This window comes from Falco biarmicus, chromosome 4, assembly GCF_023638135.1.
Source record: "Falco biarmicus isolate bFalBia1 chromosome 4, bFalBia1.pri, whole genome shotgun sequence".
NCBI classification, from domain to species: Eukaryota; Metazoa; Chordata; class Aves; order Falconiformes; family Falconidae; genus Falco; species Falco biarmicus.
In genome coordinates, this window is record NC_079291.1 from 95206481 (window position 1) to 95481814 (window position 275334).

The following is a 275334-nucleotide window of genomic DNA, read 5'->3' on the forward strand; positions in this document are numbered from 1 at the left end:
AGTACCTACTCCAACAAGAGAATCAGACATCATTTATAATTCATGTAAGTATATTGAAGTTTTCCACTGCCATCCAAGAAAGATGGTTTCAAATCTATAGAGTGCAATAAGCCAATGTTCTGCGTAGCAACTTCTATATATCTCACATAGATTTTACTCAGGAGATCATTTCTGTACTGAGGTCTTCACATCTACAATGTGCTACATTCAAAACCATCAGTTTCTCTGCATATCTATCAGTGTTAATATGTCAGTTTGTACCCTATGTTATTTTCATAAATGCTTTAGGGACATGGATTTGTTGAACAGATAGAAGACAGAGTTAAATGTGATCCAAAAGTAATCAGAAGCAAGAAGAATAGTTATTTCAATATTACAACTATTTATTTCTTTTCATATCCAATATAAAACCCAAAGAAAATGAATGATAGCTCTGGTCAGTTCCTCCTGCACTGATGGGCTGATGCAAAACTGCTGCATAGAATTCATCTCTTTCCTACAACCACGAGATTTAAAAGCCTAACAAGTGAGCTGCTGAGCTAAGAGAAGTTCATTACAGTTCAACCACAAATAGTTCTGTCCTATGCAAAGATGGACTTAGATTCTATTTGCCAGTATGAGAAATTTGCACTGATTGCCTGCAAGGCATCTAATCTATCCTAGACAACTTTGGATCACAAGAGCAATTGCATTTTCAGCCCTTTTTCTTAATTGTCCAAAACATGTAGTCTCCTAAAAAAATGTTCTGAAATTTTAGGACTTCCATTAAATGATCATGTCTAATGTATAAAATCCAGTTTTACACCTCGGTAAAAACTCCCAGAGACCTTGATTTCTAATAGAATTTTTCTCCATCTCTGCAGCTGGCAGTAGTATTAGCACAAGGCAGAACAGGCTAGAGACTATAATGCATCACAGATGACTTTATTGGCTGTCATATACTTAAAACAGCTTTGTTCTGCACTTGATTAATTTGTGAAGCAGCTTATTTCAGATATTGAAGCTGCTTGTTCTATATTATTATTAAAACTAAACAGAAGCAAGTATCCATTATTACCTAAAAATAATGAATGCAGAAGAGGCAGACACTTGGGACCCAAGGAGGTGACATTAATGTTCAACATCTCAAAAACAGCAGCATATCAAATTATTGATGCAAAGCATTTGACAACTGTTTTAAGAGGCAGGGACATAGGCTGTCTAGACATGATCGGATATCAAAGTCTACGAGTTTTGCAATCTGATCATTTTGTTTCCCTTTTACCAAGGTAAAGAGGCGCCTGTTAGTATTTGACAGGCTGCAGACACAATAACAACAATAAGAATAACTGCTCTCCGTAGTACTATTATCCTCTGAATAACTTTGTTGGAGGAACTCTGTTACAGTTTGTTTATTTGTTTGTTTGGTGGTTTGGTGGTTTTTATCTCTGATGGAGGGTAATGTATATTCTGTGACCCTTTTTTACAGCTCCCATTAGACAGGGATTTAGATACAGATCCCAAATTGATCTCGAACCACAGTGAAGAGGCTAAGTGGCAACATCTGTAGACGCTGAATTGGAATATATTCCAGATCAGGCAAGCTGTTCTTTTTTGAATTGGACTTAGTGGGTAAAATCTAACTTAACCCTTCACATGCACTAAACAATTTCTGCAAGCTTCTCATCTGATTGTTTAATGGGCTACAGGTACAATGATTGTAATAACTGTTCTTTTTAGCAGTAGCCTATGATAATAGATTTTTGAGTGGTACACTGTTTTAAGAATTGCTGTGTGCTTCTTTTATAATTCTAATTCAGTATGTCAGTGTTGCTTTTTCCCCCCAGACTTCATGATTGTGCTTTTGTCAACAGAAAACAGCAATATTTTCCTTTAAGGGAAAATTCAAGGTCAAATGAAAATTGAGACAGATAGAAAGCACGTGGTAGCAGAAACTATGATTAGGGCATTTGGTTTAGTCTTTTCTTTGTACCAGAGTGTGTCGGCAGCCCTGGCTAAAGTATACATAAGAACAAATTCCCAACTCAGTATTAGTGTTTGATTTACTTTAGACAGTGATGGTGATGTCATTTAGGTGAATACCTATGAGAAAAATAGGATAGGACAGATACTTAATGGGAGATTAACTGATTCAATGTGAAACATCACAGTTGTAGTTCAAAGAATTAGAACATGTTCTGATTCCTGAAACTGACACTGTCAAAACCATACTCTATAATTTTGTTTTGTATTGTCATCTCCAAGCTTTCAAATGTCTAAGTATTAACACCATATGATGCTGCATTATGACATTTAGGCCTCTGGGTTAAAATACCAAGTCTGCATCAAGTCATACTGTCTCATAGCCTGATGTTAAGTCACATGCAGAGATTTTCAAAGGCTTTAAAACCAGTCTGTGACCAATTGCTATTTATCATCACTAAGATAACTTGTTCCTCTAACTTGCGCCTCTGTTAGGGCTCGTCATCATACTAGTGAAGCGATTTCCATATTGCAAAAACGATACTGTTGCCTGTTATCAAGAGGACTTTAGATAACTGGCCATTACTACCGCTTTTCATAGCAGCTAGTGCAAACTTCTAGTAGAAAATCAGAAAACTAATAGGAACAGGCTTGTCTTAACTCACCTATAAAGAATGTTTCCCATTCCTTGGCTTCAAAAGACATTGGGGGTTAACAAAACAGTTTGTTCTTTACTTTGCAAAATCAGTACCCTGTTGTGTTGAGCATTAGAAGCACACACAGTAGGAAAATGTTCTTGTCCTTACAAAGTTAACTACATAGATAGATCTGGAAACAGCTTATTGTCCCATTTCAGAGCAAGGAAATCAAGGCCATTGTCTGAAAACTGCACCAGAAGCAGGAAGGAAATCCACTTCTCCTAAATGTGCACAAATCATCTTTGTTTTGCATGAAGTCAGTGAAGGAGAGCGGGGAAAAGCTGAAGACTGCAATTATTTAGGCAACTGGGGTAGTACTGAGGATAAGGGGTGGGTGCTTTGTGAGTAATCTTAGCATTGAGGCCAAAGGCCAGCCTGCTCCAAAGGCTGCATCCCCTAAACCCCACAGATTGTTCCTTGGATCAGAGCCAAAGCCTGTTGCTTACAGTCTAAAACACAATGTGGTCAGCACGCATGCCCTGCCAGTGAACTGAATTCTTAAACCTCCACAGTTGTCATTTCTCCTATACAGAGAATCCATACAGACATTTAGGTGCTTAAAGGTGCAGTGGGCTGTGTCAGATCCAGAACAGCAGGGAATCCCCAACTTGTCCACAGTTACTGCATCGTGGCCTGGTTCACACTGAAGCATAAATGTCAAATGTGCTCCAGCTGCTGCTGGGACTTGAGAGCTTGAAGGAATGAACCACAAGTGATGGGAAGGTTCAGGGAACCAAACTGAATCTAGTCCCAATTAATGCCCCAGCTGCACCACCGTGCAGATGGAGGGGTCACAGCACCGACTGCCCCAATCCACTGCACCACTCCAACTGTGCCAAATAACCCCCTCTAATGTAGGCATGATTATAGACACCCACAGTCTGTAAAACACCAAAACCAGTGAGGGGTGAAAGACAAACTTGTGAATCTTGGTGTGGTTTAGTTTTATTAAGCTTTTGTCTGCACACCTAAACTCTCAAATGTTTTTGAATTCTGCCTCTCAGTGCAATGCTGTTTGCCCAGGCTTCGCATAGCTGGGATTCCTACTTAACCAAAGGTCAGCCACGTCAGTGCCCAATCCACTTCTCGCTTTCTTACTCCACAAGCTCAGTTCACTAAGGATTTCTGATCTCTCCTGAACTCTGATCTGTATTATGAATAATGACAGATAAGCAGATAACATTATCAAGCTGCCCTACATGCATCTCCAGAATGTGGTGAACTTTTGCATATGTCAGTAGAAACACTTCATGGAAAAAAAGCCTTTGTCCCTGCAGAAATCTTCATCTGTTAACCCATTTTTACTAAAAGGTGCAAGTCAAACCCCAAAAGGGAGGGTTTATCATATAAAGTTTACAAAACAGATGAGTCATTACTTTAAAAGTTAGTTAATAACATTGCACACAACTGACCAGAAATGTCAATTACTGGGCAGAAGGGGCACAGGATACTTTATGTAATCTCAACCGTTGCTCAGGGGCACTTACGTTTGAGTCTTTCTGACAACATCTACAACACTCTAATTGAACTGCCTGGGCATAGAGGAATTGCTTCTTGCTACTGCAAAATAGCTAGCAGAATTACAAAAATGGCGTATCAGAAAAATGTAGTGTATTTTCAAGCTTTTGAAATGTCACACTCCTGGGCACCAATTTATCTGAGTTACATTGCAACATTACGAATAGCCAGCAAGTCTTACAGGGCCATTTTTCACAATAAAAATACTTTCCTAACTGCTATTTTAGTTCAGTAATGATTGTATAGATCTGTTTATTATGCATTTATTTTTTTTCCCTAAATAATACCTTACTTTTGGCAATGTACTGAAACAGGGGGAAGTGTGTAATATTAATGAGGCCAACTACTTGCTTCAGCATAAAAATATTTTTTACTTCAGGGGGGGGAAAAGAAAGCGGAAAAACTCGTAAGAAATCCATAAAGAAAACAAAGGAAACTTTCAGCTATTTTTCTAATTTAATATCATTTCCACTTCTATCTGTTGTCTTCAGGATAATGGCCATTATGATCATAGCGAAAATATTACATTGATTGCAGAGTGCCAGGGAAGCTATATTAAAGGTCAATAAGGAAAAGTGGTATATATCTCTGCTGGAGCTATGATTCAGCCTCTTGAGACCACTTCTCAAGATATTTCCATTGTTTTCTGTTGTATGTAGAAGCACATATAAGCTGTCACTTTTAGAAAAGCACAGCCAAAAACATAGGGAATCCAGCTTCTAAACGCTTTAAGGCACCTGCATTGCACAAGTTATACAGCATTTTAGAAACTATTAAGCATAGAGCTACCAGTTCTTGGAGATCTCCTTCATAAGCCCTAAGACAGCTGTTCTTGCTGATATATATCCTGCACCTGGCTAGGTTAGCTGGTTGTAGGGGCTGAACTTGGGATTCTCAGCCCAAATGCATATGCTGTAGTGCTAGAGAAAAAATACGTTGCTATATATCTGGCTAGTCCTCAGCTCTTTGTGGCTTATGCATCTCCTGGAGGCATGCAGCAGTATGTCTCATGAAATGTACACATCTGAATTTGACCACTGAATATGTGTTCCCTGTGGTACCAGACATTGCAGCAGTGAGTTAATTCCAGCCAAGAATGATACTGAATCATTAACACCTATGCATCTAGAGGACCATTTCTTCTTGTGTTTGTCCTGGAGTTACTGAATAACAATTATTAATAGTAAATTAACATGCAATTGGCAACAGCTAACTAATTAATTGTCTCAACAAACTGTCTGTGTGCACTTCTTACCACTGAGAAAACTCCAACTCTGGAAGGTCAGGATTTGATTTCAATGGAACCTCTACTGTTCCAACGTCATCCTTTAACATATGTCCACACCTTACACAGGTACATTCCTGATGCCAGGACTTATAGATGGAGTTAACTGATTCTAATACACTGGAAACAGCATATCTATCTACAAATGGGTTAAAAGTTATATTTTCCTTGGTACTTACTGAAAAAAGAAGGTAATTCCTATTCCTTGCTTAGACTAGTTTCAGCCCAGTCAAGAAATGGGATAAATTTAGTCTATTATTCACCTCAGACATCCAATGGAGCCTGCTTTCACCCCAGCTCCGCTCAGCTCAGCATAAGCATCTACCTAAGATGCCTGCAGTATAAATACAGTAATCCTTCTACAATCCCTAGAAAAAATTATGTCTCTCCAGATGGTGGCTTAGTCTGTTTCTGATCTGAATCATATCTCAAGAGGTTAACATCACTTCATTACCTACAGGAAGAATCTAAAGGGAAGCAAGAAGTTAAACTCCACTTAAATTTAGAGGGTATGAATACCCATCCACTATGTCTACAAGCCAAATTCCTCTCACAAAGGGAGATTTGGGAAATCTCTCCATGATGGTCCTAAGTGCCAGTAACTTTCTAACAGAAGGAGCTGTTAAAGGAACAGCTCTGCCCTTGAAAAAAATGGTTGTTTTTCAAAGAATTAATTACCACCAGTTTGCTTGGCAGTAAGAGCAATGGAAAACAGTTGTGTTTCATATAACAGCAAATGGAAATATTTTAGGACTCCTTAGCCTTCCCCTCTGATGTCATGCAGAGGTGAGCAGAGACTAAAGATAAGTATTTTTTACACTGTAATAAAAAAGTTTAAGTACTAATAACTATTGTTCATTCTGTTGGCAGGGTTTTAGTACAGCACCCTTTGTCTTTGATTTTTAGAAGCATGGTACTACAACCTAGAGAAAACAATATTTATACTTTATATGGACATTAAGAAATTCCATGCATATATTCTAAATATATGTCTTAGCACAGACTACTCCGCTGGGTGCGTCTGTCTATAAACTGGACTCTTTAAAATAAACTCTGGGAAGCTTCCAGATTAATTAGCAAATAAAACACACGGAAAGTAGTTTAGCCCACAGTTTTGTATGTGAATAACATTCTCATTATAGTTTGATTTTATTTGTGCTTTTAGACTATATTTTAGGAACGGTTTGAGGAATTACAGTTGCTGCTGCAGGAGAACAGTGGGCTCAAGGAATCTTGGGATAAGCAAAAGCAGGCTAGAAACGACAATAAAACCAGAATATTGGCTATGTTGAAAGGAAATTTGCCTGTGACTTCTACCATATACAGAGGAGGTATCAGAAGTTATTAGTTTTCTAACATATCTTCCTAAATTAACTTCTCTGTGGCTTCTCCCTCCTGTTTTGCAAAAAGGGAGTATCTCTGTGTAGCACAAGGGAAGCAGCTAATGTTAGAATTAGGTGAGGAACATGCAGAGAAGCTCTGACCTGCAGGATCGCTCATGCTTTGAGTTTCAGAGCAGAAAGCTTAGAGTATTCAGAGGGATGTTGAGGCTGGTATTCAGTAGAAACCAGCCTGTTCATGCTTGAGAAGCTGACAGTTGGGAAAGTCAACAGGTCTTGGTTTTGGTGTCTGCTCATCTCTAGAGACAAAGGATCTTCCCTGAGTTTGCTTAAGTGGTCATCTGACCCCAGGAAAAAGTAGTTTAAACAACTATGTGCTACTGAATAAACCCAAAAGGAATTGCTTGCCTTTTCTTGCCCTTTTACCTACTAGCATTGAGGATTTATATCTATGTTTATATCTATGATATAACACAGTTTATATCTATGAACACCAGCATGCTAATCCTACCGGAGAACCGATGCTTAATACTCAGTGTTTTTTATCTCTTTCATCATAGAAGACAGGTAAAAACTTCCTATCCTAAACCAAAACCTCAGCCTACAAAAGTAGATTCTTAAAGAAGGATGCACAGCATAATGGTATCTTGAAAAAACTTTCTTTGAGATGAACAGACCAAGTTTAAACAGCCCAGTTGCCTGTGCCAGTTGAATCAGTGCCAACCACCTCATCTTCTACAAAGCATTCTTCCAAGAAAGAATGTTACAGAGTATTAGAGGCTTCCTTTCTTTTTTCTTTTTAACAGGAATTTGAAATTCTGCTTTGTCATTCAACTCACAAAATCTAGAGGATGAGCTAAGAAAATAAGTCATGATAAAGACTGCATATTTTACCTGTCATTTGATGGGAAAGATATTGCTATTTGTTTTATTAAACAGTGCATAATTAAAAGTCAATATGCAAGAATGTAATAGAATCTGTGTAACTAGTCAATTTTTTGTCAATGACAATGTCTAATTTATAGGAAATCAGTAATAAAATGTTCGGGTTTAACACTATCTGCAAAATGACTTGTGTATTACGGAAATAAATACATATGGCTTTGGGTCAGCAGATAAACATCCATAGACACAGTTCATGGGAACAAGATCCAGCTGAGGTGCTGAACTGAGAAGTGTTATTCAGGGAAGACAAATTATAGTTTACTTCTTCAGGTCTCTAGCACATTGTTCAAAAATGAGTTTAGTTCCTTTGAGAACATCTGTCATATCCAAGCAGAGAAGAATACCTTAATAGGCTGTGTGCATTTCATAATGCATACAAGATAGACGTCTCCTGAGGATAGGAGGAGTCTCTTGTTTAAAAGTTTCTGAGTACAGGCTTGTTAAGAAAGTTGGTGATCGATTATGGAAATTAAACAATTAATTACTAGTGTTTGTTAGTAAAGCACCATTGTGTGAAATAATTTCATTAACTAGAACAATATACATGCTACACCATGCCCTAGCCTTCATTTGCTCTAGCAAGTATAGCAGTCAATTTTTTAAAGTCTAACATGAGTTAATGAGTGGCAACTACCCAAATCAAAGGAAACAAACCCAATAATCCAAAGGATTTTACTTCCAAAGGAATTTTAAAGGAAATGGTACCTATTAGTTGTAGGGCTTGACAGGAGCATGTATGAGAATAACAAAGGGAATCTACAGATTGAAATATATATATTTCATTATACTTCAAATATATACTTCAAAACAATTATTTGAAATGCCTGAAAACATTTCTAAAAGGATTTGTTCATGCCAAGAAAAGCAGGGTTTTTTCCACTGTTGCTCAACGTGCCAAGCATGGTAGGAGCTCACAGAGACAGGGCATGAAGCCAGACCTAACCTTCCCCAGTTGTGGATTTGAAACAAGCTAAAAAGCCAAGCCTGATTTACAGAGCTAGGCTGAGATCTGATCTGAACCTTCCCACTGCCTGGGTCAGTCTGAAATCAGACCTCTTGCTCTGGAGAGCTTCTCTTGTCTACATAAAATTTTTTGTTCTTCTGAGCAGAAATGAGGGGGTGATTTGACATGCAAACAGCACAGCTCTGCAGCAGCAAGCACCTGAAAGATAAGAGACGTACTGCTAAAAAGTAAGCACCAGAATTTGTTTGCATTTCTAGCAAGTATATAGCTACTGAGTGTGCAGTGTTACAGCACTGGGCTAATGGACCAGATCTCCTGGGAAGGGGCTACAGAGATAGGAGAAACCATAGGGACTGAGTAGGCAGATGGACCCCCTTCGATTCTGTGATTCCTTCCACATTTCTATTTACCTGGCCGTGGGACTGATGTACTGAAACTACAGCAGTGGTACCCTACCATAACAATACCTAGAGTCTGAAGCACTTTGCAGTCCTGCCCCAGTTTCCCTAAGTAACACAATGAAATACCAGCATGCCACTGCATTCAGGACAGGCAGTGTTTAAATTCTGTATCACAACCATCCTAAACCTATTTTCAAAAAACAGTTTTCCTCTGTGATCATAGGTGGGAAGAATCCATTTCGGAGACATGTTGAATCCATGCATATGTGATCTTTGAAAACCTGCTGCTGGGGGCTGAGGCATAAAGGGGGGGTGAGGAGAGAGAGGAGAAGAGACTCAAAAGAGATGCCTGATTGATTATGTGTAGAGCAGTGGCAAAGCATCGGCCTCAACATCTGTCCTCCTTTTTTAGCCTTCTGTGTGCCCTACAGAAGTTTACACTGAGCCACAGTAAATTGCTCGGATCCTCCCACTCCCCGTGCCCCACCCCCACACCCCCCACACACACCCCATCCCACACCCCCCGGCTGCAGTTACACCATCCCTTGTAAAGACTTCAAAAAGAGGAAGCTTATTACTACTTCCCCAGCACATGGACAGAGGAAGCACACAGGTTTGCCCTGTGGGCCGTGCATATCTGCGCTCTCATCAGAGTTACATTAGAAATTTCACCCTGCTGAAGTCATCGGGAGTTTGGCACTGGATTTCATCCTCTGCAAATGACTGTGCTATACCTTTCAAAAGCACTGATTAATATCTCAGCATCCTCAAACCAGCAGACCCAGGAATTTATAGTTTGGAGGAGATTATCTCACAAATGGATTTAAGAGGTTTTAGTAAAACTCACCAGTTACTCAGCTAGGATGGCTTAGCAAAGCGTGTGCCGCATTACATGAACAAGAGCCCCCACCCACATACACAGTGACTGCTGTAGCCTATTGCCCACCAAGTGTCTTCACAAGACTTGCAAAAGCTCAGAGACAAAATGTTCACCACCTCTGCACCAGCAGGCTGCGTTTGGCACAGCCCCTGCTCGCGCAGCATGTCTGCCCAGTAGCTTGCTGACTTTGGGGACTCATCCCAGGAAAGGCTACACAACCTTGCACCAGCCTCTGCCTGCGAGGCCTCCCAGCTGCACTGCAGATTGCGCAGCTCCACGATGTGTGTGATAGCTCTGAGAGGTGTATCAACACCATAATCTAGAGAGATTGTTATATTTTCCCACTGTATACATCTGTCCATACAGCAACATTTGGAAAAAAATTCTTTGAAAGAATTTTTTGCTCTCTGATCTTCTTTCAAAGTTGAATTTCTGTCTTAAAGGTCTCCAGTCCTGTAAGCTGACCATTTTCTTATCCCATGTGTTTTGGAGGCACTGAACATTTTAAAACACTGGGAAATGTGGTGAATTTTTAAGGAACATTCTTCTTATCTGCAAGCACTCAACTACTTAAAATAAAATGTATTTTTCAAATGTGTGCAGCAGTGATTTGGCATCTTTATGTTAAAATTAACTAATTTTATGGTGTTACCTTCTGGCTGCTGCTCATGACAATTTAGAGTTTGCAGTTACAGCCCATTATAGAAGGGAAGGGCTGCAAGAGGGTGTTAACAGCCTATTTAGGATATAAAGCATTGTGCAGTACACAGATTTAAATTCAGGTGCAGTATAAGGTCAGCCTTGAATTGTATGTATAATATGTTTGTCAGGCACCCCATGTGTAAAACTGACAGCTCTAACCTAGTTGCCACAGGCTGTTTTATACAGTTGGGAATATTATGTCTCTTTGACTTCGGTGATGTACACTTGAAAAGAAAATTGTTTCATTTTGAGTAAACTTGGAAAGCCAGAGCCTATTGTAGTAATGAAATACAACATAAACTTTCTAGTTAAAAAGGCTATTTGGAATTAATTAACATCAGCTCATGCCATAGTTCCATGCAATACATACACGTTAATATTAATAAAAGGAAAAAAAAGAATAATGAAGCTCACATAATCCACTTTTCTTCTTGTATAAATTTGACACATGTTAAGTCTGGCTTTGCTCTGCTACATTGGAAATGTGATCTGAATGCTTTGAGAACTCCAGATTCCAGTAAGCACTCGGTGCATGGTTCCGAGAGCAGTGCACAGAGCCAGCAGTGCTCGCAGCTCTGTGCTTCCTGCGGTGCTTGAACCTCATGTTTTCTGCATGATCCTGAAGTGCACACTGCACCAGGGTAGCGGGGCTAAGCTCCCACTGCCAACTTAAGACATGTTGTTTTCCACCACCATCTTGTGGAGTTGCAAAGCTGTGGCCCTACCTATTCCCAGCTAATTTGCTACTAAGTCAGTCTTGTTGTCTCTGTTTTACATTTAGTCTGCTCTAACATGGACAGAATAATCCAGTCATTGAGTGAAACATGAGCAGTCCATGGCAGAGTCAATGCTCTAGTGCAAATCATTTGAATTTAAACACCAGGACACTTCTTGCCTACAGCAATCCTGCCTTTCAGAAAGAAAAGAATAGTAGGAAAAGGAAGAGTAGCTTAGAAGGAACATACTGATGAAGAAATTGAAGCATTCAGTAGCACTGTAGCTTGCCAAAGTCACATAATGGATCTGGGACAGAACTGTTTCCCAATCCACCACCTCAGCAGAAAGCCCACTCTCTCACACCACATGCAACCACCAGACTGAAGTGGAGGCGGGAACATTTTACAACTGCAGAAATGACAAAGGTGTAGGTTCTGAAAAGATGAGAACTGACCAAGATGAGGATACCATCTCTTCATTATGCCCTACAGGTTTTCTTTCCCCAGAACAAGAGTCCTGTTTCCAACCATTTCTCCCTCACTTTCTCAGAAGAAATAGACAACGATTTATCAGGTCATTGTACACTGATACAATTAAGTCCAGTTCTTCGCAGAGCAGTTTGAAGATACCAAAGATTTTATAAGTGCTCATGGTAGGTAGATTCTCAACTGGTGTAAAACAACACTCAGTAATGTCAGATGGAAATATGCCAATTAACATTGCCTGTGGATTTTGCTGCTTTATTTCTTACGTAAGTGTTCTCAATATCTTTCAGTTGCCTCCCTAAAAGGTACAATTCAAATTGAATATTTATCATCCTTCTATATTTCTTATCTTCCCTTTAAGTTGGAAAAGAAAATAACAAGCTGTCTGCAGAGTAATCAGTTGCTATAGTAAACATTACTTCAGCATACAATGCGGTACTTATCTCTGTTCTCTTTAATTAAATCTGTGGTATATGCTGTCATTTGTCTATGCAGAATAAGTGTTCTTCTCACCAACCAGAAACTTATCTCCATTAATTAACTCTTTGGTTTTAGAACAAATTAAGAAAGAGGTTAAATTAGCCTGATTTTCCTCAGGCAGTTTTCTCATCTCCTACATTACTGCAGACCAGTCATTTTTGTGCCTCAGCACCTCTGATGTGCGGAATTTGTTACTGCTCTGAACCAGCAGACTTCAGCACCCAGTTGTAATGATGGAAAAAATAGTTATACTATGTAAAAAAAGCCACTTTTATGTGCCTTATTTATCTTCTAATGATAATAAATATTCCAAATCTAATGCTTAACTGAACATACGATTTTTTAAGTCAGGAGGATCACATGCAGGCACTATGTGGTATGTGAAGGGCCAAAGTATGAAGAAGACACAAAATAGACATGAGACTGATGATTTCAAACATTTAGATGAACAAATGTTTGGATCTGAATTGTTAAGGTGTGCAATATATGAAACAAGTATTGGTGTTAAAAGTTAAAGGTCATTTGTTTAGCTAGTCCAAATCACTAAAAGGCCCTTCTACATCAGAGAAAATGGTCAGGCTTATGTCATCAAAGAATCTTGTCCTACAGTCTGAAGAGAAAGGCCGTATGTTGTCTTGGGAATGTCTCCAGGAAAAATGTAGCCAAAGGCAAGTTTTCCTACTATGGAGAAAGCACTTGGAAAGCAATTTTAAATGAAGGCTCCAGCTATTAAACCAAGGCATTGCTTAGAAGTGAGATGCACAGACAGCAGTACGTAACAACTCCCTTCAGTGAGGTCATTCTCTTCTGGTTCAGAGGAACAGCCCAAATAGTGCAACACTGTGCTCAGCTACACAGCCCAGAAGCTACACTGAAATCAATGCAAATGAATGATGCCTCTAGCTATTACCCATATAGGTTTAGGACCCCACTCTGCCCCCAGATATATGCAGACCTTGGTTCAATATTATACTTCAAGTACAGTTTGTTTCTGAGATCATGGCTTCCAAATGCTCTGCTAGACCCTGAATAATGCAAAACTGGACTATTAAAGGCAATAACAACAACACAGCACTGGTTGTAAAATATTGCCTGAATTTTTGTCAATGCACTTTGCAGATATGATGTTTTCCTCCTGTGTAACACTTATAACAGTTGAGTCACTCCACAGTTAGTTTATAATCTTGGTACAGAGACATGGAAAACATTGTGTTGTTTCACAGTTCTGTGGTAGCGCCCATGGGCACTGATCTAATTTCACTGCATCACAACAAGGCATCTGTAATATTACAGCACAACCTACAACTGAGCTGGAGTTAGTGCAGCCACCACTCTACTGGTACAACCCTGTCATTTCAATTCTTTATGCTTTTTTCACCAGCAAAGTCTCATCTCCCCAGTCTAATAGTGTCAGCTGATAACCGATAAGTCTTAATAATGGAAAAGCTATGGAAAGTGAAAGGAACAAACTGGAATGATGAAACAGAAGTTCATATTCCTGATCCAACCCTAAGTTGAGGGAGTGGGACAAGAAGGGTATAAAAAGGTCTTTTGATTTGTAATGTAAAGGAAACCCAGGAAGCCATACTGTTCAATCTTCATAGTGAGTTTGCCTAAAAATTACATCAGTGTGACCTAAAGTTATAGGATGATAAAATGAACCAAAGAGTAAAAATTAATTGACATTTGGATGTGCATCTTTTGGTTTCCATGAAAGTAAAATAGCCCATAGAAAGCAACAGATTTTAATAAATAAATAAATAACAGCTAACCATCAGAAAAACAGGTCTTGACAGGAAATTTTCAATTTACTTGAACATAAATGGATTATGGTATGCTTAAGAATTAGCTCAAATAGGTTTGCTAGGATACTACAAAAAAAAACAGCAAAGCCACACAGCACACCAGAAGCAAAGCCACACAGCACACCAGAACTCTGCGCATCTATTTTCCATACCAAATTCTACTGGTACTTTTATTCGTGCAAATCCATCATCTATTCCTGAAGTAGTGTCCATTAGAAAAAAGATACCATAATTGATCAGAAAAATGACCAATACAGTGGAACCTCCTTGGAAAGGTTTCATGTATTAAAGATCTCTTTTATTAAGCATCTCTCTGATCTGCCTTCTCCTTTTCTCCCCTTACTAGGAAATTTTAAAGGAGGAAAAAAGAAAAAAAAAGATCAACCCTGTGGAAACCACACAGATGAAAGAGCTTGCAGAAGGCTGTGTCACCTCTGCATACTTAATTAATTTCCAAGGAATCTGCTTGGCCAGTGATGGAATGAAGCAGGGAATACAAACCCATACCATCTATTCTTCAAGAACCTCAATGTGCTATACATACAGTATAAATTAATTAAACCTCATAACACCTGGAAGAGGCACGTAAAAATCTGGGACTACTTTACCTGTCCTAGAGCAGGAGCCACTGCAGCTGTTTAACGGTACATTGCAGCAGTATACATCTGTGAAGGGAAGAGAAGGGAAAGAATTAATATTCCTAACAAAATATTGAAAAGCACCTTATTCAGACTCATCCTTTATTCTTACAAAAATGGCCTCAAAACCTCTATTATCCATAGGTACTCAGAACCTCTATTTTATTTCCCATCAGCTCCTCCAGAAGGCAATGCTGACTGCACTACTAAGGAACAGTTTCTGTACCAGCTCACAGACAGGAACTGCTAATTCTAGAATCAATCAGGCTTTCACTTAGAAGCATGTACTGCACCTGATTATTTTTTTAGTTACCTTACTCTGTAAGTTGCTAAACAGATTTTCATCGCAGCTACAGTACCTCTTTTTCAGCACAAGAACACTAGCTTTGCACAATGGAAATGGTGAATGGTATCTGCCTGTTCAGACTATCACTTGATTATTGTCCAAGTAACTCTTACATAGATTTACTTCAGTAACTAAGAATTTAAAATAATTTTGAAAAAAATGTAAACAAAATTAGGCTTCTTTATGAAGATTGAGACTATCCTCACACTATTCATTCTTTGCTACATAATGTGAAAAGCTGTATGATCTTTTTCATACAAAACATATTTAATTGTAAACAGTATTGCATACATAAAAACATGTTTTCCAGCTGCCAAATTATTCTCCAATAATGCTAAATAATATTCTTTGTCATTTTTACTTCAGCAGTATATTAAACTAATAAATTTGTTGATGAAATATTGCCTAATGGAAAAGGAAATATGTTTATTTTTCTAATAACTTCCATGGTTTTTAATCAGGTCAATGTGAATTCAATACAGCCAGTCTTCTCTTGGTACTGCTTCCCTTATTGAAATCAATTCTTCAAAAGGGAAGGCAATAAAAAAAAGCCACAAACAAACAAAAAAAAGATAATGTAAATGTCTGATTTACAATCAGTGGAAATAATTCCATAGTCCACTTCCATTTCTAACAGACTCAGGGCTCTGTGTTTACACTTATGCAAAGGTAAAATTTCTCTCCAAAACAAAGCACTCAGAAGTGACACATCTTTGGTACCCATGTGTGCAAATCAGAGTCTGGCCAGTTATCAAATCTGTGTCTTCTGCTTTTAGCATAATGAACCACACAACTTTCCTTTGGATTTGAAAACTGGTACACAGTGGCTGCCTAAAGAGCTTCTGATGATTTCTTTGTCTCCCATGTTAATCCCGTAAGTAAATGCAAAATTCTTACCTAAGTTCATAATCAAAACATTATGAATTCTAGGACTTCTATTTGTGATTTAATATGAAACTATATGAAACTGTGTCATACAACATACAGAAGAAGTAGACAGGTTTCACAATTCCCTATTGTTGGAAAAAACAGTCAAGTGTTGGTAATTTGGTATGATGATAATGCACTATAATCTTCAATGACCAAATAGCAACAGATCCACTCAGCTAACTAACTACAGGACTCAGTGCAATGGCTGTTGAAACATGAGTGATGAGAGGTGTGCTGCCAAACTTCATGCCTGTCCAGTTACATCCCTTTATTTTTAGAGAATGATTTACAAATAGCCACAACTATTATTATAAAGATAATCCCACACCACAGCAAAGAAATTAAAATGGAAATTCTCTGTGGGGTTGTATCAGATGCTGTGATTGATGCTTTAAACATGCAATGGTAGGAAATTTTCTGGGACAACATGACTTTTTAGATTGCCATATGACTAGTTCTGTAGATAGCCAGTTTCATACTCTACTACTTAATTCAAGACCTGAGAATGATAGAGCAAAATGATATTCAATCTATGGGTCAAATATTATTTTACACAATTCCAGGTTCAGGATCTTGTCCTCTTGGTTCAGGATTTTGTCATTTTGGAAATATCTTGTTTGATGGTTTATTTTTAAACGTCCTCAAAAGGAGAATAATTGCATGTGTAGGAATTTAAAAAGCAAGGTTTATCTAAAGAAAGTGGTTTACTTCATGACAAACTATTCTGTCAACATTTTAGCTGAACTTCATAATTCTTCATTCCTGTGAAGAATATAATATTCTGAACCACTCTCAGACAAGACTGTTTTATTTTTTATTTTATAAGCAGAGCAGAGTCAGTATTTGCTTTTCTACAGAAGAAATCTGCCTTCTTCTCCTCTTCTCAGTGCCTAGATCTCAAACAGCATTTGGTAGTTTACATCATCAGTTTTCCCTATGCCATTTCCACCAGGAAAAGGACATTATTCCTTCCTTGCACTGAAGAAAATGTGCCTATTCTTTACAATAATTAAGAAAAACAGAAGTATCAAATAGACTAGATGGATCATAACATTCACGGTTCAGATATGATCATTAGAGGATTAATATAAGTAGGATCTGCACGGCTCTGGAGCTGTAAAATACTAAGTGTAAGCCAGTGTGCTCTTGTCTACTTATTCTACTCACTGAGGATGGGGCATAGCAGAATAGTATTAATTCTCCTTCGACGCTTCCTTCCTCCCCTATTGTCTCAGCCTGTTTCCAGTCATCCAGAAAATGTACCTGCAGCAGCAGAAACTTCACAGATGTCAGATCCAAAGCAAGAGATAACAGACCTAGCTGCATCAACTTTACACAAATGAAGATTCCCTCCAGCACGAGGTGTAATCTCCAGGTGTCAATCTGGCCAGTTCAGTTCATTTGGTACAGACTGAACTTAATGGACCATAAAATCTATTTCACTATAAGCAAATCTTATTCAAACCTAGAAGGTAAAAATAATTTCTTCTCCCTTTTTGAAGCCAACACCAAAAATCCCATGAGTTTCCTTGCAAACTGGCCACACGCTTTTCTTCCCCAGTGTGACAGCACCTTCTCCACTTGAATGAGTACAAACAATTTCTCAAAAATAGTATGAAAGTATTGTAAACAAAACTATTCCTGCTTCCTCTCCAGTATACCATTACAGTTGGGAAAGGGCATTTATAGACTTTCTTCTGCTTCCTTCAAGAACTCCTGAATTTGTTTTCGTCTTGTTCTCTTCAAATCCATTAGCAAGCCAAGAGTCAGCTATGCTGGTGTGTTCATCTATGATTCGCTGCTTGAAAGCTTCCAAAGCCCAGAATAAAAGCCCTGGATCAAAGATGCTTGGCTGAAGTAATTTGGCTGGGGAACAAGCCATCTTCCTTGGGAAAGATTTCCTATCATAATAGGAAAGGTAGAACGAACAAAAACGTGATCCCTATCAGTAGTCACTATCAGGAAAGAGTGAAAGCCACCATGAAGGTAGGAAGAAGCTTCCATGCGCGGAATGCACTGGCCCAGAAACATTCGCTGCTGCAATATTTAGCTGCTGTTTTCAATACCTTTTGGCAGGCAGGCTGCAGTAAGCATTGCAAAAAAGTTGATGGGGGCAGGGATACAAAAAAACCCATGCAGAAACACAAGTGTCTGTGCTATATTGGGTTCATGTGATTAGCACTGAAACTTGCCTGAAATGATGAAATATCACCTTTAATAAAGATAGTATCCATGAAAGATCTTGCCTTCAGAATCTCTGCTTACGTATTAGCATTCAATTATTTTTTTTAATACATTGGAGGCATTTTTTACATTTGTACCATCTGAAACTTACAGCTGCACTCACAGTCTTCACTTGAAAGCCTCCTCACCACTGAAAGTTTTTCTGAGAAATGGCAACTTCTTCCCTCATCTGGGAGTGTGATTTTTGAATGGAGTTACAGTTAGATGATTTCAGCTGAACGGGTGTCTTTTAGAGGTAGACTCTTACATCTTTTACACTGAGTTCTTAATTTCTTTTTGTGATAGCAAAAGCCTAAGTCTATTTATTCAATTACCATGTGTTTGAGCCTACAGGCTTTGCGTGCTTCTACCTAGCTAAAATAACTCGCTCCACTGCTGAAATCTAATTGAAAGAGTTCTGTGCAGTCCCATTATGAATTATTCTGTGTTATGCTAGGAAGGCTAGAGGTTGTGAAACTAGTTACATCAGCAAAGCTGGCATCTGATTTCATTAGCTTACACTGTAATTGCCTTACATATGATGTGCCTGATAGTACCACTCCTGCTCAGAGAAAATTTCTTTCTTTGTTTCAGAGCTGTCAGTTCCACTTTGGGAACTTATGGCTCTGTGATACTGCACTTCATACCACAATGAGAATCTGCCTGCCAAAAAGATCCGAAGCTGTCAGGGTGGGACAAGGAACATGGAAATGCCATATGTATGTCCTACATGAAAACGTTTCTACTAGTCTAGCCAACTTTAGAATTAGACTAGTCCATTTTAGACCACTCTTAATCATTTACAGTCCTTTCATTTCTTTAGAAGGGCTTAAAAAAAATTATCCAGCATTCACATCTGTGCAGAGTGAACACCACTGAAGAAATAAGTACATGTGCTTAGGTCAGGTGGAAAGCAGATGAAAATAAGCAGGCTGGGGTGCATCTGAAAAGAACAACCACTCAATTTGGTCGCAACAGGAAGGCTAACAAAAGTACTTATTTATGACAAGGTATGTCTTTGCTACAGAGTCCCTTGCAAGGAAAATAGATCAGAAATATTCCCCCCACACTGTGTGGACAAGGGAGTGAGAAATGATGCTGAGCCATCTATTAAACAGTTCTATGATGGAGCTGTAAGTCGCATCATAAAGTGAAAAGAAACTGAAGCAAAGCCTGTGATAAACGTAAGTAACTGGCAGCATTTGCTGGATAAATGGAAGCAAGCGACAAGAGCCAACAAGCCAGGTTGTCTGGGTAAAGACTTTGATGCTCTGAACTTTCAGGTGACAGAAAAACACACCAATATTTTTAAAAGGTTTTTTCCCCAGAACCATTGACATACTAGGGTGTATCAGTAAATAAAGAGATAATATTTTTTTTTATTGTAAAAAGATACATTATGCAAAAGCGGGTTGCTATGAATATTCATGGTCTTAACTAACTTTTCTGAGGCATTTGTAGTTGACTCTTTGTATACTGGCTTAGTGTGCAAAATGCATTTTGGGCACAGAACTGTGGGAAGCAGATTTTACAAAGAATATTATTATGAGTGCCAGAAAGACTGTTAGTTTGAGACAACTTCATATGACTTTGAGTAGTGACACTGTGGTAACATGTCTAAGATGTAGAGTAATCCTCACAAATTCATTGAACCTAAAAATACTGAAAAGCTATTCTTGAATAACTGGTACAAGGAAGGAAATGATGGCAGTTCACAGGCATCTCCTGAGCAGAAAATATTAATACTGTGTTAATTCAGTGCTCACCAAAAGTTATCTACTTAGCTGAAATCAAATTGGATATATGCTTTATATTAATTGTAAGCTATATCTAACTGAAAGAGTGCAACAAAGGTCGAAAGGGTGTACTTCATATTTTTGTGGACTACATAAGTATCATCTATGGCTATTTACCCTGGATAGGGTAGATTTAGCCTGTTGTTTCTGACATGATACTCTATAGCTTTCCCTCCTCCAGGAAAAAAACGCCAAAACTTCTGTGAAATTCAAATCTTTATCTTAGATCATAAAATCAGACCAATACAAATACCAGCAACACCCTGTCAATTGATGTCAATGGCTGGAAAAGAAGTTGAATGTTCTCTGAGGAAGGACCACAGGTCTGATTCCAGAAAGACTTCTCGCCATAGAGCAAATGTTGATGGCAATACCATCAACTACACTAAAATCAGAATCTAGCAGATTATTGATCTGCAGGACCTGAAAGCACTCATAAGAAAGCTGGCCTAAATATCAAGGAGTAGCAAACTACAAAATAAGTTCACTGCTTCTGAGTACACCTTGCTATCAATTTTTTCCACATCCCAGAAAATTTTTACTGAGCTTATGTAGTTTATTGTGGGAGTAATAGAATGAGTGAATAAAATAAAAGTACTCTATCTTCTGTGTCACTCAAATGCAATCAGATTTGCTCAAAGAAAGAGTACCATACCAGTCGCCATCCCCAGTGTTAACATTCAGAACTTCCGCCCAGGTTTGCTTATCTGATAAAAAGCCTCTCCATCTGGAGTCTGATATTAATGCATAAATCCCAGAAATGTGTCTAGAAAAGTTCACACTATTCAACTAAAGAACATTAAGCAGAACATGAAGGGAGGATAAAACCCTTTTGGGATAAAGTATGATTTCTGTGTTTCCTTTGGGAAGAGTAACAATAGACTACAATCTCAAGGGAAATTTCAGATTCTCCAAGGAACAAACAAAACAGCTGAAAACTTTTAGAGATTAATGATATTTGAATAAATAGTTTATAACAAATTAAATATTCACATCAACTCTGCTGTTTATTTAGGCCTCAATAGTGTAACGATGTATGACTGCAGCACAGAGATAAACCAACAATGAACTAGAGACCTCTGGACCTAAATATGTCTGCTATTTCTGCTTGAGTTTAATGACCAGCCCTGGAGCTAAAAGTGGTAACAGCATATCATATGTGGATTGGGACGTGAAAGGATAAGGAAAAGGTACTGACTGCCCGCCAATAAACACTTAATCATGTCTATCCATCTCTCTTAGGGTTTTATACTGCCGTCCATCACTGTACCATCTGAGTGCCTTCATGTAAAATCAATAGCAATAGTGAAATCCCTGGAGTATGTCACAGAAATTCTAGCACATCTCCTTTTCTGGGTCAAACTCTGTGTTTGCATAGCCATATAGTCATGCTCTTTGATTTTAATGTGACTATTCATGAGTATTATGTTAAGGAAACATCCTATAATGATACAAACACTACACTATTCCTCCAAACATTGATGTTAACAAAGAGGACCAGGTTCAGATTCTATGACTTTTTCTTAAAACTTGCAAAAACTAGCTCAAAATATAAACTCATAAAACATTTTATCTGAGTTCACCAAGAAGTATTAATTCTTTCTGAAGAGCTTTGTCTGACTCTGAAACTAAGAAATTAAGATGAACTGGATTTCAGCACTGACTTGCACCAACTGCTTAGCAATGTTTCTACAAAATGTTGATATCTAAAGTATTTCTGTTGCACTTATAAAGAAGACACACATAGCATCTTTGCCTGCACTCTATAACTTGATGGACAAATGTTTTCATAATTTATCTGTCAGCTGCACCATCCTTTACTGTCAAAAAAGGGAACAGACAAATCCACAAATACTCTCAAGAAGGGCTGCCTCATTTCATAGGGGAAGCAATTTACTGTCTCTCCTCCTTTGTCAGTGCTAAACCTGTATCATTGTACCTAAATGATGCTACCACCATCTTCTGTCATGCTGTTGTCTCCACTCCATTTTTAAGCACACTCAACACATCAGATCAGTTAGGAATAGATGTACTTGCATATTCATATGGACTCAGCTTCATTTGCTACCCCATGCAAAATTGAGGTTCAGTTATGATAACTCCTAAACAGATTATATTTAAACACAGTTCTGATTTTCTTCACAATATAACAAGTATAACATTATTTCATTTCTCTGATTCTCCAAATATTAATGATTCCTTAGCAAATCAGTAAAAATGCCCCTCAGGAAGAGAGTGGGCAAATAAATATGCCAAAAAGTTTGTATGTATATCTCCCTTTCTTCTGAGTTCACTGAGAGATGGCAGCAAAGAGCTCCTTTCTTAACTTTCAGAGCTGCCACAGTTTCATACAAGTATTTTGTGAACACATGAGCTAGATATCTTTTCAGATGGATGACTGAAAACTTTATTAACAACTGAGTTTTCTTCAAGAGATAGGGTTTGTCTCTTGTTATTGCCACATTCAAGAAGCAGATAAATATGACCATTTATATATCAAAAGAAACCCCACCATGAGCTGCCTAAGCTTATGTGGCCTGCTGGACTGGCATGCTGAAGGCAGGCCAACGTCAGTGGTGATGGTACCCGAAGGAGAATTGTGGCAGCATCATATGGAGCTGCCTTTGAAACTATGACCTGTAAAACAAAGTATAATGTATGGGCGAGTTGGCCAATGAATCATCCCAGACCTTAGAAGAACAGCCACAAACCCAACATTACTGTGAATATACTCTATACATACTACCATACACTGGATATTTATATAAGGGAACTGCAGTTTCAGAGATAACAAAAAAAAATAAATGCTTGAGACAAGAAATGGGCTAGAGTATAAGGAATCAAAGCTTCCTACTGCCCACTTTGAAAGTGTCAGCCCAGAAGATTGAATTAATTTCTCCAATTCCACCTGATTGTGCAGCTCAGAATTGAAGTAACAGTTGCCTGAGCACAGAAGTATTTTCTTAATATGTTCCTTTTTTTTCTTTTTTCCTTTTATTTTTAATTTTTTATAGAGAGGGACTATTTGGTTGTTGTTTTCTCTGCCATTGAATGTCCAGACCAAAAATAAACTGGACTTAATTGCCAATTACATCAGGAAGAAAAAAAGTAATGGAATGTCAGTGTATTGCCATGAATCTTAGATTTTCATTAACAATAAAGTTAAACTGTAATATGTATGTCACTAAGGTGGTAGAAAGCTCATAGCTGAAAGAACCAGAAATGTATACCGCAGATAGCTAGTTATATATATTATTTCACGAGCAATCCAATAAAGCCTAATTGGTTGAATAGTATTAGAAGACTGAACAGGAGCTACTTTAACCTCACTGTCCCCAAGCAAAAAGTCCATGTTCTTAACAAAGCTTAGAACAAAAGCTCCCAGATATGGCTTTGGAGCTATCAGATTATTGCATCAAACCTGCCTAATAGCCAAGAACTCCCTCTTTCATAGGTCCTCCTCAGCTATTTGCAGAGCTAGTCTTTCTGTTATCCTCCCTACTATCCTGCCGAAGTCATAGGATACTGGGCAAAAAAAAGAAAGCTTGAGCTTGCTCCCACTGCAGTGTCTGCAAAGGCAGATGGGATTTACATGCAGGCTGAGTTTAAAGAGTCTGCAAAGAGTGTAGGTATGGATGCAAAGTATCTGATCTGAGCACCTGTCATTCCTGGGGCTGGTCAGTTAAGTTACCCAGCAGATACGAACAATATTCTTGAGCTGCTGCTCTGAAGCAGAGAGAGGCTTTTTCTTAGCATTCATTTCATTCATTAAAATAAATCTTCGTAGTAAGTTATTGCATGGGTATTGAGTTCCTACAGACCTAGTTTTGCTAGTTTTATGGTATGTACAATTATATGGGTATCATGTCTCTAATAAAACAATTTATAGGTTTGTATTACAGATATTTTCTGGATGCTTGCAAGGGAAAGTGGCATGTTACATTTTAATTTTCTAGGCATACAAGAATGCTGGATATGGATGGAGGAATTTTACTGGGTTTGTGTCTTAAAATTCCCACTAACATATATCAGTATTTTCTTACCCTCCTCTTCCCTCCCTTTGGGGAAAATGGTACTTCAAAGGCTCTTCCTTTCATGCATTACTCCCTAAGCCTCCTCTCCCCCAACTCCACACTCCCAAAATAGAGCACTATAGACATGCCCCTGCTTTTGCCTCCGCTAACCACCAAACTTCTTCTGAAAAAGTTTTTAGCAAATTTCTCTTTACAGTGTGTTTCAAAACTGCAGAAGGAATGATAGAAAACAGTAAAAACATTACAGCATAGCCCTTGTGCCCCCCCAATCTCTGTAACTAGAAAGCAGTTGTATTGCTCTTTATTTTTTCTCAGGCTTTCCAGAATAATTCAACTTTCAGCAAAGAACATATCTGGACATACATTTACGTTCTAAACACAGAAATAAAAATGTTCTAATGAAAGTTAAGTTGCACTCTTACCTACAGCATCCCCTACTGTGAAGGTTACTGTTTAAAGTCTGTTTATAGTGCACCATCTGCTTGGCTTCTTTACACTCGCTTTATTCTTTATTGTGTGCTTTAATTAATGAGGCTTTCTGTATTATTACCATAATAGCTGATGTTTTTCTTTATAAATGAGAAGCAATAGCTCCCTGATGAAAATTTCAGTTTACTTCAACAAATGAGGTGAATTGCCTTAATATTGGACCGTTGTTTAGGTGTCATTGCAGTATCTGAGAAGTCTTAGCAAAACTGAAGAACGCTTGCCTTGAGACACCATGAGCATTAAGTTATAGATGACCTGGATGAAGTTAGGATGGCAATCTTGTCTGTAAAGGAGGGTTGTCATATGTGACTACTGTACTTTTTAGCAGACAAAAAAAGAAATGAGGCAAAATAAACTAACACCAAATCCTTCCATGAGCTTTTGCTTCAGCTTTGTTTGGTGGCTTCGAAATATGTCACAAACATAAGGACATGCTGCTAATGCCTTTTTGATGAGGAGGACAATTTCTGTATGCCCTTTTTATTTTCTTCTTTCCCCTTCTTTTGTTGTTGTTGTTGTTGTTGTTGTTTTAAGTTGCAGACCATCCTGTCTTCCTGAGGACTGAGTACTTTAGATATACAAAACCAACATTCTGCACAAAAAGAGCAGAAATTGCATAACAAACATGAACTCTAGTTTGGTTTCACATATATGAGGGAACAAAAGTGTCACATAACATGAAACAATCCCTGACTTCAGTTCACTGTCCTAAAAGGAAGGACTCTCCTTTTTGTGGACTTTGTCTCTTTTCTTCAACTTTCACCTACAATAAACACCCTTCATTCCGCAGACCACTGAGACTTCTGAACTTGGCATTTAGTCTTAGCTAAAACCTAAGAGATAATCAGCTGAGGCTAAAATCACCTCTGATCGTTGCCTTTCAAAAACTTAACAGCCTACCCTCAAAAACACATTTCTCCATCTGCTCATCAAGAAAAATGATTTCTGATGGTCTGTACCCACTGTTCGTTGAGGACTGATTTTCTCATTTGGGTGGAGGTTTATGGAGCTGACTCCCACTCCCCCAGCCTTCTTGGGTTATTAAGACAGACCTGTTCAGTCTGACAGCACAGATGCAATCGGGCAGGACTGTGCTACATCAACAATTCTATGCAATTTTATCTGTTACATGCAATTAATCTGTACATGCTTGCTAGCAATGTCTGGAATATTAGGTGTACTGAAACTTCCTCACAATTTTGAATAAGCAGGAAGAAACTGGAGGTATTAGGAAGGAAAATATTGCAGAATGTCACAAAAACCTGTAGAAGAAAGACCTTATGCAATATTTTAGCATATATTTTAATATAAAACTTCTATCAGTAAGGGTCTCCATTATATATAGATAGATATCTACACACACACACACATATATATACATATATATATCTTCTGTGCTTTATATGGTGCCAGAATTTTTTCACTTACGACTCCCAGTGGTCTGAGAAGAATGAGAGACTTCTGCAGGATATACTGGTGACAAGTTTGCATAAGGCACAGTGCCACTGCTTAAGTCTGTGCTTCTTATATAAAACAGCATGAACCAAACTGGTCCTTACATTGAGAGGTGAGGGTTAAAATACTCATTGCTATTCTTCAGGAACTCTGGACAAGAGATAAATCCCTTCTCAAGCCTGTTCATTGTCTGTTTATTGACTACAGCTCATATTTATATGCTGTATCCCAAGATCAAACTTAGCATAAAAGCTAAGTGATTAATTCACAACAGTTATTGCCTAACAAATTCTTCTTTTCTTCACAGAACACTGATGTATTTTGCAAATTCCTCAGTTATTTGTTGTTCTGAAGTAATGAGTTAACTGTAATAATTTTCAGGTTTACAGGGTGGTAATAATTGTGTTTTCAGTTGAAAAATGTCAGGCAGTTGCATGTGTCATATGAGTTATACAGCATTGTTTTTCTTTCCTCTCTGGCAATACTATATGCAATTATTGAAGGGAACATTCATAAACTTTTACATAGATATAAATTTCATTAGAATTGGGGGTGAGGGGTGGGGTGTCTATTCATTGGCAATATTAAAAGTCTTTTTTAAATTATGACTTGGGTATTTCTACAGTATGGACTTGCATTAATATCTGCAGGTTGATTAGTATTAGCAAGTTCATATTTTGTACAGAACTGTAATAACTATGTTCCCAGAAACCAGCAGAATAAGAAAGTTTACTTCTAGCATTTACGCCATCAAAATCTGTGATTTGTCAGGAATCCTACTCTGAATTCCATCAAGTAAGCCACGTGTAGCCTTGAGTAACAAACGGATTCATTTCAACATATAGCTCAACACTCATTAAAAATATGTTAAAAGTGTAAAGAAGCTAAATCAAAAAGCTAAATCAAAAGTGAATAAAAGAGTGGTCTTCTCAGAATACTATGCTTTACATGCATATTACCTTAATTTCCAAGAGAAGATCATCACAGCCTTTAAATGAGCTGTCCATGTAGATTTTCTATTGTTTCCCTGAATTTTTATTACAGTATGAATTTTGAGCCTAAATGACTCTCAAAACAAATCACATACCTCCTATGGCTGTTGTTTTTAATGAATTGGTCTTCACTGGTTTTCTACTTAAGACAAAATTCAACATTTTCTGAAGCACAGACAGGAGTACATAAATACCCATTGGGGCAGAATTTTGATTGTAGACTTGCTTCTATGAACTAAAACATTCCCAGCTTTCCTAGAGAAACCATCAAAACACATTTATTAAGGACAATATACATAACAGAAGCTGTACCCGATAGTGTTAAATGTAACAGCTGAGATTACAAATGCTACTTTACTAAATCAGATGGGTACTAGAACTATCAGTTGCTTGGAGAAATTTTATTCCAATTTCCTTTTTAATGCAGAATGCAAAAGAGGAAAATTTTTAGGCTATACTACAGCCAGGCTGATGGCTAAAGCATTCCCATTTTGATCTGTTTAACAAATGCATATTAATTAAAAATATGGTAATTCCTACATACTCTTGTAGAAGCTACTAAAAAGATAGGCCATGGGGAAGTTCTTTTTGATTCCTCCTAGCTCTACTAGTAGAAAAAAAGCTTTCTATTATTATTTCCTGAAGCATGAAAACCCCATAGTGTGTATGTGTGCATGCACGTAAGATCTGAATGTGTCATTATTTGCGTATGTCCATATCCATGAGTTTATAAAATTAGTTGAATGTATATTTTTTATTACAGATAGTAACAATCTTCATAAGCAAAACATTTTGGAGTTATTCTGCTTAAAAACTAAAAAACATTTTACCAAAATGATGTTCCTTAGTTGGTAAATGATATAGCTTCTTCTACTGAGTAAAATGCATCTATGTAGAAAGCAACCATGAGCCTCTACCCTCCCTACTAATCTGTTCATATATACTGTCCCATGAGGACACAGCCTTTGCTTTTTGCCAGGCTTCCCATCTTCTCTTTGAATGTCCATAGAATTTGCAAACACCACTCAAACAGCAAATACTAATGCAGATTATTTACAGTCCTCCTTTTTTCTGTGCAGGGGAGGCGACGCTTGCAAATGTAGTAGGAATTCTGGTCAACTATTTTGGCTACAAAATATTTACAGCCCACTGTAAGCATGGTCAATTCTTATTCAATTATATTTATGTTCCCATCAGGCTCCTAAAGGCTTCCTGCACGTAATTTGAAAGGACCTTCAGAAACATTCACAGCCTGTTTTTACTACTCCAGAAACTTACATTTTCACTACATTTTTGGTTTTGAACAATTGATACATTAGGTGGTAATTGATACGTTAGCTAGCAAAAGAGACACCTGAAAGCACCCCTAACCACCACTATGTGTAGGAAGATTGCTATTCACTACCAGTTTCTATTCCAAAGGGAACAGATTAAAAAATAAATCACCATAACATTATCTGTGTGGTTTTGTAGATATTCTTCTTTTCCTCACAGCTGGTCTCAGAGCTGAGTCCATATAACATACCAAAAATGGAAAGAAAGGAAAAAATTACAAACTTTGGCCTTTTCATATAGAAGCACTTTGGGAGAATTCATGTTTGACATTTACATTCTCTCACGGCAAGCCCTTGAAGGCTTGATGATGACACTGTCCACTAATGAATGACACGAGGTCAGTGCAGGAAAAAGTAAAAATGAAATGGCTCGATGTCTGAAATACAAAGACTAAAAACTACTGAAACACTATCTGAAGAAACGGAAGGAGGTGTAAACTGGAAGGGAATAAACAGTATAGAGAGGCAGCAATTGTTGAATGGGAAATTGATGCAGGACACCCAGTAACCCTGAATAGTCTGTGCTGGGTCAGATACCAGCACATATAATATCCTTTATATAGTATAGTACAGTGCATAGTACATACCATATCTCTGTGTGGTTTGAGGAACAAGCCCAGGAGTTACATTTTATAAACAAGTGCTATTTGAAGATGTCATTAAGGCATTGGGATCTTTTCAAACCATGGGTGATGCAGTCTACATACAGTAGTGACTGCAGACAGCACAACTCCATTAGGTGTACTTGTCACCAGCTAAGGCGAAAAATCATCCTTTATGTTACATACTTGTAAATGTCCAAATACATGGTCGAGACAACAAAACAGTGAGCATATGCACCAAATACCCTGCTTTATGTTTAGGCAGTTCAGTTTTCTCTAGTGGTGCATTCAGGTTTTGCTATAAGATTTTTTACACAGTGCTGCACTTCTCTGTTAGGCTGTTCAGAAAGGTTATGGTTTTCATGAACTTCCATGATCATTGAAGCACTTGGTAGTGTCCAACCAATTGTAATGAAAGTGAAACCTGCAGTCATGCCAAAAGATTTTATTGAAATAGGAAAACACAGCAAGTGATCTACAAAATCCACTGAAATAGTACCCCATGACCCCAAACTACGTAGCATAGAAAGCTACTTTAAAATCAATACTTATTTCGGCAGAAAAATCAATTTCCCTCCTTCTGCAATCCATAAAATTCATCACGAAAAAATTACCCCTCACATATCAGCAGCCCTTTCACCCTACAGGTTTAGAAATTAATTACAATAGACAATTTCAGGTCCTATAACAGGTTGGGACAACATGCTATATATATTTTGCAACCTGTGAATTAAAACATGGATTAGATGTGATGTGAACAACTATAGCTTTTGTAATTTGCCTAGCCTCCCTTTGATAAAGAAAACACTGATCTTTTAGCTACAACTGTCTACAGTCTCAAGCAGTATCCAGTTTTCATTCCTGGAAAATGCTCACCTTTTTGCAGACACTGTGCAGGACACCAACAATTCTACATAACAACGGTTGTTCTGTCAGTATCCAAATCTTAAGTCAGCGACATCTTGCCTTTATTCTTCTGCATGGGTGTTCCAGCCCTGCTGTGAAATAGTTAAAGAGCTTTACTGCACAGCACACACAGAGTTCACAGATTCCTATCAGTAAGCATGTGCCCTTGGGTATGGATGTTCCACATATGACTGTCCAGGCTATCTTTTCATCTGTGAACTTTCCTTTACACTCTAGATAGCTTGCTGTTAAATACATTTTTAAATATAATAGCTTGCTGTCAAATATGTTTTTAAATACAATATACATAATATTATTGATCTAGCCAACATTTTGCTTCATATTTAATAAATCAGTGCTTCTTTTTAGAATGTTTGCATGCATAATAGACTAAAATGCTTAACACACACATGACAGAGCCTGCCTTTTCATTATATCAACTGTTTTGCTGTTATTCTAACCTCCATTTCTTTCCCCCAAGTAACTCTTTACCTTTTTTTTTCTTCCAGACTGTTGGACATTTCTTTCCTGAATTTAGATTGTCTATACTTTTTAAAGGTTTCAAAGTCTTTGTGGGGATATAGTCACATCTTATCAAAGAGGTCCAGCCTCTAAGAGATTGTTTTCTTCCACTGTATCCCACAGCTCAGATCTTTACACTTTTTGTATTCACGGTCCTGTATTGTCTCTGACAGAAGTTCAATAAAATTGTCTTTCTACCCACAATATCAGGGTTCTCAATGTTGTTGGAACTGAATGTTATAGACCTACAGTCTATCTTGGCTGAGAAACCTGAACTCCCTTGTCTGCCTTATTACACAGTGGGCTGCTGGCAAAAGGTAGCAGTACATTTCTTGTAAATTGATGCATCACTTCTACTGTTTTCAGCCAATTAATTTAGGTCATAAATTCTGGATGTTTCCTTTTTACATAGAGTCAAATGGTTAGATATCAAAAAGGTGGAGCATTACTGTTACTATTGCTCCCCTCGGTGCTGCTTCTCTTGCTATAAATCTTCTTAAAGTGGGTTGCTTCACTACTTTTTCTCTTCATTCCTGCATGTTATTATTTAATCTTTCCCCTGTTTTAGCCACTTCTTTTCAGTTTTCAGCTTTAACTAAACATCAAATTTGCCACACTGTTAAAATGCAGCACCCTGACTTCCCAGAGCATCAAGCAGAAGATGCAAAGATTGTTTTAAGGCTTCACTTTACTCTTTTGCTCCCAGCCACATACAAGTTTCACTATGTATAGCCGAGGTGCAGTTTGAAAATGAAAAAGGCAAACTGATATTTACATAGATTGATGATGCAGCCATGGGTAGAGCTTATACATTTGCTGAAGACAGGGCAACCAGAACGTTCGATCTTACCTAGCAAAAAAACACCCCATCCTGCTTTCTTCCAGGATCCTTCCCATTATATTAAAATATGTTTTTAATGAATGGAAATTTTGTGGCTGTATGCAACGACTGAACACTGTGACCTAGGAGGTAATTTACAGTTCTAATACACCATTTTTCGTTCTTTATTTTCATCCTCCTCCTGTTTTCTAGGCTTAAAGATTGTTACTTCTCATTGTAATATTTACCACTCATTGCTATATTTACCACTTACCATAAATTTTTATTTTTGGTTTTACATTTGGATACAAGCCGCCATGAACAGAGAGAAGGAATGAGGACTAGCGAAGGACTGAGACAGTATCACAGGCTGAAGGAGACATGCATCAGGACTTGTACTCTATAGTGGCATCATAAGACTCACTCTACAATCTTGTTTCCTGTTCTTCAGTCACCTATAATGGGACTATTTTAGTGAGTGTGTTGCAGTTTTACTACCCTCATGCATTCTTCTTGGGGATGCTATGTGTGGTGTATCTTTCACATACAGATTCAGTTGTTCTCTAAGAAATCTATGATTTGAAATCTATGATTTTGATCTGTGATATGAAGGCTCAAGTTCTATAGGCAACACAAAAATCAATACAGTAATATGCACACAATGAAATGTCCTTCAGTCCACTGTTTACAGTTTTCTGAAAAAAAGGGGCTACAGACCATCAAAAATGGACTAGAGCACCCAGGGCGAGCAAAAGCAAAAGTCTGAGGGCTTGCCTGACTTGCAGGTACTCTACTGAAGTTGTAAGACTAATCATGTAAATTAGGAAAGATGTATTTGGCCCAATTCTATTTGAGTCAAAATTAGAAGAGTATCCTACCCATGAAAACATAAATGATCCCTGCTTCATTGCTGTAGTAGTGGTTTTATTCCTGACATGTATAATAAGCATAAGATCAGATATATTACTAAGGAAAAATTATTAAGAAAAAACCCTCTATTCAGCTCTGCTAGCTATAATGAGTTCGTATTTGTCCAATGGTTTTATGGTTAAATGAGAAGTTAATGATAAACAACCTTTCTGAATGGCTGGATACACCATCCATGTGCTGGTTGTGATATCCATCTTTAGCGAATAATGGTTTGGGAGGTAATCTGTGTGGGTGAGAAAATGAATATACCATTTCATTGTTAACAAGTAGTGCTGCAATAAAGAGGAAATGCAAAACCACTTAAAATTATGCTTTACCTGTGATAAGGTAACGTTTTTGGTTTTTAAATGTTTTCACTTGAATGCTATCAACTATTTAGACTTAAGGATAAGTTGTAAAGAGGTATACCTTATGCGATGTTTCTTTAAGCATAACTGCAAAAACATTACCAGTAGTTTTGCATTAAGTAGACCACTGCTAAAAAGCTTAGTTACAATCTAGTTTTTTATGCATCCAGGGGAAGATACGAGAAAGGCAATACCTTCAAACGCTGCATACCTATGATAGACACAGGGAGGAATGTTTGAAAGCCTAGAAGGAATATCCTTTGAAATCAGCCTCTCTTTCTTTACCCTTATTTATTTTGCAGTTCGCTTCCCTTCCCTCCTTCTTTGTGAGGATGCTGTGTTGGGATTACTCCTTAGCTGTTCCCAAATTCCTGCATTCCAAATGAATTTCTTAACAAGAATTGATAATGTCTATCTTTTCCTTTGCACCCCCACACACATATCCTTGTACCCAATACTCCAAGAAAGCTGGTGCCTGCATTGCTGTGCTAATTGCTTCAGAGACCTGTTCGACCTAAATTTTCTTTGGCTTACACATACATCGAAGGAAACTGAATGTGAAGACAATGAATCTCTATACCTTTTCTCCTCATACTTTAAAGATCAGGTATCCTCAACCCTAGAGATACAAAAAAAAAAATCATGTCTTGGTGATTAACCCAGACTGTGTATTTGCTGTGGTTTTTCCATTTATTAAATCTAAACAATACAAAATATAGTGAAGAAGGTATAGTAAAGAAGGTTCTTCACTATTTGTATTACACAATGATATGCTCCTCACAGCATTAAATGATAGCCTTGCATGCAATCCACACACTTTATCTGAAAGCTTATATACCTGTTATATATATATATAAAACTAATGCAGACAGCCATAATAGTCTGTATGAATAGGAAACACTGTGCTTACTGAACCACAGTCATGAAGCTAAAAATGAAATTATATTTCCTCCAACATAATACCAAAGTCAGTATATAATATTCTGAAAGAACAAGCACACAGTAATACCTAGGTTAATACTGGTACCATACATTATTGCTCAATGCTATCAAAAAGGTGCATCTTCAGATTCTTTATTGAAGCATATTACATTACTTAAGTTGTCATGACAAAGACAAAACTGTTCAATTTCAGATTTTTCTAGCACCTCAGTTTTTATGAAATTGCAGGGTTTTTTCTAATAGCAGTGTAATTTATTTACTGATTAAATTCCAATAAAGAAGTTGTTGGTTTTTTTAAAAAACACATTTAGGAGTGTAACTTCTAAGCACTGACAGGAGCATTCTCCTTTGTTCCTACTCAAATCCTAGACTAGAAGATAGGGATTTGACTGTTTTGTTTATCCAACTATTTAATCATAAACCACAGCGTAAATGATGTTCAGCATAACTAATGCTTGCATATAATGCTAAACACTGCATGCTTCAATACAGGTGAATTTTATATGAACCGTTGTCAATTGTATGAGTATCTTATCTGCTGCTCAGTTTTCACAAATATTTTTTCAAACCATAATTGTTAATAGGTAATTTGTGCAAACTATTTAAAGTCAACTATCCCTTACTCATAGGTGGATTATCCAGAGTGTACATTTACCAGAAACTGACACAGAAAAGCTCAGTGGGGTCACATAGAGACTGTATCTGCAAGAGACCAGGTCATTTGACTCTTGAACTCGCTTCAGATTATGGACACGCTACACCTGTGCCCACACTAGCCCCTAAGTCATTCCTGATGGATGGAATGAGGTATTTTCTCAAACCTGGCTTCTGGGACTTGTGAAACCACAGCTCAGACTGGGAACTCATATGTTAGATTTTATATCCGTGTGAAGGGTCATGATCTACCAGCACTCTGGTCTTAAGCACCATCGCCCGGGTGGGTCTGAATTCTGGGTCTCAGTTTTGGTGTTGACTAACAGGCTTTACCTGCGGGTGAAGAACGAACAGAGGCATTTTGTGAAGTACAGATTAAAGCGCCTATGTAGAGTCAACTGCATCCCGGCAGGCCTTATTAGGGCTTATTAGCCTGGGTTAATTTAGTATTTCCTATTTAAAAAAAAAATAAAATAATGCTTTTAGTCATGAGGGAGAAAGCCAGAAGGCCAAGCAGCCAAGGCAGTACCTCCCGCCGTTCGGGGCTGTCGCCTCTCACTGCCCAGGCCCTCCATGGGGTCCCCGACTCCCGCCTTCCCCACGGAGCCGCCGCTGCCCACCCGCGCTCAGGCCGTTCGCCCCTCCCTCACGGCGGCCGCCGCTCCGCGCCCTGCCCGCGGCACCCAGCCCGCCCGCCGCCCGGGCGCCATGCCCGGCCCCTCTCCTCCCCTCCGCAGGGGTGGGCGCCACGGGGCCGCGCCGAGCTTCCGCCCCGGGAGCGGGGCAGGGCGGGGACAGCGGCCGCCGGGAGGGCAGGCGGCGCGGCTAAGATGGCGGCTCCCCTGGCGGGGCGGGCGGCGGTTGCGCTGCGGACCCTGGCCCTGAGATACGCCCGCCTGCGGGGCAGCTTCCCGGTGAGTGAGCCCGGCCCCAGCCGCCGCGTTCTGCCGGCTCTGCTGGCGGCCCGGGCGCCGAGGGGGGGCGGCGGGCCGCGCACCTGGCGCGCTGCGGAGCTGCTCCTCACGAGCCGCCGCGCTCCCCGCCACCTCAAGCGCCGCTTTCCGCCCCCCGAAGCCGCCTTTCCCCTGCGGCCGGCGGGGCCCCCCCGCTTCAGCCTCCCGCTGTGCGCGCCCGTTCCCCTGGCGGAGCGCGGGCGGCTGCTCGGGTTTCGTCGCCTGGAGCCGCGCCGTGCGCTCGGCGGTGGCCGCAAACAGACCGGGCGGCCTCGCTCGCTCGTGCTCGGCGGCCTCGGGCAAAGGTCCGGGCGCGGCGGGGCGGGACGGCCCGGAGTGTGACCTGAGGCGCCAGCTCCGACATCCCCCCTGCCCCGAAAAACCAGAGTACTTCGAGTTATTTCAGTAGCAGAAACGGGTGACGCCGTGCGTGAAGTAGCGTCGTTTATCTGAACACGTTCGGGGTGGCGGCATTGGGTTGGCTTTGGCTCTGTGCTGGTGGCAGAGCGGCTGGAGCCAGGTCACCCAGTTGTGCTCAGCTGGAAAAGCCGCTCACAGCTCTGGCTTCCCAGGAAAAACCGCTCACAGCTCTGGTTTCCCAGTGGTCTTGAATCTCAGAAATGTGATGGCAAAGAGTAAACGGGCCTCCCTGAAGAGCTCGCCTTCAGGAGCTCTCTTGAGGTGTAGCAGGAGTTCTGTGATCACCTCAACAGCAGACATACAAAGGTAAAACGAGATATGTACATTTTGGACAGCTCTGGTGCCTTTGGCAACCAGCCTCTTTATTTTGTCTTTTTTTTATCAGATCAACAGCTGCATGGCAATCTACTTTGGCCCATGCTTCTGAGCATAAGCGTTTTCCCAGAAGGAAAAGCCTCCAGAGCGACTAAAGCTTGTTTCTGGCCAGCTCTGTTCCTCAGGTTCTGCTGCTGGGGCTGCGCGGGACGGCTGTCAGATACAGCGTGGTGTTGGTGCTGAGTGTAACTGGCATTGTATGTCTACTTTTGGGTGGTTTGTCTTTTAACCTGGAGGAAGTGAGCTAGCTCGGTTTTAAGTCTGAAAACTTTTGTGCCCAGCTTTCCCTTTTTAATGGCGAATGTGGTGTTTGGCAGTTCAGTACAATGGGTTAGCTGATTCGGTGTTCATCAATTTCATGTATACATGTATAGATACACACACACAGAGACAGGGAGAGAGTGTGTCTATATACATACACATAAACGTGTATATACGTATATTTATCTGTATACATACATCTTTAAATGTTTCTGTTGATGAGCAATCCTGTCAGTCCCAACAGTGTTTGGTGCGTACACGTTATATGGTTGAAGATGCGTTCCTACCAGCGTGACTTATGTCACTATGATCCTATGAGAAGGAACTCAGGAGGTAACCTCACTGATTTTGTGTTTGTCCCTACTGTTCTTGTAGGGCTCTGATATGGACGGCTTTTGTAGGGTTTGAGTATCAGCGTTGTCTAGGCAGAGTCATCTCAGTCAAGTGTAGAAGGTGCTCTGGTTGAACTCAGTTTCAAGCTCTGTCTTTATCAGGTGCTGGAGTGGGGATTTGAGGTACAGGTAGAAATTAGGAGTTCATTCATCTCTCAAAGCATGGAGTGTTCCCATAAGTTACCTCGCAGAAATACTGCATATCAGCTCAGATTCTCAAAGAGTATTAATCTCGGGATACTATGGTGGCTAACTTTAAAAAAAAAACTTCAATATTTTTTTTGTGTGTGTTACTTATGAAATAGAGATATTGAACTTGTATCGTAAATCACATTTTATTGTTCTGGTTTTGAACTCTGACAGATATTGGGAGAATCTCCCAAGATCTGTGCTTTCCAAGTAGACTGTTTTCAAGAACCACATCGATACAAATCAGGTTCTTCATTTCAAAGTAAAATGCTTTCCTGTACAAAGCTATTCATTTTTGCAATGTTACATTATAGAATTCCCATCTAAATAATCTAATCTTCCACTGTCTCAGACTTCAGACTACAAGAAAGTTCATCAGCCGAAGTCTGGATTTCTATTCTACGAAGTAGGATAAGGTATCTGAGAGTATGAGTCCTTCCTTGAAAAGAGTTTTTCTCATTTGTATCATTCACTACTTAGCTCAGAGCAGAAGTTACACTGTTACTTCATTCATTTACCATAAACCAGCAAAACCTGTCCTCTTCTCAAAGCTTACTACTTTGTTCTTTTCACAGGTATGGTCTTCGGTACAGTAAGGGTATAATCAAGAAATAGCAGTCTTAAACTATGTTGTTTTGGTAATGCTGTGTGCGTAGGTACATGGTGAGAGTTAAAATCTTTCTTAATAACCTTAGTGACTTACTATAAGAGTGCTGTTTGGACACTGTTTCAAAATTTCTTATTATTTCAAAACTCGTGATTTTCATAGCTGGGTTGCAACAAGCTTTTTGGAAGTTTGGTTGTATACTGTCATAATCTATACGCAAATATTTTTCTGTGTAACTTCATTTTAGGGGTGCAATAGATGGTACTTGATCCTATCACATGAAAATATTTTATCATCCTTCTGCTTTCCCTTTGGCTCTTTATCTTTTTATAACTATTAAATTATTTTTTTATACTATTTTAATATTCTTGATAGATTCCGTTCTTTGTGCTTTTGGAGTTTAAATCTGACCAAGTGTTTCAAGAAGATAAAAGATAGATTTCAGTTGTCTGCAGAGCATGTGGACAAGCGTATTTAGACCTGTTCTTACTGGAACAATATTTGTAAAGAGCTGTGACAAACGCTCCAGGGACCACTCTGCAGCAGAATTCGATCTTGTTGGGTAGCAACAAATAGGCTCCATTGAAGGCTGTTTATTTGAATGGGAGTTGAGCTGGGCCCTTTGGGAAAATGCTGTGTTTTCAAAATAGCTTCAGATGCAGTGGATTTCAGCGATGAATATAAATGAGGAACAATTAAATCAGAATCATAAAAAAAAAAAAAATGCTTAAGGTAACTCTCCAGTTTTCTAACACAGTGAGCAGATTGGCTGATTGGCTGGTGCATTACGCAACCCTATCCTAGCCTTCAAAATGGTCCTCAGTCCTGCTGTAACATTTTCAAATTTCATGCAAGTTAAAATATTAAAGAAAAAAAAAAGGGGGGGGGGGGAGGGGGATGACTGTGGAAATATGGAATTAAACAGTATTCCTGTTGAATCCGCTGAGCAATATCTATGTTACAAATAGGGAACTGTACAAGGTTGCTCACTGCAGATGCCTTCAATACCTAGACTTGAATACCTATAAAGCCTCATTAATGCTGAACAGAGAAAGTTCTGTCTTTAAGAAGCGATCAGCTCTGAGTTTAATGGTCTTCCATGCAACAGAAAACATTACAGAAAATACCTAAATTCATGACTTCAGAAGCCACTTCAATGCAAAATGCATACATTTTTCTTAGCTTTGTGTTAAGTTCTTGAAAATTTCTTGATATTTCAGACTGTTTCACTTTTCAGGCTTTTCCAGGTTGAAAGTTTTGCTATAATTTTTAAGGTTTTACATTTATAAGTAGGAAATACAGGAGCCTACAGACTTTCGCAAACAGTTTTTATCTATAGGTACCTAAACCATATCAGTAGAAAGCCCTCTTCAAACTCTAGACCAAACTGAAATGCCAAAGTGGACCAGGTGTTTGGCCCACTCCTCCCTGGAAGTTACATTAAATACATTGTTATTGAACCCCTTTTTCAAGATGAAAGAAGGAAATTAAAACATGAATATAACTTTAGACTGTGATATGTTTTAAAACAAATCTTAAAAATTATTTTTTCAGTTCTGTGCTGATCGGTGGAACTTCTGCCTTGGCAGCAATCCAGCTCTGGCACACATATTCACAGTTTGTCTTGAAACAGAAAAGCTGCATTTATTTATCTTTATGTGTACCTTATGTAGGTATAATGAGGGGATAGGGCAAATTAAATAAGAAGAGACAGCCGTCATGAATATGACATTAGGTTGAGGATTAGCTGGGACACCTGTGGTCTTAAACTTGGCTGTGGATAAATAAACCCTTCCTCCTGGCCCTCCCATCTGAACTCCCAACCAGTTTACCCAGAGAGACTGCTTACTTTGCTCGGGTATGTTTAGGATTCATTAAAAGTGGTTTTTTGCTATAAAAGCAAGTGTTTTTTCATTGATCTGCCTCCTGAGGCACTAGATAAATTGTCAATAGATGAATTGTGTTTTCTTTACAGGTATCTCAGTGATTGTTTCCTCCTGTCTTTCTCTGGAATATTGTCAGTGCGTGTGGCAATTTTTTTTTAGAAAAAAAAAACTTTCATTTGGTCTTTCTGGCTGCTGACTGCCAACAAAAATGCTATGAGGAATTGTGTGAAGATGTTGAGATTCTCTTGGGAATACAGAAAAGTGAGATGAGGGTTTAGAAACACTTGGGGTTTGGTTGTTTCCTAGAAGGAGATAATTTCTCTGCTATATTTTCCCCGCTCTTATTTGTAAGATTAATTTTCAGCAAACATTGGAAACGTATTCATTTATTGCTTAGAGATATGATTCTCCCGCTCCCTGTTTTGGGGGTTCACTCACAGGTACGGTTCCAGGGTGACTTAATCTCAACTGATACTTTTTTTTGTTGTTGCTGTGACCACACCTGTAGTGAGTAGTTCAGCTCATTATTGCCTTGGTCAGTCCAGTCTTTCTGTGCATGTTTGAGACTGTAATCTGCAGCTTTGAGCATATACCCTAAGGATTTTCTACAGAAAATTTCCTCCTTTAATACTCTCTGCTGAGAAAGCCAATTTCTAGCTATCTGTGAATCAGTTAGGTGTATACTCATCTATTCCCCGCTCCATAGCATTTTAATAAAACACGGGACATAGAAATCATGTTATCTGTGCAACTGATTATGACAGTAATTTTGGAACTGGTAATTAAACATTGATCCATAATTAATAGCTGGCTATCGATCTTATTTTAACTAGATAACACAGCAGGAGTAGGCATGAAACTAAGACAAGTTAAGATTGACTATTGTGAAAGATTCCTTAATAGTGGAGGTATGCTGTGCTGTTGAATAGATGCTGTTGAAGTCTCCGTTGCATGAACGGTACTTAAAAGAGATGCTGAACTTTAATCTGAAGCCCCCCTTTGATATGGTAATGGAAAATTCTTCCAAGAATCAAAGATTGGTGGCATTTTTTTGTGTGTGCTTTTTGTTGGTTTGTTGGGGGTGTTTTTCTCACATGCTGATTGTAATGTTCTTGTATAATTAGTGACTAAATGTTGACTGTGGAGGAATTAAAAAATAGCAAGTATTTACACTTACTTGTTAGAACACCTTTTAAGATCTTCAGTTAAAATTTGATACTGATAGCACAAAATATGTTCAGTAAATGAAAGTTCTTCAATTTCATCTTTTTTTTAGTTTTGTTTGTTTGTTTAAATTGTGCTGGTTTGTTCAGCAGACTTACCCATGAGCTTTTTTTCTTCCTTGTCTCCGGTCTCTTTCTGCTTGCTCATAGGTTTCCTAAACTACAAGGGTCTATCCTGAAATTCAATTACATTTATTTCCATCCAATTTATTTAATTTCTGTCATGATCTACTAGTGTATAAGCTTAGAATCCCAAATCATAAAGCTCTAGGTGCTATCCCAGTTGAGCATGACTGTGGGTTGGTCTATTTCACTCGAAGACTGTTTTCATTTAAGAAATATACTTTGTATCTGGTTTGTGAGCCATACCTTGTTACTGATTTGTGTTTATTTACCTTGGCACTTGTGGTAAGTGGTGGCTGGTCAATTTCAGACTACCCTGTTTATCTTTCATTTGTGCAGTATGGAACCATAGAATGGTTTGGTTTGGAAGGGACTTAAAGACCATCTAGTTCCAACCCCCCTGCCGTGGGCAGGGACACCTTCCACCAGACCAGGTTGCTCCAAGCTCCATCCAACCTGGCCTTGGGCACTGCCAGGGATGGGGCACCCGCAGCTGCTCTGGGCAGCCTGTGCCAGCGCCTCGCTGCCCTCACAGTAAAGAAATTCTTCCTAATACCTCATCTGAATCTGCCCTCTTTCATTTTAAAGCTGTTCCCCCTTATCCTATCACTACATGCTGTGGTAAAAAGCCCCTCCCCAGTTTTCTTGGAGGTCCCTTTAGGTACTGGGAGGCTGCTCTAAGGTCTCCCTGAAGCCTTCTCTTCTCCAGGCTGAAAAACCCCAACTCCCTCAGCCTGTCTCCGTGGGAGAGGCGCTCCAGCCCTCTGAGCATCTTCGTGGCCTCCTCTGGACTCACTCCAACAGGTCCCTGTCCTCCTTGCGTTGGGGGCCCCAGAGCTGGATGCAGCACTGCAGGTGGGGTCTCACGAGAGCAGAGAATCGCCTCCCTTGACTTCTGCTTGTGCTTCTTTTGATGCAGCCCAGGATACGGTTGGCTTTCTGGGCTGCAGATGCACATTGCCAGGTTGTCAACCAAACCCCCAAGTGCTTCTCCTCAGAGCTGCTCTCAGCCCGTTCTCTGCCCAGCCTGTATTTGTGCTTGGGATTGCCCTGGCCCATGTGTAGGATCTTGCACTTGGTCCAGTTGAACTTCATGAGGTGTGCACAGGCCCGGCTCTCAAGCTTGTCAGTGTCTCTCAGGATGTCACCCCTTCCCTCCAGTGTGTTGACTGCTCCACACAGCTTGGTGTTGTTGGCAAACTTGCTGAAGGTGCGTTCGATCCCACTTTTGTCAGTGACAGAGATGTTAAACGGCACTGGTCCCAACACCGACCCCCGAGGAATGCCCCTTGTCACTGGTCTTCACTTGGACATCGAGCTGTTGACCACAATTCTTTGAGTGTGACGAACCAGCCAATTCCTTATTCACCAAGTGGTCCATCCATCAAATCTATGTCTCCAATTTAGAGACAAGGATGTCATGGTTGTATCAAATGCTTTGCACAAGTCGCAGTAGACGATGTCAGTTGCCCTTCCCTTATCCACCAATGCTGTAAATGTGTTGTAGAAGGCCACCAGATTTGTCAGGCATGGTTTGCCCTTAGTGAAGCCATGTTAGCTGTCACCAATTGCCTCCCTATTTCCCATGTGCTCTAGCATAGTTTCCAGGAGGATCTGCTCCATGATCTTGCTGGGGACAAAGGTGAGACTGGCCTGTAGTTCCCCAGGTAAAAACTGGTCAGCACAGCACAAGGTAATGGTATTCCTGTGTGCATGAACGTACACCCCTCTATGTGTTTCCCGTCGTTCTTGTATTTTAACTCTTGCTAGTAACATTTAGAGAAGCTGTTTTACTGCTTGATTTCTGACTACAATCTTTGACCTGAAATTGGAGCCATTAGCTGCCTGACAGCATTTACTGTTATTTATCAAGAAGCACACTCTGTGGTGGCCCAGGGCTTTGTTACTGGCAGTAGGTGCAGGGTGTGTGTCTAGGGACATGGTGCATGGTCACTGGATCAGATCTGTGTCTTTCTTTCTAGGTGGTTTCTATAGCTTAGACAATGGGAAGCATCTGGAAATCTTGAAGTGACTAACTAGGGGCAGTGGCCCATGACTCGGCCAAGTGACCATCACTCAGGTCCCCATTGATACCAGGCATCCTTCCAGGGGAGGAGACAGCCTGAGAGCTCCTCTGTTTTGCATTAGTTCTGAACCTTTTATTTTGAAGTCTCAAGAAAACATTACAGACTTTAAGGCATTGTAAACACCTGATGACTTAGTATCCCCCTTTTCTCTCATGTTCTTTTGGCATGATGTGTTGGTTTTCTTTATTATTTTTCCACAAGATTAAATTTCTAAAAAATTATCATCCTGCATCAGACATATTAAAAGGACAGCACAAAGGTCACATCTTCTGCCTGAGTTAAGAGACTGTTCTTCAGCTATGGAAATTAATATCTTCATCACACTCTGAGCAACAAGGCTTTGAGGGAAGGGTTCCTTTCCTCGGAACATGCTGCCTGCAGCCAGTTAAAGAGATGGAAAGCAGCTCCTCAGCACATATGCTCCAGCCTAAGGAGTGTTTTGAACAGCATTTTGGTTTGCTGCATAGTGCTTTATTGATTGGTCCTAGGGAACAAAGTAGTTTAAATGTGCCTCTATCATTTGTATCTTTGTCTAATAAATGATTTTGATTTTAGTTTTTTGCTTTTCATAATAAAAAGGTATAGATTCGTGTTGTTTACAAGTGAAGGACCAAAAGTAATGTGCATGTCCTTATCACCTAAATTAGTTTGTAGAAGAGGCATTATAAATGTTGCAGCTTCGCAGCGTGCTTTCTGCATTTGTAGAGTGAAGATGTGACTATATCTATATAGTACCTAGGCATTTTAAGTTAATAAATTTGGCAGTTTCTCTTAAGGAAGGTGGAACAGGTACAATACTGACCTTCAGGATTTGGTGTGCAGTAATTCAGTTTGGAACAAAGGGTTTTCTTTTTTTTTTAATGATTAAACTGTAAATGGAAGAGTTTTATTTGTCTGAAAGCGGGTAGATATTTTGAAAGCATCAGTAGCAACAACTGTTAACACCCATTCGTACAGTGTGCATGTAGAATACTTGTGGAACAATAATCAAGCTCATGGGAGCAATAACTGGGAAAGATGAAAAACTAAAAGGTATTACAGGAGTAGGTAGACTCTGAGGACTATAAGCAATGAGCAATAACCTCAATTTGTGTCAGGAGAAGAGAGAATCACTCTTACTGTAGTTACTTTACCTTTGGTGTCTAACTCGTGTCTGCTTAAATTCTTTGAGATGCAAAAGTTTTGTAGGAATTGACAGGAATGGAGAATTAAGGGAGATTTTTGATCATGTTTGATAAGTTTGTCTGCTTGTCCAAGACTTTTGACTAAAAAATATGAAGCTTGAAATTAAAAACCAGTAAGAGATTACTAGTGGAACACTTGATCATTCTTTTGAGATTTTCCTCTGAGGGATCTGTTGGCAAAAGAACAGTTTAATTTGACATCTGCTAATTCAGTGGCAGCCAAGAAAGCAGCTACTACATTTTGTGAGAGAGCAGCTGGAATGTGTGGAGCTCCATCTAGGGAGGGTTGACGACCCAGCTGAGAGCCTGTGGGTCAGGATTAGCGGCCAGGCCAACATTACTGACAATATTATTCTAAGTCTACTACAGACAGCTTGATGAGCAAGAACCAGATGAAGCTTCGAACAACTGCAGGAAGCCTCATGTTATCAGGCCCTCGTTCTCATGGGGAACTTCGCTCACTCTGGTACCTGGTGGACTGACTACACAGCAAGGCACAAGTAATCAAGTAATGTAGGAGGTTTCTGGAGAGCATTGATAACAACTTCCTAATGCAGGTGACTGAGGAGCTGGCAATGGGAGACACCACTGGGGCTCACATGTATAAACAAGAACTGATTGGGAATGTGAAGACTGGGGCAGCCTGGATTTATGAAGGGGAAATGCTTGGCCAACCTGATAGCCTTCTCTGGGTGAGATGACTGGCTTCATAGCTGAGGGAAGAGCAGTGGATATTGTTTATTTTGATGGATACAGCATGGGTTGTAATAAGGCACGATGAACAAGGCTGGGAATATTCCCAGTTTCCTTAATCAGTGAAGTAAGGCCATCATCATTTGGGCTTGGAACTTCTGTTCCATTGGATTCCATCCCTTTCCCTTCCTTTTCCTCCAGGTAGACAGGCCATATGTCTTAATAAGTTTGTGTCAGAACTATGCGTACTCTGACTGTTTGTTTGTTTGGGGTTTTTAAGCTACGTTTAATTTCCTTGTAATCTGTGTTATGACTATTACATGTTTGGGATTTAGGAGCTGCATAGATCTTTTTATGTCAGACATCAACCAAGGGTAGAAAAACCCTGGTTCATAACCTGTTTATTTGGGATTTTTTCCATGTCTTCTCACTTAGTATTTACCTGTGTAGTGCTAATGGAGAGATTATTTTTGTCAGTCCATTTTCAAAATCTTTGAGCTGCCCAATAGTCTATCCAAGGTGACAAAACATGGCAGAGGTGTCAGTCCGTCAGACAGGGAAGTGAGTTCTCTGTGGTCTTGCAACCTGTTACAGATTATGGATTATAATGTCCAGCCAATTGGTTTGGCTGGGGGTTCCTGGCTGGTTACAGACTGGATTTCTGCCAGCAGCTAAACACTTCGATCATTACTTCAACGTCTCTGATGAGCAGCCATTTTGGGTCAGCGTTGGCTTTGCTGGTGACCTCTGTCACTTAGTGCCTGATTAGTGTTATCAACTGGCAGGTAGGCAGTGTTTTCAAAGAGCTACTCAACGAACATGCTTCTGATGAAGGAGTGTTCTCCCCTACTCCCTTTGCTGCTTGATTACCTTTTACCATACATGCAGCTTCTGTGTGTCTGCAAGCCTCAGGCATTTCAAATGGCCGAGCACAGACGGTGAACGCACCTGCATTTCCAGGAAGCAAGAAACTGGAGATTGCTTTGTTTTAAGGATGACTTCAAATAGTCTTTTATTTGCCCAGAATGTTTGATCAATGGCGTTAGAAATGTAGAAATCCACTTTAAGTTCAGAGTCTTTGATGACGGAGCAGATGCTGCTGCTCGTAGCGTCCTAGGCTTGCTTTGAGGTTTGAGAATGGCAGCATGATGAATTTCCAGTGTGAATAATGAAGAAATACCAATAAAGAAATGACTTGCAAAGGAAGGAAAAATGTTTGTAACTTTTGCCTTTCTGTTAAAGGCATACTTTCACCGATTATTCTGTGGCAGTTTCTGGTTTATCCCCTGCTCTGCCCAAGCAGCTGGAAGGCTGTCTTCCTCTTCTGTTTGTTCCTTTGAGTTTGCTTGATGTCAGTCTAAGTCAAATGGTCTAACTAAACCCAAGATTTATTAACAATAGAAGGTGTGAAGCTTTCAGATTTAAATGAAAATGGTGTACCAGTCTTTTTTGGGTTGGTTTTTTTTTTTTTGGCACTTCCAGGATAGAAACTATTACAGCCCATTCTGCACTAGTTTGGAAAAACAGCTGTGACTTAGGCATGCAGTGGAACTGTTTATTGCTTGGGAGTGCTATGCTGCTTGATGCTCAAAGTCATCATCTTCTGTGATGACACGTTTAGGTAGTATGGAAATTACCATGATTTGATTTCAGGTATTAAAGAGCTAGAACAAAGAAGTGTGATTATGTTTTATATTTGCTTCTCTGTGATGAGAATTGGAGGTCAAGCTGTCTAAACTGGCATTTTATTGGTGTTTTTCTTAAAATATCGCTGGCTCCTAGCACTTGAAAAAGTATTCTTCCAGTGTATGGTAGGTGTGAAATGCTTCTTTGACAGATGTGATTACTTGAGATAGGAATTTGGAAACATTTTTGATCAACCCATTGACCATGCTTTGAGTTTCTTAATGATTCAGGAAGCTTAAATAGGGTGAAGTGTACAAAAAACTGATAGTGGGAATACTCTGGAAAGCATATCCTTTATATGTCATAGTTGGTGGTAAAACAGTTTTAGAATTATTTTTTCCTGATTATATTTAATATTTTAAAGCATTTCTTCATAGTTCCATAAAAATATAATTTTAATCTTGTAAAAAATTAGGAAGTTAAGCACTTTATAAGATGAGAACAAAAATATTCAATTTCTCCTCAAGAAATATAAAAGAATATTTCTGATTTGTGTGGAGAAGATAGCTCATTTCACTTTTTGAATGTGTGGTGCATATCACTAACAATCTTTTTTCATTTGCAAAGGCAGGGAATGTATTATGGTATTTTCTGCAACTGGTTATGCAGTTGTGTATGGTAGTGAGTTTATTTTCATCAGCTACTTCAAAGCCCTTACTTTTTAGGTCAGGAAAGTGTGCTTTTTCCTAAAGCTTTGAAGTTTTAAATAAGCAAAATGAACATAATTTGACTAAAATTAATTACTAATGCAAAGCAGAGCTACTGGTGGCTAGAACATTGACAAAAGCAGAAATTGAATCTATGAATTAATATTCTTGTTTTCTTTAGCCCAGCAAAGGCTCTGAAAATTGATTCCAGAAATATAAAGGTTCTGTAGGCATGTTTGCTTCTTGAGCACATGTGGATGTACAATAAGTATATTTAATATGATTTTATTCTGCTGAAGCTTGGTTAAAGAATGCAAGAAAAATGTTCTATTGCAAATATTTTCTAAAGTAAGTGGGGAGGACATTGTTTGCCCCTTGGAGTGGACTAGCAGCTTTGTGTTTTGGGCAGGCTGCTTTGTTTTCTTCACATCCTGTTTGTTGTGTGACCTTAGCCGTGTTGTTCAAACCAGAAAGTTTTCGCGTAACCTCATAGAATAAGGACCCTGCCATGATCTGCATAGATTTTCAGAAGTTGCTAACAATTCACTGCTCACATGCACATTAGTGGAATTGGAGTATACTTGGCTCTGCTCAGTCAGCCTTTAAATGCTAAGCAGGACGCATCACAGAACTTCTCCGTGTCAAAAGTGTTCTGTCACTTATATCCAGCAGTTTCTGTTTTGATGTCTGCATGTTAACAGAAGCCTCCATACTCCCCTGAATGGAGGGGCAGGATGCAGGCATCAGGGATTTGGCTATGCCCTGCTTAATCTGGAGACCAGTCTGTAGGAAACAACTGCTGAACAATAGGCTGGCAAGGGAAGAGAAATGGAGTACTGAGGTCAGGGTCTTCCTGGTCAAGAGGTCATTCTTTCTGCCGTCTCCACTTTTATTTTTGAGGACTGAAGTCCTCGCAAAACCATATCCATGGCTACCCAGAAAGATCATCCGGGTGGTAGCTGCTAGGATCTGCCTTGTAGTGCACAAGAATGTGGGCTCAGATTCTGGTTTTCTGAGATAAGGAGAAATAAGGATGACAGAAGGAGCTCAAGTCTGACCCTGTGCATGTTCCTGGTAGTTTACAATGGAGCTTAGTGAGTAAGAGAGTGTGTTTACAGAAGAGCTGTCAAAATCCTTGTGTGTAAGCAAGCTGTAAATAAGTCTATAAAATATAATCATTACTGGGGACTTTAAATCTGCAATGAGTGAAGGACTTGCTTCAAGTTCATTCTTGTCTCTGCTTCCTTGCATGAGAAGTAAACAGAAGGATAAATCAGAAAGCTGTTTATAAATGTAATTTCAAGGCACACTGGAACAGAATTGTGTAGGTTTCGTTTTTGTTTTGTTTCGGGTTTTTTTTCTTGTGCTAATGACCCAAAGGAATTCTGCAGTGTAGGAACGTCATGCCATGCTGCATCATTTCCACACAAGTGCAGAGGTTAAGCTTGGGGTCAACCAGTTTGCAATCAGACTGATTATAAAAGGATGATGAGGAGTAAAAGATAAAATCAAAAGAACATAGTAGGACAGGAAAGTATATAGAGAGATGTTTTGGAACCCTTGAAGTAAAACTTTTTCTTGCAGTAGGCAACAAACGGGAACATTCAGGAGAACTGTTAAGTGAGGCGTTATGGTTTTGTTAAAATAGCAGTTTAGAATTTTCAGCTCCACTTCCACCCTGAGTACATTTACTAAGAGGCTGGCAAAGTTTAAATAATCCTCACTGCTTTATCTGTAGTACTGTGAAATATCCAAGACATAACTGAGATGGTTCTCATGTACATATGGCTTAGGTAAAAGGGAAAGGTTCCTGAATAGATAGGTTTCCATATTATTTTCTTTTAAATTCAATCTATATGGCTTTGTAAATCTAAGTTTCAGAGTTGTGAATAGTATGTGAATGAGTTTGGTGTTGTCTTCTGCAGTCCTCTTCTGTTTCTGTGGCATTTGTTAAAGCGCAAAATTATACTGTTCCATTTCAGAGCCACTGTGGAAAGATTTAGAAGGTTGATTTTAATGAAAGAGATAAATAAAGCAAAGAAAGCCTTGACAGCATCCAGCCACTTCAGAACTGATGGACGGACTCCTGACGTTCCTCTTTACCAGCTGAGGGATTCTACCACTGAGAGAGGAAAGAAAATGTTGAATCAAAAATAAAGAGGGTTGTTGAAGTATCGTTATGTTTCCAAACAGAATATTGATTAGTATGTCATTACAGTTAAGTATATTTTTCAGTGTCAGGGAATATTGGTTTAGAGGTGGAAGAGGAAAATGCTCATGAGTATTTTACATAGTTATTATTGAATAAATTTTGAGGTAGTGAGTAGCGATGTAAGTGTTCAATCTCCCCAGTCATGATGGCATTTGTGTTTTTAGTCTTAAAAAGCTCAAATGGAGCCACATTTTTATTCTTGCAAAATGAACCGTTCAGCTAGTGAGCGAGTTTTGGAAAGCTTCACCCACTGTAGAGAGGAAATTGGGGGAGAGTGAGGGAGTTTGATTCATGACTGGACTTCGGAATCAAATCCGATAGGCTTCATTCTTTAGTTAAATCATTCACTCTCCCAGGTTAATTTTAACATTCAGCCTAGACTGTTCAGGTGGAGGCCAAAACTGTCTGTTTCTAAATAGTTTCTGCAGGTCTTGATGCTTTGAACTGTCCTGTATTACACAGAAATGTCAGACCTTCTTACTCTGACTCAGTACACCCTGCTGCAGTCTCCTGTGTCTTGACTTTTCTCCTTAAAAAGCAAAAAACATGGCTTTTATTGCCATATCATGTTGAGAGTATTTTATAGGTGTTTATTTGATATCAATTTCTGTTCATTTCTGTGATGTTATTGAGATAAAACTCCTTTCACATGACCTGAAATTTGAAGGAGAAAGTAATATTGTTTCTCATCTAAATTGTGTATGAATAAATGCTTACAAATTGACAGATATTGCTTGTAGTGATTCCTTTCTTGAGTGAAAACCTAATTTCTATTTCTTTCTTAATTTAGGAACTTAGAATTCATAGGTAGATAGGTTAGAATTTATTAGTAACAACAACAAAAAAAAGGTAGATAGGTGGTTGTGTGGAAAATGCAATGTACCACATTCTTCAGTGTCCCTAATCTGAGTCTGTCAGCCTCTGCCCTGGTGAGCTCAGTAGAGCTGGTGTGACATTCAGACACTCTTGAGCAATCTCTACCTGTTAGTAGTAAAGTAGACGTATGTTAACACATGTCCAACTCAGCATGTGCCTCTGCAAGGGTTTGTAAAGCACTGACGCTTGTATGCCAGAGGGGCATATTTTGTCACCTGTGTGCAGGAGCATCAGAATCCCTGGGTGTAAGTTCCCACGCACGTAGATGGGAAGTTTTCCGCTGCAGCGGTAGGTTTTTAAGTCTGTACAGTTCTGAAAACTTGTGCCTTTTTCAGAGAGCTCATCCTGAGCGTTCAGTCACTACCAGGCTTTTATTATTCCTTTAAATAGTGTACAATATGTTCTGGTTTAATTTGTTTTGAAGCAATTCAGCCATACTTTATAATGCCTTATGGAACTCATCAATACTGCCTGTGTATCTGTCTAATAAGAGTTCAGTAAATTAGCATAATCATTAAACAAACCAATTCTGTTAGCAATTGGTGATGCCTGTTTCTCAACAGACAAGTGATGTCAAGTGGCATTTATTAGTTTTTAGTACGGTTTGTTATCTACAGGTAGGTAATCTGTAGTTTATATCCTTGCTTTATTATGTTGCATGAGAATAATTGCTGCTGCCTGGCAATGGAAGAAAAGTAGTTTCTTTTAACTAAAAAGGATGAGATAACTAAATATACCTTCTTTAGCTTTTCAGCTAAAATGTCGATTTTAGAAAAGGAAGCTGTTACTAGTTCAAGAAATCTCTTCCTTTTATTTATTGGATGTTTGTCACCATCTTGATGTTTCCTGCTGTGATGCGCCGTGATTCCAGCTGTCCTGTCTCTGTTTTGCAGTGGCTCCTATTAAATGAACCTTGCAACATGACAAGAAAAATTGGCTTTTCTTTGAACTATGTGAAAGTCTTCAGGCGAAGATTTAACTAAGCACTTGTTTTGATTGCATGAACTAGAATTAGAATAGTGACACAAACACCTGATATAATAAAAAAATAAACGTAATTCAATTGTTTTAAACTGTAGACTTCTGAACCATAGCTCTTCTGGAGTGTTACTGTTCTCCACAATGAACTGCAGTGAAATTGAGTAATTGCTTTAGAAGAAAATGTGCAATTGAGTTATTTGCATGTAGTTTCATGTTGTCTTCTCCAGTCTTGGTTTGCAACAGGCGGTGCAGTTTGGTGTCTCTGCTACACCAGGGTAAGGACAGGCTGTTGTCAGAAGGGGGGGTCCTGCCCTCACTGATGCATTGCTGGTGTGTCTTTTGCACTGGCTCTCATCTTCACCTGGTCCTCTAAGTGGGCAGCAGAGTCTTTCTGCTGGGTTAGCTCTGCTTCAGGGGAGCTGAGTTAACTCGGGGGACATGAGGGAGGACGTAGGAGCAAGTGGCAGGGGAGCCGAGGTGGCCGTTGCCTCTGGGTCGTCTGAGCAGAAATGGGAAACCACAGCCCTGTAGCAATTACTTTGTCCAGTATCTTAGCTTCTTGGTTTCAAGTAATACAAAGCACCTGGCTGTTAGAGGGGCTGCATTGCTGTGTGAGGGTATGTCAGCAATATATGGGAGGGTGGTGGTGAAGTCTAAACTGGTGTCAGCTTTGGTTGGGAGGCAGCATGAGGCGGACAGGTGTAACACAGCACTAGTTTTCCTGCATCGCAGAAGCACGCAGGGAGCAATTGGTCGATTGCTCAAGTGTGCTGCTATTGAAATGTCATCAAACCTCTCATGGATTGAGCGGATACACGTGTCTAAGCAAGGCTTAAGGGTGTGTTAGTGTTCTCAGAGGCTACGGAACGCTCAGTTTTGAATAAGCTCGCTTGGGGAGTTGGAAAACAATATTAAGGCAATGCTGGACAAAAAATTTCCCCATTAGCAAAGCCTGAAGTTAAATCCTATCAAGATTTGCTCGCTCAACATAATAACTAGATTTTCAATAAAGTGGACTCTGAGCAGAAACGGTTGCCTGTTTAACTCTTGAAGTTTTTAAAGTTTGCATACTTAAACAAAACATGCTTTCCAAACTCTTGGTCATCCTCTCCACTGTTTGTCTAAGTTTTGTAAAAAGTTTAACAAAAGAAATCCTAATAATAATATTAACTGTCTGCTCCTTTTATAACCAAGCCCCCAATTTTTCTTTTTTTTTTTTTTTTTTAATGCGTATGACGAGAATAATTTAGTTATTTAACATAGACATCTTGTTCAAAGAGTCATATAACTGTTAGGAACAGTCATAATTATCCACCAGAACAGGCTGTCTAGCTTTAGTAAACAACAATGTAGTGCACATTTCATAGGGTTTTTTGTTTGTTTGTTTTATTTGAAGTTGAAGGTTACATAAACCTTCACAATTGCAGTGACAGATCTCACTCATTCTGAAAAGTGAGTATATGGTTCAGTAGTATAAAACAGTAAATTGCCCCTACAGTTTATTGATCAAAATGTTGTAACCTTTAAGGAACTGGGAAGTTTGATATTATTATTTTCCCTTAGACATACTGCATTTTACTGCTCCAGATATTGTGTGGTGTGTTTTAAGTAATAAATTTGGAACTAAAAGGCCTATAACTGTTAACTAGAGTTTGTGTGTTGCCTTTGTTTTAATTCAGTTAAAATGAATTCCCATTTGTAGGAATAGATAATGGTACTTAACTCTTACAAGGTCTTCAGCTGTACCTGTGGAGGATTTTAAAATCAAATTTTGATTTTTAAGGTCAAGAATGCTTATACTGTTTTGATATAAACTATAAGAAATAAGCAATTCCCAACTGCTGTGGACTCTGCTTTTGTCACAAAAAATATTCAAGATTTCTTCCTAAACTATCTCACAGAATCAGTTTTATTCTTCATAAATATCTCACAAAATCTAGGTTGACACTGATCAAAATGCTCAGTGTTACGTGAAGCTGACCATCTCTGCTGGTACCAAAGGGACCTCTCTGCCATATTGTATCCGATCTGAAGTGGGCAATATGGGATGTTGGGGGAAGATGTTTTCCTCTGTGGCTTTTAAATGGGATGGTCTGGATTCTAACTTCTGCTTTGGAAGATTAAAGTTATTGATTTGCGGTAGCCAGCAGGACGTTACTTGTGAAGGACATTTGCTGTCCTGTTTTTCGCAATATACCCAGAGGTATGTGGCGTTAATCATCTTTGGAGGGAAGGGGATGTGTGGTGTGAGTTCACATGGCAGACCTTATAGCTGACAGTCTTACCAGGAGCCTTTTCCATTTTATTGTGTGCTTGAAATACTTGCTTTCATACAGAACAAAGTGTAGTAGTGTCTGAATGTTTGCTTTTTGTGACGTACATTTGTGATAAGCTTTTTTTGTTTAGTGTAGTATCTTTTTGTTTCTTGTCAAACTAACTCTATGGATGCTTATTCTTTACATCAGCAATGCCAGCAAACTGAAGTGTGTGTTTTAGTTTGTTTTCAGTGGCTTATGTAGTATATTTCAAGTATATGACTTAATAAAATGTACATTTACCCGCAGTGATTTATATGAAGGTATGCCATTTAGTTGTATTTCTGATGGTTCGTTTTTGACAGGAACTTCTCCTACAACTTTGTCAATTACAGTAGCTGTATGTCAATAACTATAATAAAGGTTTATTTATATTGATGCATGGTATGCTGTTTCATTACTGTCATCTTTGTGTGTCTGTTTTCTTTCTTACACGCTTGGAATTGTATTACAGGTCAGAGTGCACAAATTGAATAAACTGGAATGCTGTAGAATGTGTTGGGTAAGCAAATTGATTTTTTTGGTTAGGTGCTTTTATTTTAGATAAGATATGCTAAACACACTTCCTTTTTATTTCAGCTACAGAATCCATCTAAAAGATCTCCCCATAGACACCACAGTTTTTCTCTCCAAGTGACTTATTTCCAGTAAAACTGTTACAATATAGTCCATATTTATAAAACTTGATACTATATACATTTGACGTATAATTTGTATTCATGTAGAGATAATTTGTGTTGGTAGAGCTGTTTTATACCGGCACAGGATCTATTAGCGTAGTTGCAGCTATATTGCTTTAGTGGAGCAGCAAGGGGGGAAGAAAGCAGTGTGCATTTATTTGACCAGCTTTACTGTCAGGTGCTTTTTTTTTAAAAAAAAAAGGATCCATCTTTGTTTCATGATGTTAGTACTGGCTTCCATTTATACTAAGAATGAAAAGGGGATGTTGGATGTCACTAAAATGTGCCTTCCTTTTAACAGTTATGCAATAAAATGTGTTATGCTAGGTTAATATAAACCATAGAGCTGCCCAAATTACATAGCTGTGTCAAGGGTTGTGAAATTATCCCAGGAATTTACTTAGTTTGTGTTTGGGTGGGTTTGTTTTTTTTTTTGGGGGGGGGGGGGGGGTGTCTGTTTTTGTTTTTTTTTTTTTAATAGTGCTGATTATCGCTGGATTCCCTTCCCCTAGCTAGAATTGTTTGGTGTTTTCCAAAAGTACAGATTTGACCTAAAGACACTTGCTAAGAGAAAGTTAGTATTTTTTAGTTTGGTGGTTTTGGATATTTTTTTTTTTTAGGTAAATTGTCTAAACATGATCACTGAACTCGATATGGGAAACTACTTAATTGTGAATGCTTAGCCAAGGTAGTTCCATGTGGAATTAGTCATGTAATGGCACAAAATTTTTTGTTATTAATTTTCTTAAGACCAAAAGGTCTGGGATATAATAGATATTATAATTTGAATCTTCGGTTGTTTGTCAGACTTGGTCTTTCATTTCTTCTTTTCAGCAGTTTCTTCATATACTTTTTACAAAAGAGATTTAAGCGATTTGTTCTTGTTTAAAAAAAAAAATATGTAATGCTTAACAGTCAGAATTCTACAGGTCGTTAGTAGAGTGTGCCTGAAAATACTGCTGTCCAGCCCTTATTGCTATTTTCAAAAATGGTTTTACTTTTATTTTGCTTTTTGGAAGAATGTTATCTTGTAGTAGTAACTTACTGTGTTGATGGGCAAGTTCAATGCAGTTGGTAATACTGCTGGCTAAAAATGTTCCTGTCGTTAAGCTTCAGTTGTTCTAGCGACACAGCTACTTGTGAGGCTCTGCTGTGAGCTGATTCGGCTTCAAAAAGGTGCTGATTTTTTTACATGTGTGCATGTCATCATGGTGTTTTCTGCTTGTTTGTTTATTAAAGCTTGTCTGCGTATCTTCTCCAGTGTGATGCTCTTTGGTACCTGTCGCATACATGCTACATGTCAGTATTTATGTGAAATCATCACTCTTGGAGTCAACCTTAGAGGTTTTACCAGGGAGGCCAAAGAGTGAAAAAACATTATACTGACCATATAGGTTCAGATAAGAAATAATCAATAGTATAGTTTGATGAAGCTTGCATTTACTGATGTTGCTCTTGTTTTGTGGTTATATGGAACATCTATTTCTGAGCAGAGTTTTGCTGAAGTATTTAACATGCAATTTGCAAGCTTCTTGGTGAATATGTTAAGACAGTTTCTTCTGTATTTATGTGTGTGTTTCCTTTTTTCAAAAGCAAGCACTCAAAAGATAAAGTCTTGGGTCATCTGAAAGATGTTGCACGTCAGAGTAGTTAATGCTGCATATATAAGGACAAAGTTGTCTCTCTGTTGCAGTGTTTACTACATCTATTTGTTTGAGGCTTTTTTTTTTACTTATATTGAAGCAGATTCCTGCTATAAAATGTACTTGTAGTTTCACTTCTGTTTAACTATGCTGTTATTGTTTATCCCATGTTATTCAAATAATGCAAATAATTTTTTTGGCCATGTGACATCTCAAGAATTGGCAGACAGAGCAGTGGAAGAAAAATGCAACTGTCCAATTTATTTCTGCAGAGCCCTTAGCATTTCGTATAAAAAAGAAGAAAAAAATGGTAAATAAGAAATCATGTAGGTTATGTGAACAATCAAATTTTTTTTCTCTAGCAGTAGTCAATAAACCACCAATACTGTTATGCAACGCCTGGCCTTATTAAGATGGTCAAAAAGGTATGTTTGATTTCTTGATGCATATGTCACTCATTTTAACGATGCTGTACATACATAATTTGACCAAACATGGTATCTAGTTAGATAAATAAAGAGGTAACTTTGAACAGAAGGTTTGTTCAGAACAAAATCGCAATTACTAGTAACAATAGTTTCCTGAAATCCTCATTGCTCTCTATAGATTTTTGGTCCATATTGGTGTGATTCTGACTGGTAACAAAAATCTTGGAGGATGGAGAAGGGAAGGAAGATTAGAGGTGAACCCCAGCCGTACTGGTTCTTTGTGCTTTTGGAAAATGCCAAATAATTCTAGCCAGCAGGAGGGAATCCAGTGTGAAACTTGTACTTGATTAAATAATTCTGCCTTCATCTTACTTTCTGTTACTGTTCAGTTGAGGCTTTTCATTTAACTTACGTTTGGGGATTTTTGATACTGTTGTCAGCTCTAATGAAATGTTATCAGTTGTAATAAAGTCCTATTTAAGTATACTAAACTCTTTGATAAACACTTACGTTAGAAATCTAATCTTAAGAAATATCTTATTAGGAAGAATTTAATTCCTCTTTAAAACTTTATTATTTTTAAAAATATATATAAAAACGTGAATATGTGCTACTAGTGATGTTTTTCTTAGTTGTATGAACTGATTTATTCTTGAATCTTGTTTGTGATTTAAGTTGAAAGGTGTGTTTTTTCTTTTATCTGGTATATCTGAAACTCAAATGAGCTACTTTCCATCTACAACGTGTATATCAATACGCAACACACATAAAGAGCTCATATGAAAGCCTTTTTTTTTTCCTTGTAGTAATATAAGGTCTGTTGGAAGTCTTCAGCAGAGTCATGAATAATATTTATTTTAGCCTTTTAACAGGAGCTTGCTTTCAAAAGACTAAATCCTTTAGTTTCAGTTTTCCTTTATTCCATTCTGCGAAAACATAGTCTGGGTTTTCATTTAGGCTCACTGGAGTGATTTTAGGTTTTTCTTTGTTATAGCAACTGTAGCTTACATGCTAAGTAGTAAAGTACCACTAAAAAAAGGTTTAGAAAGATGTATTTAAACCTACAGCCCTTCTTTGGGCTGTTCAGAACTTGACAGAAGTTAATATTGAAGGTTAAGGTAATAACAATGTGTGTAAGTTTAGTAAGATGTTTTAAAACTTCCTGTTAGAAAAAAATGTCTTAAGGGTAACAGAAAAATGCCACGGATGGAAGATTTTCTAGTTCTTGGTTGTCATCTTATGAAGATGAAACATGAGATGTTACATAGAGAGTCAGGTTTTACTAGAGTCTGTGTACTATTTCCAGTCTCTTCTTCACAGGCTGGCGTGACAGAATGTACTCCTTGTACTCCAGTACAACCTTGCAATAAAGAAACAGATGAAACACAGATATATCTTAAACTGTTGGAACATACTGTGTTTCAACTGTAGACAAAGCTGCATGGAAAGATCTGAGAGTTGTACGGTGTTTTCCAGAATGGTTTTCTGACTACGATGTGGGAAGAGGAGATAAAAGTATTCAAGCTGGGAATAGAAGGTGGTGAGACTCAATAACAAACAGAAATTCTTAAAAGGTTGCCTCTGCTTTTCTGTGCTTTAGTTACCCTTTTATGTACCCTTTCAGACTGAAATTATTTTTCTGATGGTAATTTACAACTTAATTCATCAGTCTTTCATGAGAGACAGGACCACACTGGTGAATCTAGCAGTGTTGTTCAATGCTCCTGAGAGCCATTAAATTGTTGACAAGAGCAGAGCTGCAGAATGGGAAAGTAAATGATACAAAGACGTGTGACACTGGACTTGTGTTCTGTACTGTGTTAAAGGGTCCTCTTAATAAGTTTCAGGGGAAAGGGGTGGATTATGGCTGCCTATGGAAGGCTAGGTATGGGAAGTGGCTTTCTTTTAAAACTTTAAGACAGCATAGACAGTAGTCTACAAGGCTGTACCTTTGTGCAGTAGCACTGTTATGGTCAGCCTCAGTTATACATTTACCTGTAAGATGCATGGAAATTTATGACACCCAAAAAAATTATGCTATTTGAAGCCCATCTCAAATTCTCATGAAGGCTTGGTATAAATGTATCTCGGGCAGTTGGGAACTTAATCTGGCAAGGATTTTTAAGATTCTTGTATTTTTATAATTAATTATTTGTATTGGTGTCCCTTTTAAGATATGCATTTATTGCAACCGAAATATCTTTGAGTTGGGAATTAGTTCAGGGAGTCATCTGTTTACTCACATTTCTAACATCCCGTGGTCATCTTTATTTTTTTTTTGTCCCTTAAGCCTAAAATGCATATGTTTGCAACTCTTGGTTTTTCAAGATAGTCTTGAAAGAGTAGTCGTCTTTACAGATTCAAAGGGTTTGCTTTATTTCATCTCTTTTGACTGCTTTATTGTGCCTGCTCTTCTCAAGACATATGGTGTATATACTGCAAGTGCTTTAAAGCAAGTTTTTCATCTTTCTTGCTCTTCAGAGCTTCTAATACAGACTTTGTCACAGTTGGTTTCTTAAATATATTGTTCTCCTGTATACAGCGGTAAGCTATACTAATTCACTTTATTGAGTAGTTCACTCACAACCAGGAGTTTGTCTTTTGTTGTATGTCTTGATTGAAAGTCTTCTGTTGGCACTAAGTAAGATGGTCTCTGTTAGAATCATATAATATAGGAGAGAAAAAATGAATGTACATGCTTACTAACTGTAAGTTTGCAGACTGTTTTTCTGTGCGAACAGTTCTTGGTTAGGACTGCTTTAGCAGTTCTTTCAAAGGAATTATTCTCTTGGTAAAACTTTTAACTCAGCTTTCTATTTAATACAGGCAACTTTGATACCTTTTTTTCGCATTTAATTCTGTCCATTGACAGAATGGAGACATAGCATCGACATATGTCTCCAAAGTCTTTTGGCTCCTAGTAAATACAAGATTATATGATGTAAAGAACTGTATCTGTAAGATTTGTAAATATATAACAGATGAGCAAAAAGCACCGTCAAAATAAGCATAGAATTATCCTTTGTTTCAAATTAACTTCCAGCTAAGGAGAATTAACCTTTCTTCTGGAAGTGCCAACACAGAATTTGAGTACAGTTGTTTAAATCAAGGTTTCTTCCTTTCAGATTTAAATTAGAATTGATGGTTTTGTTCATTTTGGTATAAATCATTCCACTTTAACTAAAGATGTGAGCTTATTTTTCTGAACCCTGAAAGTCAGATTGGTAAATTCCTTGTTGCTCAAGGGAAATGGATTGAGAAATGTCTTTGTAGATATTCTCCTGCTGTAGCTCTGGGCCTTGAGGGGGGAGCGCACACATTAGATATATCTTGTAACTAGAGCAGAATGGCTGAAAGCCAGTTAGTCAGATGGAGATGTGTATTGTTTTTTCTTCCTTGCCTCACTCCCTCTGCAAATGTGGTCAGCTTCTGATCACGATTGGGATGTTCTTTCTTTTGATAGTGCCTACAGCTGAAAGGGGGTGGTGGTGTGTGCATTGGAAATGTATTTTAGTCTTAGGGTAGTGCTCAAATAACACATTAATAGTCTCCCATCTACCTGTGCAGATTCAGGTGATGCTTCTCTTTACTGTAGGTGTATATATATGGATTTTATGCACGTATCAATAATAATGTATTCTGAAGTCCTCATTACGATGATATACGTAAAATAATAATATTGTTATTATGAGGTAGTCTTTAGAGGAACGGTGAAAAAGAGAAGCTTAATGATTGTCAGGGATAAAACTGTTATTTTCTCCAGTCACACTAAAAGCTTTCTGTAGCTTGATGGAAACTAAGGGCTTGTGGCATCAGCTTTTAGTTGAAAATCTCTGGCCTTTTTTTATGTGCGACTAGAATTGACCTTCAGGATCCCCCTTGGCTCCTAGTGTTAATCCCTTTCTGGAAATGATGATGAAATAATAGCTGTTAGAGCCTAACAGAGAATTTATAATAAAAAAAAACAAATTAAACATCAACAATTATTAAAGTCACTTTAAATTTTGACCCTACATTTGAAGGCATTGTGTAAATGTAATAACATCTTGTCTGTGAATAACATGGAGGAATATAAAACATAGTGAGGTGCCTGTATGATGCCTAGAATTAGAGGTAGACAGAGAGCGTACTGACAATATGTTGGTTTATTCTTCTAAAATATGTTAACCAGGTTATGGTTAAAAGAATTTAAAATGTGTCATTCCGAGCTATTTGTAACTGTTTAAGTTCTGTGGGAGTCACTTTTACAGAAAACATGTGGTTATATACTGTAAAAGATGGGGTTTGTATTTTCTTTATGCATCAATCTTCTGTGCTATGTTTCAAAGCAAACAGGAACAGACTGAGGTTTGCTTTTGATACAACACAGCATCTAAAACTCCAGTATAATGTGCAAAGGGTATGTATTATTGAAAGACTTTAGCATGGGGTTTTTTTTGTTTTCAGTGTAAAGTTGCATTAGGACAATATTTTTTATCGTGCTGTTAGAGATCAAAGTATGACTGTAGTAAATAATCCTCTTTGGCAAACATATCTAAATATATAGTGCTAGCTTGCATACTGTGCTCCTTACTTCAACAGAAAGCAAGAATTGATTGTGGGCTGTCTGCCAGTAGGACAACGGTTTGTCTCTCCATGTGGGGAGACCATCTTTTGTTGGTACAAAATGGGATTATGCCACTGCCAGGAGTCAGCTCCACTTTTGCCATTATACGCTAGGAGTCAGTGACAGCTCCTTAATTATTGCTTTTGTCTGTAAAAAATTATCCTGTGTGGAGAATGTGTCCTTTCTTGAAATCATTCAGTAATGATCCTGTGACTTTTATAGTGTCTACTCCATGTTTACCGCCAAGACAAGCAAAGGTGATGTCTTTGTGTGTGTAAGGTTGCCAAATCTTTGTATCCATTTTATATATATATATATATATACACATATATGTATATACGCATGCACATGCAAGCATCTAAACTGGCATGTTGAGAACGGAAATTAAATTATTCTTCAACTGTTGTTGGCCTTGCATGGCTGATGTGGTTGTGCTAGCATCCTCAACAAAATATTCTTAGAAGTGCAACCAACTAAGCACAGGTAACAGACTACTGAAAATACATATATTAGTATATAGTTTCCTTTGAGATGATGCTAATTCCATATCAGTTTTTTTTCTTCTCAGATATGGTGCAATAAATGCATGGAATCAGTAGAAATAATTTTCTAGGGAATAATTATATAAAATTTAGTGTAAATAAAGGCATTTAATATCAAGCAATGAATTTGTTTTAAGGTAACAGTCTGTTAATATTTTTATAGAGTAGGATAACATAGAAATGTAAATAGACTTTAGAGTTCAAGCCAAGTTTACCAATCTGCATCAATATCTAATGCAAGATATTTTGTCTAGCCAAGATCACCCAGTGAGCCTTAGGCACCTTTTAAAAAGTATGTCTAGCTTTCAGAGTACTTTGGATGCACAAATGTTAAGAAAAGGCACTTAGGTAAATCAATACATATTTTACCTTTTCGCTGAAACAGTGTTGTTTAACTGCTGGTTTGAGATAACTATAAGGTGGAAGAGCTCAGTTGGCTGTCTCATGAACTGTTCTTAATGAGCATTATGTTATTTTCCCCTCTTGTTTTTCCAGGCTGTTCAATTAACCCCTAGACGATGGCTGAACTTGCAGGAATACCAAAGCAAAAAAATAATGGCAGACCATGGGGTTACAGTTCAGAGATTCTTCGTGGCCGATTCTGCAAATGATGCCCTGCAGGCTGCTCAGAGACTAAGTAAGTTGACTGATAATGAGAGTCATCTGCTTCACCAGATAGCAATCTGGAAAATAAATTGCTTTCTAATAGGTTATACATAATCTTCAAATTGAGCCTTATTGAAAAGGTTTGGTATATTATCCAGGCCATAAATATATGCTTAATTTCATATGTGAACAACAATTTGTAACAGCAACATATAAAACTTAGTTTCTAAATTTTTTGTATGCAGCATGTGACATGAAGTCTTTAATTAACATTTTTCATATAATTTTGAATAATTCAAAATTCAGAGTAACATCATGAATGGTTGCTGAGGAAATTTTTTTGTTGCTGTATACCTGATGTAACTTAAGGAACTGAAGTAAATGAACCTGTGTAAAAAGCTGGTTTAAAAACCCCCAAACCTCTATTAAAAAAGCAAAGGAGAAAAAAAAAATATAATTGTGGACTTTCCATTTTAAAAGATATTCTGGACACAGTCCACTTTTGCTGACCCTGCTTTGAGCTGGTGGGTTGGACTAGACAATCTCCAAAGGTCCTTGCAACCTCAACTGTTCTATGATTCTACGAAGGAATAAAATATGTATGAGAGAATTATGCACGTGTATATTTGTTCACATGTATGTTTGTCCATATGGAGAGAAAAGAAAGGTGAGTTGTTACCTATCATCAGTCACTAAAGAGCTTGACAGTGGCTGGGAGAGAAGACCATGCTTCTGGAACTTCATTTTGGTTCTCTTGACAACACCCTGATTTTAGCGTGGTGAACATAAGATGATATTGTGGGTCAGAAATTAATAGTTGGAATACCTTTTCTCTCAAAACGAAATGCGTTTTAGTACATTTGTCACCCATTTCTAACTCTGAAAGACGTTTTCTACTTTTTAGAGTTAATAGTACTTTGCATAGTTTTCCTCTTTTCATTTAGCTTTTGTTAATATTAATATATCACACATCAAAATGCCAGAGGCCAGACTTTGTTGTAGTGTAATTATGCAGTAACAGGAAGTTTTTTTGTTTTATGCTTTACATAATGCACAAACCACTTAGTTGAATGCATTTTAGATTTGCACACTGGAAAGTAAATTAACACAACTTATATCAAAGATCTCATCAGACCTCAAGTAGCTGAATAGCATTAGCATAATGGCTTGCTAAATCTCTGTAACTTTCTTCAGGTGATGTATTTTTCAGTAATCAGAACCTTCTTATGGCAGCCAGTACATTTGATAATATATTTGAAACAAAAACATTAAATGCAACTGTTATGGTCATTTGTCAGTGCAAAATGAAAAATGCTGATGCAAAGCAAAGGTCATAAAATTGGAGGGTTTTCTCTTGTCTGGATGTCTGAGAAACTCAGGAAATGCTAACTGAAGCTGTGGCAGGTATTTAACAAATCTTACAGCACTTAAACTGTCCTCTTCATGATTGAACTCATAAATGGATCGGTCTATCCAATAACTATTACTATTCTCGATCTCTATAACTATTTGGAGAAATAAATTACTCCATTAAAGGCAGTGAACCTCTTCTGTTTTATGATGCCAGATTTATTTTAAATAACTTCTGTAGCTTGCTTGCTTTGCAAATCATGGAAATATTGGCCTAGTAAAAAAAAAAAAAAAAGAAAAAGAAAAGGTTGAAATTTCAATAATCAAAAGTAAAATCTCATACAAAAAATTATATGCTAATGAAACTTTATCACATAAATTGTATGTATTTTAACTGGGTTGGCTTGTTAACACTTCAAAAATAAGTTGTTACCTTTTCATTTTAATGTAATTGCATTCAACCAGGGTGCATTACTGGGCATTAAAGAATTGTGGTTTATAGTCTGGAAGCTATTTTATGTTGAAATGATTGACACTCCATTGATCCATTAAATAATTAACAACATCCTCATAGTTATTCTGGTAGCGTGCTGTCGTTGTACTTCTAACATGCACTTTGAAAAATAAGTATCAAGAACAGCAAGTTGTTGTTCCAAGATTTCATCAGATTTATCTTCTTTATGATCCTTCAGACTAGTAGTATCTCTGTCACTCAGGTTTATCTGCACAATTTGATATGACCTGCCATGTTCTGAATATACAACCACACAAAGTAAAAAGTTTCAATCAAAACGAAAAGCTTAATCCTACCGGAGGCACAAAAAATTCCAAAATAAAATAACATATTGGAGGTGGCTTTGGGATATTCTTGTTAGACAGGCATTCTGCAGTAAAAAATGGTGAAAGGAGAGGTCAGTCACCCTTGCCAAGTCCTGCTCAAAAATCTGCTAGTTTAGACACTGTATACCACATTGCAGTTGTCTTTAACTTTTGCTTCTGTGAACAAGAAAAGATATGTGCTAACATATTTTGAAGATAAAAATAGAACAAAGTTATCAAAACTTGAAGGGCAAAGGTTCAGTATTTTTCTTGTAAAAGGACGTTCTTTCTATAGGCATGTTATCTTGAATACAGGAGAAACAGTAGTTTTTCTTGAATCTTAACAGCATTGCATCACTCACATGGGTCTGTGTGTGTGATGAAGGGGTACAGGTAAGGAGATTGAAATTCCTGACACGGAAGTCTTTGTGAAGTCACGTATTCACAAATTAATTTCACAGTTTCATCAAATACTACATGCTTGACAGAGCTGTCTGTACTGCTGCAGTGGCTGTGGTCACCAATTTTGCTGTTGTTGGTTTTCCTGTTAATGCAATGGAAAGAGATGGGATTAGATAATTTTTGCTGCTGTCTTCACTTGTCAGGAAGGTGTTAATGCCTGTGTTCTTGAAAGGGTTTGCCTTTATCAAGTATCAGCAGTTTTGTTATAGTTTGCTCATTTTCTCTGTTGCTCTCTCTATTTTTATTAATGTGTACACTGAATACGCTGAATGTTAATTTTCTCAAAGATTTTCAAAACTTACCAACAGCACAAAAGGCAGTCTACAAGGAATTTTTAATAGAATTAAAGGATTGGGGTTTTTTCTCCTAAGATAAGAATGGCAGATGTGGAGAAAATTAAAAAGTCACTAATGTTGACTTCAAAAGAAGTTGTACACAATAAGGAATACAGAATTAGGCCCCAAGGAATTCATTGCCTTCTACGTGCTAAGCAATTTTCAGGTGTAAGTCTTACAGAGAAGGCAGTATTTACAGCATACCAAGAAATGCAGTCAAACACGGTTTTCTGTTTCATGTTAAAATTCCTGGGTTTTCAAGAGAGGGAAGAAAAAGCCGTTGTGTTGTTTTGCTACAACAGTGTGACATTGCTTGATCTGCCATCTGAAGAAACACAACCTGTAAACAAGTTTTACTGTTCTAGTGCAGCTATTTAACAGAACAAAGTGAAATATTTGGGAGCTGTGTTTTTGTCGGAAATAAAAGATCATCTGGTTGTTCCTGCATTAACTCACAACTCTTCTGATCTGATTCTCATTTAATGCGGTGGTATGTTAATATGGGCTTGTTTAGCCAGAGAAGGCATTTCCTTTCTTGCTATTTTTTTCCCCCACCTCATACCGTAGTACTGATAGAAGGAAAAAATCCTTGTATATGCATACATATACCCACGCTATCAGGGTGTGCACATTTTCATTGCTTGTATCGGGCAGATGCGCCGTGTGTCATTTCAGGGTCCATCGTTTTCTCTAGCCTTCTCCACGAGAGGCCCTTGAGTCTGCTTCAGCTCAGGCACCGTTCTTTGTGTTCTGCCTGATGGAGAAGTTGTTAAGGGAACCATCATTTTAAACTAGTAGGTGGACAAAGCTGAGAGGGATTATAATTATGCCAAAGGGTGTTACTATGTACTGTCAATTGGCTCTTTGAATCAGTGGAGAACTTAGAGGTGGTGGAAAATGCTGACAATCCTAAATCAATGCTGGAAGCTTGGCATGCATTTCTTTTTCTGATTTTTAACAAAAGCAATAGAGTGCTGCCTGTTGCCACTTAGAGTGTTTCATTACATTTAGGAATCAGTCAGGTGCAGTGTTCACACTCTATCACAGAGAAATGCAATTGAATTGAGTGCAAGGCTTTTTATTCACTCTTCTTTTAAAAATGTATAACAAAATATAGTCTCTGCGTGTCCTATTTCTATTGCCTTATGCATGAGAGAACTCATAAAATTTGGCTTTGGACGGAAGGCATGCTTTTTGTATCAGGCTGGAGAGGTAAACATGTATTTTATAAAGAACAGAAGAGGTTTATTGAAGCCTCTTTCCATGAGGTCATTTACCTGTCACCTATTATTCACCATTTTTCAGAATATTGTAAGAGTTCTCAGACATGTGATCAGCAGTCTCCTTCCTATCTCAGCCTGCTGGGCTTTTTTCCCTTGGCTATGTTTCATTTAGATGAAAGGCTGCATCTTCAGATGCTGTCATAGATCCCTTATCTGAAAGTTCATCTTTCCAGTACAAGTTGGGAACACCACCTGAACATAATTTAAGTTTAGAAGGGATCAAAAATTGATCTTTACCTTGGTAATGTCGTTTTTGTATAGATTATGAAGAAATTGTTGGTGATAATGCTGTCTGCGTTTAAGCTAAGCTTTTATGTTAGGAAAAATGAAAAAGATCCTTGAACCTGGCATTTCTGATGATATTAGAAATGTGAATTTAGGTTCTTTTTTGTTATACCAGGAAGAGCTTTCTATGAGTGTCCTGTACAGACCAGCCCTCTGTTGTTCAAGCTGTATTTAAGTAGCTAATTTACTCCTCGATCTTTGAGTTTGTTGACTGATCTTTTTTTACTGTCATCATGTACTTTGCTTACATGATTTAATTGCCTTGCTTCTCTCCATCAGGGTAAGTAGGAGAGGAATTGCTTCCTTCAGCATTTCTGTGATTTCCGTATTTCTTGCCATTGTATGGTTCACTGTGTGGTAATATTTTTTCACCTGTGCGTAATGAGTTATTTCTCAAAAACCCCTATGTACTTAGTCGTTACAACTAATTATTTTTTAGACCACTTAGGTTACGCTTCTCTGCATATGTTGAAAAATCACACGTTGCAGAATAGTGTTTGATGGAGCTGTACGCAAAGAATTGCTTGCTGCTAAGGAACAGCTCTCCCATAAGTCCTCTTACTTTCTCTTAACAGCTTTTATTAAAGTTCCTTATACTTAAATTATGGCTTTCTGAAACTATCCTTTCAGGCAAAATAATGTTATAAGTTATTGACTAATATGATTCTATTCTCAAATGGGTACGTATTTAGAAAACAGTCTTTTAAATTTAATAGAGAACTAGTGGTAGTGGAGCTGCCTTTGAGCATTTTTGAGCATTACTGAGCGTGAGTTTCTCCTTGCAGTTTTAGCAGGTTTTCAGTTCATGGATTTTGCCTTCTCCAAGTGGTGAAATCTTAAGACTAGAGCCTATCTGCATTCTGCTGCAACTACTCAATTACAGGAAGGACCCGCTAATGCTCTGTTACTCCCAGGCTTCATAGGCACCTCCTGAATGCATCCATTTGAAAGCGCCACAAAATTTGCCGTTGTCTGTGGTTTTAGTCTCCTCCTGTCCCTTGTTCGTTTCCTGTTGCTTTTAGAGCCTTTCCTCATTGTATCCATTTTCTCTTGTTTCTTCCCAATGCCATCTTCTACCTTGTAAGTTCTGATTGAGAAAAGCCGCTTCCATTTTTGTGCTAGTCAGTTATATCGGGCCCTACTCACAACAATTATGTAGCTGTTCTGTCCTGCTAAAAGCCACTGTATCTTTGTATGTGTACTTTTGTGCTTGTTCAAGTGCTTTGCTGAGACCACTATTTACTTAACAATAGCGGCCATAGAAATTAATGTTTCTGTGTATGATCAGAAAACAATCATTGCTAACTGTTCAAATAATATTTTTCCTAGATTTGTCCACTTTGAAATGGTTTGATTTTGTGAAAAAAATATCCAAATTGTTGTGCCAAAAATTTTAAAAATCTCACTCATGTCTGCAAATGATGAAAACAATAGAGGAAAAGTTATGAAGGGAATGCCTTGTTTGTTACAGTTATTTAAAGTAATTTTTTGTTAAAACCTTAGTAATCAATATGTCAGTGGTCCAATTTATTTACCCTATCTACTAAATGAAAAAGTCAGTCATGGAAAAATCAGAGGAGTTAAGAAAGATGTTAAAGGGTTATGTTTACTGAAACCTGCTTTACTAGCGATTTTGTTAGAAAGTTGTGGCAAATTTGCTGCGATACAGCTACAGTGCAAAGCTGGAGTATAGTACCTATTTGATAGGTGCTACAGGTCTCCTGATGGACCTTCTTCATTTGCTCTCTCATTGCTTTTAAGTGCTTTAACTTAATCTGTCTTGGAAGCCAGACCACACTGAGGCACAATTAAGGTGGAATTAGGGTTTGCATTTGAGGATTTCATATACAATGGGTGTTTGTACTGCTGTGTGGCAGGACCTTTCTCCCTGGACATGAGCCCTAAAATCGTACCATTTTCTCCTCTTTGTGTACGTGTTCTGTTTGGTTCATTTTGAATCTTGTAATTCCTGCTTGTTCTCCTTCTCCCTCGCTTCCCTACTGCCTCTGTGATTTGTGGTAAGAAACTTTATTTCACCAAGGCTGCTGAAAATTGGCAAAATTTTAAGCGCAGCAGTACTTAAGCAGTGCATTATCCTGGTAACCCTGCAAGGGGTCTCTCGCTTAGCTTTACTGCGTGCCTTATTCCCCCTCTTCAGCTTAGCAACATTTTTCCACGTAAGCCCTTGGCACCTGTGTGAAAAATGGGCAGCTGTCTAAAAACACACGCATTTATTGGTAATGGCCACATGTGTTGCGTTCTGCATGCCAGAAAAACAGGCAGAAAAACTTCCAGCCTCCCTAACTGTGATTTTGAGGTTTATTCTTTTTGAAACAATTAATAAAAGATTTTGTCAGAGCTTGCCACTGGATATTGTGTTGTTTCAAGTTGAACCTTTTTGCTTCAAGTGAAATTACAAATGTTCGCTTTTGAAATATTTTAGAGATGGAAATTTTTCAAAAGACCCTCTATTTCATGAGGAATTACAGAAATAGTTAATTTCAAATGCATTGTTATGAAAGATAAAACTGTTTTGTTTTTCTTGTCTGTTCCCTTTGTTAGAAAATTACATGCTGAGTGTGAGTCAGTAAATGCAAGCTTGAGACTGCTTACAATAGTTGGGTATTTTATAACCATTCTTCGTCACCAAATGTCTTCATATTCAATAGATTTATAGTAATATGAGTAATGGCTAGGGGGGTAACAAATCAAAATCTCATTTCAGATGTTTGACACTAATGTTGTGGTGACTTATTGTTCTGTGTGTTGGATTTCTGATCAAATTACCAAAATAGCTACTTGGAAGTAACAACACAAAGTAAAAAATACTCTAGAAATGGGGTGCTGAATTTTATGTTTAATATGTGCCATAGAAAGTGGTCATTTACAAATTTCAGTTGTGTTAAATATATTAGGGGATTTTTGTTTATAAAAGAAGGCAGTGACAGAAACCGTAGCTCTTGATTCAGGAATTTTAACAGTTGGTAAAAAATGCATAATTTCACAAGGAAGGTACAAGATGACTGCTGGTATTTATTCCAAACTTGTCACACCATATTTTATAGGTCTTCAAGGTAGTTTTGCAGCTGCAAAACAATAACCAGATGTATAATTGAGAAGCAGCTGCATGAAATTTTCAATTTTTTATGCATAAAATCAGAACCATTAGACACACTTTACGTATAAGGTATGAAACACTAAACAGTGTTGTTTTCTCTGCAGTACTAGCAGCTGCGTAAGGGAAAGAAATCACACCTTCTACACTCTCTGGATGCTCATCTGCTTCTAAATATTTGGGGAGCGATTACTGAAACAGAATTTCTTTCTTTCCTGTTTTTTGTTTCTCCTTGTTTGTTCCTCTGGCTTGCATTGGAATGTATGTGATAAAGCATTTGCTTTGGTTTTAATTTGTAAACCCGGCTTGTAAAAATCCATCTGTGACACTGAATAGTTTTTTGGGGTTTTTTTGGGTTTTTTTTTCCAAATCACCTGTATTCCTGTATTTATTGCTGCTGGTTTTATCTGAATGCCACAGTGTGTACCTTTCTGGGAATGTCCATTCCTGATGGAAGATAAATGAATTGTGCTGTCTTTTTAGGGTTCTGCCATCACTGACTGCATGCATTTCAAAGGAAAAACTGTATCCAAATATTTTGTTTCATATAAAATACAGCACTGTTGAAAGAAATAGCAGCTTATTTGAACAATCATTTAGTTGGCACTTGTATTTTCCAAACTATATAGGACAAGGTATAAAATAAGGGTTATTGCCCAGAGGCCATGTGTCACTTCCACTTGAGAATTCTTCTCTTATTTCCTGCGAAGCCTGATTTATGTATTTATTTAAAAGAAATCTGTGTGCTGATAGTTACCATAGCTTAGTGCATTTTTCATAACAACTCCTGCAAATATTGTGGGTTTAACTTGTGACAAAAAGGATCAGCTTCCCAGCTGGCAGTCTGTAGTTTTTCCTTCCTGAGCCTCATTACTATGGCTGTATTGGTGGTGTGAACTTCGCGGTGACTGTGATCACAAGAATTGTACATCTTTGCTTTACATGGTATAAACCGTCAGCAAAAGAAGTATTTTAGGTAATAATTTTGAAATGGTGTTTATTAGTTAGAAACTTGAAATGAGATGACAAAGCTTCTGAGATTGATGGATCTGCACTATGTAGGGCTGCATCGTCATCGTGATCAGTCTCAGTATATAATCTCTTGTGTCAAGGTGTCAAATGCATAATTGATGCTTATGCCTGTAAAATGTGGGGTGTGGGGTTCTTAAACTTTTTCATGGAAGTACTAGTAGCAAAATCATGTTGAATTGAGTTAGTATAAAATCTAAGAGTGGAATGATGGCAATCTAGATATAAGGGTAGTTAATTAGCCCTTTTTTGTAATATCTGTTAGGTATTTACTAGCAAAATTATTTCAGGTGGTTGGTAGTTTGGTAGTAATTTCTTGAAAGAAATATATAATCTGTTCCCTCCTCCATACCATGAACATTTTTATCCTTGAAAGTGATTTTATTTGAGGTTTCAACTTCATCTGCAAAGGGGGGAAATATGACATTAGCTCTGGTTACTCCCTCGTCGCTCCTAGATGTATGGAGACAAACTTGCATTTTGTGGTCAGGCCTCAGGTAATTCACATGGAAAAGAACAGGAGGAACTGGGCTAGATTTAGAGACTAAAACTGGGAAACTAAAACAGTGAAGTTCTGAGTAGTGATAAGTTCCTGCAAATTAATAGTTAATCTTATGCTGAAAAAGCAGCTCTTACTCAGATGCTTTTCTTCAGCTGAACTCTGAATTATTGCTCCGTCTTTTATGATTTCTTTTGTTGAGTGTTTAAAACAACAGTTCTGGTTGTTGCCCTGCTTTGATACTGTCATAATTTCCCTGATCTCCACTAGTGTCCCCCAGGTGATGCAGGGTACAGCAGGAAGGTACTATTGTTAGCTAACCACTTTCTGTGTATAATTCAATTGAGGAAGTTGCATTATTTTTTCTAATCTGTCAATTGTTTCCGTCAAATTTGTTATACCTTTTGTCTTTATGGAATAGGTGGTGGTTTAGGATGGGCTGTGATTGACGTGTACGGGTATTGGCTTGTACATTTGCTCTAAAAGCACGTGGTTTTGAACCAAACCAGAAATCTTCACTCACAGCTGGCCTTTCAACTTGTATAAAGCTCAGAGAGCACACAGCATACAGCCTCCATACCGTGACTCCCTTCCCCTCTTTTCCTCCCTCCACCTCCTCCATTCTATGAAGTAATCTTAACTGGTATTTTGCAAAGGTTAGTATAACTTGCGAGAGCTTGTTTTATCTTTAAAGATGGTAGCAATTTACAAGCTGATATTCTGAATACATGAGCAGTTGGGGAGTATGATCATAAGAGGCTATGATTATTATTTTTTTGGGTAGATAATCTCTACCTAGAATGGTAGAGCAGTTTTTGAAGCTGAGGATGTTCTGACATTTCGTTAATCTGCTACTTCATATTTGAGAAAGTGCTGTGAATTTAAAATATGTTTATCTACATTTCTTCAAATATTTGCAGTTTTAAGAAAAGTAAAATATTTCAACACACTTATGAATATGAAACGTGTCTTTGTAACCCTGCTGGATTCAATTGGGAGATATTATCTGACTTCCTGCATGCCAGTATATTTAAAATGAGAGACTAACCCTTGAGAATGTCATCACAAAAAACATTTGGGAAGAATCATGTTCAGGTTAGTTCCAGAAGTTAGCTATGCTCTTATTTTAAGTGATTTTTTTTTTTTTATTAAGAAAAATCTGCAGTTGACAGTTTTACCTATATGTGGTATATTCTGCCCTGTCCTACAGTTAAAGTTGGCTATTGTTTCTTGCGTCTTTGTGAAGGAGAACATTTTTCTTGCACCTCCCCTGGGCTTACTTCGACTGCTCACCTGAATAAGATAAATAGGGCCAAACTTCAGGCTATAAATCTTAAATATATTTATTGTTCTAAATGCTTAAGAACAGCCTCAGGATTTTTGCAGAAAGTGGAAGGAAAGGCAGCCATGAGAAGTTTACTGTATTAATAGTTAACGATGTAAAGTCACTGGGAAGATTCACCACTGCTGCACTGCACTTCCCTCTACTCCCTGCCAAGTCTTATCCCTCTATTCCTCCAGTTATTCATCTGTGTGTTCTAGTAGTAGTTGTCCTAGTGTGTATGAGTGCTGTGCTCCACTGAAGATTGTCATAATGACCCTGACACTGTGTCAGCATGTCCAAAACCCCATCTTGTTCTCGTTACCGCAGATAAATCTTTTACACAGGTTTTTGTTTGAGCTCATTAATGTTCAGTGTGGTTGATTTCCCATTTCTTATCTTCGGTGTAATACAGCTTTTGTTTTGGATGTGTTGGAGTAAAAGTGGAACAAGAGACAGTTGAGGCTGATTACTGCAAATTTAACTATCTTAGAAAAAACTATTCTTATAAAACTTCTCCCCCTACAAATACAGGCTTATGTCTCATGCCGTTAGGTAATCTGCCATTTAAATATGGTGATTAATGTGTGCTATAAATAACTTGCTTATTTTTATCTCTTGAGTGACATTCCTATTTGAAGTGCATATGCAGATAGTATTTATTTAGCTTCTTATAGATCAAAGAAACATCTAAGTTAGATGCTTAAAAATGCTTTTGTACGGAAAAGTTATTTTACAATTTTAAGGTGAAAAATTTTCATGTATTTTCATGTTTTATGTTGTTGGTTTCCAAATGAGAGTCCTGTGTCTTTGCAGTCTATTCAGCTTTGTGTCTGTTTTAACAATTTTAATGTTATGAGTTCTGATTTATGGCTGTTTTTTACACTGAGTTTTTGACATTTAGTACCTTGGAAATAGCGATATGTATGTGCTTCCATAGGCTGTGGTAAGCATTCCTTCAGAAAACTCTAGGCCAATGAGGAAATGAAATAAACTAGTCAACTTAAATACTAGAGAGATTTTTAAAGGCTAAAGTGCAGAGGTAATTTAATAGGAGTTGCGTGTCACCAAAGACGTCTATACAATGTGATACTTGTCAGTCGCTCAGAAAGGAATACAATTAGTGCAGTTAACAGCAGGTAGGGCAACGTTAATTATATGCTTTCTTGTCTCTCTCTGGATTGTTGTAGCTGTTTAGATCCCTCTTATTTTGCATCTTATTAGGTATATTATACCACAAGAGACTTTTGGAGAGTTAACTGTGACTATTATTTACACAGATGTAATTTATACTGCTTCAGCTGTAAGTCCTGAAGTTGACCTCAGTGTGAGAAAGGGGGAATGGAAGAGATGGGAGAAGCATGAACAAAACATCACACAAAAATGTTGCCTTTTAAAGAAAAATTGCCCTATTCTATACCTGACACTTCAATAAGATCTAGAACTATGTTCTGCAGCCTAGAGAAAAGGAATAATCTGCTGAAGCATTATTTTCAGCAGTTACCTCTTCTAATTTGTAAAGCAGGCAGACATGATTAAGTGACTGCACAGGAGATGAGAAGTGAGTTTTCCAATGTGGTAAAGCAACTTGCTGACCTTAACTTAATGAAATATTCATCAGTTCTCAACAGTTGTTGGGATGTCAGAGAGAGCATCTCTTCTTGAGGATTCATAGGAGGGGCCAGTGGGATGGTGCTTAGGTCACATATTTGTCATTTAAACAACAGACTAGCTGAACCTACAAACTCTGAGCTGGACCATGGTTATAAAGCTGGGGTACAGATATGATCATCTGAAAAGTTCAACACAGATTGGATTCACAGTCCTGCCCATCTGAAGCCGAGAGGCCGCTGAACAGCACTCTGCATAAACAATGTAAACATTTGGGATGTACTGTCTCACCTATTATGTTAGTCCCTTTATAGGTTCAAAACACCGAAATCAGCTGTACGTTCTCTTTCTTTGCGAACACAGTTATTCCGATTTTACATTTTTACCCAGAAAAATCCCTTTTATATGTCAGTAATTGAGAAAGCTCCAAATTCCGCAGTTTGATACGACTGCTCACTCGTGATTCTTAGAGTGTGCAATTTCATTGAAATATGTAGAATTCAAGTTCCAAGCGTAATGCCTACCTGCAAAATCCCTCTCATTGCTCCTCTTGTAGTAAGCCTAAGTGAAACAGCTTTGCTGATTTCAACATCGTATTGAGATGCATCTTTTCCTGTAAATGCTGACTGCCAAACCAAAGGCTAATGCCTCTCTGTTCCTTTTAGATTCATTTTTCTAGGCTTATTTAATATTATAAAACCTGAAAAACAAGTCTAATTATAATGTAGATAGTTACATCTTTGCTGCTAAGGTAGTGATTGGAGCTTGAGATATAAATGCTAAGCTGTTAGAACTGGTGAGTAGGATGTTTGTATTCCCTCAAAGGACTAGGAAGGCTGTGCACCAGACGGGCTATTGTATGAGGAAGGCATGTAGGCTTCTAAATAACCAGTTCAGCACCACTAATAATGGAGACTTGTGTTACATGCCTACTGTATGTAAGTGTATATAATGCTGTCTTATCTTTTAACCAACTAAAAACTGCCTTATCGGATACTAGAATTTGGTTGTCTTATGTGTCCTCCCTCCTCCTTGCAAGTTCTCAAAAGGTAATTGTATATCTTAAGGAGAGTCACGGTTTGTGTTCCTTGGATTTAAACTTAACAGTGGTCGGCCTCGCTACAGACTGTTTGGTTGTAATTAGACAGAATCTGGTATGCTATCCAGCAAAGTGTTCTGAACAAAATCCTATGTGACAAATCGAATGCAGAATTGATTCAAATGAAATGCTTGGGCAAAGCAGTGTAAGCCTTTCTAAGTTCACAGAAAAAGAGAATTAGAAAGACTGGAGCAGTCAAGGGAAGCACTGGAAAGCCTGTAGTTGGCAGGAGCTTCTTGTCCTTCTAAGTGGGCATTTGTGAGGGTGTGCGTCCTCAGCTTTCCTGTGAGGTTTAAGAGCAGTTCAGCAGTTTGTAAGCTCAGATTCCTTCAAGGACTTAATAAGAATTTATGCAGACAACAGAGGAGATTTGTGGTCCATGAGTACCACGGGTACCTGTAGGTGCTGGGGAACTTCTTTTCTTTCTGCCAATAGCAATGCTTTAATCTGAAATGCAAGTGTGACCAAAATTGAAGAAATTACTTAAATCAACAACTTTGGTCACACAGTGAGTTAAAATTTGTATTTAATGATTTGCCTATTAGAGCACACAATATTTCTTACTTGATGATTATTATATTCAAAGATGATGATAGATGGCATTATCACCTGATGAAAGGTGTCTGAGGGGCTCACTGGCTGCATGGTGAGCACGGGGAGACTTCAAAACTTTTAAGTTATAAGGTTTATCTTTAAAAATTATGTGAAAGCACGAAATGGAATATAATTTATTTTGTTCTATGGGTCATGGCTTTCTCTGACTGAAGATTGTTCTTAAAAGGTACTGTATTTTTAGAAAGCCTTCAGTGAGACACAGGAAGATCTCATAGCATCTGAGATTTGCAAAGTTGTTCTATTGGTTTTACTTAGATTTTATTAATACTGTGTAAAGTGAGTAAAAATAACAATCCAGTGCTTCTCACTGTAACTGGGTGGCCCTGTAATATGTTATTGCTATTGCCAGCGACAGGCCATCAGCTTTGTAGTTTGCAGAGCCTCAGGACTGAGGCTTGTCAGACTTCCCCTACCTGAACTTTTCTTGACCTGCTTGCAACTGATTGACTTGTTTAGCTGTAACAGCATTTTTTTCTAACTGAGCAGGTATCTGTGGCTAGTTTGGTTTACTTTTGTTATCTTTGTACAATGCCACTGTGGTTTTACAGGAAATGCAATAATGCAGTGGAAAAATACAGCCCTGGTATAATAAGAGACTTTGAGAAGTGGAGGCTTAGGGTGTGATGTAGGAGAGTACAGGTACGGGGTGAGGAGAGGCAGTGCACAGGCTTGATGCGGGAGTTCCCACAGCTAGGAGTAACTCGCCAGCGGTCAGTTAAAGAAATGCAGACTATGAGTGAGATAAAACAGTTCTAGCGTTAACAAGGAAAACGAAGAACTGGTATGTAATATCCGTAAAAAACACTGTATATTGTAAATTCGAGTGACCCTGGACCAGTGGAAAAAAGAGGAAGTTTTAGAAGTGTGTGGATCCTTGAGTGAGGAAGGAGAAATGATCAACATGAACATATTTTTCCTCCCAACAAAGGACTCCAGATGGTGATGACTTGGTCTTACAGCCTTAGACCAGAGTTAAAATGTCAACCTTAGGACCCAGAACAGTACTGGAAGGTTGAGCATAACACCAGAAAAAGGGATAGAAATTAGGAAATAGTTGTATAACAATTTTAACTGCATTATTAGTGAAAATTTTTCACATATGGGTATTCTTTCTTGTTCTATAACAAGTAACTGTAGTATTTTTTTTTGTTAGATTGTTAAGATTATGGTTATACTTACAATATATTCTTGGCTTTATACATATCTAAATATGTAAGCTGTGCTTTCTCTTTGCCTGTAAACAAGATTTTGAGTGTAACATTGCTAGTAGCCCAGACACCTAACAAGTATGACTGCTGCTTCCCTGAAGCTCAGCTCCTGTAACTCTAGAAGGTTCATGAGGTGTCTGTGCTCCTCTGCAGGAGGCCAATATTTGGGATTTTTAAACATGTCCCCTCCTCTTTTGTTATGAAGCCACAGTCAGTACACTGAGAGAGTTCCTCACTTGAAAATATTTTTTTTTTTTAGAGGAATAAAAAGACAGTTTCTTTTGTATATATAAAGAAAGAAATGGGCTTATGTGCAGGAGTGAAGGATCTTAAATAAAACATTGTCCTTTTCCTACTTTAGTTCAACTGGGAAAATCAATTTTTGGTTCTTCAACTGCAAAGAAAGATCAAAAGGAAAAACTGACAATCTAAACAAAGGCAAAGGTGATATGGGCTGCTTGCACTCCTGTTCCCTGGTGTGCTTCATACAGGCATTTTTCCAAGTAGAATACATTTACAGAAGAATCAAGGGTATTTTTTTTTTCCTCTGAATCAATGATGTTGGGAGTAAAAGTGACCTGCATATAAAGTGAAAAAATACTACTTTATATTAATTTTGTGGAGTTCTTCGGTGCTAATATAGGCAACAGTTCTCAGATCGGTCAGGTTTCTCATTGCAGAATACTTATGTTTTAAAGAATTATCGTTGATTATACTTCATTAGAACTGGCCAAAGTTATCACTTTTTTTTTTTAAAGCACATTATGTAATGTAAGAGAAAAAAATATTAAGTCCCTTGTACAGTTAGATTCCTTTTATTCTTGCTTATATGCCTTGCCAAATACATATTTGAATCTTCATATAAAAACAAATTTCAGTCACTGTGGAGAGAAACTTATGGACATAGACTTTTCTGCTTTGTATTGAATCATATTTTTACCTTCAATAAATAAAATGTGATTTGTAAATATAAGCCTGTATGAATAAAAGGAGGAGATTAAAGTCAGCAGGAAAAACAGAACGGAGGAGTGTGAAAACTTTCTTTAAAACACACAAACAAAAACCCACCCCAAACTGGAAAACAACTTGGAAGACCTTTTACGAAGTGCATTTGTTATCTTCTGCGTAAATGTAAAACATATGACTTCAATGTATTTTCACTTTTTGGAGAGAATTATTGTGTAGGCATTGGTTTTGTAACAATACTAAATGCTAATTCAATGAATACTGTAAGTACAAAAAATAAACAGACTGTGTCTGGCTTCAGGGAAATTGCAGGAAAATATTTTTGAATGTATGCTTTGTATTGGTATGTTTGGGTCTTTACCCATGCAGGCAGAATACATTTACTTCTGGGACTCTGTACTTTGGCATGTCTTGGCATGGTAGAGATGCAAATAACTGTCTACAGAATGCTCATTTGAAATACAGATGGTCTGAAGTTTCAAAAACAGGAATTGTATCTGGCAGCTCTGGGATATTTTGGAGAATCTGGTGTTTTCAGGGAAGGGTACTCTGCACTGTAGCATTTCAAAAACAGAACCTTTAGAAAATGCTTCCAAATGGTTGTCAAAAATGACTGGTGATTTATAAAGTTTAGGGCTGTGATTTTTGATCAAGATTTCCTCAAGTGCTGGGAAGCTCTGAGGCCTTCTTCAAGTCAGGTTTGTCCAATAAAAGCTTTGAAAGCAAATCCACTGATTCTAGACCTTACGTTTTACTGCCTGTGTAATAGCTTTGCAAGGCTGATCTCCATATTACATAAGCAATAAAAATCTGGTTCTGTATTTGATCTATGTAGATTTTGAACCACCTCAAACTACCTGCAGCTTGTTTATTGTGGTTAAGATTTAACGTCTGATGACAAATACTGTTCTGAATTAGGTGAGTGATAAGAAGCCATACAGAAAAACGGTGATAGTAGTAATGAAATGTGCCTGATATTCTAACTGTGCTCATCTGCAAGTTTTTTCATTTTTTGTTCGCTTAATTGATTGTGTAACAGGGTAGTTCCTGGGAGATGTTGACAGAAAACTGCCAACTCCACCCACTCTGTCAGCGATACCATGGAAGTGGCACGGCGGTACTTTATCACTCAGACAGGAGAACAGAAGCTGGCTGTAGCTATCTGCTGAAAGTAATCCACTCCTAATTTTCAGTTGTATTCATTGTCCTGTTTCTTCTTTTATTAGGCTAGGACAGTTGAGAGCTTTATGAAAAGTTGATTGCATGGATCACACATGACTAATATGGGTGGCCAAGGTCAGAGCCTCAGATGTCTTGTTCTCTCTATCAACACCTTTTCTGCACTGCTGGCTGAAGCTTTTCTCTAGAGCTGCGCTGTACAGAGCTATGAAACAACCTACTCCTAGGGGAAATTACTTTATTTTGCAAGATGGTTCTGGTTCATCGCTGATATTCTTCTCTTGCTGCCAGATCCCTTGTCCCTCTGCAGTTTTCCTAGGTTACAAGCACACTGACAGTGCTCTGCCCTGGGGATGGTGGACCCTTATGCTTTGTTCTGTCTTCTAGTTTGGCCTTTTGGGATACCATACAGGCTGCCTTGAAGGGTGGAGCGTTTCCTTTGAACACAGGCTGTTGTTCTGTGACATACTAGAGTTTTGTTTAAAACTGTTTGCCTTTTAATAATCTTCCCTATGCTGAAAACCCAGGAAATGGTTGCTATTTCAACTTTGCTGCAGGCTGCAAAGTGACTAGGACCTAACCTCAGTTTAATTGCCACTTCTTAAAAATTGCTTTAGTAAATGCAGACTTGCTCTCCAAAAGTTGGCTGAGGTAGCATCAGAAAAGCAGTTTGGTGTTAGTCAATTGAAAGAAAAGGCATGACTGTAGACGTTCAGTTTCAGATCAGTGGTAATAAAATTATAGTGTATGTTTTCTGATTTCATTTCTCATTTATCAAATGTTTGGCTTTAAAACTCTAGTCCAGAGGCTGTGCATCCGATTCACTTTGAAGAAAAATCTATTGATATCAGAGCAGCTATGTTTGTGACGAATTTGAAAAACAGTCTTCCCTTATGGAGCAATAAGAATTTGTATATACAAAGGAGAAAAAAATTAGATTGTGTTAAAAGAAAATAAGGAATGGTTTAGATGCATGTGGGTTTTTTTAGGACACATGCTAGAGATAACGTTTCTTGTGGAAAAAAAAATGGAAAATGATGAGTATAGTTGATAACTACTTTTATATCCTTAATTTAAATGAAATCAATGATTGCCCTTAGAAATGTCATTTTGGGATAAACGCCTCTACACCAAGACATTCAATTTTAGTAGCAGTGTTGTGTCAGTAATTTAGCAGATAAAATGCTGTTTTTCAGTATTTGTTGGGATTTAAAACATTGATGAGGTTTATAATGGCACTAATGTACAAAGATTAAACTTCATCCTCCTGTTTGTTAACATTTGGGTTTTTAAGGTGTTACTTTAAATGTGAAGCACAGTTGTTTTGTGGTATAGCCTTAATCAGCCAATTAGTTACAGGCCCCTTAAGTGAATATCTTCAGGAAATACTTAAATCTATCCCTTGTTAACTGATGAAAGTGTGCACTTCTGTGGGGTTACTTAGAAAATTATCTTCTTTCAGACTTCATCTATTCTCTCTAGCAAAATATGGTATTTTAGCTTAAATACCCAGAGAACTTTTAAAAGCAATTCTGAAAGGCAAAATGGACAAATGATTATGACTATATTTGAGGTAGCGTATACTGCGAAATGGTTGTCGCTGTTTTCTTATGAGGAAGCATCTGTGGAGAGCTGTTTAGCTCCCAGTTTGCTGCCAGTTGTTTTCTACTATTGTGTGTCATGTCCTACCTTAGATTGAATCATGTAGACCACGCTGCAGGTTCTTGAACATTTAAAGCGAATGCCAGCATGAAATGCCCAATGGAATACCAAGGAAAGAAAACACAAAGCAGTGAACTTCATGAGTTGACTAGCCCCCTAATGAGGATGTAGGGTTCGATTGCACCAACTGATATATATTTGTATGTACATCTTTCCAGAAAGAAAGATCCCAGTGGCAGGACTCACCTTCTTGTGTCTCCAACAATGTACTGATGAGACTGGTAATTTAAACCAGATTGACTTTAATACAGATTTTCAAGTGTTCATAGTAACAGGAAGATCCACACATTGCTCAACAGGCAAGATTTCAACATCCCATTTCTCACACTGTGACATACTGTCTAACATCTATATGGATTTGACATTGCCCCATTATGACTGAGCAGTAAGATACAGGAGTAACTATGTCTGTTCAGCTTGCATCAGGTCGGTAAGATGTGTTAGACCTGCTTACTTTTAATATGTTGTAGAAGTGTAGATTTGGGGAACAGATTGTTACACTGGGAAACAATGTTGTTGAACATTCTGTTCTCTTTTAATAGCTAAATTTGCAAGGTGTTTGTGTATGTGAGTGTGTACATATATATAGATATAGATTTGTAATATGTATCTTATTAGTCAGACCTGTGCAGTCCTTGAGTATGTATCCTTCTTACTAAGTTTTTAGGTTATATTAGCACTGACTGAATTACAGACCTGACACTGATTGAATATTTCTGTACTATTTATGCAAGCAGCAGTCAAATCGAGCTCTTTTTTTAAATTAAAAATCATGAGAGCAATTTTCACCCTTCTTTTGCCTCTCCATTCACTTTAATTTTTATATTCTGTAATTTAAAGCATGCGTATTCCATTTTAAGTTTTTAGATTAATGAAATCTTTATGCTGATAGATCTGCATATATGTGTGTGTAAATAGAAGCAGTATATAGATGTTGGGGAAAAAAATGTTTCTGTGAATATGATTTTGAAAGGATTTTAGGTTTTCTCCTCCTTGGCTTATCTTCAGTATAGCCTCAAAATCTCTTCCTGGAAAAGGTGAATTTGACAAAATTGCAGTCTTGAGAATTCATAGAGACCGTAGCATACAGTATTATCGAATGCAAGAATTCTGCAAATTTCAAGACAAGTATATTTTGAAAGGGATACAGTCCCCGTAACTTTAAAATGGTCCATTGGTGCCTAAGTATATAATATATTTTCTTCCTAATACTTTTTGTTTAGCAAAATCTGTTGTTAATATTATCCCCAGGTGATGTGCGGATAATAAGAAACATTCATAATATATGAGTGAACAAGTTGACATCTAACTGTACTAGAGGTGAGTATTGCTTTCCAGGTACCCATGGCCAGTGCATGCTCCGCACATCTGGATTCTCATGCCAGACAATAAAATACCTCTGTCCATCACTTTGACTTCCAGTAGCGAGCAGGAGTAAAAGCAGTTATCCAAGGTGCTTATAAGAAAACTTCTCCCCTTATGTACATTTTATTCAAAAAATAGTCCGATGAGGCCAGGTAGCCTTATTATTTCCGTTTTACAGTAACAGACATTAAGAGTTTATCTAACTTCAAGTACTCAGGCGGGACTCCCAGATCTAATTACTCTATAATCAGCACGTACAGAAGGTGTAATAAAGGGCAGGAAGGAAGAAAGAAGGTGGCTGTTAGGGGATTATTCAGAGCAGCCGCTTAAGTTTTATTTATTTGGTGTGGACTAGTTTCTCAATTGCAGTTGCATGCCTGTGTTGGATAGTGTGAATTCTTACTCACTGAAAAACAATGAGGTCCTATAGTAAATTGACAGGCTTCCAGATCCCAGTCCAGTCTCTGACATGTGGTTGTAATTTCTCTGGCTGGCAGAGCTCTGCAGATACTTATGGCAAGGTAGGAACAAACCCGTTTGCATATCCATGCCATAGGTAAAGGTGAAGAGTATCAGAATCCCAATGCAAATTGTGCTTCACAGATCTTCATACAAGCTGTTGTTACAAAGTCCCAGTTTGAGAAGGATCTCAATTATGATCTTTGCGGCGGCATACACTGTGATTAATTGTAACATCCAGAGGCTAGCATGGACCAGACATGTCTGAACTGTGAAAAGGCTGGGAAAGTGATTGGAGCTTCCTGGGCATCTGTAGGCATTCCAAAGCTTAATTTCCTTCGTGTCAGTTCAACCACATGTATTTTTATGGGGTTTTTTTAGTGCCTAAAGATTAGAAAATAACTTTTAGTTGTTATTTATGAAACACCATATGGCACTCTGTAATTTTGGCTTCTCATGGAATGAAGAAAATGAAATTAATTGGAAATCACACTCAAAAAACTATTGTTAAGTTGATAGAGCTAACAGCTTGTCCAGCATCCTCATACAGAGCATGTAGCTGCATATAGTAACAAGCAACTCTTTATAAATCCACAAAGAAAACTAAGGGACAGAGAGGCTGAAACAAGAAGAGAAGCTGCGTGTGCTGCTACAGTGCACGGTCATGAATGGTTCAGCTAACAAGCTACTGGTTAAAATCAAGGATACAACATGTATTTTGATAACTGCATTACAGTGTGATCTAAATTACTAATATTTTCTTCTAGGTTCATGAATTACAGGCTCATCTCAGGGCATAAAAGGCTTTTTGTTCTGTTATTTACTTTAATCTTTCTTCATGATGCTAAGCAAGTAGAAACTTGTTTGATCCACCCAACTCACTCATTGCAAGCTTATGTCTCTTTTATGGTTTCTGTTCCATGAGTAGTGGTAACAATTTAAACCTCTTTTTTTTTTTTTTTTTCTTTTTTTTTCTCTCTCTTAACCTTCCCCTGATAGACAGTTAGTCTTCAAGCTGAATTTGTAAAGTTTGCATTAGCTTGCTTCTACCAGAGAACACCGAAGACGTTTAATACAATGGTGTAAAAAAGAAGTCACCCAAGATGAAAGACCGTAAACTTTATACAGCTATGAAAAGTGGCACTCTGCGCCCCCACCTCCCTGTCCCTGTCCCACATCCCTTATCTTGAACGTTCCCTAAATTGCCTTTCTCCAGTGTTTTTGAAAAGTGTCTGCAGATGGTGTGATATTAAGAAAAATATCACAGATCAAAAAAGAAACCCAGAAAAAATATCTAAAGGAAGTGCTTTTTTTCTTAGAAGACTAATTACCATTGGCACGGATGCATTGTTAGGGATGCGTTCTGGATGGTTTTATGTTGAATGACCTGGCACACTGCATGCATATGAAGGAATTGTATAGGTTGGATAACTTTATGAGGCTGTAAAAAGAACATCATTCAGGTAATAAAGATTTGACACCTTATCTTCTAAACAAATTTTTTGGGCTTTAAATCTGAATTCACCAGTGTGTCGTTAATCAGTGTCCTTTTTGTGGAATAATTAAGTCTGGAATATTGAATTAACTATTAACAGATTTTTATAATGGATCTCCTCCTAACCTTTTTCCAATATTAGATTATTTTGGCAACCACTTCTATTTCACATATGCTATGAGTAAACAAAATTTAAGAGGAGGATGACAGTATGTCTTCTCCCTTGTTAGTTGTGCTTAGGTTATGACTGGTATTATCTGACATAAAGTTATAAACAGTTGTGCTTACCACAGACGAAACTTCATCTGCCTACAATAGTTAATATTTACCAGTTGCCAGAGGGCTAAAATATTTCTTTTTGTACAGCTTAATGCAGAAGGGGTTTTAAGAAATGAAAAGCTAGATATCATGAAAACTACCATCAGTAATCCTGAGAAGGATTTTAAGCAAACTCTGCAGGAAAATATATCCAGAAATAAATATGCTTATTTTTCTAGTTGTAGTGTTTCTCTTTTAAATGAATGTTCCTTTTTGTATTTCATTGCCTTTTGTCATCTTTAAACCTTTGTGTGGTGAGCTTTCTCTGTCTGTTTCAAATTTGGATAACTCTGTTTTCTAGAACTGGAGTTACGGAAATTATCAACCTTTTGCCCAGAAGTCTCCGATTAGTTAACCTCCACTTGGCAGGAATGAAACATCAGAACCAATTCAGATAGTTTTCTTCTTGATGGTTTTTTTTTTTTTTCCCTTTTCACTCTGGGTGAAATTCACTGCTACTCCAGATGGCCTGTTCATCACTTAAGCCCTGCATATATCAGCAAAAGAACTTAAATATCACATAGCCTTGTGCAAGCCCTCTGCCCAGCACCTCTGTTATTAGCTTTTACTTCATCTGGATTTTACACCTGCTATTAGACGTCTATTAGAAGCCATGCTGGAAAAAAATATTTTTTTCCTTAAAATGCCATAGTGCTTATTTTCATTGTGGAGTCAGATATTCTTTTTTTCTTCAAATAGAAAACACCTCTGTAAATGAGACTACATTTGAGTGGTAAATACTGTGGTCTTAAAAATATCCTCTTTTAAGTATGTAATTCCTATCCATAAGTAGTTCTTTTTAATGTGCAGAAGGTAAGGGGTGAGGGGGTGGTTGTTGTTAATTGGGGGTTGGTGGTGGTTGTTTTTTTTGGGGGGGGGGCGTGTCTGTTGCAGAGGGTGTTGGGGGTTTGGTTTTTGGTGGAGGGTGGCAAACCAGTGTAATTTTTTCCTCTTGCTTCAAAATTAGGGCCAGGAAACAAGGGCATAGGTATAATAGCAGCTCCAAAGTAAAGCTTTCCAACTTTCTGTCTTTAGCACTACTGAAGCAGACATAAATTCTTGTATGTGATCATTTTCCCATCCAGATGTTTCCCAGATAATGACCAGTCTAGCATTATTTTCTTCAGAGGCTCAATAAATTATTTGAGCAATACACTGAACGCTTTTTGCTTAATGTCTTCCACATAGTTGGATAATGAATTGGACTACTGGAGGACATTTCAATCTACTGGGCTTGATTCAGATCAAAATACTGCCAGATTTGCTATTCTTTCACATGTTTCTAGTTTTGGGTGTAGGTTGATTTATTTATGGTTTGAAGAGCAAACTGTGTGGTATCTAATGCAGCCCTGCACAGTGAAGCAAAAACTAAGGGATGTAAGGCTAAGAGGTAGAGCAGAATTGTTTAATGGTAATTGTCTCTGGGAGGGAAATGTTAATTTTGCTAAAAATGTAAATTTTCAGCTAAGAGCTATTGAGTATGTTCATTGCTTTGGGTAAAAATGCAAACTGTAGAAGAGCTTTAGGTCTGGAGCTTCAGTAAGAATTTCTTCAGAAAACATGGCCAAGTCCCACTCAGGGAGATATTTATGCATGCACTCAAATGCCAAGCTAGCAGTAGTGTACGCTTAAAATTTACCAGATAACTACCTGTTTGATGAAAGCATCGGTATTGTGTCAATGTAAATTACCATAAAGAGGAGAAACGACCACTGATGTGGTCACAGCTGATGTGACGTTGAGTACCATGGAAGCAGGGAAGTCCCCTGAGGCTGGGCGGTGCATGCACATGTTAAGCTGTCAGGTCACTTTGTCCTGTTGTTTCCAAGGCAGTAAATAGATGATGAAACCCTTTGAAGGGACATAGCCCAGCCCTAGTAGTGGCAAACTTGTGGAAATTGGATCTAGAGCTGCTCCACCTTCAGATGCCTCCCTTTTAGTACATGGCCTGTTTCTCATGCTTTTGAAGGCTGTTGGTTCTGCACCCAACCGTGGTGCGATGTGCTCCAAGTTTCTTTTAGTTTTGCCCTCCATTGTAATGTTTATTTTCTAAGGATCTTGCTGGGCATAGCAGGCTTGTATGTAAAGACTGTACTCAGAAAAGGGCTAGTTATCAAGTCTGTACTTGAACGGGGTTTACCTGCCAGATACTACATTATGAATTTGTTAACACTTCTTAAGTAATAGTGGTGATGCTGCGGTTGTCTTTACTCTCTGCCTAGTTACTTGCTTTTTTACCACGTGAATTCCCTGGTTACTTGCTTATTTTTCTTATTTTGTGCCCCATGTTTGAAAACATCCCCCACTACAACAGTTCTTTTATGATTTAAAGTGAATTATGAAAAAACGAATGTATGTTCCTTAATTTTTATCTTTTCTACGCTACATACAGATTTTTCAAAATCATCTCCGCAGTTCAGTAATGATAACAGAATTAGAATCAGTCAGAGAAGGCTTTGTGTCTTTTGTACCTTATACATAATCGCAAAGAATGAAATTTTGAAAGTGTTCCAGGAAAACAGGTGTGTGTATTGTTGCAGCTAGGGGTGAGAACAGTGTTTGTTCTTAATGACTGCTTGACTTCAACACTACAGATTGCATAAAACCTGTTCTCTGAATTGCATTAAAACAAATGGTGTTATGGTATTCAAGCAAGAATTTAGGACACAGTTGAGCTGCCTGAGTCTGCTAACTTCAAAATGTGTTTTATTAAAAAAAAAAAAAAAAAAAGTTTATAGGATATTGGCAAAGAAAACTTGAAATCCTTGTAAGCTTTCAAAGGTAAAGATGCAAAGAAAACTGTCAGTATATTCATTCCACTACAACATATTTTTTTTGTAGTTGAGGGAAAAGGGAAGGAAGGAGAGAAATAACTTGCTAAAAATCTGGGAAAATGTCAAATTTTGAATGACAGTTGTTTTAGAAAGCAAGTCTTGTGATGTATCTATGTATTTTGTATTTGTAAGAAAAACAGGTCTACTAAACCCCGTGCCATTGCATGCCCAGATTTCTCAGTGTATAATAGATTATCCCGAGAAGCTTCCATGGTGGTGTCAGGTAATAGGGAGCTCAACTAATACACAAGGAAAAGTGTTCTTTGCTTGCTTTTACGGTCTCTTAAAGTGAAATCATAATTTGTATTGACTTTGGCATAACATAATATTATGAAGTCTAAAAGTTGCAAGAATGAAACCGATGGGTGTAATGACAGAAGAACATTGTCCGTTTGCATGGATTTTTCCATGTTGTTCGGTGTTCCCTATGCAGGATGGTGCAGGATGCCAGGTTGACGTTGCATGTTAGAGAAAGTGGCCTCCTCTGTTTTACCCATAGAATGGATGTTGCCTGCGAGCTTTTGCTCATTGTCAGTACGCTTCAGTGTTCTGCCGTCAAATGAAGAACTTGTTCCTCTCCTGAGTTTTCAAACCACATCTCTTGTGTTTTTAAGCAAATGTGGCAAATAGTACTTTTCCTACACCCTGTGTCTATTACAGAGGAAATCTACATTAAAAATGAGAACCTGCATTGAAAAAAAGAAAATGTTAAAGGCTGGAAAATATCCAAAATAAGACATCCCATGGAGTTTTAAACAAGCACATAAACATTTATTTTTTTTTTATCCCTTCCTTAATTTGCACCTTTTTCTGCGCATTATAGTGGTGCTGCCAGATCTAGTGAGGCTCCTGTATAAGACTGCTGTATAAGTAATTTATCAGGTTTAACTTAAATGTAGGACATGTGCATACTTGATTACTTTTACTCTGGGAAGGTTTAAGAGTGCAATATTAAGAGTGAGCTTTAGCTTAGGTGATTTTATCTAGCTTTAAAATTTTTATCACCTGTGAAGTGTGTAGTAATGGTTATGAAAGCAATTAATAACAGCAGTGACAGAATCAAGAGACTGACTAATTTATCATTATAGATTTTAATGAGGCTTATAATCTAGCAATAAGTATACAATATATTCAAAAGTATGGAGTTATAAAAAGGATGATTTATTTAACTTTAATTCTAGACTAGTCTGAAAACCAAAGGTTGTAAAACTAGGCGTGTAAAAACGTAATACTTTTTAGTGATAGAAGAATGAAAATAACAGAGGAAGAGAGTTTAAATTAAAATTAAAGGGGTAAAAAAAGCTATTGTTTAACTTCATGCTAAAGACTTTTAAGCACACCATAATTTTTTTGTAGATGTGGGAGGTAATTTGTGGATGGCTTCTTTTTCCCATCTCAATCTGCTTACTTGGCAGAGCGTGGGAGCTGTGTCAGGTGCTGCATCCCCGGGGTTCTCCGAAGATGGGGAGCCATGGAAGTGGTAGCAATCCTTGCTCCTTGGGAAAAGCTGTCTCAGATTTCAGAGCGAGTTTGTGTAAAGAGACCCAAATGTGATAAGTTATTACAGCAACTTTAAGATACAGTGCTCAGTTTGGGAATTAGACTTTATTACCGTTTTTTTAATATTGTATTGTGTTTATTATGATCTTCCTTATAGCTTTTATACTTCTTCCTTCTTTCTTGTGCTGAAGTAAGTATACCAGAGTGTCTCTGGACAGGGGTATTGTTAAAAAGTAATAAGCACCTGACAGGATCTTGCTTGAGCAGTATAACAGGATGGCTGAAATTTGGAAAATTAATTATAGCCAGTCTTTCCCAAAGGTAAGTTAGAAACTCAGGTGGTAGTGGTAGCATTAAAACAAGAAAGAAGCAAGCAACAATAACAGAACAGGACAGATAAGACCCCCCAAAAGCAGGTTTCCTTACTGATGGATCAGCTAGAGGTAGGCAAAAAAAAGAAAATTAAATCAACCCAAGCTTGACCCTTCCAGCACTTGTAAGGCGAACCACGTTTTTTTGGAAGACAAGCTCTAAGCTGTGGAGATGCAGTCTGGGGGAAGTTGTCTAGAACCCTTACATGATACTGGAGCATTTGCAGTTTTACATCAACACTGGTGAGGAAACTGAAGTAGGAACAGCGTGTAGGCGTTCTGGGTTGTATTGATATCTTTATAGTTCTTGTGCTATCCAAAATGAATTATAATTGCTTTCAGAAAAGATCTGTAATGTTTGCCTTGTTTTCCTCCACTCCCATGTTATGAAAGCTAAGTTATAAAGCAGAGTGCCGGTAAAGCCTTGCTTTGGGAAGGGAAGCACGGAATTTACTGTCTTAGGAAATCGGTGTCCAGCATAGGTGGTTGGGAGTGGAACTGGTCATCCCATGGGAGTCTCTGCCAGTCCTTAGTAGAATAATATTCTAGACAACCATGAAAAAGATGGTGACTAAAGCTTGCCTGGCCAAAAGGAGGCTTAAAGTTGCACATGCCCAAGCGTAACAGAGATTTGTGTCCCTCAGAAGAGCCTTACCAGGTAAATACATCATCAGGTTGGCCTCTGCCTCTTCATAGAGGTGGAGATTTTGGATCTGGTTGCAGGTTCATATACCCCATCTAGCAAAGTTCTTGCAACTAGTTAGTATCTGCCTGTCCATGCCAGACTGGGGTGGTCCTGTGCATACTGAAGGGTGGAGGAGTCTTGTTAACCCCTGCTGCCTTTGTAGAAACAGCTCTCGTGTATTTATAAACTCTGTGTTTATTCTCACGTTTGGGTCAGTAAGGAGACAGTACTTCGTAAGACCTTGATTTGACACATCCTCAATTGTCTTCATTGCACTGCTCCCATGACACTGGGTTGCTTCCATCTATTTTGCAATGTATATTAAGCTCATCGCAAGAGAGGTCAGTGCGTTTTCCAGTGATGCTTTGTTGTTGCTGCTGTACTTACGGTGCTGCCAGGGTTTGGAGTCAGCCCTTTTGTGATCACTTGCCTTACACAGGGGTAAAAATACACTAATGTAATACTGAATCGGGTCCTGCATTTTTAAAAGAGGTGCAGACGCTAATTAATTTTCACAGAGCCCCTGCGGATAGAGAAGCAGAACTGTTGAAAGTCATATGGTGTGGCAGCAACGTGATTAGGATTTTGTGTGAGACCTCCCTTTCAGTCCTGTGCTCTAATTCTGTAGTGTAGCGTGCCTTGCCAAAGTAGTCCCAAGTACTCTCTGATAGAAAATCTTTTGTTCAGAAATGGGCAAGAGTGAAGCCTATTAGCATGCAGTCTTACATTGTCTGTTCTCTACACTAGTTTATTTTTGATAAGCTGCAGCACATTTTAATGTAATTACTAACACGCCTAATTTGCAATCACACAGTCGTATCAATAATAATGGAAAGTTGTTCACAGGTAATAAATTAGCATACCGTATAACTAGCAGAACTATGGTTCTCAGTATATTGTTTCATGATCAAGGATTCAGTAGTTAAATATACACAGCAGTGGGCTGAGGACAAGCTGTTCATTTTTGCTGCAAGCAGTACCAGTGGACCGGAGTAATCATAGCTCCCAAAAGCAGGACTGATTTTATTGATTTTAAATAGGCTTTTTATTATAGAACTGAGCCTATTACAATTGCAAGGAGTATCGCTGCCACATGTATTCACAGCGCTGACTGAAGAGAAGGGGGTACATTGTTGAATCCAGCATCGGGGATGCTTGTCCCTCAGAGTGTTATATTCTGTCCTGCTGAAACATCTGAATTTATTTAAAAGAAAAGTACTTCAGGCTTTTTTTTTCTGTGTGGTTGGATTTAAGTTTTTTTAGAAATGTGCTTAGACCCAACTACAGTTGTGAAATCTTAAACTGAGAAGTAAAGGTCTCGCTTATTTATTGGCATCTGACTTAGGGGCAAGATGTATTTTGCTCCATTTTTTTAAAGGACTGTGGAAATGTTCATGTCTCTCTTTTTCTGTAGATGAATGTAAAAAAGACAAATAAAAGAATGAGTGAATAAACTGTTAAGCCTGAGATATTAATGTATTCAAGCTATAATTAGTTAAGAACACATGCTGTTTCCAGAAATTCATCATTAATCTGCATGGAGCAGTTTGTGGCCATTTGCTGCTAAATTAGCGACACTTAAAAGCAGTCTTTTTTTTTGTATTATGACAAAAAAAAAATATATCTATGCATACGTAAGAAGCAGTCAGTTTTGATATTTCTGTTTCTTGGGGGGGTTTGTGGTTTTGTTTTGTGGGGTTTTTTTTAATTTACACAAAGGGTTGTCAGTGGACATACACAGAAGTTCATTGAAGCCTTTAATTGCCAAATGCACTGCTGTTGAAAACATTGCACTACAGTTTATGGCAGTGTAAAGACATGTTGCTTGTGCTAGGTTCTCTTAAAATCCAGTATTTATAACCGCACAGCCCTGCTTAAACATTTTTCCAGTGTTACTACAGCAATTTGGAAAGATGCTGATGGAAATTAATTACATGGTTTTGTTTTTAATTGGTTTAATGCTGACTTTGCAGACCTTTTTTTAGATTTCTTTTTTTAATCTGTTTTTATTGGACCCTACAAGTGAAAGTGAGTTACTTCATATATTCCAGCTAAACCCACTTTTTTTTTTTTTTCTTTTGGGGTGGTCTTTTGTAACATAATTTGGAAATTCAGGCAGGGGATAACATAAAAACTGGGCATTTCCAGAAATCAGCTCTTTAAATACAATGGTGATGTTAAGTACTGAATCAGCTTGGTAAGTACTGAATGATCAAGCCTAGTAACTGTAAAATAAGATCTGGCTGGTTTACTTCATTTTAGAGAGCTTGGGCAAATAACTGTTGAATTAAATTGCTTCCTGTTGGTTTCCCCCAGGACAAGGAGAACCTGCTGTACTGTGCCCTGCTGAGCTGCCATATTGATTAGTTCCTCAGGTCTAATCTTTACATGGTTATGCTTACTGTCTAGTGTGCTTGTTTATGTTTTTGATAGTTGTTTTTCTGAAGTTATTGTATTGCCTTGATAGTCCTCTGGTGGATTATAAAAACGTACACATTAATTCCTTTCTCTCCCTTCATTTGTTGTAGCCAAATGGAGATAATCAGCACTCCTGTAGCATGCCGGTTAGGAATGAGGATAATGATCACTCACATAATTGATATCCCGTATCAGTGACAATCAAAACTCACATTGTCGGGATGGTTGGCACCTAAAACTGATCTAATTAAATACTTGCAGTATCTATTAAGAATACTGTATTAGATCCTTTATCACAGCAGCTGTTGTGATTTTAGAGTTTGCTTCTGTAGGTTGGAAAGTGATTTATAGTTTTAATTCATCTTAATAATTTGTGTGCTTAGGAAATACTTGATATAAAACTTTTTGTTGCATTTAAATTTCCTTGTTATCTGTCTTGCAGTGGCATGAGTAATAGGGAGCCTAGAACATGAATATATTGGAATGTATGAAGTATTTTCAAGGAGAGGGCTTTTGAGGTTCAGAATGATATATGTCAAATGTTACTGGATGGATAAACGTGTGGAAGGATTTTGCCTTGAGAAGCTTGGAAAACAGGTATCTCTTAGTGCAGTACCTCCAACAGCTGTGTTAAAAATGCCTTTCTGTTTTATCACAAGAAATACAATATTTATTTCATAAGATTTATTCTATCCTAAGATCCAACTTCTTTTCCGGTTGTTGACATTTATTACACCGGAACTTTGAGGTGATGCCGTGTCAGAGCAGGTCTGCACCAAAACTTGCCACACCTCTAAACGTAATATTTAATCATCTGTAAAATGGTTTTATGTAATAGGAGTGTAGAAAGCTTGTGTTTGTTTGAATGAAAGTATTCATGTCCTCTGTGCAACTTAAACCATAAATTTGTCTTGCCAGTTTAACAACAAATACTCATGTTTTCTTGCATACTTACATTAGGATCTTGTGATTCAGGGTGTGACCTAATCCATACATCACTGAAATCACAGATTTTCACAGTCTTCAAAAAAGGGTAGCAAGGTTAGCCTTTTCTAGGCATGCTTAATGCTGTGATAAAGTTAGGATCTTAGACTTCACAAAATACCTGGTGGTATTACGGTAAATGTGCAAAGTGACAATACTTAGTATAAATGAACACCTTACAGGCACCTGGCAGGCCTTTATGCTTCAAGGAGCTGCTATGGTCCGTGCAGCTGCAGAGATCATAAGTGATGTGGTTGGTTGGTTGATGTTTTTTCTTTTCCCCTTTTCACCTTCCTTAGGGATGTCAGGATTGCTTCTATTTGGAATGTAGGTCTTGGTGCAGTTGCTTTTGTCACTGTGTCTTGCTGCACTTTGCTGTTACTAAGCTACTGTTACCCTCCAATTGCCAAAGATTCAAGTGATGCCTCACAAACAGATGAACATGTTTTCACAGTTACTTGGAGGCAGGGATTGCTTCTTTTGGGACCACATCCATAGGTTTGCTTACGTGTGTTGAGAGCAAGGAATGGAATTTATTTTCCTTGATGATCATTTGTTTGTTGTGCGTTTAAGGCAAAATATGATCTGATTCACGTTTTAAGAACTGTGCCAGAGTGTAAGCTGTTAAATTGTATGCTGGTTATAGGATTGGTTGTGCAGACCACATGCATTAATGGCACGGGTTAGATCTAAATAATGACATATCTATCCAGCTGAAAGTTTGTGTATTTACCATTTAACTTCCTTGAAAAATCCTTTTTTGCAAGGTTATGTTAGAAAAAAGCTGAATTTACTCTTGTTTTATTGCTCACTAGTTATGGAAAAACTTCTCTCTGTTTTTAAAGAGTCTAACCTGGAAATGTTTTTTAAACTTACACTAACAAGCGTGATAAATTACACATGATAGAAAAGCAATGTGTTTTTCTTCTACAGAGGCAAAGGAAATTGTTCTGAAGGCACAGATTCTGGCTGGAGGGAGAGGAAAAGGTATTTTCAATAGTGGATTAAAAGGAGGAGTTCATCTAACTAAAGAGTAAGTCTTTAAAATTAAGAAAGCATAAATAAATTGTTTCTGTTGCAATATTCAAGCTGTTTACAATATCTATGTGACTGTTTCTTTTAATATCTTTCAATAAACCAACCTTTTTCCTTTGTTTGTAGCCCCGAGATTGTTGAACAGCTTGCTAAACAGATGATTGGGTACAATCTGTCAACAAAGCAAACTCCAAAGGATGGTGTGACAGTTAAAAAGGTAAGATTTTTGCCTCTTGAAAGTTGAGAACTGTGTTCAGCTGCAATTTTGCATTAATATGCTGGGGCGCATGACATAAATTTGTTTTTTTTTTTAATTCCTTCTCCAATGCCTGATTGACTGCAGCTAGCTGATGAAAGAAAAAAAAATGTTACTTTTTTCTTCTTCTGTGTGTATGTATTTTATCTATCAATTTCAGCATACCTAGTGGTGGAAAAATAAAATGATTTCTGCTCCCTGTGTTGAAGGCAGTCTTTTGTCATAGGTTCATTCTTCATAGAATACATACTAAATGCTAGCATAACTGTATATAGCATTAACTGTACACTCTTACTGACGTTCTGCCTAGAGAAGTAATGTGTACATGATTACCTGTAGTAATATCATCCGTATTTTATTCACCCTTAGCTTTGGGCCACTGTTACTAAAGACAGTGACAGATGACTTTCTTAGAATCACAGAGTTATAGAAAGGCTTGGGTTGGAAGGGTCCTTAAAGGTAGTTTATTCCACCACCACCCCCTGCAATAAGCAGGGACATCTTCAACTTGATCAGGTTGCTCAGAGTTCCATCCAACCTGACCTTGAATGTTTCCAGGGATGGAGCATCTACTACCTCTCTGGGCAAATATTCCATTGTTTCACCACTCTCATTGTAAAAAAACTATTCCTTATATCTAATCTGAAATTACACTCTTTTATTTTAAAACCATTACCCCTTGTAGTATCACAGCAGGCCCTACTAACAAATATGTCCCCATAAGCTCCCTTTAAGTATTGAAAGGTTTGCGTGAGAACAATCTCAATTAAACAGACAACAACAACAAAAAACCCCACAGGTGCCTAAAAATAGATTCTTCCTAACTTGTTGCAGATACAGAGTAAAATGTGGTCCTGGTAGTGGTTCAGCTAATATGTGGTAGTTCATTTATCTGTGATGATGCATGCTGCAAGGTGCGAAGATTCGCTTCAAAACCAATTTATTGTTCTGTGTTGGCCTAAAGAAGAGGAGCATAGGTAGCCCTTTAGCAAGATTCCCCTTTACCTTAAAAAAATCTTGTAAGTTGGAAAACCCTAGCAGTTGCCTACCTACTGTAAACATTTTTATCTCTTGCTTTGTTTTACTGAGCAAGGATCTTCATACAGGTGTGTGGTCATGAGCTACGCTGTATTTGATGCCAGGAGATAATTTCGCATGAGCTGATAAGAACTGCAGTTCACTTCTAATATATTGTGAACAGCTTGGTATATTAGCATAGGAGGGGAACACCTGTCTAGAAAGATACTGTCTAATGAGGGCTCAGGTAGTTCTTCTCTTGGGGAGCAAGAAGAGCAGATTAGCATCACTTCTCATAGTTGCTGTTAAAAAGAAATACAAGATATTAAAAAGAATGAACAGTATTACCATTAAGGCATGCCTGTCAGAGATAGTGATAATACTAAGGATATAAAAAAGGATATACATTTCCCATATTAAAGCACTCTGCTTTGAAAAATTTGTATTGTAAAAGCAGCTTGCTTTTATAAATTCTTTTTGCCCTAGTTGACCTACGTTGGATACATCAATACAGGAAATTTCACTCTTTTGTCTAAGTGCAAGCCTGTTCATTCATTTACATATTCAATTCTGATGACTTTCATTGAAATTGGTAGAAATGAAAGAAAGGTGTGGGTATTGGAGTTTTTTAAAATGGATTATTCAAAGTATTTATATTAAGATTACTTCTGTACCATGTATAGAATAGCTATAGAGGATTTAACGTGTAATTGCTTTCCTCCCCATTCACACGTAACTTGTATATAAACAATGGTCAAGAGTAGGCAGCTAGGGCTAATGTGGGGTTTAAGGTGAAGTTTGCACTACTGAACTTCAGGTATGTATTTTGGTGGTACAGGAAAGTATATAGCCTTGATAGACTCTGTATTTTCCCTTTACTGTAGAGTTACATGGAAATTTTTCAGGACACAGCTTCCAAGTATTTTAATGTTGATCCATGCTAAATTAGTGTGATGCTGTTCACTGGGAGGTGATCGTCTATTGTCACAGACTTCCATTCTGACTGTGGACTTGGGTTTTAAAAGCACTAGGCCAATACATATCTTCATCGCACACATATGTAACAAGGTAATAGTATGTTTTATATTTTTTGGTGTTGAGATCCTGATTATTGGTAATTTATAGTAAAAGCATATACCCCAGTTTAAATAATTACATAACAGTTTAGCCAACAGTATGCTGTTGGTTTCCCCATTGCTTGTTAGTGAAGAAAGCATGTTTAAAATTATGTCTAGGTCATCAAAAGACCATTTCCCAGAAAAATGAATGTGTTTTAAAAGCGTTTATATTTTCCAAAGCTAGCTCACTCCAGGATCTTCAAATTGTTTAAAAGAGTCGAGGCATTCGGGTTTATAGTATCAGGACTACAATGTCAAACACTGAGATTTTAATCAAGGGGCAAACTATAGAATTATAATTAAAAGTATACGTTTTTCTATGTCTAAGATATCATTTAATGCAGTGGGTAGTCAGTGCATAGAAAATGCCAGACAGACTCTTTGAGCTTGCTAGGAACACTGGGAAAATTGAGAATTTATAGCTGGTGTTTTTATTGTTTTCTAGGGCATATGCTTTCTCTGTGTGTGTATGTAAGAATATGGCTGTGTACACGTACTTAAAGAAATTGCAGTTCAGGAAGAAAAGGAAAGGCATGGGTTTAGGTTTTGTGGTTTTAAAACTTTTTAGTGTTCCAGAAAGTCTGAATGAGCTCATGTCTTAAACTATTTTTCTTCTGAAAAATATTTATTTTTTTTAAGTCACTTTCTGTGAGACAATCGATAGCTAGTGTCAAGTCAAGGGAGAGAAGACACATAGCTTTTACATGTATTTTTAAGGAAGGAATGAAAGATAGAAATTTTCTACATCGAGAATAATTGTGGGAGGAGCAAATGGAGTTTTCAGCTTGCTTTCTTAGCTAGTGCAGAATGTAAAGCATGTTCATGCTTCTTTAGATTGATGTTTCTCAAATAAAGAGCAGTCTCCTCACTTCCCCCATAACTTGGAAGCTATTTTGTGAGTTTACATAAAATCCTCTTATGGCAGCTTGGAATTTGGAGAGCCTGGTTATCTGAGAAGGCAGTCTTCTCTTATCGTAACAACCTGAGAATTTGCTACCTGTGTTTTCTCTCCAAGCAATAACAAAATTAACATTTTGAATACTTGATTCAATATAAAAGAGCTGTTATAGTTACCCTCCTGAAATTAGATGTCTGACTTAAAAGTTTAAGTAATGATTTGTTTTTAAGAAGGACAGCTTGAAGTTATCAGGAAGTTTTGAAGAAAAATGTTTTTTCCCCAGGACATTTTAAATATAAACCTCTGTGGTAAACAGATAATGACACTTCATATTCTTTATCATAAGCAAAACAGATAAAATATCAGAAGAGTCAAGAGCCAGTAGATTTAATTTCACTGCTTTTAACTGATCATTAATGTGTTTGCGTTAGTTTGTCATGTGAGTGTTAGGTAGACTTTAACAAATAACATTTAAAGACCTTGAGCACCAATTTCTCTGTCTTTGCTCTGCATGAAACCGGGAGGATGGTGACGGAAAGTAACATTTTTGCTGGGAGAAGTGGGAGATGTTGCACAAACTGACAATTTTTACTCTACAGTAAGCTTGCCTACTACAAAGTAGATGGACTCCAAATAGTTATGTGAATTAAGATGGAGAGGTATTTGACAATGTTTAATTAGGAATAGTGAGGAAAATCACTCGAGTCGGAAGTAGCAGTTGGAAAGATACCTGATTTAATAATGTAAGTTCCACCTGCAGTGCTTGCAGATGTATTCCTCAAGACTTGTTGGGGGGATTCCCATCCTAAGTCTGGCCCTGATCCTGAGCACTGTGGCAACTGTCTGAACAGCTCAGACAAGATCCAGTAGGACCAGTTAGTTTTATTTGACCTATGTCTAAAGCAATTGACTCGCATTTTTCAGGTACATTGATGCAAGATATGTAAGAAGGTGAAAACATGCATGCAGGTAAAAAGTCTAATAGTAGCAAATCAAGGATATTTTCCATATCTTTGCTTGTTAATTTGACAAAACTTGGCAGGTAGCCAAGCTGTTTCTGAAGTTGGCTTTTAGCATCCCTTTATAGTAGCCTAAAATAGTTAAATGCTTTTAAGTAGTACGGTAGTTTTCTGCATTCTTAGTTGTCTCCTGCACCCTAGTTTTCTGTAGTTTGCTTTTGAACAGTTGCTTATTTGAACCATTCTTTTACATCACCCTATGTTCTATGAATAAAGCAAGGTAAATGTAGAAGGCCACAAAATTATTCTAAAGCAAATTTCTTGCAAGTCAAAAAAAAAACAATAAAGAAATAGCATCTTTCCTTCCATTCTGAGCACAGAAGGCTTTATTTAATTCCTTGTCTCTTACTTCTTTTTTTTTTTTTTTCCTGTTCTGTTAAGATGTACAGCCAGGCAGAAGGTATGTACATTCTTTCTTATGTACTCCAGAGTAGAATGTCAAAAACGCGACTTGGCTGAAAGTATAGCGCATCTTTCTTGTTTACAGTCCTTGAACTATGAAAACCCCGGGAATACTTATTTGATTGAGCACATCCTGCTGGGTAGGCAGACTTTTAAACTGCAGGTGTATACATGCCTCAGATCTAAGGAGTTTGAACTGCTGACTGACAGAATGAGTTTCACCGTTTCATTGAGTGATGATCTTTTTCTACATTGTTCAAAACTGTTGCTTTATAAACAGACCACGTTAGAAAGACATTGCCACTTCATCCTTCTTAATTATATTAATATTAGGGAAGTAATTTTCCTGATTTCTACTACTTCCATTGAGATAGGGAAGAGTAGCTCTGCTAAGGAAGAATGTAGTTGATTGGCATAAGAAGAAGCTATAGTGCTAATTAAATTGCGGAGGTGGCTGCTCAACCTCCAGGTTGAAAAGCAAAACTGTAGTGCAGAGCATAACTGCAGTCTTTGCACCTGAGATTATGGCACCTGTTACAATCATAAGGAACAATTAGTAATGATCATATGTAGATTTTTTTTTTTCTTAAGATGAAGAACATTTGGGGGGTAATTTAGTATTCTTGCATCAAAACATAGGTTTGAGTCCTTTGCCAAGTGAAAAACTACTTATTCTCTGAAATTGCTTCAATAGCTATTGTTAAACTATTGCAAAAATTGACAGTTCAGATGAAGAGGAAGGTATAGTTACTGTAATACTGAAATTGAATGGACTTTTTTATGTTTTTGGGAGGAGAGAAGAAATTATAAGAATTTATATGGGCTGTTTTCCCACCAGTTTTAATGTGAGCACTTGTAGATTCCAAACATGTAGGATCTGAATCATCTTTTTTTGTTGTGTGCTGTCAGATATTGGTACAAAGGGGCTCTGTAGTTTATAGTAATAAATAGAAATTAGTAGCTCTTTGGAAAAATAAATTTTTGGATGTTTCTAGGTTGTGCCAGTATCTGAAGGTCACACATCTGCTTGTCTCTCTAAAGTGAAAATAAAAAGCTGGATGGCAGAATTATCTGTAAATCTATTTCCTTAGGAAATACTTAAGCAAGGCAGGAATTCAGTTCTGAGATTCGAAGTGTAGGATGGCCTTCTGTCAGAACAAGGGAGAGAATGTAACCTGAGGCTCTACTGGTGAGGAACCACGCTACTGATGAGATGCATCTGAAAGCCAATGTACCCTCTCTTACATCTAATGTGATTTGCAAACCGTAATCCCTTGTGATTAATGTTTTCCAGGGGCAGCATGTCAAAGTGATTGTTGGGAATAAAAAGGTAGTATGGAGGTCTGCTTTATGGACACAGTGGAAGCTCCAATTCTCTTGGAAAAAATCCCAGCAATTAGGTGTTTACACTGCTTGTTACAGGGCCCAGTGAGAACAGCAGCATCAGAGGACTCTTGTTTAGGGAGAGAGGATTTCTTGGGGAAAAGGTCACTGGGTTGCAATATCTTATAAAAGCAGTGAAAGAAACGTTTCTTTTCAGGATAGCGGGTATCAAACTGCTGCATTTTATGGTAATGCAGAAAACGTGAGCCACAATGTTCTCTGCTTTGCCAGCTACATGGACCAGTAAACACTGTTGCTGGTTTGTCGTGCTTTTTTCTTGTTTATATTCATTTTTAGGTGATGGTTGCAGAAGCACTGAATATTTCCAGGGAAACATACTTCGCAATTTTGATGGACAGAGCCTGCAATGGACCTGTTATGGTTGGCAGTCCACAGGGTGGTGTTGACATAGAAGAAGTTGCAGTTACTAGCCCAGAACTTATCTTTAAGGTATTAAAATAATATTTTACACTAAAAATTTTCTTTGTCAGTTATCCAAAAGGATTTCCCCCTTTCTCCTTCCATTTTTTTCTTTCTTCTGTGTATGGAAAGAAGACAATAAGAGCCATAAAATTGAGTTTCACCAAATAGGGGATCAGACATGTCATCTAGTAGATGAAGGAAGCAGGTTTAACATCTGATTTTGTTAGTGATTTTGTGTCTCCAGCTCGATTAGAAAAAGAGCTTAAATCTGGCTGTTATACATTGAATTTAATATCTGAAATGTTTTTATGAGTGAGTTTCATTTTCAGGAAGGTACATTTTTTTTCACAAGTGGCTTAGCGCCAATATGGTTATTGTTTCTGTGGTTATTTTTTTCTAATTGACAGAGTTGTTAATTATTTCTTTGTACCTGGATAACTTTTGCATCTGAAATACAACTGTTGTAATTGCTTTCTTAATGATGACTGTATTTAAGTATTTTTTTTTTTTGTTACTGTGAAACGATAATGAGTAGACATGCTATTCATCTGGGAAAATAATTGATACAATCAAGTATAATTATACAAAAAATTGTAAAAATATTTAATGTGAATTTAAAAATTATATAAACTTCACAGTGTTACTGGGCAGTGACACCCATTGCCTTGAAAATATTCCAGAAGATGTCATAAAAATTAACAGACTAAATATTCGTCAACGCCATCTGTACAGTAATTAAAAGTGAAAACTGGTGTCACATTGTCTTGTCAGCATGCCACCCTGAAGAATTATGTATTTTTTGGAAGGACTGTTTCATAGTTGGTGTGGTAATTATAACATACCCTATAGGCAGCTGCTATAGCCTCAGTCTCGGAGAACTTTGGCAAACAGCCATGCTTTAATTACTAATTTGCAAATGTATACTGTTCTCCTTTTGAAGTTATAAATCTCCATTCAGGTCGAATATTTAGTTTTATTTATGCACGTTATTGTTACAGGAGGAAATAGATATTTTTGAAGGTATAAAGGATCATCAGGCATTGCAGATGGCAAAAAATTTGGGATTCAAAGGACCTTTGGAACAGCAGGTAACTTTACTCTGTCAGTTTTTATTGAAGAGTTTTTAGCCCACCTAATATGATAAACACTTTCCAAATAGACATGAAAGGCTCTGTCCATTAGATCAGGACCATTTTGACATTTTAAATACTAAATTCGACATATAAAGTTGTCATCAGGCTTTAGCAATTTGAATAAGGTCGTTATTGTTCCGAAGTGAAAGTCCCTGGTCTTTGAAGCAGTTGATGACAATATGTCGTTATACCATGTGGGATTCTTTTGGTTTCATTGGAATTCCATTGGAGCTCAGTGAATTATATGAGTAGGGCTTTTTTGTAATATGGGGAGAAGTAAAAGTATATCTTTGGGTAATTGCAGTCTTTTTTCTCTTTTATTTTCCTTTCTTTTTTGCACACGCACACACACACACGCACACGCACGCACACACACCCCACACACACCCACACACACCCACCCACCTTCAACTTAAAATCCAAAAGGCTGCCAACTTGTCTTTTCAGTATCTCTTCCCTATACATATATATATATATATATGGGAATTCCATATTGTACACAAATACACAAGATCTTTTGCCTTTATGAATAATTTTGCAGTGAAGAGAAAGCTTGTTAAAGCTACTTTTGCCTGGTTGTTTGTTGTTGGTTTGTTTTTTTCCATAGTATCAAACTGTCATTTTTTTAGAGATCCTTTATTTTTAATTCAACAGTTTTAATTATTTTCTATCCCAACCGTGCAATTAACAAATGCATAATCATTAAGTTGATTAACACACATTTGAAGATTTAGCTGCATATCGAATGAGGAGGAATGATTATGCAGAACCTTTCAACCCTTGAAGAGTTCTGGTACTTAATAATTAACAGCAATATATGGACTTTTCAACAATACATTTAAATAATGCTGCAGTGAATGCATTTCTTTCCTTGTGCTGTCAACTCAAAGGAATTTACTGACACATAGGGACATAGTTTATTCAGACAAATCCTAGTATTTACTTATACATTCACAATTTCTAGGCTGGGATTTTATGCTTTGCTTCGAAGATGCTCAGCGCTTGTAGACCTTGAGAAAGAGAAGTGTTGACATTAAGCTGCCTGATTCAGAGAGCTGCTGAAAGATGGAGCAGCCCTTAATAAAAGTTAAGCGATTCTGGTGATCTGCTAAAATTACAGCAGTGTACGAGGGCAACAACAGCTTTTCAGGTTGCCCAGAATCAACGTGGGGTTGCACGCTGGGACTTCTCCCTAGCGTCGCTGTCGACAGCCCTGCCCATGTGGTAGTAGGATAGTTTGTCAACCCGAGTGTTCATGCCAAGGAAACTGCTGCCTTGGTAGCTGCAGATTTATAACTGATAATTTTTTTTTTTAAAGTCAAAACCACTAAGAATGCTTCAGCTGCTGACTTTTGAGTAGGGAAGACTTCATAAGCAATTTGTATGCTGCTTCCAAACTGTAACTCTTTAAACTCTTTGACGTTTTGGTCCAAACAAAAACTGGGTTTGGAGTTGAGTCTTTCCAGTCATAGTATTTCATTTGTTACGAATGACATTGTGGAAGAAAGCTGACTCCTGTGGGGTGGGGTGTGTGTGTTTTTTGTTTGGTTTTTTTTTATTCTCACACACTCTGCTTATTAAGAAAGGTCCCAAATATTTTTTTTGTGTACTTCAGTTAACTGATCAATAATGAACAAATTTGAATGGTTCTTTATTAGTGCACTTCATCTGCAAACTTATTTCAGCTAATAGGTTGTCAGTGTGTAATGAACCAAAGAGGGTTTTTTTATGCACATTCATATTGATGCTGTTTAAGTTGTTTTATTAACGGAAGGATGTTCTAAGAACAAGAGACTTGGAAGTCAGTAGTCAGTCACGATACTTTTGGCTGCAGAACCAGACAGAGAGAGATGGTGAGGAACAATAAGGAAAAAGCAAGAATATCTTGTAAAGAGTAAAGAAGTGTGCTTCTGATAATTCCTTTAAGAAAACATTTCAGACTGATGTAGGAAGGAGAAACTTATATTTTTTCTAAAGTCACTGATGTGCACATACTGTTTTATGGTTTCTGAATTTAGATTGATCAACGTGGATGCAACTTAGATCTCAGCACACAGGAGAATAAATCATTATGAACTCTTGGGCACTTTTCAAATTAAACTTGTCACTGTAATCGTGCTGTTTATTTTGTAGAAAATCTCCAGTTCATGTAACCTTTAAACGCACATTTACTAAATGTTATGCAGTATCATGGTGCTGCATTACAGCTATTTTAGATACTGTATAAATATGATTAAGAAAACAGAAATAAAGGCAGTAATTATCTAGAGCCAGTGTGCAATTCAATACATAAAAAATAAACAATAATGGTTTACCTTTGCCTTGAAAACATTAACTTCTTATTTTTCTGTGTGGTAATTGTAAATCGCTTGATCAAATTTAGGCAGCAGATCAAATTAAGAAGCTGTATAATCTTTTCTTGAAAATTGATGCCACTCAGGTTGAAGTGAATCCCTTTGGTGAAACTCCAGAAGGGCAAGGTAAGAAATTGAAGGAAACAAATGAATGCATTATAATTCTTTATTTATGCAAACTATAAATTAAATTGCATAGAAGGCTGTAACAACAGCTTTGCATTAATTTCATTTTGTAATGTAATTTAAGCAACATTCATAAATATTCCCATGGCATATTTTACATTTCAATACCTTTTGTTATTTCATCCAAATGCTGGAAGTATTGGCTTCTACATGTTATGCTTGATGAGAAACAGCAATATTTTCTGCTCTTCTGCTCTTTCTACAAAGTTGAGTTTTTCTTAGTTTTGTTTTGGGTTTGTTTTTTTTTTTTGTTTGGGTGAGCTTTTTGTTTTTGTTAATGCTGCTAGATTACTGGGATTGTGTGGAAAGAATCTTGGTTTTTTATGTTCGCAAAAATAGGTAAGTTAAAATATTAAGTGCATGACTCTGCAGCCTAATAGCAGGAAAAATTCCAGCTGGAACTCACACTTAGCTATGTCCTTTGGGAAGAAAAAGAATAATTGATCTGCTTCCACCATGAATACAGGGCTAAGAAGGTATATGTTAAAAATGAGCTGGGTTAACCTTCACGTCATTCTGGTAGTTCATTTTCCAGCTGAAACCTTTCCTTCCATTTGTCATTTTTGTCCAACTAGCTTGGACAAAGGCAAAGAGAGGAGGAACTAAAGATACCTGTGATATATTGAAATAGAGTAGGGCTGATCCAGGTGGATTATAGTTACCACCTTGCTGTTTCATTGGGTGTCAGAACATTTTTATTCATGCATTCACTCCAATAATTTTTCGTGTTCATGCTCTTTCCCTATGTATTTCTTGACTGTGATTTAAATGGATAAAGATGAATTGTGGAGATGAGGAGGAGCTAGCTGAGACTTCAGTGTCAAGGGCTGTGGTTCACAAGCTCTAGTAACTTCCTAGTAGAGGCCCAACCTACAGTATCATTTTGTGATTTGAAAGGAGTCTTTGACATTGGGAAGTGCTGGTGGGTGTTTCTTGAGTATTCTTTATCAATGTTTGTCAATAAAGGCAATTCCAGTTTTTCACCAACTTTTATGCCTACAGATTAAAGCGGAAATCAGAAAATGGAAAGAGAAAGCTTTTACCCGTTTTATCAGACATTAGGAATGTAGCTGCTTAATTGCTCTTCTGGAAACTTTTGGAAAAAGATCAGTGCTCTGTCAGTTAAGAACATAAGTTCTTCATAGGAGTCAGTACCAACTGAAAGAATTAGCATTTTAAAAATACTTTTGATGTACCCATAGCTAGTTTGTAAAATTAGTTTTTAGCTTTTCAGTAAAAATCCATATTTTTGGCTCAGTTGCCAGGAATTCAGAAGCTGAATTGTGGCTAGGAGCTATGCAATCTCTTCCAATTGTCCAACTGTGGTTTCCCCTTATTATTTAAAAATAAAACAAAACAAAACAAATGCAAAAGAATTGGCAGGGAATTGTCCACAGCTTAAAAGGAAAATTCTGCTGATAATGAACTCTGAAAAGCTGTAAAAGATGTAAAACAAATCCTGCCCCACCCTGTTTTATTAATGCATATTAAAAGATGGTGTTCTCTGTTATAAAATAGACTCTGAGGCACTAAAATGCCCACTTGTAAAGTAACATTTTAAAAACAAATACAACAAAGAATATCTTTTCTAATGAATTATATGAGGATAATTCAAAGACAATGATAAAAATTATCAAGTATGTTAATATTTTTTTTTGTTATGAGTTATTTTCAGGTTAAACTAAGTTAGAACATATTTATGGTTTGAATGTGTCAGTTCTGCTTTGATAGCAGACCTTTTTTGAATTCCTTCTTGGTGGGAGTGTGGAGGTTGGGTTTTCTTGCCCCCAGAAACCTTTAGCTGTCTGTGTAGGGTTTACCTCATGAGAATGATTTCCACCACATGCTTTAACTCTTTTTATTTGAGAATCTGTCGCAGCACGGTGTGCTCAGATTTCCAGCTTGTTTGAAGTACCATACTAATGTGCACATTGAATCAATAGTTTCTGCACTGTAAACCTCACTCAGCTTAATAAATGTAAGTTAAATTCTTAGCAGCTAACTCTAACTCCATTAGTTCTTAGGCAATTTGTGAAATGTGTGTCTCGGGAAAGAAACAAAAAGCCCTGCTGTGCACTGGTGTAGTTCTATCGTAGGCTGTACTTGAAATGGAAATGGAAAGTTTACCTTCAGAACCCAACAGTCTGTTGGGTTTCCCCACCATTTAAATAGATCCATTGTCCTCATTAAAACCAGTTGGGAATGAGGTGAGGAGGGCATTCTTGGTTTGTGTCGCACAGTGAAGTTAAAGCAGGATAATGAAATAGAGCCTTGTGATATGAAGTGTCTGGATTTTCAAAGTTCGAGCCACGTGTAACACATGAGACTTTTGACCTTTTGAAGATGAACGGTACCCAGTAGTCCTTTTGCTCAGCTGGGTGTCAGAAATTGGGCCATCGATGACAACTGCCTTCTGTCAGGCAAGGAAAAGAGCTCGAGGTGAGCTTTGTGCGAGGACTAGGCTGTTCTGGTATTCGCACTCGCTGGTTCAAAACTAGTGCAGATGACTAGTATAGAGGCACTTGACTATTCTGTTATTTTGGCAGAGCAAAGGACAGAATCCCCAGTTCAATACCTACATCATCTCAGCCGTGCAGTCCTGCAAGGGAGACCTTTTAAGTACATCTCGGGTGTCAGTGAGTGGACACTGTAGACTGGTACAGGCACTGTGAAGGACGTGAGAAGGGCAGAGACAGCGCTGTCAGGTAACAGAAGAGGGGCATCGCTGAGGTGCTGAAGATGATTTGGGCTGGCCTCCGACAGAGGGGAAATTGGTAGACAAGTAGGGGCAAGTGAAGGAGAGAGGACAGTTAGGAATGAGAGGAAACAAAACTGATGGTCCTAAAAGGTCCAGAAGAACCGTGGTGGTTCTAGCTTTGCATTCTTGCTGGAGTGCTGCGAGGTGGACCCGTGGAAAAATTGAACTGATGTGGATAAGCTACTAACTCAGCTTTTCGGGAATGGCTGTGCATATTTAGTGAGGAGGGCTTTATCTAGGGGATTGTAGGAGGTTTTGTGCTGGTTTCTCAGAGGTTTTTCCCCATGTGTTCCGCATCCAGGAAGCTGAGGAGCAGAAACAGAGTGTGTTTCAAGCTGTGAAAGCCATCTCACTAGCAGGAAAACACAGAAGTCTTCCTGTGCTTATTTCTTTTTTGCTAGCAGTTTCTCCAACTGAAATGTCTTAAAGAAAAGATAAAACAAATGGAAGAACACTTGAGTAGCTTAATACAGTTATTTCTAATGATAAAATATAAGTCTCTGTATGAAGACCATTATTCCTGTCAAAGTAACACTTAAAATTGGTTTCTTTCTTGCTGTGTTTTTTACTTGTGTGAATTTCCGTTAGAAAATACATTGTTGTATGTATTTTGTTTTGTTTAGTTCTGTAGCAAATTCTTTGTTAACATTGTTGGGTTAGAAGCCTGTAACTGCACATTTCTTTGGGGTTTTTTTTTGTTGTGTTTGCTCTCACTGTAAGCTGCTGAATTGGCAGATGACAAAAATTCTACACTGCTGGCAAAACCAGCACAAGTACTCCATCAATATAATTGTTGGAGCTTTCTTTGATATTTGTTTAGAAGAAAATTCCATTTGTATAATTTATCATGCATGTAACAATGTGCTTTTGATGGTGAAAATAGTTTGATAAATATTAATAGATGTTTTTCCTGCTACTTTGTACAACGTGGCCTTTGTTAAAGATGCATGTTCTGTAGAAAAGAGGTTCTATTAATGTGACATTGAAGACGTTTGTGTCTAAGGTAAACAGAGCTCTGAATCTGCAGTTTTACTCTACCTTTGAGTTGTTTTAGCCATTTAAGGAACTGAAAGCTTGGAGAAGAGAAATAGTACAGGTCTTAGTTCATTGTTTAAAAAAAAAAAAAAAGCAGCTCTAGTACAGTAGAAGCATATTATGAACTTCAGATTTTTCTCCTTTTGGCAGATTCCCACATGATGGTTGACCAGGTAAGATGTAGACTTTTCCAAGAGACATTTATTATGCACAGACACTCATGAATAGTTTTTTGAAACTGCAGTCACTGAATGAAATTTGTTCCTGTTTTAATTTAATCTGATGTTGGCTACAAATCAAATATTCAAAAAAATAAAACAAACAAAAAACCCACCACACACAAAAAAAAACCCCAAAAAAACCCAAACACAAAAACCACAACCCAAAACCAGGGAAACCCCAGCAACATTAGAAAACCGAAACACAAAAACCCTGTGCAATTGAGACTCTCCTATTTGTGTAAATGTTTTGTTTGCTGTTTGCTTAGATATTTTCTCCTATATTAAAAAAGAGAGATAAGCATTTGTCCACCAAGAAAGGTAGTGTTATTAGTTATTTTAATTGATAGGTATCAATGTCAAGGTCTAAAAATTGTCTTTTTAATTGTAATTGACCTCTAGTTGCAGAGACATATACAGTCCTCAGGAGTATGTGCACACATACCATGTACGTGTGCACATGGCAATATGAATCAAAACACAGCAGAAAATAAAACTGTTGTATTTTTATGGAAGCAGCATTTAAAGGCACTTAAATCTGACTTGTTTGCATTGAGAACCCAATTCTATTTCAGTCAGTAATTATAATCTGGGTATAGTACAAGCCAAATTACTTAAATAGTGAAATAAGCATATACTCTTACATTTACTTAGACCATTTTAATCTAATGAGGTGTTTGCCTATGCAAACCCATAGAAATAACGAGTCAGTAAATAGGCAAATAACCAGCTCAGTCTACATGTGTTTTTGTTACTGGTGGTTTTATGTCTACTAGCTAGTATCTATTATTTAATATAGTCAGGTTTAGCTACTTCTTGATTTGTTTTTACAACCATAGAGGATGTTGAAACTTCTCATCAATGTCCTATTTACTCTTCAAATTTTCTTTATTTAAAAGTCATCTTTTGATCATTTTTAACATACATTGGAGAAAAGCTGTGTTAATTCAGATCTTCAGGGAAATAATGTGTGTATAGCTAACGTTATAAATTAAAAATATAGCTAAGGAAAGCATTTTGTATGGTTCAGCTATAAATGACTACATCTTACCAAACATTGCTTTGGATTGCTAACCTCTTACTTGTCATATCTGCCATGCTTTCAAAACACTGAAAGTAGATTCTCTTATGATATTACTGCAGACCACCCATCCAAATCATAAAATCTAAAAAAAATTATGGGAATTTTGTTTAAAGCAAACACAGAAGATCATCCTGTGACAAGGGCATGTGACTGTAATATGGAGATGCTTGCTGTACCTTTTCTCCGTATAGGATTTAAGGAAAACTTGCCCTTCTCTACTGGACTCAACACTAGAACTTCAGCTGATCATGTTGGAAGCAGCATCAGTCCCCAAGCAACCTTCTCCCGCTCCCTGCTATACTAGTCGTAGTATTTCAGACGTTTTGACTTAACTGTAATCTCTAAATGCCTATATGTTGTTATGTCGCTTTTTTTTTTTGTAGTTGTTTGTTTTGATGCCAAGATAAACTTTGATGACAATGCAGAATTTAGGCAAAAAGAAATATTTGCCATGGATGACAAGTCTGAAAATGAGCCTATAGAGAATGAAGCTGCCAAATATGACTTAAAATATATAGGACTGGATGGAAATATTGCTTGCTTTGGTAAGAACGAATAAAAAAGAACATTTGAAGACCAATTCATCCTTGTTCAGTGTTATAGACTTTGTTTACACTCTGACATTCAATCTACCCTTGACAGTATTTTAGTCTGTTTTGCTGAGATTGTCTGTCCTTCCACAGGTTCTTGCAGGAATGAAACTAAAATTGTGTTGAAACAGTGATGAAGGCCACAGCAGACAGGAAGGCATGTGTGGTGTCAGAGACACTGCAGGCTAAGGGAGAAGCCTGCAGGGGTTCTACGTTCTGAGTTTTTAAGCTGATGCAGTTGGTCTTCCCAGTAATTAAAACAAGAAAAGTCATCAAAATGTGATCATTAATTTAAAAAAATGAGACTGTTACTTAAAAGACACTGCAAAAGTGTGTGTGTAAAAACATGGTATTCCCACTTACAGTTGAATGTTGAACTCCATTTCCCTTTAAGGAAAGCTGCTAAAGAAGCAGCTTGGTTGTTAAGAGGAAAATAACATCTTTTTATTTTCCTGAAGTTTCTGTAAAACATAAATTACTCTTCTGTTTAGAAGAGATAAGTAAAAAAGTCAGCTATGCTCTAAATAATTCTCATTTTGTACAGATTCTTTTTGCCAGTACATTTTATTATAAATCTAATTGAATTAGGCATTTTATCTAAGCTTGGTGCGAAAACGTCCAGGATTTTCATTGCTTAGACGTGTACTCTAACCACAACTCTAGAAGACACTGATAATGTGTTGCAGTTGATTCAGTAAGTGTCAGTGAGACTTTAATTTCAATGTAAAAAAAACCAAACCAACAAACCAAACCAAACAAACAAAAATTGCAAAAAAAACCCCACCCAAACCCCCAAACAATAATTGGCAGCACTACATTATGTTTTTTAGTATTAGGTATATTGCTGTCAAATTACAGGTGACACAGAAACCTTGCTTTGTCCAGCACAAGCAACTTTATGGGGACTGATAATTCTCATGTACTTTTCCTCACTTAGAAAATATTCATGCCCATGGGAATGCTTCTGGTTTTGTGCAAATGCAAAATAAAAGGCAGTTTCAGGAGCATCTGATATCTGTCTCCAAAATTTAGTTGTCTGTTTTACAGTGATTTAAAGCATCATCTATTCCTATCAGAATGATGGGAGGCTGAAGGAGTCAATTTGTCCTTCACATCTCATGATGCAATCACTATTCCCAAAAGATTTTGTCATCTTTTTTCTTTTCTTTAAAAAAAAAAAAATCAGAAGGTTTTGCATTTCCACAATTACCATGCTTAATGGGAGGTGCACATCTAAGTCCTAAAATTGTTACAGTCATAAAGAACTCTTGGTGTGTGTACACCAGATTTTGAATTAATTGTTGCATTGGATATCCTTCAGTAGGTACTGCCCTGTTTAGAAATAGGCATTTATTTAATGTTTTGAGCCATGTTATGTGGTTGTGCTGGTACATTTTAAGCCTTTTCACAAATCTTATATAATTTTATGTGAAATATAAGCACTTGATGTTTACAATTACAGTCAATGGAGCTGGACTTGCAATGGCAACATGTGATATAATATCCTTGAATGGTGGAAAGCCAGCCAACTTCTTGGATCTTGGTGGAGGTGTGAAAGAAGCACAAGTATATCAAGCATTCAAGCTGCTGACTGCTGATCCGAAGGTAAAAAATGTTGGGTTTGGACCAGAAGCTTCCCCATACAGTCATATAGCTGTGTTACAGGGCTGTGGATGGTATGCTGAAAAACACAGATAATGCTGTGAATACTGAGGGGTCAACTGGGAGGAAAATGATTTCACTGTGAACCACGGGATTGACTTTTCAGTTCCTGCTGCACTCTTCAGGTTTGCTGGTCAGTCTTGAATGAGTACTTTCTCAAGGCAGTTGAGCACAGAAGTGCAGATGTGGGAATGCTGGGCATTGCAGTGCTGAACTTTGAAAATCTAGTTCCTAAAGAGGAATTTGTGAGAAGATTTAGATACTTAAAATTATCATTTGTAATGGTATTTTAGTGCCATAGTACAGTGAGAAGAAAAATGGGAATTAAGCTAATAGCTAATTCTAAAGGCTGATTTGTACTCTTTTAAGCTCAAAATTTCTAGAATGTCTGATTCTGCACTGCAGGATAGTCTGTGTTTAATTAACATTCACAGGCTGGAATCATAGTCTGGTATGTTCCAACACTTCCTTTTGCAGATGGAGGTGCAGTTGCTCTTTTCTTTTTGAACAACAGAAGACGTTAGTCTGTGTGTATTGAGTAGAAGTTATTTCTAGAGATGCATGTTAGCGTGATGAGGTCATTGGTCCCCTTTGCAGACAGGAGTATCTGCTGAGAGAATATTGATCGGGCGTAGGCATTGGAACAGTGCCACCTGACCATCCCTGCCAACGCAGAGTTATGCTTCTGTGTGTAGCCAGAACTTAAGCTGCTGTAGATTATTTTTTTTTACTAATGAAAGTATGTCAAAGGGTTTTGATCATCCTTCCATCTGCACCTAAGCATCTCTGCTGAAATACTACTTTCAACATTTTGCTTCTTTTTGTGGATCTGGCTTTATCTCCTTTATCTTTCTGTGCTTCCATCCATTTGCCTCATGTTCATTGTCTGAGATATTAGCTCCTCTAAATACCACCTTCCCGTGAAAATTACATCGCCGTAATTGTATACCCTGTGCAGCAGTACGTGACAAAATGTTGTGATTTTTCAAATAGAAGTGGGTATTATTTGCAGCAAAATTTCGAGGCAAGATCAGGAAGAAAATTTACAGTACAAAATAAGCACAGGTAGAATTCCTATTGTAAACTCTTTGCAGTTGTAAATTTCCTTGCATCTTTTTAAGGCATGAGGTACTTTGATGGCTGAACTGTACTAGACAGAGTAATCTGCAATATCTAAAACATTCTTCCTGGATATTATTGCCCTCACATAGACCTGGGTCCTGCTGACCTTTTGTTTGTAGAGGTCTAGGTTTATGTTCTTCCCAAGACCCAGAGGAGGAGAACTAGTTGTCTCCTTCTACTTAGCAATCTTACAACCTTTAAGTCATTGATGTGCCAAAAAGAACACAGACCTGGAGAAGTAGAGAAGCAAGATATCTTGCCTGGGGCAGAAGAGAGGCAGGGTGAAATCTGAGATTCATGCTAGAAAACCTAATAGTTTCCTTCATTGTCTGATGCTGGTAGACATTGTTATGCTTGTCTTCATTTGTGTGAGTTTTAGCTATTCTCAGGACATTACATGAAGATTTGTTTGCACATGTTTGAGTTGTTCTGCAGGGCGTGCTTTGTATGATGATCAAGGTTTGGCTGAGATGTAATTTAGTTCTGAAACTTGTGTTAGTGGTGGAGAAGCAGGTGCAGTAAAGTCTTAGATACACAACTTAGCTGATGATTATTACTATGCTAAATAGGTTCTTCTGTCTGCTACAGCACAAACAGCAGGTATTAATTTTGGTGATGAAGCTTACTGAGTTTAAACAATTTTAAAACAAAAAGGCATTTCGGTAACTCTCAGCTATATAACGTCTGCATGCCCAACATTTCACTTGTAAATGTATCCTCTTTCTGTTATATATTCTGCTTATATATTACTGCTCAACACTAGCTGCGTACACCAGGGCTGGTGGAAGCTGTGCTAATTGAGACAGTGGGGTAAAGTAAAAGGTAGCACGGAAAGGACCTGAAACAGTCATTTATGCTTGTGTCTATGCACCATTCCTGGCTTTGACTGGCTGAAGATGCAGGAGTCTTTAGCCTAAATGCAGCAAAACTCGTTCCTCATTGATTTGTTTTGTCCTCACTTGCTTTTGAAAGCTTTTTCTGATCTTTTCTTCATTCACAGGAAGAGTCACAGAACAGCTCCATTGCATTTCTCTTTTGCCCATTCTCTCTATTGCACTCCAGGAAAAAAAGGAAGGATGACTGCTTAGAGTCCTGCTAGACTCTGTCATCTGGTATGGTGCAGGGGAAAGAGGGTGCTCCTCAAAGCTACATGGTCCAGGGAATATAGTCCATAGCAAACCTGGATGCATGTGCGTAAGTTACAGCATTGTTGGCCACAGACGTTGTGTTTTTGTCGAGATTAAATGCTGTCGCACATTTTTAAATTAGCATTAGTTCTTTTGAGCCTAGCCCTGCTCATGACCAGTCATACCACAGCTGTTATCCCCGAGAGGCTTGCCACGTTTCAGTGAGTCACTTCTGAACTGTTTCTTAGCCCTTTCAGTTTGACTGGGTTTGCCTTTGCTTTATGTCACTGTGACCATCAGCAATACTGTTTCAGTTCAATGCAGCATCAGGTGAAAAAACTCCTAACAGTAACTGATGAATATGTATGAGATTAAGTTAAGATTAGGGAAGATATACTGATATCTCAGTACATAATAGTAGACTCTTAAAAGCCCTGGTAGTTATATCAGACTAACAGCAAAGCCCTTATTTTTCTAACTGCTCTGCAGTTGAATATTAGTAGAAGTTTACTAGCTATTAAAAAAAAAAATAATATTCTGGGTTTATTTCATTCTGTTCAGAAAAAATAGTAAATGTCTGTTATTTCCTCTCCTGGTACACCACATCTATTAGCTCACTACTAAACAGTAAGATAATTGAATGAATCCTCTCTTTTCTTAACTAATAGTAGGCTTGTGATCCCCAGAGTCACTGCGGCTAATGCAACATTCACTGTTCTTATCTAGTCAGTCAATTCCCTCTAACCTTTAACCTGATTCCCACCTTGTTTGAGAAGATAAAATTTTGCTCTTAGGAACTTGAGGGGCAATTAATTGTTGTAAATGTCTCCAAACAACATTGAGCCTCTGAGGAAGACTGAGCAAACAAAAAAAAAGTACTCTGTGGGGCTGTAACATGGAGAAGCACTGTCTTCTAGCTGCACTGAAACGTGGCACTGGCAGTGTTAAGGGCACTGCAAGAGAAGAAATCTTCCAGAAATAAACGTTCAACTGCACTTGGAAATAGATCTCTTTCTTTAGTTGTCTTTAAAACATCTGTTTTGTTACAGCAAGAAACTACAGGTATGTCATGATTTGATGTAGTGAAGCTGGGGATATTGTTTTTGGGAAAAATTAAGATCTTGGCTGGTTTGCTGCTGGTTTAATCTGTCTGTTGGCAGTGTCTATAATTCTTTAAAAAAAAAAAAAAAGTTTGTCTTTTGGTTTGTTGGGGTTTTTTGTTGCAAAAGGTTACCCACCAGCTTTAGGATGGAAATGCTGTCTCTGAAGTCAGTGACCCTTTTATACCCTGCTGGTCTTGTTTGCAGTCTGCCATATCCAATACTTCCCAGGTCAGACAGGTCATTGCAGTGGTTCTGAATTCCTTTCTTTTCACTATCTAAATTCCAGAGGTTTTTTTCTTGTTTTTTTTTATTTTGTTATTTTCTTTGTCCTCCTATCTGCCTGTCTTGTCTCTATGAGTTTGTGCCATGCATCTGCATTGGCAGAAAATGAACTGTCTTCCCTCTTTTCAGGTAGTAACAGGAAAGGGGAAGATGGCTCAGTTCTGGGTGTTCAGGGTGCTGGGAGGAACTGCAGGAGCTTCGTTGCTCCTCTCTGTCCCACAGTCAAGTAGAAGAGGTTTGTTTCCATCAGCATTTCAGAGGTTCTGAGTGATGCCGGGCTGTCCCCTGCCTCACCCCCGAGTACTCTCGCATACTTACCAAGCTGAGCAGATGCTTGTTTTTATTCATGCTGAAGACCTGAACTGTTGTACTTACCATATGATGACGGTTTGCAGGATTCAACAAGGTTTTGGAAAAGCTAGAGCTGGAAAAAACCAGTCTTGTCAATAAATGTGCTCTCCAGGGCACTGCAGCTCGGTTGCCATCTCTGCCCTCTGCTGTGGCCTGCAGTTGTCCAGCATATCTGACACTCCTGAATTCATGCAGGTTTCTCTCTCAGCTTTTTTATCCACACTGCAGAGGCAGTCAACATCAAGTTTGAGATGTCAGGCTGGCTGGCTCCTCTCCAGGCTGCGGCTGCTGCCGTGCCAGAGCTATTCCCTGGGGAAACCCGTGATCCCACAGGGTCGGCACTGGGCATGGGGGCAGCTCCGGGCAGCCCCCGCCACCAGCCCTCCCCCCCCCCGAGCATGCCCAGTACAATAGCAAACTAAGCTGTGAGCAGGTTTGTTTTACCATTGACCAGCTCTAGTCCCAAACGGAACAGTTGACTCCTACTAGAAAGTATCCCTGAAATACATACAGGCAGTTAAAGGCCAAGTTTGTTGTTTGTTCTTGTTCTCCTTCTCCCCCCCAAGCTCCTCTGACAGCCTTTTTTGAAGCCTGTCATTGATGGTATGACTACAGACTTATCAAATCAATTGATGTTAACAAGTGTTTGCTTGTCACTTAAGCAAAATACTATTGACAGATTGACAAACATTGCTCTGGAAAAAATACTCTATATCGACATCTGTTAACTCATATCTAGGGAATAATTCATATCAAACATGCACACAACTTAATTTGGTTTGTTCCTTTAGCTATTTCTTAGTCCATATTCAAATTATTGTTGTATTAATATGGAATAGGCATTCTTATGCCTGTCACTTTGCTTTGCCTGTTTGCTTCTGTCACATACATCTCCCTGTACGCCTCGGTGATGGGAAAAGCAATGGCACTGATGTGCCTTGCCATTAAGCTGCGTGTGAAGCTGAGGTCTTGGGGCTTCTATTTTCCAGGCATCTAAGAAAGCGAACACAATTCGGAAAGATGGTATCATTAAATCATAATTTTGCAATTTGCTTATTTTCCAGTTGTGCTTGGTGTGAAAGTAATACAGTTTATTCATTCTTATTATATAAGACAGTTTTATCACCAGTTTATCCTTTTGGCTTGAGGGATTTTTAGTATTACTTTTCCTAAAGTTGCAGTCCGTTATGTGGCAACAGAAGGGATAATGTTAAACTAAGAGGAAAGATTCGGGATACTCTTTCCTCAGATTTTAGAAATAAAAATAAGGTTGTCTTGTATAATTTATTTGGCCTTTATTTTAGGTGAATTAATTCAGAATTGGGTGAGCTAGTTCAGTTAAGACAGTTCAGAAAGTCTGCAAACATTCCGGCCATTTGGAGTGCAGTAGCTATATCAGTGTGTTACTGGACTGTTTGCTCTCACTCTGCAACTTTAAACAAGGGCCTGCTCCCAGTTTTAGCAGGAAAAGACTTTTCAGTGTGATTTCTAAATCAGCTTGACTATATAGCTGAGGGTTTTGTCCTGGAAGTTGTGCAAAAATCTCTTATTCAGTGAGTCTGTGCCTGGTGTTTGACTGTTGGGTTACAAGCTTCAGCCAAAAAAAAAGGGGGTTGGCAAGTAAGTTTCTTAGGAGTTGCCAGGTGCCCATTCTGTTCCCAGCCAGTTATTCACTGCACCCTGCCCGCTGAGGCATCATTTCAAACAGTCTGGAAGAAAAGAGAGTGGAAGAAGAAAAGGGGAATGATGTTGCATGGTGTTCCTGATCCAGGGTTGGGCACTGAGACATTATAGCCACATCAAATAAAAATAATGCTGGCAGCCGAGTTGTGAGTGCAGGCAGTTTGCACAGCTATTTAATGGGATCTGCAGAATGTCTGTTGTGGTACTAGTCATGCCAGTCAGCCAAGCCTATCAAGTGTCTTGACTAAGAGGAAGAGAACATGAAAGGCAACATCCAGAAAGAAAGAACCTACTTTGATTTTCTTTTAGGGCTGCCTTTACCCCATGATGAGAATGGTTATTATTGCTGTTAGTTATGGAATTTTATGTGTGGAGTGAGAGGAGGATGCTTTGGAGGGTGGGAAGGGGACTGTTAAGCTTTAAAAGTCATAAATATAAAATAGTGTGTAGAGGTTTCAAAATTAATTTAAAAAAAAAGCCACCACAGAATGGCCACGCTTGCTGTGATGGTGAGGTTTATCTAGTCAGAGCATAGGCTGGTTGTGGATAGTTCATCATGCATTTTCTGTATTTAACAGACTAATTGTCAGTAGTGGGTTTCTCAGTTCACATTGCAATAATGTGAAACCATAAATCAGTAGGATCAGTTAACCTTCTCTATCACACATGCAGCCAATGTGAGTGTGTGTACAATGGTGAAGAAAAAAATGAAATGTAAATAGTGTTCAGTTATGGACATATAATAGAGTGTTAGCACTGGACTTGTTTGAATTGTCAGATTGCGTGTCATTTTAGATAATGCAGAGGAACCCTATTCTTACATAGTCATTAGAAATCTTTTTGCTTTCTCATTCAAATATCACCACGTACCCTTTACACACTTCATTACCCAGTTCTTCTTTACACAGCATGAAAAGTCTTTATGCCTTGTGTGTTTTTCTGATTCACACAAGAGGTTGAAGCATCATATGCTGTTTTGAGTACTCTAAAAGCTGTAGCTGAGTTATTGTAGTGAGAAATATCTGTGTGTGATGGTATACTGTTCCATGAGTGCTAACTGCTGGTCCAGTGCTCACACCTCCGCTTAGCCTTTATAGCTCCAGCTGGGTATCTGAAGATGGTGGCACTTGAATTTAGTGGATGCTTTTGAAAGTTCAGGCTTTGACTGCTCTGTTTTCCCCCCTCTGTGTGAACTGCGGGTCATAATACTCATCTACCATAGATGACTGCTGTCAACACTGATCAAAAATTATATAGTCCATCAAAGAAATTAAGTGCTATGGAAATTATAAGTTATCAATGCTCCTTTACTACTTCTTACAAAGCCTCATCCTACTGGCAGTTTTGTACTCGGCATTGTTTTCATAGAAGTGAAATACTAAATTTTTTAAAAGAAAGTCATAATCAATATACCTGTTGGTTTTGTCATGCAATTTTGACATTTGTGTAAGACGATGTCTAATCAATCACTGAAGTATACCACATAGCTTTTGGAAGCTGGTTCTTTCCCTGTCATCTTACTATTGTCTCCTAATAGCATGTTGAGAGCCCCTTTTGCCTTGGGGTTGTGTAAACACGTAGGGAGAGACCTTTTCTCTCATTGAAAATATACAAAAGACTCAAGGGTTGAAAGAAGAAACAGACAAAAAGGTGAAGGAAACCTTCAGTTAACCTGGGTACTTTGCCAGGTGTCGCAGGTCAGTGTCTGCCTTGGTAAGGCAAGAAGTATAAGGTTTAAATGCAGCAAAGAAATTTAGGATAGCCATTCTGAAAATAGTTCATTCAAAAAGGTAGTTCAGCCCTACAGCAGTTTATTTTAGGAACTTACAGGCTATCCAGCACCGCAAGTTAAAAACTAGTTAAAAATTTTCCCCGGGTGTGTCAGGAAGAGCTGATCCTGCCTTGGGGCTGATGAATGCACCAGAGGTTTCCTTTCCTCTTTCAGAGAACAGCCCGAAACCTAAAGCTGTGATTAGTAATTTTATATGGGCAAATAATGCCTTGGCTTTCAACATTTCAGATTACTATCACAGGATGACAGTTTGTAGAGGCAGAAAAGACCTATTAGAGCACAGAAACGTCTTGTAAAGCTGGGGAAAGTCGACAAAGCATATTTTATTTTCTGCCTCAGAAATTGGTACAAATACTTTCTTTAACCAAGGGTATTGGAGCAGCTCATAGGTTTTATAAATACTGTAGGATTTGAGTTTATAGCAGCAGTTTAGGAGTTTGCCCACATTTTTATTAGCCCTTCATTGGTAAGAAAATATAGACTAATAGAATTTTAACAAGGGTTTCTTCTAATGTGTCTTTGCAGTTTTGCAAGAATTAATGTGAAATGACTAGTCATCTTTTAGAGCACTTAAAAGTATTGAAAAGACATTCTTTCATTTCACTGAAGCATTTTTAAAGACTGATAGCATGTTGCTAATATTTATGAATATGTGAGGACAATTATGCATTTTAAATGCATAATTAAATTGTCTTGATTTATAATCAAGAATAATGTATTTTTCAAGAGCATGTGTAGTATTGAGTCCTAAGTAATTGATATGTAAATATACTTCAACATGAGTCTGCCATTATTTATAGGCACTGACAAGTTGAATGCCTTCTGGCATTTTAAAGTTCGCTATAATGAATCTTAAAAGCTGGATATGAAAATAAACTTACTAAGCAAGAGGAAAACTTGCAGAGATTCTGTAATCGCCTCCTTTCTGGCAGAATAAGGAAAAATCAGAAATGTATCCTTAGAAGGTAAATACTGAAAATCTTGTGGAAGAACCACAATAAAAATTGAGCTGTTTGGATGGAATTTGATGTTTGTGTGGCAGTTACCCTCTCTGTAGTGGTATCCCATCTAAATCAGGGACAAAAGAGCAGATATTTCCATTTTCTCTGAAGACGGTCTGCCTCACCCTCTTGACATGGTTGATGTGTGGTCAAGGCTTGTTGCATATTCCGGCTTGTTTGGTGGTGAATTTGAGTAACGAGCAAAGTAATAAAGGATTTTTTTATTGGCTTCTCTGTTCATTAGTGCTTGGGACTGTACAATCTGGACTTTCCTGAGGTATCCACTGCTGGGCCAGTATGGCTGAGCCTGCAGTGGGAAGCGTTTAAGAGAAGCACATAGCAATTATTATGGGATAGCACGTCTCTTACAATGTGGAACCATCTCTAGATGATGTGTGTTATCATCATCTCACTCCAAACCAGGGCCTAAAATGATGGGTGATGGATACAGGCAGTAAGTATCCGTTTTGAAAACCTTGCCAGCACCACCTCTAAGTGCCAAATGCCTGACGTCATATCCAGGGTGCACAATACAATGTGCAGTTATGTTGGTGTATCTTAGTATTGCCTAGTAAAAGGAAATGCCATGCATAATACAGCAGAGAAGGGTTTAATCCTTTACTGTACTTTACAAATGGATTACATTTTGAAAATTTATATGACTCATTTCACAATTAGTAAAGATAGAAAGGGAAGACATTTTAGAAATCTCAAGTTGGCAATTCATCTTGGTGAAAGGAGTAATTTATTATGAATCTATTTATAGATCATCTAGCATACTTACAGGAGAATGAAAGAAATCATTTGATAATATAGCTAGGAAATAGTATAGTAAAAAAAAAAAAAAAAGTTGTAGGTATCCTTACTTAAACTTTTCTGTAGAGAAAATTGTATTGTCATATTATTTATAAGTGGTTTGAGGTGTTATGGCTGTCTAGGAAAGTGTGTTTTCTTTCCATCAAAATGAAGACATTTAGCCACCTTACCTCCATCTTTTCCTGATACGAACAGGGCTAGATGATGAACTGTGTATTTCCAGTAGGTGCCATTTGTACTGGGCAAGCCAAGCTGCTCTTCTGACAGTGAAATGACTATCAACTGGTTTTACTTACAATTTCAGAAGCACCCTTGACGTAGCTGGAGCATAGGTTAGTTGAAGAATAAGACTCAATTTGGGGGGAAAAAATGGTGAAACATGACAAACTTAATAAGCATTTTCCCATCATAAAGTTATCTTTCAAAGTCAGAAGATTAAAGGGCCTAATCTTGATAAAATTTTTGTTGTAAAGGTGTGTGTATACTTTAAAAAAAAAAAGGGGGGGGAATTTTAAGCAGTTTTTAAAAATGGACTTTATGTCTCTAAGCTGAAAAAGTGCAGTGTCAGGTTCAGCAATATGGTTATTGGGGGAGAGAATTGCATGAAAAAATATAGATGTTGCTTGCACTTGTCTCTGCTGTGACACTTGTGCTCTGGTTTGCATCCTAATATAGGAAATAGATTATGATAGGTGATCTTGTTCTAACCTATTATTATTAAACCTCTATGCCATCTGAAATGACTGGCACAGTGATGTGATTGAGAATAATATGCAAGTCTGGCAAATATGTAAATTCATTGGCATCTTTTTAAGAAAAGGAACTTCAGAACATCCACTCATTTCTATGGAAATGACATTTTAAGGTGCAGTGTATCTTCTGATATTTTCTGTATTCCACTGTAGGTGCTTTATTTTTTGCCTTTTTCCCCCCGATATTTTTTTTTTTAGTGTTGAGGTAGAGAAATGTGTTTTTCTAAAGTATGTGAACTTTGGGTTTTGGAGCAGGTTACATTCTGTCCTTCCAGTCAGCAGAATGTATTTAATTTATACTTGAATAAGAAAAATATTCCTTGGCCTGTGTTCACCAATTCATTTGCATAACTGAGCAGAGGATGATGAAAAAGCTTTGGAAGAGAGAAAAATTATTTGAAATATGGCTTAATGAAAGAGGGAAAAGCTATTTCTTTCCCTTGAATCTCTGTTTTGTTTCAGGTAGGACTGAATTATTCCACAACTTCATTATTCATGCTCCAATTCAACAAGATATTCAAACCTGTTTCAAGTTTTAATATTTTATTATCTATTATTCTGAGTGGATGGGTAAAGCTGAAATAAATGAGCCTATTCACTTTTAAAGCTTGTCGTGCACTTAAATACTTGGCAAATCAAGTCCACATCTACCACAAATGAGTAGTTCTTACTCTTGTTCCTAGAGGTTCAGTTTAATCTTGTTAATGGAAAAACTATCTTGTTATGGGAAGATGAAAATTAGTCCTATTTCTCAATAGCTGTTGTCTGTGTTGTACCTTTCAAAATTTTGTCGTACTAGGCCAGTCTCTCACATCAGGTGTTTTCTTTAGTGTAGTGTGAAATGTGGAGAGCCTATCTCTTTTAGTACTCATACTTCAAATAGCAATCTGCAGAAAGCATGAGTTATTCCATCTCCCAGTGCCCAGTTCTTTTACATATGTAGCTGGGGCCGGGGGTGCAGGTGGGTGAAGGAATATTCCAAACAGACTGTGGACATCTAACCACGTTTCCTTCAGTTGCACAGGAGTTCAGCTGATTTCGAAGGCTTCAATAGTCATGTTACCAGCTGTGACTGGGGGATAGTGGTGCATAGAGTCAGTGTAAAGCAGCATGAGGGTGTAAAGGATGAGGTCTACAAGGTCCACTTCAGTCAAAACCTGGGAAGAACTTGGGAATGTCTCAGCAAATGTGTTGGATTTTGTGGTTATCACACTGTTACCTTCACATACCAGGCTTGAACTTCAGGAAAAAACATTGTACTATTTATATCGGGTACAGTTATATATATCTTGGTACATCTCATTCACTCAGCCTCTCAGTGACTTTTGGGTTGAATTAAATGTATAGCCCTGAGCTTAATTAACTTTTTGAATTTTCTTTAGAATTCTAGCTAACACCTTTGAGGAGGGAAATAGTTTCCCTGTGGGTTTTTTGTTCATTTGGTTTTTAAACTTTTCTCTGTCTTAAAAATCCACATTTGTTTGTTTTGCACTCCCAAACACCGCAGCAAATTCTGGCTTAACTCTGGTGAATAGAACTCAGGAAATTTTCATTCCTTCATATTTCTCCTCCTTTTGTAGCAACTTGGAGGATGTTACTTCTCTGTCCCCTTTATTCAACAGAATCCAGCCTTTGTTTGCTGTGTGCATACCTACTAAAACACTGGAGGGGAAAGTGATCTTAAATACAGGTATTTAAGAAATACATTACTTCTCCATTATTAAAATGACAATATGGATTCCTTTCAAAAATGTGGACAGAACGTCTAGTGAAAACTGAAATGAATAATTCAGCCTTCTACCACATGGATTGATTCATTCCTACAAATCTATAAGGAAAATTCAATGTTCTTTCTTTATTTGGGTAAAGCGTACTTACAAATGAGCTGGTTGAGGTGGCGTACCTCAGCCTGGTGCTGGTCCTTCTCACTGAATTACTGGGGAGCTGCCCCGGTGCTGAATGCCCGAGGAAGGGCTTGCATGTGGGAGAAGGCAGCATGTAGCCATGGGGGCCAGAAGCTACAAACTTGGCTACTGCTGTCTTTTGTTACTAAGCTGAGATCCTATATAGGCCTTGCTCATTAAGGGAAAAGTGGGTCCCAATGCCCAAGCATTTTCCTGTGGGTCCCAATGCCCAAGCATTTTCCTAAGTCTATTGTAAAGCAGAACGTAGATGGTAAGCTATTTTTTTTGCAACCATAACATCACAGAATCATTCAGGGTGGAAAAGACCTTTGATTTCATCAAGTCCAACTGCTAAGCCGGGACTGCCAAGCCACCACTAACCCATGTCCCTGAGCACCACGTCTACGTGTCTTTTTTTAAACACCCCCAGGGGTGGTGATTCCACCACCTCCCTGGGCAGCCTGTCCCAATGCTTCACCACCCTTTCAGTGAAGATATTTTTCCTGAACTGCAGTGCTAGTACCTACTTGATAACAGAAACTCTCACTTTAATTGAAGGTTTATAATTGAAAATCTGAGATTCTTTTAATGTAAACTGTTGATTTTTCTTTGGGTTGGTGAAGACCACATGTTTCTTCAAGGGAAGAGGAAAGATTAATGAAAAAAAAAATTAAGACTTAGGTTTTAATATTTTTTTTTAATGGGAAAATATTCAACCATTTTGAGCCAGATGGCTTTGAAAATTCCAGCTAAAAGAAAATAAGTGCCTGTGTGTGGCAAGACAGGTGGATAATGTCTGACCAAGCAGATTTTGCTGAAAATTCAAAATTATTCAAAGGTTTTCAGCAGAAAAAAGGCAAAAAATTTTAAGATTTTTTTCCAGGAAATTAGAGGGGTTAAACAAGAGTAAGGTAGCTTTATTTGTTTCAAATTGTTATATAATTTGTTCTGTTTGCAGAGTGGAGCAGGTATTGCACTATTTCAGATATTCCTAGTCAATAGTTTAAAAAATTTCCCTGCTTATACAACACCATTTTCACCTTGAGTTTTCTGCTATGGCTTAAGTGTATCTTTTTCTGTTCTTTTCTGCTTGTATGCATATTTTACTCATCAAACAAGTAGGGGGAAAGAATAACTAGGTTTTTTTCTTAATTTTATACACACTATTTGCAAAAGTGAAGTGTAAATGGCAATGCATATATGGGAGTATCTGCATATGTATGTACGATTGCTGCTGTTACGCAAGTTGTGTGCACGTTTGCACAGCCTTTTTTGTATGCAGTGTTGGGTGTTGCTGTACTTTAGAAACCATTTCTAATTATTTCAGGGTAAGCCTGAGCAACCCAAAGAGCTGGAGAGCACCAGATGTTCGTTCCCCCTGAGCGCGGGGGGAAGGAGCGCTCTGTTGCTGCTAGCAAAGCGCTCAGCGCAGAGGAGCAGCTGGCTGTAGCTGTGGTGGCAGAGCACTGCCTTCCTCCGACCAAGAACCACTGAAGGGCCTCAGCGGGAGCAACGCAGCAGTCCAGCCTCCAGTGCCATAAAATTGCCTTTTGGAGTGGATGACATTTGGGCTGACCGTGGAAGCCAGTATTCACTTTACCAGAAAAGGGAATGAGATCTGTGTTGTGCCAGCTTGGCCAGGTCGGGCAGTGTTTACAGACAGGCTCCAGCTGAGAAGGTCGTTAAGCAAAAGTTGACGTAGTCCTTTGACGGAGTAATGCCAACTTTCTGATTAAGGCAGAAGCCTTCGTGCAAACTATGGATGGCTCTTGCGCATGGTAGATTAGGAATTAATAGTGGGAAATAAAACGGGGAAAAGAATATTCTCATTAAGAAAATAGATTACATACATGCCTATGTGCTGTAGACAAGATTAAAACTTAAAAATGCTGAGGATCCCTTTTTTTTTTTTTTTTTTTTTAACTAAATCTTGATTAAGTCAACCTCCCAGAATACTCTCTAGGCCTGTAACTACCAAAAAAAAGAAGAATCAATTATTGGGTAGAAATGAATGAATGTGCAGAGTCAATATTTTATAGCGGGTGGTAAAAGTTGAATGCCTGATGCCCAGCAAATCAATTGATTTAAAGGTTTGGGACTGCAGTGCTGGACTTCTCATTGAAGAAATATAAAAGAGCAAATTGCTATTTGCTGGAAAGTCACAGAAACCTTATCAGAATTGTTTAGTTCCTGCTGCTCCTTGGAGGTTTTCCTCTTCAACCATTGATTGAGGATGTGCTCTCTGAATTGTGAAGGATTTGCCTTTAATCAAACTTCCATGGGGCCCTGCACAGTTGTTTTGGGGTGTTTCTGTGTATTACTTCCAATCTCAAATACATTTTTATTTTCACTTAGTCATGCAAACTATGGAATTAATTGAACAGAAAAGATAAAATAAAAGCAATTTAAGCAAAGATGGTCCCTGGATTTCAGCAGCATTCACCTAACCCCCTTAATAATGCTAAAAGTCTATTGAACTTCAGTAAAAGCAGATGGGTTCAGCCTTCCCCCATGCTGGAGGAACAGGTTCTACCTTACTGAGCACTGCAGGTTTAGGCTTTTTATCAACAAACTTCCATCCTCCACTGTAGTATCACAGTCAGTTCTTGTCATTCCCTTCTGTCAAGGAATCAGGTCTGTGGCAGTTTTAGTGTATCAGAGAGTACTCCACGGCTGCCCCCTCCTTCTCTCCATTTGCACCCACACTCATCCGACACCGCAGTGGAAAAGCTCAGGGAGCTACACTGGCAGAAGACCAAACCTGTAGAAAGAGAAACAGATTGGCTTCCTGGACGGGCTCATTACCCAGTCAGATGAGTAGTTCCTGGAGGACAGTGCTGGTCTAGCCCTTCATACCTACCGTTGGTCTTCGTGCCAGATGCTCATGTGTGTTCTTGTACTTTGCAGTGCTTCCATCTCCGAGTGTTCCTATCGAATTCAGTGAAACTACTTTCTGGTCATAGGTTGTTCTGTATAATCTTCTCCAATAGTAATCTGGTCCATTAACAAAAAATAATAATTTGATATTGTTGATGAGGGTGATGATTGATATATAAAAATTATCTAGTGTTAAGCTGCCAAGCAAAAAAATAAAATAATAAAAAAAACAAAGTAGCCATTGCTGGCCGATGACTAGATTTGGGCTCTGATCTGAACAGGCTTTCTTTCTTCATTTTATTAAACACAGGTAGTCTGTGTACTGAGAGTTTTGACTCAGATCCAAGAAAAAATTGATTTTTGTGTGTGAATGTATTTACATTTTTAATGTAAAAAAAGAAAAAAAATTAAGAATTAAATCTGAAGAGAGATTTTCTGCGATTCACTTCAATTAGTGATCAAATGTACTCTTCCACCTTTTCGTTTGACACCTAACTTGGTATTTTGTTTGTTTGTTAGTCTTGCTGGGTTCAATCAGTGTATTTTACCATAGAGCACTCTGTAGAGCTCACAACAAGAGCCAGTCACCAAACTTGTGTTATTCGTACTTTATCTTTTAAAACCAAAAGAGTGACTTTGACACCATTTTGACTGCAGTAGAAACCGGTATTAGTGGCATGCTGGTATTCTGCTGTGTACGGTGAGAGGTCTTAGTGTTTAAGCTGAGCGATACCGAGATGAGATTGTCCCAGCAAGCCCAGAAGAGCAACTCTGCTATTGAATTCTCAGGTGCAGAATCTTGGACTATAAATCAAATCTTGTCTAACTGTAATGCCAACATATTGGTCAAAATCTTAGCCCCGTTGTTTAATTTAATTACACAGTAGATAAAGAGCATGAAGTACTTTCATGTTATTTAGGAAACCGTGATCGTGACTACTAAGTAGCTTGTATTATTCCCTGAACTTGGTACAGTGCTAATTGTTTATCGCTCACAAAGTTCCTCATTTTCCTACTTCTTACAGTCAGTGGTTCTGTAAGACCCCAAGAGAAGTCACAATACCATGCTCAACAGAGGAAGATGATATTTATCAGAAATAGGGGAACTAGGAATAGAGCTAAAAGGGCTGTGAAGTTGGGTTTTTTTCTTTTTTTGAGAGGAATGCTGTGAACGTGGGTTTTGTCCTCTGTTAAGAGAAGGAAAACTTTGTACTGAAAATTATTTCATTATATCAGTTTTTCTGGTTTTTTTACATACTTTTATCAGCTGATTTGCTCCAAAATAAAATGTCTGAAATGGATCAGTATAATATAAAAGAAAACACTGTTTTGGTCTGTTCTTCTTTCCCCAGCTGCATTGTATGTACTAATGAAGTTTTTGGTTGCTTTGGGGAACTGTATTTGCAGGAAGTGGGGAATTGTTTTGGAAGTCAAATATTCCACTCCCTTTGAGCACTGGGGAGGAGGAGTTGGTTGGGATTTTTTTTAAAAGCATTTGTCAGGACAGAACAGCTCTAGAGGCTTTAAGTACAGCACTGATTGCCCTGTCAATCAGGGTGCTGAAGAACTGGGAACTTCACAGATTGATGCTTGACAGAATAATTAGAAAACTGTCACTTGAAGTAACCACTCTGGTGTTCCCTAAAGATATGTGCCCGTGCCAAATGTGTGCTGTCCAAATCTAGAGGTTAAATGTTCAGTAAGACAAAACATAGCATGTCACCAGAGAAAATTACTTCCAACATGCTGTCGATGTGATGCTCCTCAAGCCCCTAAACAGTGACTACATAGTTTATTGAGCTTACCTGCTTTGATCTTGCTTGTGTATTCTGGAGCTTTTCAGCCCTGAACTAGGGATTTTAACTTAGTAATGCACTGAGGCATTTTCTAACATTTAGATAACAGGGGGTCTTGAAGGGTTTGAGGCAAAAGCACTTAAAGCTGTAACAATGTCTTCCAAATCTGGAAAGGTTTTACTGCAATTCTCCCAGTGTTTTTGAGTACCTTTCACTAAAGTAAATGGAGGCAGGAGTATCACGTGCTTCTTCCTTAATCCTTCGCCCATAAGGAAACATGGACATATTTTTCGGGTTTGGTTTGGTTTGGACACTGCTCTGAGGAGTGCAGGACAGGGGCTGTGACATCTGTTGCTTTGGTTTTCATTGATGTTAGTGCTGTGTTGTCGGGGGGAGGGAGGGGGGGGCTGGCATATCAAAGAAATTAGATTTGTTCTGGGAAAGGTTGTTCTCGGTTTTTCAAGGTCAATTCTGGGGTCTCAAGCTAGAAAGAGCCAATAAAGATCTCCAGGAAGGAATTTTTGTGGAAGAAAGCCGTGTTCATTCCTGGTGGTGGAGCTGTTGTTCCCATCTCCGCCTCTATGGAGTAAGAAAAATCTGATGTCAAAGCAGTTTTCTGCAGCTTGAACCTGTGTACCTATTGCTTCATAGTAGTGGGCCAGGAGCTGAGAAGTGATCAAGTACAATGTTTGTTTTCACCTAAATAGTTCAACATGAAGATGTCAGGTACAGTTTCTATATGGGACAGTTCTCTGGAATGAACACAATAGGTTTATTTTGTGCCAACCAGACTTGCATAGTCATTGTGTTGCGATTTGTCTGATTTGCAGCTTAGTTTATTTTAAGTTGCAGTGGGCTTTTTCAGAATTAGTGTTTTTACCTAAACTGCTTGTGGATCCTCTAAGTAGTAAATACAAAGGATAATTTGAGACTTGGAGTCATGCATTTTCCTATTGATTTGGAATACTGTAGGAACATGTGCATTATTTTGTCACTGTGATGCTTAAGTTCACTTCATACATGAGGGCGGATTCCTGATTGCTTGTTGTCTGTAGGGCAGAGTCTTGAATCATGCAATTCCCTTGACAGGGGAGAATCTGCTTGAATAAGTTAGAATGAATGAGTTATGGACACTCAGGTTGCATTTCTCAACACTTCTTCTGGAGCTGCTGAGATTGTATTTGCAATAGATTTGTCAATCAGAAGTGTAAGTGTCTTTTCTTTGAACATTATAGATACTGAAGGTCAGTGCTTCTATGAATTTAACTGAGAATAATTTTCAAATTTCCTTTTTCAGAGTTATGGATGAAATTTCAAAACTGTCATAGGAAGAGAAAAGACTTATTTCCATGAGCGGTCAAGGTCTGATTCTCCTCTCAGTGAAATATTTTTATTAGTTATAAATCTCCCGGTACTGGAGTGTTAGTGGTGTTTTGCATTAATCTAACTAAAGTCAGATTGGGTCCTTAATACCTGTTCAGTTCTTTCTTGTGCAGAGCAACCTAAACTGATATTTTTTTCTCCAGGTAATGTATGTATGCAGGTATGTACATGCACATATACAGAGTCTCGAGCAGTGCTCATGTAACTGTGTGCACTTTGAAGCCAAATATTGCTTGCTGGCATTGTGACAGTTAGGGAATGTGGCGTCTGTTATCATAAACTGTAGATTCCTCTTTGGTTTTGTTTTCCAAATAGCATTTGTGACTCATTTTATAGCACTTTTACAGCTTCAGTTTTCCAGAAGGAAACAAACCGCAGCAGGGACAATAAAGTAGGGCCACCAAGAAATTACTAATTTAATAATGAGTAACAATAAGGAATTATTAATAATAAGGCCTTGCTGCCTTGGCGGAAGACTGGGGCTCCAGCCACCTTGCTAACACAGCAGGATTCCAATGGTCACAACAGCTCTGCAGCAACACTTCCTGGAAAATCTTAGCAGGAGGACAAGAGGAGATATCTCGTACCTTTCCAGAATGACTGGAGTAATTTTATTCAGATCAGAAAACCTATCAGGAGTAGATGATACAGGGGTGATCTGGTTCTTGAGACTTAGGGTCAAAGGCAGATAACTTGCTGAGTGCAGGACTACTTTCCTTAAGGTGGGATGCTAAGACAGAATCCTTCCTTTGGGAGTGTGTCTGAGAGGTCCAGATAGTACTGGAGTTGGAAATTTTTGAGATACTCTTCTTTCTCAGCAACTGCCTGCATGCAGAGTGGAGAGAAAAGATTTCTCCATAGGCTGGATACAGCACAGGGAAGCACTGGCTGTCCACTGGGTAAAGGCAGTTGGTGCAGCCACAGATGTAACAGACGTTTCAGTACAATTTGTTTTGTTGTTGGCTTTTTTTTTTGTTTTACCCAAAAGCACCTTTCAGATTTCAAAATTGGTATGTAAATGAACTTTTCACTGACACAACTTTGTGTGCTGCATCAGTGACAGAATTGTTTCTATAGGAACTGATTTCCTCAAAAGACCAACATCAAAAAGCCGAAACCAAATAAATGATGTGAAAAAAAAATGTGATGGTGCAGTTGCTATATCTTTATGATTATTGTCACTCATGGGGGGAAATCCACATAGGACATTCATATCTTTGGCACCTTTAAGAGATGATGTCACTCCATGCTCACAGTAGTGAAACTTTTAGAGTTTCCCATACTATCTCCTGTTAATTTCTTTCTTTCTTTATTTATTTATTCTACCAGACATACCAGTTTTCCATGCATGCCCTGTACACGTTTTTATCATAACAGTTTCAGGTAAACTTCCCTTATCTTGTTGCTATTCTCCAATCCAGTTTTTTAGCTCTATGGTACCTTTCCTACCCTGAGGTAAAGTAAAAATATTTACTCTTTTTTTTCTCCTTATTAATATTTTTTAAAAAGAGCTGTTGAATTTTGATTGCATTTTGTAAATATGTGAATAGGGAAAACTTTTATTTCCTAGCCTTTGAAACCATTCCCATGTAGGTTTTGATAAATTGGACCTGGCATAAATGCCTTCATTTTCTCCCTCTGTAAAACTTCTGTGTCTGTGTAAATCAGAGAGCATCAAAAATAGTGGAGGCAGGAGGTGAAAGGGTTATAGGGAACCGTTAAAAAATTATACTCCCTGGGAAGAGGGGGCATGCTGAGTATTTTGAAGTGTATGAAAGGTGTAAATATGAGGGATGGAGTATAATTATTTAATCTTAGTAAAACTGGAACTAAACATTTTTAAAATACAAAGAGCAGTGAGTATCATGAAAAAAATTCCTAACAGCAAGAGCTATAGTGTAAGACTTTGATCCTGAAATTAGCTTGGTCTGTGCCCTTCCTGATGCAGGCGAGGAGTCTGCTGAGTTGGTTCTTCACTTTACCCAGTCTGCATTTCTGTTTGCAAAATCCCGCCAAAAGGCACTTAATATCTAAAATAAATGGAGGCCATTTCTATGGAAAATTTTAAAAGGAAATAGGCTGAAAAAGGAAAGATATTTCATGGCCTGTCAAGAGAGTAACTGGAACTCCTTATTAGGTAGTTTTTTGTTTTTTAACTAGTGGTCTTGTTGCATGCACAGAAGATGGCAGTTGGTAAGTGCTGTTTCTAGAGGCTGTGGCATAATTCCAGATTTGCATCTGATAACAGGATCTGGCTTCAAATGTGTTGGGTGCGTAAGTCCAGACTTTTATAGGAATTACAGCTCCTCCCTCTTCCTCTGAATCTTCATCCTTTCCCATACAGGAACCTGTATTCCTAACACCTTTTCATTCCTCCTTTACCCATTCTCCTTTTGGCTCCTGCGCTCAGGTTTGCACTGGCGCTTCCCAGTACGGAGCTTCATCCACCTCCCTGGTGGGAAGTGGTGACCACGTGTATCTCCACAGTTCAACGCCTCGCTGGTGGAGGAAACAAGTCTTCCTCTGAAAGATTAGTAAGGAAGCAGGCATGGTGGCATTTAATGCCAATGTCTGGGGGGGTTAACGGATGGTCCAGATCGAGCTGTGGGTTTTACGTTGTTTGTCTTCAGAGCTGGTGAAAACCTCAGTTCTGCTTGATATTGAGAATTAAATTTATTCAGCACTTGGGGGAAAAGTGAGTGTCAAAGGCTGAAGGGTCCCAAAGTGGCTTCTAGCAGGTCACAAACCTTGTCAGTCTTTGGGGCAGAACCATGTCATAGACTTGCCCAAGCTGTTTTCCTTTGATTCATTTGGGATATTACCTTTTTTGAGTTAATGTTTTGGAGTTAATCTGTCTGTTTCTAGCTTTTATTGCAGAAAGGAAGAGATAAATTTCTGTCTATGCTTATTAATTTTATATCACTTTTTCCTGGTCAACACACACCACGTTTCTGCCTTATCTTTAAAGCAAGATTTTTCAGTGCTGGAGTAAGTTTTCTAATTGAATACATCCAGTTGGCATTTCTAATAGCTTGTCAGTTTGCGCCTGTTTGACAGCTAGCCTTGTTGCCTTCACAACTAATGCTAGTTGAGTGCCAATATAAATGAGTATGATAATAGTCTGATATTATGTCTAGTCTTTTTCTAAATGTAATGTCAACATTTTTCTGAATCTGTTGTGGTGTTTTCCTCAAAGAAAATGATTCAGAAATAATGAAATCTTGTTTTGTTTATCATATCTGCGGACACTGTACCCTACAAAGGATTTTTCTTTTTCATTTGAATGTCAGAGAATTCAAGTTGTGAACGCTTTGTAAAACAGCCAGAGTACAACAATAAGAATAGAATGTAAAACTTGATGTCCATTTGGAAGTATAAGAGAAAGGGAAATAAAAAGGCAAAGAAAGTCTGCCTTTTAAATGATTGATGGGCTGTCTAGATCACGTGCAGTTTAAATTTGACACATTTGGATAATTGACCTTCTGAATGGATACAGATTAAATTTGATTGATGATGTCACTATTTGAATAAAGACTTCATTTTTTTTGCTATTTTGGGGGGTTTATTCTGTTGGCATCCAAAGACAATTAAGCAAGTCCTTTACCACATACCATGACTTCCCAAAAGACTAATAAATGGTTTGGAGGAAAGGCAATTTTTACATGCTGTGCCAGCTGGTGTACAAAACTATGTTCAGGTGAGCTCTGAATTCAGCAGACCCTTGGAAAAGAGATTTGTTGTTATTGTTTATGGAGTATTGAATAGAAACCTGGGCTGAAATCAAGGTCTCTTAGTCAGCATCCTACAGTAGAGCTCTTCCTTTCCTTAAACAAAAAAAGAAAAGCGGGTGGTCTCTGGAGGTGACAAGACTTTCCCAAGGTTACCCAACAGTCAGTGGCAGAGCCTCTGTTAGAAACCAGATTGTGTGGCCTTGAGTTGTGCAATGCCACGTCCCCTGGTGTTGTCTCCTGCTGCAGATGTCACTGGTGCCGAGTGGAGGGGGAGAGTACGGGTGTAAATATTTATATAGGTGTCAAAGATCAATGACACATTCAGCAGAAGAGGGGAGTACTAGTAGTTCCTCCATGTTGTTGTTTTTCCTGCAGCAGAAAGAAACTAACAAAAACTGTTCTCACTCAGATTTTTTTTTCCTGTTGACATGCTGGCTGAAGAAGGTTTGGTATCAGCATTTTGTCAGGAAATTTACTGAGTTGACAAGAAAAGAGATGTTATTTATTAGTGTCCAAAACATATAAATGCAAATAAACTCAAATAAATACTATTGTTTTCTAAAGCTGAGTAGGATCCCTGTAAAATGAAGTCACTTTCATTTCATCTCATCTGTCTGCTTTGTTGAAATAGTGGCCTATGAAGAGAAAAAGGTTACTTTTTGAAATTTAATGCGCTGAAAATTTACAGGCTTGATGCTTAAGCAGTAGTAAGTGAAGCATTAAGGCATTTCTTGGGGATTAATGACTGGCTGGGAGGAGTTGATGGCTTGAAGAATAGCTGAGGACCATTAACCTCCACTGGTCGTTAATCTTCAAAGGCTGCCTTGAATACTGAGGTCATTATTGCTATTAGAAAATAAATATTTGAGGAGGGGGAGAGAGGAAGGATCATACAGACTTCTAAAATACCTGATTCGAATGGTTTGGTAGCTACCCTGTCTATCATATGTCATGCTAGGTGAACGGTCACTAATTATTAATCTACAGGGTTAATAATAGTTTTAAATTTCCACTGCTCATGTTGCTTTTATTTTATTCCATAATTCAGGCTGTAAATTCCATTAACATCAGGATAAATAGAATTTCAGAAATGTGAACCTAAGGTGTGTACAGCTGCGTGCTTAGAGAACAGGCCATGTAACGGTGCTTCTAACGCTGTTTCCATGTTTAAATGGCATGTGGTGGCTGCCATTAAACATCCTCTGTTCTGCGGTCCCATTCCCTTTCTAGGCACAATGGGGACATGCTTGTGTCTCGTTTCCCTGTCAAGGGATGTACCTTTTGTTGTCTTCAGTGTTGAGCAGTAGTGTTCTCTGCAATTCTTGGCAGAATAGCATGGTGTAGCATTTTATTTCCTGCTAGTCAGATTTGCTTTATGTATGAAAAGGCCTAGAAGTGGCTTTCCGTGTGTCTCAAAAGCAAGTGAAAATCAAACTGGCGGTAATGCTGTTGATCGCAGTTGCTGGCCTTCAGCTGCAAGACAGAGGAGAGTTTCACCTGGGAAAGCGGATACACAGCATTAACGGGAAACAGGTGTTTCTACCAACGTCCAAAATGCACCAGTTTTATATGCTGTTTGTACAAAGTTTACCACGAGGAGTGTTTTGCATCTTTACCACACTTTGTGGTACTAAAGGGGTAATGTCAGATGAAAATCAACTCATCTCTCTCTGTTAGGGTTACAACGCCTAGGGTTACAAAGCTGAGCAACTTCATGAACAAAACATTTGGGATTTTTTTCTTCATCTTTTTGCCACTTTCAGCGTAGCTTTCCATATATGCTTAGTTTATTTTCTATGTGGAACTCCCCGGCTCTCACCTCATGTCCTACAATCGCAGTGAGCTGTCAAGGGAGCAGCCGATGGATATGCTATCAGTCATCTGGGTTTTGTGTCTATGGGTTGCTGCTGCTTTTTGTGGTCATTAGGATGATGTTATGTGACTCTCTTACTCTCAATTTACTCAATAAGAGTCAAATTACTCTTGACTTCTTAACTGTTGCATTTTGCAAAGATGATCACTGAAAATGTGTGTTCCTGTATAGTAGCTGCCACCTATGGGACAATGTCTCCAGCTTTCTAGGACCACTAAAAGCCAGCAGAAGTATTTGAAGGAATGTCTTTTGCAATCAGGCGTAGTTATGCTGCTGAAGAGTGGGTTAACCTTTGCTCACATTTAGCCCTCATTAAATCAACAGAAGATTCTCAGTGGATTTTGGGAAGCTCCAGATGAGGTTTTGGAGAGGTTCATAGAAGCTACATGGCTTATTTTCTCCTTGTTGCAGCCCTGGAACCACCTGCTCTGTGCTCTAATCAGTAGATATTCACCCACTAGAAATGTTTAGGGAAGGCAAGGTGGGATGCCCAAGGCATGTAGGAAAAAGGATCACTGCGGCATAACTTTTAGAGTGTTGCCTGTATGTTTTGCAGAAGTTTGTACTTACATAACTTAATGTCTGCATTTCTACAGCATACAGACACAAGTACCTGAGAATTTAATTTTTAAAAAAGCTTTATTTATGATACTCACTTTAGAAGCTTGAAATTCAAGCTTCTTTCTTTAGTGGTATATTGCCCTTTTTCTATTTGGCAAACACTGATTTCTTCCCCACTCTCTGTGTTTCTAATGAACCCTGAAATTACTGTAGCCTCTTCCATTTTCTTCTTGATGCACTGTCAGCATCAGTATTGCAGAAGATGCCCTGGTTGTTTGTGTTTCTATGACTTTGAATGTATATCCAGGGAAATGCTGGCTTTGATTTACTTGAGAATGTCTTTCAGTTACTGTTTTTGTTATTAAGGTACATATTCTTTTTGCATCATGTCAAGTATCTGCCATTCCAGTTCAGTGGGTTTTGAACTCAGTTTCCTTGTATACCTGCAATACTTCAATGAAACAGAGTTGTTTAAAAAACTATGGGTCAGCTTCTTATCTGGTACAGCCTTACCAAAATGAGTGCAAGCGAGAAGGCTCGTATCTGCTGGTTCTACACCTGTAACTAGTTATGTGGGGGAAAGCCAAGTAAAAGCTACCTTGTTCCTCTAGGGAAAAAACAAATTTATATCTGTAATATGCTCGATATGTTAAGGTACATAGAGGCTATACAAAACCAAATCTGTATCTGGTCCTTGAGACAGACTTGCAGCTTAGGAAAGACCTTTAAGATCATCCAGTCTGACGTCCTGCAAACTCTTGGCTAAAAAATCCTGCCTTGAGTTCAAAGTCTTGTGATTGAATTAGCATGTGTCTTCTTTAGAAGAAATTCACATTCTTTATATACATACTTCATTAGTTTAGGCAGATACCATGTATACACCTGTAACCTTTTCCATAGTTAATCTATTTTTATGTATGAGATTCCTTTTTATCCATTTGAATTTCCAGAGTTTGCGCTTCCTATTGTAGTATGTTGTTACCTTCTAAAGTATTAGATACCTCCTGCCAAAAGTTATTTGGTAATCTTCCATTCAGTAGTGTAATAGATCAAATTTCCTAAGCCAAGTGAATCTTTGCGATTCTGTGTAACTTTTACGGTTGCTTTCTCTGACTCCATTTTCTTGCCAAAAATCTGAGAATATGAGAATTAAACTGAATGCCGAGAGGAGAAGTGACTGCGACAACCATTGCTTTGTAGACCTTGTATTGCGCACAGGAAAAAGTAGCTGAAAAACAGAAACTTAATGTAGATATCAACAGCAAAATTAAGTTAAAGACCTTCTTAACAGCTGTGCATAATGCCAAGTGGGAAACTGTGACAGAGATGCTGGAAAGTTCTCTTCGTGGTTCAGTTTGTAAAATCTGCCTCCTCCTACTAAAACATTTTAAATGGAAGACTTTACCACAAGTGAAAGATGAATTAATCAATTTAAGCCTAAGGCAAGACAAGGTATATGTCAAGTTACAAGTTTTTGGTGAAAAGCTGTCTGCTGCTGTGGTTGATGTGTGCGAGTTGCATAGCAAGCTATGCAGTGAAATTGAAAACTTAAGAATAAATATGTGTCTGGTGTTGAAAAGTGAACGAAGCAGTCTTGTACAGCCACTGAGCACTCCTAGAAAAGACTTTTTTCTTGTAGCAATGAAAAATTAATGAGAAACAGGTGACACCTTCAGTGTCATACTGAAGGAAACTGCTACCTGTAGCTTTTTTCATAATTAGAAAACCAAAAGAGCTATCCAGAAATCAATAAAATGGTTCTTGTTTCTTTGAGGGTTTGTATGTGAGCCTTAACATTTTCTGCTGTGTGCAGTGCTCAACAGTGTGCATGCATATTTTCTGCTATATGGATAGACCAACATGCTTTTAGGAGAATGCTTACAAATGCATGCCATACAAGTGAAGGCCTGAAAATAACCAGTAAGTAAACTGAGAATCCGAACATCCATCCCAGTGGTATCTGTATTCAGCAATATATAATCTGAACTGTGGCAGAATTCTGTGTTTTAACAGATTTTGTCCTGCCTATGCTACAACCAATGGTTGTAGCTAAATGTAGATTCTGACCAAGGCAGTTGTGAGTTCACAACAGGTAGATTCTTAGTTGTTTGGCTGTAAAATATTTGAAAGAATTTAAGTGCCACCTTCATTTGAACCATGATTTGCCATTAGATGTGTTTGTGGAATTCATTCGTCAAATAATAAATGTGGGGCATAAAGGAGGGCTGCAATTCCACAGGGTTGTGTGTGGTCAGAGAGTTCAGACAGATACAAGCAGGACTTGCAAGGGCTTGCTGGGTTTTGATTTTGAAGCCTGAAGAGTAAAAAAATATTTCAAAAATAGCTTTGTAACTCTTGCATGAATTTTATACCAAAGGGAAAGCAGCAAGCTCTAAGGGTAGAACTACAGCATTTTCTGCTGGTTCCAGTGTTTTCTAGAAGTCATCATCACAGCTGCAGCCATAGGAAGAAATCAGCGATAATGGATTTGCTGAGGTCCTGGTAATCAAAGCCTAGCAGGTAATAATAGAGGCAGGCTATGATGGTGATCAGCTGGACCATAGTTGTTGTGCAGGAAGGGAAATTTTATGGGAACTTGAGTGCAGGCCAGAAAAATAACTGAGATGATGACATTGAATGAGTGCTCATTGTAAATAAGTGCAAAAACCCAATGACTAGCTTGGCACGGAACTGTTTGGACTGAGACTCCAGACTTCCTGGTGACAGTGATATGTCACGTCCTTGGTCTTGCCTTAGCAATTTGCATTAAAGAATGGTGTTGAATAAGCCTCCTTTGAAACACCAAACGGTGAGCTTTCTGTACCCCAAGTAGCCTGTCCTTCAAAGAAAAGAATACAGAATCAATAAATACAGGACATGAGCAAAAGCTTTACCAGTTTGGATCAGAATTGTCATCTCTGGTAGTTATTGTGTATCTGACAGTAACTTTCAAATAGCTACTTAAAAGAGAAGGGTTAAAGAAACCCTATAAGAGGCAATTACAAACCTGAAATAAAAAATCTTATTCAGACTTCCTGAACTATTTTTTTTTTAATTTATTAAAACTTTGTCTTGACTTTTCAATGATAAAATCCATATGCTTGGAGTGATTAAATATATTTGTGAAGGTCAATCTGAGAATATTATTTAAATGGCAACATTTTATTTCAAATGGGTTTATATATTCCCTGTACTTCTGATAGTGCTGATTATAAAAGAATGCTCTCTTTATGTGAACAAGTAAATCTATTCATTGCATAAGGATTAGTGAATTATAGGTATATATAGGTATATATATATATAGGTATATTGATTGCCCTGTGAAGTACCACACCTGTTACTATTTGAATCTGTTGCAAAAAAAAAAAATCTGCTTGAGGTTTTGCTAGTCTCTGCTTTGTTGAATATTTGAAAATGTATAGAAAATTGAAGAGTTTTGCACATGTATTTAGGTGCTTGGTTAACCAAACTTGATTATTTGGACTTAGAGCAGGTGCTGGTTTTTTGACAGGATGAATAAACACTGGCGTGTACAAGACTCTCACTGCTCTACCTGAGCAGAGGAATACATTCACAGATGACAGAGTGCAGGAACGGGTAAAATGGATCATTTCACTACTGCTGTATTATTGTTCCTTCTGGTTTTTGTCGGCTCTAGCCAATTAACTTGCTTTCTTTGGACCACTGGCTGTATGACTCCTCACCGTTCTAGTGTACTTGTACGTATTTTAAATGAAACCTTGAGAAATGTCTGCACTGCTAGTGAACGCACTGCTAGATATCTCCCAAAATGAATACTGACCCTTCTGTTCTGCATTTTGCTTTCTGAATCCAACCTGTCTTGTTCTTAATCCCTGGCAATGCTTTTGCTTCCACATCAAGTTACTACTTTGATAATCTCTTGCAAAGGAACCTTTACAAATGCTTGTGTACTTTAATTACAATGCATGAGCCGCCCCAACTTGCTGAAACAGTTCATTCTCTAATTCTGAATTCCAAAGCCTCTTGATATATTGTTAATCAAATATTTGGGGTTTGTCATCCGGCTAGTTGAAAAATCAAGAAATGGTGACTGTCAAGTAGTTGAGCATTTATGAGAAAAATGTACTGGTTATTTCACCAAGGACCTATGGCACTTTTCCAGTGCTTCTCATTTCTGATTTGCATCAATTTTGTCTGTAGCAATGTGTTGCCTGGAGTGGCAATTGGTAATCATCGCATTTCTGAGATAGCTTTGATCATGTTCTCATGGAGGATTTTGTGAACAATCTAATTCCATATAATCAGAATAATCCGGAATGAAAGGAGTGATACAGTAATCACTGTACCTTGGCTTTAATGTGTAGATATTTTTTTAAGTATATATTCTTCTTCATGCAGTTTCAATAGTGTTTCACTCTTGGTTTTGGAACAAAGAAAAGAGTTTGTCACTCCAAAAGGGAGAGCGTTTTTCTTCATTGATGTGAACAGCAATTTTCAATCTGTTTCAGGCATTTATGGCAAGAAGGAATTATAGGCAGTGGAACAGATATAAAAGCAAAGAAATTTTTTGGGGCGCTCTACTTAATGAAATTCCTTGGAGATTTAGATGTGCTTCTAATTTAGATCAAAAATGGAACTGTTAAGGAGTTTGTAGGGCAAAGAGATTTTCTTGATATTTTTCATTTTATACTTCTTAAATTTTTCATCCAGGTTGTGTTTAAATCTCAAGAGAACCAACATTCCAGCAAACACCAGGGTATAGCCTGCTGGTTTCTCTGTTAGGTATGATATAGGACTTTTTGGGCATCTTGAAGCAAAGTTTTGAAACATTGCCCAGTCATTTGTGGAAAGAATTTAATTCATAGGCTCAAGTCAAGGGACTAATTCAAAAGAGTTTGCCAGTCTGCAACTGGCAAAGGATTATAAATGAGTATATCTGTCAGCTGCAGACACTGAAGACAAATGACAAAGTGAAACTTTGATAACAAATGTATTATATCTGTTGTTATTCAAGAATCATTTGGTTGACTTCATGGATTATAAATTTTAATCATTTCCCCTCCTTTCCCACTCCTCTTTCCATCACACCAAGGAAAACTATCTTGCAATACTGTACATGAGTTACAGGTATTTAAACAAAGTCATCGAGTTTAAGTTCCTGTATTAGACTTCTGGAGCATTCTTGTATTAAGTCTGTAAGAAATTTGGTGTTTTGTTAGTTCAAGAGTAAACTAATGAAAAAGAACATTTAGAAAGAAGGCATCGTGCTATTCTAATCCAGGTCTTGGCACATCTTTTGTGTTCTTAATTGTTTGTCTTGTAGTTTTTTGTTTGTTTATTTTACCAGCAGAAGTTTGTTGACTGTCAGAGATGTCACTTGTGCAATATGCCTGCATATTACTTTTATTCCATTTGAACGTAATGAGTTTGTAAAGCACTTGTAAAATTACTTTGCCCATTTAAGTGGAGAAAAAAGCGTACAAATGCGGCCACAATATTCAAAACTGTATTCAAGCAGCGGATTACATTTCTGGTCTATTTTGGATTAATATAACATTCCTACAAAGAATTTAATCTTTTAAAATAAGCAATGTAGTTTCCTCTGTCTTTGTATTACGGACTTTGAATTGTTGCATTTCAGAAGATGAAAACAAGGTTTTACAGGAAGTGTAATCATACACTCTTTCAGATCTAAATATCTCTTGGTAAGCAAACTATTCTTGCAAATTATTTAAGCCTGTGAAATTAAATAAACTATAATGATTTTTTTATATATATATATCTGAAACTCAGCTTTTATGTTTTTAAAATAAGACAGAATTTCAAGCATTAATTCCAAGGACAACTTTTCACACTTTAAGAGTTACCTTATTTTGACAGAATTAGTCATAAACCATGGCCTTTAACATTTTACCCACTCATGCAGGCATTTTTCAATTAATAAGAGTGCTGGCATCGTAGCAATGAATATAGATGGAGAAGCCTGCAATTAATAGATAACCTGAAACAATAGTTTTAATAGGCCATGATTGAGCTTATTTAATATGTAAGGAGATTTTCTCACTTAAAACAAAGAAGAAGTGAATGTGTGCGAGATTACCAGCATGCATCAGGGGTATGCCATTGTCTGGACTGAAAAGAGCTGCACATCTGTAGATAGTTGATAATTCCGATAATTATTCATTTATGTGTAACTGACTATTTCATAATAAGAAAGGGGTACAAGTTTGGGTTTTTATTTTGCTGAATTGGATAGGGAAATGATTAATTACAGAGCTGTGTTTCGTGTCAAGTTGTGAATAAATATGTTTAGCATTCATGTGGTTGTTTACAAACAGGAAACCCACACCGCTTGCCAACAGTTTGATTAAAAAAAAAAAAGTAATCATTCAATTCATCACTTATTCTCTGTAGGAAAGATCTTTACATTTGTGTAGTTTGGCATGTTGTAATTAAATTCTTTTAAAACATTTTAATTAGGCAGAAGTAAACCAGAGTCCTTTCCTTTGCTCTTTATAAACACTCAAAGGTGTCACCAAGGTGAGAGCTGTTGAGGGTGCTGCAGGGTATCTTGGCTTTTCAGAAGTATTGGGCTTGAGTTTTTTAGTGTGTGTCCACGCTTAACTGGTAGATGGCTTTATTAAATCAAATAATAAGTACAGGAAGCCGTTCTTCAACTGAAATTCTTCAGCTGTGTGTTGGTGCCCTAAAGGCCAAATATGATAGTCTACTTTGGACTGACATCTCCCAGAAATTGAGTATTGGTGATGTTTTCCACCCAAAAAAAGAAGGGCCTTCTAGAACAGGGACTTGTTGCAAAGGTGTTCAATTCGTCCATTGTCCTTTTTGCAAATGCCGCTGAGAACCGCTGAGTTCCCATCCCTTTCCAAGGACATGGATAAGGTCCTCTGAGCATCCTCCGCGTGTCACCTGCTGACATTCCAGAGCTATGATCTGTATGTGTTTAGGGCCAGCACTGGTGACAACATAACCACGCGTCGCTGTGCCGGGTGGCTGCGAGTGCCTGTGTTCGTTTGAAGTGCGTTCCTGTGGAGGTGAATTGTAGCATTAAAATGACAACTGCAGTGAATTAAAAAGCAATAGCATGAAGCACACATGGATTTGCTTTCACGGCCAGTGTATTAGTTCACAGTGGAGCCACTGTCATTTTGCAGCTGCTGGATTGGGTTAATTGCTGCTACAGTACAGTGTCAGTAGTAGTATTTTTTTCTTTTATATTGGCTCTTGGTGGACCAGGACGACATCATGCCAGACTGTATGTCAATGCAGAATAAAAACCAAGTCTTTAATTCAAAAAGCTGACTGTCCTAGGATATGATTTTGCATTACAGCTAAGTCATATCGGGTGATAAAGGAAGGTCTTGCTCCTCTCTCCTTCCATTTGTGCTTTAATTGGATTAAAGCCATTACAGGAACCTGTGAAGTTCCAGTAGGGACCAAGATGGAAAATGGAAACTGAGAGCTACAGTCACAATGGTTTCAGGTTGCCAAGAGCCTTACCTTGTCAGCCCATGAGGTTTTTGGGGGGGTTGTAGATGTCATGACTAAAAAGTGTCAGTGGAGTTGCACGGGGGAATCTTAATGGAAAACTTCTTTCCGATATGGCGAAGTGCATTAACGTGACTGTTTAAGTTTAGCTGGTGGCAGCCATCAACTAGCAGGACAGAGTGTAGGCAGGAACCTACCCTGTTGATGCTTGAAGAGAGCGTGGGAATGAGATTATGGCGGGCCATTAAGGGCCTTGAAAGTGAAGGCAAGGCTTTCCTGATTAATCAGTGCTACTACGGCAGACTGTGGCTCAGCGTGAAACACCCACTTGGAAACGTTTTTATGTAATCTCTTTCAAATTCTCTTTAGCTACTACTGTGCATAAGTACTTAAAAAGTAATTAACAAAAACTACAAGCAATACATGCATTAAACTGTTTCTGCCTGCATTAATTTCCTTGCTTATAACCATTTGTATGGTTTTCTTTTGAAATATATACTTAGAATTGACTTTTACAGCTTAGCCCAGATCGTGATTGGTTCTTGTTACTGTGTGATATCGGAGCACAAGGTGTGTTTCTCAGGTGATGAAATAGATTCTGACAATGGGAAGTTTTTTCTTTCTGTGGATCATCCAGCAGTGAAATAATAAACAAAAAAAAAAATAGTCTCCACAAGAAGATATAAACCTGTGACTCCACTTTTGTACTACCAAATTGTAGAATAAGTAATCTACTTTGGATGTGCTCGTTTATCTGATTTTGAGATCAAAAGGTATGAGGCACTGCTGGTCTTATCTGTTTGCTTGGCATTAAATACTGCGATTGAGTTTTGCACTATAGCAAGGTTCTGAAATAGTTTTTGTTTTGGAGTTGGTTCTTTTATTTTTATCTTTGGATTCCTACACCAAGGAACTACTGTTAAGTTGCCAATATAATACAGTATTGATCACTGCAGAAAATCTGAATTTAGAAAAAGTCTGCTCCTGAAGCCAAGTGACAGCTTTTGGCTGTGTGATAGATGGTTGGGTTTATAACTGAGTATTTGCTGGCTATTTGCTTGTTTTCATCTTGTGTAGTTTCAGGTGTTTGAGGCTCATTCTGACATTTTTTTGCAATTTAATGTGGGAGTTTAAAATCCTCATAAGATGTTTCCAATTCTCACTGAAGTTAACAGGTATATAGGAGAGCCATTTTTTGGAGTTACATGTTTTCCTTGACCATACTGCAAAATCACTTGTGAAGCAAGGGAACATGGTTAACAGAGACACCTACAATTCCATGTGTTATTCTGTACAGAACTGGGTTGAGATATAGGAAGCAGGCTGTGATTTACATGCTGCTGCTTTTAATTTTAATGTGTGTGACTCCCCATGGCTGCCTGGGGCATCTCAGCCTTGATTAATCTAAAGTTAAGTTCCTTTATGCTGGCTTATCTGTGATTGTTTTATGCTCACTCCATCTGTTTCTTAATGTAGCTTTATAACTTCTTTCACAGTTTAGATTTGCCGATTGTATCACTTTGGGGTTGTGGTTAAAAACATTCAGCTCTGTTTTTATTACAAGATACTTTGATAAATTTGTGAAAAGTGGCTGGTAGATCATTATCGAATAATTATTTCTCTGAAGGTGATTCCCTTTTTTAATGCAGGAAATAGGTGGAAAAAGTTTACTGAAAATGAAGATGATAGATTGAATTATTAGGAGGACTAAAGTGACATCACTGATTTCTATTTGTCAGAGAGGCTGATTTCACACACACACCCCCCAAGAAAAAAATGTTGCATTTTTGATTTTGCAAGTAGTAACAATCCAAAAAGTATGTAGAACCACTTTGTCAACTCCTGAGTCATCCTATTTTGCAATAATACAGTTCTTAGCTTAGCATCCTATTTGTGGGGATGTTATTACTGGTCATTAATTTTTAAACTGTCACTTTTTTTTAGTTTAAATTACTTTATATAAACCTTGCGGAAGATAAAGATCATTATCTATCTTTCAGCAGTCCTGTTCTGAGCTGAATGTCTTTAATATATAATGCCAGAGCAGCCGGTCTTTGGAAGACACATTTCTGGAACAAAAGTTCTCGCTAACACTGAGGTGGTAGCAAGTCCTGATGGTCAGCTGCTGCTGAAAGAGTCTGAGCTGATGGGTGGTAAGCTGCCCCACATCTCCTTCTGCTGTCAGGAAATGTTGCAGGCCGAGTTTAGCAAGGTGCAAGGAAATTGTCCAAGTTCTCCTTACGTTGTCTTCCATCTAGGGCTTGGTAACGTCGTAGGGAACTAGCTTTTCTCCCTGTTTGAACACCAGTTGCTTGATGAGAAGGCTTAATGAAGCAAAAGGAAGAGGGCATACATAAGCTATTCTTAAACTTGTTCCCCATGTGGACAAAGTCACAGGTATGAATTTAGGTTCCCATCTGCTGATTGGGCTCCTGTCCTTGAAAGAATAGGAAAAAGCAGGGAATTGATTGTATTAAAATGAAAAGAGAAGTAATCAAAATCACCCATTCTAATCACTTGTCCAGGCCACATACCTGAATGGTATTAAGTGGTAACTGCTGAGATTAGACAGTATGGTAATCACCGAAAGTGGTAAAGGAACATATGACTCAAGCATTAACTATTTTGTGATTTAATTTGGACAGGGAGAGTGTATAGGTGTTGTAACTTATGGATACACATTTTTTTCTAATGGAAGAATGTAACTGCATTGAGTAAGATTTAGATCTGTCTCGATCTGATCTTTTTTCCTCCAGTAGTGGCCAAAAGCAGGTTCCTGGAGAAGAACACAAGAAGACGACAAGTGTCTGAGGGTGCTTTCCTGGGGTATTTTCCCTGCTTTCTAGTGATCTTTGATATCCTTGTACTTAACGAGTCTTTGGTGTATTTGTTACTGTATATTCTCAACTCATGTAAGCTTTTGTCATAAGCAATATCCTGTGGCAATTAGTTTCACACAATAAATGTATGCTGCATTTAAAAATAACAGTGAAAGCACCCCTTTTGTATTTTCGCTACCTCTGGCGTTACAAGAACTAAGGATTAAGAAATAAAATTACCTGGAGGCAGGTACAAAGTGGTTGCACCCTGTTCCTTTTTTCTCTTACTACTTGCAGTCTTTGCTGGATGTCCTCCTTCAGCTTTCCTTTTCGAAGATGGAAATTCCTAGTTTATTTTGTCTTACTGTATATGAAGCTTGTTCAGTACCTGTCACTTTTCTTCATATTTTTCTCAGATTTAGTGTTTCTATTTTGATTTACTGACCTGTTAATAGTGAGCTGATTTTTACGTGGTAGTAATTTGAAACCTAATAAGCACAGTAATTCACATTTTTATGAATACCGTGTTTCCATAGAATAACAGATTTTAATTATTTGGAGATTTCAGATGTGTATATGCAGTACAGTACCCATGACAATGCATTTTTATACTTTAATTAAGCTTCTTGAAGTACAGAATTCCGTTTTAGAAGTTGCTGTTGTCTCAGTAGGAAAGGCAGTGTGACCTATATAGGAGCTCCTGTAGCATTTCATTCTCTCCTGCTTGGGGAATACATGTCAAAGATGTTTCTCAGGTGACAAAATAGGAAGATCCCAAGTCTGTAGAGCACAAAAGTAACTGTTCTTCATCTCTTTACTCCCTTGTGTTGGGAATGATCACTTAGTATTTTGATAGTCTAGATAAATACAGTATTTATATTTCTAAGGCTATTTCTAAAGAGTGAGTAAAGATAGGGTTTGATGACTGTTGGTTTCAGGAAATAAATCCCTTGCCACGATGGCTTGAAAAGTGGTAGTTGGGTCTGTCCCTTACCCAAAACAAGGTGTAGAGCTGAACATGTAATGATGGGAAAAAGAAATGACAGATGACTGGTGCTGTGAAGTCTTACAGTGTCAATCTTTCAACATGTGGAGTCTCTCTTAAAATTCCACCTCCTAGGTTCCTGTGCCTTCTATAAACAGAAGATGAAATCTTCATGCAAAGTGAGTTCCTAGCTTTCAATATGGGGAGAAAATCAAAGTCTGTTTTAAAGATTAAGATTTTTTTTCTTGTTCTCCTGAGCAGAAATGCAAAGTCATGATGATTGACTTGCCCTTTTTTTTTTCAGCCTTCCTTAGAAGTTAGCAATATTCATCAGACTTTTTGGTTGCCAACTTTGTATACATGGCCATGCCTTTAGGATCTTATTTTTCTGTCTGTGTAAACTGTTTCTGATAGTTCATTTGCTAATAATTTCCAAAGTTATGTTACTTTTTTGACTCCTGTTTTTGTTTTGGGGCTTTTTTTTTGTTCATAGTGTAAGAAGAGTATAAGCATCAAGTGTGCTTACAAAAAGTCCTTTCAATTTTGTACTTGAGATTTTTTGGGCACAATTCTCACTGTGCAGACTGGGAGTTCTAAAAATTGCCAGACCCAGAACAGACCTGATAAAACTTGTTTTGCATTAGTCATTGCTTTGAAAGTAGCCATTGCCAAATTCTTTAGAGAAAGGTGGTGTAATCTTGCCATGAGCAAATATAATTTCAGTATCTTACAGGACAAATTCATTTTTACTGTTTCCAGACAGTGGATGACAGATGTTTCAGAGCACAAGCATGAGATTTTGACACCTAGTAGACCTGTGGGTGTTCTCATCAGCCGTAGGTGTGCCTTCTTCTGGCGAATGGCGGTGTTCACTCAAACCTCACTGTGTCTCCAGATCACTCCAGTTAGATAAGCTGGTTTGATAGGGTCCCATGTGCCTTTTGAAGGCTACATAGTTATCAGATGTGGAGGGACTCCAGAAGCAAATTAAAAAAAAAATGTTTTAGAATAGTTTTAAAGTGACACGTTCAAATGTCGTGCTTTGTTTGGAAATTTTACTAGCAGTCCTCAAATATTATTCATATCAAGATTTCAGATCTTGGTGCAGTTTTGGGTTTGGTTTGGCTTGGTTTTTTACTTCCTTGAATTACGAAGTAACTCTCTGTTTACAGTAAGGCATTTTCTGGCTGGACTTACGTCAAAATCAAACCAGTGGCCAACAAGTAGAGAGAAGGCACACCTTAAGATATTTCCAGATTCATAATGCATACATTTTTATGTGGCTGTTGAAATAAACATGAAGACTTGAACTAGTCATCAAATCAACAGTTTTATTTAGTCAAGCCCTTTTGTCGATATTTGTGATCGTATCATTTAATAGCATCAGTTTTGGTAATTTTCCAAGTGTCTGTAAGACGCCGCAGCACAGTGACCAGTGTAACTTACTGTTAGAACAATTCGTCTGACAGCAACATGCTGTGGGTTGTGTACTGCAGCAGTTCCCTTTTGATCATATATCCGTGTTCTCCAGGTACTCCATCTTATGAGGAATACTGCATTTTTTTCTGTTCAAATGATTTAAAATTGTTTGGCCTTTTGCCTTTTAGCACATCCTAAAGTATGATGAAACTGTACACAGATGCATCCCCAGGGCATAGCATGTTGCTGAAATAACAGGACCCCATGCTACCTGTTGTATCACATTGCTTTAACATAGCAATGTAATCATCATTTTTTTTTCCAGAAAGCTGATTATTGTTTAGCAAAAATCTGATTTGGACTTAGATACTAAGAATGTTGGAGAAACTGTACTATGTGCCTTTGAGAAATTAAACTGAAATGGAGAGGCAAAATTCAGCAAATATTGAATCAATTTTTATAGACTTTGCTGCTGTGGAAGAACGACTTGCAGTTGTGCTACTGTATAAACTAACTTCCATGAGTGGATTTCAAGAGTACCTAAAACTCGTCGTGCTAATGCGGTACAGTCAGGTAACATGAATTCCCCAAGTACCCGATGACCAGTGCTTACTGCATATGCCTACCAGAGATGGGGTGTGGGGGCATCATCTTTTTGCTACAATAAAATCCCCCGAATCAGACCTAGACATGCAACTACCCTTAGTTCTGTGTGCGTATAGAGGAAATTAAAAGGAATCTGAAGTATTGCAGTCTCATCTGACACACACAAACTGATCATGTGTGGGTTTTTCAGTCTTGCAATACGTGGTCATGTAGGTAGTCATAGTCCCTTAATGTTATATTGGTCTGCATTGTGATCTGCTCGTCCAGGGGCTTAATGCCCTTGAAGCTCAGCTATTTAAATGATAGTCAGAACAAATTCATGTACTTCTATTCCAGGTACCAATGATCTGATGCAAGAGTTCTCCTCCTGTATTGGCACCAAAAATGGCAATTGTTCTAGCAACTACCAGCTCCATTTTATTCCCAAAACAATACTAAAAGCTGTTGTGCTTATTGTCAAATACATTTCAGAATAGTACATTGTGGTCTCAACATTTTTCTTTCCCTCTCTTTCCTTATTCTTGTCCCTTATTATCATAAATAAGGATTACATTAGGAAGTGGTTGTGCTTCCTATCAGAAAGAGCATGTCTGCATGGCTGCAGGCACTCACTTGCCTGCTCTCCCTGTATCCTGCAGTAGGATTAATTAGCTCACACTCTGGACTGTATTAGCACAGCGTATATGGTTTCTGGACAGGAGCTGACTGATGTCTTGCCAGGCGGTAGCACAGGCGTAGGAAGCACGTGGTGGTTTGTATCTACATGAACACATCTGAAGTGTGATCACATACCAAGGGCTGCACAGGAATGACGGCATTATGGTGATGCATGTGTTTGTGCCAGGGCTCCGGGTGTGCAGAGCACGTGCCCTGCAGATTAGGAAATGTTCCCGAAATCCGGCTTGATGAAAAGTAACATTGAAATGAAGGTTCCTGAGGTCATGTTGCTGCCTCCCATGCTATCTTGGAATTTGAGGGAGACTCTGTGTATAGAATTGGAATATTTCTGTTCCCAAAAGACAGGCTCCTTGCTGCTGGGCAAAGGAAGGTCTCCAGGGACTGTTTCCAATACCGTACAGTGGTGCATAATCTGTCAGTCCTAATTTCATCTCATACCTTTATTTTAATGGGCTCCGATCCCTTAATATTTTTTCTTATGTCAGTGCTACAAAGGAGTAAGACCAAATCCCAGGACAGACGTGTTCCTGGTGGATTCTCCATGCCAGGAGCTCTTAGGTATTGGAGGAGCACCAGAGCCCTCCCTGCTACAGAACTCTGCTTGCCTACATGTTTTTCTTACCCCATCGCATGGCCACAACCTGGCTCTGGTCAATTAGCAGAGGATTGTTGCTGAATCATTTTCAAACCAGCAAAAACCAATAAAATTGTATCCTGTTCTAGGTCCTGAATTCTCTGTAAGCAGGAAGGACTGAAGGCCATAGGCTGACATCAGCACACCAGAAACTGGAGCTACAACATTTTGATTTTGCAAAGATGTGGTTTCTGGGACTCTTAGGGTGGCACCAGAGGAGCCGCATTTCTGAAAGGCCGTCCTGCAGTGCGGGGCCGGTACCGCCATCTCACCGGCCACGGAAGAGAAGGGCTTAACATACAACAACTGGGTGTAACAGAAACAGGGTGTTGGTGCTCAGTGAGGCTTCTGTTCCTCAGGAACCTCTTGAATACAGGCCAAAAAATTGCATTGGAGAAAAACCTTAATCTGCTTTTCCTCCCTGTCAGCCAGTCTTCCCTGACAGAAAAATCTGAATTTTGTTTTGGAGATTCATCAGAGTTCTTTTCCTGCTATGGTATAAGGGTACATTACTAGTGAATTTTAAACCTTGATCTATTTTAGAATAGTATAAAACATTCAAAATTGCATTGTATCAGTATTTCTTCACTTGAATGCAAGCTTTCTTGCTTTGCTTTTTGTTGATTCAGCCTCCTTAAATTTATCACCTTTCAGAACTGCCCCCCCCCCCCCCGCCCCCAAGAGGCAAAATAATATTTTGCATCATTTTGCTAAAGTCAAATGAGATAGTTTGGCTTTAACTAGGAAAAATCGCCCTGCTCCTCTCTCCAAGGGGATTTTTTATCTTCCTTTTCCACATTGAATTGCACTGTCCTCTAGTGGATATTTTAAGCAATTGGGTTTGTGTTTGTAAATCTTTCATACTGCTCTGATACGGTAGGTTTAATCTTTATTTTCAAATGAACCATAAATGCTGTCTGATATGAAAAGCTAGAGGATTAGAGTAATATTTCAAAACTGGATAAGAAAAAGTTACATTTGACCTGCGGTCCAAGTTATAATAATATAGAGACATTTTAAAAATGTTTGCATCTGACTTATCAGTTGGAGCAGAAAGATGCAGAGCGAAGATGCAAGTTTATGGCATCTCTGTTTTATTACATTTTATTACATTGTATTGAGAGTTGGAGATAATCTGCTTCTTTCACATTGAAACAAATTTTGTTAACTGAATGAATGAATAATAAAGACCAATGGAATAATAGGAAGGATTGAATATACCTTATGGGATTTAAAGTGAAGAACTATGCATCCCATTCTACCCAGTAGTTTGGGTTTTGTTTTGGTTTTTTTCTTTTTCTTAGTATTGCTACCTACCTCTTAAAAGGCATGGGAACAGATCTTTGTGTGGGACACAAGAGCATTTGGCTTGTAATCCAGGTAAACTCAACCATTTCCAGCGGGTTTGGAAAAATGTCCTCAGCTCTCTGCCTCAGTGTCTGTGTCTCCAAAAGAGATAACAAGGAGACTCACTTTCTCCTTGTCATGCTGAAGATTTCTTTCACAAACTGTCAATGTGTAGCCTCTAAGAAGTTGAATGAGACAAATTTCCTTGCTTACCTGTAGCCAATTAAATATGCACTCCTGGGATTCTCTGCCCTTGGCAGCTGCGTTCCTCTGAGTGTGTTTTGCCTTACACATCTCTCAGCTGCAGCTGTTCTTGATGCTTTGTTGTTGGGAAAGGTTCCCACAGTCTTCCGGCTCTGTGAGAAAGAAGCTCTTGCACGTCGCTGTTACGAAGGCCAATGGATCTTTGCAAGGCCAAACCACAACCTGGATATTTCATTTTGGAACTGGTGAATACCCTTCTTTTTAACAGGGATTCCCTGGGATCTGAGGTGCTAAGCATCTCTGAAGATCAGAATGGGAATGTAAGTCTTAAGTGGCAGGGCTTGTCAGGCTTGTTGTGTGTGTTTGCTGTACTGGCTATCTGGTTCGGGCTGTAGGTTGTAGCCCCTTTTACTTTCCCTCCATGAGCTGAGAATACATCTGCATCTTCAGTGCCTGCTTCCCAGCATCTTGCAATGTGAGCTTTCTTTGATATGTTTGAGATACCACTCTTCCACTGCTGTTTATTATGTTGAAGGAAGGAGAGAAGAAACAAATGCCTGGCAGTGTGGGGCTGGCTTGCTTTTCTTATTTATTTTCTGGCAACCTAATGATTTAGTTTCGTAAAAGAACTTGGTTTTGCAGACACAAAGTTAGACTCTGCTGATCGGAAGGATTGGGAGACATGATACATGTTTTAACCTCAAAAAAATGCTAAAAGCCCCCAGGCAGGAACATGTCTGCCAGCTGTACCATGCAAACCCACTGTCTTCCATGTAGATGTGACCTGGGGCATCCTGGAGAAGAGGACCAACAAATATAGTTTGCTTTGTAATGTCTGGGTGCACTTTTAGCTGATGAAAGAGTTAGGAGTGGTCAATAAATTCAGTTAGCTTCAAATGTAAAGGCGTTTTTTTCAGGTTTCAATCAAAGCAAACTGTAAGCAAGTTCTTCGCTAGCGTAGTTTTAATTTGCTGCAGATGTAGTTTTACTGACAGTTCCTGAATAGGTTGTTTTCAACTAAAATAAATGAATTGAGCTTCAGTGCAACAATTTACAGCAAGGTCAGAGATTATATTGGTGATTTTATAATAATGTTTGTAGTTGCACTGTGTGAGTGTTCATGCATCCTGTGTGTGCATAGAAGGGAAAAGAAGTCACAAGGTGTGCATCTGACACTGCTGGTAGTTGGAAAACTGTTGCAAGTCTTTCCTGCTGTCATCAGATGAGACAACGTGGGGGGCAGCGGCTGCAGACAGCAAGACGTCCTGTGTATAGATTTATAAATGGGTTGTAGGAAAGGTGGAATGCTTTTATGTGCTGCCTGTGTTAATCCTTAAATGTATGATGATCAGATGTCAGCGTACATTTTGTTAAGACTAAGAACATTTTAGAGAAAAAAATAAAGAAGAAAATATATCAAATGTGCACACACTATATAAATATATATATTTAGAGCGCAGGCAGGTATGCTAAAGCTGCTTCTGCTGTACGTGAAATGCCCTTAGTTGCGTGGAACCTGGCAGCCTTGCATATTATGTCGGTGATCCAATACAATTCTAACAGTAATCTAGCACCATTGCTTCATTTAGCATACAATTACACTTACTTGGGGTGGGGTTTTTTGATGCCAAACATTCAAAGCAGAAATTGCAGGCTTTGTCAAGGCTCACTTCAACAAAAAGCCCTGTAAATTAAAACTTTTATTAATAAAGCAACATAGATTGTATATAAATATATATATGTACATAAATATATCTAGTTTCTTATATAAAGAGAGAAAAGGCTACCTCTGTGTCTACATATATGTTTACATAGTATTTAGGAGCAGTGGGATTAGTGGGTATTCCAGTATTCACCGCAATACAATACCATATCTAGCATGAAGAGATTGATAATGCAGCATTCTTAGTTTTTATCACTTTTGCTTCCCAGCATTGGTGCTTAGAGCTGGTAGACTGCGGGTTGTTTCTGCTATTGACGGTGATGTCCTCGTGCTATTATGTGTATATATCCATTGTTTTGGTGGATGGAAAGAACCTAACCTGTGGATACAGTGCTATCTTTAGTTTCCTTAATGTTGCTGAAATACAAAATAATTTTTAAAGGCATGCTGTTGAATGAAAATATTTATCAGAATAATAATGCTATCAAGTAACCTGTCTTGTATGTAGACAGTTTGCCCTCTCCTTGGTATGTCTTATAGTCCATATGCATGTTAATATGTAATGGTATACAATGGGAGGTTTATTTTCTTGCAGACTTAAATAATACAGAGATTGTGCATTCTCTGTGCACATGAAATACTGAAAACCTTTTCATCCGTCTACTGGCTCCGAATTTTAAAGTTCTTTCAGCTGGAAATGCAAGATCTAGTCAGGCTACAGAAGCATATATAAACAATGTTCACAAATTTCAGCAAAGTTAAAGTGAATCTCAGCATCATTTGGACTGATCTTTTGGCTTATTTGGAAGATTACAATAAAACCCATGATTGAATTCTCTACCTGATTCAGTTTCTTATTGATTGAATCCTTTTAGACTCCTCTCTAATTTAACAGTGTATTTTTATTAAAGCCAAGCATACAAACATCAATTATCCAAGCTGCATCTAATTTCCTTCAACTTTTTTTTCCCCTTTTGCTGCCAATGGATTAGAAGTCCTGATTAGAATTCAGTTTGAAAGCTGAAAAGCAGATCCTTAAATGAGAATGTCTGCATTAGGAATTAAAATATCTGTACTGGGCATAAAATCCTCCTCCTTATCTCTAATAATGTAAACACACTTGGTTAAGTTGATCTGTCACATGCCTGGTGCAATGTCCCTGAATTAGGAGCACGCATTAGCGAGGATGGGATGCTGACTGTGGTTTGTCCTGCTGCTAGAATCCATCACTAGTGTATTTTAACATCAAAGTGCTTTGCATAGATATCTCTCTACCATAAGGGTTAACGTGGCAAGAGTTTTGAAGGGCTCAGTTTTTTCTTTACATGTTTTTACCTCCTAACACAAAGAGTGTTTGCATGTGCACGAGCAGAAGGAGCGAGGCAGTGAAGGGGCTCTCTAAGGTTTCACTGCTGGTAGCTTCTACAGAGTTAAGGATTTTGTTAAAATGCAAAGGTGAAATGAAGAACTGCAATGGCATGAATTCTGTTTATAGTATCAGGATGCCCAGAAGAGTGAGCAAATCTTAACTGGATTACTGCACCGCAAATAGTAAGAGAAGACAAGTAGCAGGGGCAGGCAGCATCCTAGCACATCAGCACTGGAAAACTAATGACAGTTGGTGTCTAATAAGCTTGAGAGGAGAAAATCGGGCCGTGTCCCGCATGGTCAGATGGGAACTGTTCTAACCACTTTTTGAGTGGCATCATGGAAAGTCTTGGAGCTGGAAGGATCAGCAGGTGATACAAGAGACGTCAATGAGATGGCCCCGCTGCCATCTTCCTTTTACAACTGTTGTACTAGCATTGGAGTTTGCTAGCGCAATGCAAACACTGCATGTGCTCCTAGTAAGTGATGTTTTTGCAGTCTAGGGTACTGCTCAGGAGTGAGATGATTTCTTGTAGGAAGTAAAGTATGTGTTGAGATTTTTTTTTTTCCTTTTCCATTGCTGCATTGTGGATGGCAGTATTGCCAACAGTGGTGAGCTTTCAATTTGTGTGTGTGACAGCACATCACAGGAGTTAATTGTCATGGTTTGTCTGCAGAGAAATATTAAACCTGATTGCACAGAGCTATAAACATGTGTGACTGCAGGGAATTTTCTTGGTGCTGGTATGAGTCTGGCTACCTGGAGGTGGGCAAAGTGAATCTGTTCAACTTGTGCAATGAGTTAAGCATAATTGCAGTTGACATCATGCACAAGTGAAATCCAGTGATATTTCATTCCTTCAAACCTAATCCCTTCTTTATCTTGTCGTCTTTTGAGTCAACATGAGTCTTGCAAATCTTGTTTGTGACACCCCGTGAAGCGTACTTTAAGAGTACCCCGAACACTGTGGATTAGCCCCAGTGTGGAAGAAGAAACAGCATAGCTGCATCTGTATGGTGCCCCCCTCGATTTACAAGCCATGGTGGGAAGCCTTGTGTATGAACTTGGGTTCAATATTATACTACGTTGCTAAATGGAAAGAAACCATTTTAATATCTTGTGTGTATTAATGTCTTGTATGTTGTGAAGGGTAGTGCAGGAACCTCCGTTTCCAGAATCTGATGAATAGTAGGTTTTTTTGAGGTTATCAGTTAATCTGTTGTAATGAATGCTCTTCATTATGTGCCTCTCCTCGTTAATCAGAAGGGATTTTTACTCCTCTTTATCAAGTCAGGGCAAGTGTATATTACCTTTTCCTCTGTACCGCTTATGATAAAATGCGTATCCAGATTGGTTTGTGAAATATCTGCATAAATATTTCATTGCATGTGCAACCACGCATTCATATGCTGTGCTTTCTGAGCTCCAACATCTGATGATTATTCAATACATGAAAAAAATCTAAAATATAGTTTAATCTCTTTTTATTTATACTTCTCAGTAGAAATTCCCCTTTTCAATGTAATAATGTGTTTATGACATTAATGACCATGACAGTTTAGACCAAGGCAATTAATCACTGCTACATGCTACAGAAACAGTAGACTCAGGATCAAGTTCTCTGAGTAGAGATGTGAAACTTGCACCTTCCGTAAATGAGAACCCACGTGACAGAGGGGAATTTGTACCCTGGTTTGGATCTTTTACCTGTGCTTCTGTAAGAAACAAAGCCCAAACAAAACACAAACGCCCCCCCAATTTCCTACTCTGTTTCTTTCCTACAGGTTGAAGCAATACTTGTGAACATATTTGGTGGGATCGTGAACTGTGCCATTATAGCCAATGGTATTACCAAAGCCTGCCGAGAGCTTGAGCTGAAAGTACCTCTGGTGGTCAGGCTGGAAGGTGAGTGCTAATGGTTTCAGACAAAAGTCATTCCTCAGGTGCACAGTAATCCACTTTGGCTTTCTTCAGTCTCTAAACTCTAAACAGATTAGTCCCACACAATAAGAATGTGTCCAATTTTTCATCCATAGCATGACCTGAAGTCAGTAAACTCTTTCCTTACATATTTCTGTATTTCTGGTCCCTGGTGGTACTTGAAGCAATGAAATTTTGCAGTGAAAGCTTTATGATTTTGCTTGTAAGACTTGCAATTCAAATAGAAATTATTTTGATGCAAGTTTCTGTTTACTGGAAGTTATTTCTTTTTCAAATGATTGTTTTATTGAATGCAATTCCATTACTGCTAAACCTGCAGCAACACAGAGTTTTCTTAAATTTACTCCAATACCATAATTAAAAGAAAGATCTTAGAAATAGTATTTGTGAGAGAGAGATTCCCGTGACATGTTCTTCTGCCGAAATACCCAATCTAGTTAAAATCCATTAAAAAACAGATTTGGTAATTGTAAGGAATACTTTGGGGTTTTAGTACATCCAGCATTGTTAAATTGGAAACAAAAAAGTAATAGAGAGGTAAGGAACAGTGCTTTTGGGCATTTACTGGGTTTGATGTAATGGCAGTGGATATGGAGTTCTGTCTAATTTCTTAAAAGTGCCCTGAAGGGGGAAAGGAGATTCTTCTTCTGCCATTGAACAAAAAAGTGCTTTGATTGAAATCAGCACACAACCCTGGTAAGCTTTAAACGTTTATTTTTTTTGCTAAGTAGGTTTGGAAAAAAGAGGTTTTTCTGGGTTGTTTTGATTTTGGTTGTTTGGTTTTTTTAAGGCCTATTTTTGATTTATTATCAAATTATAATTAAATCAATTATTGATTTAATTTAAATCAATATTCGTGTTTGTGTGTGTGCAAATAACATGAAATGTCCCATCACTTAGCAATGGTGATGAAAGGAGGAAATGCATCCCTTTATGTGCCTGAGACACAGAACAAAGGTGAATTTTAACACTAGGATGGAGGCGGGAGGGAAAAATAATCTGAGTACATCAGACTTTTTCCTGTTCAAAAAATAAAGTCACCAGTAGTCATGAAGATACCGATTGCCCATGAAGCCTGTTGGTTAGGGGGCTGCTTGTTTCACCTTCCATGAGAAAGCAGGGTTTTCCCATTCCTCCTCACACGATCCATAGTTCGCATCAGTGGAGACCACAGCCTGTGACATGCAATTTTGTCCTGTAGAAGTTCTGTGCGCATTTCACTGCAGGGTTTGAATGCTTTCCAGAGTGTGTTCTTGGTTTGACATGGGTAAACTTTTGCTGTGGTAAGTGCAGGAAAATTTAAATACTCTAAAATGGATTTTAGAAACAAATTGTGAGGATTATCTTTGGGTGATGCAGCACCACTAAACACCTTAAGAGAGTAGGTAGATAGTTTAATATGGATGAAGGAGAGACTGATGGATGTGGGATAGAAGCAGTAAAGTTTCATAATATAAAATCTCATTGTTTATCAGCTCTAGGCAATGTTGTGAAGCTTTTCCTGTCTGTCATAGCTGGGAAGAAGTTTATCTGTCAGATCTGCAAGACTTCTCATCTATTGTTAGCTGTTATTTTTTTAAGTGAAGATATTGGAAAAGCCGTTAGATTTCCTCATGAACAAGATAGTTGCAAATTGTTTCTATTGCAGTATTTGAAAATGGTATAAGAGAAACAAGAAGATCAACTTGCTCATTTTAAACTGGAGTCTGCTAGGTCTGCCACTGGGTTTTCTTGACCTTTCTTCAGTACTTTTGATACTTCCACGATTTTACACAGTAAGGGTGATTTTTTTTTATTTTTTTTTTTTAATGTGACTTCTGGGAGATTGCAAGAGGCAAAGCAGTCCCTGGGCTGAATGAGGAGAGTCCCAGTGCTACTGCACTGGGGGGTTTGTCTGGAAGAGTAGCTGTGGAGCAGGAGTGCTGCTGCCTGGGGCTGCAGAAAGCCCTGCAGAGGTATCTGCATGGTGCCTGTTCCTCTTGTGCCTGTGACCTTTGAGTCGTGTGCTGCTTCATCCACTGAGACTGAAGCTGAATCTTCAGTGTCAAACATAGATTTTAATGCAAACATCTTTTGTGACCATCTTCCCGTGATTGCTCTACTCTTTACTAAGTTTGCAATAATAGAATCATAGAATCATTTAGGGTGGAAAAGACCTTTAAGATCAAGTCCAACCATTAACCCAGGACTGCCAAGCCCACTGCTAAACCATGTCCCTAAGCACCACATCTACACATTTTTTAAATGCGTCCAGGGATGGTGATTCCACCACCTCCCTGGGCAGCCTGTTCCAGTGCTTCAGCACCCTTTCAGTGAAGAAATTTTTCCTAATCCCCAATCTAAACCTCCGCTGGCACAACTGCTTCTCCTAGTTGCTGACTCCAGAGACAGCAATACTACATTTTGTTTAGGAAACTCTGTCCCAGAATAATACAGCAAACTCCCACTTTTCAATAATATTTATCTCAGAAGTTTTTTTCATTCCTTTTCTCATTCCTAGTGTTACCCATCGGTTCATCCTAAACAAAGAGTCATGATGTTTACAGCCTTCAGATGTTGTACTTAAAAACTGTTAGCTCGTAACTTCTGCTTTCTCTGCCTCCTTAATCACCCAACTATAGCAAAATACATGTATATATACACATATTTGGTTCTTTTAATCTTTCCTCAGAAATCAATCCCTCTGGATCCTTCAATCATCTTTTTTGTTCTTCTTTGGACTCACACCGGGTTATCTAAACATATGAGGATTTTAAATTAATAATGAGTAGTGTGGAAGTAATAAGGCTACACAAGACTCTTTAAAACATCACTGATAACATTTTACACTTCAGAAGGAGCAAAAGGGACAAGCACTTTTTTGGATTTCCATTTTGAACGTTTTTCCAACAGAAGGTTCATGATTATTCCCATAAATCTAACAGATTTGTGACCTGCACTTTAAAGACTCTTTGCCTGCACGTACTGTATCACAAATGTCTTGATGACTAGAGTTTTAATCAGTCAAATCTGTCTTGATTTAGCAGGATTCTGTGGACAAATCTTTGTTCTCAGTTGTATAATAATTACAAGCTGTTTTACCAGTGGATAAAGAAAGGATTACTACCCTCTTTGAAAATAGTAACTTTATAATTACATGTATTTCCTTGCCTTATTGGTGAAAAAAAATCACCAGCTGAGATGCAGGATTATTGTTTAAAAGGCTCGTGAACAAATGGAGAAACTACATATTCCAGATTTTGTCTTTTGTAGATGTAGAAAACTAACTTCGGCTAGTTCTAAGCAGGACTTTTTTCCCCTTTAAAATGTAAGGTACATCGGTTAAGTTTTGTGAAAACTAACTATGAGTTCTGAATGGAAGTCAAACCTCGTTTCTAATTTATGTAACTCTGTTAGATGAAAAGAGGAAAAAATAAAAAATAATTGTGAATTGGATATCCTCTTCCTATGCTGGAAACTTTACATTGTCTCTCAACAAATGAATTCTGTGCTTCTCTGTTCATAGGACAAGAAGAATTGGGAGGAATTAGAACTACTTAATATGTTGAAACACAGCTAGAAGCAAATTGGCTTTTATTCAAATGCCTGAATCCAGAATTTCCTATTATATTTTTCAGCCATGTGATTTGTGACCTTCTGTGTTCTTCAAAATCAATTTTTTTTAATATATTCAGCAATCTTTTACACACAAGTGAAGTTTTTCTCCAGCCTGTGTGTTTTGCTCACAAATATGGTTTATTACGTACATCTATGATTTTTAGTAAACCAAATTGCCTGTCAAGAGAGAAGACTGGGGTATTGCAAAGTCACACTTAAAACTCCATTCATATCAACCTCTTCAGACATCCTGTGTTTAAACATTCAGTACAAATTTAAATGCGTCTTTCCAGTTAGGATGTAAACATGAGGCAGAGGAAAAGATTAGAATATTCTTTGGGAAAAGTTTAAGACAGAAAAGGGTAAATGAGGTGGACAGAATAGAAAGTGTTTGTCTCTTAGAACTAGGCAGTGAAAGAAATTTAATTTATTCTTGACTGCAGAGCCAACAGCTACGAGATGTGTAAGCCACCAAAACTTCATAGGTTCCCTAGCTAAAGATGATTAAGTTAGTCTTACCACTAGCCAAACCTTAAATGAAATGTTGTTGACTGAAGGTTAGCTAGTGATGAGCTTCAAACCTTGTCCCGTACTCTCCAGTACCTCTGTCTTTGAGAACTGGAGAGGCTATGAGTTTCCAGCTTGTGGGCTAGCAATGACATAACCTGGATCCATGCTGGGGGGGGTGGGGGTGCGGAATTTGGCACTTAACGTGCTCATCAGTGTAGCATATCAAACCTGAAGCAGCGCTATTGATAATGTAATGTGGTCACATCAATAATAATTTTCAGACATCATATTGTGAAATATTTTGTTAGAGCAGAATGTTTGAGGTAGATCAGATTATTTTTTTATGTTAGTGTTCTGTTTGTGAGGATATACTTAATGTGTCTTCTCCCCTTATGTCTTATTTATCTGAAAAGGTAGACATGGCGTTGCAGAATGTTACATACTCTCCAGCCATGAGCACTGGACAGTGGCAACAGGGCAAGTGACTAATTGAACATTATCAAAATCCTTTTGGAGTATGATTGAGGTGTTTTATTTGTTTGTTTTCATTCAACCTATGCAGTCCTCTTGACTAATTTGTAACGATGCATGCTAATATAATCTCACAGTTTATAGAAATGTGCTTAGATAGAATATTTATCACTAGGATTTTTAGGTAATGAGTTGAATAGATTCACTTTGCTAGTGGTAGCAGAGATTTCAAGGCAACAGAAGTGTAAATGTGAGAGATTGCATGTACACAGACAGAGGTGGTTTCAGAACCCAGGTTTCAGAAGGTGGATATTTATATTAAAAAGTCTGAAGGTATATGCTGATAAAATTACATCTTTTCTGTTTTTCCATGAAGTGTCATTGACAGTAATATGCATCAAAAGGAAAAAAACTTCTTTTTGTCATTAGAAAGCCATTCCCTTAATAGAGTTCAGTTTAAAAATACCCAAACAAACAAACAAAGAAAACCCCAGCGACAATGACAGCCCCGTGTCCTTCAGTCCTGTGTATTTTCACCGTGTCTCAGCTGGCTCTAGGTGAAGGGCAGGTTATTGTGATAGCCTGTGTATGGGATTCTGTTTACAGTTCTCTGACACCATCCAGTGGCAGGAGGTTAATGTTAGAATAGTGGAATTATTTATTTGTTTATTTTAATATCTACTGCAATAAGATGATACCTGTTGTAGATTCTTAAATATTTCCAGTGTTTTCGGAGCATTTAATTTTAAAACTCTTACCCCTGCTTTCATCAGGATCTCACTGTAATTTCTGTATTTTCCACAATAGGATAAAAATCTATAATTTAAAAAAAAAAAAAAAAGAAAATTATAACAAAGGAAATGCTTGCTGAAAAATATGTTTAGTTGTATGGGCTGCCTATAAAACAATATTTTATTTTAAAAAGTGTAACCTTATTCTTTTGACTGCAGTGAGATATTTTTCATGTTTCATATTTTTATTTGCCTGCATAATCTTATCCCTCCCTTCTTAGTGAACTGTGTTTTCTATTGATTTTGTAATGCATGTTAGACAAGTGGTGTGTAGAGCAATCAATGCAGCGCAGAACAGATCCAATGTATTGTTCCCACTCTGACCTGTTAGTAAATTAATAATGGCCACTTAGTGAAGAGCAAAAGTTAGTTTTAAATATGTGGTTATCACAAACAGCACAATATTTTTCCGTGTGGGAAAACTTCCAGGGAAATTTTTCTCTTTCCATTTTTTTCTTTTCACCACATTTTGTCTTGTAGAATCCTGTTTGAGAGATCAGTACAATCTTGACTGTTTTAAATGTTTATCACACTTGTATCTAAATAATAGATAAAGCCTTCGAGACTTATGGGAATCGCTATAGAAATGTGAGGAACTTAACAGAGACGAGTACCTTTGTAATGCCTTCTGACTTCCCTGCACAGTTCTGTACAGGCAATTAGCAGCTTCCACATTACGTTATATGGGATGGTTTAAAACAAACAAAGAAAATTGTGCTCTTTTCTGCCCATAATATTCTTTTTTTCTGTAGGAAGAGTCCTGTACAGTTTTAGATGTTACTATGCAACCAAATCACCCTTCTGTCAGAGATTTCAAATGTCTTTGACCTTCCTACACGAGTCCCACAGTGTGTCCTCTGCATATTGATGGGAAGCATGACCTCTTCTTCCAGTGCTTTTAAACAGCTAGCAGATGGGGTCCCACATTCCTCTTCCAGACACCTGCCTCTCCTATCACAGAGTGCTGGGGCCTGCTGCGACAGCGATGTCTTTGGTCTTTTTTCAGTGCCAGGAGTGGGATTCCCAACTTGAGTGCACTGATGAAACAGACTTTTGAATTTCTCTACTTCTGCTGTACAGTTTCAGACATTTTATATAAAGTCAGCCAAAAACCCCAAATCACCCTTTTAAATGAGCATTCTGGAAGTGTCACAGTAAAGAGTGTGCTCCTTGCTTGGTTAATAATTAAGGGTATAATTAGTGTATAGCTCCAAATATAATTAAAATTCATTTTGCTGAGTCTACGAATTACAAAGTAATTAAGCATTTTGGCATAGCAAATGAACAAGGAACTCGATCTGGAGGAGAGGGGGTAGAGTTGATCCCAAAAAAGATCAGCTCAGGATCTTGTGCTTGTGACTAGTGCATGGTCCCGAAGTGTGGAGTCCACTTCCTCGGTAGGATACCTGTCCCCAGGCTCTTCTCTGCTACAAAGCATATCAGCGATCAAAACTGTCACTTGGCTTTGGTGGAGAAAGCTCTGGAGAATTCACATTTTCTGTTTGTCTTTGTTTTCTGAAAAGAATGAGCTGGAGTAAATGGGAAGGCGATTCACTTGTCTTCTATATGAGTGTGAACAGCAGGGAAAATGTACTTTCCTGAAATATCTTCTTTAATTTTGGATTTTTTTTCTTTTACTGTGCATGTAGTCTATTGACTGAATTTGAGCTTTTTACATACAAAGCGGAGCACTTGTACTGTATAGCTGTAGAGCCTCCTTTGGTGTGGGAGAATTTAGTGCAGCAGCAGAGGAGGGAACGGTGCTGTGCTGAATGCTTCACAGATCACTGTGCTCCCCCTTTTTAGCAGAAATGCAAAATAAGCATGTTCAAGAGCAGCTCAAAACCAGAAGGATTTTCAGGATTACCCAAATCTTTGTCTTTCATAGCCCGTTTTGCAGCTTTCAGTTAACATGGGCAAATTGCAGTTATTGTTGATTCACTGACTGCTGATCAGCTGCAGCTGATTGTTGCTAATAAATGAGTTAAAGCTTCTGAGTGTCTTGAAGGCCTGATACATGATCCGCTATCCACTGCTCTTGTTGGATGTCCCCGCGGACTCTGGTGGATGTTGAATTAACCCTCTAATCTTCACAAAGCCCCTGTTGTGGATGCAGGTGCTATTATCAGATTGCATTGTCAGTCAAAGTTGTTGTTGAAATTGAGTTCCTTCTTCTCAGCTGTCTAAACTACTCATTGAATCTGTGTTAAACTGAAATGATGTGTAGTTTGAAGCATAACTACTTTTATAGGGATTTAATAGGAGATGCTCATTTATTCATTAATATTAATTACTAATTATAGTCAGTGGTTTTTTTTAGGAACAAATGTTCATGAAGCCCAGCGTATTCTGAATGAAAGTGGACTCCCCATCACGTCTGCAAATAACCTTGAGGATGCAGCAAAGAAGGCAGTGGCTAGTGTGGCAAAAAAATAATGTGAACATTATTCTCATGGAAAGCACGTGTGTTTCACAAGATGTTGTTCCTTTTTTTATTTCAGAGAGGATTAGTAGAGTTTTTCTCAGCAATCATCAGTGTCGGTCGACTTAATTTGCCATACGTGACAAACTCAGGCCACAGGCTTGCAAATTAGGCTTCAGAAATTTTGCAGCTACGTTCTTGAAAAGTTTGTATGTTTTCATCTAATTTTGGTAATTTTGTTACTCAGAATTGTAATAAGTAATATTTCTCTTCATAAAGCTCTTTTTCTGCTTTTCTTCTAGAATTGTAACTGATAAGCTCATGATAAGATACAACAATTAATAATTGAGTTATTTCAGCAGGACTGTTCATTAATCAAACACACGTAGTTCACCTATTTCACAGTAGTTTGGTTCTTTTTTTATATATCGTAAAGACTCAGCAAACTAATAATGAGTTTATATTTTTATGGACTTCTACACAAATGTAAAAAATTGTGCTTACAATATCTATTTTTATTCAAATGAATAATGTTTATTTTCTTTTTTAGAAATCACACATTTTGCCTTAAGATGATTTTTTTTTAGATGCCAAAGTATACCTCACAATAGGAAAGGGATTGAATAGTTGGTAGTGAAAGGACCTTCCATTCTTACACTGTGCCTGTAAGCTGGTGAAATGTGATTCTTTTTATTTTCTGGGTTTGGAAATGAGGTGCAGTATTTCTAGGTGTAACAGTGCCGTAGAGAGAGCTTGAGGAGGATGTGTCTGCCAGTAAGAAAATGGCTGCTAACTTTTTAAAATAACCTCTTTCATAAGTATGTCACTGCTGTGAGGTTTAAAAATAAAATGTGAACCTGAAGCAGTTTTCTGTAAGGAGCATGGAGTATTCTTCAATTGATTTAACTTCCAAAAAACATTTCTGATTTATTGGGAATAGAACACAAATGAACTTTTCCATTTTTAAAGTATTTGATTTCTCAGGCATCAGTAAAAACATGTACAAGAAAGAAAAAGTAAGTTTCAGTACTCAAATATTGAACAAGATTTATTTTGATTATATATTCTTTTGTAACAGTCAAAATTCAAGCTGTTATTTACACAGATCATTCGTTCCGGGAACAGAAGACAATACCAAATGGCTTGTGTAACTAAAGAACTCGGTACAAATCTCGCTCAGCCCAGGAATTGCATGCTGAAAATCATCAATAAATTTGAACAGTGAACAAATGAGTGGATATTATGACCTGATCTTGTAAATGGGCAGAGAGGTAAAAATTTGTCTAATAAATTCTTAATTGTGATTTTTTTGAGCGGCTCTAATCAATACCGTGTTCTACTTAGAAAAACGTAAATAAATTTTTCTTGACATTTCCATTAAAACTGTTACATTCGAAATAAATTATCTGCACTAATCTCTGCCTCTTGACACAAATAGTATAGATAGGTTGCTATCATCAGTTACTGTAGGTTTTTTCTTCTCCATTCCTTTCTCTGCATATTGCTCAAGGAAAAAATGTATGACCATTAGAACAGCAATAAATATGCCGCTAGGTATGTACTTATTGACTGAATGAAGGAGAAGGGTGCCGTTAGCAGTTCCTGTGAAGGTGCATAGAAGCACGCTGCTTTGGAGGAAGAAGTGTTTACCTCACCACAATGAATAAAGAAGTCACACTCTATATACTTTAATACTGGAAATAGAAGAATTCTGTGGAAGAACTGTTTATGCAATGTTGTCGCACACTGTGTATCTAACTTCTGGTCTCAAAATCATTCGTTGTGTGTGTACATGATTATTCTGTAAAGATTAATGCTCTGTACACAGTTTCATCAAATAAACGTAAAAATAAACCCATTTAATGACTATCCTTTCTGTAAAACAGAAGATTGTTTAATTTGTCTATTGTATTCTGTGTTCTTCCGTTCAGCATTTTGTTACAGGTGGGTGAAATCGAATGCATAGAAATTTAGTTTCAATTGGGAAATGTTGGTATACTCTTAGATATGTGCTTTTTATCTGAAAAAGTAGATCTTTTTATCTTTATATATATCTTTTCTTTTATGTAGACTAATGACAGTACATACAGGTTTTATTCCTCTTAAGCCATATACAGACTAGGACAGTATAATTTTTAATTTTCCGCTGTCATATGGAAAATTTCATAAGCTCTGGGTTTCTGTTTTTGAACGTTTGGTGTTTCACTTGCACTGAGGCACTGTTCACTGTCTGTAACCAGAGGCGCTCTGCTGGTGCTCTGCTTGCTTGGTGTGGCGTTGCAGACTGGTTTGTTTTTGTTTGCATGGGTCATTTCTCTGTGTATGGAAACGTGTAAGGTTGGGTTTGGTCTCCCTTGGAAAGGCATTTTAGTTCCATTTCCTGTGATTTTTAGCTGTTACAAATTGCAAGTAAATGCAGTGCCTAGAAGGGATGCTTTTGTCTTTGCTCAATCATGCAGAGACGCAACCTGGCAAGAGTGCGGTTTGCTGTCCTCAGCAGCTGGCTGCCCGGTGGCTGCCCCTGCTCAGCAGGGCTGGATGCAAGCTCCGCTCCAGCCGGCCTTTTATAGCTTAAACCCAGCGGGCACATACGTGAGAGCTGCCCCTCCCACGGGAAGCGAACAGCGGTGTAAGCAGTGGGTAAGTTCCAGCAAATCCCCTTGGTGAAAGTTTTAAATAGGATTTAGTTAGCCTTTAAATCTTGACATTTCAGCCTGTATTAATAAAGCTCTGTAGGACTGGGCGCTTAGAAGGCAAAACAGGAGGAAGCTGTTACTGCTGGCATTGTGTTACATCTTTAACAAGATAAATTCTCATAGTGAAAGTGTAACAGCTGGGAGTTCTGGAGTAATGTCCTTAACATGCATTTACTATCCTATTTGTCAGGCCGCTCTTCCCTATGTCCGGAAAAGCAGCTGATATCATGCACAACTGCTGTGATCGGAACAGCATGTCAGTGCAAATCAGTCACCAGATGAGGTCCCGAGCAGGGCCATCCCTTTGCAGCAGAGCCCGCTGCCGCAGTTGCGAGCTGTGCTGTGCCGCTTGCTTTGCCCTCCAAGGTGAGCCTTGCCTGGTGAACTTGGGGATTTTCAAACCTGGGAACCTCCAGTAACTCTGATTACGGTGTGTCAGGTTGACCCGGATGGTTCCTTTGTGCTGAGAGCTGAGCACAGTACGAGCTGAGCGTACTGAGTGGCCAGAAACACAGGTGTGAGCACCCTCACAGGGCTGGAAGAGCCAGGAAGCCTGTGCACAAGGCTAGGTGCTGGAAGAACCAGGTCCTGTAATAAAATGTGCCAACTTAGTTACAGAAATCCCAAAACCTCCTAGGCTTAGTGCTTTATTACATGACATGTAAAATGCTAGTATTAGATGCTGCTGTAAGCCTATGAACTGACTCTTGAGATTTCATGCCTTGTTTTTCTTATTGCTGCCTTTCAGAAAATTGGAGTTTGTTCTGAAGTCAAGGTCAGCTCTGGCAAGGGGCAAAGGGAGGAAAGCAGGTCACTGCACATTTTCATTTGTCATCTGATTCTCTCCCCTTCCCCTACTAAATTTCCTGGATTTTCCCCTACTTTTCTACCCGCATAGCTCACTCCTTGTGTTTTCTTACTACTTGCAGTGTTGTCCTCAAAGCTGTCCAAGAGTTCTCTCCCTATCTGCCTGTTCCTGTCCTGGGAGGCTGAGAACTCGAACCTGTGCCTTCTACTCATTTCTATACGACAGGAATAAACACAGGAGCGGAAATGGGCTGAGGAGCAGTTTGTCTTGCCTGTTCGGGAGTGCCGGGTTCTGAAACGTGTGTATTTCAGAAAAGTTGTAGACAGATATGTTCATAAGAAATAAGAAGAGTGAAAAGTATGGGAAAGTTTGACAGACGTGTAAAGGGCTGCTTCAAAGAGAGAAGAAATATTTTTATTCGAAGAGAAATAGTCTTTCTTGAGTCCAGTGTGGACATAACAAGCAGTGAGGAGCTATGACTATGGTAAGGAACATTTGGGTCAGAGTTGTTGCCATGAGGTAAGCCAAGGAACAGGCTATGAAATCATCAGTGGGTGTTTTTTAAGAGGTAGATGAGCACCTGATAACTTAAGAAGAGTTGATTTTTGCCTCGGGACAGAGGGATGGATGAGGTGACCTTCCAGCCTGATCTGATAGGATTTAATGCTTATTGGTAAAGGTTTGTTTCCTTCTTTTCTTCATAGCTTGTAGGTGAAGGAAAGGAAAAGGAGGACAGATCTGGTGGATTCTTGAAAGAAACTGTTTTTAATTTAGTCACCAAGAATGATCTGCAGCTGCCAGGGAAATGAAAAGCAGATTATGCAAACTCAAGACTTTCCCTAACAATGGGAGCAGTGTTATTGCAACACATAAAAGGCTGAGCAGAGAATTAGGGGTATCTATCAACTTTAATATGTTTAATTTAAAAAGGAACAGGTTGAACCAACAATTTTTTTTTTCTACTTAATGAGGCCCATTCATAAGTAGAATAACAGGATTTGCCTGTCACCCAGAGGAAATCATGGTATGTGTATTTGTACTTTGGTGCAAAACTTGTGTTGATCGCGGTGATTTAAAACTTTTTCCAGCCCAGCTGCAGTCAGTTTGATGTTGGGATCCTTTCATCTGGAGACAGATGCACACTTGGTAGAATCCTGAACACGTCTGTGTCTTTGTTCAGCCTCACAAAGTACCAACCAAAGATTAAAATAAAAGTGTATGTGGATTATTGCATGTTATTCCTAAGAGATTACTGTGAGGTAAGATTTTACTTATCCAAGACCTGGTAGCCCTGTCCTGCAGGTGCCAGATGGATCTTTAGTGCATATGTGAATTTGTCCCTTAACATTTTTTTGTGCTCACATTTGTGGGTGCTGAGTGGTGTAGGTGCAGTAATTGCTATTACATTGCATAGCATATGATGCTCCCCGTGCCTTGGGGCCATCCCTTTTCTACAGGACTTGGAGCACTGAGGAGGGAAAAGGTTTTCTGTGTATGTTGGGCCCCAGTGCCAGGCTGGAGACAGGACTCTGTTCTGGCATGTGGATAGACACCGGCTGCTTCTAGAGAGCTACCCTTCCCATGTTCTGTTTCCCTAAGTATGAAATGGCCTTGATGGGCAGGCAGAGGGGGGTGGCGGGTGAATCCTCGCTGGGCCTAAGGGAAAGCTCTGCTCTTGTCTTCTGTATCTCACTCTGCTTGCAACAAAGAAACTCCGTATCAGAGTTGTGATGGTTTCCCACATCTACCCTCCTTGTGTCTTGGAGTGTTCCCACATCATCAAGGAGGAGAAAGCAAGAGCAATGCCATGAAGAAAATATTCCCTGAGGACAATATTCCCTTCTCGCATCATCTTGGGACAGGAGGTACCTCATTCTGGACCTTCTTGTGCTTGCAAAGGTGGGGGAATAGCCTGGCCCTCGATTCCCAGTTAAATGCAGGGTCATTTGTGATGAAATTTAACAGGGATAGCCAAGCCTAGAGAGAAGGAAGCAACTGACAGATACAGGTTACTCCATGAATTCAGTGCTGTTGGGATGTGCAGCAGGGTGGGATTTGGAAACTAGGTCCTTTGTACTTACCAGAGCAACTCCTCTGAATGTGTGCATGCATACAAGTAGGCCATCATCAAAGAGGTGACAGTGACAAAGTGTTGGTAAGTGAACCTGGGAAAGGAGGGCTTGGAGAGATCAAGTGTAAGAGGTCTTTGCATTTCTCTAGATACAGAGATGAGAAAATGAGAAATTTGATCTTTCTATTATAATCGACATAAAGAATTACAGGGCAGCAAAAGGCCACACAGCTAAACAAAGCTGTTCCCTTTAAGTTTATTTCAAATGTCTCCCTGCTTCAGCACTGTGTCCTTCAAGACTTTCTCTCTGTAATTGTATGTGGCTGCCTCTTTACAGCTAGGTGCCGATTGCTGCTCTCCAGCTGCTCCAAAACAGAAATAAAAAATAACAGGCAAGAAAGGGCATTGCAGCAAGTACTTAGGAGAGACATTCCTCCTTTGTTTCACAGATGGGTCAGCAGAGGGGTTTAGAAAATACCATTTTGTTCACGAGCGCTGCTTTGTTTGCCTCCGTGACCGAACACCGGCCAATACTCAGCAGCTCAGTCCCCCATAACAACTCTTCTTCCTTTAAAAGTCCTGCAAGGCAGCACAGTTCAGGAAATAAATGGTGTTTGGTGCCCTGCCTTGCCTGGGCTTCTTGGTTAGCAAAACTGACCTTATGCCCCAGCAATGTGGGACCAGAGGCTTCTCGCAAAAGGTATTGCCAGCAGTGTAGTGTTAATCTCCTACAGCTGTAATATCCCGGTCTGTAGGGGAGCCAGTCTTGCAAAAACAGACAGCCTGCAGCCTTGGAGGGATTCATGCTGCGTTTCAATAGGTGATGAGCAGCACTACCATTAAACATCAAAGGGTTCATCCTCCATCTGCCACCAAGCAATGGGTGAGATGGGGTTTGCATAGCAAAGGCAGACCAACATGGGTCCTGTCCTTATGCACCTCTGTGTCATGTACAGACAAGCTCAAACTTTATTGTGAAGGTGTAAATCCTTTATCTTTAGAAGATATCAGGCCTTAAATCCTCTACTCCTGTGTAGGTCATTAGCATGTGCTTGACTCGCCTCTGAAAAGGATGCCAGGGAAGTCATTGGAGTTGGCAGCTCTGTGCAGGGAAGTCCTGGCTATGTCTGGGCAGGCTGAGTTGTGAACCTGTCCTCTCTTTTTCCTTACAGTGAAGCTGATGGGGTGCTTTTCTCTCTGCCCCCTTCGTTTTTTCCATTTTCTGAGGCAAACGTGGAAAGTAGGGCTTTTTAGGAATTCTGGCTGCAACATTTCTAGGAGCATTCCTCACTAATGTCAACAGAAATTGCTAAGACTGGCCCAAAGGAACCAGCATTAATAAGAATTCAGACAAATTCTCAATATTCTTCTTGGAAATTCTTAACCTGTCCATTCACTGAAGTTCAGTTTTATTGGTTAACACCACTGATCAGCTTAAATCCGGATTTCCTGAGGTGCTGGAAAGCCTTAGTGCCAGCGACTTTTTCTACTGCTTTCCCAAGTGCTTTTCCCATATTGTACAGCTGCAGGAATATGATGTGAAGTTGTTAATCCCCTTTGAGTTGTGCTCTGAACAAGCTCATGCAAAACACAGGGGGAAATTAATCAATACAGTATTTTACATTTAGTTTTCCATAACTTGTCTTGCAGTCCTGGTGAAATGTTTGACATAACACACCTCCACAGCTTGTCTGCTGAACATCTGCTCATCAGTCCTTATATTTTCAGAGAATACTCAGAGCAGAAAGTAAATATTCTCGGACATGCAAGAGAATAAATCTTTTTTTCCATTATTTCCATGGTGGGAGCAGGATACTATTGTTCTCATGCCGATGGCCAGAATGCCAAGTGCTTCCTTATCAAGACAGAATTTTTGAGGACAATGGCAGACTGGTGTCAATGTCAGTTCACCACGTGTACTACTCAACCTTAGAGCTTCAATCCTATTGATTTCCTTAACATTATCCATCTATTGATTTTTCCACTATCTGTGGGATTATACTCACTGTAGAGCTGCTCACAAACCTTAAGAATTCTTGCTGTCATGCTCCATCTGCTGAAGCCAGCCTGTTCTTGCATGACAGCTGCATTGGCTTTTCTAGCTGGGAAATTCCCATCTCTATCCTCATGAGGCTGCCCTTAGAAAGCAGCTTGCTTTCAAAAGACACAGAGGGGTCTGCCAGAGCTGTGCTTCCCTCTAACAACTGATTTCCAGGTTTCATCATTAAGCTTGAGCTTTTTCACATGACAGCTCAAGTTCTTCCCCAGTCATTTCCAGATCTTGAAAGATCTGAAAATGCAGCAACAGCAGCAGAAGCGAAGCCCATTTGCAGCCTGTACAGCAGGGCTTTTATGTATGGTCCCTTTTGTTCTGCTGTCTGTTGCTGGTGTAACAGAACCACCCACACGCTGTGTTCGAGTCTCTTGTAAGATGGGCATTAAAAGCAGGTGATTCAGAAAGTGCCTGTGTCACTCCCAGACTTCAGGACATAAACGTGTAGTATCTCTACAAACATCCCAGGCCCCCCCACCCCTTTACTCAGTATATGTGGTTTACAATGAAACATTAATTTAGCAACTCAAGAGTAGATGCCACGTTAATGGTTTGCAATAAACCCTTTTCTCTCCTAATGCCGTGACTGTTTTAACAGTGGGGAGAGGTGGCCGAGACCCACTATGTCTGCAAGTGCCTCCTGTTTCAGCGTACTGGATCTGGCTGAGATGGAGTACATTTTCCCCGTAACAGCCCCCAAGGTGCTGTGCTTTGTATTGGTAACACACCTGCATTTTGGCTAGTGCTGAGCAGTGCTCGCACAGCATCAAGGCTGTCTCTCGAACATTCCCCCTCACCAGTAGGCTGGAGGTGGGCAAGATATTGGGAGGGAACTCTGCCAGGACAGCTGACCCAAACTGGCCAAAGGGATATTCCATACCATATGATGTCTGCTTAGCAATAACAGCTAAGAGAAAGGAGGAGAAAGTGGAGGGCAGTTGTTATTTACAATGTTTGTCTTCCAGAGCAGCCACTATGCGTACTGAAGCTCTGCTTCCCTGGAAGTGTCCAGACATCACCTGATGATGGGAAGTAGAGAATAAAATCTTTTGTTCTCCTTTGCTTGCACTTTATTAAACTGCCTTTTTCTTGGCCCACAAGGATTTTATAATCTTATTTTCTCTCACCTTGTCCTGTTGAAGGGGTGAGTGACAGAGCTGTTTGATAGGCTACCCGGTACCCAGCCAAGGTCAACCCACCACACAGTAAAGGTGAGCTGCCTCTAAACTGGTGATGTGTTCACCCACTCTTTTTGCCTGATATTTTTACAGGGTGGGTGATGGGGGCTGCGGAAAGATGCCTTTTGAATATGTCATCTGATTGTGTATCTCAAAATGAATCACTGGGGAATATTTCTGCTGCAGAAAACCAGTGTTAAAATTGTTTTGCATTATTGAATGGACATAAAGAGGCCTTTCGGCTGTGGAGGTCAGACAGTGGAGTTTCCTCTGAATGCACTGTTAATACACCAAAGACATTCTGGGTACATTAGATAAGTCCTGATATGTTGATCAGAGGTAGCAATGGTGTTGTTAATGGGAGTGCTTGAAGGATTTTGTCACCACGCAGTCAGGTGTAACACAATTTGATGTATTTGCTGTTTGGAAACATTTGTTTAAAGCTTTTACCAGAAATTTTAATTCTTGGTAAAATGAAAATTTTGATGTGTGAAAATCTGGCCAATGCTTAGATCTGTTCATGCCTGAACTGTCAGAACTGATTTTTGGAGCCAAAATATCCCTGGAGGGTTCCTGCTTTTCCTTGTAGTATACATAAATGCAATATTCCAATGAAAACTTCAATGGGTAGGATTTTTCCACAGGCTTCGGCCCTTCAATTTTCAAACAATTCTGTCTTTCCACAGAAAGAACAAAAGAAACCAAATTGGTAAAACCAGAACAACTTTCTAATAAAATTCTACTCAACAAGGCTCTACAGAGGGTTCTGAACAGGCTTCATCAATGGGGTGAGGCCAACTGTATAAAGTTTGACAAGGAGCCATGTGGGTCCTGCACGGGGTCACAGCAACCCCAGGCAGCGCTGCAGGCGGGGAGGAGCGGCTGGGAAGGTGCCCGGAGGAAAAGGGCCTGGGGGAGCTGGTGGGCGGCCGGCTGACCGTGAGCCGGCAGTGTGCCCGGGTGGCCAAGGCGGCCAGCGGCACCTGGCTGGTGTACGAAGCAGCGTGGCCAGCAGGAGAGGGCAGCGCCCGTCCCCCTGCGCTGGGCGCTGGTGCAGCCAGACCTCAAATGCTATGTTTGATTTTGGGCCCCTCACTTCAAAAGGGACGTAGAGGTGCTGGAGCGTGTCTGGAAACAGGCAACAGATCTGGGGAAGGGGTGAGAGTAGCCGGGGGAATGGGGGCATTCAGCCTGGAGAAAAGGGAGTTCAGGGGGGACCTGATAGGTCTCTACAGCTGCCTGAAAGGAGAGTGTAGCAAGGTGGGGTTGGGCTCTTCTCCCAGAGGGGAGCAAGACGAGAAGAGGAAATGGCCTCAAGTTGTGCCAGGGGAGGGACAGACTGGATATCACAAAAAATTTCTTCACTGAAAGGGCGATCAATCATTGAACAGGCTGCCCAGGGAGGTGGTGCAATCACCATCCCTGGAGGTGTTGAAAAGACATGTAGATGTGGCACTTAGGGACATGGTTTAGTGGTAGGCTTGGCAGCTCTGGATTAATGGTTGGTCTTGATCTTAAAGGTCTTTTCCAACCTAAATGATTGTATGATTAATTAGGCACAGTAAATACATCCATAACTGTGTAAGTGTAACTTCTCAGGCCTAAACTCTGAGTGGGATTGCGGGGTGAAGGCTGCCCTCACAGCCGGAGCAGCCCTGGTGTTTCTGGTCTGCTGGCCGTGGACTGTTTGCAGTGGGAGCAGCTGCTGCGGCCCCTTGGCTCCCATCCCTTCCCTGCCTCTCCAGACTGGCTGGATGCCAGCAATTAGAAACTAATTGAGAAGCTTTAAAAATGCATCTCTTCCCCATTCCTTCTGCTCTGTTTAATCCCCTAACAATCCCCAGCAGAATTCTTCACAAGGGATTTTGCACCACTTTACTGTTTGCTCAGTGTTTGTAGTTAAAGCAGGTGTCTCAGCAGAGCTGGGTATTTGGGGACCCAGGAGAGACTCACTTTTCCTGCTGTTTTCTCTGCTGCTCTGTCTTCCTGGGCACTCCCTGTTTTTGCAAAAATTGGGATGATATCTGTTTGCCCAAGCTTGTCCAGGTCCCACAGCTGGTGTGCTTACTGAAACCGGCCTGATGCCTGCAGTGATTATGGTGGTGTGGAGATCAGGACATGGATACGTGAGATCAGGTAACCCTGGCAGGTATTTCTGTGCTTTTTGCTTGTATCAGTTTAAATATAAAATCTGTCACTATTGATAGCCTGAGAATTTCCCAGAAGCTAGAAGAAAGTGGCTTCATCTCCTCCTCACTGGCTTCTGGCCACTTCTGGATGCACGACAAATAGATTATTGCATCCTTTGCCTGGCAGCAAGGAGTCCCGATCAGTGACCAAAGGCCCATTGTACCCAGCACTGTCCCAACAAGTAACGCTGAAGTCAGGCAGTGCCTTGGAGAGCCAGCCATACTCTTCTGATTTGTAAGTCTCCCCTTGCCTTGTAAGCCATTCCTTCTCCCCATTATTCTGCAGTGATAGTTGTTTATTTCCCACGTACAGCAGGGAGCGAAGACAGTTATCCACCCCCTTCTTATAGCTTCTCCCCTGGTTCTGCACTTCCTTTCTGCTCACTCTCTCTCCTGGCATCCTCCTGCTGTTTGTTTTCTAGTCATCAGGTATTTCAGAATACCAACAGAGGGTCAGGAGTGTGTTAGACCCTTGTTTTCATTCTTGGAGTATGCGGACTCCATGGAGTGTGGATCAGACCCCATATTAGCACCGTCACAACTTTTGTTGGTTTAGTGAGAGTTTTGCCCAAGGAAGGACTTTGAGCATAAGCACCCTAAATGCCTGTTAAGTAGAAAAGAAGAAGCTGCTTTGCCATTTAGACCAAGCTGCTTACTAGCAGGGGCAAGATGTTTGGAGTATGTCTTGAACAAACGTTGCAACCCTCATCCTTCCTCCTCCTGCCTAGGGTGGCTGCACAGAAGTGTCTGAGGTTATGATGCTCTAGGTGAACCTGCTTTAGCAGGGGGTTGGACTAGATGATCTCCAGAGGTCCCTTCCAATCCCGACCACCCTCTTATTCTCTCTTTTACCAGAGGAGGTAAATTACTTGTTTCCATGGGTTTAGTGCTCACCCCTGACAAAGCTCATTAAGAGATTTATGAAAGTAACGTATTAAGATCATGGTCTGTCAAATGTCAATAAGCAGAATAAAGAGTTCAGCACTGCAGTTATAGAGATCCAGCAATTAACGCATTTGATGAAAGTATTTTATTGGAATATACATTACCATTTGGTCCAATTATTCTGCCATTAAACATTAAGAATAATTAAACCAAATGGTGCCCAATAGAAGGAATGCATCTGCTCTGATGAATTCCTGCCAAAAGGCACTAGGAATCTTAGTACAAGCATTTTGTCAACCAAGATAACAGTATTTTTCTCTCCAGCTGATAAAGCAGGGCTTTTGAATTTTATTTATGACATATAAATTGGCTAATTTGTTACCGATATCAAACAGCCCATAAGAATCAGGCAGTGTAATAGCTAACAAAATACTGACAGCTTCATCACTTGCTGACTGCATGGAGTACAATATATGCTCAATTAATAGTGTAGTTATCACAGAAACTGTGAGCAGGAACTAATTATACAGAAGCCAATCAAAAACAGCCCAAAGCAAGGCAGGATGCATTTCAAGAAACTTGAGTGTGTCTGGGTTTTTTTCTTTTTTAATTTCTTTTTTCTTCTCTTCCCACCCCCCCTCCCCGTATCTCCATGTTTGCCTTACCTACATGAGAGGTAAAAGGATGTGGCATCTATGGGAAGAATAAGTCAGCCATAAACCTGGCCATAATGCTATGAGTGAGCTCTAGCACAGGTTCCAATTTCCATATGGAACAGAAAACCAGAGTGTTTTTCTGTTTAAACACATTGCAATGATGGTGTAACTAGGGATAACCAAAACAGTTATATCCTTTCCCTAAGGTATAAGAAACTTGCAGACAGTGACAGATGGGAACACTTTTAAAGGAAATTTAAGGAGAAAAGAACATCTTGATACGTATTTTGAAAAAAAAAAAATGCACTCAAGGAAGAAACTTTTAAAGCCCTAGGAAAGGCAGCTTTTAATTTTGGGATAAATAAATATAGCACTGGCTTGTTAAATTTCTGATGGTCTCTTAAATACTCAGTAGTTGCTAAAGTAAGATGTCATTTGGGCTTTTTTCAATCAAGTTGAAGAAAAAAACCTCTCTAGATGAAAAACATTAATTTAAGCTATTTTTCTTGGCCTTACTTTCCTTTAGCTGTCATACCTTAGGTAATGTTGGTCAGTCTTGGACATAAGCCCAAAAATATAGCAATCTGAAAGAAAAAAAAAAAAAAAAAAGGAAAAAAGAAAAATCCCACTAGAGGTAAATCATGTGAAAGGCCAAGAAATTTCCAGTGTTTCAGATACTGAGAATATTTTGAATGATCCTGATTATCTTCAGTAAATAGATAAATATTCCTGACCCTGCAATTGTTTAAATGTCTCGTAATAGGGGTTTTAATTAGAAATGCTAATATCTTTTATACACCACCACATTTAGAGGCCACAAAACCAAATTAGTACAAAGCAAAAAAAATCCCAGCCACCCTAAAGCACCTCAAATCCATAATCTCACAGTCCTAGGTAACCTGCTCAGAAAAGCCTACCTAGAATTAGGAAGCAAAGTGTTTTACTCACAGGTGACTGGAAAAGGGATATTTTATTTTTTTTCTATGGGAAAAATAATTATCATTTGAAGTACTGTGGTTGAGGGTTTGTTCTTGCACTTGAAGACAAAAGGCCATTTGGAATGAGTGTTCTTCAGTGAAAGTTGGGAAATAACAGTTTATACTGAAACTAAAGGAATGTTGTGCTTGTTTTGGTTGATTCACATGACAAAACCTGAGCTTTCCTGTGGTACAGTCAATGTCTGTTTTTTTCCTGGATGTTTTTTGATTTTGATAATAAAACTTTGGATGCATGAATTGTGACATCGTCACATTTTGGAAGCTGTTCTGTGTACTTTATTGGACAAGAAAGTGTTGGTCTTCAAGGGATGCTGGCAGGAGGGGGAGTCCAAACTTTTATTTCCTTTTTTAAGATTTTTAAGATTCTGCTTGCCACAAAACCTTTAGTCCAAAGCCTGCATTTTTGCATCCACATATTCTCTACTTGGCGAAAACCAAGGTTTCTTACCAGTGGAAACAGTCAACGGCTCCTGCAGGCCTCTATTCAGCACACATCCCACTGCAGGAAACCGCTTAAGCATGTGCTTTGCTGTAAGCAAAGATGGAAAAAAGGACTTCTGTTCCCTGATAAACAATGGATGAATGCTGATGGTTTTATTAGTTCATTTTGTGCTCTGAGGGGTTTATTAGCCTTCCACCTAACTCCAGCTACATTGCAACTGAGACCTGCAGAGTTCATTGCTTGCATCCCCTCAGAAGAGAGTGTCTTGTTGCCTTGTGTCCAGTTCTAAGTGCTGTCACCCAACGCTGCTGCTTTAGGATTAAGCTCTGGGGCTATTTTTTGCTGGAGAACTGATTCTGGTAAGCTACAGCCATGGCTTAATGGTGACCTGACCTGGTGGAGAGTGCCCTTCACGATATAGGTAGGGTCTTCGGTTGGGCAGTACTCCACCTATTCTGGCATCCCTCAAAGCACACCCACAAAGCTCAGTGATTCTCCCAGTGAGCTGAAAGTTCTGGTACAGCTCCTGAGATGACTGGGGTCTGGAAGATAACATCAGTTCTGTCCTGTGGCTGAGAATTAGCAATTGTCAGCACTTGAGTGGCTTAGCCTGCATGCTTGCTCCAGAGGAAGGAGTGCCAGCTGGCATGAAATCAGAACTCTCAGGTTTGCCCCACTGCAATGGCAATGAAGGAGCTCAGCACCCTGCAGACCTGAGCTCTGCTGTGTTAGTTAGCATCATCAGTAACAGATACAAAGCTGTGTGGATGGGCAGTGTTGCTTAGTAAGAAAGGCACTTGAAATGCTGTGCAGCAGACCTGCCTTTTGTTCACAGCTCCCAGCTGGTCTCCCAGGGGGACCAGGAAAAAGAACTTTTTTTTTTCTTTGTACCTCAGTTTGCTATCTGCCAGAAGACATTGGTTTCTTTTGTAAAACCTGGGGCTAAAGAGTGATATTCCTATTTACTGCTGTATGAAAATCACCATTGCTAGCTTATTCAATGTCATTTGTCCATGATTTAAAAAATAGTTTGAGTGGTTGCATTTATTTTCTTCAAACCTTTAGAATTGTGAAGCCTTTTCAGTTTTTCTGACAGCTATTTAAATCCTGCTTTTTTCAGTTTCTGGTATAAACTTCCAAAGCACAGAAATGCTGGCACGCTAGGTTAAATAGTTATTTGATGCTCAATATCTTTGCACTTGCAAGTTCTCCAAGAGCAACCAATAGCACTCCTCTAAACTCCAAAATGAGTTTTCTTCAGTCCATTTATGACTAATCACATTAATCTTCTTCTCTGGATTTGATACTGATAATACAGCATACCTGTGCTATCCGTGAGAAGCAGATTATCAAAGCAGCAGAGAATGTAATGTATACTAATGCTGCAAAGCATTTAGCCCCCTGCTCATCCTCTGCCAACAGAAATTCCAGGGTTGCTACAATATGCATGTAGCGTGGGGCTTGCAGAGTTGAGAGGATTGGGAAACCATAGTTAAACCTTCAGCAAAATCAAGAAGAGCTTCTTATAAACATTTCCTGTTTATATAAACATTTTTATAAACTTTGCCTGGCTCCTGGACACAGCTGTCCACACTGCATTCAGCATACCCAAGTCCCCAGGGCAGGCTCAAGGCTCCTCTGCAGACTGAAGGAGATGTGAGACTATGGCAGGGTTGCTTGGGCATAGGAAGAGAAGTAGTACACTGAGGAGAGCTGTGGTCAGGGAGGAGAAGGCATTGGCTGTTGCTGGGGGATCTATAACTCTTCTTTTCTTCCCATTGCAGCTCAGAGCTGGTCTCCACAGAATCATTCACAGCTCAGAATTTGCAAAGCAAGGACTGGACTCCGTTTCCTGACTTGAAAATAGTATTTCACCAGCATGTTTATTGGGGACTTGCCCTGCCAGCTGGGAAGAGCCAGGCAGGTCATCTTCCAGCCAAAACCTCAGTTCATATATTTACCTGCACGTGCATGCTGCCATTGCAGTCACTGAGCCTCACTATAAACAGGTGTTAATGTTTTACTGGGTCAGAGCTAATGTAAATCTGTACGTGCTTTCAATCAAAAAGGGAATGTAATGATTTAGTCCAGACGCTCATTAGCACTGCTACCATTTGTCAAGAACATCTTGCAGTTCTCTCTGTTTCACAATATGATGCTCTGTGCATATTTGATAGTCATGTTTCCACATACGTGTCATTTGTTCTGTGGACAAACCGCTCCCAAGGTTCAGGGCCCTGGCTGTGGGCAGCTGATTCTTTGGGCTGTTTTCTCCTGTCGGGACATGAAGATGTATGATTGATCTATTCAAGTACTAATCAAGGCTTGAATGACTCCCAGTGTCACTGCTGTTCATTTTGAGTTGGGAATATATCAACCGCAGAGCAAAAGGGTGTTTCTCAGCAATATGTCGTAATGATTGGTTATAGGGGTGTCACAATTCTGCAAGAAATACAGTAAGTTCAGTTCTATTGTCAGGAGTGCTGCCTCACGGGGAGGCATTTGTAACTAAAACTGTTGTTCATTTGCAGAATCTGTAAGAAGAATGAAGCCTTGACTGGAAATATGCTGAAAAGCTGCTGTAATAAATTTGACATAATATGCATGACGTGGATGGATAGATCATTGTTTGCTATACCTGGCAAATAAAACTGGTGTTGTGGAGCCAGAATTACAGGGAGAGAGAAACATTGTTCTACAAGGCATGTTTCAGATAAGAACCAAATTTGAAACAGCTATATATTTTAGTTGTGCGTAAATTGAATAATAAAGAAGGCTTGCTCAGAAATCTTACTGTGCCTTGGAACACACATTGATTTTTTTGTTCTAGTGAACTTCTAAGAAAGTTTCTTACTCATAAATAGATGCACCTGCATATTTTTTATTCTGTTTTAATATTATTAAAAGATCTTTAAGAAGCAAGTATGAGATAGCCAAGAAAGCAAGCAGAGAAGCAGATGTGTAGTGTTGTACCAGGGAGAGCTTTAGGACTAGTATTTTAAATTTAAATTGGGACATCTTCGGCAAATTATTCATTGTCTTTGGCCTGTGTTTTCAAAAGTGATTTCTAGGTCTGATGTTTGGATTTCCAGCTGGGTAGCTGCGGTAGGACCTATATGAAGTATATAAACTGTAAGCAACAGTTCTACTTTGGAGTTTTGTACCCTGCCTCTTATCTGTCTCCATCTTTCAAATCATGATTATGTCTTATTATGTGTACATACAATTCCTAGCCCAAAGGGAATTCAAACTGTTAGATGATATACAGTATTCAGAAGAAGCTTTCAGTAAAATACTGCAGCAATGGGTAACAGGCATGAATTTGAATAGACGGGAATTGCAGCTTGCAAAAAGAGGCTAGAAAGAGGCAGATAGAATTTAGAATTTTATGGCAGAAAATAGCAATTTTCTGTTCTGTTGATTTTACCAAAATATCCCTGGGAATGCGTTACAACTTCTTGCACATACAGGGCTTGATTCTGAAGCCTATTGTGGTATGTTACATTATGCTTAAAAAAACAGCTGTGGGTCCATCCCAGCCATATCCTGCCCCCATCCATGCCTTCTAGCTATGAGATTTAGGGCAGCTGTTTTCAAAAGTTTTTAAGTGAATTAGGTTTCTAAGACATCTTTAAACTATCTGTCTTTACTGTGAACAACTGAATCTCACACAGGTATGGGCTTTCAGCAGACAGCTCTGTCTGAACAGGGGCAGCTGGAAGACAGAAAGTATTCTTCCCAAAGGAAAGACAGGTTCATTTTGGCCTGGACAGTAGGAGATGCAAAATCTGAGCAAGAATGGAAGTTGCTTTCGTTAAACAGCAAAGCCATTTGCTGAGAACCAGCTGCAACCGGTGACATTTGAGGACAGGTAAGTCACTTTTGGACATTTGAAAGGAGGATTACACCTATGGAAATGCTCAGTGAGCAACGGCAGGAACAAACCTATTTCCTCTCCCCTCCTGGTGCTTGATGCATGTGTTGGCAAGGGGCTTGGGGGCCAGCCAGCGCTGCCCAGCCCAGGCAGAACAGCATTAATATTCCCAACTTGTGGCTCTGTGCTGCTTTGACACCGAGGAAAATGAATCAGTAAAAGAAAAGCTTGTTTTTCCTGTTTATTTCTACATTTCGGAGTGCGGTGTGAAAAGCAGTTTTTTACCTTGGAGCAAAATTTCAGGGAATTGTCCAGACAACAAGATTCTGTGTGATTTTCTGTATATTACAGCTATCCATTTACCTGAGTCTGGGCAGGCGGCTTGTGCTGTCCCAGGGGGCCCTCAGCCATCCTTCACCCTCATGGCAAGGAGCGATCTCATTTTTCCTGCCATGGGTTTGTGTTTCCCTGCTAAAATTGCCACAGAAGGGCCTGCAGGGGTGCTGGGCACTGGTGCCTTCCACCAAGCATGAGGTTAAGCCTGCCCCAGGCACAGGTACGCCAGGAGAGAAGGCAACTGAGGGCTTAAAAGGAGAAATGCAGCAGCGTGTGACTGGGATGGTGAAATAGCAAATGTTCGGAGGGGGACACACGTATCTCCCAGGTTTCTGTTGCTGCCGCAGAGCCCTCTGCATGGCGGTGGGGAGCTCACGGCTGCTTAGGCTCCCTGGAGGCCTCCCTCATGGCAGGGTGCGGAGCCGAGATGGCGGCCAGCCCCATGGTCACACTAGTGACGACAGGGACTGGCACAGCCACTGAGGTCCTGCTGACTGACTGGGAGGCTGGAGCCATGCAGGTAGGAGAGAGCTGGGGGCCCTTCCTTCCCATCTAGAGACACGGCAATGGTTTCAGTAGCCACGTGGGTTGTTGGCTCTGCCTTAGGCAGCCCTGGCGCCGCCCAGGGCGGTTTGGTAGGGTAGCCATGCTGGTATGGGGCAGGCAGGAAGGATGTCTTCCCCCAAGCATTACCCCTGGAGCCCAGTAACGCTGTGAAATTGCGTAGACCCAGTTTCCCCGTCCGTGCCGTGCCGAGTGATTCCTCAGCCTTGTGCCGGTCCCAGGAGGGTGCCGGGAAATGGAGCCCTTCATGTCGCTGCCAGCGTGTGTCTCTGCAGGAGTGCTGGGGGAAGGCTGAGCTCCCCCCTCAGCATGCAGGTACTGAGGGTTTCCCCACTATTAATATTCTGCCTCACCCCTAATTTAATTATAATCAGGTGACGGCTCAGTCCAGGACTTGCTTAATTGCAGGAAATCATACTTTTAAAAGGAGATGCAAACATGAGCTGGGCTCTCTGGGGAGGGAGCAATGGGGCAAAACTGTGCGGAATTCCACCCCTGAAAGCCTTATCTCGTGCTTTTTGAGGAAAAAGGAGCAGTGTTGGCCCTCAGCATCTGTTTCTATGTGCCCAGGTGCCCAGTCATGTGCCCAGGAGAAGGAGGAGGCTGACAAGAGAGGTAGGCTTATACCTTTGGAAGTTTTCATGCTGGGGGACTGTTTCCTCTTACAAACCAATTTTTTTGGTCTAACCAAGGTGACTACATCACAGACAGTAGCTGTTGGGGAAGTCTGAAGACAGCTACCCTTGTGCTCATATAAAGGCTATCATCTAACCCACCTGCACAACAGACACAGGGTTGTTGATGTTCTCTCAGCAGCATTGACTGCCTCTTACATGCCCATGGAAAATGGGGGGAGATAAATGTTTTTACACTCTCACCAACAGGCTGTCTGTGTGGAGATGAAGGTCACCTTGCAACAACTCAGAGCAATTATCTGAAGGAGGTTAGATCTCTGTCCTCTGTCTTTATATTATTCTCATAAGCTGCATTTTTGGCATCACTTAGAAGCTAGGAACATATCAAACCTGCATATGTCAAATGCTATTGACATCAAATACCTTTCATCGAGCCCCAAGCCTCTTGGCGTCTTTTGAGCTCTGCACCCAGGAAAGTGGCTTGTCAGAGATGATTTTTCCAACTGAGGAAGCAAGTAGCATAATGAGACAGTGTAGCTTCAGCATACACCTTCCAACTAGTTTCCAAACTGCTCAGAAACCAAACATGAGTCTGCATAGTAATTAGCCCATAAAAAAAAAAAGCTGGGGATACAAAGAATGTATAAACTGTATTAGAAAACTCTTTATGTCCTCTCATTACCATTCTCCAAATGCATTTCTGTCTGCATTTCCCATTTTCAACAGCCAAGATCATAGAATCATAGAATAGAAAAACAAAACAAAAACCCAGCTGTGTCAAGCAGCATGAGCATGGTCACTGCAGGAAATACACTATCCAGATGTGCCAGGTGCTGTACAGATGTGCTTTACACTCAGGAAAGCTCTCAAGCCACCTACAGATCTGTTGATTCTGGACTTCATAGCAAGCTGAAACTGTTCTGTTCCACCTAGGATGTTACCCTTCACAGGCTGGTGCAGGCACACTGTGGTCAAAGGAAAATGCCCATCAGTTTCAGCACAATCTGGATTTGCTCCTAAATAACTATTTTTAATAATTTTTTTTTATTTCCTCTCTAGAGCAATAGAGGGTGAGCACTGACCTGGGATGCTGCTGCCACCAAATATCTCTGTCAGCCAAGGACCTTGTAATGAGGCCCTTTTTCTCATGACAGATCTTAATTCCCCAGGTGATAGGAACTCCTCAGCTGAATTGGCTTTTAAAGTATTGTCTGAGTAGATGAGATACTGTTATAAGATCTAAACACACACAGAGGGAGTCTCAAGAGCTGGATGAATGCTGTAAGAGATACTGTGGGTTAACTGAAGTAAGTCAGACTTCTTGCTCTGGACAGTCATAGGTCCTGCAACACCTGAACAGGATATCTCACAGGACTTGTCTTTTTCTTTCGTTCTTTTTTTTTTTTTTTTTTTTTTTTTTTTCTCAATTCACATACTTTAGATATTCTGAGCTTTAGTTTTACTCCTTCCCTTCACAGGTGCTCAGACTAAAATGTCAGAGGAAGAGCCTTCGCCTTTCTTTCACGGTCATTTTAAAAGTTCCTTTACTCTGGTTTGGTTTTTCTTAGTTAAGCCATAACCCAATTGTGCAAGTAGGAAAAGGGTTTGTCTCACCTTACTTGTCTCATCTATGTGATGATGAGTTCCACAATAATTGTGTTATTTTCTCCACAGTGTTTTTAACAAGATTTTCTTTTCCAAGCTGAACAATATGTATCTTTACAAAAGCTATTGACAATGGTGGAAGATAAAGTTGGGAAAAGGAATGAAAACTGACACATTTTTCTGGAAATACTTTCACAGTCATTCCTGAAGGTATTCATCTATTTGAGCGTCCGGAAGAACTTGGCTTGGAAGAGTCTTTCAGTAAGTGATAAATATCAGCAACAAGGTTTTTATTAAAGTAATAGCACGGAAATGAGCATGAGAAAACTTGACAAGTAATCCAATTCACCAGCTACTGTGTGTATGACTTGTGTAGAGATAATTTGGCATAGATAATTTGAAGTGACCTAACCCTTTGCTTGAGGTTGGACTGGGTAAAGCCTAGGTGATGTGAGGTTTTACTGTGAACGCTCTTGTTCTCAGATTTGGAAGTAGGGCAGGTTGCAATTAAAATGTTACCTGCCTGAAGGTTTTGCAGATTGGTCTATAAGAGGTTTCTCTGACACAGGTGGGTATGCATGTTGTGCTGAGTGTGGCGATCTACTGGACACCTTTCTGATGTCCTTGAGAGATATGTTGGGTGTGGACAGCCTGCGAGGAAGTGTACTTTGGGACAGTGTGTGAATAAGGAGTGTCCAAGTATTGCTGGACGGGATGACACAGGCTGTAAGTGCTTAGCTGTCCCTCTCTTGGCTTTAGTGCCTCTGGCAGCACTGTGGAGGGGAAAAGGCTTTGGCTCAAGGCTGGGGACTAAGAGGGGAAAGCTTGGGTCCCTGTGATCAGCATAGAGCAGGCAGTGTCACCAGCACTGCCTGCAGAGAGGATGGACTAGGGAGGGCAGTACGTGTCCCATGCATACTGTTCAGCCCTCTAAGTCCTTTCACTCAGAAAGCGCATCCCATGGCTCTTCCCCCTCCAGGGCGCACCTTCCACATCTCTCCTTCTCCCTTGCTTGTACCTGAGCTGAGAAACCAACCTGTCTGCACTGACCCAGCAATAAAAGTCCTGTCAAACCTTTACCCAAGGCCAATTATTTTTATCACATCCCCAGGCCTTCTTAAATGCCATAGCTATAAAATTGTCCTCACATTTCCCTTGTTTAATAGCAGGGTGCAGTTTCTTTTAAGTCCACGTCTTGGCTTTGCTATTTGATACAGACTACAGAGGGATTCATGGACCAAGGTTTGACAAAGATGCCTCGGTTCTGGGAAAAGAGAGACAACATCAGTTTCAAATCTAGAGGCAGATGAATCTTTGCTAGCAGAAAAGTGTGCACATCAGCTTCCAAACACTTCTGTGATGCCCGTGGGATGAAAGGAAGGAAGTTGGGAGACTCCTTTAGCTTCATCTAATGTATGTCTACCAGCTTTTCTTACCAAAAGTTATGATAAGCAGTAACCAGGAATAGAGCAGTTCTATATGATGTTGAATTCCAAGTGCACTCCAAAACCAGAACATTTGCCGATGAGAAAGCATGGGAGTAAAAGATATCTATCTCTTCCTCCTACTGCTCCTTGCATTACTGTAATACCTGCCACTTCACAACACAGTTATTACTGATATTACTCAATGGGTACTCTTCCTGTATTTGCACGCAGGACTGTGCAGGGTGGAGAGTGTAAGCAGCATGCCTTAAGTTTTACAGAAGATCATGTGGAAGTTGGGTTTCCTAAAAAGCAGATTTAGCAATTAGCACAGAAATGTGTGGATAGATCGTCTTTCAAACTGCCCAAGCCTTAGGCAAAGTCCAGAATGGCTCTGGCCCGTTCCAACCTCTGCAATTGCTCACAGAAACACCCTTTTCATCAGCTAGAACAGAAATCCTCATTTTCTCTCTGCTGCTGTGACCTGTTCATTCATCAAGCTACTAGAAGACACTTTGCCCTTGCCTTCCCCAGCCATCAAAGGTTTGTTTTTCTCTGCCCTCCTCAAAGCCTAAACCCATAAAGAAATGATATATTCTCCCTAATTAATGTGGTGATTTTTACAGAAATAATTTATGGCTCTGTGTCCTTTACTGCTGTGAGGCTTGTATGCTCATTATGTTACCCCTTCCCTGTCTGAAGCAGTTTGACTGCTGGTTCCAGTGGTGGCCACCACTCCCCTTAGCAGAAAAGTGCCATTAACTCCCAACAGTGGGATGCTAAGGAGGTTCTAAATGTCTGGCACTGTGGAGTTTTGGGTCTTTGCTGTAGCCTGTATGTAGTGCTGGGTAAAGAGAGACAAGTAAGGAAAAAACAGCCCTGATTAGCACCTGGAGTTACTCAGCATCCTAAACACCAACAGCAGTGTCTAAGACGCCTCCCAAATCCCTGGCAATAGTCTAAAAGATTGCTTGAAAACCTGAAAGATCTGACTTCAAGCTAAGAGTTGCTAATAACATGTAGAAATAGCAATAGTTTAATGGTCTGACACATTAGAAATAATCGTTGTCCCTACTTCATGCTGTTAACAGTGGTTCATCAAGGCATGAAGCGGTAGAGATGCAGGTCCTTTTCAGGCGTGCTCAGAGTACCCTTTCCCTGGGGATGAGAGGTTTGTACCTTGACCTGATACCAAATCTTCATCTGCAGTTGCCATACATTTCCCGTATCAGCTATTAAATAAGAAACACTATTTAAAAAGTACTTGTGTTCCAAAACCCTCCTTCAAGGACTTGTTGGATCAGTTATTATTAAAATTGTAGAACAATAGTTCTCTGTAATAGACTTTTGTTGGGACAGTAAGTTGCCCTATTTAATGTATTCATAGCAAGCTACAGTTGTAGGTTTCTCTTTTATACAGGTCAAGCAGGGGGAATCACTGCTGAATCAATGTATCTAACTCCTTCAACACCCAAATTTACAAAGAATACATTCCTGCTAAGATTTCTATCTGCTTTTTTTGATTGTGTCTCATCAAAGCAAATTCACATAAGGTGAGCCTTTAAAAGGAGCGATTTTCTGCTCCTCTTGACTACACACGACATTCAAAAATTAATGAAAAAAGTGACACCCATCTGGCTTCCAGGGCATCACATCTATTTCTGCATATATTCTCCCAGGTCAACTCAAAAACAGTTCAGGGTCAAAATCTCATCTAGTCACCTAGATTAAAAACTAATTTCTCTAAAGTATAGCCTACATTGAAGCCTTTTCATGCAAATAAATAGCCAAGGGCCTCATTCTCTCCTCCTCTATTAGTTGTGCATGTCATGAATTTGAACAGAACATTTTGTCCTGTACTCTAATTACATGCATTATAAAGAAAAATCTATTCCTTGCATACATATTATTAGGAGCAGTTCGGAAGCACCATTCCATCAGGGCAGCCGTCATGGTGGCTCATCCTAATATTGACAGTTTAATCTTTTTGTTTCATATGAGATTAAAAGTCATATGATGGCCGTTCCTCTGTGGAGCAGGCAGCGAAGCCAATTGGAGTCAATCCGTGTCTAAGTGCCATTTCTGCTCTGAAAATGGACTTGCAGTTTACAAAATATATTAGGTAATTATCAGTGGTTGTTGAGGAATGATAAAAAAATACTGGGTTGATGACAGAGTAAATAGGGCTACTGTTAAAAGAAAATGGTCGTTTTACAGCTGCACTGCAGTACATGTGCATCAGAACTAACTTAGTTGCTGTCTAATATATTCATGTGCATGGTCATTAGCAGTTTCAATTCCCTTCACATTGTGTCACTGGAGAAGGAGAAGGCAACTGATACAGCAGGTGGCCACCTACACCTATTGGAATTACAGTTCTCTTTTATCAAAAGAGAGCATAAACTCCTTGGATAGGTGCTGAGAATTTTAATAAACATAGCAAAATATTAGACTTCTACCCTTGTTTATTTTTGTTTAAAACATCCTGAATCAACTTTCAGAGGCAATATGTGATTCAGCCTCTGTCTTTCAAAATGCAGACCAGGAATAAGCAGTGGTTCAGCTGTATCCAATTTTTGGCTGCTCAGTGTGAGATGTGGTACAAGGGTATGTGGTTTTTTTTTTTCAGAGGACTGTACGATGTTCTCTAAAAGTCAGTCCCTTCCAAACCATCACACAAGGGGCACCCTAGATCACCTGTCACCTGCACAAATGTTGACTAGAATAAATTCTAAATAGATCCCCCACCTCACTGAAGCCAGAACTGTATCTAGCATCCTAAGAAGTCAGCAGTTGAAATTCAATGTGAGTCTCAGGTGAATATAGCTCTAGTGTGAATGTGAATAACTCTGTACCTATAGCATGTAATATGGGAGTGCTGCCAATGTGCATGCATATGTACTTATCTGCCTAGATGACTGTAGATTCAACTTATTTTTAGTCTGGGATGGCCCAAGAACTTGGGTACTATATTTTGGTAAAAATCAGTCAAATTAGTCCTTTTATCTAGTATGTCTTAGACATGATTAATACCCTGCACCTTCTGGTCATGTCCTTGAAAGTTTAAAAAGATCAATGACTGTCCATCAACAAATTTGGAACCTGTCTCCCTTGAGTGCTATCCCTTGGATAGAGCATCTTGAAGAGTTTAAGTTAGATTCTGCCTTGTTATTTTGAACATGCTGTATTTGAGGTCACAGCTAAATAAAACAATAATTGATAAAGATTTTTTTTCTCTGGCTGCAATTCCTCTCGGAATGGATAAAACATAATTATTTTTAATTTAGATCCCTTTTGGTTGAGTGCCAGAGAGGTGCAGTTCAGCACAAAAAGGTGATTCAGAACCGTTGAGGATTTTCGCTGTGCAAATTCATAGGCTTGCTTGCTTTGCAGTGCCAAGTATGCATGATACAAGCAAATTAACAGCCATGTGCTTCAGCACTTGCTTTCCCTTTGAAGCTATGTTTAGCAAAGACCTGGCTTAACAGTAGCCAGAGCGAAGGTTTTATTGCACACTGAATGCCTTCCTGCTGGAAGAAATACTCTGGCTGCAGTTACCCGGCATTAACCTTTCACTTGGCTAAATCAGCCAGAATTGCCTGTGTGCTGTCAATGTTTGCACGTCGGAGTAGTAATTATGAAAGCAGGGTCATTCCTACACTCTAGCAGAGTGCAGTCCTTGAGTAAATGAATTGTGATTGGAAGACAATTGGATGGTGGAGATATTTCTAAGGAGAGCACCTTATTGACATTATTTTCAAACTAACAGGACACATCCTGGCAGTGCAAATATTGCTTTCTTTTGCAAATGTAAATGAGTTATTACTTACCGCTCTATAAGAAGACAGGCCTGCCATCGAGATAATAGCAACTTAGTATTTTATTGTGACTCTTTCCACACAGTTTCTGTGATATTTATCATAGCAATTGCACAGACAACCCATTCTTCATTTCCAGTCTAACTAAATTACAAGTGACAGCAATATAAAGCATGATATTTAATTGCCTCAATGAACATTGACTTCCTTGAGCACATATTATATACTCCCTGGCTGACAGTCTCCAGAGGTATGTGTCATTCTAAGGATCTGCATTTTGGGGTTCCCAGGTTGAGTCAGTTGAAAGAGTTCTGACCTTCTGAAAACACCAATAGTGAAAGACTTGGTAAATGGCTTTAAAATGAAGCTTTTTGCAGGTTCTCTGCTAAGGTCATGGCACAAGCTGAGAAGTTTTTGGATGCTACTGTCGATTCACATCTCCCAGGCTATCTGTAATCAGTGTAACCTTGACACATACTAGCAAAAGGAAAAAGGCAGAATCTTTCAAACAGGTGAACTGTATTACTTTTTGTGAGAGTTCTCCTGCTCAGTGATGCACATCCATGTGCATGTATGTGATGACATCTCAGGGTAGCCTGCAAATTTGTAATAAAGGTAAAACAAAACAAAGCAAAACCAAGCCAAAACAACAACCAAAAAAAAAGTTCTTTGTGCTGTTGTAATAAGAAGCCTTGGCTTATCAGTGCCAGGCAAGTTGATTCTAGGAAAAGCTGCCTTTGCACAAAGATAGGGTGAACATCAGACTTGATTGCTTAGGGAAGATGGGACTCTCTGTTGTTGGAGATTTTCAACAGCAAATTAGCCAAGCATCTGCCACTGAGTCTGTGACGGGATGATAGGTTCCCTTCCCAGAGCCATTGATTTGGGCTGTATGGAAGACCACACTTTTTAAGACTCCTTCAAGGATTCCCTTCTCTGACAGCAACTCCAAGTAGCCAAAAGCATGCATAAGTGGTAAGAAATATATTTGGAAATTGGCTCAAACCCTTTGTAACCTGAGGGCCTGGGAATGCCTCTGAGAATAATAGTGTATCTGCCTGACATATCTGCAATCAGTGCAGTTGCTTGTGCTGGGTAACCATTCTGGGTCTCTGGCTGGTTATTACTGCTCCTAATGACCATGCTTCTGCTTCCACATTATGCACACTCATTTCCAGACTCTGTGGCAATAAAGTACTTTTTTTTTTCCCTTCTTCCCTCCCCCCCCCCATTTTTTTTTTTTTTTAATATAGGAAAGATCAATTATGAAGGAGATGGGGGACTCCTTCCTCTGTCTGGGTTTCGATTTAAACAGTATTACTCTCTTTTTCCTAGCAGATCTCCAAACTGTCCAATGATATCTTAAGATTCATGGAATAGTTGCCAAATGTCATCTCCTTTTTACAAATACCCCTGTAAGCCAATAAATCAAACATATCTCTTATTCATCCCAGACCCTTTAAGTCCTTCTGCCAGAAGAAAGTCTATGTATTTGGAGCTTAAAGTGTAATAAAGCTTTCAGCTATTTTTTTTTAATGAATTAAAAATTACTGGAGCTATAACTTTTAAGAGAGCACTGAAGTTTAAACTGATGTCCTAAATTATTTAAAATCATGTAAAGTGTAGCACCAGTAATTATTTTCAAATTTAAAGTGACACTTTTAAAGAATGTTTTGATGATGTCTTATGTTCAGGCTGTACATGGCATGTACATAAAACTGTGCGGTATAAAACTGTTAATGGGATCATTTAATAAATTCCAGCATGTGTGTTTATATATCTATATCTATATCTGATATCTATATAAGTATATCAGATATAGATACACATAAGAATTTTAATTGGAAAATACTCTTATACTAGCTTGTCTCTCTAGATACACGGTAGCCTATTTTAGAATGTGGATATACAAGCTGATTTTATTTCAAGAGCAGAGAGTTCTGTAAATGTCCTCTAAGATTTATCTGCCCTAGACACTGAGTTAGTTTTTCATTGGTTTCTAGAATTCTTGAATTAAAGATGCTTTAAACTGATAAACTCAGTTTGCACAAACACTTGGAGGTTATGAGATCCTCTTAGACACAGAAGTGAAACACAAATAATTTTAAACTGACTATTTTGGTTTTATTATTTATAGACTTCTACATGGAAGGGACTTGCCCTTCTCTGGTGCATATGTGCTTGTTTCAAAGAGAACCATTTATTCCTGAGAAAATTGCTGTAACCTTTTTGGGTTTGTTACTGCTATGAAATCCAGTCTGAGAACAGGTTAAGTGCCCAACGCTCATCATTCTAGTTGTGCAGTTTATCAGTGGATTGATAAAAAATAGGATGATGTTAGGATTGTGCAGGTTTTTGTCATAAAAATGAGCTATCAAAGATCCCATGTGTCACATACAATGTTCTATTCTTAATGATGCCTTGCAGTTTCCTGACTTCACTATTTTGTAGTTTGATTGGCTGGCTGCTGTGTTCTCTTCTTGGCTTGAAACAGAAAAGGTTAGAAAGCAGGTGGCAATTGCAAGCAGTATATGGGGAAAAAAAACACAGAACTTTTCTCAGTTGGATGTAGATCTGCTGATTTGTTCATTTCCTTTGGTTATTCAAGGTTGGACATATCTGCTGAGGACATATTGCTAGAATGCAAACCAAAATCCTACAGAGGTGAGTATGTAAATAGACATAGGTTGAGCACATCTGTAATAGATGTTGTCATGGGGAGGAGAAACAGGAGGAATTTCACTGTGCTTTAATTCCATGAGTCTTTAAGCAATTTTCTGACCCTAATGCTGTTTTCTTCTCCTCTTTTTGTTTGAGATAACTTTGTCTTTCTGCAAGAAGAAATAATCCTGGAGAGAGAGATGGGTCCAACCTTCTACTGTGTTTGCCATCATCAGGTTCTGCAGAGCAAAGGTAATGCCCAACTGCTGCTCAGGGATGTTTCCCAGATGTAAAAGCTAGGTGGCTAAACCTGTATTTGATGCACTGTGGCAGGGTTTAATCTGCAGCATTTCCCCTGTGCTTAGAGTGAGGCTGCCTTAGTCTATGGAATTAACCATCTTTTGCCAGCTGTGTGCTTCATGCTTCACTTGATTCAGATGTAATGTGTATGTCAGAGAGCACGGTGCAAGGTAATGCCTAGGAAAGAGATACTGGTGGATTCATTCTTCCTTCAAATCTATCAGGATGATAAATGATCCACATTTTTATGACTCTCATTGGTGTGAAACTTCACATCAATAACACGTTAATATTAGAGATAAGCCACGCACTATGGACCAGAGGTGCAGTCAGGTTATTTTGCCCAGAAAAGTAACCTTAGCCCTGGTTAACCGACTCTCTGAGCTGGGTTTGGGCATCCTTAGAACAGTACAGTACTGACCCTGTGTATTCAAAGCCTTGATTTCAGAGAGTCTCAATTCTAGCAATTCCCAGCAATTCTGAATCTGGGAAATCTCTCCAATTTTTCTTCAAGATACCAGTAACTTAAAGCAGAACTATATACTCAGATTGAAAAATGCTTCTCATGGAAGGAACCTGCACTATAAATTATTTTCTTATTGAGGAGAAAGGCCTATATCTTGGTGCTGGCTAAAGCTGCTTTAAATGAACAGTGAAGGTTTCTCTTGTCATGGAGGGACATTTAGTTGGTGCAGAACCACATTTGCAGGCTTGCTGTGTGCTGCAAGTGATACTTTGGGGAAAATCTGGAGGAGAGGAAGATACAGCGTCTTCATTTTCCCTGACCAGTGTAATAGATCTCAGTGTAATAAAAGTTGCCCACAGAGATGGGTCCCACCGCTGATCTCAGTGGTTCTTGTCCAGTGGCTGAGTTACAAACTGACAATGAAGAATTTTATTGTCATTGTAATAGTACTGCTCGCCATGGCTCATTTCCTTCAAGTTTTATAAAGGCTTTCCTCTAGACAGACACTCAACCCTGGCTGCAGCTAGAATGGTTGCTGTCATTTGGCATTTATTTCTCAACATCTTAGTCTGGGTGAGGACTTGAAACACTAAAATGACTTGCTCTTTGGATGTACGAAGCATTGACAGACTCAGTCATGAAATCATGACACACATCATAAATTCTTTCTGCATGCTATTGTCAGTACAGTCTGTTCTACAGGTTATGTTCTGTAAAGGTGCACATTGCAAATGTGTTAATATCATCAACATAACTAGTTCATATTCAGGGTTTTTTGGATAGGCTGCTTTTTTTTAGTGGGTTGGTGGTGGTGGTGGTGGTTTTGCTTTTAATAGTCTTTATAACCATCTGCCAAGGCAGGTGTTCCATTGTGGTAAAGCCACCACATACAAAGACTTACTGCCCGCAGTCTCCTGTCTAAAAGGCTAAACAAACATGAAAGCACAGCACAGGTACACTCTGCCCCATGGGTCTTCATCAAATGCAACCAGCAGGGCAATAGCAGAGCTGAGCTGTAAGAAAATCCCTCTTCTAGTCCACTGCAATACCCACTGAATGACACACCATCTCGTGACTGTACTGCCAAACCCAAAACGGCATGTAGAAAGCTCTTTTGATATATCAACCAAAAGAAAACTATCTTCTATTCACCCCACTTTTCTGTTAGCCTCAGTGAAAAATCATATCACACTTATTCTTTTTGTTCATATCTGCTTTTCATCTGTAGAAGAGCTAATTTACCATCCTTAATGGAATTAATATTTCTGCTAATGTTTTTTGGAGCAAGAGCCCTGGCAAAACTAATTTCTCCATGTAGGCTATGAGTATAAGCTTAATGCTCTATGTACACCATAGGATATAGCAATAGCTTTGATTCTTAGCATTTGCAGCATTACTGTCCAATTGTATCTTTTTCTTTTTTTTTTTTTTTTTTTCTGAAGAAAGTAATAGATGCACAGTTAAAATAAAAAGGGCAATGAAATCCAGTTCAGTGACTGCAACTGTTGCTCTAGTTCTGATACCAGTTCCTTGGGACAGACATCTTGATTCTTCATGTTGATCTCTCCTAAAGCTTGCAAGTCTGGGTATTGAAGCTGGAGGTATGGAGATTCCAGCGCAAAGACCATAAAGAGAAGGGGAAGTTTATAAGAAAAAAGGAACTGGTATGACCTGAAACCATGGAGATTAAGAACAATGGCAACATACTTGCTTTGTTGAACAGGATGCCAGAAATGAAAAGACTAAAAAATATACTTTTTGGTTTTCTGTTTGTTTTTTACTGGAGGGAATTTAGTTAAACCAGTGGGAATTGTTCTAATAACAACCAGCAGCCCTAGTCTTACTGCTGTGTCCTTTGCACTGCATCATTGTCTTTGCTCTGGGGGCTCTCGAAAGAGATTTTGATGGCCACTCGGTCATTTTGATGTGTTACACCTCAGCCAGGATCTCAGTTTCAGCTCAGAGAAGTGAGAAAGAAATTTTTGAAGTTGGTGTGTGAACAAATTTTTTGGCCTTTAAATATGCGTGTAATTTCTACAGGGCTTTGGAAACTTCTACTGTAGCTTACAAACGTTGTAATTCTGAAATGCCAACCTGATTGTAATTATAATGCTCCTTTCTCAGGTAAGCTGCATAGGAAAATAGTTCAATGTAATAAAATCACTCACTGTTTATACAAATGGAGAAGTAATTAAATGTAATGGATACTGTGGTTTCTGCACAAGTGTATGCAGTCTCTAACAAAATCTGCAGCTCCATCATAAAGAAATGACAGATTAAAAATGAAAGGAAAAGAAAATAACAATAGTCATTACTTTTGTGATCTTCAACAAGAATCGCGCTCTGTTCCATCTGCTAGTTCTGCAGCTGTGGTTAACTAATAAACAGTATTCCCAGTCCTGTACTAACTACATTTGATGTGGCTGGTACACAAACAAAGATGTCTTGGCAGAATAAGTTGCTACATGAGTTGTTCAAGAGCAGTCTTGTCAATTTTAGATCAGATTGAAGCAAAGGGGAAAGTTTTACCTTTGCCATATGGAAAAACAAACAAGCCAAAAACATTTTGCCCATAATTTTCTGAAATTGTAAAATGGATAGTGTAGAGTAATAATAAGAATCAGCTGGAAGCGATGGAGCACTAACATTGGCTTTAAAAGCACTCACAAGCTGTGGTTTTCTTTTCCCTCTCTGTTTCAAGTGGCTCTATCAGGTACAACCAGAGAAAAGACCCTTCTGAAATGCTTCAGCAAGTGTCTCGGCTGACTCCAAAACCTTAATCCTGATCTTGTGTTGCTCTGGATAGAAGGCAGCTTGCACAGGAGACATCTGTGATCTGAATGAAACTGGGCTGCCTTTGACCTCTTCCCTGGTATCTCCACGCTCACAGCCTCAACGAAGCTCCCAGCATTGTGAAGCTTGTGTTCAAGAACCTTGCTGAAAGGTAGTCCAGACACGTGAAGCCTGCCAAAAGTATGACTTCAAAAGGTAGGATCTCTGCTATGGTGCTTCTCATAGTGCCAAGATTTCTAAGCAGGTGATTATTTTTCAGAGCTTTTTCCCTCCCACAGGCTTTAACGGGAATTGCAAGTAACAGATACGACTGGAAAGCAGAATTTCTTTTCTATTTGCTCAGCTGTGGATTCAGTAGTTTAATTCACAAAGTTTAAAGCAATTTGGCCTGGATGTCTTGGTTCAGGGACATACTAGACCTGCAGGTGGAAGGTTTCTGTTACTCTTGTTATGCATGGATTGAGATGGTCATCTTCAAAAGTTAATTGCTCGGTCGTCACAGAATTGTGCCTGAAGCATCATTGAGATTTTCTGTCCTAGTCACTGGCAAATACTGTTATGCCAAAGCAGCTATGAGTCATGGTGGCAGGCACAGTATTTGTTCAAAACTGGCACAAGGCTTTGATATGCTGCACTTAGAAACGAAAGGGAAAATGCTTCTCATAGAAAACTGCTTTGTCTGAAATAGTGCAGTCTTGGCAACAAGAAAACAAGATGTTATTCTGTTGTCCCTTGTGTTTGTTCTACAACCATACAAAACCAGAGAGAGACAATATACATGTCTAAATGGAGATTTTTAGTATTTCTTTTGGGCAAGTACGATCATTGCCATCATTAGAAACCAAAGTATTTACACTGACATAGATATAACGAGTCTTCAATAAATATTTCTTAGTAGTTGATAAAAGTGAAGGAAGGGGTCTTTACTAATTTTACTGCCCTGAGTGTGTGTAGAAGGGCTCTAAATGAAAACAGGGGGCAGTGAATGAACCAGGTAAAGGAGAACAAGGTTGCAGCCACATTCCTGTACTTGCTGCCATTGTTGCCAGTGGCAATAGCAACTTGAGGGTATCTCTGCTTCTCCACAGTTCTCCAGGGCAAGACTGCCTTGAAAACATTCTGCTGCTTTCCCTCCCGAATGCTTCATTAATCCCCTAGCCTTCAGCTGCTTACACCTGATTTTCTTTGCCTTTATGAATAGCTTCATTCGGCTCAGTGAGCCAAGACATGTTTAGGACCCAGACTTCAGCTTTCGGGATCTCTCTGGGTGCGCAGTGTGCAGAGTTCCCCACCGAGCAGCACCTTGCCCGAGGCAACGGGGCCTTAACAAATACAGATGACATTTAAATTCCAAAATTAGAAGGCAGCTGGGGAGAGCTATGTCTATAGAAAATACAGGCAAGCTGAGACATGTGTGTATGTGTATATATATATATATATATATTTGTAGCACATGCCCACTCATATAGCCCTGTCAGGCCTCTGTTGGTTTCTAAATTGTGAGTGAACCTCAGGAGGACCCAGGTTCTTGGTGTTGTACATCCAGCAAATTTACATCAGCTGAACACACAGCCCGGGGCCTTTCCTGGGACACAAAATGGAAAAGCAGAGAAAAGGAGATTGGTCTTTCTTCCCCTATGAGTTTCTCTTATTTGATCTCTCAAATGTAAGATTACAGTTCTTTCAATACACTAAAACCTACCATACAGATGAAGCCACATTTTCAGTCCATGTGTATCTGCATAGCTCTTCTGTAGCCATCGCCTGTGCTGCACCAATTTACACTGCAGAGGATCCATCCTTGTGTTTGTAAACAACAAAATAATATAGCTAATCTAGAGGAATGCACAAATGAACCAGATTCTGTGTAGTCAGTAGCTTGCTAATAACTTTATAAAATTGTTCTCCAGCATTAATTGAAATCATAAATCCCAATCACATTCAAAGCATAACTACTGTATGCCATTGGCTTACTTCAGTTCTTAATCATAGTCTTCTGGGGAATTTTCTTGCTGCTTCTTCCTTCCCTCAGGAGCAGCCATATTTATTATTGCAGTTCAAATACCTGGAGATATTTCAGTTGAAAAGCCATATAACATCTCTCTAAGCATGTCAATACGTGTTCAGCTTAATATGAATGTCTGTGCCATTCCCACTGGAGAAAAGTAAAAAATGTCAAGGAAATATATTTAACTTGTTTCTGCACAGATGCCTGCAGATATCTTGTATCTAAAGAATATTTAAATTCTGTTTTGTTAAGACAGGATACTTACATTATACAGTGGAGCAGCCAGGAGGTTATAGTCTCCACTAGACAATTTGCCAGACAAGAAAGATGGCTTAGTTGCAATGTTGACAGCTTTATTCTTGTGGCTTTGGCAGAAAAATAGGCAAAAAGATTGCAGAGGCGGCAGGATAGAATACAACATGAAAGTTCAGAAAAATATTAACTGGTTGTAAAATGAGTGGGTGGATGCACTAAAGGAGGTGGTATTTCAGTTATATAACAACGTATTGCAACATTTTTATGGCCAAATTATGCTCTTTTTCTGTGCTGTATTTTTGCATCTGCTGCCCAGCTCCAATGGTGAGGGACGAAATGTTTATTTGGCAGGGGAAGAGGGCACTAGCCATTCATCATTTTCAGCTGAATTATCCCATTGGTCTCAGTGAAGTTTCTCCTGAGAATTTTATTCCATTTCTAATATATTATACACTGTGATTTTACAGTTCTGCTTTTATTTTCTAAACCACCTACTTGCATAAGCCCCCTACAAACATCCTTGATCTGAATGTGGATCTAGAAGCTATACTGTGCGCGCTGAGTATAGGGTACAGCAGGGAAGCGGGCATGCCAATGCAGTCTTTGCAGGGAAAAAGTTCCACTTTTACTGTTACCAACTTTCTGCCTGAAGAAGACCAGACAACCTGATGCATCTCCACGGTCGTGTCCCTGGGCCATCCAGAGTGATGTGCTGCTGAGCATGACAGAGACAATTCCTCCCCGACAGGCTCATTAGCCAGAGCAAATGCAAAGGTTCTTCCAGGGGTGTGCAGTGACAGTTGCGTTGACGGTTGTTACTTTTCGTAGCAATCACTGCATACTTCTTGTGCACAACATGAAGGACCTTACTGGCAGTACAGTCTCTATTCTAAAGAGTGTTAGGCATGAATAAGGGCAAAGAAAATAAATGTAATTATTCCCACTTCAGAAACGGGAAGTAAGAGAGTGAGGTACACATTCTTATTCTTTTCCTTTTCACAATTGTAGAGGCTTTTACTGGAAGACTTTTGGAGCAATTGTAAAACTTCATGGGGAAAATTGGTTTGTCTGTGCTTCAGGTGAGGCCTCAAGAGGTAGGTGTTATATGTTGAATAAACAGAAGAGGACTTTGGAGTGCTCCATGCCCTAGTCCATTGCATCATGCAATATCCAGAAAAATAATCTCTGCAGCCTTGGAACTAGTCTAAACTGTTACCGCAAGTCCAGGGTTTCTAAAGCTACCAGTTCAGTCCCTTGTGCCTCCCTTTGTCCCCTTGAACTTAATCTTTAGCTTCCCAGTGCTACATAGTGCATCCATTCTGATTCTCTCAAGATCTGCCCTGCTTTTCTGAGCTATGTTAAAAAGGAAAGGCTTTCAAAACAAGAAAAAATATTTACATGATTTGGAGGGATATAATGAAAAACCCTACCCAGTAAGATTGGTAAGAGTTTTGTAAATAAATGTTAAGGGCTCCTTTAAAACTGAGGCATAGGGATAAGGGTGGCAAATGTGAAGACCTTAGGAAAGAACAGGGAATTTAATCACTTGGTTACACACATTCCTAAACCCTAAAGGCAACAGCCTAGACAATCTTCTCAAAGACGCTGTGGTTTTCTGTTTCAAGGATTCAAAGGTTATATGGGAATTTACTACAGAAGGCTTAGATAAGAAATAATGGAAGAGCCAAGGTTCAGTGACCAGCCCAGGGAGAACCAAGATAACAGCCACCATGGGAAAGAGTGAACAAAAATATAAACTAAAAGACCAGGGACAATTTATACTAAAAAGAACTGAAGACTGGTGAAGAAAGAAACTCAAATAGCAGTTAGAAAATTGGCAACAGAGTGAGGGAAGATAATGAAACCAGTTCCTGCAACTAGAGAGAAGGGTCTGTCTGCTTTGATGACTTCCCTATAGCCCGCTGCTCAGGCAGGTGGGAGGTCTGATGAGAAGACAGCCGATAAGGAGAAATGTTTAGAAAATGGGTTTGTTTCTTCCTGTGGAACACACGGTACTTTTTTTCTCTAAAACCAAAACACTTTAGTATTTCAAAGAGATAATAAAAATATTTCCAGGTAACTTTTAGTAGTAGAATATGGGTGAGTTAGGGATTTTTGTTAAGAAAAGTCATGTAGTCATGTGAAAATGTTGTCTGAAATATACTAACACAGATCCTCTGGATGCTGAGCTACTGACAGAGTGAATAGTTAGAAGGGAGCACAGCTTTCAAGGAGCAAGTTCACCAAAGGTCCTTTTCCTGGTGCCAATCTCTCTGATATTGTTCTAGTCAACCACCTGAACCAGGCACTTCTTGATTGCCAGTAGCTTTTTATAGCCCGGATCAAACTTATTTACTGAGCTCTTCTCTATATTTTCTTAGTGTTTACCAGTTCAGACACATTTTCATTGCATGAACATTTTATTTCACTTTTTTACAGGTATACTGTGTGCAGTTTGGCTTATAGAAACTTGTTTTTTCAATAGAACATCTATAGAATGTTATAACCAGACATTTAATGGAACATTTTTACAGTGATGGAGTTTTGTCAGAAAAGCAGCAATTGATTGTGTCTGTGTGTAAAACTGATGTGTGTGAATACATCTGCTCTGGCACAAAATAGAAAGAGCATTTGAAGTTCTGTAAGAAGTAAACTAACCTCAGCACTAAGTATTTTAACAGATACACTCCTTAAATTCCTCCATAAACACCTCAGAAATTCTTTTCCTTCCATTCATCTTCATGCAGCTCAAGTTTTTGCTGTGCAGTTGGTATAATTTTTTAGCAGTGTAGAAGACCAGTTCCCGTAGGACCATTTTTTTCCCCAATCATTCTGTAGGTTTTCAAAACAAAAGAGAAAAAAAAAGGATTCTGGAACTAGTGAAGGAAAATGTGACCTCTCCAGGTGTGATTGGGCTACCTTTCCTCCAGAGGTTATTGTGTAAGAATAATGATTTATTTTTTTTACTTCTGTGCCTTACAAAGATTTGTTCCTTTACTTGTACGTGGGACAGGTGTACATTACACCTCCCATAGCTACAGTAATAAGACATGAGGTTCAAATGAAATTATAAAGTTTGCTGGTGGAAGTAATTTACTTGTGTATGCTTTAACTTAAAGGAGGTTAATGGGATTTTTCATGACTTCACAGCAGTTCTGAAATTGTAAATTCTGAAGGCTTTGGAGATGCTGGGACTCTCAGGGAACAGAATAAATCAAACTGAAAAACTCTAGAACCCTCCATGGGTGTCAGAAGCTTAGGCTAGCTCCCCATTCATGAAATAATGTGGTATTTAGTTTCCATATTGTAAAACTACGTGAAATAAGCATACGAAATACACTGTAGTCCTATCTGAGTATTCTTCTACGTAGAACAATACAGCACTTCAGTGGAAACTGGGCCTTCGTGGCTTGTTCTGTAGGATGTTCAGTTCGTTTTCCATGACACTGCAGTGGTTTTAAAGCCTAAACTTGGTTTCACAAAACCTTCAATTCAACCTCTTGCAGAGAAACCTGTGTTTTACATGCATCCCACCTACTGAAAGTGCTGTGCTCAAAATGTTTCTGGATTTATCTTTCTCTTTCCTGCTTCTATCTGTCCTTCTATCATGCTGTCAGCCATTCCTGACATGGGTGAAACCAGGGTTACCATGAAAAGAGAGTACTGGGTAAAGAGTGTGGGCAAAAGCGGAAAGCAATACAGGAGAGCAAAAGAAGGGATAAATAGTTTCCGTGCAATTCTTTCAAGGACTGTTCACTTGGAATTCCAGGGTACTGTTGCAATGTTTGTTGCATTTTTATAGACAAAAGGGGTATTTGCTCTGAGCAAATGGGAAGATGAAGACTTTTGGTTACAAGGCTCTTTGTGATCTCAGCTCACGACTCAAGGGAGACATTTTTGCTCCAATGACCTCTAAGCTGCCTTTAGTTTATTGATTGGCTAATAGGGAAAATTGATTTTTAACTAACTCACTAGTTTTGAGACCTGAACACAATTGTCACTTCCAGTAAGTGTACTTCCACTCAATCATATAAGTTGTGTCAGTCATCAATTCATTCTGGATGCTGCAAAAGGTAAGGATGTGCCAAAAGGTTTGGCAAGGAGCCCAGACACAGAAGACAGTTCAGGACAATCCATAGATAAAACGTGTTTAATATTATGTTATGCCTATCATACATGCTCTGGTCTTGGCATAAAACAGCTGGCTATGCCTAAGGGCCAATGGACTGAAAATAAGAAAAGGCAAATTCAGGGAATGTCAGGGAATACCAGAGAAGGAGTATCAGGGAGAGGCTTCTGAAGTGAGGTCTCTCACCTGCAGATCAGCCTTTCCTACCCTGAGACCTTTAAAGCTAAAGGAAAGTGTAGGTGAAGATGTAATGTGTTGGAATATTGGCCTGAACTGGTCTAATAAGAAATGAGATGTCCCAAATCAGAATTTTCCAATTCTAATAGCCATAATCTGAACTGAAAGATTTCACAGGTAGAACTGTTGCATTGTATTTCAAAAGTGTCCTCCTCATCCAAGTTCAGGGGTGCCAAGTCTCATGCCCTCACTTTTTTTTCAGCTTACCTGTATCCTTGCGAAGTGCCAGCCAAGCTGAAAACCAGGGGTGTAAGATGAGGGTGACTGAGCTTGAAGAGGCTGTGGGGTTTTGTTGTTATTTTGTTCTTTTACAAAAAAAAAAAAAAAAAAAAGGAAATCTAAAACAAATGTCATTTTGAGTTCATCTGAAATATTCCATTTGGCGAAAGCAATATATTTTTATTTTCAGAGCTGCTTAATCAAAACCAATTATATTACATTTTACGGGGGGAAAAATGTCCTATCAAAAGAGAAAATGAAGGGCCACCAGTTAGAAATGGCAAAGTGAAACATGAGAAGAGCAAAGTGAAATGCATTCCATTTTTAAGAAGAAAAACATTGGAACAAAAGATTTCAAAATTTTAAGAAACACTGTTCTTGTGAAATTGAAAGTATTTCCCTGCATCAAACCAAACCGGTTTTCTAGGTGAATTTAATATACTTAATTCTTCTGTATCTGATTCTGGGTTCATTGTGTAAACATTAATATATACTAATTAATGTAATCACACGAATAACTTCACTGACTTGACTGAAGTTGCTTATGTTAATGGCAGGTTTTGCTGGAAGGCTGTTGCTAGTCTGGTATGCTAAGTCCGTGAACCTGGAGAATTTGTGCACACAGCAGCTGTGCAAACAAGCCATTTGGCATCATAAATCTCTTAGACGAGATGGGATCCTGCAGACTATGGGGATAACAATTTTGCAGTCTATAGGTGCCCTGTAATATACAATCCTATCACGAGATGCAGGTATGGAAATATAAGTTAAATTCTGCAAACTGTTCCTTGAAACAAACAATAAAATGTGTGTGGATGTACCAGGACCAAAAACTAAAAAAGCGACTACTAATTTGGGACACCCATATCCTGAAAGTTTAGCTTCTCTGGCATGGCACCCCACAAAATTCATGCTCAGAAAAAACCCTAGCCTCTCCATCTTGGTCCAGATATTTCTGTTTCAAGCACAGATGGTTCCTGACAAATCTCTTTGGGCAGATATTTTCCTCAGTACATCTGAGCTGTGTTTCCCCGCATGACAAACAAGACTGTGAACTGATAAAAGCCAATCTGATGCACTGCAACCTGGTGCCACAGATGAAAAACAGCAGATGAAAACATCTGAATTTGATGAAAATCCTTCAGCAGGATAACTAGGTGTGGTGCAAACATGCTGCTGGGAAAGATGGAGTGTTTGAGTCTCGGCTCACAGTGACAAAACCAGAGGGTTACAAAGATCATGGCTGAAAGAAAGGGTCAAGACATCTTTTCATTTATATGTTGGCTCATGCTGAAATTTTCATTCTTATGGGTTTTTTCCTCTTTCTTGGTCTGTCAGCTGCACAGAATTCAAATTTAAACATCTTTTTGAACTCACAGCTAGACTTCTGTTCTTCAAGAGGTGGAAAGTAAAGGAAGTAGCAAAGCTCTGAAGTACTTTCCTGGCTTTGGACCACATCGTAGCCTATAATTTATGAACGTGGGGACTTGCAAACAAGGTAAAATCATATTGCAAACATCTAGAGGTGGGATGTGGTTCTGTATTTACTAATAGCTATTCTAAAATGTACATGCTGATCTTCATCATGTAAAGTATGTAGCTAAGTGTAGCTGGCAGCATGGCAAATTTTAAAGGATACTTTTAATTGAGTGCCACAGATTTTGATTATATATCATAAGTTTTACTGTTGTTCTGTATTCCGCAGTATGTATTCTCTGGGGGGTGAGTGGGACTGCAAATGTGTTACAAGAACATTAAAAAGTAATGTCTTGAAATTGTGTCACACAAAGGAAAACTCCAACACATTTGTTGATTATTTTGAGGGAATGTTACCTCTGAAATTGGACATAAATGCACCTGCAACCTGCACGCATTGAGTGCTCTCTTACTCTGCAGTAATCTCACGAATTTCTGTGGGACTCTTTAAGAATGACAACACTGATCCCTGGGTAAGGAAAAGAGTCTGCTTTTTACTGTTAAATACAAATCTTGACCCCATCACTCCCAGACCATGCTATAGATAGATGCTTGTTTACTAGAAAAACTGAAGCAAACATCCAGCCCAAGATGCTCCTTTTAATCTATTATCTGCATTTCCTTCTTGTATTTCACCGATGTTTATGGGTGTTTTAGGGTCTTTATGTCTGCGCTGAAGTGTTACCCTCTGTCAGAAGCAGACATGTAATAGACTGTGAGCAACTTAGCTTAGGCCAGAGAACCTCATTTCTCAAGCCTCCAAAAGGCATCAACAGCTTGCTTTTTGAAAGACGTGCTGTTTACATGCTGGTTTAGTTTGTTCTCAATTATTTATTACCTACTAATGTCTTTTTTTCAGGCTTCCTTATTCTCAGTGGAGGCAGTTGGATTTTATCTGAAGGCATAGTTATTGTGAGGATGTGGAGTAAAGAACCCACTAATGGTCTATCCATTAAGGCCTGGAGTTTCACAGACTCGGGGTTTCACAGAATATTTTCTTCTTTTCAGTGAGGAATATATCTATTAAATCAATTTAAATAGGAAAATGTGGAAATAACGAATTTTTTGGATCATTTATAAGTGTTGGACAAGTATATCTCACTTCTGATGTTTATTACATTTTTATGTTGAGTTTGAATTTGCAACTTCGTTTTGAGGCACTAAATGCTAGGGCTGTCTGAGGCACTATCTGTGCTGTTTATGTTGGAGGATCACCACTCTTTATTATAGCATGTTACGCAAAAAGAGTTTAAAATTGCATTTCACAAAAGCCCATTGAACAATTTTAAGCAGGATCACTGATTAACTGGACAGTCTACTCTTCTGAGCTTTTGCTAGTACTGTCTTGAAGTTTATACATTTTTAGTCACTGAATCAGCATTCAAAAGTCAAACAGATTTATAACTCATTCACCTAATCATGTTTATATTACACTAGCCTACAGAAGCCCCAACCCAGACTACATTCCTAGTGAGAGCTCTGCCTTTCTCCTTTGGCCAGCCCTGCCCATAGTGTATCACAGACATCATTAGAATCATTTATGTTGTTTTGATCTCACCCGTTTGATAAATTACATACTGCAATGTATAATGTGCAGCACAGCTGAGTTAACAGCAGATGCTGTCCTCATATTCATATTGCATATATATGTGTGTGTGTGTACACATGTATATACAATATTTTTGGCTATGTCCTGTTTACATGTTCTGGATTTCTCCTATTTTGCATGTTCCTTTTGGTCAATTATGTGGCTGTTGCATTACACTGAACTTGTGTATCGGTATCTTTTACAACAACACATTTTCCTACTGTGCATTTTTTTGTCAAAGGTTAGAACTCCTAAACTGTACTTCTTGTGTCTAGTGTTCTGAATTCAGATGTACAGAGAAATACATCTCTGTTGGAGAAACCTTCTTGCCATGATTTTCTGTTTCCACCTTTCTGTTATATGTACGTTTTCACTGATGCTTGGAGACATGGCTGGGATAGCTGGCATATACCAAACAGTAGTGCCCCTGAAGTCTTTATCTTTGTTGTCTCCTTCTACCCTCATCATTTTGATTGAGACAGTTCATGCATCTTGATGCCAGAAATCCCTTATGGAAACATTTCAGTTCAGCTCGTTCATAGTATGTATTGATAAAACCTCTCTTTTCCTCTCTCAGGGCTCAAAAAGCCTCTGCCATTGCCCTGGCAGCATTTGCATTAGTTCCCCTATCCACTCACATCTGGTGAGAGTGATGAGGATCATGCATAATGCAGAAGTTGAGTTGTGCTTGGGATGTGGCTTTCAAGGTGGTGTTTGCATGCAGATCTCACAGGTGCCGGTGCTGGCCTGAAGAGAGCAGCCCTGGGAATCCATTAGGCAGCTGTTTGGGTTATCCCTTTAGCAACATTTTAGGAAGATTTAATATCCTGAAATTAAACTTCTACTGCTGCTCACTGCATTCTGGTTCCTCAAGAAATTCAATCTCAGTGGAAAATCCAAACAAGACCAAGTTGCAAGAATCTCCTTTCCCTAAAGCAGACATTCTGCTTTATCTCTGGAGAGCTTTGTGGGCTGTTTTACTGATGCTACATCAGCAGTCCACCCGCTCTGTGTTTCAGTGATTCCAGTCTGGTATTCAAGTACTTCCTGCAATAGATTAATTACACAGGAAATATCAAAGAGATTCCTCTGAATCCAAAGTACATGCTTTAACCTAAAGCAAATGTATAATATGTCTGCTGTGTTATTTTCTGTACACTTGCATGCTTCCTACTCAGAAAGATTTTAATAGGTTTATTTGGTATTTATCGAGTCAGTGCAAAATTTTGGTTTGGCAAAGTATATTTAGACCTTCCAGTCCACGTTCTTTGTTGAGATAAACAGTGGGTGCATTAATATCAAAGCAGCTTACACCAGAAGGACTTCATTGGGCTTCTGTCTAGAGGATAGAGGGTGTCAGGAAGAGGTTTCAGTCTGATTTAGTTAAAGGTCATACATGCTCTTTTCTGACAAATAGCAATGCAAACCCGAGAGACAGAAAATTAGCTCCATTGGTAGCATTAAAAAAAACCCTGGTGGCTGAAGATGTATTGAAATCTGAATAAAAATGCAGTTCAGCAAAGACTGGAGCTGAGAATGGAAACACCTGTAGAACCGAAGAACTGCTCGCACCACTGTGTCTGCAAAACCCTCTTCCCTCTGTTCTCTCCTTTATTTCTAAGCAGCCAGACAGGTACCTCAAAACTAAGTCTCCCTCAATACCCCCCAAAGAGAAGGTGTCTCTACTTGAAGGCTGGCACATTTTGGCTATCTAAAAACAATGGGAGTGTCCTCCCAGACCCCAGTTCTAGCTCCTGTCTCTTACCATGCTCCTGCAAAGTATGATCTCCTGTTAAAACACTATTGATTTTGGTTTGATTCAACATAGACTTAACGGGAAGCCAGAACAGATCAGACAATACCATCAGGACTGTAAGAGCTTCATAATTAAGTCCCAGCTGTATGCCAGTTTTGGCTAAATCTGCCTATCCCCTTACTGAGTCATCATTATCAATTGGAGTGTGTCTGGGCCTCACAAGAGCACAGTCCTCAGGCCAAACGCGTTCTGTCTCACTCACAGCACTTTCTGAAATACTTTTTTCTTGTAGCATATGAATGCAGCTTCTCATTAACAGAACAGCTGTATTGTTGGTGAAGGGAATTATTTCTCTGGCATCATCTCTACACTGCTGAAGTTCCAGTGATATAACTAGAAGTCTTCCTGATTTACCATGCTGCACATGAGAACAAAACCTGGAGGAACTGAAGTTTTGTTTCTGGCATGCATGTCACATTCTTAGAAATGATTCTTGCCAAACAACCTCTAGATGGCTCTTGAGGCTTGCTTTGTCAATTAGCAGGCACCTGAAATAAGTCTGCATCAGGCTATACCAAGAAGATTTTCCTATTACTTTATTACTTCTTCATGTAAGAGATGAAACCTTGGAGTGTTCTGCAGGCAGTGGGAAGGCTTCCCTTTGGATTTATAAAAAGCACTGAGAACCCCTCAGCTGAACAGAGGAAAAATGTTTCTTCTTTTTACCCAGAAAGTCCTGATTGTGGATTCTACCTGTGCTTATTTTGCTGTAGTCACTACATATTTATTCACTCAGGTGTGGAAATTACCACTCTTGATTGTAGCTTCCTGGGGGAAAAGCCACCCATTCCTCTAAATATGCAGACCTCTTTGCAAGCATCTGATTTACCCAGTGAAATCCCAAGGCTTGGTGCCTTCAGAAATTCATCTTACAGAAGTATATCCCTTTTTCACATTACAAAGGGCATCTGGGGTTTATTTCTGACTCACAAAGAAGTGGGGGAGTAGGGAAGGAAGAAAAACTTATTCATAGTTTTAAGGTTAATCCCATCATATCAATCTATGCTTCACCCTGAACAGATCCTGTGGAATACTTGCTGTTCAAACTATTACTGAGCAGATCATATGGACATGATGCTTGTAATTCAGAAGGACATGAAGGAAACTGACAATTAAGGGGATAAATCTGTTAGGAACTTTAATCTGTCAGACAATAAGGTATTTATACCAATAAGTGCAAAGCATTTCTCAGTTAGCAATTAAAAGCTCACATGTCTCCTGTAGTGTTTCCTCTAACACAGTAGTTAGGTCTTTTTGTGACTAAGCCAGGCATTATATGAGCTAGATACTTCACTAGGAGCTTCTGAAATGAATTATTTTTCCAGATGAAAATGTCTTCATTACAATTCTAGGGCAGAGAAAATATTCCTCCCTCCATTAACCAGATAAATGGTCAAAATATTAAAAAAATATTCTTGCACAAATTTGTAACATTTATTTGGAAAACCTAGTAATGCTTCCAAGATAAAGAAAAGCTTGAAGATGCTGCCTGCAACCAAAATATATGTGTACTTCTTCCCTTACGTAGTAAGAAATTACATAGTTTGATAACACAGTGATGTCCTCCACAATTAAAAAACAATAAGCTGATTTATCATTAATCGAGTACCATGCAGCAGAGAAGAATTCAATGCGTTCTTTGTTGCAAAGGTTAATATCTTTGTGAGTTGTACATTAAGAAAACCTGTAAAATATTTATGTGGTTAAATGCAATCAGAACTGGCCATCAGCAACAGTTACAGTAACTTCCACTACCTTTTTTTTTTATATAAAAAAATCTTTATACTTAAAACATTCCACCTCAATCAGAGGGACAGATTGTCAGCTGTCACTCAGTATCTCTCCACAGTGATGGAGACATGCCTCTGTACAGTAGTGAGGGATACATTTCTCCCCTGTGGATACACTCACACACTGTTTGGCACAGATTCCAAACACAGGACTCTTCCTTTTGGAGAAGTTTTGATGAATAGTTTCTTGAACACAGAAGGATACAGAACTTGACCATCTTTCTATGCTTCGACTCTAGCTCTCAGCCACCAAAAAGTCCGTGCTTTTTAAGGAAACATCACAAAAGATACTGATAAAAGAAATCTTATGATCTGAATGTACTTTTTGAGAAAAGGCTTTTCTGGATTGTCTCCATCAGGGAATACTACTCAAACTGAACTGGGAGCAGCTATCTGTATTCAAAACTGAAATTCACATTGGCAGCGATTACAGATTCTTTCTTAAATACATGCCCAGGTCCCATGAGTTTAATATAATCAACTGCAGTATCTGTTTTGGCTTTAAATAAAAATCATTGTGCCTTGCTAAGACATTAGCAGGTGTTTCATTCTTAAGACAACATATAGATTTAGACAGCAGATGCTCACTGAGAGCAGAACCTCGTTTTTTCAGACACTGGAAGTACTGTATGCATGGGACCAATTTAGAAAAATCCATTCCAATGTCACTTTCCTTTATAGGCTGTATAAATAGGTATGAAAAAAAAAAAAAAATCATGTAACCACAAAGTAATAACACGACCTGCAGATTACAAGGTAATTAAACTTGAAGCCACCAAGTACAGTGCTCCAGAAATAATTTACCTTGTGGTGTGGGGAGCTGAAATGTTCTGATCTTTCTTGCTAATGCAAAATGAATAAGCATTGGGAGCTCCAACCTGCCAGAGCTAAGGAATTAACAGGTTCCCTATGTGTATCTTTCACTTCTTAACACTCGTGATGACAATCTAATTTGGAAAGCAGCAATAACCATGTGGTAACTGTCTTTAAAAGGCACTTACCATGTAATTTTATGGTCACTGTTTGAAAAGGTAGTGTAACTGGCTGAAAGCACTGATTTGAAACACACTGCCTTCATTAGCTGACCGTCACCTCGACAGAGACCTGAGCATATTTTGCTGACACATTGGTACAGTTGGCTCCTGGCTTGAGCCAGGTGTAAAGGAAATGTGACGAGCTATTTGATAAAGGATTTAGACAAGCTTTAGGATGTGCTGTTAATTTCTAGGTGAGCAATCCAATTTCCCCTTTTCTTGCCCTAGGAAAAAAAGTTACTACAAGTGAGCTTTTTGGAACACAAAGATGTGCTCCTCTAAAAGGAGGAGCTTCAGCAACACAGAGACATAACTTCTGACTTACATCTGGTCAGGGACAGAATTAAGAGATGAATTAATGAAATGACAGATGAAGTTAAATTTAAATGAAGGTGAAGGTGATTACACTGATTTTCTGTGATGTACTGCAAGGTCAAGGAGATTTCATTGATTAACTGACAATTTAACTAAACATCAGTGCGGGCAGGTGGTATTTAAATAGGAAGTGTTTTTTTAAACTTAAAAATGTAGCTTTTTTTTGGGGGGGGGTTGTAAATTGCCTATACAATGTGTTTTCTCAGGCTAGAGTACTTGCTGTTTGTCACTGCTTTATGTCCACAACATGTGAGCACAAATGTAATGATATTTTCTTTTACACCTTGATTCAAGAACAGCCAGTGGACACGTTCCTAACTCTCTCGGAACTCAATGAGACTTAAATGAGTTTTAAATGCTCTGCTGGCTGCAGGTGTTTTCTGTAACTGGGGCAATGGATATTTTTAGCTTTTTCATTGTTTATGTCTTTGTCAATGTGTCCCTGAGAACAGATGATAGTCTTCAGTCCAGCACTTCCCTCTATGCAATTTTAAGGATACATTTAAGGTAGTGCTCACAAACTCCTCCCCAAAGATGTAGTGGGGCCTCTGTATGTTGCAATTATTAATCTTCCACAGCTGGGTGATTTCTGCCCTAGCTTTGAACTATCGCTCAGCTGTGCTGGTGGAGGCTGAGTGCCTTTCCATAAACCTTGCTGCTGTAAATGTCAGGAATGTATAAAACCAGACTGCAGTCTGCAGTTACTTGACAACTCTTACATTAAAATCAAAATAATTTTGACACAAGTGTATCAGGAAGTTCTAACCTGAATAAGACTACTCATATTAGTAAAATCAGGCAGCCTGCATTTTGAAACATGTTACTAGACTCTAAACATTGGCTCTTCACTCCTATCAGCTCAGGTTCAATGGTAACTGGCCACGAGAGTATGTATGTTCCTCTTGTCATGAAACATAGGCAATTAGCCAGATAAAGGTAAACCTCATTTAACTGTGTGTAAAATACACAGAAGCACTGAAAGCCTCAAAACACTCAGTGAATTGTTGCAATAATGGGTCTCTTCTAGTTCCCTTAAATCAAGATCTAAGTGAACAGTGCTGCAAGAAAAAATAAAATAAAATAAAAATAATAATAATAATAATAATAACCAACAACAAAAAACAGTCTTTTAAGAGGCACTAAGCTGTTCCTCTGTGCCTGGTGACAGAAATTTGACACTTATGTCAATAAATCAGACATTTTTATAGTGCTGTTCAAAATTTAAGTCTGTCTTTTTTAGTGCTGCTGGAAAAATCCAGAAGCTGGCCAGTTGACTCTCTTCAATATGCTGAAGACCCCCAGCTGTTAATGGCAAGGTGGGAGAAAGGAAAGACAGAGCAATGTGAAACAGCATTGCATCCCACTGTTCCCTGCTGATTTCTGTTTGAGGCCAGGTGATGAAAGAAAAAACACTGTTGTCTTCCTTTCCTGAAATGGGCAATGTTTTGGTTTACTTCTGATTTACAGCTTATGGCCAGAGATAAGTGCTGGAGTGAGCCTCCTGATTAGAGGAGTCCCACAGATGAGCCTGGGAAGCTGGTACTAGAACAGAGACCGATCCACCAAGAGGGACAGAATCTGCACTAGCCAGACCTGTTTCCTTCATTTCATTAGGCTTGTGGGTAAGTGGAAGTGAATTTGGTCCACTGGACACAGAAAGGCAATGTTATGGCAAAGGAAGAGGTGTTAATTTCCTCCCCAACAGTACCAGATCTCAAGATAATGTCAGGAACATAATGGCGAGGTTCAGCAAGGACAACAGAGGACTGCAGTGGCCGGTAGTGGGAGGCAAAGGTAAGAGGGAGTCTCTTGGGCAGGGTGATGCGGACAATTTCTCCCTGCCGCAAGTGTACGCTGTGGGTTGGAATGTCCACCTCTACTTTCTTTCCCTACCACCATGTCACATACAGCTGGCAGGCACTGGCAACATGCCAGAAGACTGGTTCTTCTCTCATTAAAGTCAACAGAAAATTCTTCCTCAACACAAACAAGGGCAGGTCCAGCCTTCCAACTGTAGCCTGCTCCCTGCGGCTGGGATTGCAAACAGCTCCCTGCAGAGCTAATCCCCTCTCCGAGCTGTGCGTGCCACACAAAGGCAATTCTACCATATCTCCCTTCCCCCTCTTTTCTTTTTTTTTTTTGAAAAATGACAATGAATGCACACGAAGCTTCAATTACAAAAGATTATGGGCTTCAATTTAGTGTGTGCAGTAAAGTTGTATTAAACGATCAAATGCTAATGAGGAGAAAGGCTCTTCTAGAGAAATAAGGAATTAGCATAAATTAATAGAGTTCCATATGTGCAAGTTTTACGGGGTAACAAAGTATCTCATCACAAAAGTATAAATATTTAATTTAATTCTTGCTGGGGCCAGTACACAGCATTACAGTCAGCACAGAAATATGAATTAAAGTGTGGGAGGGAGCAAAGCGCTACCCAATTCAGGTTCACAGAGAGGTCACTGTGATGGCTCTGCTGTTCTTTTTTCTGTTTTCCAGCTCACACAGTTTGAAGCTGGGTCCAAATAGCAAAGCAATATACGCATGGCCTCATCTGCAGTCTGGGGAGTCTTCCTGTTGGCTTCGCTCAGTGTGTTATCAAGTTCCTTAGCTCTGCCCAAGAGTATATTTGCTTGTTAGCATAGGATCTTCCTGCTCTTATAGCAGAGAGAAAAGGCTTCAGAGGCATTTTGGTGGTGCTTTCACAGACTTTTCCTAACCATGTGGAAAAGATGTGCTACAGGTATACACTGAGTCGAATTTGTCATTTACATTCAGCCTACAGTGTTTTTCACATTAATGTTGTGAATGAGTTGCTATAATTAAGATTAATTTCACTGAGGTAAAAAGCAAGCTCAGTCCTATATGTTACTTCCCCAAACAGCTGTGGCACTGATTAGCGTAGTCTGCTCCAAATAGTTCTCTGCACACGTAGGGAAGAGTCTTTGTGCCACCACAGCAAATACACAGGACTCTTGGGCTGACTTTTTTTGTATGACCCAGGTTGTGGGACTCAGGAGAAAGGCATCTACCAATACTGGCGTACTTCTCGTGTTCTAGTGTTGCACTACTAGAAGCAGCTGTCTTCAAGGGTGCACATGTGTTCACATAAGCATGGTGTGTGTTTAGTGTATTTACTTTCTCTCCTGCAATTATGTAAATAGGTAGGTGTGTGAAGGTGTAAGTTCATTTTTGCCTCTAAATAAGTACAGCTGTTGGATGTACTTTGTGGTACTTTGCTATAATTAGAAGAAACTATAATTCTAATCTGAAATTGTATGTGTGAGTACCTACATGCTTGACACTCGAGATCTATAATTGTGTTTTTGAGAGGATTTTCACTTGATTATTGTCTTACATTTGCAGCATAAACATGCAGCAAACTGTTTAAATCCATAGCCACAGAGAAATATGTCACCTTCCAAGTCCTTTTGGTCATTATAAATAGTCATTTTTTTTAATAGACTTTTTACCATTTTCCTGTATGCTGGGCTTCAGGAAATAAGGTTTTTTACTAACTGTTCCATTTTCAATTCACCTTCTTCATTAGTGTGATAAACAGCTGCTTGAAAACAAGGCAAAATCCTGTAATAACACAAGAAGAGAGGAATGTCTGAAAAGTCCATTAGGGAGAAGCTGAAACATCAACATGTTTCTTCTAGTAGAACAAATACCCAGAAGACCGCAGCCATAGTCATACCTTTCCCACTGGTTCCTGCTCCATCTCATTCTTTGGTACAAAAGGGGAAAAACAGCTTCACTAGTTACCACGTGTTGAATTATCTTTCTCTTGGCTGAAATTCACAAAAGGTATTTTTTTTGTGGAAAAGCCAGTTCTGTGTGAAGGCACTGGATTTGGTTGGTGGAGTCTTGTGATCGTATCTCTAGCTCCAGCAGAGACTTGTCCTTTTGACCTTGGCCAATTCCTTTCATGACCCATGTCTCTGCTTGCCATCAATAAAGCTTTTCTTTCCCTTTCCTCCCCAGTTCATCTTGTCTATTTAGATTGTCATCTCCCTGAGACATGGACTACTACTCACTCTGGATTTTCTCTGTACATAGCTCAGTAGAGCCTAGAATTTTCTCTTAAAACAGAAATAACACTGATAGCCAATGGTTACTGTAATAGTTTTGAAAGGAATCTATGCACTGTGGTACTCCAAGGCAGGAATCCCATCAGGGTGAATGCAAGCTGGAGTCTGGTCCGGCAGGAAGAAAAGGCAATTGCTTGCAGAGCACGGAGCTGCTGTTGTATAACTGGCAGATATAAATCTAAAAATCACACTCAAACGTCTCTGCCCTCGTGCATATTACATCAAGGGTAGTTGTTTTTCAACGGTCTTAGAGAGCAGAACTGATATTTCTGGTAGTAACACAGAGAACACAACTTCTGTCTGATATTTTGATTGAACTGAGTTGCTCTCCTTGACTTCAAAGGAGGGACTGGTTTTGACTTAAGCAGAAGAGAAACCAGGGCTGATATTAATGCCAATTAGACCATGTGTACCTGGCGACAATCTGCTGGTTTCCTGCTTTGATTCTGACCTTTTTGAACCGACCCTTGACCAGGAATGCCAGTGCTGTGTCAGTGACACCACAGTGATCTATCTCATCATGGCCTGAATGCACATAGGTCTGGGAAAGCACGTTTCCCTCTCACGATTTAAGATGAACCTTGCTGCCAACAAGCTGTGCATGCTTTGCATCTTCACCTTGATTAGCTGAAACTATTTCAAATTAGTCACTTTTGAGAATCATTATGTCAAGAGATCAGTCTTGATCGCAGAGCCTCTGTGGGCATGGAAAATGCCAGTCCTGCTCAGAGCACGCTCCTGACACTTGGTGACTTTCTGCCAGGTTACATGTCTGACAGCTGTTCTGGGGTGTGTGTTCCCAGCCACTGGCCTGACAACCATCATGAAGCCAATTACAGTCACAGGCAATTAATGTTCCCCTCCTCAGGTTCTCATGGAAATGATAGCATAATGCAGAGGATCAGCGTGAAATCTGTGACCTTTGGAAATATAAGCTTGAGACAGGAGCTGGGCTTGTGTCTACATCAAGTGTGTCCAATTAAGCTCTTAAGGCATGGCAAGGGAGATGGAAAATTACATGTTTCATAAAAGCAATGTGAAAAATCTTTTCCTTTCACTTCCAAACACAATAGCTCCTAGTTGACCTGAAAATATCAGCTCTTCCCCCACGCTCTCCCTGCATCAGTTGCTCAAATCTCATGGTTAGTGTCCTCTAGAAACAGCTGTAATTTTATACAGATTTTCTGTATCGCTATTGTTCTGTTCTGAGCAGCGCGCTGGCAAGCCCACAGGGCCAGCTCTTCCAGGAGTATAAACCAATGCAACACCACCAAAATGAAGAGAGACACGTTTATCTGCATCCTTTGAGCTCCTTCCCCAACAGATTTCAGTCTAACAAGGGAAGAGAAGATCCTTTTTAGGGTAACACTGCCAACTAACATGTATACAACTATCCCAGGGGTGGGTTTTGTTGGAAAGACTGCAAAAAAGCAACGAGAAATTTCAGTTCAATTACTGGGTGACATACTTTGATATTTCTTTTCCCCTCCTTCCTAGCTGCACCAAAGTCAGGGTTGTTGTTCTAGTTTGAGCTGAAGTACAGGCATCTCTTTCTATCATGGTCACAGTGGATCACGGTTTTCCTGTTTTGCCACTGTAGATGTATGTGGATCGCCCATCTCTGGTATTTATCACCTGCCAGTGAAAAGGAGCAGTATCTATGTGAAGAGGTACTGTTTACCAGCTAGAAAGCCAACAAAGAGAGGTTTGAGCAAACGGTTTGGAATTTAAGGAGTTCATAGCAAGGAAATTGAGTGACAGCAACACCTAGAGTTCAGATGTTTCATCTGCTTTACTCCAGGTTCAAGAAATTTGTTCATCTGCTTTTAGAAGAGCAGGAAGTTTTCATGAAGCGGACTGGGGTTTTAGGTCAAAACATTTTCAGTATAATTGGTCTAAAGTTATGTTGTCTGGGTAAAGCAGCCTGGAACCTACCCTGACTCGTTGTTAGGTGTTTTCTACCACATCTCACAATAAAATGCACACTGAGAAAACAGAAATTTTTACTTCTTTTTTTTTATTATTTTATGGCTTTCAGTTCATCTCCACAATTCTTTAGAATCATGGTATTAATTTGTTGGCTGGTCTTTTTGTTGTTTTGTTGGTTGGTGGTTTTGATTAGGTTTTTTGTTTTGTTTTGTTTAGTATTTGCCATTTGGAATATTGGTCTGATCAAGTCTGTTCCTAAACTAACCTCTGGATTATCAGGATATAAAGTCCCAGGATGAGGTCTGAAAAGCAGATAGTTCTGAATAATTACCTTTTGCATTACTGTCTCCTCAGTCATGGCAGTTTGGTATGCTTTGAAGGGGGATCCCAACATCAGAATTATCTAGTCCTCATTTGAAAAAACTCCATTCCCCCAAACAATGAAATTCGAAAATACTGATTATATTCTTCAAATATCCAGCGCACAAACTGAAAATAAATACTTACATTGGAAAACAGGATGAAAAGTATCAAATACTAACACCACCTGCTGGTGGTATTTCTTTCACAGATATGTGTGTGCATGTCTGAAAGGATTTGTGAATATCAAAATAGGTCACCTTACCTTTTTAAACATGAACATGTATTTCTAGGGGAAAGTTCTGAGGTTACATTGCCTAGCCCTCCCAAAAGCTTTTGCTGTGGAGTGTCATGCATTGCCTGCCTGGTGCAGGAGGTTTGTAGTACATCAGGCCTCTGAATGTGTTAATTAGGAGCAGCCTGTTTAAGCCAAGTGTAAAACTGGTTGGGCTGCCTCGAGTGCAGCCTCGTGCTGAAATATTTTTCCCCCTTAATAATGGAAGTAATTGTGTGAGAAGGAGCTGAACTCTAAGGAAGGGCTGTATAAATGCCATGCATACGGAGACTAACTGCACAGTAACACATGCCACAACAGGGACTGTGCAAAGCTTTGTATACATACCACAAAGGAAAACATCCAGCATACTCTGCACAGAGGAGAGGAGAAATGAACACTGCACATTTCCACAAATTCAGTGCACAGTAAAACATTTCCACTTAAAACCAAACTCATCTTCATTTGGCAAGACAGTTCTGTATTGATGTTAAATAAGAAGCGTGTAGGGAAGGGAGTTTATTTTTGTGGGTCCATGTTTTGGTCAGTGAGGTTGCAGAGGTTTGTAGTATGGGTATTCCCAGTGGTATGATGCTGGTAGCTCCTTGGTGTCCTTGGGCCACAGATGTTTGGTCCTGGTGTTGATGTCCAATATGTCCAGCTATCAAGGCAGATGGTGAGTAGCAAAATATTTCTGAGCTTTTGGAAATATACCACCCTGGAGCCCAACGAGGGAGATAGATAGCTGAAATTGGAAAATAATGTAATAGAATATTTTATTTTTCACAAAAGACTTTAAGGCTGGGAAGACTGCCATTTCTGAATAGGCAGTTTGGCTGACTTCCCCATATTCTGCACAGCTTTACAATGACCCTCCATTTGCACCCCTTTCCTCTTTCCGACAGAAACAGAGCTTTGAACTTAATTTTATACACATATACACACACCCTCACAAGACAACAGCAAGTGATATTGAATTTATAGACTAAAAAAAAAAAAAACAACAAAGCATCCAGACTTTAACTCAGTCTTTCTGCAGCAAAGGACAGAAAGAGCTTTTGGCGTTGTGTGTGACATACTGAAATGTCCGGCTGCTTTGAAGATGTGCCCATTCAGCCATGGGTATATCTGTCCTCCCTCCAACAGCAGAGGAGAAGACAGAAAAAGGAAGAACAGTAAGAATCTTGATTCATCAGAAGACTGGAAAACTTTATTAGGTTTTTGCAACTACATGGAAATCAACAGGAATCATCACTTATTGATAGGATCATTGTTATCTCTGGGTTACTAGAAGACAATATTAAACTTGTGCCTGACTATTTTTTTCAGGGCAAAAATACTGGCATTTTAATACATTTATTTATTTTGTAAGTACAGCTTTTTGGAAGGAATTAGTTTTTTCTTTGGATTGGGGGTGGTGGGGCTGCAGTTTTTTTCCCCCAAAGGATGTAATTACAGTGCTACTGGGAGAAACTGAATTGCTTGCAGGCTTCTTCCATAAAAACAGCCTTTCCATTTTCAGTGTTACAAATCCACTTTGAGGCAAATTCTTTCTTGAAAGAAGTGGCCAGGTCTTTGTCTTCTGAGGAGTGAATAAAAGAGAACGAATCATTGCTCCTACAATTTATACTTGTTTCAGATTCATGAAATTCTGTAGTCAGGCAGGACGGAAAGGGAGCTCCAAGCAAAGCAATTATAATAAACAGACTCAACGGGTTTGATACACTTGGCAGGAGCATTTGCTGAGGTCCATCCAGGGATAGTGCTAAGGGGAGGTTGGGGATAAGTAACACCAATGAACTAAGTTCATGTGTAAAATTTATTTACCAGTTCTGCTTCCAAGACAAATCATAGATAAAGCATTCTAGATAATTTAGATGATTTGTATTTTCTAAGTTCGCATTAGTTTTAATACCAAATTTTGGGTGAATTCTCCAGGATGGTTTAATTCATCCCCATTGGCAACTTTAAGATCATGCCAATGGTAACTGGCCTTACCTCTCAGGAGGGCTACTAGCACTAAGAACTTTTGGTGCACAGTTTTGGCATTAGGCTGGGATTCTGGTTTGGTGGTTTTCACTAAAGGCAAGTGCTTAGGGATTTTTCATCTGGGACTGCATTGATGGTTTTTAAGTTTTACAGGCCTCTTGGGTTTTTAATCTACTATAGTAATATAAGCATACACATACTTGAGATATTAGTATACATATGAACTACATTTAAGCAGACATTTTACAGCCTTCTCAGTACATCCTGAACATTAAAATTTCGTCTGGGGCTCACTGACATACATGTCACTGCATCTCCCTGCTATTTGTATCTATGAAGGTGTCACTGATGTGAAAGGTGCTCTTTAAATAAAAGATATAATTTATAAAATTTCTGCTTTATGGTCAGGGTGCCAGCAGGCCAAATAAATTTTCAGTTTAATTGCAATGACTATTAGCTATTCATGCTACTTATTGTAAAGGACATAATGCTTTGCATTAAAGGATATTCTCATTCCAGTACAGAGGGATTTACATCTGTATGGAAGCTTCCCATAACGGTAAATACGCAGTTGTAGAAATCCCTCTGCATGGGGATGAGACTATACTCTGAGCCTTCACCATCTGGTCTGTCCTCTAATGATGAATCCAGCACCATAATATTCACATCCACTTCTTTAAAAAGTGAGTTACAAGTCATTCAAATGCAGGTCTACCATCTCTTTTTTGTAGAGAACTTGCCTCTGCCTTGTTTACTGAGATAGAGATACCCTGAACAACACTGGGAGCTGTGATTTTTCCTTGGTGCTCTGACCCCACGAAACCAGATGATGCAACCTGAATTTCCAAATTTCAGCTTAGTGTCCCTCAAAAATAGAGTATGAATATTCACAGAGCTGTGTGTTCAGGAGTATTATGAGCAGGGCTCCCTTAACGATGTGGGTTTTGTTCTAGTGTTGTCAGCCTCATTTCCCAACAGAATTACAGAAACTGCTCTGTTTTGTTGTGATTCTGATGATAATATGTTTAATGGCTAATATGAAATGGAAAGAAGGAGGAGATCTGTTCAGCTTCTGAAACCTTATAGCCTAATATTACTACCTGATGCCACGCAAGAAGCAAGGAACTAAGCGACATGGTTAAAGTGCCTGCAACTATAACATACAGTGACAGAAATACTTAAATATGTATGCATGTGTCAGAAGGAACTCATTTCATTTTTACCTCTTGCTCGGGTTTTTATCAAGGGTGGCAAAATTGTCAGGAAGGAACAATAGTGAAAAATAGAGCTGAAGCAGACGCAGATGTTTGTACAGCTCTCCCAGAGGTATGGCCTTCTTTGCTTCTGCAGCGTGAGACAGCACTGCACCGATGTGTGATTGCTCGGAGATGGAAGTATATTTTTAATGTGTTCATAGCTGTCTGGAGGCTGTTATCTGTCATGCTGACAGAGACAGAGTGATCTACCAAAGCTGCAGTGAGCACCTTTCGAAGCACATCAGTCCTGTCCTACATAGTGATGTGGCGTTTATAAGAAGTCTGGTGCTGTTCCCCCTCCCCCCCGCCCCCCCCCCTCCACCCCCCCCACCCCCCCTTGCACTAGGTTTAAGAAATCTGGAGATGAAAAATGGAGAGTAGGTGGCTCTGAGTTGCTTTAAACTTCCCGTTTGCTAGATCTGCTGTGGGTCCCCACTGACCTTCGCTGAAAGCAAGAGCAGCATTGTGTGCTCTCAGGAGCACGATTTCAAGCTGGAGCAGTGGGAGTAGAAGAGGTAGATGCACATTGCATGCAAGGAAGGTGCTATTTCTGCTTTATAATCTTCCTTTCTTTGCCCCATCTGTTCATCTTCAGAATCTAGCAGAAGCGAAAGTCGCCCAGCCCTATCCCCTGTAGGCACATAGTGATCGATTCCCAGAGACTTCACACAGGACTATGGAGGAGCAAAAGCAATCGGATGACCAGTGAAGCTGCTCAGGTGAGTAAGAGCTCTACACCCAAATACGCCCATTACTCCTCTTAATTTCTACCCTACTCTCTGCTAGATACAGAGACCACCCTGCCGGGTGCCTAGCTTGGAAATTAAATATTCAAGCTAAGAATTTTCTGAGAGTGCTAAGGGATTTAGATGCACCCTTTGCATTAATTTTAATGGACGATACACTTAAATTACTTGCTGTGCTTGGGAAAGTCTCAGCCTGAGGTTTTATTTATTATTTATTGAATATTCCCTGAATAAACAGAACTTATTAGCACAAAGATGATCTGGCAGGGAGAACAATCTTAAAAGGTACCCTATTATTCATGCAATTATACTGCATCACTCATTCTTTTTTATTCTTGTTTGTAGTACTGTAGCACCTTGAGCCCCACAGCAGAGATGAAGATCTCTCCAATTCAGCTTCTGTTTGAACACACATTAGGAGCCAAACCCCATCCTAAGAGCCTCCAATTTAAATGGATAAGGCAAAATAAACTGTGAGAGAAGAAAGTGTGGAGAGAAAAAGTGTGCTTGCCCAAGGTCATACAACAGCCTGTTGGTAGAAGCAGCCCTAAAACCCAGGTATCTTGAACTCTTTGGCCAGTTAGACCCCACTGATCCTCTTCTTCCTCAAACAGCACAGCATGCTGTGCTAATCCCTGCTCTCTGATACTTATCTGATGGGTTTCTAGTAAAATTACTCTCCTTTTTGGCTCCTCTGCAAACTTATTTCCAACCTATCAGTTTCATTTTGACAGTCCTAACATTACAGGGGAGGAAACATATATATGTTCACAAGACAGAACTCCAGTGTTATTGGATTTCCTTAACTGGACCCAAGAAAACATAGTGCAGCTTGATGCTTTTATAAATCACAAATATTTAGCAACCTCTGCAAAGAACCACGCACAGAATGAAAGCCCAAAATACAGCATAACACATACAAAAATTATATACAATTTGGATCCAGTTAGCGATTTAATTGCTTCATTGTCACTTGTGATGTTGATGCAGTGAGACTAGGTGTCACCTCTGCCTTCTTCATAAAACTGTGGTCATTCTTAGATCATCCCTGTACAAACAATATTGTACTCAATCAGGCAATGAAATTCTTGGGGGAGAGACCATTAACCGAGGCAGGAGGAATTGTTCCCTATGTTCTCTTATGGGGCAGTCAGGAAAGAAAAATAGTCATTCCTGAGGCTCTTGCATACTGGTTCCTACCAAGAGAGTCTTAACCCCTTTACGGCTATGTGGATATATGCCGTATGTCAAGGTTTACTGCACCTCCGCTGCTCTGTGCAGAATATGTGCCCTGCCACGTTGTTGGCCTCTTTTTGCAAATGGAGCCCTGCTGAGGATGGGGAGGCTTGTCTCGTCTCGCCTCGCCTCTCATTGCACCGCCGGACGCAGGCTTCATTCCCTTCCCACGTAGCTGAGCGACACAGCAATTCGTCACATCCCCCTGTTTCATATACATTTCAGCAGGAGGTCACAGGCTGGGCACATCTGCAAGCACAACTTGTGTAAAGAGGAGAGCCAAAAAGCAGGCTTGGTGCATCTAAGCATGCAGGAACTTTTTTCTCATTTACTTGTATTTATTTCTTCTGAATTCAACAGTGGAAATCTGACTGTATTCACACAGTGATATGCTTCAGTAGGATGGTTATTTAGCTGTTGATATGTCAACTGAATGATGTTACCACATGGGTCAGGAGCCTTGTGCACCTCTTATGTAAAGATGAGTGTTCTCTTCTGCACAACAGCCCTGTAAAATAAAGGTTGCACGTGAGCTTTTACTTACTCATTGGATAATGTGACCCAGGAAATAGAAGTGATCTAATCTCTCTAGTTTCTGATTTGACACTACTCTTCCCAAAGTCCCCAATTTTCTATGAGCTCTGTGAGAGTTTTTCTCCTGGTCACAAAAGAAATCTATACTTGGGGTGAGCTGTGTATTACCTACCAAGTCAGCACAATGCTCTTTAGTCCACCCTTTTGCTAAAGGATTAGAAAGGACATGTTCAAAGCCCTCCATCAGCCAGCTTGGGGTATACTGTTTTCACGGCTTTGTTGTGCATTCTGATTTTATCCATTAGGAACCATGAATAATTGCCTGCTGGAGAGGGCAGATGTAATTCTTTTCACATCCTCATGCCAGAGACAAGTGCACATCAACAATTTTGTTATTTTGTATTGCCTTGTCTGCAGATTTTGGCTGGGTGGTTGAACACGTTAATTCTTTGCATATCTTGGCTACAAACAGCTTTTTGCATGTAAGTGTGCCAGTATCAGATTTGGTACCTGAAATTCTTTGTTCTGTAAACACTTTCCCACCCGCCCTCCTGCTTGAATACACCCTTGTTTACATTTGCTGTGAGCATGTTGCATCTCTAAAGGGGTGAAATGGGTGAGATGCAGGTCTCATCTTGGATGTTTATTTCTGGGAAGACAATGCATGCTTACTTTCTTTTAATTTTAAGACAGGAGGACGATTTAGAAAAAGCCTATTTATACATCAGTGTGGAATTGCATGGGCTGAGGAGTTAGGTAAAAAAGCTGGAAGAGAAGGCAGGAGAAAAAACATTGTTAGTGGAAAAGATAGCTTAAAAAGGCAAAGGCCAAGGATCTTCCACCCCTTGGCAATGCAGAGTGGAACCCTGCTAAGCTATTTCTGAAGCCCCTTTTGTTTTTAGCAATAAATGGGTGCATTTGAGCTGACCTCTAATGTCTCTACCCTGCAAGAGACACAAGAGGATAGGGTGCCATTTCTTTTCCTGAAGACACTTGGAAATGTCAGTGCCGCACTGCAGAAACTTAATAATATATTTCCAAATATCAGTCACTGAGACCTCATTAAAGTCACTCTTTCCGAGGTCTCCACCCCATTTTCTATCAAACAGTTATTCCTTGAATTGAACGATTAATAAGTAATGGCTGGGTCTGTACTTATCTTGTAATACTCTGTAAACTTTTAAAGACTATTTCGATATATATTTCAACAGGCCCATCTGGGAGAAGGTTTAGTCTTGCAGAAAGACAGCCTTTTGATGTGACCAGAGTCTCATCATCAGACAATTAAATCAGGTCACCAATGGCAGACAGGAAAAAGATAGGGACTGAAGAAAGTAATAATAGATCAAATCAACTGAATTTGATGTGGGCCCTTTGCAGGACAGTTGCTGGGTGAAAGGGGGTTCTCGCCCCTACAGACCCCAGAAATTTAGCAGAACCGTGTTTTAAAAAACCTTCAGTACCCACCCCTGCTCCACCTCAGAGACATGCAGAAACAATTCAGAACAGATGCTTTCTGAAAGGGGGAAGTCCATGAGCTAAATACTCACAACTGTTATTCTGCCTTATCCTGCACTGTCCCAGCAATAGCAGGGATAACCTGAAAACCAAAGATGCAGCTGAAGAGGAGGACTCCCACCCTCCTCTTCAGCTTGCCCTCTAGCCTATGGCTCAGAGGCAGCCTGGCTTTTAGCTCTGCTGCCAATCCCCCTGCTTGGTGACTCCAATGATGCACAAAAGCAGCCCCTAACCCTTAAATTCCCAAGTTCACTTACATTGCTTTTCCCAGTTACCCAGAGTAAGTTCCCATTCCTCCCAGGGATGTTTCCATTCCCCAACACTGTGGCTGAACCCCAAAACACCTGCCAGTGATAGCTGTGCCTCTTCCAGGTCAGACTAGGGGACACCGAGGAAGGAAGACTGAACCAAAGCATCCTGCGTGAACCTACTGCCTTAGCAGCATTTCTGCCCAGATTTACACAGGGAAAGATACAAAATAATTACATTAATCGGCCTGCTGAATTTGTTCCTCTCTGAACAACAGGGAACCATCGGCATGAGGAACCAATTTTTCTGACTGTCAGTTTTTTGGTTATCCCCAGGAAGCACCCATGTCACAGGGATAATCTCTGTCCCTTGGTAAGAGAATAATGTTCGGTGTCATTTCTCTCACATGCCCTGCAGGAAGCAAGAGCAGGATTTGACTCTGATAAAAGGCTCAAATGACCCTTGTAAAAGCAAGAAAGCATGCTAGCCTTCACAGTAACAGACAGATGGATAAAGCACATGTCAATACACCATGTCCATGTATTTCACTGTTTCTCTCTGACTTACAAATCACTTTTCAGGTAGTCTCAGCACTCTGGTATAGGGCAGAAATCACAGTGGGGTCATATAAGCTGCCAATTACAAAACCCCTCTGAACTCCTGGGAGAAAAAACTTCCTTCTTTTAAAATGTGCATGCTCAGAGTGCCCTGGGTGGAAGTCCTGTTTCACTTCACTGCTCTGCAGTACACAGGAGGCAAAATACTGCTTTGTGTGAAAAGTTTATTTTGGAGAATGTGTGTACAGGGGGATGACAATCCCCATATACTCTGTTTTTGAAAATTAACCTGTCCTGGTTTGTGTGTGCATGTGTTTGCTGCTTCTGCCTTTTAAATGGAACAGAGAGGTGTCTGTGCTTAATCCAAATGTCACATCAAGTCTGACAGCAGGAGGCACATTTCAGTAATAAAAGAGCCAAAATAAATGGAGTTCTAGGGAGAACAGCCTGAGATTCGGGTGGAAGTGGGACAAGGCTCACTGCTGGGATGGCTGGCCCACAGCATAAATTATGAAAGCGGTGCTTTTTCTCTATCATGCAATAGATCCTTCATCCCATCTATTGTGTCCATTGTTGTTCTCTTTATATCTTGCCTTGCCCTATATTTTTTCCCTTTTTCTAAAGCCCTACTAAAAAAAAAAAATAGCAATTTTATAAGGGAAAGGAATGTATGACAGTTCCACTCCAACCATTATCTCCCAAAATAAATTAGAAAAAAATCCCTCCCTTCTGTCACACAGCAACTTCCAAACTGTTACTAACAGCGAAGTCCATAAATCATGCCTAAATTGCCTATCAGGCCACAGCTGGGCTTTTATCTACAAAATAAAGTAGGGTAAATATATAAGGTCTATAAAGTTTAAGAACGTACTATTTACCATTGGTAATTAAAACCCAAGTGCTCTACAATAGGCACGATGTTACAGTGGACTCGAAGCTGATGTAAACGGGCACAGCTCCATTAGCCACAACGAGGCATATCGCGTTAATTTTCGCTGAAGATTTGTTCCTCACACATCTTATTTTGCAACCCAAAGACCAGGTGGTGCTTTCCTTACTTGCATTCTATAATCCCAAATTGATTTCAGTGGGACTATTTGAGTTGGAAGGTACTACTCAGCTTGAGCAGGGACGGTTGTACTTGGCTTTTTGTGTGCAATAGATATCTTTTTTTAAAGCCTATAGAAACAGACATTTTCTTTACATACTCTTTTCAAGGACTATAATGTAAGTAGTTATAACGTTTCACATCATTTGCCTTTCTCTTATTTTACTGGTAATGACAACAGATGGAAATAGGCCTAATCACGGAATGAGCTGGTTTCCTCAGGCATTCACACCAACGAAGGGGTTAAGACAACAGTGATCCCTGCCCCTTCCTGGGACACATAGTGTGCTAATGTCAGATTTCTGAAGTCACACTACCCTGTCAGCTCTCAGTCAGGCAGGTGGTGAGTGAAAAGTTCTTCAAGGATGGTGTTATGTACCCTTCATGAATTATGCATCTTAAACAAACTTACATGATCTGAAGCACTCAAGTGGAAGCCTTTTAGCTAGAAGCAGGCCACTGGAGAGCTTAGCTACAGATCTCCGATAATGGTTTAAAATAGCTTCCTGTAGTATGTCTGCTCTCGTTCTCTCTTTGACTCAGTGGCCCATGCTTTGCTTCAGCTGCTTGCTTCAGCTGCAATGGAGCTTCTGAAATCCCTGTAGGAAAAGCCCATCTTAAAACATCTTCAATGGTTAAAAAGGCTATGCTTCTTTCTTGCTTTGTCTTTTGATGGGCTTGGGGGGAGGTGCTGCCTTGGTTTGGTTTTGTTTTGAAAGAGGGAGAAGGAGAGGCAGAAATTCTCCCAAGGTCACTGTTTTTTTCCCCTTTCATGAAAAGATAATGAAAGTTGTTTTAATATTTGCTTTCAGTGAAAGGGAATCTTGCTGTACCTTCATTGCAGCTATGAGCTGGTTAAAGAAATGTATGAGTCACTGTGTCACCTAATCAGACTGTGAGAATATTACCTGGCATTAATTAATTGTTTCCTCTTCCAAGTACATTACTTGGGTACAAGATAGAGCATTTCATTTCTGATCCTCTGATGTTAATCTGGTGGGAAGATGGGTGGACTCTCTACTTGCACTCCACAGACCATGGTTTTTCAGCATCTGAAGTTCCTCAAGCAGAGAGAAAAATTAACTTTTATTTATTTCATTTAATTTCTTTAGTCTGTGCAGACATGCTGGAAGAAGGGTGTATTCTCTAGACACTGTGGTTACATTATGGAGACACCACTAAACTTGCACTGGATAGGGCTTTATTCCACTAAAAGGTCCCTCAGCCTGGTATAAGGCATTTCAGACAGAGCAGTAGCATACAAAGGGGGACATACAACATAACAGCTTACTAGAGTCTGATTTCAGGAGCACCAGTCACTTGAGATTTAAGCTGTGTTGGTGGTGTTAATACATCTGGGTTCTCCTTTGGTTTTTATGTATTTGTCCCTGTGTGCAAAGAACAGCAATGCCTATTAACCAAGGATTTAACCAAGCTTGCCCTGATCCTATGCAACAACAGGCAATGGGAACTTTGCTACTGATTTCTTTGAGGACAGAGCAAACCCATCCTCATTAACCCCACAGGGGCAACATTACAGCTGCTGCCCCCAGACGAAGCCTGAGGTGCACTGTACATCCTCCTTATGAGTTAGATAATGGAGATCTGGAGAGCAACTTGTAACCTGACCAATCCCGAGAGACCAGATCACCCTGCTCCTGACCAATCCCGAGAGGCCAGATCACCCTGTTCCTGACCAATCCCATGTGGCCAAATCACCCCACTCATGGCTGGTCAGCTCCTGACCACCCTTTGCTATTTAAAGGCTGAAAAGTGATGTGGTCGCCTTTTCTTTGCTGTCAGGTGCCTCCTCTGGCCTGGTGTCTATGTCTCTTGCTTGTCTTCTGGCCCCGCTGTTTCTGCATGACGGAGCAAGAGACACACTTGGGAGATGCAACTTCTAATGTAAAAGGTCAGATTTAAAGTTGGTTTAATAGTGCTGTGATTGAAGTTACTTGGGTTCCACATGGCTTTCAGTTGTGGGCAATCAGTAATCCTTGAGAGATGGTTTACTTGTAGCAGCAACCTTGTGGGGCCCATGAGGGAGTAACGACTGCAAGCTGGAGATGCAAGGCTTAGTGGAAACAGCATTGCATCTGTATGGAAATAGTTATATTGTTCAGAATAATTTTATTCTTGCATCAGTACATTTGGGGAACTGGTGTCAAACTTTTTTGCAGACTTTTGAAGCAGCATATTTTCATCTTGTCAAGCATTTTGTCAACAAAATCTTCATGGGGTATTTTGAAACTAACATGCAGTTTAAAAAAAATTTCTTTCAAACTAGTGTTATTTTTTTTTTTTTAAACCACAGAGGGAAAATAATGCATTTTCCTTAATGTTTTGTTGCGGGGTGTGGTAATGGGGCCTTTCCATGTTTCATCCTATGTCAAAGATACAGCCTGTTTAAGTCTGACAAGAAGGAAGAAAAAATCTGAGATGCCTCAGTGCAAAGAGAAAGAAATGCTTCATTAAAGTTTGCAAAAAAATTGTTAAACATTAGAAAATACTGGATTTTTTTAATGACAGTTTGTAGGGAATTAGTCTGGTGATGTGCCCTGTACCAGGACTTCAGAATGAACAAGCAAGGTTTGTGAACTCCTGTAAGAAAGGCTTGTGTTTGTAAAACCTGCCGAAGAATGTGGGTTTGTGTGTGAGTTTCTGCCTCCCGTATCCCACATCTGAGTGCCTGGGTCAGCACTGCGGGGACAGTTCGGTGGAGCGAGGCAGCTAAAGCAAGATATGACTGTCTTCTGAGGTGAGCTCTGCTTAGGTGATTTGTTTCAAAGGGTGCTGCTATAGCTGAGCAACTTTAAGGTTCTGGTTTGAGAAACAAAGGATTTTGGAAAACAAAATTCACTTCTCGTGATGCAAAATTGCTGGACTGGATTTGTGGTCTTTCCTCTTCATCCTCAAGATGAAGTAGTACTCAGGTAATGAAGACTGCGCTTAAAAACTCACATTTCCTATCAGAATAACAACTCATTCCCTGCCTGCACACAGGTTACCAGACCTATTTTTGTCTTTAGAGTTTGTGTAGTCATAAAAAATATTTTTCCCTTCAGGTAAAGATTTCTTGGAGTCAAGTTTCTTGTGGGTGCCACACCCCTAAATGTGATGGGGATTGCTGTGTTTATGGTGGAATTAGCTTTTTTTATTACTGCGGTTTTGATTGAAGGACAAAAAGATTTTTTTTTAAATGTTTGAGTGTGGCAAGTGGCTGAGGAAATGTATCCTTTCACTAGCTTAACTGTATAACCAGCCTCTCTGCAAATATATTTCTGGAAATACAGCTTAATGTGAAACTTCAACAGCTTGAGCAAAAATGAATGATACAGAGAGAATTCAGGTTACAAGCATCTAGATGCACCACTTTCCTCCATATTTCTAAAACAAATTTGAGAGAGTCTAGCTGGCCAAGCAAGGGTTTAACTGCTAATGTGTCCTCAAGAGCTAGCTTTATTGAGTGCAAATGTATAAAAAAAAACCCACAAACACACACACACAGAAGAACAAAGGAGCTCAGCTTGACCCTGCAAGATCCCCTTTAATCATTACTTTGATCGGCCTTTTCCCCACCAGAGCTCCCTGAGCAGTGGAAAACATCTCCCTGGCACGCAAGCAGGCTCCTTTTGGGCTGGAGCACAGCAATCCGCTAGACACCCAGCAGAGCAGCATGTTCTCGGGGGCTCAGACTGCACCAGCTCTGCCCTTTGCTCACCCTTAGTACCGTTTCTAGACGTTCTCCTCCTCAGACAAGGACATTAAATCTACAAAATCTGTATAAAACAAAACAAGGTGGCTAATGGGCCTGTGATTAAAGTCCAGAGGACTTCTGAAAAATGGAATTTGAAAATCTGATTCTCTTAGCTGTAGCTGTAATAAAAATAAGAAACTTGGAACGCAATTACTGCAACCATTTAAGAGTGACCGTAACCTGACCAGTCCTTGCCTTCTTTGAGACCAGTTTGCTCCCCACATTATTGCATAGCATGCTTACTTGAGGAAGGGGGAGAGGAAGAAATGGCAGCGGTTTTCTCTGAGTGTAAATTGGCTTTGATTTCCTTCACTGACTTCCCCACTGTTCACAGTTGTTCTGCTATGACATTTTGCCTTGGAAGTTGTTCACATCTGCTTAGCGCTGGATACTTATTGAAAGGTTAAAGTAATTTCTCCAGCTGTACTTTGACCAAATTCTGTTTGGAGACTCCATGAGCCAGACTGTGGCCAGAGCCTTTGGTAGAAAGCTTGTACCCAGGTGGGAACTTCAGAAGCTGATGGCTTTGAGACTAGAATTTGACCTTTTAGCTGAGCACATTGCGTTCATTCTTATTTTATCCTGATCTTTCTTCCAAAGCCAGTTATGGTGACATTAGAAAGCCAACCTACAGCTAAGTCATCACAGTAAATAAAGGGAAATTGTAATTATATAATGAAATTAAGTCCCAGTCCCTAGTTACCTGGTTAATCCTATGGAATAGTGTGGGTCTGTTCCTCCTGTCTCCCTTGGACATTACTGAGAGTAAGCCTGCAATATTTTTCTGAGCATTTAATTGGGTAATTTCTTTCAGATAAAATTCTCATTTTAAACCTGTTTTGTAGGGTAAGTTAAAAAAACCAAACCTCTACAGTGTACCCATAAGACCAAAAAATGATCCTTCATGGTCACAAAACCATTCAAGTGAATTTTTAAACATGTATAATGTCCTTGATCTAACTTCGAGGCACTCGGTCAAACCATTGCAAAAACATCATTTAAAACCAACTTAGTGAACAGCATTTAATCTCTGAAAAGACAATTTTATACAGAATTCAAATGGATTTAACTGAGCTTAATTTAATTTGGAAAAAAAAATTCAAATTATTGCTCTTTTAGTCATGAATAACCATACCTTACAGAAAGGTAAATATCATTCAACTAACTCGTTTTACACCAGTGTCTAGTTTCAATTTGGACACATTCCCCTAGTTTTGCTATGTAGACAAGTTCTACGCCAAGGTAAACTTAGAATAAATCAAAAGTTATTCCAAGATTTCAAGATTCAGCAAGACAAATGCACAGTTGACCTGACCAAGTGTTGGCTTTTGCATGGAGCAGGAGGTTGCTCTGAATGACCTTAAAAATCTATCCTTCTCCAAATTACTGATGTGCATCAGTGTAACGGAGGACACTGTGCTAGCTGCCCTCACTGTTAACTTACTTTGAGCCAAATTTTTATGATGGGGCTCTTTAAATATTTAATAAAAGTACTGCTATATTTTTCAAGCTTCCAGATGATTTCTTTTAAATATAGAGTTGAAAAACAGATAATTATGGGGGCAAAGTGGCATTCTATCATATGATGATAGTATCTCAGCTAGAGTTTATAAAGCCTTGAACTTTGTTTTAAATTTAAGCAAATTTAAATTGTCAGAATAAATCTGCTTCATTATGTATAGGGATAACATTAAGGCCTTTGGTTTGTTTGGCATATTCAAATAAAACTGGAAAAACATATTGAAAGAAGTTTAAAATGCTCTGGGGATAACACAGAGTCCATTTAAATCAATAGGAAAAAAGTCGCAAGATCTATTTTTTAGAGGTTTTGGATTTACAAGAACCCTTAGGGAAGAAATTCTGGTAGCACTTGTGTTGCTGAATTACACAGGCGCTTTATGAATCTCACCCTTTATCTCCAGCAAAGTCTCACAAATGCAGGCTGCTGGGTTTGATTTACTCAGACTGGCAGGGTTTTACGTGGCTTTTCAGAAAGGCATTTACTAGGGAAGGGGCTGAGCCCTCCCCCGCATTTCACAAGGTCTCCTGAAAGATGATGACTTTAAGTTGCTGCTTCTCAGCCAGGCCGCCTTCATATCCTCTGTCTAAAGGCTTTATGCCTCTTCAGCGTAACACCTGCTTACCTTTAGCAGTCAGTAAAATGATTTTGATTACTTTGAGGTAAAACCCTGGTTCCTATTCACATGAACACAGAGATGTCCTTTGGTGCCAGCCCAGGCCAACTGTCATCTCCACAGAAGACCCTACACTGCCTTCAAACTCTCCAGTGCCAGAGGACTGGCTAGCTAAATGCGAAATTATTTTGGTCACAAAGCTGAACAAAAAGTCATTAGTGTTTCACTGAAATACTTTGGATGATCTTGAGAAAAATAATCAGGTTGACTTTAATGTTCTTTAACCCTGTCTGCAAAATGCTTTGAGTTCAAGTGTCACCTATTGGTTAGAATAAAAAAGCATAGGGGGAAAAAAAAAAAAAAGAACAAGGAAATAATTTGTTTAGAAATGATAGACGACATTGTTCATCCCTCTGCTCCTGTGACTCTGCAGCTGGCTGCAATAACCAGTTTGGGACCACGCGAGTGCTTGCTGGGGGTGCACAACACAGGAATTGAAGTAACCAGAACAAACTTTCTGTCGTAACCTTCTCTCCCATCCTGTAACCAGGACAACTTCTGGTTTGCAACCTCTGTGAAATGATCTGTCTAAAACACTGCATGGAACAACTAACCCAGAAACCTTTACTCCACTGAAAATCACCTTTATGTGTACCTTCAGAGGATTTAGCTCAATTAGAACCAAGTCTTTCCCAATCTTCCCCTAGAAATACTGTTAAATTGTGGCTGACCTGACTGAAATAGGACAACAGATTTTTACCAGCTGAGAAATTTTTAGGTTTAGGAGAAATCTGTACTTATAATAGTCTTCCCAACAGACTTCATTTATTCCTGTCAGGGCATACAGCACCCATTTTTAGATGCATTGAGCTGATTGTCTATTTTTTAATTGCATCAGTAATATTTTATATGTGCTGAAGTGGTATTAAAATTTTAATAATTTCAGCAAGCTAATAATTTATTTTCTACCTGGCAGACAGACAGTCTTTCCTGCATAAGAGTAGACAAGACGAGTAAGAGGTGGTGTATTAGATGTACTTTAAGAGTAAAGCACCTTCTGCAGTCCTGCAGGGTGAAGAACAGACACTTTGATGTAGTTGTTGCGGTTTATTGATCCTATTAACATTATCTTGTGGTAAAATCAATGCTGGAGTTTTAGTCTTGCAGGAGACATGTAAATGAGAGGATGAAAAAACATGCCAAGGCAAATGGTTTCCTGATGGAAAGAAAGATATGAAAAGAAATAATGGGAGGAAGGTGTGTTAAGCAAAGATAGTATTCAGAGACGGGAGAGTGAGTGCGGGACCTTGCCAAAAGTCATCCTCAGTGTCTGATGCAGAATGTGGTCTCCTGAAAAATCTCTTCACTAGCTGGGACGTCGCCTTGGAAGGCACGAAGTGCTGACAGCTCCTGTTACTTGGACAAACCCTGGCCATATGTGGTCTCAGATCCTGCACAAATGGGGCCTTTCTGCAAGTCTTGCATGCGTTCACGCAGGGTCTGGCCAGGCCAGGAACATAGCAGCAGCCCATCCTGCCACCAGTAATTCAAAACTAAATACACGTGGTTCTCACGCGTCTGTAGTGCCTTAACCAGCTCACTAGTCCATTAGGTGTGTTTTTCCACTTCAGCTCCTTTACATACTTAGCTAGAGGACCAGGCTGTCACCCTAAGCTCCTCTCCTGCACGTGCAGCCCCACATTTAGGGTGGCCTTAGCCCAGATTTGATGGCAAGAGGAGAAGGGGAGGCTTCTCAACCAGCTGTCTTGGCTTGGATGTACACCTTGCAAGTGAAATGAGCTGTGTGCCTCTCTGTCCTGTGTTTGGCTGCAGCCACAGAGTATTGGGAAAACCCAAAGGTATTGAACAGAAGAGACAATAACATGGAAGGAAAAATATTAGGGAAACCTCGCACTTCTTTTGAAGTGCTTTAAAGGATTTTTAGAATCTGATTTTCAAGTAACTGAAACCAGCTCTAAGGCATTCACTCAAATCACAGAATTAACTTGGAATTAAATAGTTCTCATTCTTCCCCATTGCAATTACAGATATATATTTTTTTTAATCTGACCAATTCTTTCAAATCAACAGGAATTTGTGCAGTCATTTAGCAGAAGGAAGGTGAATTTTTAAACAGAACTACGTAGGATGTACTCAAGAAATGAAACCCAGCTCAATGTATAGGTTTCATTGGATGCTGAAATCTGCAGGTAGCTCTAATAGCATCTTTACCCTTGTGCATTGCTGCAGTAGGGCAGCATCACTCAGAGATATCAATGAAGGCTCAGGTCTGTAGGCAGTGATGCACCCAAGCCGACAGGGCCAAAATAAATCTGTGTTCTGCTATAGCTGGTCTGAACATAATGAAACATCAATGTCTTCTAGATTTATTTGAAGCGAATGCTGATTTCTTTCTTTCAGAAGTTCAGGGAATTTGTTCTTCTTGCACCAAGAAGTCCACCTTTATAACAATGTGTTCTTAATGATCAATTAGAGAATCTCCAAGCCACATTCCATATCACAGAATGACAAATTAGAAGTTTTCTGAGAGGTCATTTTCCCCCTGTGTTACACTAAATTAGCATGGCTTCATTTGCTGGGCGGATTTATCAGGGAAGCTGTCTGTGCAGGAGTGAATGTATAGCTATATTGTTGTTTTTAAAGTTCACTTGATCTGTAAAATATGAACTCATCTAGTTCTCTGCTCTACCAGTTCAGCCAGGGTATTAATAAATATAAATAACATTTTTGGTAGAAACGTCAGTGAGGACATGTAATTGGTACATTAAATCCTGATCCCCCCAAATCCTCTCATTAATACTTAAAAAAACATCACCAAAAAAAGAACCAAGGAAGAGGAGAGCGGCTGTACTGGGTATGTGCCCTGTGCCTGGCAGCAACCAGCTGCAAATGGTGAAGGGCACAGGGCAGGTCTAGGTGGCTGTTCTCTGATGCTTGGCCCATCCCTGTAGTTAGGGGCTTCACCAAACTGGCATCTGAACTCTTAGAAAACCCTCCTGTCAGTGAGTGACTCTTCCCTGTTCCCTTTTTGAACCAAATCATATTTTTGACCTTTACAATGTCTTTTTGGCAGGAACTTTTTCAGGGATATTGTTTGAGATTATACTTCCTTGGGCTTGTTTCATACCTGTTCCCTGGTACGTTCATTGGCTTCTCCAGAGATCCTGCTTTTATGAGAAATAGGGAAAAACTGGTTCCTGTTTAGCTTCAATCCACTAACCATTGTAGATCTAGTGTCCCCTCCATCAGTTATTTTATTTTTAATTTTAGATATGTAAATAATACTGTTGGCCTTTGCATACCTAAAATTAATCATGTTGTAAAGTGCTTGCCGGAGCGGGGGCTGAGGCTTTTGCACCAGTTAGCTTTCTGCTCACTGTTAGGCAGAGAAGAATTTGGATGTGTGGGTGTAGCACAGGACTACGTGCTCCCTTCTCCCTACGAAAACGAAGTGCTGCCTGGTGAGGGATCCCTCGTGCTGAGCTTGTGCGTACAGCTCCTGGAGGTGCTGCTGGCCCCCAGTGCCTGTGTGTAGGACCTGGAGCTGCAACCAGTGGAGCAAGACACTGGGTGCACCTAGGGTCCTGTCTGACCCTTCAGCACTGCAGTGGGTCTGGCAGTGATCTTTCTGTATAGAGTAAGGGGAGCAGCATGTTCGGCCTGGGGGGGATCCTGGCGGTGCCCTGAACCACCGAGTGCGGGGAACAGAGGTCACTGGAACAGGGCACAGTGCCTTGCACTGTATCTGCTTGGCCCTGATGAGCAGCTCCTCGGCTGTGCCTTGGCTCACAGCATAGGTAAAGGCAAGGCAGGAAGGGTTTGGGCTCAGTCCTGGAGCAAACCTTGTTCACTCTGTTGTCTGGAATTGTGTTCAGGTAGGATGAGGCCATAGGCACATCTCTGTTACAGCATCTTTCCAGTGGGGGGAAAAAAAAAAGCAAACCCTATAGCTCACAAAAAACCTACAATGACTAAACAAATAGATCAAGACTCATTAATAACTACAGAATCCATTGCCAGTTTAACATGAGGAACAGTTTAATTGGGACCTAGACTGCTTTGTGTAGCTTCGTTAACGTAATTGAGTAATGCATATTGATTTTTCATGGGGCTCAAATCTTTTTTTTTTTCTTCATCTCATATAAGAAAGCCTGTTAAGGAATTATTAATCACATTATAATTGCTTTAAGATCTATGCCGTAATTAAAACTATAAATTCTTTATTACATCTTTATTTTAATTAGACATCCAGAAAGACAATAATTTTTACAAGAAAACTCGTACAATAAAATTACCCCACTTAGCAATGCTTCAAAGAGCCTGTGCTTAGGACACACAGATTCCAATAGGACTTCCTAAATGAAGACGTGCGTGATTCTAGTCATAATCAGAATTAAAGATGTCCTCTGCATGTAATTAAGTAATTTGACAATAAGATCTTCCCTATGCAACAAAACTAGGTTCATCCACAGGAGTAAGACTTGACACAAAAGAAAAACGAGAAAGTATTGACAATCTAGAATCCAAGAAGTATGTTCTGAAATTTTAAGTCTAATGAAAGGTTTAAAATAGAATCCTACTGTAATGAAAATAAGCTTATTATCATAACCACCTTCTGGTATTTTCTTTTGGGTGTCTGTTCCTGCTGTGACAGGTACTATTTTTCTGCCAGAGGAATTAATAAGAACTATATTTCCTCATCTATGTCGAAGGACCTGGTATTTCTCCCATTTAACCTACTGGGAAGCTAGGTCCTGGAGAACAGAGTCTAGCCTATAGTTTGTGGGGGTGGCTTTTAGTTTTCTGAACTGTGAGTCCTATGGGTCTTTGTTACTAGAATTTGAAGATGCTTTAAAAACACAGTTTCACTTCTTTTTTTCTTTAAGATTAAATATTTTCTGTAATGTGAAATATCATGCTTTGAAATGCTAGCTAATCCACAATCTGCTTGGTTTTAAGTCCAAAACTTTATCAGAAAGGTCAAAGGCTAGCTGACTCAGACTGAAACTTTTCTGAGTATCTAAGCATAATTGAGAGTTCAGTTTATCCCAGTTCAGGATAAAGTGTCTTGGAGTGCTCATAATTTTCACAGAGAAAACTCTGTAGATTCCCCACTTAAAGGTGGGATATGTGCCAGAAATGCTTATCATGATTCTGCAGACTGTTCTGGCAACGGATACTTGATTATGGCCATAGTCTCAATGCAGCCACGTTAGGAACCTGGATCCAAACCCCCATGCTTTTATCCATGTTTGTTTTGTGGGAGAATGTACCAATTCATTTCTCACTGCAAGGCAGATTTTAAACTGTGGCTGTGAGCAAAGCATCAGGTGTAAACCGCAGTGATATGCTTGTACCAGAAATGAATGCCTGTATCCCATTTTCCTTGAAGAATCTGCAGTGTGTCTCCTTTCAGATCCCAGAACACCACTTCAGAGTGATGTGTTGCTTTTTAGGCTGACAAGATCTGATTGAAAAGCCAGCTCGTAGCCTAACAGTTGGTAAATGGTAGAAAGATAGGTTTATTTGCCACTAACTCCTATACTCATCGCCGAAGGAAGCTGGCACACAGCCAGTGCATTGCCTAGACACACCACTTGTCAGATAATGTCTTGATGGTCACTCAATGCTCACTCAAAATAAATAAAATAAGGTGTTGCTGGAGGGTTTGTTATAGTGCCCATTAGATTTGCATCTCTGGCTCAGCTGTGATCCTTACCTGTGCTAAGCAATGATGGTTCATCTGAGTGATATTGTAGATGTACCCACGGGCTGCAGACCCAAGCTGCTCTGATGTGAGCTGAAACTCAGAAAGAGGGACTTGCAAACATCCTGGTACTTTCTCTCCTCTCTTCTACTTTTTTTTTTTTTTTCCACCTGCCAGTCTTTTCCAGCATTTTTAATGGTTCTGTTCTTCTATGGTTATTGCTTTCATTTAACCTCTGCTTATTTATGGACTAAACTGCTGATGGTTTCAACATCTCCAAGGCATGGCAGATGCTGACACAATACATTAGTTCAGTGTTTAGATGCCTCATTCTCAAAGCATTGCCTCCACCTGAGACCTGAAGCCAAACCCACTGGCCTGCTCTGGATCAGATCATGGGAAGCCTTTCCATTGGTTTCAGTAGGCTTTGAATCAGCAGAACTTGACACAGTGGAGGAGACAAGTGAGCTAAGCATGAATGGAAATGTTTGAAAAACGTGGACATCTTTCCTAGAACAGTCTGCCTTGGCAATGCATAGCAGTTGGTCAAAAGGATGCCAGTACCAGCTTTCATCTAAGTGAAAAATGAAATTATGGGGGTGGGGAGTGCAGGAAAACCTATTGCTTGAGAGGCAGAGGGCTGTCTGCCACAGATAGATTAGTGAATAGATCAAACAGCATTGCCAGCCATGCACTCCTCTGCCTCAACCGTTTCACATATTCGGCAGTTTTGTGAAATGTATAAGATATCTGCCCTGTCTCCCACTTTAGAGAGTGAGATCATGATGGTCTTTTTCAAGCTTGAGTTCTGAGGCTTTGCTTTCCTGATCTGTCTTTGCTTAGCCTGAAGACAACTCAGCAGGCCTTCTGTGGGAATTAAGCAAGCAGACTACAAGGCTGAGAGTATGTTTGGAATACTTGAGTCGAGGCACTGAAGTAAGGAGTGAAGGGATGTGCGTCAGGGAGAGCTCAGCTGAAGCTGTATGCCCTTTGGTGAGGGAGGGTTAGCTGCATTTCTGCTTTTTCTGTTGCTATGTAGGTAGGCTGAAGTAGAGCAGAATATGGCATTGTTTGCAGCTTGACTGGGCCCCTCAAACATGATCTAGCTTCAGGTATACTAGTAGGGCTATTGCAATGTAATAACCCGGGCTTACTAAGATATTTTTTCCCAAAAAACTGACAAAGAAGCCAGGATTTACCCTGGAGATTGCTAATAAGCAGAGCCAGAAGGCTGTGAGTGGAAAACACTAAATACCATTAATTTTTAGGTACATTAAAAGTTATTAAATAAATAATAGTTAATCTGTAGAGACCAAAGTACAGTAAGCCATTCAGGTGAATTAATGTGATCAGTGTCTCTGAAAAGCCTCCTCAAATGTGGGAAACTTTTAGACACTTCTATTACCAGAGCAGACATCTATTCAATCTTCTTGCTACCCAAACAGAAATCAAAACAATAAGTAGGTTTCCTATGATGTAGGAAACAACATTATTTAGCCTGTCAATACATTTCAGCAATAAATTAAAATAAATCAAAATCTCTGGCTTTTGAGCTCCCCTAAATGCTTAAGACCTATGATTCATTTCATTGGAATCCCTGGATGTATATCATACTCAAAAGATTCAATACATTTCGTTAAGAATCAAGCAACAAACATTAAGCAATTATTTATTTAGGTATTTGTATGTATTTAGTATCCCTAAGTCACTGATCTTATAGATGTAATCTGTTCTTCCCTTTTGAGAAGCAAATAACCTTTTTTACTATTACATATGTCAGAAAACAGTTATTCTCAATTGCTCATGAATGTGACAGAGGGAGGGAGATACCACATGACACTGCTGAGCAGAAATATAAAAAAGGAAATGCATAATGAAATTGTGGAACTCATGGCTTCAGGATGTTGCAGGACCAAGGGAATAAAAACAATGAGAAATTAATTGAAGAAAAGTCCATTGGAGGCCATAAAATGAATCTCTAGCTTTCAGATTTCTAGCAACTGGGGACATTGGATAATTCAAGACCAAACAGTCACTGTAAGAAATAGGACATCCATTACCCGACATTTGGAGAGAGGATATTAGGCTACAAAGGGTCTCGCTCTGATCTATGTTACAGGTTTTTAAACGATAGGAGAAATAAATGAGAAACATAAATGATTACTTGTATACAACCATTTACGCTCAGAAGATTCACTAACCATCCTTGTGGGTCCATCTGTGGACAGGATTGCAGCTCTTCCATGTGTGGGTGCTGCTGAGAAGCCCCCCTGTGGGCACCCACCTCGGGGGCTGGGCTGGGGCAGCAAGCAGCGCCGGCTCAGCCCTGCTTCTGCTCAGGGCATCCCAACACGCAGGGCTTGCCAGTTGCTCCAGCTTCCAAATGTGCTCGTTCTGGTGCCAGCTCTAATCAGTTTCATAAGAAGTTCCTGTAAATGAGCAACAAAGCAAGAAATGTCCGGAGCAATAACTCTGATTTAAGCATGACCAGCAGAACGGGGAACAGCAAACTCAGCCACACGTCCATGTCCTGTTCAGCACAATCAGTGAAGAGCACAGTCTTTTTTTTTTTTCTTTCCCCCCCCCCCCCTTACCTCCTGACTCTGCTATGGGGGGTGGGTGTAGAGCTTTAAGAAAATCATAGAATCATTTAGGTTGGAAAAGACCTTTAAGATCAATGAGTCCAACTGTTAACCCAGGACTGCCAAGTCCACCACTAACCCATGTCCCTAAACACTGCATCTATGTGTTTCTTAAACATTTCCAGGGATGGGTGATACCGAGGCTATTTTTTGATACTATCCAATTTGAAGCGTTCATGGCATGAAACTTCATGTTTATGTTCCTTCTTCCTAAGCAGTTCCCCAGCTCTGGATCCATGTGGTGACTCCAGTGCCCCAAATCCACCCTGCTTGCCCCCAGCTTTGGAGGATCTGTAAAGATACAGTCTTTCTGCAGCTGCATCCATCTCTCCTTTGATCCTGTAGAGCTGATCCTCTAAACTGGGTAACTTCAGGCCAGCCCCACCCCAGCGTGCATGTAGATTTGAGTGATATAAAACACATCTTTGCATTCCCACAGGGTTACACTGGCTTCCAAACGCCTGACCTGGCGCACATTCCAAAACACCTCTTCTCCCCACCTCTTTTCTTCAAGCAGGAGCTACCTCCCTTCGTTATTATAGCTGAGTAAGCCTATAGTCTATGGGGACGTGAACCAGGTACTTGCCTGTATTTCTTGGGGACAGTGTGACAGGGCTGCAGAAAGAATAGGCTAAAGACATTTTTCCTCTGTTACAGTTCTTGTCTGCACTATGGATTTTTATAGCACAATCCCCACTTGTTCTGCATTCAAAATCTCTCCACAGATGTGGACACAAATTCCACACATTAGTGCACCAATAGGTATTTAATATGAACAGAGAAAACCAAGTGAAGATTGAAATCTTCAATCCTTTAGACATCCCTATGAGCAGTGAATCTGCTGTTACAAATGTCTGTTGACAGTGCAGCTGAACTTCAGGTTCATAGCAGTAAAAAGGCAGGAATTTTATTGTTTCTGTGGTCTGGGGACACCCTGAAGGCTGCTTGTGGTGGCACAGCTTGGCTAATATGGGTTAGAAGAAACCGGGAAGCCTGTGCTTAGGTCCTGCCTGCCAGCCCTGGGATGGGGATACAGGCAGATTTTGATACCAGTTGCTTACATAGGGTAACTGGAGATAATTTTACCTGCCCACTGATTGTGCTGAGCTCTGATGATGGAAGACAACCAGTGTGGTAACTAGCAATTACATTTTATGGAAATATGTGTTTTCTACTTCCATGCTATTGAGAGCCAAATTGTACCAGAGAGCTTTACACCTGCCGCCCTCAACTGCGACATCTCTGCCTCTCTCCCCCAACCCCTACCTGGCAGTGAGCTTGTTTCTTGACCTGCTATCTGACCAGAAACAGAATCGCCCCTTGTTCTCTGGCTGCCCCAGCTGTGAGAGCAGCCCAGGGGTGAGCCTTGCTTTGGTGGTACCTTGAGGGCTGCCAGGCTGCCCTGGGCTCCCTGACATAAACACAGGAGTTGCTGCAGTGCTGGGGGCTGAGCATCCAGGTACCTGCAGGGAAGGCTGTTAGCCAGTGGGACCAATCTGTGCTGCCTCCTGGGACTGGAAGAGCTACTTTAGAACTGAAACCCCAGAAGCAAGCATCTTGGTTGTGGCTGAGTCCTCAGCTATTGATTTTGTTGGACTTGAGACCCAGAACCAACCTCCAGCTCTACCACAGCTGAGGATGGACTGTTTTGCAGAGCCTGTGCCATAGCCAAATTAATAACACCCGGTAAAGGCAAAAAGGAGAGGCAGCTACAGTGCAGAAAGTGTTTTGTCCATCAATTACCCCCAATTCTTCATCCAGAAAGATTAAAGGTTGTTTGTTTGCAGTTATGTGTAATGTCATGCTCTGTTTGTCATCTTATTAGCTCTCCTGGGATCGTAAGACATGCATAAATGCCGCAGTGCCACCTTTCAGAAAACAGCCTACTAAAACTAATTAATAGTGCACCCTAGTTAACACATGCAAACTTGGCATTATTAGTCTAATTAAAAGGATTTTAGCAATCTGACCTCCGTTCTCTCTCCCCCTCACAGATTCCAACATATGCAAGACAAGTAAATTAAACCCATTAATCACCATTGGTGCAAATGATATAGGTGCCCGTAACATGGGCTCATCTCTGAAAAGAGACTCTAACAGGCCTCATTATGTTTAATTTCACTCCTTAGCAAAGGATAATAAATACAAATTGTAACATCACAATAAAATATTTAATTATTCACGAGTTTGGTAAGAAACGTAATTAGCTTACTGGTATGTGTCTTCATTTGGGTAATAATGGATCCAATTTAGGAGCTTAACCCTTTCTGGATAAAGGTTGAAAGTGAGAGGTTTTCTGGGATTTTATTGCTTAAAACTAAAGAGAATGGGCCCATTTCATAGAATCATAGAATGGTTTAGAACATAGAACTTAAAAACCATCTAGTTCCATCCCCCTGCCACGGGCAGGGACACCTTCCACCAGACCAGGTTGCTCCCAGCCCCATCCAACCTGGCCTTGGGCACTGCCAGGGATGGGGCACCCACAGCTGCTCTGGGCAGCCTGTGCCAGCGCCTCGCCGCCCTCACAGTAAAGAAATTTTTCCTAATACCTAGTCTGAATCTGCCCCCTTTCATTTTAAAGCTGTTCCCCCCTTATCCTATCACTACATGCTGTGGTAAAAAGTCCCTCCCCAGTTTTCTTGGAGGTCCCTTTAGGTACTGGGAGGCTGCTCTAAGGTCTCCCTGAAGCCTTCTCTTCTTCAGGCTGAAAAACCCCAACTCCCTCAGCCTGTCTCCGTGGGAGAGGCGCTCCAGCCCTCTGAGCATCTTCGTGGCCTCCTCTGGACTCACTCCAACAGGTCCCTGTCCTCCTTACGTTGGGGGCCCCAGAGCTGGATGCAGCACTGCAGGTGGGGTCTCACGAGAGTGGAGCAGAGGGAGAGAATCACCTCCCTCAACTTCTGCTTGTGCTTCTTTTGATGCAGCCCAGGATACCGTTGGCTTTCTGGGCTATGAGCACACGTTGCTGGGTTGTGTGGAGCTTCTTGTCAACCAATACCCCCAAGTGCTTCTCCTCAGAGCTGCTCTCAGCCCGTTCTCTGCCCAGCCTGTATTTGTGCTTGGGATTGCCCTGGCCCATGTGCAGGATCTTGCACTTGATCCAGTTGAACTTCATGAGGTGTGCACAGGCCCGGCTCTCAAGCCTGTCAGTGTCTCTCAGGATGGCACCCCTTCCCTCCAGTGTGTTGACTGCTCCACACAGCTTGGTGTTGTTGGCAAACTTGCTGAAGGTGTGCTCGATCCCAATTTTGTCAGTGACAAAGACATTAAATAGTGCTGGTCCCAATCCCCACCCTGAGGAACGCCCCTTGTCACTGGTCTTCACTTGGACATCAATCCATTGACCACAACTCTTTGAGTGTGACCATCCAGCCAATTCCTTATTCACCAAGTGGTCACTGCATCAAATCCATGTCTCTCCCATTTAGAGATAAGGGTGTTGTGCAGGACAGTGTCAAATGCGTTGTACAAGTCCAGGTAGATAACATCACTTCCACGATCTCTGTTACCTCCCATGGAGAAAGCTGCGTGGACATCGCAGCCCACAGGCCTAACAACGTGTACGTGCAGCTCTCCTGCCCATGAACAGGCTTGGGCTGATCTCTTCTGTCTTGCAGAGGTAGGGGAAACAGAAGGTTGATGGTGTTTCCAGAGATGATACTAGAGCAATCCCAAAGAACAAGATGTCAATATTTTAAGCTCAGTATTGGTGGATTTTTAATTTGCTGCATAAAGACTTTGCTTTGGGTTTTGTTTTGTAGCTGATTTGAAATTCAGGGTTTTCTGTTCAGCTGCATGAAAGATGAGTCACAGCTGGGGAAGACCTGCCAGAGCCTCACAAGCTGTTCAGGCTATGTCCCATTGGCAAAGCGAAGAGGACGGAATGGGGAGCGTGTTTACCCACCTCCCTCCAGCCCATCTACATCCCTGGACACAAGCCTGACCATAATAAAAATGTCCCAGGAGCTGCTGGCCCATGGGCCTGTGGCTTGCAGAAGCTGTGTGTCTGCAGCCCGGGGGTGCGGGAGTTAACCCAGTGCACTGCTTGGTGCAGGAGGCAATGGTGCCAGCAGTTTAGCGACTGCTGTTTGCTTTTATGGGATCCTAATTTTATTTATTTTATGTTCTCCTTATTGCACGTATTTAGGTAACAGATGTGTATGTTTTTTAATCTCTTCCTCATTACCCTATGAAATTGTAGCTGCATTTTGACAGCTTTCAGACAAAGATAAAAGAGGAGAGGAAAACTTCAAACACATGGAAATTTGCAGAGACCCTGAACTGATTCCTGGTGGGGAGATCACTGAACACATAGTTAGAGGAATTAGGTAGGACTGGTGGCCTTTGAGTTCATGGTGTCTGAATGCAGATGTAAGGGAAAGCGTTGCTCAGCCAGCCATGATCCCAGCTTTCGATTATGTATCATACCGGAGCGAAGGGAGCTTAGGAGTGGATTAATGCTGTGAACAGATTAATTCAAAATTGTATTTCCAATGCACTTGCCATGCACTTCTGCACTGTAACCTTTGCTTAAGAAGGAAAAAAAAAAAACAACCTGAAACCAGGAAAACCTAGAATGTCTCAGTATCTGCATGATGCAAACAGTACAATTCAAACTTACTTTGTAAAGTAATTAACAGTGGGGAGAATAATTGGGTTGACAGAATATCATGTTTTACCACAAAGGGAACAAGAGCTTTGTGCAAAAATTAAGAACAAGGCACTGTATTTTTGCTTAGTTTTAATTATTTTGCATTATTTGCCATACCTGTTCTACTTACCCTGTTACGATGTCCCTTTCACCATTTCCCATTTCTAAACAGATTTTCAAAGAATCCCCTAAAACATGAATTATATTGTCTTTCTGAAGAAGGCATTCAAATTAGTGCAAAAGATTGTGAATATAAATTTGCAATCAACATTATAAATGCAGTGCAAGTGTATTTCTTCCTCCACTAATTCTTCTGAGCAAGATTTACTGTCTCAGTGAGTATTTTTTTTTTTTTTTAAAAATTAAATATAACATGAACTAGATAGTTGTTCACATGGAGCTAGAGCTGGAAAGGCTCATTAATCACTAGTTTAAATCCCAGAGTATCCAGTCATCCTAATTAATGATTCAGTGCTGAACTTTACTCCAGCAGTGGCAGCAGAGCCAAGCTATTACCCATCTCGGCTGATAGGGACCGAGCCAGTCGGTGGAAATGAAAGAGCCCTTTGGACTGGTGAGGCAGGGCTGCTACCAGCTGGGCAGCTCCATACCGACCCGCGCCCACCGCACGGGCAGTGCTGGTGGTCCCTGCCACTGACTGCAGGTGCCCCTGCCACTAATAGCCACGCGTGCAGCATTTGGCTGGCACAGGGCTCAAACCGTAACCCTGCAGGGCAGGCATGGGGTCAAGTACGGCAGGATAGCACTACAGCTTTTTGGGGTGCTCCTCAAACACTCCTCAAACAGCAGCGAGTTCCTTCATATGTGTTATGGTGGAGCAGGAGGTTTGAAGTGATCCTGCACTCTCAGCTAGGGTCAGCCGCAAGGCAGAAAGGTCTCCAGTGGGTGCTCCAGCACTAGGTAGGTAAAATGGAGCGTATTTACTGGGGATGGGGGTTTCTAGCCCCCTGGATTCCTGGTAAGCTGCTGGCTAGGGGACTCCCTTGGGACGGGATGTGGGACCCCAGACAGGGGAGGATTTTGAAGCTGTGTTTATGCGTGGTGCCTGAGGTCTCCTCTGAATCCTTTCTGGGGCCATGATACTTCATGCACAGGAACAGAGCAGCTTTTTTTCAAGCCAGTGTATAATTAAAGGCTGTAGAATTGGAACTCATTCTGTAATAGGAAAATCATAAATCATAATCCTATTATTCAAATGAATTTACCTGCTCTTTAGGGCTACATTAGTTCTGTATTTCATTTATCTGTGTTTCTAAGGCAAATAATTCACACAATTTCAGTGCTTTTTTTGCTGTAATGTTTAGTGTGTAAATGCTTTGCATTCCTCACAAATGCCAAGGAAAGGATGTTGTCTTCTGGTTTAGTTGTAGAAGATTTGTTTATTATATACTGGCGAGAAACTCCACTAGGCAAGTGTTTCATCGTGCTTAGAGAACAAGATACACGCTCAGGCCCTACATTAGCAAAGCAACAAATTACAAACTCCTTTGCCTTCCTACAGTGCTGCTTGGAAGTTAATTAATTAGGTGGTATTGAAGGGTTGAACTTCACTGACTTTGGGGATAGTAAGGGATTTTTGTTTCTTTTCTGTTTTCTTACAGGAGAATGTTAGCTTGAACATAGTCTTAGCACATGGAAAATCTGCGGAGAATGGCTTTTGCAGTTGCATCGTTGTTTTGGACTTAAAGTTTTTGTCAGCTGTTGTTATAATTAGCTTAAACACAAGAGCTCTTAGGGTTCTACTCGCCTAATTCTTAATGCGGAATCAGGGCCTTTGCAGCAGCAAATAATTTTTATTCTTGTTGATTTTTAGCCTGGCTAGTGGGAGCTGGGAAATTTTAGCATATGTAATTTGAATTATTTCATGAAACATTTAACAAGGGCCTATTTCATTCTTCACTAAGGCAAGTTGATATAAGAAGGATGATGTTATGGTTAATGTAAATCATAATTATAACCAGGTGCATCACTGAACTGGGAAATTGTGCTAAAAATGTAAGTTTTGCTCCATTTCATATTGAAAAATTACTTTGCAGCTTGACAGCCATTAATCTCTGTTACAGGAATGTTATTCTTTATTTTGGTAAATTACAGCGCTAAGACATAACAAGGCATAAATTATCAGGCCGCGGGAGTCCACTTCACTGAGCTAAGCTGGGCTCAAACAACCCCCAACAGTGAGAAGGACAAAGCCACCTACACCCCATGCCCCCACCACGGTGCTGCCAACCCTGGGGGGCACACCAGCTCCCCACATAGCCAAACCTTCAGCACTCTGTCCCTGAAACTTATCTTCTGGGCATACCTAAAATTGTTTTTTATAGCAGCACTACATCTTTATTGCTCCCACGAGGCTGTAGCCTGGAGAGATTTGTGGGCTGGGTGCTTTTCATCTGCTGGTGTTGCTAAATTCTCCCTAAAAATAGGTTTTATCATAAAGCAGGGCTCCAGGAAGAGTTCCCTCTTTATCCAACAGCTTCATTCTTAAAGCAGGGTTGGAATATCTGTGTTTGGTATCCAGCTCTGAAGGGGGGGATACAGAATTGTACTGCTTTATTTATCTCCAGGGGATGAATTTGCTGTTCCAAGGCAGAAGCTTGAAGTACTTTCTGACTTGTAATAAAGATGCTTTTCCAGAAAAGATTAGATCTGTGTTGGGCTTGGTGGATGGGGAGGCACCATAGCAAGTGGGACTCTAATAGGACTGTGTGTAGTGAGGTCTTACCTTCTAACAGGGAGAGCACTTGTACAAAGGCATATGTGTTAGAAACTACCTGCATTGTCTCAAAGCAAGGTGCTGTTCTCAGTTTTTGCCATGACATCAGAGGTATAGAGTCCTAGTAGTTTTTGCTTTATTAGCAGAAGCAGCAACTAAACATGAGTTTCCAGCCACTGAATTAATCAATAAAAGTGTGTATGTTTTTGAGACAGTTCTCCACTAGGCTTTTCATGTGCTTCCAGGGAAGTAGTTTTGGTTGGTCCCCCTCAATTTACTGTGAATCCAGCTTCCAGCCTACTGACTCCATGAATGGTATGAAATTCAGAATACTTTTACTTTTGATATATGTCTTTCTGCATATAAATTATACCTCTTCTCTTCCTTTCACTTTTGGCAGCTATTCCAAATCAGTGTAATCCTAGTAGCTCTTCACAATACTGTTCTGGAAAGCATCACAGGGCTGTTCACCAGCACACCATTGCTTGCTATGCAAAGCTTAAGTCTAAGGGGGTGAATCTTGGGTGCTCTCTGTGAAGTGCCTGTATCTCCCATTTTGTTGAAGCTCAGCTCCTTGTGCTCAAAGCGCTGTCCAAATGCCCTGAGGGCCCCTCCAAATTTGTTAGCATTTGTGCAAGCTATGCTTCTCAGAAAACTCTTTATTAAATCCACCCTCACATTTGTTCTGCACTCTTCATCTTTGACAACTTCTCAAGACAGGATGAATAGTTTTGATAATATAACTGAGGGATAGACCAGAGAGAAGTCTGTCTGCATTTAGTAACCATTTGTAATTTTCATCGTGTCATCCTCAGGCTGCTGGGGAAAGGGGCTGCAGTGGACATTGTGTCTTGGCATCTCTGGTCTCTTCACTTGCAAACAGCAATAGTAAAAGCATTAGAAGTGCACAGCGAAGCTGAAGCGTAACCTGTGAAAGTGATGATAACAGCAAATGGGAAAACCATTTAACACTAGATGTGTTGGTTAGTTTGACAGCACTGCGAAAATGTTGCCAAACCTGAAATGTATGCCTTGGTAGTGCAGAGTCAGCAAAATAGACCCGAGCCAGCTGAATTGCCATGCTTGCGTTCAAAGAAATTGCAGCAACAGATGCAAGTTGTGTTGCACTTCAGGGTTTGCCAGAAGCATGGGAGAGCGATATGGAGCTGCCCTTTACCTTAGCAAGGCAAAAAGTGAAATTAAATATTTTTTTCTGAACTTGATGACTCGGCCCAAATGGTGCCCACAAGCTTATTAGTAACTTACCTGATCCAATTGGTTTGTACAGGAATTCAATTACGTGCAGCTACCTTCAAATGATTGCTACAAAAATACTGGCATTTTCCATACTTTAGCATCTGGCATATTATTACATAGAAGGCTTATTTCTCCTGGAAAAGCATTGAAGTGAAAGGGCGTTTGGTAGGACTGTTTACATTTGATAGCAGGGAGCACTGCACCACAAACATTTCTGTATGTGCCATTTTCTGGGCTCTTAAAAGAAATCTCGTGTCTCAGCCAGAAAGAACAGATGTGAGAAAATGGCAAAATGGTTGCCAAGCATTATGAATTAACTCTGCTGGTCAGATGTTCAACACCCCCAGTTGATTGTGTGCTAATCTAAGAGTAGAGTAAATCAATCATTATCCAGGCTCAGGATATCTAGGTAGACCGTAGGAAGTCTCTTGATTAATACGCACATCCTCACCTAGATGATGGCTAGCTCTGCAATTCATGGTTAAACTGAAGGCAGAAAGAATAGCTTTTTAATAACCTTGATAATAACCCTTCTGATAGCTCCATTTAGGCATCATTATTGAATAATAGCCTGTGCATGTCATCAAGTTACTCTGACATTAGAACAGAAAATACACAAATACCCTGGTCATGCCACTGATCAAAAGAAGAGACAAATCCTCTTCTGGGGCAAATTAACATCGTTCCCTTGATATTAACAGAATGGAGTAGAATTTCTAAACAGACACTGAACCAAAATGATGCTTAAAATTTTGATGCAATATATAAAAGATTTTGCTATGTATAAGATTCTCAAAAAAGCCTTAACTGCCCCTATGCTGTTATTCCGGCATTGTGCAGCATCTAAACTCATGCTTGGCGGGTTTGTGATAGACTTGAAGCTGCTGAGTGATGCAGATGATGGACACCACAGCCAGGGGGACCTAAGCCATTGCAGAACACAAAGGTGTGGGGAGATGATCAGGGCTATATTACAGGGTGATGAATCAAAATTGTAGATTGTAAAGGTTTATAGCCATTTATCACAGCTGCTGTTGTGGCAAAGGGAAGCAAGTGTGGAGAGACTGTCAGTAGACACAAACGGAACAAAATGTGGCATATCCCCGCACCCCTCAGAACACCTTACAGAGGGAGATGTGCTCATTACTGGAATGTGCTACCATCAGCCCAGCAGTGCCAGCACCAGTAAAATCACAGTGAATTACATCAACTGCTTATTACCTGGCCCATGACATGCTGCATCTGAGCTTGCCCCCAACACCGGAATATCTCTGCTGATTCAAGTAGGAACAAGATTGTGTCCAGCATGAAGTAGCTGATACTCTTCGCAGAGTTAGCATAACTCCAGCCATGCATGGCATGTGAAATGCCCATTTCAGGGAGGCTTTTGTTTATTTTTTCCTCCATTACATTAATTAATAGCTAATCATTTTGTATAAAGTAACACAATATGACATTATTAGATCTGATCTGTGCAAACTCTTTATGTATAACAGCCTGGGTTTAATTTCATTTGTAGGATTAACAAACAAATCTAACAGCAAAACTTATTAATGAAAGCACAAGGGAAGGCAAATAAATATCACCCATGTTCAAGGCAGTGTTAAATGATGTAAGTTTTATTTAAATTTTTAGCTTTGGTGACAAGAAGTTAGAAGGAATTTTCATGCCATATAGTCAGCAAAGAGAACTAAAATTATACAATCGCATTATTAGCTGTTTCTGTCAAGTTAACACTCCATGGTCCCTGTCAAAGTCCTTTCCTTTTTCTTTTTTTTGTGTTAATACTGCATCTATTATAGTGTATCAGCTCTCTGAGAGCACCCTTTCCCCTGGATGGCCCCAGCATGAAGCATTTACTGGCTGGGGGGAGGGGTGAGAGCTGGGTGAACACCACAAATGAGGGGCAGGAGAACAAAGAAGCAAACTTGTCTATATAGGTACATACAGTGACAGCATGCCCACTGCCTTCCACGGTTTCTGGACCCGAAGGATTGCTGACAATTAAGGAGCTTAAGGCAAGCCAGCTGGGAAGACAGAGGCCCCACAAGGCTCTGCAAGAAGGTGCAATACACCCTGTCATTCACCACCGTCTGCTGCTGTGCCCTGGGGGCAGCTTCCCCCCCCCCCCCCCCCCCAATTCATAAGCTATTGTCTGTTTGTTTTGCTGCTTTGAAACTAATATCAGCCATCGACCCCACAGGGCTTTTCCCGGGAGATCAGTATTGTCCTCCAATTCCAAATGGGCAAGCAGAGGGAGGAGGAGAGGGGATGAGTCAAGGTTGCTCAGCACCTGCAAACCAGCACCTTTCTCTTGGGTCTCTCATATGCCAACGGACTTCTCTGTCCTGCAGCAAAGGCTGGGCAACAGATGGCAAACAAAGTCAAGGAGATGGTGATGGAAAGAGGATGATATTCAGATCACTTTACCTCTTCCAGATGTACTTAACCAGGGCAATAGATATTTCTCCTGATTTAGGAAATGAAAGCCGTACTTGCTCTTTGTCCCCTGAGCTGTTCCTTACAAGCATGCTGTAAAGCTAAGATGACAAAGCAATATTGCAGACGAACCTAACTTTTTGAAGGAGGATTTGAAAGAGCATTTGCAGGGCAAACATTTCTTATTGTCCTTGTTCAGAGAGCTCTGGCTCTGTTGGGGATGTACAGTAGCAATTGCTCTTGAGCTTCTAAGTCCTTCACAACTTGCTGTAGCCCAGTGCTCTGCAAATGCCAGTGAAAAACTCCCTAAAGAATCAAATCCCAGCCTAGCTAAATCAGAGGTATAAACTGAAAGGTGCCTATAAATCACAGCATGCTTTCATAACTCCATTCATATGTGAACAATATGTTAGAGCCCCTTTATTAAGCAATGGAGCTGTGCCGAACAGCTCTGTGGACAATTCTTTATTAGCTGCCAAGAAAAAATGATTTATCCAAGAGCTTTGCATACAGAAAAATTTACATTGACTCCCAGGTGGCTTTTCTTCCACACCCCTACTACTTGTGGCAGAAAGAATACTTTGAGCTGACAAGCCAATTAGCTGTCAATTAGATGATTGATGTGCTCAATGCTAACTGCCATGCAGCTGAACAAATCGTCACAGTCTTGGAACCAGTTCAGTTTTTCCATACACCTTCCTGCCCTGCTTCTTTTTAAATGGGTGTGAGGATTCATCCAGGAGTAGAAACAAACTTTGGTACAGAAGCTCCCCACCCCCCTTCCCCCCAGCCTGAGCTTTGCACTTACACTGACCCCTCAGCCTTGTGTTGGGGTGGATTTAGAAGGTTTTTGCTTCTCTAAGTTTTACTTTGCTGAGCTTCACAAACCATGGTAGCAAGGGTGACCACAGTTTCAGCATAAAACCATCACTTTTTACTGGGTTGGGGGATTTTAGTTCTACTTGCATTACCTCTAGTAATCTTTATTTACAATTAGATTTATTCCCAACACTTTTGAGGCAAACCAACACTGGGTTTGCTGTAAAAAATCAGGATTTTGGTTTTTTTAAATACAGTACCTTGAGTTCTTTATTTACCCCCTTCTGTGAATACGTAATGTGCAGTCAGCTCTCCTTCTTACGCATTGGTTATACATTACCGATCTTATTCCAAATATCAATGGTTGTTTATTCAGTTACACTGTGGAAGGAAAATGGACGCAAGCCTACTATTATTAGTATCATAGGACTTAAATATACTCCTTTCTTGCTCTCTTGTTCTCTCTCTCAATGGAAGCTGACTTCTAATTTCCAAGCTTCATGCCTTCAGAAAGCCCTGTGATACCCATTTGTCTGTATGCCGGCACTGTTCAATAGCTGAAACAGTTTTTCTCCTTCTCTAGGACTTTTCCCTCTTATATAATGAGGTTCAAAATTTTCCAGTTGTTTAAATCAGTACTTGCTGCAGTAAATCTTTTTTTTTTTTTTTTAACATTTCTTTAAGTTTCTCTTTAAAAGGTAAAGAGAAAAATTCATCCTTCTCAGCAGTGAGTGGGTCTCATCTCTCATTTATGAGTGTGATGGTGTTGAGGTGCTGCTAGAGGACAGTTAATCTTGAAGGACAAGGGGGAGGCAGATTCTCATTCCACAACCGTATTCCCCTGGCATGTCCCTGGGTCTGTGCCTCAGCTTTCCCTCCCTTTCTGCAGTGGTTGCTGGGGCTGTTTAGCAAAGCAGTTGTGTAGTGCCTACAGTAACTGTGCATCCTGACAGGGCACGTGGGAGCTCAGGGGAATACCCTGAATTTCTCTTTCTGATGGATGTTTGGAAGCACTTCTTGGATATAACTGCAAGACGGCAGAAACAACTGCCTGGAGGTTTAGCAGGGAGTGGTTAATGAGGGTGCTGCGCACAAGTGGAGGAGTCTTTGACATAGTTCAAGTGGGCTGCTGTTTTCTGTTGGAGTGGACTGTGATTTCTGTTTGAAGAGCAATGCAGGTTGGAGAGGAGCTGAAGTAAGAGCGTGCTTGATTTCCTGGGTTGATCACAAGGACATATTCATTCCCTTCTGCAACTATTTGTGTATGAACCTGTCCACTTCTAAATTCCACCTTAACGTGACAGGTATGAAATTCTTCTGTTTAAGAAGATACAGGGACCTCAAACCGGCAGCAGTGGTGTCACAGGGAAGCAAAGGAGGCAGGGAATGTGCTGCACCTGGAGAGTGAAAGCAGAGACAAAAGGAGCTACAGTACTTACAGGATGTCTTCCTCCTTTTCCAGCTGGGACATGATGTAAAGAAAACATAAAGGATGCTCAGAATGAATAGTTTAGTGGGAAACAAGGGGTATCAAATTGGTAAGCTGTGACTGTGCAGCCAGGACAGTGACTTGAAGCTGTGTCTGTGCATCATTTTCAAGGCAATATTGGATTTTAAACTCTTATCTCCAGATGTTAATCCTTAATGGGAGAAAAGCTGGAGACTGGCTTCCACAACTCAATTTGCAAAATAGCAGCCACATGTTCCCTTTATCCTCCCATTGTTTTTATCACATAAAATGCAAAAGTGCAATTCCCCTGCTTAATTTTTTTCCTATACAGTCTTCCCATTTAAAAGAGTTATTATCCAAAAACCATTAAGCAATGGTTTTGCCTCTTATTATGGGAGTATGCAGTTTTACTGCAAAGGGTTACCATTCTCAGAGAGTTGAACTAGCCTCTGACTCTGTGCCTATTCATGATGAGTCCAAATTACTGATCCACTTCGACTTCTAGAGTCCAGATCCTTACCTAAGAGGAACTAGTCCATCTCCTTAGTACACGCTGAGGCTGTCGTGGTACACACCGGCCATCCATACATTCTGCCCTTCTGTTGCAGGCAGCAGAAGATAACTGTCCTATTTGCAGTCATTACCACTGATTTTGCATATAGTCAGCTGCACCAAGTGAAAATCTCTTTTTATTTCCATGCTTCCATTTTTTAATGAGGATTTTCAAGTTTCAATTAGTCTGTGCAAGGAGAGATGAGCACCAATGGATCGACAGGTGTCTAGTTCATCCCTACAAGAAGGGATACCTAAAGTTCAGCCCCCTGTTTATTTGTGTGTACCTGGGAGAAAATTGCTTCTGTGCCACAGTGGCAGCTGTTGAATTGGAGGGAAAGAGGATTAATAAAAAGTGGTACACAAGAAATTTGGAGAGCGTGGACAAAGCCATGCAGCATTCAAGGGGAAATGATTCAGAATCGATCCATGGTCTCAAGCTTTGGGGCTGCAGGGAAGAGCAGTTGGAAAGAAGCTGGTAAATAGTTAATACGTTTTCCCTCTGAGGGGCTAACAATATTAGTGACAGGACAACAGCAGCGTGACGGGAGCTTTGCCATACGTGAGCACGGTGGCTCATCGCAGCACGGTGCGCTGCTCGCCATGTGCCAGACGGGACATCTGCTCTGGTTGGAGGGGAGGCAGAAGCCTCTCGCTCCCGTTCTTTGTGCCGAGGTTTCATTTAGGTAAGATCTGCCTTCCCCCCCCAGTTCCTCCAAGGCCTGAGCAAACTGCAGGGGAAAAAAGAGCGAGGCACATCTGGAGCGATCCAACAGCTGGGAAACGCCTAATGCTGCAGGGACGGTGGTATTGTATGGATGGCTGTGACCTTTTCAGTATTCCAGATTTTGATTGATTGGCCATTTTCCCTCTTTCTAAGGCTGTAAACAGGGGAACAGTGAAATAAGTAGCCAAAACAAACAGAGAATTACGTAGGCTAAGGCAAATTTATACTGAATTTATGGGAGATACAATTTTGCTACCTCGTTCCACCCATAAAAATTATAAAGAGAAAAGAAAGTGACATAAAATCAATCCATTTCCATGACAAAGCTCATTATGAGAAGAGAAAATATAGTCCCATATTAACTTGTTCTCATTACTGTTCTAAGATTTATCATGTCAGGTGCAACGTGCAAGGGAGGAAAGGAAAACCTTCCCTTGCCCTTGCCTTAAAAAAATCAAATAGACAAAATAAACCAAATTATCCTCATCATGTTCAGTGAGGATGTATTTTGCCAAGCCTCACAAGGGGCATGATTAACTCACGGGGAGTGGCTTTGAGGAGCCCTTCCAGGCTGGATGCTGTGGGCAGGGCAGCTAGCCCTGCCCCAGCTGTCGCTACCAGCCCAGTTCTTCCCTCAGCACTGGTGAAACTGGCACTCTGGGGGGAAGATGCCACTTGAGAGCCTGACAAGAGGAAGGAAGACACTTTGAGTCTATGACTTCATACCTCTTCTGAAGGGTAGCAGGAAGCCTGTCATAGCTACTAAAATGCATGAAGTTTTTTAATCCTTATGAACATTAAAACAGGTAATGTGTTCCCTTTTTTGTGCTACTGCATTTGTTCTGAAATGCTCATTGAATGTAGCTTTAACCTATTTTCTAGAAATTTACTGTAAATGTAGACGTTGGGAATCTATGGATATCTGAAGGTGCTAATTATTCGGCTTGTAAATATACTAGAAAAGTTTTAATTGGAGGAGCCACTTGGCAAAGCACAGAGCTTTGTAGCTCTACCTAAAACCCTGGCTCTGCTCCCATTGATGTAGTCCCAGTCAGGTCAGTTCTTGATTGAAACAGACATGAAACTATGTGTAAACAAGGTTCTCCGCACTACAAAAACCAGCCCAGACTCCCGCACATGAGTAAGAGCGTAGCCCACATGCCCCTTCAACCACCTGACCCCAAATGCACCATGGACTAAGATGCTCTGGATTGCTTATCAGTAGTGTTTGTGTTAGGACTGGTCCTTCCAACATGTTTCTAGTAGCCTGTTAGGAAACAGCCATCTTCTGGAGGAGCAGGACTATGGAGACGAGCATCTGAGCTGGAAAGGCTGCTGCACACCATGTCTCTGAACTTCAGCTGAACCTGGCCACCCATTGATGTGGCATGAGGCACCTGCGCAGTAGGTTGGAAAGCTTGGGTGGATAAGCCCTCCTTGTCCCAAAAGGCCAGCAAGAGAAGTCATCTGCTCCAGCCAACAGGTAGAGCAGGGGGCTGCAGCAGATGTAATGCGGAGTGTTTTGTAACACCACCTAACCGGTGGGGAGCAGGATTTGGAGTAGGAAACAGCTGGTGGAAAAATAAGAGAGACCTGATCTGCTCAGAGCCAGGGAAGGGAATTGACTCGCTCAGGCCGGCACCAAGTTCAGTTTGTCTGAGTGCTGTCATTTTACCTGCAGTTCTCATTCTCAACTCAGCTTAAGCAGAGCAACAAGTCCTAGGAGAGAATCCAAACCTATCTTTGCAGGTGAACTCATTGCTGCATTTGCAATGCAAGCCCACAGCCCTGGCTCTAGGGGCCATTCCAGAGTCTGGTCTCATCCTCGCATGCATTGCTCCTCGTGTACTGCTGAACAGATGCAGTTCATTTTGGAGCTGACATCTGGTGCTGTCAGAGTACATAACTGGTGCTGATTTGCAATGCAAGCTGAATACTCTGACCTTTTTGGTGCATTCATAAGAGATGATAGTCTGTGTGCGCTATATAGATAAACTAGTCCGTGTGTGGTATGTGCATTTGTTTGCAAGCGTGACAAGGAAAAAGTAAATACACAAAATAAAGCCTGCCCGATTTGGCCAATGTAAAACCTCACTGGTCAGCTGAAGAGGGGAAGAGATGACAGATAAATGGGGGGTATAATGCCCTGATAAACACAGGCATTTCCTCAAATGGATATTACAAATGCTGCTTTGCAGTTCAATCAGCCTCCTCCTTACCCATCCAAACAACACTCCTAGCCCTCTCCCCTGACCTGCAGAGGATAGTACAGAAGCAGTGTCATGCTTTAATAGGATGGTTGCCTTCATCCTTCCAAAATCTGGGAGGGCAATGTGAGGTGTCACTGAAGCCGGGACGAAGTGTACCATGTCAGGGATATCTGTACTTCACAGCATAAAACAAATCCTGACATATCCGTGAAACCCAACCTAGCACTGACTTGAATGGGAACCTTTATATAGGGCTGTACAACACCCTGTGGAAAGGGTGGCTCCGCTCTGGAAGTAAGGTATCTCAGGACAGGCTACGCTTGCTTTCCCATACGTGGCCCTGGGATTTATACTGGTTTAAGGCCAGAGTTGCTTGAGGTCTGTGGTCTACCTATTTTATCTCTGCTTTGAGTTGTGGTATTTGAACATCTCTGTCTTTCATGTGTTTACCCCCACATGTTAGATTGGGACCTGAGGAATGGAGACAGAGGCTCTTTAGGGAAAGACTTTGCTTTACCTGTCTGTTAGCATCCAACTCTTGCACACCCCAAAGCCTGCTGGCATGGGGAAATGTAGGGTCACACAGTGGAGACCCTCAGCTATCAGCTGAGAAGGGCACGTTTTGTGCTTGTGAAGTGTGAAACAAAGAAGGGATGCTCAGAACGAGGGGGAGAGAGGCCAGGACCTCTCCTCCGCAGCCTCCTCTGCAAATGCTCACAAAGCCGCAGCCCGCTGGGAAGGAGACGTGTGTCCCCAGCTGTGCTTTGAGCTTACCTTCCACTTTGAGTTGCATCAAGTGGTAGAAAGCTGAGTGATCACAGGGTTTGGCTGTAATGGCAGAGTAGCTTCAATAGTGTCAGTGCAGATAAAAGTGAGATACAAATGTTTATCTGCCAGGAAGCTTGGGCAGTAAGTGACATGTTTTAAGGGAAAATTGAACACAGCTATCCAAAGCCACAAATTAGAGCATCCTTCCTCCATACAAAATCAGGGTCCATACCTGTCTGAAGACCAACGACTGCCCAGTGAAGGGCAAGACCACGTAATGCTGAAAGACAGTTGCCTGGGTCCTGGAGCCTAGAAGAGACACCATACGCTGACCCCCAGCTTAGCATATGATAGGGTTTCCCTTGGCTCCACCAAAGGTTTGCCCCATCACAGAGATGAAGTATCTAGCTCAAAATCTTCCAGACACCTTTAAGATAAAGGATGACCATCTCGTAGTTTTTCTGAAGGCATCGTGGGGACAGTCGCACAGGGGCATCCTGGGTTCCCAAATTCTCGGTGGAGGAGGGACTGCAGCTCTCCCTGGGGCTGGTCTGCTCGGTGAGCTCAAGTGGTGAAACACCTCCCTGGGCTCCACGAGTCGCAGAAACTGTTTCACAGCCTGTACCGCTCCCACAGTGTCCTCTGCAGATCTGGCTTTCAGCAACAAGCTGCCTAAACCAATTATTGCATGGCCCTTAAGATCAGCATATAAAAGTCAGAAATAAAAATTTTCTTCTTACAAAACTTGCTCAGAAAAGTTGAATTTTAAGTGAGTAGTTCCTTCAGCAGTGGGACTAATAAAAGCTAATTTCTTGCAGTTTTGTAGTTTGTATTTTTCTGGTAGCCAGGAAGAGGCAGACTCCAGGTGAACATTTTCCTGGGTTTGGGGTGCTGATAACATCTTTCCCTGTCTGGACTCTTCTATGGCTGAGCAAGGATGAGCTCTGGTTGCAGCTTTTACACCAGCAGGGATAGCAGCACCTGTTTTCATGACAGCTAGAGGATCCCAGTTGCTTTTGAAACTGCTGTTCTCTTCCAAATGTGGTGCAGACAGACCCATGGATTCAAAAATTACTCTGTGAGAACAGACACAAAGAGGTACGTGGAGTACAATTGCATAAACCTCACTTGCTTGGGAAAATAGGCTAAAAAATAGTAAAATACAGGAGCCTTGTTATTATCACAGCTGAACAGTCCTTTCTGACATATTCTATTAAGTCATTTATGTTTCACTGAGGTTTTGCATTGCTGGCTCTCCTTTCCACGAATGACCTTTTCCATGCCAGGCTTTGTAAAACTATTGCCATTCTTCATTTAGAAATTTGTTAAAATGTGTTTGCAGAAAGCATAGATTATTTTTTTTTTCTGATGAATCGTCCCTTTTTGGTGAAAGGAACAAAGAATTATGCTGCTGACCTTTCTTTATGTTTAGCAAGATCTTTTTGCAAGTTGAAAATCATACCATTGACTCCAAGCAGGAACAATTCTTCCTATTCTACATCACTGTGTTTATTTCTTAAGTACATCTGTAACGGTACTTATAGCATAACATGTTTTGTGGGGAAACCTCACTTTCTCATTCCTCATAAAACATAATGGATAAACTGAAATAATATTATTAAAACATTTAAGGAGACAGGGATAGGTCAATAGAGTGAAGCACTCGGTGTCCTATATTTTGATGAGAGAGAACAAAATCTATCATTAAGCCATATTTCAGTTGTTTGGCAGCTTTTAGGGTGTGCTCAGGCTTCCTATCTCGTGCACAGCACCACCGCTTCCCCACAGAGCAGGGCTCTGATGGCTGGCAGGGATGAATTAATTAGATGTCTTGCTGCTGTATTGCATCGTGCCCTGATGAGTGCCCACACCAGCGTGGCCCTATGAGAGAATGGAAGGTAAACAAGATCGAGCTTGTATGAGCTACATACCAGTTGTATAAAAGGTTTGTTTGAAGGCTGCATGTGCACAAAAGACTCATTCCTTGCAATCTTATTGCCTGCTCCAGTAGTGTTACTTATTACTTAAGTTATGAGGACTTTGTTGATGTAGGATTTTATTCGCTGCGTGAAAAAACTTCTAAATATTCACCTTTACCACTAAACTAGTTATTCCAGCCACTCTGTTGCTACTCTGAGACATGTTACCCTTCTAATGTGGTTCCTAGGCCTTGGTAATATCACATCACCTGGTGCACTGAGCAATGATGCTCATTAGCGATTTGTGATCCCACGGTATCTGCTAAAGGTAGATGAATAAAATAATGTAACTTCAAAGAGCTCATCCAGCAGCCCCTGTTCAACCCAAGCACATCCCTTTTGTGCGCCTGCCAGGGGTCCACCAGAGCAAAGTTATGTGTTGGTGATTTTGGTCCTTCTGAGATGTCCTGTTACAGATCTAGTGGGGACCTCAAGCCTAATTGCAGTTTTCTTCCTCCTTTCAAACCTGGCTACTGGAAGTCTCCCCAGTTACATCTTGTGTCGTGACCACGCCAGCCATCTCGGGGATTCACTGCTCCTGATAGCTGTGCGTGAGGGTTGGAAATATCGCTGTAGTCACCACCGTCCATTCTGTCTGCCTATATGTGTAATGGGTTTTCATTCTCTTGGCATCTGGTTCGTGTCTCACAGCACCGAGCAGACATCTGAGCCAGGGGACCTTGAGGCATCAGGTTCAGCTATTCAACCTAATATTCTGCTGTTAAATATTTTTAGAGAGGAATACCTTGTGCTGCAGCCCTTTTCCCATGCCATGATTTGCACAGATAGCCAGGGCTGACTTGCAAAACTGTAATTGTTGGTGCTACAATTAACTGAGGGCTTCTCAGCCAAGGAGAGGAGACGTGGCACTGAGAAGTCCCATGAACTCCAGCAGCACATAAGTGCACAGAAGGACAGGTTCATCCTGGGCTGCCAAGGCTCCCAGCTGATTTGAAACAAATCTCTTTTTTCTTTTTTTTCCCCTCTCTCTTTGTTTCATGCGGTAAATAAAAATGAATCCCCCAAGGACCAGAGCATTTAGGCTTAGCGTATTCTTGTTTGTTCAGAGCGTATCAGTCTGTTGTTCTTCCTGGCTAATCAGATAGAGCGGAAGTGAAAACAATCTCAATTTGTTGTTCCATTTTATTCTATACATAATCACTGCTTCTCGTTTGCCTCTAAATAGCTGCATAAATACACATTAAATGCAGTGACATCTCTTTTGGGACTCACTCCAGTGTTTCCTGGTTATTGTCTCTCTTTGAAAGAGATTAGGTTCTCAGATATTGCCCATCTTTCTTGTAGAATCCTACGTACTGTGCACACGCAGGGATGGATATTATAATGCCACGTCCATTCCTGTCCCCTGCAGACATAAGGGGGTTGGTGACACCAAATGAATGCAGAAGAATAACATGTGCCCACATACCATGTGTGAAAGCAGAAAAAACTTCTCAGTCTGGGTAGCCACGAAGGTTATTTTGGACTGACACTTCCTGCACTGTTCCCTCTTCTCTCAGCTTTCTCTCCTCCCACTCTGCCTCTGACTCAAGCTCCCGTCCCAGTTTGCCGGGATCACTTTGGGTTAGCAGCTTGTGGTTCCTGCAGAATGGCTGGCTCCTCTTCTGGTCTGCTCTCCATCACCCAGCGGACAGGTGCTCTCACTTTTGACTTTACAAAGAGCCTTCCTGCTCATCACAAGTCTAATTTGTGGATATTAGCACTTTAGGCTTTCAGGATTGAGGTAGAGGTAGGTGTTGGGATCTGAATTTCTGGCTGGCCAATAACTGTCCTTCTAGTACAAAAAGAGACATTTGATGTCGTATACTCTAACTACCAGCTGTAGAAAACTGTAAGCACCAAAATCTCTGCAGATTATTTCAAAATTAATTCATAAATTAATTTTGGCCGTCTTCCTATGCTTTCTGAATTTGTTTCCCAGAGATGAGCAGGAGGAGGAAAGTTCCCAGCTCCTGAAGAGTCTCACTTCCCAATTCATCCATTCAGGTAGTTGCACATCTGCATTCCAGAGCAGCAGTGACCTCAGGGAGGCATGTTCCCCAGGGCTGCCACATCTGGCCAGCTTAGAGCAGGAAAAGGCTGAGCCCACGTCTGTCCACAGCACACCACACTGTCACATTGCTTATTTTAGCTTTCATTTTCAGTTTGTTCATTTTAGCTGGAGACTCAGGAGAGCAGCTGCCTCAGTTTAACCCAACCCATAGGTAGGTTTTTGCAGTGTGGCATAATGAGAACTATACTTTTTTCCAGAAGAGGCTGTAGTTAACTAAAAACACTTATTAAGGATTAACTACTTCACTCTAACAGTGAGGTATGCAGCCAAAATGTATGCATATCATGTGAGATGCATGTGCATCACACAGGCGTGAACATAAATGTGCACACACAGGCATACGCATTAACTCTGATGCTCTTCACTTAGGTAGATGATGTCAGCTGTTTGATAAAGCACTGGGACAAATCCCAAGGGTGAACACAGTTCTGCCTGAGACACACTTATAACCAAGGTCCTATAACAAAGCTGAAGCCCGGTTCCTGGCAATTGGCATCCTTTTGTATTCCACATGCTTCCCACGTCTACGCAGCAATTTGTCACAGCTGGTTACATCATCACATCACGTTCAAAATATTTCAGAGGTGCAAAATGAGAGATGATCACTGAAGTTCTGAAAAACTGAAATAGGGAAACTATGAGCTTAATTGCAGCTTTAAGCCTGTGTATGGCACTAAGCGGGAGCTGGAAGAGCTCTGCTCCAGGGGAATCATCTGCCAAGCTGCTCCTTACGGAGGGCCACTGCACACTGCTTTGCTGCTTTGGTTATTGAGCAGCACAGTATCTCTGTGCCCAGTATCCCCAGTGTGTAAGTGAAGTGGTGTGGGCTCAGGGCAGGATGGACGATAGGTCCCCACCAGCCCTGCCCCAAGAATATAGGGTAGCGTTGGGCTTGTCGTGGTGCCCGCTGCCTCCAAGCTCAGAGAGCAGGCAGTGCGTTGGGATGGGAGTACACTTGCAGAAAAGTAAAATATTTTGTTTCTTTGTCTGTTTGTATCCCCACTTCCCAGATCTGCATGCGTTTAAGAAAGGAAAATGTCAAGCAAAGCACTAACACTGTTGTCTGACAACAGATAGGAGTTGAGGGAGTGGGGGGAAGAAGAGAGGGGGGAAACAAAACTCTAAAAGTTTATATCATAGTATACAAGAAACAGCTAAACCAAAGCAAACGGCCTGGGGAAAGAGAGGGAGTTCTGCATTTCTGCTGCAGAGAAACGCATAATATTTCTCTGCAAGTAAACCGCATCTATAGTGAAGCTGGCTAATTAGTGCCACCCAAGGTGAAAGTGACGGGGAAAGAAAGCACAGGGGAACCTGAAAATGCAGTGGAAAGAGGATGCATGTTCAAAAGAAAGAAAGAAACGAACAGGTCGGATGTGCAAAGGCAGAGGTCGGCGGGGCTGAGCGAGGCGGCGGCAGCCCGAGGGGCGCAGCGGGCGCCCAAGAGCGGGGCAAGGCTGATCTCTAGCGGCTGCTGCCGGAACGCGCCCACCCCTGCTGGGGGGGTGGGGGTGGGGGGGGCACCTCCCGGGGTGCCACTGCCAGCACCGCCACCCACGGCAGGGGGACAATTTGCCCGGATTCTATTTCCCCACACACACACCTTTAAATAACACACCAGCCTGTCTTTTCTCTCGCTAAGCAGCCGCTGCTGTGCGTCTCTTGGAGCAGTGTTGGGTTTCTGAACGTGAAATTGTTTGGATTAAAAAGGAAAGCATTGATTTTAGATCGTTATAGAATATTTTAGATTCTGGTTCAAAGCCATTGTTTCTTTTTTATTATCTGTTGAATACCTGTTTTCTTTTTACTTGCTCTGTGGCGTCCGATCTTGTTTTTCCTATGACTGATGGAAGGAGAAAAGGTGGGAAAAGGAGAGGTAAAAGCCAGAAGTGAAGTAATTTCTGTTTGTTTGAAATCGTTTTCTTCCTAGTTCTAACAAAAAAAAAAAAAAAAAAAAAGTAGTGATGGCCTTTCATGCATAATATTTGCAGTGCTATTAAGAAGAAAATACATTATTTCCTTGGAAGAAAAAAGGATGGTTCCTCTCCAATAGGAAAATACAACTCCTCGCCAGGCAAAACACACACTTATGCCATCAGCCAGAAAGCAAAGCAACTCTTGCTCAAATGTGCACCGGTCAGTTAGTGCCTGGTTCATGTTTTCTGGTTTCTCAGGCAGGGTCTTTGAAAGCGCAATTGGGAAAATTAGACACCTTTTAGCCATCACTCATAGGAACCAGGAGGAAAGATGGAATCCACATTTCAAACTAGACAAAAATGATGAGCATTGTGTACTCCAAAGGGCTATATAATATTGGATTTCTCAGGCAAGTCATGTCCCTCTGGATTGTGCTGTACCTAAACCCACTAATTTGTTCTCAAGCTGCAAGACTAATAGTGACAATACTATTGCTTTTTCCATCACTGTACATATTTGTGTTCTACATAATGCTGACAAGTCACTGAAACAGAAACCACACATTCAGCGCATCATTTATGTGATTATATATGCTCACACATCCTTAATCTAAGGGCTTTCTTTTATTAGCTGATAAAACACGCAGCACTGCTGTATATTTTTGTATGTTCCATTAGCAATCGTTGCTTAATAACATTAGCAATCGTTGCTTAATAACATTTGCTGATTAATATTGCGTAAATATAGAGAGAAAAGTCTACAAACTTCAGAAAATTATTTCATCCATCACTGTCCTTTGAAACAGGCTTCTTTTTTTCCTTTCCTTAATTAAAGAAGATATGATTAAGAATATTTCAGATTGATCTAGCACAGTTCATTCAAAGATGCTTTGCCTATCACATCCTTCTCATCCTGGGCAATTTTCATTCTGCCCATACAGCAGCTAACACCCCGTGATCTATTCCCTGGCCGAGCATCTTACAACAACAGCTAATAATATTATCACCAAAACCACAACCACTGCAGGGAAAGACAGAAACACCCAATCAGCACATAACCGTAATGCAGAGGGAAGGAGCCAAGCTGAGCAATATGGGATTTTATAGAAAGGGAGGGTTTGGTTTTGTCTTTAAGTGTCCAACACTGGTATAATTCTCCTCCCATCAACCGCACCATTAAGATCCCCTTTCTTAGGTGAGTGCAATCCCTCTGATGTTCCTCACATTTGAAAATCTCTGTAATTAGCATGTCTTAAGGCATCTCTCACTTGGTAGTGGAGCTTGGCCAGGGACAGTGGCTCACCCCGTGCTCCTCACTGACCTCTGTGCGGCCATAGCCAATGTCCATATTTTGGATGGAGATAGAGCTATACTCCTCAGACTGTGCTTCCAGCCCAGAGAATCTCTTTTTTTCTGCCTCTTGCTGAAATATTTCCGTGTTGGCAAAAGCAGGGTTGTCCCCTGCAGCAGTGCCTCACTAGTGGCAAGTACCTATGAGAAGAAGAGACCTTGCTCCTCCAGAGAGGGGTGGCAAGTCCCATCCACCCCCAAGCCATGGCAGGTCTCAGCCTTTTCATAGGGTGCCTGTGTCCTGAAATTTTCTGAATGTCTATAATGAACGGATTTATTATAGGGTTTTTTTGGTTTTAATGTCACTTTGGTGTTAAAGAGAAGAAGGTGTGCAGGTCTTCCCCAATGCAGTAGTTCATGCCATGAGTTGGGCAGGGCCAGGCTGGGCAGGGGCTTCTGGAGGCTTTCCCAGGAGGGTAGGGCAAACAGCCATGCTCATGCCAGCATAAACTGGGAGCACAAACCTATGCAGAGGAAGCTCCCTAATTTTGGCATCTTTCCTGTAGCTCCTTGGAGAGCAGTTAGGGTTTTAGTGGGGCAGACGCTTTCCCAGGCACCTGCCATCAGCGCACTGTGAAAAGCAGGTATTCAGGGCTCACACCCCAGCATTTCAAAGCAACTCTGAATGCTTTCTGCTGGCTTCTGAGCCATTTTTTTACATTTTGCCACTGGCTGTCCTTCTTATGGCTCCAGCAGCCAGCACTGAAAGCGTTTGCTGCCCTGTGATGAGGAGCTGCGTGACAGTCAATGGGCAACAAAACTCCTGCAGCAACTCGCTGCCGTCTGTACGGCCCCGTAGGCTGATCCATGCCTCTCTCCGGCAGCACGGGCCTGACACATCCTGCTCTTTCTGCCATTAAGGAGAAGCCAGTCAACAGCTTTGCACTCGGAGGAAGCAGCAAAAAATGCATCACGCTGAGCCTTGCTGGGAGATCCTCCTTTTCCAGCCACACTTGCAATGAGCAGCCTCGGCTACAGGGACCAAGTGTCCATTCGGTGGGCTCTCCTGCATTAGCAAGCATAGCAGAATGGAAGAATTGCCCAACTTCTGTGCTGGTTGGGGGTCTTCCACCAGAGCAGTGTTGTTTGCCGTGCAGGGTTTCCTTTCCCCCTTGCAGTGCAGGCAAGACAGGCTGTGCTCCATCTTGCAGGGGGCACCAAAGGGAGGGATGGCTCTTCCTCCTCTGACCCCCATCCATGTAAGGCTACTGTACTCAGGCATTTGGAGGTCACAGTGATGGAAGATATACCTAAAAGCCTTCTTACTTATTTATATGCGTATTTATATCGCTGCTGCAGGACTGTTGAAGTATTTGTTGTTATGAGGTTCTGCTCTTCTAGGTTTTCCAGCTCATATTGAAGCCATAATGTCATGACCTGCATTTTAAAGCAGGGTCTCTGAGAAGTGCAGATCATGGTCTGTAGCTAAGCGTATGACATGAGTTCCTATCAGGCTGACAGTCCCAAGTGGTGCTCTGCTGCCCTAGGAGCACAGAGGTATTGGGAGAGTAGGAGGCACCAGCCCATCCGAGCGTAGGGCTCATTGGTGTGCATCGGATCTGTCACGTACGTATAATACCTGCTCTATGCATGCAAGGTGTGCACAGATAAGTGTATGCACGGTGCACAGAGCGCCTGGGCACAGCTGCACATCTGGATGCTTTGCACATTGGCCAAAGTTGTCTTTCCAACTGGACCTGGGCTCATGGCTTAGAACAGCACTAGGCTAACAGCCATGAGCTGGTGCAGTTCACGTCCCAGGTGCTGCCTCTAACTGGCCAGCAGCTTTGCCCCCTTCTGCAAAGCCTCTTTGAAGCTCCACTCGTGTTTCTGTTCACGTTATGCAAAACAGGAGCCCCTCCAGGAGCAAAGGCTTGCTGCTCTGCTCCGTGCTCGCAAGCTGCGTGAGTTGAGGGGAAAGCTCCGCTCAGCTTCTGTGCTCGCCATCATTTCTCACAGGTAATAGCTCCTGCTAAATCAGCCCGAAAACTTTTCTCCAAACAGCGCTTAACTGCTGACATGCTTAGAAGTAAACCACATTTAGCTGCCTTTAACACTTTTCTGTCTCCATTTTTATGCATTAAGATCCATTTCATGAACTTTCCTAGGTAAGATGATTGCCATCAGCAGGAAGAATGTAGTAAATTAATTATAGATGTATGTTAAATTACTTTCATTACCACCCTCAGTTCTGGGAGGGAGTCGTGTGAGCAGGATGACTGATGAAACAGTGTTTTTACATATTCCCTTGGTAATGGATATTTTTACTTGGCCGCCAGTGTTGTTTCTCAGCTCAGAGAAGCCGGAACTACACATTTCAGAAAATGGAGGCTCAGTCTAAAATTACCCTCCAAGCATTGTCAGACAGCTGTGGCTAAGACAGACTTGCAGCAATACCAGCCATCTCTTCAGGGTCTTCTACTGGCAGCCCTCAGTGATGTGCAAGGGTGAACTTCGGGAGGATTCATCCTGTCACCATCCAGCCCACCCAAATACAAGGGAGAGGGAGTCACTTGCATTTGGGGTGTTGTTTCTACACACTGTCAAAGTCATATCAGCCGAGACAAAAGTCAACATGAGGGGAAAGTTATTTTCCATATTCACCTTATAACAACCTTGGTGCAGGGTATTTTCTAGGGATTAATGACCAGGCCAGTTTAATGGCTCTCTGCTGAACTTCAGGCTATCAACTTCTTGCAGCCTGTCATTAATCCCTGGAAAAAATCTAGGTTCATGGTAGATACGAGTGAAAAATAATGCACAGTGTGAAGGTAAGTCTATTGGTATATATATTGGTATTGGTGAAGGTAAAAGTGTTTCATCATGTACTGGCTCTAATTGCTAACTTCAGATGCACTTCAGAATACAAGTAAATTAGCTACAGCTTAGTTGCACTGTAATTACAAAGCTGCTTTGCTGCATTTCTATTTATACAATGTATAATTACTATCTTCTCTGGCTGAAAGCTGAAATCATGATTTCATTAAACCCTCAGGTTTCATACTGGAATGTACTACGCAATACTGTATTTAGAAGGATATCTGTAAGAGGTAAGTCCCTAGTGGGTAAAGTAGTTCAATATATTTCTAGCCACTGCACTCACTATCTTTTTTGTTTAAAAAAAAAAAAAAAGAAAGAAAAAGTTTGGCAATGGTTTGCTATCAAAAAGAGAAAAGATAAACCCAAACAGTCAGGCTGTTTTCTAAAACGTTCAGCTCTTAGTAAGAAAGACACCAGCCTTCTGGATATTTTTGATTTTCTAAATGAATCCAATGATGAAGGTTTCCAAATGGAGGCTTATCCTTAGAGAGATGATGGTTCCTCCTTGTAGACCTCTGTTTAAGTATCATAATACAGATGACACGTTTCCACTCCATGCAGGAAAAGCCCAACATGGCTGTAGCCTACCCTTTGAGCAGCAGGGAGGTTTTGGTTCTGGTCTTAATTAATTAGCACAGTCGTCTTTATTAACTTCTTGGATGAGCCATGAGGACTCATTCACCTTGCCCATATCAACCCACTAGCACTGTTGTCCAACAGACTTTTGACAGACTTTTTGGAGAACACATCTCATGAAGGAGCACATGTGCTCAAAAAATCATTCCACATAGATACTTACAATCTCAGGGTTAAGTTGACTTTTGGGAGTAACACTAAGACATCTCAAAAAAAACCCCAAACACGCAAAGAAAGTAGAAATATGAATCATCATATATTGTGTCCCAGGTCATGAGCTGTGAACAAACTTTTTGTGTGTGTTGTCCTGCCTGGAAGAGTAAAAAGGAAAGCCCAGCCATGGAGAGCAAGCTGGGCTGCCCCCTCAGTCCCCAGCTGTGGTCTGGGGTCCGGAGCGAGCGCTGCAAGGAGCAACCTTCTCACTTCACATTGCGGCTGGCCCCTGGCTAAGACCCACCCAGCACCATCAAAGATGCTTTGAGGATCCCTTTTGCCACCAGATTTGAGCGACTCGCAGCCTTTTAACACATCGATCCTGACATCACCGAGGAATGCAGTCTCTGTGTGCAAGGCTTTAGCTCGTGGATTTTCCCTCCAATCTGTTGGAGCGAGGCTGGGACACCGGTGCATGCACCTGCACACAGGGTAGGGGCTATCTATCGGCCAAGGCGGCCAGCGGCACCTGGCCGGTGTCCGAAGCAGCGTGGCCAGCAGGAGAGGGCAGCGCCCGTCCCCCTGCGCTGGGCGCTGGTGCGGCCGCCCCTCGGAGCCGGGGCTCAGGTTTGGGCCCCTCAGCCCCAGCCAGACCCTGAGGGGCTGGAGCGTGTCCAGAGCCGGGCAGGGGCTGGGGCACAAGGCTGAGGGGGGGCGGGGGGAGCTGGGGGGGTTCAGCCTGGAGAGGAGGGGCTGGGGGGGCTGATAGCTCTCTGCAGGTGCCTGACGGGGCGGTGGGGGGGTATCGGTCTCTTCTCCCAGGTGACAAGCGACAGGACAGGAAGGAATGGCCTCAGGTGGTGCCAGGGGAGGTTCAGGTTGGGGATTGAGAAAAATTTCCTCACAGAAGGGGTGGCCAAGCCCTGGAACGAGCTGCCCAGGGAAATGGTGGGGTCACCGTCCCTGGGGGTATTTAAAAAATGCACAGATGTGGTGCTTGGTGACATGGTTTAGCACTGGGCTTGGCAGTCCTGGGTTAATGGTTGGACTTGATGATCTCCAAGGTCTTTTCCAGCCTAAATGATTCTATGAGTCTATGATTGTATCTCAGAACTCTGAAGGACATCAAAGAAACTTCCTTCCCCATGCAGAAGCAGGCCAGATGTGGTTTCCATTAGACTTGTAGAAGTGCCAAAAAAACCCACCCCACAGTCTGCTGGGAGAACAATTAGACTTGGCAAGTTTGCTCAACAAGCACTTATTATACATAGTATTAATGGGTGGTAGGTAGAGTCTGTGTTTTTTTCACTTAATAATGCATGGATCCTCCTAGATATTCTAAAGATCTCTCTCTGGAGTTGTGCTTTGTGATCAGATGGCATAACTAATGTCTGAGGTTGATTACATACTGATTAAAAACTGCTTAAGAATCTCATCCGTCCCGAAAGGGAACGCCAAGCCCTGCAGTACGAGGGAAGTGCTTGTCCCTATTTCATTTCAGTTGTACCAGTTCAGCTGTCGCTAGCAGCAGGCACAGAAAGGCTCTGCTTTGCACATCAAAGGGAATCCAGGATACATAAGGAATCCGATGTGTCTAAGATTAGTCAGAATTAGACCTTGAAGCTGATGCCTTTGGCGAATGGATATCTTTCCCTGCAGAGAAGCCGATGGATTTGATTGGGAAAGTGTAGAAGCACATTTCTTGTTTGGTGCCTACTTGAAACAGCAAATTTCCCACAGAAGGTGGGAAATTCTTCATGGAACACAGTTTTGGTGGGACACTATGCGACAGAATTCTAAAAAACTCTGGAGATCCTATGGGAAGCCGCGTTTCTCTGTGTTTCTCTTCCTATGAATGTAGTCTGGTGTGAAAGATAAGAAATTCATGGGCTGGAGAGTTGGCAGTGAAAAATGGACCATTCAGAGGGGTGATCATGGTGTGATTATGGGCTGTAGAAGCTGAGGTGTTTGCACTGTTAGGACTATCAGATAGTTTGAAGACTATCAACTTTGAAAGTCAAGCTTTGATAGTAGACTTCAGCTCCTATGGGCAAGGTGCAGGACTCTGTCCTGTGCATGCATGAGGGACACCCCCATCCTTTCCAGTACCAGATACTTCTCAGCTGCCTTTGTAGCAGCAGATGTATTTCCTTCTTACCCCTCCTAAAATCTGCTGGCCGCGTGTGCTTTAATAGGTAAGACACAAACCAGAGCTGCATTCACCAAAAGGCTTTAACCTATGTGCTGGCCTGCTGGGACTGCCTTTAGCCTTTCCCACAGCACCGGCTGGGAAACACTAATTCAGCTAAATGAAAGCTTCTGGTGTGATTAGGTTAATAAGCCTTTGCAGAGAAGCAGTTCCTGCAGTGCTGGACACGCAGTCACCGACGAGGGCATCCTTTGCCGTGTTCAGTTTGCAAAAGACAGCTGACCAGGACAGCCTTGGGCACTTATGGCCAAATATCTGTCACTGAGTTACCTGTGAATTCTGAGAAATCAAAATGTAAATGCATCTTTTGAGCACCGGCAAGGACTGTTATATTTGGAGGGTACAAACCTCGGTGTGTGGGCTGGACTGTCCATGAATTGCCCGGTCCCTGCTGCAAGAGGCATGCTGCTGCTCCTCCGAAGCTTTCCCTGTCTGGCTTGCACTGGAACAGGTTTCTTACCCTGTCCAGGAAAATTGCATCTTGAATTTCCGACTAAAATATGATCTGCAATTCCTAAATGACTTTGCAGTGTTTCAAAAATGTTGGAATAGGGGGAAACATGCAGTCTATGACAGCCAAGTTCAGTGTAAAGTTAGTGCGTCTGAATAAGGTGGTTAAAAAGAGGAAAGGAAGGAAAGTCATGAAAGGAAGCATTTTCAGTCCAAACGCATCAGTAATACTAAAGTTGAGATGTGCAGCATGTTTCAGAAAGTAGTAACGTATAAACAAACAAATAAATAAATACTAAAAAAAAAAAGACAGGTTATTTTTAAATATCATCCAAATTTATGCCTTTTTGGAGGGAGGGAACATAATTTATTTTCCTTACAAACATATCCTCTTTAACTGTTTGATTGATGGGCTAAGGGCTTGGGTATCTCAAACCACATAGGATTATGTCTGTCTAAGCCTCTCTTAGACATGTGGAGATTCGCCCTCTGCAGACACACCGAAGTGGAAGGCACAGATGTCACAGGTGTTTGGATCCACAGGACAATGGGTTGTACGTTTTTTAAAAGAAAATTATATGATGCTGTTAACTTGTTACAGCAGGGTCTTGACCATGGTGACATAGAAGATCCCATTTACCTATACAGGTTCAGGTTTTTGGTATCAGGGTGTAAACGAGGCTCTCTCCAAACACAAAGACAAGCACAGCGATACCTTCGTGAGCGCCAAAGCAGACGGCAGATCATGTCTCTGTTTCTGAGCTGCACTGCCGTTGTGGGAAGCTTTCCTGACAGTTGTGAATGTCACTCATCAAAGCACCCTCACAGGGTTCTGATAAGTCTAAATAGTACTATTTTATAGTCAATGTCACCGTCACCGCAGAGGGCAGAAAAGTCGCCTTATAAATTCATTCCTTAATATAATCTGAATACACCTGTATTGTCTACCAGGTGTTTTCTGAACGCAGCCAAATAAATTTGATGTCAGCTGCCACAGGAACTGTCCTTCTGAATAATCTCTTGCGCTGTCTAAAATGATTGCATATTTCAAACATATAGGTTGGCACTTCATTTTTTTGTTTGATTGCTTGCTTGTTTTTAACACAGGTACTGCCAAGTCACCTCTACTCATCCGTGGTTCCAGACTTCTCTGGTCTCCTCGTGTGTTTTGCACTTTCTGAACATGGTTCATTCCTTTAGGAAAAGGACATGTTTTGCTCTATTGCTGCACATACCGCCAGTGACTATCCTTTCCTTTTGCAGCCCCTCCGTGTGCCAGATGTGGAGGACAGCCCCGAGCAGCAGAAATACCCACCAGGAATGGTTACAAGACTGAAGACGGCAGCCTCCTGTGCTCACGTAAGGCAGCCTGGTTTTATACTCTCTTCCCTAAGTGCTGGGTATGGGTGCTGTCGTGGCTACATGAAAGTTTTCATACAGTTTTTCATTAACAGTAGAAAATAAAAAGCACTGAAACTGTTCTTTGAGCTTAAATCTACAGCTGACCTCGCAGAGCTGTGTCCCCCAGCCTTGCCCATCAGCCCTGCTCTCGGGCAGTCTGTGTTGCTCCTTTCCCAGGCCAAGACAATGCCGTGTGTGGAAAGCAGCACCTGGCACAATGTGTGACGCCAAAAGATGTCTCCTCTTAGTAGTGTAGCACTCCATCATGTGGCACACTCACAGCTTTATCATTCTGCTACAAAGGGAGGGAGGCAGGTGTACAAATTTTGCCACTTCAGAGTAAGCGTTGAAATATTTGGATTCCTCTTCCAGTCCTTTCAATCAGAAAAGCTAAACATAGGGAGGGAAAAAGTGGGGGGAACTGTAAGAAATGAGCACGTGGAATACATCTAAATCCAATCCATGGTACTTGTCACACCTGCCCAT

The 275334-nt window shown here is 39.8% G+C and overlaps 1 protein-coding gene across 1 annotated transcript; it reads left to right on the forward strand.

Annotated features, from left to right (window-relative positions):
* The first annotated feature begins 34907 nt into the window (after positions 1 to 34907).
* Positions 34908 to 166614, forward strand: SUCLG2 (succinate-CoA ligase GDP-forming subunit beta). The gene is made up of 11 exons (XM_056335399.1): positions 34908 to 35056; positions 61647 to 61788; positions 94018 to 94117; positions 94246 to 94336; positions 100510 to 100662; positions 101634 to 101723; positions 104152 to 104248; positions 109787 to 109948; positions 111456 to 111598; positions 156809 to 156929; positions 164655 to 166614. Exons 1-11 carry the CDS (start codon positions 34973 to 34975, stop codon positions 164768 to 164770), a joined length of 1299 nt encoding a protein of 432 aa, XP_056191374.1. The 5' UTR covers positions 34908 to 34972; the 3' UTR covers positions 164771 to 166614.
* The last annotated feature ends 108720 nt before the right edge of the window (positions 166615 to 275334 follow it).

Bases quoted from the DNA above. Each gene is read 5' to 3' on its own strand.
- SUCLG2 (XM_056335399.1), top strand. From the start codon at position 34,973: ATGGCGGCTCCCCTGGCGGGGCGGGCGGCGGTTGCGCTGCGGACCCTG. The intron at 111,599-156,808 runs GTAAAAAATGTT...TCTTTCCTACAG, and splicing joins TGCTGACTGCTGATCCGAAG to GTTGAAGCAATACTTGTGAA. The intron at 156,930-164,654 runs GTGAGTGCTAAT...GGTTTTTTTTAG, and splicing joins TCTGGTGGTCAGGCTGGAAG to GAACAAATGTTCATGAAGCC.